The sequence below is a fragment of the Theropithecus gelada genome, chromosome 9, assembly GCF_003255815.1.
Source record: "Theropithecus gelada isolate Dixy chromosome 9, Tgel_1.0, whole genome shotgun sequence".
Classification (NCBI taxonomy): domain Eukaryota; kingdom Metazoa; phylum Chordata; class Mammalia; order Primates; family Cercopithecidae; genus Theropithecus; species Theropithecus gelada.
Window position 1 is genome coordinate 61,041,814 of NC_037677.1, and position 245,603 is coordinate 61,287,416.

Genomic DNA, 245,603 nt, shown 5'->3' on the forward strand with positions numbered 1-245,603 from the left:
TTTTTTTTTTGAGACTGAGTCTGGCTCTGTCGCCCAGGCTGGAGTGCGGTGGCCGGATCTCAGCTCACTGCAAGCTCCGCCTCCCGGGTTCACGCCATTCTCCTGCCTCAGCCTCCCGAGTAGCTGGGACTGCAGGCGCCCGCCACCGCGCCCGGCTAGTTTTTTGTATTTTTTAGTAGAGACGGGGTTTCACCGTGTTAGCCAGGATGGTCTCGATCTCCTGACCTCGTGATCCGCCCGTCTCGGCCTCCCAAAGTGCTGGGATTACAGGCTTGAGCCACCGCGCCCGGCCTCAAACATCGGTTTTAAAATTAAAATAAAATTAAATTAAAATTCAATTTTTCCGTCATACTAGCCACATCTCAAGTGAGCCATGGCCACCTGTGGCTACTCTAGTGGAGGGCACAATTCTCCACTGTCCCTAACCGTGATACAAATTTGGTGTGGGGCTTTCAGTCCAGGTATAAACTAAAAAGGAAACGCCATTCCAAGTGTTTGGAGACACAAACTGGGAAAATGATGGCGCTCTGAGGCAGGAAGAGTTTTTGATTTGTCCTTTCAATCCTAATAGCCTGATTCTACCTTTGATGAGTTTCTTACCAAAGCATGTCTGCCTGTCAGGGCCTAGCACAGTTCCTGGAGCGCATGTGCACTCGCTGGTATCTGAGCAGCTGCCATGGCAGTCCTCGTCGCAGATGTCATAAAAATCTACGGAAGAATAAAGATTATCTTCATGAGAGGAGGAGACCAGAGGACACTCTTTCATTCATTTTAGAGATGGTGCGGTGGGGCAAGAGGGGTGGTCTCCCTATGTTGCCCAGGCTGGCCTCAAACCCCTGGGCTTAAGCAATTCTCCCACCTTGGCCTCCCAAGTGGCTGGCACTACAAGCATAAGCCACTGCATCCAGCTGACCCTCTCCTTGAGAGAGCCTCATGAGTGTAGCCTGGGGGATGAGTTTCCAGCCACCATCGAGGGAATTCTCATTGTTCAGGGTTTATATAACCCAATGGAAAACAACAAACTAGGGCATCTTCTGTCTTCTAGATCAATGATTCCCAACTTCAGATCCATAGGCCCTTGAGTGGCCACAGACTGTCTGCAAATCTAAAACCTCACCATAAATGAGCTGTAGACTAAGAAAGTGTTACGTCTTACTCTTCTAGTGCTCTATTTTTAAAATGAATACAGATCTTGACAGGATTAATAACACAGAAATTAGAAGTATTGCTGACACAAAGTAGCTTCTTCCCATTATATATCATTTTAAAAAATCAGTGGACACCAAACACAATCCAACCATATGGGTGTCTGATTATCTGTCTATCTATCTATCTATCTATCTATCTATCTATCTATCTATCTATCTATCTATCTATCTATCTATCTATCTAGAGATCTTAAAAAGGGGTTCTCCATACTCAAAAAAGTTGGAAATCCACTATTTAGATAACCTAAATCAATGTTTCATTTTCTTTTTTTTTTTTTTTTTGGGTCGGAGTCTCACTCTGTCACCCAGGCTGGAGTGCAATGGCGTGATTTTTCGGCTCACTGCAACTTCCACCTCCCGGGTTCAAGCAATTCTCCTGCCACAGTCTCCCGAGTAGCTGGGGTTACAAGTGCACGCCACCACACCTGGCTAATTTTTGTATTTTTAGTAGAGATGGTGTTTCACCTTATTGGCCAGGCTGGTCTCTTGGCCAGGCTGGTCTTAAACTCCTGACCTTGTGATCCACCTGCCTCGTCCTCCCAAAGTGCTGGGATTACAGATGTGAGCCACCACACCTAGCCCAATATTTCATTTTCTAATGTGTTGTTTGAATGGAATTCGGACAAAATTAAAAATAACTGATTAAAGTCATAGCTCCTTTCCCCTTCTATTTCTTCAGGAATTTTTCAGAAGTTCTGTGAAGAGATCTCAGAAATCACAATCTAGAGGTATCTTTGGCCCCACATCAATGTTGTTCAGATTGAGATATAGTTGTCACTGTAACTGCGTATCCTATAGTTGGCACTTTTGGACTCCATCCGTGGCCTTGTTGGTGGAGAAAAAGAGCACAGGGAAGGTACTCACGACCACAGTAGACGTGGAAGCAGACGCTGGGCTTGGTCAGACGATACACATAGTAGCCTCCAGGGCAAGCCTTGACCTCCACTGTGGTGTTCCAGAGGCAGCAGTTCCCATTGAAGCTGGCACAAGCCTGGCGTTGCACAATACCGTCACCTTCTAGGGGGTGGCTGCCATTGAGCCAGACAGGTGCGTGGGTTCCACAGTGGTTTTCTGGTATGCAGAAGGTAGGCATGGCATCTCCTGCCATGCCCGTGAAGCGGTACCACTCCCCATCCACATGGTTGTCACATAGAGGAGGACCTTGAGACTCATCCAGTTGGTGGTCAGTGTTCCTCCAGGGCTCATTCAGGCTGATGTAAGCAGAACAAGGGTCTAAGGCTGGAAATGAAAAAGATACCTCAGAGTACCTGGAGTGTTTCAGATCACAGCACCAACAGCCCAAGTCCACCTTCCTGGTCTTGCATTTGGACATTTTTGAATTCAAAAGAGAAATTAGTTAAGGTCCCCAAAAAAATAGTTGTTTAAGGTTCCTTAGGTTGATTTAAACATGCTGCATAAATGCCCTTTTCAAAATTATTTCAAACCTAATATTAAGCGTTAGCTTGAACTGAATTTTTATCCATAATAATTATTTGATAGAAGGATAGGTGTTCAGACCAAGGGAGGTTAGGATTAAAGACTCACTGAACTCTGCGCGAGTCAGACCATACTCTGAGTATTTTGTTCATTACCTGGAAACTGTATTATTATTATTTTTGAGACAGGGTTTGGCTCTGTCGCCCAGGCTGGAGTGCAGTGGTACAATCATGGCTCACTGCAACCTCCGCCTCCTGGACTCAAGTGATCCTCCCTACTCAGCCTCTGAAGTAGCTGGGACCACAGGTGTATGCCACCACACCTGGCTAATTTTTGGGTTTTTTTTTTGGTAGAGATAGGGTTCTGGCATCTTGTCCAGGCTGGTCTTGAACTCCTGGGCTCAAGTGATCCTCCTGCCTCAGCCTCCCAAAGTGCTGGGATTACAGGCATGAACTTGGCGCTCTGCTGGAGACTGTATTTTTTGAAAGCAATTGACAAACTTCAGAGAAAGTTGACCAGACTTAGAAGGGGTCCTAAAAATTATTTACTGGTGAAGTTGAGAATTATGGTTTTGAAAAAAGAAGACTGAAGAAAACACATATTCGTTTTTTAAAAATCTGGAATAGGCTTGTGGAAGAGGAATTAGCTATTCTGTTACAAGAACAAGTACGAATTATGGGGAAGCACATTTCAGTTCAGCTATCCAGTCATGGGAGAGGCTATGTCACAGGGCAGTTAGCTTCCAATCCTTGGAAATATTCAAAAAAGTATTTGGCTGGCTATTTGTAAAGATTGTAGGTGGAATTTTGCATTATTAGAAAGTTTGACTTGATCAGGAATGTGTAAAAGCTCATTCCACTGAAAAGATAAAGGCCTCGGGCACATGCCACCTATTTTGAAATACACAGTATACTAGCATGTAGTTACCAGAAATATTCTCAAAGTGAATTTTGGTATATCTTCTACCAGCTTATTGAAAATACCAAGAACTTTGTGTATTCGTAGTTAACCATGGCATTATTATCCTAGCTGTCATATAGCCAAGTTTCTCAGGCATATGTGTTTAGTGCATAAATTACCATATCTCAACCAAAACATTTTATCATATGTCATGAAGACATTGAAAAACAACATTTTGACTGGGTGCGGTGGCTCACGCCTGTAATCCCAGCACTTTGGGAGGGCGAGGTGGGTGGATTACCTGAGGTCAGGAGTTCGAGACCAGCCTGGTCAACATGGTGAAACCCCATCTCTACTAAAAATACAGAAATTAGCTAGGTGTGGTGGCGTGTGCCTGTAATCCCAACTTCTTGGGAGGCTGAGGCAGGAGAATCGCTTGAACTCAGGAGGCAGAGGTTTCAGTGAGCCAAGACCATGCCACTGCATTCCAGCCTGGGCAACATGAGTAAAACTTTGTCTCATAAATAAACAAACAAATAAATAAATAAATAGAAAAACAACATTTCAATGACTAAAGACACCAATATCTCCAATATTCTCATTGCTCCCCTTAGCTCCAGGGAAACTAATTAATGAATCAACATAGGTAAATGGTCCTTATGAAGAATCTATGAAACCAAGAAATTCTAGAAAGGAACATTGGCCAGAGAGTACTATATTATTCTTCTTAATGCACATGAGGTTGACTTACGTAACTGATCTCGTAGGCAGGGAATTCACATTAGGGCCAATATATTTCGTGGGCAGGGAATTCAGTATTCGCAAATACTGCACAACGATTAAATATGAATCGGCCATGATCACCAAATCTAACTTGTCTAGAAAATACTTTAGATGTTTCCAATCTACATATCCATATTTCAAAGTTAAGTTTACTCTCTAAACTTCAGTCACACGTAGTGAAAAGTATAGCCCACTGCTAATGGCCTCCAAGAAAATATGACAATTTAAGGCAAGAAAGAAGTGGGATATTGCATTTTCTGGAAATAACATGCAGGGATGCAAATGGCAGAAACAACCCTCTTTCTTTAAAATGCCCCTTATGTATCTCAGCTGAGCCCTAGACCAGAATCCTTTGAGGGGAAGAAATATCCTCAGATTCTCTCTCTCCTCAAAGGGGACAAATTTCCTCCTTTGCTCTCCCAGCTGTGGCTTTTTCTTACAAACAAGTTTCCAGAGCAGTTTCACAGGTGGTTATAGAGTCATGGAAATATTTGGTTCCTCTCCCTGGCTCTAATTTTATAAGAGATGGCTAGATACTCAACTTTTAATGACTTCTACAGAAACTCCTAAACCTCTCTCAGTAACTATTTCCTTATTTATAAAGTTTTTCCTTCAAGTAAAGTGTCATTTCTTGGCTGTCTGCTAAAAGTTCACTTGCTCCCCTGCTGTAGGGGAGATAGGGTATGAGGAGGAGAAATTTATATGCCACCTTCTGTAACTAACTAAATAATACATACGTATTTTTAAAAGTTAACCATCCAATACTTTCTGACGTTAAATGTACCCATCCCACTCTACACCCTTTAAAGGCAGCAATCCAATCTAATAATCTGGCTGCTGGTTTTATATCCTGTTTTCAATCTCAGTGTGAAGCCCAGAATCTGGTATTGCACACATTCATCCTAAACTGCTGATCTATACATCTAATTGGGAGGGCTTCAAAAAGAACAGCCCTGTGGGTTCCTTCCTGGCCTGCCAGAAGCTCCTCAATGGTTTGCTAAGATGCCCACTTGCCAGCCACTCCTCTGGCGTCTTCCACCAGGACCATGCAGGGCCAAGGACAGAGAACTGATGTCTGTGTCCCCACTCTTTCGCCCCAGTGTTGAGTCCTCCAACCCTCCAGGTCCTATCCAACAGACAGCCTCCCCTGAATCACAGCCCACTTTCGACCCTGCGCCTGAGCTTGGTTGGGAAGCATCCCTTCTTTCCTGCTCTCTCCTCTTCCATCCTCCTCCCTCATCACCCCACTTTGCTTCCCCCTTTCTCATCCCTTCTTTTCCCTCTTCTCTCACTTCCAGGGCAAACACCAGCTCCAGTCCTCAAAGTTCCCCCTTTATCACGCCTCTGGCATTGAGCCATATATCATCCTTGAGGAGTTGGGGGTTGGAGGAAAAGATCTGGGAAGGGCAAGGGTATATGGAAAGAATGGGGAATACAGGAGGTACTAGAGGCAGAATAGGTAAGGAGAAGGGTGGGAAGAAAGGGGAGTGGAGATTTTTCAGGAGGACAACTTTCTGAGAGAACCTTGGGTTAGTTATTGGCAGCAGATATGGGGTGATTAATGACAGGTAGCTCAAGCATATTTTTTGGAACAGTTTTGGATTTACAGCATAATTGAGATGATAGGACAAAGAGATCCCACATGCCCTACACCCAGTTTCCCTTGTTATGGCATGTTACCTTTAGCCATACACTTACCATACATTAGCATGGTAACTTTGTCGCGTTAATGAGCCACTATTGATACCTTCTTATTAACTCAAGTCCACACTTACGCAGACTTCCTTAGTTTCCACCTATATCTTTCTGTTCCAGGATCCCACATTACATTTAGGTATCAGGTCTCCTGAGGGTCTCAAACCGCCATTTTTTTAAATGCATTTTTATTTTTTATTTTTTTGAGACGGAGTCTCCCTCTGTTGCCCAGGCTGAAGTGCAGTGGTTCGATCTCAGCCCACTGCAACCTCCACATCCTGAGTTCAAGTGGTTCTCCCGCCTCAGCCTCCCAAGTAGTTGGAATTACAGGCATGTGACACCATGCCCATCTAATTTTGTGTGTGTCTGTATTTTTAGTAGAGATGGGGTTTCACCACGTTGGCCAGGCTGGTCTCGAACTCCTGACCTCAGGTGATCTGCCCGCCTTGGCCTCCCAAAGTGCTGGGATTACAGGTGTGAGCCACCGTGCCTGGCCACAAGCTTTTGTTTAATGTGTATCCTTTAAGGTGCTAGAGCAACCATGAAGAAATAGACCAGGGTCAATTAAATACTGAACTACTCAAAAGTGTCAAGAAGGATGGTTCTCTCCATCTCACCCCCACCCTCTCTTCCAGTTAGTACTGATATTCTACTAGAAAAAGAGGCAAGAGAGAAATCTGTTAGTAACTGGAATTGAAACTTTTCTTTGTCTGATTGGCCAGTTTTGCACCAAGTCTGAGGAGGGAGACAATTTAAGACTCACTTGATCTGTGCAAAAAGTATATTCTGATATAAAGACTGATAAGTCTGGTTTATCCAGATCTGTGCCCCTCATGGCAACAGAGCTTTCAGTCCCTTGCCTTCATTAAAGAAAAACTCTATGCTCAACTTTAAATTTTTTTTTTTTTTTGGCTCTTCAAGTTGGAACTATAAAAGTGCCTAGAACACAAAGAAGACAGAATTATTTTTACACAAACTCCAGGAACTCTTTAGCTAGTGAAAGCTGTGGGATATGGCAGATCCATGGAAATTTTGGATGTCCAGGCGAGAGGCTAAATGGAACATGTAACAGAAATTCTCTGGAAATCTATTTTCAGGGACTTTTCTTACAAGATTCTAGAGCTAGCATTTAAGGTACTGGAATCTAGTTCTTAATCATCTGTACATTATAGCAAATTGCCACAACAAAAAGTGCATTGTGCCAAGTTCTTGACGTGAGACTCACCCACGGGTGACACGGAGGTGCCTGTGATGAAGAGGCAGGTGAGAAGCAGGAACGGAGGCATCCTTCTGGACCAACTGCCAGAAACACTGGAAAATCCTCTTAATACTGGTGTTCCTTTGTCCCCTTCTCTTTCAAGCACTTTTTTTTTCTTTTTCTTTTTTTTTTTAAGGCCTCTAGGCTCTCACGAGAAAGACTTTATCAGCACTGGCAGGGGCTTTATCAGAGGAAGAGGATGAGGATGAGTGGGACAAGGTGTCCACAGCTCTGGCCTTGGCCCCAGAGAGAAGCACTGCTTTACACTGTCAACACGGTTCCTTTATTGATAGTTTTCTTTAGGAAAACAAAACAAAACAAAACCACAATCCCTCATCCTCCTATTGTTTTCTCTCAAGAATTCCCTGCAATGGAACCTCCAGTATCTTATCCAGAAGGGAATTCTAAATGAGGGACATCCCCTCACATCAAATTCTTGCTTTGTGACTTATAGGAATTGATTTCACAATGTTGCAGCCATAGCATTGCACACTAAACGAGAATGGATGAAGCCAAATCATTGAACCTGTCTTGGTCAGATAGTCAAGGAGCTTACAATAGCACACAAAACAAAGTAGTAAGGACAGGTATGGGACAAGGACAGTATTCTCTTGAAATGAGCTCCTAAGTTTGTTTTATTATGGTCTTTGACATCAAAACTTCTGAAAGAAACAAGGTTTAAATTGTGTTTTTACCAATTCAAGCAGCAATACCTCATGTTTTTATTGTCTTTACTCCCAAAATTAAAAAATGGTTTTATGTTATTTATTTCACTAATTCTCACATTAAGATGGGGTAGGAGCTTAAAATTAGAAACTACTCATTAAATTAACACTCTGGAAAATTAAATGTCAAAATTTACTGAAGTTTCACATTTAGGCAAAGGAGAGAAAATGTGCTTCATAGCACATTTTTTGAGACAGAGTCTTGCTCTGTCGCTCAGGCTGGAGTGCAGTGGCCTGATCTCGGCTCACTGCAAGCTCCACCTCCCAGGTTCATGCCATTCTCCTGCCTCAGCCTCCTGAGTAGCTGGGACTACAGGCACCCGCCACCATGCCCAGCTAACTTTTTTGTATTTTTAGTAGAGACGGGGTTTCACCATGTTAGCCAGGATGGTCTCGATCTCCTGACTCGTGATCCACCCGCCTTGGCCTCCCAAAGTGCTGCGATTAGAGGTGTCAGCCACCGAGCCCGGCCAATCACTGGTTTTTGACAGTGACAAAAGTACAAATGGTCTCCAGAAGCACAGGGTTTATGGTCAAGCAAGGGGTTTCCATTGATCTAAAATTTTAGTTAGCTACTTTATTACTAACATCAGTGGGACACAGGCAATTTGACCATTAACTTATTAAGCTGTGGTTTGATGGCAGCAATGGATGACCCTGCTGTCTCATTGCAGGATAGTGTTGCTAAGTATTAGTGCTTTAAACAAAAAAAACAAACCCCCACAACTTCCTGTGCCTAGGAAGCCATCTGAGGGCTTCATATGTGTTGCAGAGAAACAGAGGACGTGTGCATGAGATAAACCCAGACTTGTTGCCAGGATTGATTGCTGGAGTCAAGGACTTTCACCAGATAGCTTTTGGTTCTGTAAACAAGAATTCCCAGGATGGTAAGTTTTTTTCCACCTTATTTCTATTTTTTCCTTTTTAGTTGACCTGCCCTTTCATTTTTTACTGTTTATGATGAAACATTTCAAATATATATACAAAAGTATAAAGAACGATAATGAACACCCAGCTATAATAATTACTAACATTTTGTCAATCTCATTTCATTTACATACCAGTATGCATTTCTAACACATGGTCTTTTTTTTACATAATCATGATGCTTTTATTACAACTATGAAAATTAGTAATAATTCCTTAACTCATACCCAAACCATATTTAAATTGCTCCAATAGTTCCAAATATTCCTTTTAATCCTGGATTGAGTCAGGATTCAAACAAGATTTATATATTACACTTTGGTTGTCACTTAAATTTATTTTTATTGGCTGGGTGCAGTGGCTCATGCCTGTAATCCCAGCACTTTGGGAGGCCAAGGCGGGTGGATCACCTGAGGTCAGGAGTTCGAGACCAGCCCTGCCAACACGGCGAAACCCCATCTCTACTAAAAATGCAAAACTAGCTGAGTGTGATGGTGCACGTCTATAATCCCAGCTACTTGGGAGGCTGAGACAGGAAAATCACTTGAACCTGGGAGGCAGAGGTTGCAGTGAGCTGTGATTGTACCATTGAACTCCAGCCTGGGCAACAGAGGGAGACTCTGTTTCAAAAAAATATATATTTATATTAATATATATAAAAAATATATATATATTAAATCCATAATGGTCTTCCCCTCTTTCTTCCATTTGTTGACGAAACCCCACCATTTGTCCTACAGAATGTTCCAAGTTTTGGGTTTGGTGAATTGCTTCTTTGTGGTGTCTTGTCTCCTCCCCCATATTGAATGTTGATGTTTGGTCATATGTTATAATTTTTCTTAATTATGTGCCATTAGAATTTAAAAACAAAAATACTCTGGTGACACTGAGAGAATTTAATGTACAGAAGGCAATGCTAGAAATAGACCAGTTAGGAAGTGAATAAATCAGTCTACGATCTGCATCTGAGCTAGAGTAACAATTTGAGAGCTACCAACATATAAATGGTAATTGAAATAGGGGAGGGGGGTGAGATCACACCCATGGAAAATGGGGTCCAAGATGGAACCTTGGGGAAGCCTGATATCAAAGATGTGGACAGAGGAATACAACGCTGTAAAGGAGACCAAGAAGTAATCACAGATTTATGAAAGGAAATGCAAGGGTGGAGTCACAGGAGCCGAAATTCAAAGAGGAGGGGTTGCTCAGTGTATGATGCATTTATAAAATATAAACATTTATCAAGTAAGTATTCTTTTGAGACAGGGTCTCACTCTGTCGCCCAGGGTGGAGTGCAATGGCGCGATCTCAGCTCACTGCATTCTCTGCCTTCAGGGTTCAAGTGATTCTCCTGCCTCAGCCACCCGAGTAGCTGGGACTACAGGTGTGCACCACCACGCCCGGCTAATTTTTGTATTTTTAGTAGAGATGGGGTTTTGCCATGTTGCCCAGGCTGGTCTTGAACTCCTGAACTCAAGCTATCCACCCACCTTGGTCTCCCAAAGTGCTGGGATTACAGGCAAAGTAGGTAATCTTATATTCAGTAGGATTCATTAAAAATGACCTATACATTTATCCTAAGGAAATATCACAAGTGCACCATGGGAAACAAGGAGTTTGGACTTACTTGGGAGAGCAACAAAGGTTGGCACTGATGAAACTGAATTAAAACTCTGAAGTGTTTCAGTGAAACTGAGCTCTAAAATCTAAGAAGTCCTATTTTTCTGTGAAATCTTTCCAGATAGATTTTAAAAGTCAACCTATTTGTATTTGTGTTTGAAAGCGTCTACCACGTGCTTACCGCTGCACCCTGACGAGCAGGATACCACATTAGCGTTAACGTGACCCCTGGTTACATCTTTTCTACTCACCAGTCACCATGCTCAGCAGTCCTCCAGTCACTTCATCTGGTACTTGACTACAGGACGCTCTGAGGAGTTGTGACATAGACGCCATCTCTGTGCCTTCGTTCCTTTCTCTTTAAAGCAATGGTTAGGCTAGATCAAGGGTTCTCATCAGAATCATCAGGAGGGTTTGTTGAACACTTGGATCCACTCCTAGTTTCTGATGCAAGAGGGACTGGAAAACTTGCATTTCTAACAACTCCAGGAGATGACATGCTGCTGTTCTGGGGACCATGTTCTGAGAACCCTTTTACTTTTTCCACCTCTAAAGTCTATGCTCCCTCAGCGAAACTGCATTACTTACACTCAGTAATAGATTTGATGTTATCATTATTTGCCTCTAATCCACTATGCTTTTTAAATTTCCATTGTGGTAAAATATACCTAAAATCTATCATTTTAACCACTTAAGTGTACAGTTCAGTGGCATTAGGTACATTCACATTGTTGGGCAACCATCACCACCACCCGCCTCCAGACCTTTGTCATCTTCCCAAACTGAAAGTCTGTATGCATTAAACAATAACTTCCCATTCTCCCCTCCCTTATCCCTGGCAGCCACTATTTTACTTTGTATTTCTACGAATTTGACTACTCATATAAGTGGAATCATACAGTAATTGTCCTTTTGTGACTAGCTCAATTCATTTAGCATGTGTCTTCAAGGCTCATCCTCATTACGGCATGTGACCAAATTCCATTCTTGTATGGCTGAATAATAACCAGCTGTGTGTACACACCATATTTTGTTGATCCATTCATTTGTTGGCGGACACTCGGATTGCTCCTACCTTTTGGCTATTGTGAATAATGCTGCTGTGAACATGTGTGTACACGTCTGTTTGTCCCTACTTTCAATTCTTTTGGACATATGCCCAGAAATGGAATTGCTGGATCATATGGTAACTGTTCCACTTTCTGAGGAGCCACCATACTGTTTTCCACGGGAGACAAACCATTTTACATTCCCACCAGCAGTGCCAAGGGTTCCAATTTCTCTGCTTCCTCACCACCGTTTTATTTTCTGCTTTTTCTGATAATAGCCATTCTAATGGATGTGACGTGGTATTTCACGGTAGTTTCACCTTTCCTTAATTATTAGTGATGTTGAGCATCTTTTCGTGTTTATTGGCCGTTTGTATATCTTTTTGGAGAACTGTTCAACTCCTTTGATCATTTTTAAATCAGGTTTCCTTTGTTGTTAGGTTCACTATACTTTAAGCTTGTCCTACCCATGGTTCGCAGGCCGCATGCAGCCCAACACAAATTTGTAAACTTTCTTAAAACATTGAGGTTTTTTTGCGTTTTGTTTTAGCTCATCAGTTATCATTAGTGTTGGTGTACTTTATGTGTGGCCCAAGACAATTCTTCTTCTAGTATGGCTCAGGGAAGCCAAAAGATTGGACACTCCTGCTTTAAACTTCAAATTGTAAGCTCCTTAAAGGCAGGAATCATGTTTTTATTTTCCTTAAAAAACCTAACCAAAACAAAAACAACCCTGCAAAGCTTAACAGAATGTGTGAAGTATGTAGATACTATTTATTGAATGCAAAAAATGACTTAATATTTTCAACCTTGTAAGAGTTGAAGAAGAAAGAAACACAAAAAGTGGCTCCATAGTCAAAGACAGGTTTATTTTGGAGAATATTCTGGCTGATTTCGATCAGGAGCTCTTACAGACCATGGGTACTTCAGGGTTTAGTGAGGGAGAGCCTATCGCGGGCTCGGAGTATTTCTGGGTGGAGGAGAATTTTATTGCAGGGTTGGAATGTCTGTTCGGAGGAGAGGTTATCTCCGGGCTGGGATGTTTCTGGTCAGAGGGGGCTTTATCTCAGGGTTGGAATGTTTCTGGTCTAAGGTGTCATTTGTGGTTTATGGTCATGCTGACATTAGCCATTAAGCTGATGATTTTGGGCTGGATTTAGGCGGTTTTTAATCAAAGGGAACTTAAAATGGCGGTGCTTGTCCAAGATGGCGATGCTCCTGCTCTGTCAAACCTTAAATTCTTACACCTTACACGTGGGTGAGGGTTGTCTGTGTTAGGCTGCTGTAAGCTGCCAGAAGGCAGGACCACAGCTACAGAGGCTGTTTGAACAGCACCTCATATTGCACTACAGCAACCAGATATTTAATACAAGTTTTTAAATATGCTTGTGGTGACCTTGGCAGCATGTGATATTTCCTGTTTGGCTACAACTGTAAATTTGATACAAACTCTGAAAATAATGAATACTTAATTTTGGTGCATCTTTGAACAATTAATTCTTGAGTCCAGGAGCCCACACTGGGCAATCCAGGTGATCCGATACCATGGACATTTTTCCTGTCAATCAGGAGATGAGGATTCAGGCTCACTGAGACTGCTGCTGCTGACTTTATTTATGGTTGTAGAGGTCACTCAACCTCTTGGTGACTCTGGCAAATTAGGAAAATACTGACTATCTTAGGTTCAGGAAGAATTAGTGAAACGCCTATTTTTGAAATACGGGCTTAAGGAAGAGAGCTTAATTTGATAATGATATTTTTATAAAAATGAATTTTAGAAGTAAAAACTTACTACCTAGAATCACAGGAAATGTAGTTTTTCTGGTTTTGTTTTAAATAATGAGATGTATCATTCAAAAATTGAGTATTTATTGTTCCAGAAGGTACATTGCTTTTTATACATATTTCATAAATGATACAGGATTTTACACATGTTCAATAGTTTGCTATTTGTTTAAAGAACTTTTCTCCATGTCCTCCCTCCCTTGCGTCCCACACACCCCGAAAAGATTTGCTCATTGCACTGTGCTGTTTCTTCTTAAAAACCCTATGCACAAACAGGATAAATGGTTTAAAAATAATTCACACAACTTAACAAAAATAAATGAGGGAAGGAGCTGATGACTGGGGGTGGTGGAGGGAGAAGGAAGTGGGCGGAGGGTCAGGAAGTGGAGACATGCATCCTTTCATTCCATCATGCCAATGAAAGGGGTGGTGGCAGGAGTAGCAGCAGCAGCAATCCTGGCTGGCCTTCAACCTTTGCAAGGCACCTGGAGTCTGGATTTGTCATTTAAAGTTTTTCTTTTCATACACAATGATCCCAAAGGAGGAAGAAAAAGAGAAAGAAACTCCTTGCCACAATGAGGAAGGATGAATCACGTGAAAGAAAAGGCCAATCAGTGGTGTGGCAGCCCCCATCATCCTTTCCATCCTGCCCCTACAGCAGTTAAAAACAGGATATTAGACAGATTCCTTTGACTCTTCAAGCGCAGATGTCATCTGGAAATATGGTAGAAAATGTTTTGACAAAGTATAAGATTAATTCTCTTTCTCTCAATTTAAGAAAAAATAGGGTGAAGAGAGTGGGCTGAAGGAAGCCCTAGAAATGTATTTCTATATAAAGATAAATTGCACCCTTTGAGATTCACACACTTGATTTACAACAACTGAAGTTGTGGAGGTGGGAGGGCTCACAAACAGTGTGGAATTGTGTGTCCTTCGAGATGAACAAAGCCTCCAGACAAGGCAGTGCCATCTGGCTGGCCTGGAATGCTGTCACACAAGCAGATTAGCAATAAACTTATTCTGGTTGAAATGGCTACAGAGCCATGATTTTTAGCCAATTTGTAAACCTTACATCTTCCTGATTTGGTAGTACAGCTGAATGCCCCCCTTCCCTCTGATTTGTGTTGTGGAGGGAGAGGGGATTATCCATAGATAAGTATATAAAGGAGGGCAATTTTTCCTCCTATGAAAGACTAACTAATAAAAAAACAAAACAAAACAAAACCAACAACTTCATGCAGTGTTGCCAATGATTTTTAGACACTGATCCAGAGCACTGGGATATATAGACATTTAAGAAGGTATTAAGAGATAATCTAAAGTGTCAATTATTAAACAGTTTTAAGTTGGTTCCAATTATCAAATGGAAAAAATGAGTGTAGCTAAGAGGTACAGGTAGGTGGTCAGTAAAGGGATGCAGGAAGGAGAGATTCCTGGTAACTCTGCAGAGACTGGGTCCAATTTAAAATAAATGCTAATGATATTTTAGCATATCATGAGAATTTGCTTTTCTGGTAGATTTATTTACTCCTATGTCAAAAATAGGGACAGTTAAATTAAAAACAAATGGAGCAGAGTGGGGTGCTGGTGTGTTACTGTTTTGCTGACTCTGCAAAGATGCAAGAAACAAACACCTCCAGCATCATTTTCTCTTTATGAATCTCTCTACTATATAACTGCATCATTTTCATCCAGAAACTGAGATACTTGGTTAAGACAATATTCACTAAGCCCTTTGAGCTTATAGTCCACAATGCCTGATCCTCAGGTTTTAACATTCCCTTCTTCCCTCAGATCCTTTCTGTTTCTGTTTTATAATTAAAGGTAAAAACGCTCTACCCCCCATCGCTCCCAGCTTCCACCTGCAAGGCTTTAATTAAAAAGGCAAACAGGTGTTCCTTCTGCCGGGATTCAGAGGCTCTTTGCAGATCAATCTTTTTCACCAATTTGTCGGAGAGGCAGATGTACTTGTAATGGGTCTCTCAGTCTCTTAAGGTCCATTTCTGCCTAAAATAGAAACAAAAGGTGAGAAAAACTGGCTAGCGAAGCTTTCAATGAAATTACTCTCTACCGAGAAAAGGAAACTGTTCTCCATTACTATGAGTCAGAGATCATCTCAATAACTCTCAAAATAAGAGTGCCTTGAAAAACAAAGCATTTTAACTCACGACATAGGACAACAAAGGGTGAATACAAAATGGAAACCTTCCTTGGCAGTTTCAGCCCTCAACAAAGCCTCCAGAAAAAGCAGTGCTATCAACAGGGTAGGACTCAGAGGCTAAGAATGTAAAGAGCATCTGAGACAGGCATCTTGATGGTGTTTCTCCAGTGAGAAGCCCTTTCACAAGGGCTAAGAGCCAGGACTTCATGCTACTCAAGATTTTATTTATCCAGTATCTGTTTAAGTTTTTACTTAGCCAATTAATTTTAAAACAGCGTGTGGAGTCAACTGTAGTACTTTCAAAACTCACACATGCTTGGACTTCACCCCAGAGGAGTTGAACTAACGAGCAAGCCTAGGGTGAGACTGAAGCATCTGTACTTTTAACAGATCCAGGGATGATTCTGATGTATTCCCTCCAGTTTAGAACCACCGTACATAGTAGAGGAAGACAGAACTCCACTTAGGCCAAAGCAGGAATATGGATTAAGCCTATTCAAAGCACAACCCCATCATCAAGAAGAGACAGGAAAGGCAGAGAAGGGCAACTAAACATAAAGAGGATGGAAAAGCTTCTAGAGATTGCTGAAAAATCTCTAAAGTCACAAAGACTACAGAGAAAAAGAATAAGGGTTTATTCACCAAAATCAAAGATAACAGAGTGAGGAAGGCACATCCAGAAATTTGAAAGAGGTAGCTTCTACGAAAAATAAAATATATCAATCTTTTCCAAGTATCTTCTAGTTTAATAACCTCTAACCTGTCCCTGGCAAACATTTCTAGCAGTCTTTCCCTCTTACCTGGGTTTTACTTTTCCCCACTGCTACCACACATTTATGTGAAAAATCTTAGATCAATTATTATAGAAATAATCAAAAAGCAGAGGGAAAAGTAGAAACAGACAACTACAAAGAAATAAAATGAAAAAAAAAAAAAGTAAAAGTAGGCCTAAAAATGTCAATGTGCTGGTGTTAACAGGATGGAGCGGACACACCATCTTCTCACTTGCTTTTTATAAAACTTTCTAGTGAAATGTCCATGCCTAAAATAGTTACTGTAATCAAGTGACGAATAATTTATACAGGAAGAAGGTTGGAACATTCTTTCAGTTTACTCATTTGAAGAACTGTGGCTGTGGATAATAATAATAACCATGCAAGATGGGGCTGGGATTTATTTTAATTTTTGTAATACCTGAGCAATTGCATCCTTGAGTTGATTGTATTTCTCTAGGTCAAAACGTGACTTTTTGGCTCCTTTATGGAAAAATAATAAGTATTGTCTGTCTCTGGCTTCTGGATAAACATACTCCTAAAAAAATGAAGAAATGGAATTATCAGTCCTTAGCATACTATCTTCACAAAATAGGCACTAACTGCTGCTAAGATTCAATACATATATACACATGTATGCTGACATGTGCTGTGTTAAGTATTTAATTACTACCTGAACATTTCTACTGTGAAATATACAGAGCAGTACACACAAAATGTACATCACAATGAATCAACACACAATGAACATGTTACTCATCACCAGATTTTATAAAAATAGACCACTGCCAACAATCCAGAAACTCCCTCTTGCCCCTTTCCAATTACTCACACTTCTTTCCCCCAAAGTAATCAGTCTCTTGACTTTTATGGTAATTGTTTTCTTGCTTTCTTTATAACTTACCTCCTTAAGCATGTATTCCTAAGTTCCACAACTTAGTGTTACCTGTTTTATGAATTTTATGGAGTCATACAGTACATATTTATATGGCTACTTGCACTCAACATTATGTTTGTGAAATTCACCTTTTGTGTATAGCTGCCGTCTATTCATTTCCATTATATTATATTGTATGACTTCATCGTAGTTTATTTAACCATTCTACTATTGATAAGCTTTTGGGTTGTTTCGGTTCTTACTAATAATGCTGCCAAAAGCATTTCTGGATTTATCTCTCCTGCTGGAGATATATCTAGGAGTGGAAAATCTTAGATCACAGGGTATGCATGTGTTCAAATGTAAGAAGTGATGTTAAACAGTTTCCAAAATGGCTGTACCAATTATATTCCTACCAGCAGGATTATGAGAGGTACCATCATTCCACATCCTTGCCAATACTTGATATTGCTGGTTTAAAAGATGTTAGCCATTCTGCTGTGTATGAAATACTATCTCATTTAAAAAAAAAGCTTTAATGAGATATAACTCACACACAATACAATTTACCCAATTAAAGTATAATGCTGAATGGTTTATATATAGTCACAGAGTTGTACAATCATTGCTATAATTTTAGAACATTTTCATCACCCCAAAAAAGAACTCCATACCCTGTGACAGTCAATTCTCCTTTTCCCCCAAACTCCCAGTTCTAGGCAGCTACTAATCTATCTTCTGCCTCTATAATTTGTCTATTCTAGATATTTCATATAAGTGGAATCATACAATACATGGCCTTTTGTATCTGGCTTCTTTCACTTAGCATAACATTTTCAAGGTTCATCCATTTGTGGCATGTATCAGTATTTCATTTATTTTTATTGCCAAGTAACATTCCATTAATAGTTATGCCATATTTTATTTAGCCATTCCTCAGTTGATAGCATTTGGATTGTTTCCATGTTGGGGCTATTATGTACAATCCTGCTGTGAACACTTGTGTACAAGCTTTTGTGTGGATGTATGTTTTCATTTCTCTTGGAGATACACAGCATTTTCCTGATCCCTAAGAGGCTGAGGCCTTTTCATTTAATCTATTATTGGCCATTTGCATATCCTTTATTAGAAATGCCTGTCCAGATCTCTTGCCATTTTTTCTAGTGGATTCTGTCACCTTCTTACTGATCTGTAGAATTTGTTTTTATATTCTGGATATAGATCCTTTGTAGGTTATATATACTGCAAGTATCTCCTTCTAGCCTGTTTACCTTCTTCATGGTGTTCTTTAATAAACAGATAATAATTTAATGTAGTCTAATTTATCATTCTTTCTCTTTTGTGATATGGGATTTTGCTGTGTTGGCTGGCCTCAAACTCCTGGGTTCAAGCGATCCTCCCATCTCAGCCTCCCAAGTAGCTGGGATTACAGGCACACACCACAGTGCCTGGCTTACTTTACCATTCTTATCCTGTATGGTTAGTGCTTTTCATTCTGTGTAAGAAATCATTCTCTATAGTCATTAAGATATTCTCTTATAGGAGTTTTATTACATTACCTATCACATTTAGATCTACAATTTACCTGGAATTTATTCTTGTTTATAGTATAAAATGGGGTTATTTCATTTTTTAATATAGGCATTCAATTATCCTAGCACCATTTATTGAAGAAGGCTCTCCTTTCTTTGTAGGGCCATCTTTTTTGTTTATTTATTTTTGAGTCTCACTCTGCCACCAAGGCTGGAGTACAGTGGTATAATCATAGCTCACTCCAACCTCAAACTCCTGGGCTCAAGCAATTCTCTCACCCTGGCCTCCTGAGTAGCTGGTACCTACAGGTGCACGCCACCACACTCAACTAATTAAAAAAATTCTTTTAGCAATAGGGTCTCACTATGTTGTCCATGCTGGTCGTGAACTCCTGGCCTCAAGTGATTGATTCTCCCACCTTGGCCTCCCAAAGCGCTGGGATTACAGGCATGACCTATCACTTTTTAAAATCAAAAGTTCATTTACATTGGGTCTGTTTCTATACTCTTCTATTCTATAGGTCTATCTTTGTGCCACTGTCATTGAAGTGTTATAACTAAAGCTGTAGTCTTCGTATCTAATAGAGCAAATCCTCTTACCCAGTTTTTCTTCAAGAGTTTATTGGCTTTTCTTAGTCTTTTACATTTCCATATCAGTTTTAGAAGCAGTCTATTCAAATCTCTTCCCCAATCCCCAAATCTGTTGGGTTTTTGACTGACTGGGATTGCACTGAATCTAATGGATCAGTTGGGTAGAGTTGACATGTTTGGATAGAGTCTTATCCATTTTTTATACAATATATTTCTAGGGTTTCCCCCCTTCTTTGCCTTCTACATGTGGTCTATGTATTTTTAAAAGTAATTTTAAGGTGCAGCTTTAAAATATTTTCATTTTCTAACCATTTGTTGCTAGCATATAGATATGCAATTGATTTACATACATTGACCTTGTATCCAATAACCTTATGAAACTCACTTACGGATCCTAATCAATTATCTGTACATTTCTTCTGTATTTTTTCATGTATAAAATCTCTAAGTGTCAGTTTTCTTTCTTTCCAATCCTTATATCTTCCATATTCTGTTCTTGCCTTCTGCACTGGCTAGGGCCTCCTCTTCAAAGGTGAACAGGAGTGGTACTTCTACCTTATTCCCAGACAATGAAGGAATATTAGAACATTTTAAGTCTATTTACCTGCTCCAGACATATATGTCATTGTTGTTGCATATTTAATTTTATTTATTTATTTATTTTTGAGATAGAGTCTCACTCTGTCACCCAGGCTGGAGTGCAATGGCGCGATCCCGGCTCACTGCAACCTCCACCTCCTGGGTTCAAGCGAGTCTCATGCCTCAGTTTCCCCAGTAGTTGGGGTTACAGGTGTGTGCCACCATGCCCAGCTGAATTTTTTGTATTTTTAGTAAAGACGGGGTTTCGCCATGTTGGCCAGGCTGGTCTCAAACTCCTGACCTCAAATGATCTGCCTACCTCAGCCTCCCAAAGTGCTGGGATTACAGGCATGAGCCCGGCCTGTTGTTGCATATTTTAATTCTCTCTATATCTTAAATTCCTTAAGAGTTTATTATAATGGTTTTATATATTTAATATTTGTTTAGACTCATCACTCACAGGTTTACCATTTTTGTTGCTCTTTATTCCTTTCTGCTTTTCTGACTTTTCATGTGTGATAATCTTTCTTCTGCCCAAAGAACATCTGTTAGTATCTCCTTCAGTGCAGATCTGATGGTGACAAATTCTGTTTGTCTGAAAATGTCTTTATTTTGGAAAGATATTTTTTGCTGAGTATAGAATTCTAAGATGACAGTTATTTTCTTTCTAAAAATTGAAGATACTATCCCATTGGCTTTCACTGCTGCTACTGAGAAGTCAGCATTCAGTCTAACAGGGACTCCTTTGAAGGCAAACTTTTTCTCTCTTTGGCTGCTTTTAAGATTTTTCCATTTGGCTTTGGCTTTTGAAGTTTTACTACCGATATGTCTCAATGGAAATTTCCTTTTTTATTTTTATTTTATTTTTTTGATACAGAGTCTCGCTCTATCATCCAGGCTGGAGTGCAGTGGTGTGATCTCAGTTCACTGCAACCTCTGTCTCTCAGGTTCAACTGATCCTCATGCCTCAGCCTCCTGAGTAGCTGGGATTACAGATGTGTGCCAACATGCCCAGCTAATTTTTGTATTTTTAGTAGAGAAGGGGTTTCACCATGTTGGCCAGGCTGGTCTCAAACCCCTGGCTTCAAGTGATCTGCCCACCTCGGGCTCCCAAAGTGCTGGGATTACAGGTGTGAGCCACTGCGCCCAGTTTTTATATTGGTTGATATTGGTTGGAATTCTTAAATCTGTAAATGGATGTCTTTCATCATTTTGGAAAATTCTCAGCCATTAATTCTTTATTTAAATATTGTTTCTTCCCATCCTCTCTCTCTTCTCCGAGACTCCAATAAAATTAAATATATATTAGGCCTTTCCACTGTGTCCTGTGTCTCTTATCCTTTCCTATATTTTACATCTTTCTGTATCTGCACACTTCATTTTGAATAGTTTCTTGTGCCTCACTCAAGGTCACGTCTAATCTACTATTAAACTCATCCATTATATTTCATTTCTAAAATTTTTCAATGGGTTCTTTAAAAAAAAAAAATCAAGTTATCTGCCAATATTCTCAACCTTGTTGTTTATCTCCCTGAATATAGTAAGTATATTTATTTTAAAGGCTATGTCTGATAATACCAATATCTGGAGTCCTTGTGTCTGTAATGTCTATTGTTTCTGTAGCTATTTGTGTATCTGCTTATTTTTATTGTATGTCTAATTTAATGTTTGCAAAACTGGCCAGACACGGTGGCTCACACCTGTAATCCAGCACTTTGGGAGGCCGAGGCAGGCAGATCACTTGAGCCCAGGAGTTTGAGACCAGTCAGAGTGACACGGAGAAACTACAGCTTTCCAAAAAATGCCAAAAAAAAACCTAGCTGGGCATGGTGGCACGTGCTTGTAGTCCCAGCTACTCAGGAAGCTAAGAGGGAGGGCTGCTTGAGCCTGGGAGTTTGAGGCTGCAGTGAGTCATGATTGTGCCACTGCACTCCAACCTGGGCAACAGAGTGGGACCCTGTCTTAAAAAAATAAAATAAAATAAAAATAAAAAAATAAAAAAGCAAAATTATCTGTAGAAGTAATTTAAGGTTTAGAATAATGTTATCTCCTCCCAGGGATGATTTATGTTTGCTTCTGCATTAAACCTGTGAGCATCAGCACTCGGGGATTACCATTATTCCAAGACTACCTCAATCTAATTTACAGGATTGAGATGAATGAAAGATGAGCTACAGTACTTGAGAGCGCCTATAACAGGTTCATCCTTATTCTACAATGGTAGCCTTTACAGGTTCCAAATCAAAGCAAGACAGTTTCTGTTTCACCTACTCTAGTGATCATTAGACACCAATCTCTAAGGCTGCGGTTCCTCTAGGCTAACAAGTGTGGCTCAGCTTCTTGGCCTCTCCACTATACCCTTCTCAATTAGCATAAATTACCAGAGGAAAAAGCACACCTAAATACTAGTCTCATCTTCCTGGAACTCTTCTTATTTAGACCCTCACCTAGCAATTTTTGCTATTTTGTTAGTTCTCTAGTATCTTCAAGCAGATGTATATTGTTTTGTCTAACAATTCTAACTTTTCTTAGTGGAAGGACTGGTTGATTGCCTAGTATGCTACAACTAGAAACAGAGTAAATATTTAATTATTGATGATGACAGATAATAGATACTAGAAGACTGATAGCTAAAGTGTTTGTGGAAACCTTTTTAAAATGAATAAAATCGAGGTCTGAATCGACTGAAGGGATAATTAGTGGATTAAGAACTTGAGGGAAAGCCCTCTACATTCATCTAACATGCTGTTACTAGGCTATTCACCTATGTTCCCTTAGGAGGTAAATATACACACTAATTAAGTTTATTCAAATCTATTCTGTGCTTCCTCTTTTGGGCAACCAGCATTTACTGAGCAACTATGTACTAGACTTTTCTAAAATTTCTGTGATTTGGGCTGGGTGCAGTGGCTCATGCCTGTAATCCTAGCATTTTGAGAGGCTGAGGTGCAGGATCACTTGAGCTCAGGAGTTCGAGACCAGCCTGGGCAACGTAGGGAAACCCTGTCTACAAAAAATTTTTAAAAATTAGCTGGGGATGGTGGAACATGCCTACGATCTCAGGTACTCATGAGGCTGAGGTGGGAGAATTGCTTGGGTCTGGGAGGTAGATGCTTCAGTGAGCTGTGATTATGCCACTGCATTCAAGCCTAAGAGACAGAGTAAAACCCTGTCTCAAAAAAAAAAAAAAAAAATTGTGATTTGATAGTAAGTGAGAAAAGATGCAGATAATTTCATTAGGAAAGAAAGTCAGAGGGAGAGGTTGAAAACACAGGGAATACAAAAAATAAATTGGAATAAGATACTAGGAGGAAGGAACGGGACTAAGAACATGTGGAGGGGCTAGCCCTAAATAGGAAAATGCCACCTCTTCTTGGAATTTGATGGAAATAGTGTAAAATTCGGTACAGATATAGTTGCATTTACAGTCTTAAGAATTAGAAAGCTTCTATCTGTTAATTTCAATTTTCTAGGAGAAGTAGGAGGTAAGGTTAAGGGTGGGATGGGGATCTTGATGAAGTCTTAGAATAACTACTATGGGGATATGAGGGAAGAAAACGTGATTAGAAACACAAGCAGTGGCCCGTTCTACACTATGACATGATTTTTCTCTAGCAATATTTAATAGCCTAGACATAGATAGGATAAAGGACTAGATTAATCCAATATCAGGAGTTTATAGAGTACATACTGTAGAAAGACAAAAGGGCAGGGATGGTAGGATACTAACAAGAGAATGACAACACAGTTTAAATTGGACAGAAAAGGAAGTGATACAGGAGGAAGGTGATAGTAAAAAGTTAAGAGAAAGATGCCAGTAGCTTAAAGGTCTGGATGAGGTCAAAGGAGTGAGTGAGTGAATAAAAGGTCTAGAAAGAAAATAAATTATCAGAAATTAACATACTAATTTATATTATAAGTGGGACAGTTCTAGGAAAGAAGGCCCTGAACAGCCATTGAAGTGGTTTGCTGCAGTACAATATAAATGATGGTTATTGGAATTGAGGAGGTAAAGGGTATTAAAGGCTAGGTCACTATTTATGAACACTTTTTTCATTATTGTCCCCCTAAGTAGCCTTTTAAGGCATTTTTTCCTGATTACTCCTACTTCCCAAAGGAGGTTTAATATACTGTTTATCTGTTTATGCATTGTAATATGTAAAATGTTTTTACTCCCCAAGAATCAATGCTCACTCCCATGAGGCAACATCATCCCCTTCATTGAAAAGGCATGGGCCAGATGGTGGGACGGCTGGCCCATGTGCATGATGACACAGCTCCCACAGGCAAGTCTTACTGCCCAGCTCCTTTTCTACATAGTAGAAATCAGTACTCAGGTTCTACTGAAATATTAATCAACACTCAATATTCCATTTGATTTTATGATTTCAAGGAGCTTGCCATCTTAGAAAGATTCTTTGGAACTTAACATATTATTGGCATATATTTAGATTGCTAACAAGTACAGCAACTCATAGTAACAGCAGTTTAGAAGAGTTTAAATGCCACTGAACAGGCATTTGCTTCGGGGTATTAAGATGGATATGTTAGTAAAAATATTTAATGTGAAAACTACATTTTATTTGGTCACTGTTTTCCTATTCATAAGTGAATAGTGACTAAATTGTTTACTACTGCTATTTTGCAACTTGTCACTTGAGGGCAGCAAGACTATTTTGGGAATCACAGAATGGAGCATTTAACTAGTAGGACAGGTAAGGCATTAAAGATTCTACAGCAGCATGAAAAGGGAGAAAGTGGTAACACTGTATTCAAGTCTAATACAGAAAACATTTACAAAACAGCTTTTTGTAAGCAGTAATTATTTCCCCAATATATTTTTATTTCTATTCTAATTATAGTTTTCAAAAGTTACTCCTCATAAATGAACTCAACGGAAGGCAGTATAATTGAGTAGAGTGAGCAGCCTACAGAGTCACACTAATCTGGGTTCAATTCCTTGTCCTACAGTGAACTAGATATAATGTTTGGGCAGATTACTTAACCTCTTGGAGACTCAGTTTCCTCATCTATGGAATGGGGATATATAAATACTTACAGGGTTGAGGTTAAATATATGAATATATGTACTTATGTTACTAGATGTAAAATGCTTAACACATAATAAGGCTTAGCAAAAGGTACTTAACAGTAATGACCAAGCAAAAGGTATGGGTATCTCACAGTGGAAAGAATGCTTCACCTCTTCAGTAATCAAGGAAATGCAAATTCCACAAGGAAATACCACCATTTTGTACCCAATTAATCAGCAAGAGATATATCAAGGGTGATCTTTAGATTTAAGGTATAACTGGAAAAAATTAGTGCTTGGCTGAAAACATGGCTGTTATATATCTATTTACTTATGACACAGGGTCTTACACTGTCACTGGAGAACAGGGGCATGATCACAGCTCACTGTAACCTCAAACTCCTGGCCTCAAGTGATCCTCCTGCCTCAGCCTCTCAAGTAGCTAGGACTATAGGCATATGCCACCACACCTGGCTAATTTAAAAAATTGTTTTTTGGTAGACACAGGGTCTTGCTATGTTGCAAACTCCTAGCTTCAAGTGATCCTCCTGCCTTGGCCTCCCAAAGCATTGTGTCATTTATTTGATATGTTCAGTTCATTTAGTATTTTAGATGTAAGGCACATGTTACACAGTGCCTAAGGGAATGTAGATATAAATCACTGTGTAACATGTGCCTTCTATCTAAAAGACTTAGACTTAAGTCTTTTAGACTTAGTCTTTTAGACTTTTAAGACTTAGACTTAAGTCTTTTAGACTTAAAGACTTAAGTCTTAGAAATAAGATCTTAGAAATAAAAACTGAATAAAACCAAATGCTTAGCCTCAAAAGATATTACAGTCTAGGCTGGGTGCGGTGGCTCAAGCCTATAATCCCAGCACTTTGGGAGGCTGAGGCGGGCGGGTCACGAGGTCAGGAGATCGAGACCATCCTGTTGAACACGGTGAAACCCCATCTCTATTAAAAATATAAAAAAATTAGCTGGGCGTGGTGGCAGGCGCCTGTAGTCCCAGCTTCTCAGGAGGCTGAGGCAGGAGAATGGCGTGAACCCAGGAGGCAGAGGAGCTTGCAGTGAGCAGAAATCGTGCCGCTGTGCTCCAGCCTGGGTGACAGACTCCGTCTCCAAAAAAAAAAAAAAAAAGATACTACAGTCTAGCACAGAGAAAAAGAAAGCATATAATAATTACAATAAAAGGGAGCACATGGGATGAGTAAAATGAGGGGCACAATATGTTATAGGAATTTAGAAGAGGGAGAGATCAAAGTTAGCTACAAGGAATTGGTCAAAGGTTCATGAAAGATAAACATTTAAGTAAACCTTGAAAGATGACAGGTAGAGATCAACAGGGAGAACTTTCCCAGTTGAAAGAATGATGTGAAGTAAGGAACAAAAGGGTGGAAAACTCAGGTCACTGTGGGGAATAGAGAATAGAATTTGGCTTGTTTAGAACATACACAGAGGAGTTGAGAGACATCTGAAAAGGACAGATAGCAACCTGTTATGAATACCCAGGCTAAGGAGTTTGGACTTAAATCAGTAGATAAAAAGAAGCCATTAAAAGTGTGTGTAAATGAGAGAGAAGAGAGAGAGAGCACAAGAGAGCAAGCGCTAAAGATACACACACACACACACACACACACACACACACACACACAGAGAGAGACAGAAATGTCACAGACAGATGCAAGCCATGCCCAGAGCTGTGATCAGATAAGAATGATGTGACTGTTCAGTTCTGTTCACAGTGACTAGTATGAGCCAGACATGCCACTAGGTGCTAAAAAGTCTGAGCAAGCAATTGTAGGACATAAAACAGTTTACTTTCTTCTCTATTAGACACATTTGGAAGGCCAAGATAGGTTAAATAACATTCTTGTGCTGTCATTTTCTCAAACACAAATAGGTTGTGACCACTGATCTAACAACAGAAAGAAAATGCATATGTTCAACAGCAGCCATATTAAATATGAGACGCAACTGTCATCCATGTCTTTTATCTACCTCTCAATCTACAGCACTTGCTTGGAATATTGCCTAATACACAAGTGGCACACGTGTGTGTATGTGTGTAAAGGATGAGTACTTAAAGAAAACTGGCCTTAGAAAATGAGAAAAAAGAGAAAACTCTTTTGAAAATTAAAACTTTATTACTAGCTCATAAAAAGTTACTTGAAGAGGAATTCTTACCTGACGTGTCATTACAAAATATGCATACATTGCCATGGCACTTCCATAAGTGATGAAGTATGTTACTGGCTCCATGATGTCCCAGGAATATTCCCACCAGGTAAGCCGGGCCAAAATGCCAAACTGTGTGGCCATGTAGGCAAGGCCACCCCATAGCACCAAAGTGGTCCTCTTCTCAGCTTTTCTGCTAATCTCAATTCGTACCTATTGGGCACACATAATTGTAAGGCATTTTGACATAACACCAATTTAAAAAGGTTTAAACTGTTCTATGTTCACTAAAGAAACAGGGCTCATAATCAAGACACAAGTCTCAGTTCTAGTAAATATAGCTTGTCTTCCTAAATAGTATCTGCAGTTTTCACTGAATAAAATATCTTAGGCCAGATGCAGTGGCTCACATCTGTAATCCCAGCATTTTGGTAGGTCAAGGTGGGCAGCTTGCTTGAGCCCAGGAGTTCAAGACCAGCCTGGGCAACATGGCGAAATCCCATCTCTACAAAAAATACAAAAATTAGCAGGGCATGGTGGCACATCCCTGTAGTCCCAGCTATCAGGAGGCTGAGGTGGGTGAATCGCTTGAGCCCAGGAACTGGAGGATGCAGTGAGTCAAGATCATACCACTGCACTCCAGCCTGGGTGAATGAATGAAACCGCCTTGAAAAATATATATATACATGTAAGTATAACTACTATTTAGGGCATTTGTATTTTATGTTTCACCCTAGAAGTGGGTGAAAATATGGGCATGAATAACTCAGTTTTAACAGGTCTTCATCCAATCACAAGATTATCTTCTCTGAAAGAGGGAAATGCACACATACCTATATTCTTTCACTGTTGCATACACGATTTAATCTATTCTCAGTTTTAACTCCAGTGATATACTAGGGACAGAACACGGACTCTGGATTTAAAGCAGCTCAATTCAGAGCCTTGATCTGCAAATCACCATTAACTTCATTAAAGAGTTGTTCCGAAGACTAAATAAGAAAATATAGGTAAAATACTAGCACAATTCATGAAACATAGTAAATATTCTATAAACGATGAAAATTCTTTTTCAGGAATCAGAAAATGCAAATGACTAAGAGTCTTTGTTCCCTTCCTTACTCCTTACAATCTGATTTCTTAAAATTGAAATATCATAGAAAAAATAAAGGTAACATATATTCATTGTAAACATTCAGAAACGTGTAAAGAAAAATCAGTCATAACCCGACTACTGTACTAGCATTTTGGAACGTATTCCTTCTGATTTCTTTGTGTATGTATATATATAAATGCGTCTAGGTATATACATAATACATTTAAAAACTGGATCATAGTATGCACACTATTTTATAATTTGGTTTCTATGGCAAATAAAATCTATATAGTCCCTTTAATAGTTGCATAATAATCTATACACAGTTGTCCCTAGGTATCCGTGGTGAACTGGTTCCAGGATACCTCCCAAACCAAGATATCAAAATACATAAATGTTAAAGTCCCTTATATAAAATGGGATGGTATCTGCATATAACCTATACATATATTCCCATATGCTTTAAATCATCTCTAGTTACTTATAATACAATGTAAATGCTATGTAGTTATTATATTGATTTTTAAAATTTGTATTCTTTTTTTGTTGTTGTTGTTTTGTTTGTTTTTGAGACAGAGTCTTGCTCTGTCGTCCAGGCTAGAGTGCAGTAGTGCAATTTTGGCTCCCTGCAACCTCTACCTCCTGGGTTCAAGTGATTCTTGTGCCTCAACCTCCTGAGTAGCTGGGACTATAGGCAAATGATGCCACGATGCCTGGCTAATTTTTATATTTTTAGTAGAGATGGGGTTTTGCCATGTTGGGCAGGCTGGTCTCAAACTCCTGACCTCAGGTGATCGGCCTGCCTTGGCCTCCCAAAGCTTTGGGATTACAGGTGTGAGCCACCATGCCCAGCCTTGTTATGTTTTATTGTCCCCTCACCCCCTACCAAATATCTTCTATCTGAGGTTGGTTAAATCTGCGAATATAGAACCTACAGATAACAGAGGGCCAACTGTAATATTCCTTCTTAACTTGGCTAAAATCATTATCCACTATACTCAAGAGCCTCTCCTGATCAGCAATTATTCTGATCTTAATTTTAAAGGTGGTAAATCTGGTTAAGGGCAGTACATTCAGAACTGAAAGCTCTTAAGTCCATTATCAAGGCTCCAAACGATTCCTTTTTCAGCCCTTTCTTAGCTTTGACTTAAACTTTTTTATGGTTCAGTCCCATAAACTAAAGAACTAATTTGATTGACATGACTCAACTGCATAAAACTTACAAGAAAAAACAGAAACATATATGCTCTGGAAAAAATACAGGTAAGGTGAAAAACCTGAGATTTGAAGTTTTACCTTTTCCAGGGGAGCCAGCTGCTCTTTGAGATCCTCTAGTCTTTCAATAAGCTCCCTTTCCTTGTTTAACTGGTGCTGCTCAATGCACAGTGTGGTGTATAGCTGCTGGACCAACGTCTTTACATCATTCAGCGTTGCTGCATTTTCATGACTTAAGAGGTCTGAAACAAAGGAGTTACATTTTTAAAAAAATGTATGCCTTAAATGATTACTATTCCTAGGACTATCACATGAGGCAGACTGATCCATTATAGGTATCTCGCCTTCAGTGTTAAACTGAAGGAAAGTAATAGTTCTCTTTTTTTTTTTTTTTTTTTTTGAGACAATGTCTTACTCTATCACCCAGGCTGGAGTGCAGTGGTGTGATCTTGGCTCACTGCAGCCCCTACCTCCAGGGCTCAAGTAATCCTCTGAGGTTAGCTTCCTGAATAGCTGGGACTACAGGTGCGCACCAGCCACAAGCCTGGCTAATTTTTGTATTTTTTGTACAGACAAGTTTTCACCATGTTGCCCAGGCTGGTCTTGAACTCCCGGGCTCAAGCGATTTGACTGCCTTGGCCTCCCCAAAGTGCTGGTGTAACAGGCGTGAGCCACCATGCCCAGCCTATAGTTTTTGTTAAAACAAAAAAGTTGTCCACAAATATAAAAAGTTAATTCATGGCTGGGCCCGGTGGCTCACGCCTGTAATCCCAGCACTTTGGGAGGCCAAGGTGGGCAAATGATCACGAGGTCAGGGAATCAAGACCATCTTGGTCAACACAGTGAAACCCCGTCTCTACTAAAAAAAAAAAAAATACAAAAAATCAGCTGGGCGTGGTGGTGGGCGCCTGTAGACCCAGCTACTTAGGAGGCTGAGGTAGGGAAATGCGTGAACCCGGGGGGCAGAGCTTGCAGTGAGCCGAGATTGCACCACTGCACTCCAGCCTGGGAGACAGAGCAAGACTCCACCTCAAAAAAAAAAAAAAAAAAAGTAAATTCGTATTTGGGTAACTAAAAAAATTTGAAACAAATACCTACCATTATATTCTTGGAAGTCTAAATACTACAAATGAGGGTATGATTAACATTAAGAAAAATAATACAAATAATAATGATCTTCATTAGATAAAAACAAAATTAAAGCAACTGTTAAAAACTAGTAGAGAGGTTTAGAATCAATCTGATTATTATGCTTATTAAAATGGTGACTATAATTTATCTGTAGTTCTGCCATTTTAATTGATTTTTTTCCCCTTAGTAAGTCCTAAGGGAAAAATATATAGTATTTCAAATTTGCAAATACAAAGGCATAAATAAAAATGCCATCATCCTAATAATCTTTTTTTTTTTTTTTTTGAGACGGAGTCTCGCTCTGTCACCCAGGCTGGAGTGCAGTTGTGCAATCTCGCTCACTGCAAGCTCTGCCTCCCAGGTTCACGCCATTCTCCTGCCTCAGCCTCCTGAGTAGTAGCTGGGACTACAGGTGTCTGCCACCATGCCGGGCTAATTTTTTGTATTTTTTGGTAGAGACGGGATTTCACCGTGTTAGCCAGGATGGTCTCTATCTCCTGACCTCGTGATCCACCCACCTCAACCCCCCAAAATGCTGGGATTACAGGCGTGAGCCACCGTGCCTGGCCCATTCTAATAATCTTAACTCTCATTCTTCTTCTCCCTAGGATACCAACTTTTATTCATTCCTGATGAGGAAAGACAGAGAATAGCTGTAGGAGCCTCAGTATCATGGTCTAAAGGGTATGAAGTTATGAGAACGACTGAAAGGGTGAAAGATTAAGTTCTTTCATTCAATATCCTCTACTATGAGTAGCATGTATTTCTAGAAATCTAAAAATTATGTTTTCAGAATCAAATAAAAACTCTGCTGACTAAAGCTGTCCATTTTTTTTTTTAAGCACATTTTTTTTTAGATTCTTACTAGCTTTCAGGGTTAGGTACAGCATAAGGGTAGCACTCTTCTAAACAAAACAAGCCACAGTCAGAATTAACCATGTATTTCGAACATTCTTTAAGGATGTCCTTTAGTACAGTTATTATAGAAGTTCAATCAATGAAAAAATTCAAAAGAAGGTAGCAAATTGGATTAGAGAAGAGCCGATATAGTAAAACGGGATATAGCACCTAGCTGGGTATCTTGTATGCCTCAGTAAATGTGTGCTGAATTAATGGGAACATAAAAGGAAGAGCACTTTGAGTTCCAGAAGTCATCTATGTCAACAGTGTCTTCCTTGTACCAAAGCTGCTGCTCACATTTGCATATAGCCTTAAACTGTCCAAAGTTACCAGAAGAAGAAACTGCACTCTAGGAGGCTGAAGTAACTTGTCCAGAATGGCACAGTAAGGGGTAGAGTCCACGTCTCCTGATTTCTAGGCCTGTGGCTACATTACAGTGCTTCTACTATACCAATATTAAATTTCTTCTGCAAGTTCAGTCCCCTTTCATGAACTATTTTATTAGATAAAGCAGATTTGTTCCATCTTCTCCATGTATATATAAAACTCTAGTATTGGCTGGGCACGACCTGTAATCCCAGCACTTTGGGAGGCCAAGGTGGGCAAATCACGAGGTCAGGAGTTTTAGACCAGTATGGCCAACATGATGAAATTTTATCTCTACTAAAAATACAAAAATTAGCCGGGCACGGTGGTGCACGCCTGTAATCCCAGCTACTGGGGAGGCTGAGGCAGGAGACTCGCTTGAACCCAGGAGGTGGAGGTGGCAGTGAGTCGAGATTGCGCCACTATACCCCAGCCTCAAAACGAAACAAAAAACAAAAAAACACAAAGAAACTCTAGTACTATTCCTCTTAAACATCCTGAACCTAGTGCCTTCTATCTCTTTCCTCCATTTAGCCCTTCCACTAAAGCGTTGCAACACAGGGCAAAGGAACATGCTTATTCAATGAATGGCATCCCTCTTAAATACAGAATTTAAACCACTCTCTTACTGTAGTCAGCTGAAAAAGAGTGGTGGTACCTTCAGCTGAAAAAGAGTGGTGGTACCTTCAGCTGAAAAAGAGTGGTGGTACCTTCAGCTGAAAAAGAGTGGTGGTACCTTGGATGCCAGCAATACCTTCCTCAACCAGGGACAGAAAGACACAAGGTAGAAACAAAATTTGAGCCTATTTTGCATTTTATCAAAAGGAGAAAAAAAGATTTTCTTTACTATGTTTAAAAACCAGGGAAAGGCCAGGCGCAGTTGCTCATGCCGGTAATCCCAGCACTTTGGGAGGCCAAGGAGGGCGGATCACGAGGTCGGGAGATCAAGACCATCCTGGCTAACATGGTGAAACCCCATCTCTATTAAAAATACAAAAAAAATTAGCTGGGCATGGTGGCGGGCACCTGTAGTCCCAGCTACTCGGGAGGCTGAGGCAGGAGAATGGCATGAACCCGGGAGGCAGAGCTTGCAGTGAGCCAAGATTGCACCACTGCACTCTAGCCTGGGCAACAGAGCGAGACTCCATCTCAAAAAAAGAAAAGAAAAAAAAAAAAAAAAAAAGGGAAAACACAGCCTGGGCAACATAGGGAAACCTCATCTCTACAAAAAATAAAAAATTTGCCAGGCATGGTGGCGTGTGCTTGTAGTCCTAGCTACTTGGGATGCTGAGGTGGGAGGATCTGCTTGAGCCTGGGAGGTCATGGCTGCAATGAGCTGTGATCACGCCATTGCACTCCAGCCTGGGTGACAAAGTGAGACCCTGTCTCAAAAAAATAATTAAATTTAAGATCAAGGAAAACAAAGTGTTTATGGATTTAAAATCATATTGAGTTTCTGTGAGAGATGGTATCTGATGGCATAATCTCACTATAGAATAACAGAACTAAGAGAGCTATGATGTGTGTATCTAAACATTAAAAAGGTCTTTTGAAATTCTACACCAATGCTGCTACTGAGTTACTAAAGTTCACACTTCAATTTACGATTATTTCCATGAATTACAGATTTTTGACCCTTGCAAGCTTCATACCCTAATTTACTTCTAGAAAAGCAAGGTAGATACTCCACAGTTCCTGGATACAGATAAAGCAATGGGTTGTTTTAGGCTGCCAAATCACCAGGGAATCAAATACAATCCCCTGTTTTTTCAATTTCTACCTTTTCTTATTCAATTTGAGAAAAGCTTTATTTAAAAAACTAAACATTCATTTCTGTTTAAAAAATACAGTTATTACAGAAATGGTTGGTATTTATTGATTGATTAAAATACCTTTAGTTTTTGACAACATAATATATGGAAACTCACATCTTAACTTTCCTGATTGTTATACTTTATATAGGAATATATTAGTGAACTTTCGGAATGTTACCAATAGAAAATCTAAACAGATGAACTCTCTAGGCAATTCACACAAAAACACACCTCAGTAAAATAGGACCTGTACTTCTGTTATTTTAAAGAGAACTTCTAGCCTGAGAATCAGGGAATAAAGAAGAAAAACACATTAGCATAGCTGATATATGGCTAACTGTCCCTGGTCTGCATGTTTAATTATTCCAAGTTCATAAAATCTGATTCGATAATGCCTTACTACAGTTGACCCTTGAACAATGTGGTTGGGGGGCGAGGTTGGGGCACCACCCCCCTACAACTTTTGAAACCTCAAAAACTTAACTACTAATAGCCTACCTGGACCAGAAGCCTTACCAATAACATAATTAACAAATGTTTTATATATGTATTATATACTGTATTCTTACAGTAAAGTAAGCTAGAGAAAACATTACAATCATAAAGGGAAAATAAATTTATAGTGCTATACTGTATTTATTTACATTGTAAGTTTATATTGTCTGTTTGCAAGATAAATCATCTGTCTAAAATGATGGGCAACCGTAGCTGCAGACCTCAGTCTACGGTACATATCAAGCAATCCAAGTTTTTCTTGCAATGTCATCACTTTTCTCTCCTTCTTGGGAGCACTTCCAGCATCACTTCATATGGGTCCCATGGTGTTATTCAAGGTGGACTAAACACACAAAAAAATTCAAGAACTGCAAGAGATCAATTTTTACTGCAATAGACAATTTACTGGAGAAATGAACTACCCATGAGGAGATAATTAGCATCACACAGCATTTTAAGCTGATATCAAAAACACTTGAGTTTACAGCAACAGCAACAAGAGGTGGCTATGAAATCACTAGAGTAGTATACTATGTACTAGAGTCAATTTTATGCAGACATTATTAAATACTGCATCTTTACATTTCTCTTAACTGCAAATGGCATCATGCATGGTCTGTGTGTGCATACGTTTTGATAATTTTTAACTTTTTGTAATAGATATGTATATATTTTATGGTAGTAAATGATAAAAAATAGGAAGGGCGTGGTGGTTCAGGCCTGTAATCCCAGCACTTTGGGAGGCTAAGGTGGGTGGATCACCTGAGGTCAGGAGTTTGAGGTCACCTGGCCAACATGGTGAAACATGTGTGCCTATAATCCCAGTTACAGGAAGGCTGAGGGAGGAGAATCATTTGAACCCAGGAGGCAGAGGTTGCAGTGTGCTGAGATTGCACCGCTGCACTCCAGCCTGGGGGACAGAGAGAGACTCCGTCTCAAAAACAAAATAAAATAAAATAAGATAGACTTGTATCTACATATATTTCATGCATTCATGACATACTTAACTTTTCTTAATTTTTTTGATATTTCTAGGTTATGTGGTTCGTTTGCAAGTTTTTTCAAATCTGCTTTGTTCAACAGTCAACTGTATGTAAAGAATATCTTTCCATTCTTACTATTTAAGGATACTTTTCTATACTTTCTCCCAGCTAGCCCCCTCTCATCTAGCTTAAAGAAAGTGAATATGGCCTCTGCACAATCAAAATGCTACCCAGTGAACACATTTAATTCACTCAATATAGATGGAATCAATGGGGAATATGAAATCACAGTGCCTTCCCTCAGAGCATCAAAGAAAAGGACGAAGCAAAATTCAGAGAAGATATTTATCACTTTTGGTTGGTCAGGGGTCAGAGAAGGAAAGAGTATGATCATTAAAGGCTTACTGGAAGAGTCAATATTGACAATTTTGACTTGAGAAAACGGGGGTTAGGAAGAAAGGCATCTTAGGCAGAAGAAAGTGAGCAAACAGTGAGATGGGAAAGAACAGGGCATAGTTCAGGAAACCATAAAGGAATACACAGTGGAGAAAAAGTAGGCAACATGTAAGAGGGAAAGAAAACATTTTAAAAGGTAGATGTGGACCAGATTATAGAGGAATTTAATAACAGGGTTTCACTCAGAACTTTTCTATGTTACACCCAATTCTTTCTCTTTTTTTTTTTGTTTAAAGATGTGTTGCCCAGGCTGGTTGCCACTGTGTTGCCCAGGCTGGTCCCAAACTCCTGGTCTTAAGCAATCCTCCTGCCTCGGCTTCCTAAAGTGCTGGGATTACAGGTGTGAGCCACCTTACCAGGCCTAAACCCAATTCCTAAAAGCAGGATTGAAAAGAAGGGATGTCCTACAGCAGCAGTCCCCCACCCCTGGGGTGCGACCTAGTACTGGTCAGTGGCCTGTTAGGAACCAGGCTACACAGGAGGAGGCCAGCGAGTAAGCATTACTGCCTGAACTCCACCTCCTGTCAGATCAGCAGCAGCATTAGATCTCATAGGAGCACAAACCCTATTGTAAATTGTGCATGTGAGGGATCTAGGTTGTGTGCTGCTTATGAGAATCTAACTGATGCCTGAGGATCTGACATGGAACAGTTTCATTCCAAAACCACTGCCTCTGCCCCTGCCACCACTGTCAGTGGAAAAATTATCTTTAACAAAATTGGTCCCTGGTACCAAAAAGGTTGGGAACTGCTGTCCTATGGCGCTGGTGGAAGGAGTGGTAGAAGGGGCATTAACAACAGCAGTGAGTAACAATGAATATCAAGGGCAAATAGAGAAACAGGACCAAAAAAGACACAACTCAAAACGCTATTTTAGAGGGCTACTTAGCATTGTACTGTGCAGAGCCACAGTAGAGACCAGGATGAAAAGAAATATTAGCAATACTGACTCTGTCTTTATTTAAAATTTTATTCATCATGCATTTTTTGCATTAACTCTGGTTTTTTAAAGTAGTACATTAAAATACCATTTATCTTGCTGGGTGCGGTAACTCATGCCTATAATCTCAGCACTTTGGGAGGCTGAGGCAGGTGGATAACTTGAGGTCAGGAGTTCAAGACCATTCTGGCCAACATGGCAATACCCCATCTCTACTAAAAACGAAAATTAGCCTGGCGGCTGGGCACAGTGGCTCATGCCTGTAATCACAGCACTTTGGGAGGCCAAGGCAGATAGATCACCTGAGGTCAGGAGTTCAAGAGCAGCCTGACAAATATGGTGAAACCCGTATCTAGCTTGAACCTGGGAAGTGGAGCTTGCAGTAAGCCAGTATCACGCCACTGCACTCCAGCCTGGGCGACAGAGCGAGACTCTTAAAAACAAAACAACAATTCTTTATCTTGATTACTGAGTTGTTTGGTGCCCTCTTAAAATTTGTGTCTGAGGCAAGCACCTTTCCTTTTCCCATAAAAGCATATACAGGCTGTGAACAGTGGTTCATGCCTATAATCCCAACACTCTGGGAGGCCAGAGAGGGAGGAGTGCTTGAGCCCAGAAGTTCAAGACCAGCCTAGGCAACATAGTGAGACCTTATCTCTACAAAAATAAAAAAAATTATCCAGGCATGGTGGCACATGCCTGTATGCCTGTAGTCCAAGCTACTCCAGCTGCTTGGGAGGATGAGGTAGGAGGATAATTTGAGGTCGAGGCTGCAGTGAGCTGTGATTATGCCACTGTACTCCATCCTGGGTGACAGAGTAAGACCTTGTCTCAAAACAAACAAAAAACAAAACAAACAAACAAAAAAAAACAACCAACCATGCATCATGTCAGAAGTTCCTAAGAACTATTATTATTGTACAATAATTGACTTTCAGACTGCTGATCTTGAGCCATAAAAAAAGCTCAATACTTATTACAACACTTAAGAGAACAGAGAAGCCTACAGCTTATTTTAAAAAGATATCCCCTGTAATGTTATTAAAGTAGTACGACTTTTGGCCTTTATGAAGGGAAGGAGCTTCAGTTATGTAGGACATTCATTTATGTGAAACAGAGTGACAATGTCAGATAATAAAGCATTCTGGCATCTAGGCAGAATCTAAGTGATTTTAGTAAAGGCAGAATCTAAGTGATTTTAGTCAATGTACTAGTCAAGTGCCAGGTACTCAATGAGCTCTTTCAGTGTTCTTTGAATATTGTCTGTTTCTCAAGGTTACCCAAGGAAAAAAAATAAAGTTCTTTCCAAAAGCCCTTCCCACATTTCTGTGACCTTACCAAGGTTACTATTTTACCTCTTTTTGGTGGTCGTACGTGATATGTTAAGTCATTAATGACCAGCTTAAAGTCATCAAGGAGGAGGAGGTCTATTCCTGTTGAAGCAGCAACACGAACACCATCTGTGAAAATTTCAAATGAAACTTGTCATAGGTCCATAATTATTCAAGAATGGTCAGGAAAATTCAATCTTCAAAATAGTTTTTAAAAATTACCTCCTCCTTTTCAAATTTCAGTTACCTTTTTACCTCATTTCCCAGTTCTATGCAAAGTTTAGGTTGCCTAAAGCTCTGTTTTTAGGACTCGAGTTTGTGAAGATTTAACAACAGCTTCTCCTGTGAACTATATGAGCAAGTGAAATAATTAACGGTCATAGTTCTGTAGGTGTACACTGGAAATCTAGGGTCACTGGGAGAGCTGTATGGACTTAACATTGTCCATAATGGAAGCTGGTTGAGTGAAAAAAAAAAAACAAAAAAACAGTATTTTCTGACATATGGTACTCTTCAGTATAGTCATTGATTAGTTGCCAATTATTCAGTAGAGACAGATGCTGGGGTTAACAAAGTATTATACATCCACCACGCTGGTCTACTAATTATATTGTCAGATGAGTAGAAATGTGGTAATTGTTAACTGGTGAATCCAGGTGAAGGGTAAATGGGCATTTATTGTACTAATCTTTCAAGTTTTCTGTAGATTTAAAAAATTTTAAAGTAAAAATGGGGGAAAAAACAATGGGAAAAAAACTTAAAAATGGGAAAAAAATTAAAAAACTTAAAAAATAAATAAATGAAATACATAAAATGGTAATTTTTAGTGCCTTATTTTATATTCTTTTCAAATCATATACTTCTTTATTTTGGCAAACTTTTCTTTCCAGACATGAGGGTTTAACTACTGGAAGTATTTATTCTACACCTAAAGTAATGATAAAAAGTCTCAATAATATAAAATGTGATTGACTGTTCATCCTTGCTCATGGCATTATATGTGAGATGCTTTTGAATGAGATTCCTGTGCATACACATTTGCTAAAATCGATCAATTATACTCTGAGTACTACTGGGAGAGAAATCACTTTCTCTCCTGGTAAGTGCTAAGCAAAAGAAAAAAGTTTTCTGAAGTTAACAGTATAGGGTTCTTTTGTAGCTATGTGTATGGTGTATGTATGTGTCTAGAAATTGCTGTGGGGTGAAATGAGGGGTAGATGGTAATTAATAATGATGGTGACTATACCTGGTGAATAGACAGCAACTCTGTCAATTCCCCGATCCTCTTCTTGCAGTTGTCGTAAAAATACACCAACAGAGTCAGAGATAGGCTTGAGTGTGAACTGACAGCGTTCACGCCGGGATGGTAGCCTCACAGATATCACAGGTAACCCATTTTGATAAACCACTGTAACATCTGAATGAAAAAGACCCAAAAACATATGATAATTGGATTTCAATGTAAGTTAAAGTCACATTATTACTATTCTTGCATGGGGGTCTATTATTAGCATGATTTAAAATGTTTTCAAAGAAGGTTTAAGAACATGCCCTTTAGCTTTAGTTGAAGGTTATTCTGGAAACCGGCTTATAAAAGATCAAATGGATCACACAGCTCATTTTACAGATATGAAAAAACAGGCAAGGAACTGTCTTCTGAGTGGGTCAAGGAGAGGCTTTCCCAAGGATATCAGGTGAAGCTCTTAATATTGGTGAATACAAGCCCTGGATCCATTTAGCAAGATTTTATTAAGCAGTCAGAGATTGCTGGGCCAGACTTCATAGCCTATAGGACGTGGCTCTTGGGATCCAGAGCTTTCAAGAAGTACCCTAATAAGTGAGACTCCTACTCCAAAACAGTCAATTCATGTATATATAGTACAAGTTGATAAGTGAGAAACAAAAGTGAAATCTTAAGCCCCTCAACTGACTGAATGGACCCCCTCTTGGCCAAAGGGACACCCAGGGTAAACCTTTAAAGCTAAGTTCTCAGCCATGACAGGATGGGAGGTCAGACACAACTCATTATATCCCCTCCTTGCTAGCCACCATTAGGCACTCCTTCCTAAGGGCTTAAGAGAAACTAGCCCTTTCAAAAGACTCCACCATTGATATCAACCAATTAACTGCCCAACACTGCCCCTCTTTTTTGCCTGACAAGAGGCCACCGACCGTGAAGTGGTTCTGGCCAGTCTACGGAGAATGCACAGTGAGGGTTTTCACATCCTCTGCTTCATCTTTTGACACCAGAGAGCTGAAAACTCCACCCTCAGATCATGCTGATGCAGCCATTTTTTGTACACGGGACCCATGAAGGGGCATGAAGCTCAGTTGTGCATACACATGTTTCTCTTTTCATAAATATGCATGACCTCTCCTATAGTGTACTGAGTATGTACATTTGGCCACCCTGCTCAGCATGAATTCCTGTTCTTTTTGCCTATTCCTCAAAGTGTCTGTTTTTGGCTTCTGAATAGAGGCTACACTTCCCAGCCTGTCAGAATGGCCACCCTGCAGGCTGCAACCTTTATGAGAAATATACGTCTCCTTTCCAAATTCATGAACCTCGTCATTCTTCAGTTAACATTCTATCAAAAACAATTCATGTTCTCTTGAATGTCTTCATGAGCTTGGCTAGACAGAACCAAAACTCTGTTGTTTAAGATTTTATAACAAAATGTTATGAAGGGAAAGTTTATTATGAGTTATAAAATTGAAGGGATCTTCTACAAAAGTATAGCATAGCATGCCTATTTCCTTATTTTTTCCCTCAGTATTCTTGATTTATAGGGCCCTAGTAAAACAAACATCAGAATAACCCTCTTTCGCAATAATTTTCAAATACATTTTTTTAAATGCATTTTTAAAATCAAAATGTTTTACATAAGCAACTAAGCATTTAAAGATGATATTAGCACTGAGGAAAGAAAACAGGCTTTGGAGTCAAACCTGGGACTGAATCTTGGCTCTGTAATTTTGGGCATATTATGTAACTTCTCTGAGTCTCACTTTTTTCATATATAAAATGGGCTTTGGCCAGGCGTGGTGGCTCACGCCTATAATCCCAGCACTTTGGGAGGCTGAGGTGGACAGATCATGAGGTCAAGAGATTGAGACCATCTTGGCCAACATGGTGAAACCCTGTCTCTACTAAAAACAAAAAAATTAGCTGAGCGTGGTGGTGCACATCTGTAGTCCCAGCTACCAGGGAGGCTGAGGCAGGAGAATCACTTCAACCTGGGAGGAGGACGTTGCAGTGAGTCGAGATCGTGGCACTGCACTCTAGCCTGGGTGACAGAGCGAGACTCCGTCTCAAAAAAAAAAAAAAAGGTTTAATCCCTAACTCATAGAGCTGTTGTGAGAAATGAGTGAAATACATAAATAATTTAAAACACTTAGCACACTACATGATACATAAATGATAATGTTTCCTTACTAGCTCCTTTGAAGAATCAAAGGTTGGCTAGATGTGGCAGCACGTGTCTGTAGTCCCAGCTACTCGGGAGGCTGAGGCAGGAGGACTGCTTGAGCCCAGGAGTTTGAGTCTACAGTGAGCTATGATTGTGCCAGTGCACTCCAGCCTGAGCAACCGAGTGGGACCCCATGTCTAAAACTTTTTTTTTTTGAGACAGGGTCTTGCTCTATCACCTAGGCTGGAGTGCAGTGGCATGATCACAGCTCACTGCAGACTCGAGCTCCCAAGCTCAAGCGATTCTCCTGCCTCAGCCTCCCAAGTTAGTGGGACTACAGGCACGCACCACCATGCCATGCTATATATATATATTTTTTTTGAGAGACAGGGTTTCACCATGTTGCCCAGGCTGGTCTTGAACTCCTGAGCTTGAGCAGCGACCCGCCTTGGCCACCCAAAGTGCTGGGACTAAAGGCGTGAGCCACTATGCCTGGCTTCTAAAAACAATTTTTAAAAATAAAATGAGTCAAAAATTACATTCTATTATGCTTCTAAGGATTTATATCCCTACTAATCAAAGAGTTTATAGGAAATGTGTGAGATTAATGTTTTGGAAATCCAAAATGCATCAAGTTTTCCACAGTTGTAGTTGTAGACATCTACATCTTATTTCCTTGTCTATTCTAGTAATTCATAAGGCCTACATTATACACAAAATCTTCACACTAAAATCTTTCATGATTTGAATTTTCAAGAAACAACCCTAATTGAGACATAGCTTATAAATAACAAAATACATTATTTAAAATGGAAATCTGATGAGTTTTGACATAAGAATCAAAATAAAGAACATTTTTGATTCCCCCAAATTCTCTGATCCCCATCCCAGTTAATCCCTGGGTAACCATTGATCTGATTTTTGTCACCACAGATTAGAGTTTTATAGAGTTATATATAAATAAAATCACACTATGGACCCTTTTGTATTTGGCTTCTTTCTCTTGGCATGATTATGAGATTCACCTATGTTGTTGTTAGTAGTTCATCAATTAACTAGTTCATTAGTAGTCATTCATTTGTATTCCTGAGAAGAGTGTCATTGCATAGACAAACCACAACTTGTTTATCCTGTTGATGAACATCTGGGTTGTTTCCAGGTTTTGGCTACTATGAATAAAGCTTTTATGATTATTTGCATACAAGCCTTTGTGTGACATGTTTTCATAGTGTATCTTTCCCTATCCTTTTACCTTATCCATGTTTTATTTAAAGTGAGTTTCCTGCAGAAAGCTTATAGTTGGGTCTTGCTATTTTATCCAATCTAACAATCTCTGTCTTTTAATTAAAGTGTATATATTATTTGTATTTAATGTAATTATAAGTATGGCTGAGTATATGTCTACCATCTTACTACTTATTTTCTATTTGACCCTACTGTTCTTTCTTCTACTTTTCCTCTATTCTTGCCATTTTTTAGATTTACTATCTTTTAATCTCTTTAAAAAGGATTTTTTCATTTAATCACTATTTATTATAATTTAATCTCTATTTTTTTTCTCACTTTTATTTTTCAGAGACAGGGTCTTAATCTGTCTCCCAGCCTGGAGTGCAGTGGTGTGATCACAACTCACTGCAGCCTTGATCTCCTGGGCTTAAGTGATCCTCCTCCCTCAGCTTCCTGAGTGGCTAGGACTAAAGGCACATGTAGCTATGCCTGGATAATTTTTTGGGCGGGGGGCAGGGTAGAGACAGGGTCTCGTTATGTTGCCCAGGCTGACCCTGAAGTCCTGGACTCGAGCAATTCTCACATCTCAGCATCTCAAAGTGCTAGGATTACAGGATTGAGCCACAATGCCCAAGCTAATCTCGGCTGTTGACTTATTAAATACAATTTTATTTATTTATTTATTTATTTATTTTGAGATAGGGTCTTGCTGTGTTGCCCAGGCTGGAGTGCAGTGGTGTGATCTCGGCTCACTGCAACCTCCACCTCCTGGGTTCAAGCCATTCTCCTGCCTCTACCTCCCGGGTAGCTGGGACTACAGGTACCCATCACCACACCCAGCTAATTTTTCTTTAGTAGAGACAGGGTTTCACTATGTTGGCCAGGCTGGTCTCAAATGATCTGCCCGCCTTGGCCTCCCAAAGTGCTGGGATTACAGGTGTGAGCCACCAGGCCTGGCCCTTATTTTATTTTTTTTAAGCATTACTCTAGAGCAGGTATTGCTAAACTTTGTTCTGTAAAGGCTGAGGTATTAAATATTTTAGACTCTGTGGGTCATAAGATCTCTGTTACAACTATAAACTCTGTTACAACTATAAACTCTGTTACTGTGGTGCAAAAGCAGCCACAGGCAATATATAAATAAATAGGCATGGCTGTGTTCCAACAAACTTTATTTATAATAAGCAATGGGCTGGCTTTGGCCTGTAGGTCAGGGGGTCGCCAACCCCCAGGACACAGACTGGTACCATGGAAAAACTGTCTTGCACGAAACTGGTCCCTGCTGCCAAAAACGTTGAGGAGCACTGCTGAAGGTCCTAGTTTGCTGAATTCTGTTCTGTGTTATACATCTTTACCATATCACAATCAGTCTTCAAATAATATAGTATCACTTTAGGTATAGTTTTAGAGAACCTTACAACAATATACTTCCATTCCCCCTGCTTACATTCTTCATGGTATTGTTCTCACACATTTTTCTACATATATTATAAACCACACATTATTTTTGTGTGGTTTACCTTCTGATTATCTTTTAAACAGATTTTGTTTTGTATAGTATATATTAAGAGTTTGTGTATATTCTTATCTTTGTTCCTCTATGTCTTTTTTCCTCTGTCTGCCTTTTAAAAACTTTTACTTTTTAATAAAGACATGGTCTCATTCTGTTGCCCAGGCTGGAGTTCAGTGGTACCATCATGGCTCACTCAGTCTCAACTACTGGGCTCACTGGATACTCCCGCCTCAGCCTCCAAAGTAGCTGGGACTACAGGCATGTGCCACCATGCCCAGCTAATTTTTATTTTTATTTTCTTTTTGAGACAGAGTCTCGCTCTGTCACCCAGGCTGGAGTACAGTGGTGTGATCTTGGCTCACTGTACCTTCACCTCCCAAGTTCAAGCGATTCTCCTGCCTCAGCCTCCCCAATAGTTGGGATTACAGGCACGCACCACCACACCCAGCAAATTTTTGTATTTTTAGTAGAGACAGGGTTTCACTGTGTTGGCCAGGCTGGTCTCGAACTCCTGACCTCAGGGGATCCACCCGCCTCAGCCTCCCAAAGCGCTGGGCCAGCTAGTTTTTTTAATTTTAATTTTTAATTTTTATTTTTGTAGAGACAGGGTCTCACTATGTTGCCCAGGCTGGCCTCAAGCAATCCTCCTGCCTCGGCTTCCCAAACTGCTGGGCTCACAGGTATAAGCCACCATGCCCAGCTCTCTGCCTGCTTTTTAACATTTTCCTTTTATTATTGGTTTTCAACAATTTGACTGTGATGTGCTTTGCTTTTCTCTGTGAATGGTTGGGAGTTGTTAGATTTTTTAGATCTGGCTTTCCTCAAATTTGGAAAACTTTTGACCTTTATTCAACTATTATTTTTTTCTGTCTCCTACCCTTCTGGGATTCCAATTACACTTATGTTAGGCCATGTGATACTGTCTCACAGGTCACTGAGGTTTTCTTCATACATTTCAGGGGCTTCTTTTTTTCCCCCTCTCAGTTTCATTTTGGATAGTTTTAATCGCAATATACTTCAACATCGTGGATTTTTTTCTTCTGTGGTGTCTAATTTTCTGGTAATTCCATCTATATGGTGTTTTCATTTCAGACATATTTTTCACCTCTAGAAGTTCCATTTCTTTTTATATCTTCCATTTCTTTTCACATTATACTTATGCTTTTCCTTTTCTCTATGAGCATAAGGATCATATTTATAATAGCTATTTTAACTTCTTGGCTGTTTATTCCATTATCTCTGACATTTCCAGGTCTGTTCATTGACTGTATTTTTGGAAGGTTTATTTTTTGCTTCTTCATATGCCTAGTAATTTTTGATTGGTGGTTAGACATTTTTAATTTTACATTGTTGAGTACTGGGTCTTGTATAGTTAAATTACTCGCATGTTAGTTTGGCACTTTCAAGACTTCAAAAACTTCTTTTAGGAGAGATCTAGAGAATCCTTTATTCTAGGATCAATTTGTCCCTACTTCTAAGATATGGTTCTTATGAGAATGTCTACCAAATGTTCAAGTGTTCAAATGTATCTCTCTACTGTGGCTAGAGGGAAGCAAAATTATTCATTTTATGTTACTGGCAATAGCTATTTTCTAGGAAGTTTTAGCCTGGTCTTGTGGTTTAGAATGCAGCCAAAGTCTCACAGGATGCCTTTGCAGATTTCCAAGACTCCTCTTTTTCTTCATAGCTCCTTCCTCTGTAAATCTCTGTCTCATAAATTCTAGCTGCCTTGAGATTTACAAATTCTGATCTCTGTTTCTTCATCTTAACTAGATGGCCAACCTCTGTTTCCCTTCTCTGTGATGCAGTTTAGAGGCTGCCTCAGGCTGTAAACTCAACCAATGCAGGGTTTAACTCATTTGTTCCTCTTATCTCAGGCATCACAGTCCTATGTGCCTATTGTCCAGTGTCTGAAAAGAGTTGTTTCAGATATTTTGTCTGGTGTTCTACTTGTTTATAGCAGGATAGTAATTCCCACAGCAGTTAATACTTCATGGATGTATGATTTGAATTTTTACATAAAAACTAAAAGGCAAAATCAGAAATCCCTATTGCCTTTTTCTGTCCAAAGGAATAGTCTGTTTCCTAAGGAAGAAGAGGTCAAAATAGTAATTTGAATTGAATATATAGCATGTACTATCTAAAGTTTGCAATACCTAAAGATATTTTAAAAATGTGTCATATTCCTTCTTGTTCTAAAAGAATCCTTAGCAATTAATCTACTGTTTCCTGAAGTCAGAACCACTAACATGAGAATATTTCTATCTTTTCTATAGCAGTAATGATGATGAAGTCATTAAGATTAGTGATTAAATTATCCAATTATCCCCTTTCTATATATGTGAAAAAGAGTAACCACGGATCAAGAAGTAGAGAGAGTTGAATTTAAAAAAGAGATAGAATCTGTGAGTCTGAAATATATCTGGAGAATCTTGAAAGTGTCTTTGCAAAAATTATAAAAGTGAGAAAATTATGACAGTGAAAGAGACCTAATCTAACCAACCCCATACTTCCTTTAACCTCCAAACTGCCTTTGGTCATTCCTGGGCTTGGGCCTAGCTAGCTTTGGGAGAAAGTTAGTTTTTAGTTTAAATAATAGGCCTTCCCCCAAAATAAACTGCCTTCACAAAACTAACGAAAGAGCACCAGGTTAGGAAGATGGGAGGTGGCTGAATTCTGCTAAAATGTAAGTGTAAGGGATTACCAGCTATTATTCTAGAGGTCACAGATTTGCAACTTCCCCACACCCACTCTTGCAGATAACATCACTGTTGTAGAACCTAAGACTGGCCTTTTGAGATGTCCTTTCAGGCTCCTGTGGCCCCCACCCAGAAGAGGACTCAGCACATGAGGATCATTTTCCACACCCCTATGACTGCATCCACAACCAATCAGCGGCACTCATTCCCTTAGCCCCCTGCCCACCAAACTATCCTTGAAAAACCCTGGCCTCCAATTTGGGGAGACTAATTTGAGTAATAAAACTCCAGTCTCCTATTCAGCCAGCTCTGTGTGCATTAAACTCTTTCTCTGTTGCAATTCTCCTGTCTTGACAAATTGGCTCTATCCAGGTACTGGGCACAGAGAAGCTGTTGGGCAGTTACAAATGCACTAAAACATCAGTTTCACAGGTGAATGCTTAGGGGTTACTGTTTTAAAATAACTGAGTCAAAGTCAACGGAGAATATGAAGGTCTTTCATACCCAGTTTAACTTCTTCCTTTAAAGAGCATGATGCTTTTTTCAAGGGAATGAAATAAGAAAGCTTTTGAGAAACTCTACAATGAATAGCGCATTTCAGAGCTGACAAGCCTTTATTATACTGCTTTTGAAATCCCAAGGCCTGCTCTTCTCTCCTACACTGTGGATTGTAATGTCAACATTAGATTTCTTAGTTTGCAATTCAGGAATAACAACTGCCAAGGTTCCTCAAGTTTCACAATATAAACAATAAACAGCTGGTTGTAGTGAAGTCAGAATGGGTATTCACAAGCTAATGACAGTTGTCAGTTACTATCATCTAGAGACAAAATATTCTTTTAAAGTATACATTGCATCAAGTGGCTGTTTGGTTGGATTTTTTTTCTTTTGATTTCCAAGTGAATAAAATAAGAAATAACATAAGTATGTTCCAGAGCAGTGTGTTTCAAAAAAAGCCTAGAAATTATGGAGCGTTCAACATGAATACTTAGAGTTAGAACACGATAACACGATAACAGATTTAGGCATAAAAACAGAAAGCTGTGGAATTGTGCAGACTAAGAAGAGTAGTGCAGGAACTACAAACAATTGCATTTGAAGCAGGAATACATTTTTTAAAAATGCCTTTGAGGCATCAGGAGTTGAAAAACAGTCATAAAATACAAATGCTTATTATTTTGCAAAATATTTTTTAAATGCTTGTAAAAATATATAGTATGAAGTTTGGTTAGTGTTCAAAATAATGAGTAAAATCTCCACTAAAATATATCACCTGTATATATTTTGAGGGCTTATTATGAAAGGGAACTGGTACAGTAAGGAAGCCCATGTTGGGCTTTTTCTGCAAAGCTGCTTGGAGTAGAACTATGTATGATGGATGATTTCAGGGGCTTATGATCTTAACGTTATCGATTTCCTCCCCATTTTCTGTAATATTCTGCATCATAAATGTGAGATATAATCACAGAATTTCAGTGTTGGAAGGCCAGAGAGATCATACAAACTAACAACCTTCTTTTGCAGCCAAGAATAATAGAGTCTAGTAATGTTAGATAATATTCCTGGGCTGGGCACAGTGGCTCATGCCTGTAATCCTAGCACTTTGGGAGGCCAAGGTGAGTGGATCACCTGAGGTCAGGAGTTCGAGACCTGTCTGGCCAACATAGTGAAACTCCATCTCTACCAAAAATACAAAAAATTAGCTGGGTGTAGTGGCAGACACCTGTAATCCTAGCTACTCAGGCACCTGAGGCAGGAGAATCACTTGAACTCAGGAGGGAGAGGTTGCAGTGAGCTGAGATTGTGCCACTGTACTCCAGCCTGGGCAACAAGAGCGAAATTCTGTCTTAAAAAAAAAAAAAGAAAAAGAAAAAAAGAAAAAGAAAAAGATAATATTCCTGAAAAGATAATATTCCTAAGATCACATAGTTCAATTCAATAGCAATAGTTCATTTGACTAAGAAATCCTCTTCTAGGTCACACATGACATTAGTTTGCTAAATTCAGTAGATATTTTAGTTCTTAACTTGCTTGTTTTAGCAGCATCTAATGTTAACGACTCCCTCACTTTGTAAAAAAGTTTCCCCATTGGCCTCTATGAGGCTTCTAGCTTTTCTTTCTGTCTCGACCTTCTAATTTCCCCTCATAAGTTATTCTTCCTCTACTCATCCCTTAAAAGTTTCTAAGTGCTTTGTCCTCGGCCTCTGTGCTTCTCAGTTCACACACTCTCTAGGGAATCTCGTGTCTTCCCAAAGTCTCATGTAAATGCTGATGATATGCCAAGCCTATATTCAATTGTCTGCTAGAAATTGGGTCTCCCACAGCCATAACTCAAACTCAAAAGTCTTAAAAGTGAATCCATCTTCCCTAACCACCCATAATCTCAACCAATAACACCACCATTATTTTATTTTTGACCAAGCCAGAAAATTACCTGCTATCCTTGACTACTCGTAGAGCCAGAATCTGAATCTGACATTCCTCAGATCTAATTACTCATCATGTCCTTTCATTTCTTTTTTTTTTTTTTTTTTTTTGGAGACAGAGTCTTGCACCGTCACCCAGGCTGGAGTGCAGTGGCGCAATCTCGGCTCACAGCAACCTCCACCTCCCAGGCTCAAGCGATTCTCCTGCCTCAGCCTCCCGAGTAGCTGGGATTACAGGTGCCTGCCACCACGCCCGGCTAATTTTTTGTATTTTTAGTAAAGACGTGGTTTCACTATGTTGGCCAGGCTGGTCTCGAACACCTGACCTCGTGATCCACCTGACTCAGCCTCCCAAAGTGCTGGGATTACAGGTGTGAGCCACCACACCCGGCCCTTTCATTCTATTTTTAAAACATCTCTAAGCCCTCTGATACTCTCTACACTACCACCATTTTAGTCCAGGCCACCACTGTCTTTTTATTCTATCAGCTGCACTGTAATTGGAGTCCTTCATTCCAGCCTTGCTCCAGTTCAATTTTCCACATTGAAGCAGGGTGATCTTTTTCCAAATGAAGCCACTATCCTGAAGTTGGTAGTTGGTGTTTACCAACTTGGTATAAATTTCCATCCATTTATACACACACATGCACACACACACACGCACAAATATATATCTCAATACACGATATTTAGTACTGTGATAGCCAGCCTTCAAGAAGACTCTCTATAATCCTTGCCTGTAAGTATTTGTTATGGTTTGAATGTCTCCTCTGAAACTCACCTTGAAATTTAATTGCCATTGTAATAGTGTTGAGAGGCAGGACCTTTAAGAGGTGATTAGGTCATGAAGGCTCTGCCCCTGTAACTGGATTTTTGCCATTATCATAGGAGTGGGTTAGTTACTGGGGGAGTGGGTTCCTGATTAAAAAAAAAAAGGTGAGTTCAACTTAGTTTCCCCTCTCTGTCTCCTGTGCACACTTCCCCACAATGTGATGCCTTCTGCGATGTTACAATGCAACAAGAAGACCCTTGCTAGATGGACTCCTCGATCTTGGACTTCCCAGAACTGTAAGCCAAATCAATCTTTTCTTCATAAATTACTCAGTTTGCAATTGATATAGCAGCAAAGAAATGGACTAAGATAGTATAGATGCCTCTTGACTTATGATATCACCTCTGCATAAACCCACTGTAAGTCAAAAAATGCATTTAATACTCCAACAAATCCATCATAAAGTCAAAAAACCGTAAGTTGAACCATCAGAAGTCAGGGATTGTCTACATTCATGCCCTGAGTAGTGTCATCCACATCAAATCAGGGCTGGTCTGCAGAACCAATATGATACAGCTGAAGTGATGACTGTAACTTCTAAGACTATGTCATAATAGACTTTACAGCTTCTGCTTTGGTCTCTTGTACACTTGCTCTAGGGGAAGCCAGTCATCATATCATGAGGACAATCCTGCAGCCCTATGGAGAAGCCCATATGGAGAAGTGGTACATTCTTGACCAAATGTAAACTTGTCAACATGATCAGAAATCAATATACAGGCCAGGCACGGTGGCTCACGCCTGTAATCCCAGCACTTTGGGAGGCCAAGTCGGGCGAATCACTTGAGGTCAGGAGTTCTACATCACCCTGGCCAACATGGCGAAACTCTGTCTCTAGTGAAAAAGTACAAAAAATTAGCCTAGCATGGTGGCATGCGCCTGAAATCGCAGTTACTTGGGAGTCCGAGGCAGGAGATTCGCTTGAACCCGGGAGGCGGAGGTTGCAGTGAACCGAGTTTGCACCACTGCGCTCCAGCCTGGGCGACAGGGCAAGATTTCGTCTCAATAAAAATGGAAACAGATACACTGACATCTAAAGTTCAACTGTCTCCCTGGCCACCCTGGGAGGAAGTTCCCCTGGATCTAAGATCTCCTACTTTTAGGTAGAAGATTTTTGGAGGCTTTATTCCTCTCCATTTGGATTATTCCTTTCCACTCCTTCCCTTCCTTCATTGCTTCCTGGTTTCTTCCCAGTCCCTATCCTGGTTCCCTCCATCTGGACCCTAAAGGGAACAATTTTGTCAGCTCTGGCTTTGAGGGGTGGGGGGAGCCTTCCCAGTCCAGTCAAACATTTTCATTTTCAAAAATGAAGAAAAAAAAATTTTTAAGTTTAATTTATAAATTAGGCACAATAAGAGATTAACAGAAAGAACTAAGAAAAAATTAGAACAATTAAAACAATATGCCAGCATCACTACTCTTGTACATGGTGGGTTAGTATTAAGTAAAATAAGGGTTACTTGACCACAAGTGCTGCAGTACAACAACAGTCAATCCGATAACTGAAACAGCTACTAAGTGACTAATGGGCGAGTAGCATATAAAGCATGGATATGCTGAGCAAAGGGATGATTCACATCCCAGGTGGGATCGAGCAGGATAGCACAAAATTTCATCACACTACTCAGAACAGCATTCAATTTAAAACTTATTAATTGGGCTGGGCACAGTGGCTCACACCTGTAATCCCAGCACTTTGGGGGGCTGATGCAGGCAGATCACTTGAGGTCAGGAGTTTGAGACCAACCTGGCCAACATGGTAAAACGCTGACTCTACTGAAAATACAAATATTAGCTGGGTGTGGTGGCAGGCACCTGTAATCCCAGCTACGCGGGAGCCTGAGGCAGGATAATTGCTTGAACCTGGGAGGCAGAGGTTGCAGTGAGCTGATATTGCACCACTGCACTCCAGCCTGTGACAGAGCAAGACTCTGTCTCAAACAAAACAAAACAAAAACTTATTGTTTATTTCTGGAATTTTCCATTTAATATTTTCAGACTGTAGTTGCCCGTGGGTAATTGAAACTATGGAAAGTGAAGCCATGGAAAAAGGGGTGGAGGGGAGACTCCTATATATAAAGGATCACGGTGTTTACAACTTGTCTTTTATGATAATCATTGCTTTGAGGTTTATCTAAATTGAATCATATTTCTGGAAACATTCACTTAAACTCCTATATATAAGGAAGTGGTAAATTTAAAAAAAAGAAAAAAAACCTCCTATATAGAATTTCATTCTATGAATACATTGCTTAACAACAGGGATACATTCTGAGAACTGCATCATTAGGTGATTCTGTCACTGTGTGAACATCATAGATAATATTTACAAAACCTAGATGGTATAGCCTACCACACACCTAGTAGGTATCTAGGTATTGCCTCTTAGGCTACAAACCTGTATAGCATATTACTGTGCTGAATACTGTCAGCAACTATAACACAGTGGTATTTGTATATCTAAACATTTCTGAACATAGAAAAGGTGCAGTAAAAATACAGTATTATACTCTTTTGGGACCAATATCATATATGTGGCCCATTGTTGACTGAAACGTCGTTATTCAGTACATGCATGACTGTATACCATAATTTGTATATTGAAAAACCAGATTTTTTTCCCCTATTATAAATAAAAATAAGGCTAAGAGAAAGTAGCACTACTCAATGTTTTTAGTTTCTGATGTAAATTTTTATTTCCTTTTAGAGCCTTGTGTTTCACATTTTACTCCTTAATTCATCTGGAACTTATTTATTTTTGTGATGTTGAGAAGTTGATTGTAATAGCACCATTTATTAAATAGTCTGCCCTTTTTCCTTGGCTTTACAATGCTAATCAATCACATGTCAGATTTCTATATATGTAAGCTTTCTCTAATCTGATCCAACAATCTTTCCTGTACCCATACTTCATTGTTTTGATTATTACAGTTTTAGAAATATGTCTTAGTACATGCTTAGGTACCACATGTCCCCGTGTTTTCCTATTCCAAATTTATCTTAGTTTTTTATATAGCTTTACTCTTTCATGTGAATTTTTAAGTAAGCTGATCAGCTCCCACTGGGGTTTTGATTAGCATTGCATTGAATTTATAAATTCATTTAAGGAAAATAGACAATTTACAATTGTTGTCTTCATATCTATTAAGATGGTATAACACTGCATTTATTCCTATCTTATGTCCTTCAATAAAGTTTATTATTCTCAATAAATGTCTTACATTTTATTTTTACTAGTTTTATGCCTAGATGCCCTCAAGTAATTTAACAATCACTTCTATATTCCTAAGGATAATTCCAAAAGTCTATATGCTTTGTTAAATTATATGTTAGACAAAATATAAGACTATCATTTTAACAGAATAAACTAAATATCTATCTACTTTGGTGACAATAAGGAGCTTCCTTATATATTATCGCAAAAATATCCTCAGAATATTTACATATACATATACATATATATATACTTTTTTTTTTTGAGACAGAGTCATACTCTTGTCACCCAGGCTAGAATGCAGTGGCATGATCAGGGCTCACTGCAGCCTTAACCGCCCAGGTTTAAGAGATCCTCCTGCCTCAGTCTCCTGAGTAGCTAGAACTACAGATGTATGCGTCCACGCCCAGCTAATTTTTGTATTTCTATTTTTTTACATTTTCTTTGAGATGGAGTCTTGCTCTGTTGCCCAGGCAACAGTGGCGCAATCTTGGCTCACCGCAACCTCTGCCTCCCGGGTTCAAGCGATTCTTCTGCCTCAGCCTCCCAAGTAACTGGGATTACAGGTGCCCACCACCATGATCAGCTAATTTTTATATTTTTAGTAGAGATGGGTTTTTGCCATGTTGGCCAGGCTGGTCTCGAACTCCTGACCTAAGGTGATCCGCCCACCTTGGCCCCGTAAAGTACTGAGATTACAGGCATGAGCCACCACGCCCAGCCTTATTTTTTGTATTTTTGGTAGAGACGGTTTTACCAAGTTGCCTAGGCTAGTCTCAATCTCATGAGCTCAGGTGATCAACCTGCTTTGGCCTCCCAAAGTGCTAGGATTACAGGCATGAGCTGCTGCATCTGACAGAATATCTATAATTAATATGTATAAACAAAATGTGTTTGCTTCAAAATAATTTCAGAAAAATCTACTTAAATATATAAAATAATTAAAATTTTCTTTAAATGTCAAGAGAAGAAAAATGACTGCTTCCACTGAGTTTAACAAGGGGAAAGAGTAAGTTAAACATCAAATGCTGGCAAGGATGTGAAGCAACAGGAACTCTCATTCATTACTGTTGGGAATACAAAATAGTACAACCACTTTGGTAGACAGTTTGGTGTTTTCTTACAAAAATAAACATACTGCTACCAACCACAATTCTCTGTATTTACCCAAAAGAGCTGAAAAATGCCCATATAAAAACTTGCACACAGATGTTTGTAGTAGCTTTATTCATAACTGCCAAAACTTGGAAGCAACCAAGATGTCCTTCAGTAGGCAAGTGGACAAATTGTGGTACACCCAGATAACAGACTATTATTCAGTGCTAAAAAGAAATGAGCTATCAAGCCATGAAAAGACATAGAGAAAACTTAAATGTATCTTACCAAGTGAAAGATGTCAATCAGAAAAGGCTACATACTGTATGATTCCAACTGTAAGACATTCTGGAAAAGGCAAAACTATGGAGACAGTAAAAGATTAGTACCTGCCTACCAGGACTTAGGGAAAAGGGAGATATGAATAGGTAGAGCACAGAGGATTTTTAGGGCGGTGAAACTCCTCTGTGTGATACTATAATGGTGGATACATGTCATATATACATTTGCCCAAAACCCATAGGATGTAAAACACCAAGTGTGAATCCTAACGAAAATTAATGGACTTGGGGTTGTAATGATGTGTCAATGCAGGCTCATCAATTATAACAAATGTACTCCTCTCATGGGGAGATATTCATCATGGGGGAGGCTATGCAAGGATTTGGGGGCAGGGAATATATAGGATATTTCTGTACCCTTCTCGCATTTGGGATGTGAACCTAAAACTGCTCTAAAAAAATAATCTGTTTTTTAGTATTTTTGGTTAATTAACCTCTTTGAGAATCTGATAAAGCTATGGATGAACTTCTTCCTCAACCCTATTTCCTGAAAAAATCAAAACAGTTTGTACATAAAAATTTTAGATATAATTTATAAAATAAATTATTGTATTTATTTACAATTATTTTATAATTATATAATTTATAAAATTTCATTTTATATAACTACTTTATTTTATATGTAATACGAAGAAAATACGATTTTCTTTGTATTGCCCTATTTTAAAAATCAATGTTTACAAAACCTGAAGGATTATTTCCCTCATTTTTGAACCAAAATTAATGGCCATTTCCTGTTTTTTACAAAGAAATAAAATACACAAATTAAACGGAAAATAAAAGTTAATTCAAGAGGAAAGAACATGTAAATTCTAGGCTGCTATTGTTTGGCTTGACTAAAGAAGTCACATACTGCCCTAGTTTTGGAACATGGTAAACTGAATATTATCTTTGATATCCAAAAGGTTGTGCACTTTCTATTTTGATGAAAAGTGGTACTGAAAATTCCGAGAAAGGTATACGATAACAAATAGAATCACAGCTCACTTTGCGAAATGATGCTAGGTTAAGTTTGTGCAAGGAAACTAAGAATTGTCTGAGAATTGATTTCATATCACTACTCAATACAATATGAAAAGTGAAAAGATTATAAATCCAAGTTTCAATTGTGAGGTTTTCTGTGTGAAGGTAATCTTTAAGATCTCTGCGGTTTTCCTATATGCCTACGGAGAAACTGACAAAACTTTTCATTCATGACTAGCCTACAGAGATACTTCAAGTAGTAGAAAATTCACATGGTTGTCCATTTCTACAGGACTATAGGACTGCAGGTGTGCGCCACCACACCCAGCTAATTTTTTGTATTTTTAGTAGAGACGGTTTCACCATGTTGCCTAGGCTGGTCTCAAACTCCTGGCTTTACCTTACTCAGAGCAATAGTTTGGCTAAGAGTTTATGATTTTTCTGCCAAATCCATAACAACTATAAGGTCTTGAATTAGATTACTCATTCATAAAGCCCCAAATATCCCCAAGTAAATCAAGCCACGAATAAACTCCTCCTGTACTAATCTTTCTTTTCTTTCAAAAAGCAAAACTCCTGCCAAAAATTTAATAAAGCAAAGGAGAATTTTAAATTTTTAAACTTTTTTTTGATAAAAATTTGTTCTTATGAAATTGATTACTTCTGTGGGAGCAGACAAAATTTTTAGGCCTGTTGGAAGAGTCTTCAAAGCCAGTATGTGCCAGTGAAAGAAAGAAAAGCAATGCATTATTACAATGGGTGGAGCTGCTTTCTCCTCTGAGGCAGTATAAGTATGCACATTGCTAAGTTTGGAAGATGCGCCATCTGTGCAGAATACTAAGATCTTCATTAGAGTCAAAAATTTTTTTTGGGCCAGGCGCGGTGGCTCATGCCTGTAATCCCAGAACTTTGGGAGGCCGAGGCGGGTGGATCACCTGAGGTCAGGAGTTTGAGAACAGCCTGGCCAACATGGTAAAACCCCGTCTCTAATAAAAATACAAAAATTAGGGGGGCATGGTGGCAGGCACCTGTAATCCCGGCTACTCAGGAGGCTGAGGCAGGAGAATCACTTGAACCCAGGAGAAGCAGGGCGCAGTGAGCTGAGTGCCACTGCACTCCAGCCTGGCGACAAGAGCAAAACTCCATCTCAAAAAAAAAAAAAAAATTTTTTCTGGTAGTTATTTTGGCAAAGAAGTTTAACAGTCTGTCAGAGATGCTGGTAGCCATTAATATTAACAGCCTTTGTAATTTCCACAAGAGACCTGGATATTAGGAATTTTTCTTTAATTGTGTCAACATGCATGTTAACAGACAAAAACTAGGAACTAACTGCTTTGAGCAGTATCAGTTTTTTGACCAAGCTGCATTCTGGAGGAAAATGAGTTAGTTTCCAATTCCCTCAAAATTCACTTCAAAATATTGGAAAAAATGATGACAATCCTGAAGTGGATGGCATCACCTGAAATCTGACATAAATTTTCTTCTGCTCCAAGCGAAGTAGTTCACTGTCAGCACATAAAGCTTAAAGGTCTTTCCAATTTCATGTGGCTTCTTTTCTTGGTAATATAAAAGTCAATCTTGAAGAATCCTTCAAGGAAAGAGTTCTGTGATGAAACAAGTGCATCCACATTTTGGTAAAGTTTCAAATTGTCATTACTACTTACAAAAAAAAAAAAATCTGAACTGTTGGATATATTTTTAAAATAAAAAAAATAAGGTGCTTCTGTTTTCACAACTTTGTATTTAAGCTGGTGAGAACTCTGCCACATTAAAATACTTAAGCTCTGTGTGCCCTATAATTTTTGGTGATTAAGTAGCTTCAATGCTTCATTTCTTTTTTGTTGTCAAGTCTTTTTAAAGCTGGAATGAAAGACATATAGTGGTGGGGTATAGTGGTTGGGTATGTATGTGCCCTCAATACAATAATGACACAGAATTTCCAACTGTGTACAACAGTTACTAACATGAGTTGACAAAAAGTCATTAATAACATCTGTCCCCTTTCTCTCAAAACTATTTGAAAAACTAACAAGAAAAACTCTAGACTATATAAAGAACTCTTACAACTCAATAATAAGAAAATAAATAGTCAAATGTTTTCAAAAGGTCCTTTGAATAGACACTTTACTAAATAAAATATCTGAATGGTTAATAAGCACATGAAAAGATGTTCAATATCATTAATTATCAGTGAAATCCAAATTAAAACCACAATGAAGTAATACTGTATATCCATTAGAGTGTCTATAATCAAGACTGACTGTACCAAGGTTGGGGAGGATGTAGGGAGACTGTCACACCGATGAACTGCTGGTGGGAATGCAAAATGGTACAGTCACTTTGGAAAACAGTTTGCAGTTTCTTAAAAAATTAAGCATACACCTACAGTATAACCCAACCATTTCATTCATAAGTATCTATCCAAGAAGAATGAAAACATGTCCATACAAAGATTTATAGGCAAATGTTGGCAGCAGCATTATTTTTAATAGTTCAAAATGGAAAACAATTCTAATGTCCCTCATTTGGTGAATGAATAAACAAAATGGGATATTTCTACATACTGGAATACTACCCAGCAATAAAAATAAAGAACTACAAATACACACTATAACATGGATAAGCCTTGAAAGCATTGCGCTGTGTAAAAGAAGCTAGATGCAAGACTACATATTGTATGAGTCCATTTATATGACATTTTTGGAAAAGGTTTAACTACAGAGACAGAAAGCAAATTGGTGGTTACCTGGGGTTGAGGGTGTGAGTGAAGATTAGAACTGGGGAACTTTAAAAAAAATTTTTTTGCTACACTATCAACTGACAAACAAGCGAGCGGTTCGAAAATGGATTGTTGTGGCTGGGCATGGTGGCTCACGCCTGTAATCCCAGCACTTCGAGAGACTGAGGTGGGTGGATCACCTGAGGTCAGGAGTTCGAGACCAGCCTGGCCAACATGGCGAAACCCCTCTCTCCTAAAAATACAAAGATCAGTCGGGCATGGTGGTGCATGCTTGTAATCCCAGCTGCTAGGGAGGCTGAGGCACAAGAATCGTTTGAACCCGGGAGGGGGAGGTTATAGTGAGTCCAGACCGCACCACTGCACTCCAGCCTGGGTGATGGTGCGAGACTCCATCTCAAAAAAAAAAAAAAAAGATGGTTTGTTGTGACAGTTGTACAATGATGGGTAAATTTTATGGTATGTGAAATACAGCTCAATAAAGCTTCTTTAAAAAGCAACAGGACAGAAAACAAAAACAAAAAAAAGCTGGAGCATATATCTGGTTCCCAAAACCACTCGCAGACCTTAGGTTTAGAATTTATATATTATCTATTACTTGGGTTGACTAAACAGATGGTTGTTTATTATTAAACAGGAATTTTCAGATACTTTCATTATTAAAATGATTTGCCCACAAACAATTTTTGTAGGGAAATCTTACATCTTTTGTTAAGTACAAGATAAACATAACAATTCTCTAGCGATTCTCACTTTTTTTTTTTTTTTTTTTGTGAGACAAGGTCTGACTGTCGTTCAGGAGGGAGCGGTGCGGTAGCAGATCCTAGCTCACTGTTGACTTGATTTCTCACCTCGTTGCAGCCTTGACCTCCTGGGCTCAAGCAATCCTCCCACCCCAGCCTCCCAAGTAGCTGAGACCACAGGCACATGCCACCACACCCAGCTAATTTTTGTATTTTTTGGTAGAGATGAGGTCTATGTTGCCCAGGCTGGTCTTGAACTCCTGAACTCAAGAGATCCTCCCACCTTGGCCTCCCAAAGTGCTGGGATTACAGGCGTGAGCCACTATGCCAGGTCCTAGCAATTCTTAATATAAGGCAGTTTGAGTAGGGTTACATTTCTGGATTTTAAAAAAAAGCAGCTAGATAAGGCTATTTTTCTTGCTCTTTCTCTAGCTCACTTTTCACACTTTCCCAATAGCTAGAGTGAAGATAGGTCCTGGTCTACACTATTAAAAAGTATCAGGCAGCCGGGTGTGGTGGCTCACGCCTATAATCCCAACACTTTGGTAGGCTGAGGAGGGTGGATCACAAGGTCAAGAGATCGAAACCATCCTGGCCAACACAGTGAAACCCCGTCTCCACTAAAAATACCAAAAAAAAAAAAAAAAATTAGCCAGGCGTGGTGGTGGGTGCCTGTAATCCCAGCTACTCGGGAGGCTGAGGCAGGAGAATCACTTGAACCCGGGAGGCGGAGGTTGCAGTGAGCTGAGACTGCACCACTGCACTCCAGCCTGGTGACAGAGCAAGACTCGGTCTCAAAAAAAAAAAAAAAGTATCAGGCATCTCCTTTCATTCTCAAAAGTGTTCTGAGTTGGATGATAAATTATACAAACTGTCTACAGCAGAATTATCCACATCATTGTAACTTCCACTAACATGAAGGGAAACCCCTGAAGGCTTTAAAGACTTCAAGTAAGTATAAACTATATAACCATAAAAATTTTACTATTAGTCATTTTACAGTTGAGGATCTGGGGCACAGAGAAATTAAAATAAGTCTAAGACCACGTGTTTTAGATTTGAGGTCTTTAACACTACCACAACCACTCCTTACAGAATAAGTACTATTTCTACATTTTTCTGTTGGAGGTGTTAACTATTACTATCTATATTTCATGGATGAGGAAACAGGCTTTGACTTATCACTTACCGGGGGTTTTAAGGAGGTTAAGTGGTAGAACTGGGATATAAACCTAGGTCTGCTTGACTTCAAAGCTTGTACTCCTAACCTTTAAGCAGAATGCCTCTCATAAAACGTAACGTGGGTGTCAGTATGGGTATGTGTTTGCTCCACAGTTTGGTCTAGGGGAATCTGTATCACTATAACATTGTATGCAAAATTTCCTATGTTTATATAAATTCTTCTAGAGAAAGGGTCTAGAGCTTTCAATAGATCCTCATAAGTATTTACGATACCAAAAAGAAAAAAAATCTAGAACCTGTTAGATTGCTTTGTTAGAGAGGTAAGCATTTAAGATAATCTACATATTTTATTACCAGTTGTTACCGTCATAACCAGATTTGTCAACTAACATAATTCATAATTACTGAAAAGCAGTATATATAGGTATATTTACTAAGTATATAAATACCATAATTACAGGATATGATATTTTAGACCTTGCTCTTCTAAAAACCGAGGGTGAAGTCCTCATTTAATACTGAAGATGACCAGCAGTCACAACAAAGAGCAGGGAGTGATGGTAGAAATTTCTGTTGCTGGTGACCAAACTCTACTTACTGGAGTAGCTGTGGATTAAGCAGTTTTCTCACAAGCTATACTGACCTAAGGTAAAATTAACTTAGAAGTACAAAATTAGGCCGGGCGCGGTGGCTCACGCCTGTAATCCCAGCACTTTGGGAGGCCGAGGTGGGTGGATCACGAGGTCAGGAGATCGAGACCATCCTGGCTAACACGGTGAAAGCACGTCTCTACTAAAAATGTAAAAAATTAGCCGGGCGTGGTGGCGGGCACCTGTAGTCCCAGCTACTTGGGAGGCTGAGGCAGGAGAATGGCGTGAACCTGGGAGGCGGAGCTTGCAGTGAGCCGAGACTGTGCCACTGCACTCCAGCCTGGGTGACTGAGTGAGACTCTGTCTCAAAAAAAAAAAAAAAAAAAAAAAAAGTACAAAATTAGAAAGATGTACAATAAGGAACATCAAGCTACATTAAAACAAATAATTTTGTGCTTTTATTTCTTGATAAGTAATACGAATTAGTTTTCTTAAGAAGGATAAATAGTGTTAGTTGGAATTTGGGGAGAGACTCTTTTTTTTCTTAAGTTGGTATCCTTTTAGTTTTTGTAAAAATAATATTGCCTTCAAACCCTCATACTGGCAACCTATTAGCATTTATGTCCTCTGATAACATTTGACCAGATACCCCAGTATAACTGTACCATTGTTAAATTACTGAAATATCTCCATATGGACAGAATATAGGTATATATAACACAGCCTATATGTAGGTATATATAACAGGATAACAGTAATGGCAATAAGTAGCAAAATTAATATCAATTCCAATATGAATTTATTAGTTCAAGTTAATTGCCACTAAATATCATAACTGCCAATAGGACTTGACCTTCCTGCTGTAGTATAACATGTGACTTGGTTGATATTCTTTATGAATATATACTGATATATGTGGATATTGAATATATGATAATTTTAAACAATATCATAAAGACTAGAAATTTTTGAATGAAATAGTTCAGCAAAAGCTGAGTGGATTCAGCAATATAAACCTTTTCTTTTCTTTTCTTTTTTTTACAGTGAGAGAAATTCTTTTTATTCAAACTATCTAATGATGGCACCCTGCAGTGGTAATGGAGTAAGTCAGAACCTGGGAGTAGTGCTGGCATAGATGTGGACAGTCACCATTTGGCTATTTAATGGACCAAGCAGTGTCAGGAGGAAGAGAGATACCCACCCACTGCATTGAAGGAGCTTAAGGAGGGAAAGGAATAGGTAGCATAGCCAGGTGGCATTATGGTCCTCTGGCTCGTGGCCATGTAGAAAGTACTGCTATCTGGGTACATATTGACTCTTGACTGGGGGCAACACAGCTACCTTTCTGGCCACAACACAGTGCTAAGTACTGTTTTTTAATTTATACATTAATTGGTACTAATTTATTAGTTTTTTTGTCTTTAAGAGACTGGAAACAGAGAGCCAGCTAATATTTTCCTTATTTTGATTTTGCTCTATTTTCCCCTTTTTAACCTTTCCATATTACAAACAAGTAATCACAATGGATTTTTCTTCCAAATTTAGAAGATCTGGCAAATACGAGCACACTATCTATAAATTCACGTAACAGCTTTGGGAGGTGATTCTGATAACACTGCAAAAAATTATACTGACTAAAAGTTGGGGATTCTAGTGTTTTCATGATTCATTTTCTGGGCTTCTTTAGTTTTAGGCACCCTTGTAAATTTGCAGGACGCTCTTTCAGCGGTTGTTGTGCTTATGAATAAATGTTTCTAAGGTTGAAATCAGAGCTCTATCAAACTCAACTTTACACAGAGGAAACATATCTAACCGTCAACCCCTAAACTAAGCAACCTAAACTGTAAATGCACACTACTGGGTAAGAGAAATGGCAGTAAGAGTTATAAACACATCTCCCTCCACTACCATAAAAACAACAAAGGTTTGGATCCTGTCAACAGTTTATAGCATCAAAGACCTTTAAAAAGGATTGCATGTGGTCTGCAAGCATCTGTTTATCCCTTCCCACATCAAAGAAGAGTATTGTAGTCCTATACCTAAGTAGGGAAAAAGACAAGCAAGAGTAGGAGGTCTTAGACTTTGAGTTCCTTCTGTCTAGGCTCTGATACAACAAGAGGCTGGAGTGCTTGATCATCATTATCCATAATGTGAAGACCCAATGGTTGGAAAACACAAAAGATGGTGCTTCCGTGATCTTCAAATTAACCATGTCCCTAGTTTTAACAGATAAATGAGGCCGGGCACAGTGGCTCACGCCTATAATCCCAGCACTTTGGGAGGCTGAGGTGGATGGATCACGTGAGGCCAGGTGTTCGAGACCAGTCTGGCCAACATGGTGAAACCCTATCTCTACAAAAAATACAAAAATTAGTTGGGCATGGTGGTGCTCGCCTGTTCCCAGCTGCTCAGGAGGCTGAGGCAGGAAAATTGCTTGAACCCAGGAAGCGGAGGCTGCACTGAGCTGAGATCGCACCACTGCACTCCACCTGGGCAACAGACCAAGGCTCCATCTCAAAAATAAAAAATAAAAGATATATGATCATTTAATAACCTATGAAGTCTTAATGGATCTTAGTGTTTCTTCTTGGTTTCTTCTCTAAACTCATTAGATTCTCATCCAAATTTTATTTTCCTTCTCCTCCTTTCCCTCTCTAACCCCTAAGCCCACCTTAAGTGAAAGAGTATGGTTTATAAATTTTTGTGTCAGATAGAGAATAGGAAACATTGAGCTAAGAGGGAAATAATATTAGACATAAAAGGTGGATTTGCTGAAACTCACCATCAGAGGGCACAACAGTACTGCAATAAACAACTCCCAAATTCTGCCAGGGAGAGATCCTTTGGTGTACCTAGACAACATAAAAGATACATCTACTGTCAGAATGGAACAACAAACATATACTTATGTGTGTGTATATAATAAATATATAAATATGATTACTTAAGTAATATGTATGCTTTGTAGAAAACTTTAAAAATACAGATAAAAGAAAATAAAAGTCTTTCAAACTCTTATCATCCTAAAATAATAGTGGTGAACATTTTGGTGTTTTCAAGATTTATGCAAACACATTTACATATACAAACACAAGTATACATGTTACATTAAACAAAATTAGAATTATACAAATCATGTTTTATGTACTTTAAAAACACTTAATATTGATTCTAGGTACTATCAGGCCTCAAGTAAACTTTCTGGCTTTTTCTTCCTCTGGTTACCTTTCAGACCTGCATCTCCTTCCTATCTCTTACCAGGTATAAGAGTTATTAAGTAGCTGTATCAACAATTTACTATTATGGAGTAGGTCTCTGGTCTTTATGTTCACTCTCCTTTTTAAAAAACTTGGAGAGGCAACCTCACTACTTGGGTCCTTAATCATGACCGCTTCAGAGTGTTAGAAAAAATCACTCCCACTCACATCCACCTCTACTACTTCCTTGAAGAGCAATGTCACTGTGGATGTGGATCTGGAACTCAGGTTCTCATAACTAAACCATGTTTCAGAATGAATACTGAATACATTTCTCACTTGGCAAATACTTTATTCCTTTGTATCTTTTACTTTCCCAGCCCCAAAAAGTATCAAAGGAAGAGGAAGGGCAGGCATTAACTGAATAAAATCCAATATACCTGCTTCAGGCCTGACATACTCCATTCCATCAGCACAAAGAAAAATCATTTAGCATCTACTAAGCTGTATTAAGGTGTGCATTGTCACAGAGTCCTAAATGATTTTTCTTTGTGCTGATGCACTTCATATGACTATCATTAATTTCCATCTCGTTTCAACTTAAGAGAGCATGCAGAAATGTGAGACTGACATTTATAAAAAATTTAAATAAATAATTTAAAAATTACTTGAGACTTGGCTTACAGCTAGTTTAGTTTTAAATCTTTGATTCATTAGGAATTACTTCTAGTCAAAGTAAGTCGAAATCTAGTTTCCCTCTAATGACAACATCCCATACAATGAATAATACATCTTTTCCTTTCTTATTTGAAATGTTATGTTTATAATTTTCCAGATAATTACATGAATTTGGATCTATTTCTGAACTTCTATTCTGCTCATGCTCTAGTAGCCACATTGTTTCAACATTCTAGTCTTATATTTCAGTGTCTGGTAGGGCTAGTTTTCCCTTATTACTTTTCTTTAAGAAATCTCCCAGTTATTCTTATTTGTTTCTCCATATGAACTTTAGAGTCAGTTTATCTAGACGTACACACACATCCACAGCTATTGGTTTCAAAAAAACAGTATTGTGCAGTGGTTAAAAGCACAGAATCTGAAATAATCTTGCCTGAGTTCATTTTGTAGGTCAGTAACTTTAACTGCAACCCTTGGGCAAGTTATTAACTTCTTTGTGCCTTGGTTTCTTCACTGAAAAATGGGCAAAAAGTGATACTAACATCACCCATGTAAAGTACTTGTGAGGACTAAATGAGTAATACATATAAAGTCCTTAGAACATGCCTGGCATAGAGTACATTCTCAATAAATACTAGCTATATCTTGTTGTGAGATATTAACTTCATGGGTTAAAAAAGGATTTTGATTTTTGCCAAAGAATCTTGTAAGTCTTTCCATTTAAGTCTCTGTTTGTATTTCTGAGAAGCACTTTAAAGTTGCTCTCAAGCAGATCTTGCAGGCTCTTTTTCCTCGTGTAATGGTTTTTGTACTAAGTCTTGTCCAATATTAGGAACATGATCCCTGCATGTTTGAGTTTGCATATGCCTATTACAGCTTTGCGTGTTCTTTAATTTTGTTATCCTTTCTAAGTTTCTTTGCTTTCATTTTCTTAGTAATCTGATCTGGGAATGTTTTAATAGGAGAATTAGGAGAATTAGAATCTGGGAATGTTTTAATAGGAGAATGTTTTAATAGGAGAATTACTTTAATTAATATAGCATACATATTTAAGCTCTCATCAGTTATGAAATTGTATGCGATGTTTTCTAAAGTAAAAATACTTTACTAGTGACTGGGCATGGTATCTTGCGCCAGTAATCACAGCACTTTGGTAGGCTGAGTGAGAGGACTGCTTGAACCCAAGAGTTAGAAGAGGCTGCAGTGATCTATGATTGTGCCATTGCACTCCAGCCTGGGCAACAGAGTGAGACCTCATTTCTTAAAAAACATTAAAATAAAATTACTCAATGATTTGTGCTTACTTTGTTTATGTACATATTCCTTCTGATAATAAAAAAGGTTTACTTTTTTGTTCTAGTAGCTACTTCAGAGTAAAAGTCTGAAGTCTTTTAACGGCCTCTGAAAGTCCAATATTCTCTGATATCCCATTTTCTCTGACTTCATCGCTTACCACTCTCCCTCCTATATTACTATGCTTTACCCCTTTACACTCTTCCCTGTTTCTTGAGCCCAGCTACGTTTTTGCTTCAGGGCCTTTGTAATAGCAACTACCTTTGCTTAGAATACTGTTTCTCTAGATAACTATCTGGCTCAGTTCCTTCAAATATTTGTTCAAATTTCATTGTCTGACTAAGGTCTACTCACCCACTACAAAAAAAGCAATCTCATCAATGGGTACTCCTAATCCTTTTATGCTGTATTTCTCCCCATACATTTAACACCTCTTAACAAATTACTTATTATTTTTATTTTGTCTGTCTCCTCCAACCCATGAAGCAAAAATTTTCATCTGTTTTGGTCACTGACAGTGCTTGGCAAATAACAAGTCCTCATCGAATACATGTTAGGCAAAAAAACAAAAACAAAAACAAAAATCCTATATTTTATAGTTTTTTTTATAACTATAGTTTTACATAAAATATACTGTAACATATAAAAATCCTATCTCTATTATCAGCAATGATTAATACAGCTATGTTTCTTTTTTCTTTCCCTCTACCACTCGGTTTAGTTTATTAGATTATTTCCCTTAGTGTTTACCTTTCACTCTAACCTACGTATCTATGTATCAACTATAGACTCCCCTCCACCCCAATCTTAAGATTTTACTAGATTTATTGATTTCAAATGACATCTTTTGACAGGTTGTTATAAAACATGACAACATCATTTATTTCCTCATCGACTTTCATTACTGCACTGTCAAGGTTTTAACGATTCATATTCTGCTCTATAAATCTAATTTCCACATTTGTTTTAGTCTTAATGCTATAGATCAATGGACTCTATGTTCACTGCCAATACTCTTTAGCTGTAGTTTCTTCTCCTTTCATTTCTTGGTTGGCTGCACTTCTTCCTGTAGAAGTAGGACTCATAAAAGCTAAATTTCCTGTAGCTTGGCATGTTAATTTCTAAATTAATCTTTCCTTGAGGATTTGGAAGGGAAAGTATCCTTGTTGAATGCTGCTTTGGAGAAGTCTGAGGTCAGCAGCTTCCTTTGGAGAACTGTGCTTGGCTGGCTTTGTTGGGGATCTGCAACCATAGGTATCATTCCTCAGGGTTTCCCCACACACCTCTATTTGACTTTCACTGGATCTGACAACCTTCCTTTATATAATAAGTGTTTTGGAATTGCAGAGATCTCCCTAGTTGTGCTGAAGATGTGGCTTGTATTTTTGTCTTATTCTCCTTCCTATTCCAAGATGTGAGAAGAGAAGAGAGAAACTGCTGCCTTTACTGGGCCATTATTTGTTTATGTAGTAACTTTTAAATACTCACATCTTCAAACACATACAGTAGGAAGCACAGTGTGAAGAAATCTCATGAACCCATCATCTGCTTCTATATTTATCAACATTTTATCAAATTCAGTTCATCTATATCCACCTAGTTTTTTCCCTTCAGTGTATCTTAGAAGGAAATCCCAACCATCATATCACTTCAATATACATACACTGGGCCGTTTTAAAACAGAAATCCTCTGTCCTCTATGACTTCATAAATTATCCTCAACAATAATAAGAGATGTTTTTGTGGGGAAGAGAACCACATCATTACATGGTTGGTTATGAGTAATATTTGTTAGATGATACAGAACATGGGTTGGCAGGCTGGCTGCCAGTTTTTGTAAATACATTTTATTAGAACATAACAAAACTCATTCATTTACTTACTCTCTATACCCCACTCAACTACTTTCACATCACAACAGCAAAATTGAGTGGTTGATATACAGCTGCAAGAGTTGAGTAGCTGCAACAGAGACCACATGGCCCACAAAGTATCAAATATTTACCATCTGGCCCTTTAAGAAAATGTTTGCTGATCCTTGCTTATAGAACAGTTTCTGTAGTTTTGGGATAATTCACTTTCTCAAAGTCCTTCCCATCTACTTCTATAATGACACTGCCAATTATAAAGTACCACATATTAAGTATTTACAAACACACATATAAGTCCTTTTTTTCCTTTAAACCTTCCAGAAGTTTAGAGTCTAATAAAGATAACAAAAACAAAAATTATTTTGCTCTTGCCTTTTTTCCTTGAAATATGGCAACAACAAACAAAAAACAAAAAAAACCAAGGAAGCAATTATAAGAGCTCAAGGTCAAAGAACCATCACTATTCTAAACTCTTCCATAACTCCCCTAAATTGAAAATATTTCGTGGTTTAAATTTTGTATTTTTAACATGTCACAAGAAAATAGTTTTTAAAAGTTTTTTTCCTTTACTGTTTAGGGTTTTTTTTCCTCCCCCTTTACTTTCCTTGGAAGTTTTTAATAAATATTTGACTGATGCTGAAAGTTTGAAAAATATACCAAAAAGTTAAAAAAGAAAGAAAAGTCAGCAAAAACAATCAGGCAAATGGTATGTAATATTTACATATTTAAATTTCACAGGCAGATACCAAGATTAAAATAGTCAATTAAGTTAAATCTTGGCAGATACAAAGATTAAACTTCAGTAAAGTTAATTATTTAGAAAGTATTTCAAAAATTATCAGAGAAAGGGAAAATCTCTAGGAATTTTTTTTTTCTTAGTGTCTCTCTCTGTTGCCCAGGCTGGAGTGTAGTGGCGCGATCTTGGCTCACTGCAATCTCTGCCTTCTGGGTTCAAGCGATTCTCCTGCCTCAGCCTCCCGAGTAGCTGGGACTACAGGCGAGCACCAACCATGCCTGGCTGGCTAATTTTTGTAATTTTTAGTAGAGACAGGGTTTCACCAAGTTGGCCAGGCTGGTCTCGAACTCCTGAACTCAAGTGATCTGTACATCTTGGCCTCCCAAAGTGCTGGGATCACAGGCATTAGCCAAGGCACCCAGCCTCCCTAGAAATATTGGTGCCAAATGAATAAGGTGATTTGGTGCCCCCATAGTTCCTTGAAAAGAGACGGCAAGTTTATTCTTTTGGTACCAGTCCATATCTTTAATAAGTAACTTGAGAACTTTAAGGAAAATCAGGGACTTGAAACTAAAAGAAAGTATAACGTCTGCGGTAGTATTATAATCCTTTATCTTTGATCTTAATCCCTAGTGTTATCAATTTAGAGTCAGGCTACAAAACACTGTAACTTTATTTCTCCAAAACATAAGATTTAAGCCAACAAAAATTAAACTTTAGAATGATAAAAAAGATATTTTATGCCCTCAGAAAAGTATTAAATTCAAGTCAAAATTTACTTTTAAATTCCTTACTGTGATCATAAATTATTCAACTATACTTAATTCATCTTTCATAGTTCAAAAGAGCAAACTCAGCAGTATACTCCTTCCAGAAACTTGGGAGGACTGTCAAATCTAAATAACCTGTCAATAGCCCCCAAATATTCACAGTCAAATAGACATCAGGCTAAAGGAAGGGGAATGGTGAGGGGGAAGAAGGGAGGAGGGTGCAGGGAGGGAGGGAGGGAGAGAGAGGAAAAAAAAAAGAAAGAGAGGGAAAGTTATTTTCTTACTAACCTAGTTCCCTTTAAGAAAATCTTGGGATCTAATTTCATTAAGAAACAAACAGCTACCAACTACATCAAACTAAACTATATTAACTGCATCAAACCGCTTTAGATGGAATAACTGTATCTATGTATTTGTCCATGGCTAAAATCTTATTATAAATATCCTCACTCTGCCTCAAGTTTGGATATGTCCACTTGTATCTCCCTGTTACATTTCCCTTAGCACAACATGGAATGCTTATAAAATGAACCCCTTTCAATAATGTTCCAAAAATTTCGTTTCTAAGACCAGAGTACCCATATTTCAGCAACTCTGTCAAACCTGTCTCCAAAATTCAGTGCTTGTACGGATACTCCAATTAGCAGCATAAACTATTTCAGTTGGTCTAAAGCAAGACACACCTATAACAGCTTACACAGGTTGGGATCAGTCTTTTTCCATATCCCTGATACAGCAAAGTTGTTGAAACATCATATCAGCAACATTTACTACTTCTAATCTACCGATATACTAAATAAGGACTGTGGCTTTAACCTGGAGATTGGATAGTGGGGGAAAACACTGGAATGGGAAGACTTGGGCCCACTTCCACAACTCACTATCTTGAATTTCCACTTCTAAGTCTCTGTTTCTTCATCTGTTAAATTAAAAATAATGCAACAATGATAACAAAACCATTTCACAAGGCTGGTTTCACTTAAGGAAAGTGACAATATAAACATGATAACACTTGAATGACTAATATTCTACAGAAACAAACTCAAAATAAACCTTCAATATCCTTAAGAGATTGACTCAACATAAAAAATTGAATTACTATAATACATTTCAAAAACCACAACTATCTCTAAACAGAGATAATATACAAAATAAACATCTTATGATATTAAGGTAGAAATCTGAGGTTTTAAAAGACTATCTCTTCAGATACCAACATAAAACACATTTGAAGATTTGTTTTACTGCTAAGCTACTCTGAGAAATAAAAGTAATTATGATTTCTGTAAGCATTTTTTGATACAGAGTACAAATTTCTCCCTATATATTAAAGGTCTGTTTTATTTTTGACTGATGTAGGTACAAATGCATTCCATGTTGTACTGAGATGGTCATTGAATGTGTTGTTCATTATTACTTTTTAAAAACTAAAAACCCAAATGCAAAGATCTTTACTTAAAGGACTCACTGTCACATAAAACCTAGCATTTGTACCTTTTAACAATCATTTATGCAATTCAAAGCAGCATATAAATTTAGATGCAAGGGAATAAAGTCCGAATGTAAACTCCATGCGAATAGACACTCTACGTATTCCCCCGTTATCTGTGAGGGATATGTTCTAAGACTCTCAGTGGATGCCTGAAGCCACTGACAGTACAAAACCCTATGTTTTTTCATATAAACACATACCTATGGATAAAGTTTAATTTATAAATTAGGCACAGTAAGAGATTAACAATAATAAAAAAGAATAATTACAACAATATATTGTAATAAATGTTACACAAATGTGGTCTCTTAAAATATCTTATTGTACTGTACGTGGATGATTTACGTCTTGGGTGGGACAGAGTGGGACGGTGTAGGACTGTGTGAGATCTCACCATACTACTCAGGACAGTGCACCATTTAAAACTTAATTATTTCTAGCATTTTTCATTTAATATTTTCAGACTGCAGCTGACTGTGGGTAGTGAAAACCACAAAAAGTGGAACAGCAGGTGAGGGGGAACCACTGTACTGTATCTGTTAAATGAATAAATGTAGTTGGCTTGTAGAGTTTTATTGAGAGTAAAAATGGAACTTCATTTGGTTGCCCTTTTTGATAGACAGTTCAGTTTGGCAATGGTTCTTGTCATCACCTGAATTCATATTTTCTTACACAGTGCCATTAAAGCCTGTGGAATCTCAATGCATTTTGTTGACATAACAATGTTGGGGAACTAGTTGCATCTATTACAACATATTGAGATAAAACTTCCTTCTTAAAGTGCCATAAAAGTTAGGAAAATACCAACTTTACAAAGTATTTTATTTTGGTTTGGTGATGGATAAACAGGTGTTAGTTACATTTGTGTCTATACCTCATAGAACTGAAAGGGCTTATATTTTTAAGTGTTTTTTTTCTACTTTGATGATGCCTAGGGCCTGAGAAATCTGTGTTTGTTTTAGAAAATGGCTACTCAAAATGTAGTCCATGGATCTGGGGCATCAGCATCACCTGGGAGCTTGTTAGAATGTCGATTCTCAGGCCCCACCTCCGACCTACTGAATCAGAATCTGCATTTTAACAAGGTCACCAGGAAATTCACACGCACATTAAAGTCTGAGAAGCACTACCACAGTTCATGCAAATGAGTTCAAAGGGATGCATTAGTTAGCTAGGAACAGTATTGTCAGACCTTTCACCATTCTCATTTATCAAGACCCCAGCATAAGCAACTAGGGCTCATACAGAGGAAACACCACATGGCAGAAACCAATGCATTGAGTTTCAAAGGCTAGATTCTAGTCTCATCTCTAGTTGCATGACCTTGAATCTTAGTTCTCATCTGTAAAATGCATGGGTTATATAACATACATTGTAAGGCCCTTCCAACTCTGAAAGTCTATTAATTCATGAAAATAAATACAAATACATTCTTTCCTGACACACAAGACACACACCACAAAGTAGTTTAGAGAAACAGTTCAACCATATGTGATAGAATAAGTAATTGGGCCTACTTAATGCTATGGGGCCTTGTCTATCAATTACTTTGTATTTATTTGGTTTGAAAAATCAACCTTTTTGTTTTCCCACTTGGTTTCTGGAAGATGCAGAGTGGTGAATAACTTAGGGAGTGGGTGGTTGCTATTAATAACTTCTCTCACTGCTTCCTTTGTTCTTGAATACTGATAAAACACAGGTAACAGACAGGATTCTGGAAAAATTAAAAACAAATTTGGAATTGTACAGGAGCAAGAGGATGTTATCGTTCTTAGAAAAAACATGGCTGAAATATTTAGAGGTGAAAGATTATGATGCCTGACACTGTCAAATCAGGAAACAATAATATGCATATGTATACATATACACATGTGCATACACATAGGTAGAGAGAAATAAAGCAAATGTGGCAAAAGATGAGTAACTGGTGAATCTAGGTAATGGGTATAAGACTGTACTTTGTAGTCTTTCCGCAATTTTCTGTAGGTTTGAATTTTTTCAAAATAAAAAATTAAGAGAGAAAAAGAATTATAAATATCTACTGACCCAATTGTGCTCTGTTGTATTCTTCTCTTTTTTAAGGTGAAATATAACAGATTTATTTACTTTTCTGTAACCTTTAAAAGGCATCAGAAAAGCTAGAATAGAAGAAAAAAAGATCAGTATAGAAAGAATTTCAGTAATGTACACTCCCATGTTGCTACTTTATTTTAACCTTGACTTACAGACTTAACTTTTTTCTCAGGTAAGGCTAAAATAAAAAGGGAAAAAGAAATGCTGGTGAGAAGTCATCTCAAATCTTCTTTGTATTAATGAAGTAAACAATTTCAAATCAAAAGTATGCTTTGTGTGATTTTCATTTTTGCTCTAGCTTCAGTTAATAACAAAAAGAATGCAGTTACCACTCACAAATATAAATAACTATAGGCCTTTCTTATTCCCCTGCAATGAGAGGGATACAACAGCTGCTATAAAAATCACTCTCTACCCTCCCATGTGTTGTGTGAGTGTGAAACTCATACCATGAAAAGAAAAAAATATAAAAAGAGAAAGTTATAGCAAAGTAGCTGGTTTTGTTTTAGAATTCTTTTTCCATTTACTGTAAGTTATTTTACCTAATTACAAATAAAATAAATATGCTACCTACATTTCTAACATAATTGTCTCACTTAGTTACAAACCTCAAAACTGGAATAACAGAAATCATGGGCCAGGCGTGGCGGCTCATACCTGTAATCCCAGCACTTTGGGAGGCCGAGGCAGGCGGATCACCTGAGGTCAGGAGTTCAAGACCAGCCTGACCAACATGGTGAAACTCCATCTCTACCGGAAAAAAAAAAAAAAATAAGGCCAGGCGCAGTGGCTCAAGCCTGTAATCCCAGCACTTTGGGAGGCCGAGGCGGGTGGATCAGGAGGTCAGGAGTTCGAGACCAGGCTGGCCAACATGGTGAAACCCCGTCTCTACTAAAAATACGAAAATTACCCGGGTATGGTGGCATGCGCCTGTATTCCCAGCTACTCAGGAGGCTGAGGCAGGAGAATCACTTGAACCTGGGAAGCGGAGGCTGCAGTGAACTGAGATCGTGCCACTGCACTCTAGCCTGGATAACAAAGTGAGACTCCATCTAAAAAAAAAAAAAAAAATACAAAAAATTAGCCGGGCGTGGTGGCAGACACCTGTAATCCCAGCTACTCGGGAGGCTGAGGCAAGAGAATTGCTTGAACCCAGGAGGCGGAGGTTGCAGTGAGCCAAAATCGCACCACTGCAGTCCAGCCTGGGTGACAAGAGCGAAACCCTGTCTCAAAAAAAAAGAAAGAAAGAAAGAAAGAAATCATGTACCACCTGACTAATAAGATTCCTTCATTCCTTCCAGATTTTATCCAGTAGGAACACCATAAGAACAACAAATCACATTCCATTAATTGGAGATTTTATAGCATTCATAAAGGCCTTTTTGGGGATAGTAGGGAGGGACAGGGTCTCACTCTGCCATCAAGACTAGAGTGCAGCAGTATGATCCTAGCTCACTACATCCTTGACCTCCTGGGCTCAAGTGATCCTCCTGCCTCAGCCTCCTGAGTAGCTGGGATATGCCACTGTGCTCAGCTAAGTTTTTTAATTTTTGTAGAGATGAGGTTTGGTTATGTTGCCAGGGCTGGTCTTCAACTCCTGACCTCAAGGAATCCTCCCGACTCGGCCTCCCAAAGTGCTAGGATTACAGCTGTGAGCCACTGTGCTAGCCCATAAGTCTTACTTGTCTTTAACTCTTTGGCTTCAAACAAATGCACTAATTTTGATAGCCTCTATTCTCTTTCTCTACCTTTAGCTAAGGGGACTTATTTTTATTTGCTTGGTTTTTAAAAATACCCTTAACAAAGTCATGCCAAGGTGTAACTTTACATAATGAACAGATTAAGATTAATACCAAAGAATAACAGTCATTAAGGTCTTAGTGCAGTATAAAGGGGAAGATCAAATAAGAGAGTTAAGAGGATTTTCACATATAATTCAAAACTGAAAACATTCAACCCAGAATGGTCCTCAGCCCACTCTGCCTATACTCCAGCTGACCTCTCCTGTCTGTTTAGGGATCACATGGGGACCAGTCTCTTAGCAAGCCATTCTAAGTCACAACTTTCAGTTGAGAGACCAGCAGATGCTTATTTGCGTATAAAGAAAGAATACCATTACTAACATCACTACCATCTTCTATATTTTCTGAGCATGCACAGGGCCCAATTTGCACTCTTTTTGTGACTGCCTTCTTTCACTTAGCGTGATGTTTTCAAGGCTCATCTATGTTGTAGCACATATTGGTACTTAATTCCTTTTTATTACCAAATGATATTCCATTGTATGGATATATGACATTTTGTTTATCCATTCATCAGTCACTGACTGTGTGGGTTGTTTCCACTTTTTAGCTATTATGCATAATGCTGCTATAGACATTCATGTACAAGTTTTTGTACGAACATATATTTTCCTACTTCTTGGATAGCTATCTAGGAGTAGAACTGTGGGGTCCCATGGGAACTCTGATAACATTGTGAGGAATTGCCATACTATTTATATAAAGTGGCTGCTATTTTTACATTACATTTGCATTTGCATTTACAGCGAGGGTTCCAGTTTCTCTATATCCTTACTCACACTTGACACTGTCTTTTTTCTTTTTTTTTTTTTTTTTGAGACAGGGTCTCACTCTGTTGCCCAGGCTGAGTACAGTGGCACAATCAAGACTCACTGCAGATTTGATCTCCTGGGCTGCAAGCAATCCTCCTGCCCTGGCCTCTCAAAGTGCTGGGATTACAGGTAGGAGCCACTGTACCCAGTCCTATCTGTCTTTTCAATTATACTATCTTAGTAGATGTTAAATGGTATCTCATTGTGGCCTTGATTTCCATTTCTCTGATAAGTAATGATGTTGAGCATTTTTTCATATGCTTACTGACCACCTTTATATCTTCATTGGAAAAATGCCTATTCAGAATCTTTGTCCATTTTTACATTGGGTTGTCTTTTTATTATCAAGTTTAGTGTTGGTTTTTGGTAAGTCATGTTACTCTAGGAATTTGTCCATTTTGCGTGAAATTTTAAATGTATTGACATAAAGTTGTTCAGAATACCCTCATAACTTTTTAATGGCCATAGAATGTATAGTGGCATTGCCTTTTTTTGTTGTTCCTAGTATTAGTAAACTATGACTACTTTTTCTTGATCTGTCAGTCTTGGTTGTTATTTCCTTATTTATTTAGAGAAGGAGTATCGTTCTGTTGCCCACGCTGGAGTGCAGCGGCGCGATCTTGGCTCACTGTGACCTCAGCCTCCCAGGTTTAAGCAATTCTCCTGCCTCAGCCTCCTAGTAGCTGGGATTGGTGTCTGGGACAGGCATCTGTCACCACGCCCGGCTAATTTTTGTATTTTTAGTAGACACGGGGTTTCACCATGTTGGCCAAGCTGGTCTTGAACTCCTGACCTCCGGTGATCCGCCCACCTCGGCCTCCCCAAAGTGCTGGAATTATAGGCGTGAGCCACGGCCAGCCCAGCCGTTATTTCTTCTTTGATGCAGATTTCAAATACCAGAAGATTTTCCAGTGAAAATATAATTTCTATCTTAATTCCACTGTGGTTAGAGAACATACTCTGTATGATTTAAATCCCTTGAAATTTATTAGGACTTGCTTTATGGTCTAACTGTGGTCAGCTGGAAAATGTTCCATGTGCACTTGAAAAAAGCAAGAATCCTATAATACTTTTTGTTGGATTTGATGTTGCCATGGGCTTTTAATACCAGCTGAGTTGAAGTTGACATTTTCGTGTGTATGACAAAGGGCTTAACTTTGTTTCTTCACAGTCTAGAGAGATATTCTATCCCTGTAAAGTCAAGATTTTCAAGAAATTGTTCTGAGGAACTTTCTAAATATAATATGCTGCCACCCTAAACATTGTGGAGTAAAAGTCAAGCAGAAAAGCATGCTTTTGGAACTCAGGCGTGGATATCAATCTTATTGAGACTGGAAAGAAAGATTGGACTGGGTCATTTTCATTCTCCAGATGTACATAAATCAATTGGTTTTTAAAGCAGTTTTCTAGAAGGAATACACATTATTCAAAAACTTTCTCACAAATAAATCATAATATTTAAACACCAGATGAAATTTAAAATTTGCTGATTACTTCACTACATTTTATGAGACGGGTGCATTTCATTAAGAAAATGTTGATCCTTGTACTTCATGCAGGCCTTGAAGACCAAAAGTCTTAGTTAAAAAAAAAAAAAAAATTAAGTCTTACAAGCCTGTTTGACTTTCGTCATGGATCTTTGTTCCCGTTCTAGTTTGTTTCCTACAATATAGGAACCCATCACTTCTCTTAGACAGGAGTAATGATCACAAAGAAGTTACAAAGTTAACAAAAAATGGGACAATGCTTTAGAAATAAAGGAAAAATCAATTTCAGTTAGCAGAATGGGCACTGAATCTAGGAACAGAATTGTATGTACAACATGCAGGTTCTGGTCTCAATATTGAGCTGTTAAAGGGCAGATTATTCTCTGGAGTCTAGTACCATGTCACCACTTGGTGGGGGGAACCAACAACAGAAAGGGAACACGTATGGAAAGTGGTAGGGAATAACTACTGACCAAAAGCACTGTTAACTTCATTTTGTTATCCCATTAAAAAATACTAACCAGGTTGGGCACGGTGGCTCACGCCTGTAATTCCATCACTTTGGGAAGCCAAGGCAGGTGGATAACCTGAGGTCAGGAGTTCGAGACCAGCCTGGCCAACCTGGTGAAACCCCGTCTCTACTAAAAATGCAAAAAATTAGCTGGGCATGGTGGTGGGCACCTGTGATCCCAGCTACCTGAGAGGTGGAGGCAGGAGAATCGCTTTAACTTGGGAGGTGGAGGTTGCAGTGAGCCAAGATCGCACCATTGCATTCCAGCCTGAGCAATAAGCAAGACTCCGTTTCAAAAAAAAAAAAAAATACTAATCAAACTGATGAAGAAGTCCAGAAGGACACCTGTGTTTCTCTTTCAAAGCAAAGTCAGAGCAATTTTGACAAATAATCACCTAAATGTTTACCCTACAGCAACTATGAGCATGAGGTCAAAAGTGAAACTGAGAAATACCAAAACTGTCTATTTCCTTCCAACAATTAACCTGGGAAGTTCATGAGTATAGCTTGTAGAACAGGAGAATGAGAAAAATTATTAAGCATCAAATCTAATAAATAGTTCCTATGGCACCTGGCACATACTACCTTATTTCTTACTGACAAAATTATCTAGAAATGTTTGTAAATAATAATGACAAAAACACAAGGCATGTAAATATATTCACATGCACAGCACAAATGAAATATTCTTTGAGGCAGAAATGTAAATGGATATTTTGTGACACATCCCCATTGATGCAAGATCCTTACTTCTAGCATGATTATTTCTTCCTGCCCTATAACAGACATATATCACTCATGTTCACTGAATAAATCGCACACACTTTCTCCTCAGACTTTTCTTCAATGGGCAAAATGTATTTTCCATTGAGGCAGGCAGTAAAAAAACCAATTTTCCTTGAGTTAACAACTATCTCACTATATTTTTCAATACACTACAATTTAACTATACAATACTATCACCTAAGATAAATTTATTGAGTACAAAACTTGTATTATGATTATGTAGAAGAATGTCCATAGGAGACACATTATGAACTTTTTATGAATGAAGTGTCAATGATGGCTCAAACAGCTTAGTGCAAAAAAAAAAAAAAAAAGACTGGAAAAATGTTAACAACTACTGAATCTAGGTAAAGGGAATTTAGATGTCTACTGCATTATTCTTTCACTTCTATACAGATTTGAAAATTTTCAAAATAAAAAATAAGGAAGTATTTATTAAAAATCCAAAAATGTTAGGTTGATGAGTTATTATAGCCTAGGAAACTGAAAGTGATACTCAGAATATTGTAAGCTCCTTGAATGTAAAAACTTTACCCTTGCTTTTTATTTAATAAGAATTCTGCTACCCAAAGTTACTGATGAAAAATAAACAAACTTACGGATGAATATTTAGCATGTTGGGGAGGGAATGGTGGGAAACAGAAGTAGCAACAATTAATGAAAGGGCTAGCAAGTTTTGTCTTGACTGTATGTGGTAGCTGTCTCTTCTCGCCCCCCTTCTTTCCCTATTTCTACTCTGCCTTCTCACAAAAATGTCAGACGTGCCACAAAAGCTACTTCCTCAAAGTAGCAAACTATGTATGGCCTGCAAGTCATAAGGCTGTTCCTGGCTCACTTGATTTGTCAAAATAAGGAAAACTGAACTAAATCCCTCTCTGCTATTGATTTTTAGAGATGTTGGTAAATTTCTAGACACCATTCTTCATGGACTTCTCCCTTGAAAATTTCAAATGTCATCCTACAAAATATCTTATCTATTGCCCTGTCTTGTCCAGCAGAAGAAAGCATAACAGAGATACAACAGAGTAAAAACTGGCATCTGTTTATATACTGAATGAACGTTTCTAAAAAAGGAGGATTAAAGTATTAAGAGTTAGAAGTAACTTTTATTTCCAATGTGTAACACTGAATGCCAATATGTTTAACATCATTTAACAGCATTGATAAGACAATGTTGAGTCAGTATTTTTTTTTTTTTTTTTTTTTGAGGCAGAGGTTTGCTCTTGTTGCCCAGGCTGGAGTGCAATGGTGCAATCTTGGCTCACTGCAACCTCCGCCTCCTGGGTTCACGCAATTCTCCTGCCTCAGCCTCCCGAGTAGCTGGGATTACAGGTATGCGCCACCACGCCCGGCTAATTTTTGTATTTTTAGTAGAGACAGGGTTTCACCATGTTGGCCAGGCTGGTCTCAAACTCCTGACCTGAGGTGATCCAGCCGCCTTGACCTCCCAAAGTGCTGGGATTATAGGCATGAACCACCACGCCCGGTTGAGTTAGTACTATTCTTATGTCTTGACAACACAAGCTCTTTGAGGATGGCCATCATCTTCATCTTTAGATTCAATGCCACTAAATAATTCACTAATTATCTTCAGTAACAATGGCAATAAATAAAAACTGGTCAGTTCTACAATCAGGGTGTGGTAAAGGAGTTCAAGTTTCCAAAATAGAAATCATAGAAGTCAAGAAGGCCAAAGAACGTTGATGGCTTCTTAGAATAGTACTTTCTGCTTTATTTTCATAATGTGAGTTAGCAAAACACTGTGAATATTATTAACCACAACAAAGCAATCATGGTTTGCTCACACTTAGCCTCTCTCTTCTCACTAATCCTAGCTTTGAAGCACATGAAAATCTGAAAAGTCACAGGTGACCTAGGTTAGAGAGGAACTTTTCATTTTAAATCAAATTTTTCAATCTAACATAGCCAGAAGAGTTGCTTAGTTATAAACTGTTTAAGCCTTTTTAAGTTTTCTACTCTATAACTTTCCTATCAGCTAATTCTTTTTCAAGAGGGAAATTTAACATTGTTAATTTTGCTTATTTTCAAGCAGCTATTTTCCATTTTACAAAATTCTAAAAGAACAGTACAAGTCAAAATATTTTTCACATTTAGAGGTTAGAGTTAGTCCTTGACTGGATTCTGTTATAGTACATGCAAAGTCACTCAATAAATGTTAATTTCCATTGGGACAAAATCTTAGTGTTCTCTGGGTCACTGAAGTCCATTAAAGGCTCTACTATTGTCTACTTATTACTTTACTAATACAAAATAAGACACAGTTTTACTAACATTTAAGATACTTTTCGAACCAAACTGGGTGTGACAGCACACTCCTCTAGTCCCACCTACTCAGGAGGCTGAGGTAGGAGAATTGCTTGAGCCTAAGAGTTCGAGTCCAGCCTGGGCAACACAGTGAGACTCCATCTCTTAAAAACAACAACAATAAAACAAAAACTTGAACTAGACTGTAAGCCCTTTAAAAACAGGAACAGTGCATGTACTTCTATTAATGCTCATTTATAGTAACCACTTAATAACTGTCATCTTAAAGACAATAAAATTCCAATGTCCAAGGACAGTGGTCACGGCAAAGTTTAAAGAACAGATTCACACATTTATTCAAAATAATATCAGGTTTCCTTATACAGTATAGCAAACTAGCCTACCTCAGGTTACTATTAAGAAGGAGGTAAGGTCAATACAAGAAAATAAAGTAAAATTGGAATTCTACAAGGAAATGACATGTGATGAGATGGAACTGACTAAAGGGTCCTATTACTGTATTGTGTCAATGATGCCAGGTAGAAGGGTAAAAAACAAACATATCTGAGGAGAGTTTACTCTCTTCTCCAAGGTGGAAGCTTGAAATTACTCTACTTGAAATGTACATAGATATAGGGTATTTGCTTTACAATATAGAGGTCTTATATTTGATACCACAGAAATTCTGGACCAAGTAACAGACGGTGGAAGGGAAACTACTAACCAAAAATGATTCTCCTGAATGCTTCTGGATTACACTAATTTTAAGGAGTCAGGGGAAGAATATGCAGGAAACTAGCCCAATAAGTAATTATAAATCACTAGTAAAGAAATAGAAATACATGAGTAGTTAAGTTTGCTGTAGAACAATTTTTATTAGTCAATTAAATTGTTAAATGCAACTATTTAAATAATGATAGTATGTTACCATTCCTCATCACATTTAAAACTTGCTTGTTTGCCTGGCTGTCCAGAAGATTCTTTTGTAATGAAGGTCAGCAACCTCACCAGGTTATGTATTCATTTTTGTTTGTTTTGTTCTGAGATAACATCTCCTGTGTCACTCAGGCTGGAGTGCAGCTCACTGCAGCCTGGGTCTTCTGGACTCAAGTGATCCACCACTTGCCACCACCCCAGCTAAATTTTTAATTTTTAAAATAGAAATTCAGTATTGCTATGTTGTCAATGCTGTTCTCAAATTTCTGAGCTCAAGAGATCCTCCTACCTCAGCCTCCTGAGTGCTGGGATTATGTGTGAGCCACTGTGCCCCGCTGACGTCTTAGTCTTAATCACTGTGTGTTGGCTATTTAAAAGCACACACCAACTGGCTGTAAAGGAATAGCTTTCAATTACTGAATTCAGGAAGCCAGAGGAAATTTCCTTTTACTTAAATGATTGCTAAAACTTCTACTGTACAACTGAATAAATCTCATCTTTTATGTTTTGCCCATTCCTACTTGTTATTTTTAAAATATTTTAAAGTTTTCACTGAAATAGCTGAAGAAAAAAAATCTGATGTAAAACCAGACTTGTTAATGAGTGTTGAATCATATGATATACCAGTTCCTAAAAGATCCCTCTAGAGTTTATTTTTTTATTATTTTTTTGAGATGGAGTCTCACTCTGTCTCCCAGGCTGGAGCGCAGTGGCATGATCTCGGCTCACTGCAACCTCCGCTCCCCGGTTCAAGTGATTCTTGTGCCTCACCACCCAAGCAGCTGGGATTACAGGAGCCTGCCACCATGTATTTTTGTATTTTTAATAGAGATGGGGTTTCACCATGTTGGCCAGGCTGATCTTGAACTTATGGCCTCAAGTGATCCTTCTTGCTATGAAGGAATGATATTTACACTTCCCTTCCCCACCTGATTTATTTATGTTATTTTTATAATATCAAGATTATAAACTTATAATCTATTCTGAAAGTGTAATTTCCACTGAGGCATATTAACTCTGTAATGAAATGAATTTAATTCTTATCACACTGTTTTTTATCAGTTTATTTCTGAATTCTTTGATTATTCTTTCGATTAGGTAGGTTTTTAATCATGATGTAATCTGTCTGAAAAAGATCTCATGGGTATTAGATTTGCTGAGCTTTTTCATGCTAGAGCACATCGTGTACTAATATTTATGCTTAAAGTATTTTGCTGGTTAAAAAATCCCAGGTTAACCTAAAGGCATGGTCAACATTCCTCTACTGTTTTCTAACATTGTTTCTTGCTAAAGAGAAAGCTAAGGTAAGCCCAAGCTCTGTCCCCCATCCCACTACCTACATGACCACCAAATTCTTTATCCATTTAATTTCTATACTTTCACCAAAATATGCCTCAGTATCAATTGTTCTATATCAATTATTCCTGGGCCACAGGGTAGTCATCTTTGATTCAAGGTTTTAATGATTTCAGAAAAATTTTTCTATTATAGCTCTAAATATTACTTCAGTTCCATTTGTTATTTTTCTCCACAACGAAGGTCAGCAACCAAAATCAGGCAAAATCCAGCTCACCATCTGTTTTTGTAAATAAAGTTTCACCGGAACACAGCCATATATAGTGTGTATGGCTGCTCCTGTACTATAAGAGGCAGAGCTGAATGCCTGTAACAGAAACTATATGGTTGCAAAGCCTAAAGTATTTATTTTTGGGCCCTTTACAAATTTGCTGATGCCATGCATAGATGTCCTTTGTTTTCCCTTATCATCTTCTCTATAATTTTTATATCTGTATTTTCTTAAATTTATATAATTTCCTCAAGCCTCTTAGCCATGTCTCTGATTACATTTACTCTTTGTTATATCTGATGTGGTTTTCACTTCTCTAACACTTTTATTTTTCTTTTATACTTCTTTCCTAAGGTTTTCCCACTGGTTTTTCATCTCCTCCTATTGCCTTATTATTTCTTAACACTTGTGTTGGACAGATTCCTATTTTTTGTAACAGGTCATATCTATAATTTGAGTCTATAAAAAAACTAAATGTCAGAACACTACAACAAAGGTTCACTGGTTAGACCTTTAAAGTAATATAACCCTTACTTTTAGAGAAATCAGTACATTGCTTGGAATTCACAGGAGAGGTTCAGCATCCTCCTATATGTGGTCTAGATTTCATAGTATGTATTTGGCAAGTTATGCTTCATTGTTTGTATTCTGGGGCTTAGCTTTGTGCCTAGTTTCATTAATAATGAACTTCTTTTCTATTTTCCTGTCTTCTTGTTTTTAATGAGTTTCAAAAAAGAAAGGAAGAGTAAAAATTCCTTTATTCTGCTACTTTTAATTGAAGTCTCTTCCTCACACATTACATTGTAGGAAGAGCTAATCTTTAAAGCAAAAAATTATAGGCCTGATAGGTTTTAATGCACCAGGGAATGAAAGATATATTTAAAAAAACAAAAAAATAAAAAAAACAACATCAGCAGTGTGAAAGAATTGCTCAGAACAAGCCTGTGCCAGGAACAACATTTGTTTGGAGATCCGTTCCAGCAGCCATGCCAAATCAGTTGTATCACTTGGATTAAAGGCAGTTGCAGAATGCTGTACTATAAAAGACTTCCATGGCACACTTACAAATTAGGTTTTTACCAGTTTACCATGATTAGGATTACCAGTTTCACCCGACCATTACTAAAGTTCCTGTTGCACTCTTCCATTTGCTTTGACCCTCATTTGTTGACATGTATGTAACTGCCTTCCTTTTCCATCCCTTGCCACTTGGATTCAAATGTCTCCTCCAATTTCATAAGGTTAGATTGGGGGGGGGTTTAAGGTTCAAAATTCTTTGGGTCTAGGTGTCAGTTACAAAACACAGTGTGCAGCAAGAACCTAAATTATGTTTAAAAAATATATATGTGGCCGGGCGCGGTGGCTCACGCCTGTAATCCTAGCACTTTGGGAGGCCGAGACGGGCAGATCACAAGGTCAGGAGATCGAGACCATCCTGGCTAACACGGTGAAACCCCGTCTCTACTAAAAATACAAAGAAATTAGCCGGGCATGGTGGCGGGCGCCTGTAGTCCCAGCTACTTGGGAGGCTGAGGCAGGAGAATGGCGTGAACCCGGGAGGCAGAGCTTGCAGATCGCACCACCGCCCTCCAGCCTGGGCGACTGAGCAAGACTCCGTCTCAAAAAAATATATATATACACACACACATATATATATGTATATATATATTTATAGACCTGAAGGACATAGACTAAATAGATCTGCAGGTTATAATTTATGTACAGTTTCCATATTGTTTACAACAATCGTGTTGTTTCATTTCAGTCAGGAAAAAAAAAAAAAAATCACAAAAATATGCTATCCATAGTGCAGACATCAAGGGAGATGTTATTTGCTGGGCACAGTGGCTCAGGCCTGTAATCCCAGCACTTTGGGAGGCTGAGGCGGACGGATCACTTGAGGCCAGGAGTTCGAGACCAGCCTGGCCAGCATGGTGAAACCCTGTCTCTACTAAAATTACAAAAATTAGCCAGGTGTGGTGGTACATGCCTGTAATCCCAGCTACTCAGGAGGCTCAGGCAGGAGAATGGCTTGATCCCCGGAGGCGGAAGTTGCAGTGAGACAAGATTGTGCCACTGCACTCCAGCTTGGGCAACAGAGCAAGACTCCCTCTTAAAAAAAAAAAAAAAAAAAAGAGCTGGTATTTAAATTAACAGATCTCTTACAACTTCTTTCCCAAGTTTTACCTGATTTTTCATCACCTTCTACAATTAAAGGGTTAGGTTTCTGCAGAGTTGTTTACAGCTCTGGACGTTACATAACACTGCTGGCTGATGCCTTTGCTCATAAAAAGACACTAACTCTAAATGTTAATTTCAAGTTGGCTGGTCAGTTGTTGCTCACTAGCAGTCCACAACTACCAATATATCATTTGAATTTATGTTCCAATGGACCCTACCTGCGTTGCCAAAAGCTCTCACTTCAGCTTCCTATGGTGAATCTGTTTGAACAAACTCTTGCCATGAGTCATCCTCACAGCATATATAAAAAATCCAGAATGTTGGGCTAGGACACTGGGCTAGGAACTAGACTGTATTCCAAATGCTGGCAGCAAGGAGCCCTCATGTTATTTAATGTTTAGTACAGCTCAGAAAAGACAGTGAAGAAAGTGATCCAGGAATCAGAGGTGACAGTTAAAGCACATCTTGAAGCACTAAGCCACAGAGATGATTAACTTGTCAAGCTGCGTATTTTTGAATTTACTCAGGGCTGGATACTCCTCTCCATTAACTTCCCACAGGACACTAAAAACCGGACAACATAAAGCCAAAGCATTTGATAAAACATTACATAAAGCAGTAATGGGAAGAAAGCTTACTTCCTCTTTACATTGCTTTGCAACCATTTGCTTCTGTAATGATAGAAAGGTATGTCAGAAAACAGCCCTTCATTTCTGATGCTATTTTAAAGCATATCTCAATAATACTAAATATTGTTCACTAGAGACCATCCTGAGGTTCCTTTGTCCTTTTGCATCATGTCTTCAACCACTAAATCTCTTTACAGAATTCTGTTCTCTCTGGTCACTTTTCTTCCTTTTGTACTGTCTCTTGCTCGGCCCACTATCTCCACCTCATATCAATAATGAAGTATAAGAAATCTTGAGGACGGGCGCAATGGCTCACGCCTGTAATCCCAGCACTTTGGGAAGCCGAGGCGGGTGGATCACCTGAGCTCAGAAGTTCGAGACCAGCCTGGCCAACATGGTGAAACCCTGCCTCTACTAAAAATACAAAAATTAGTTGGTCATGGTGGCAGGTGTCTGTAATCCCAGCTACTTGGGAGGCTGAGGCAGGAGTATTGCTTGAACCAGGCAGTAGAGGTTGCAGTGAGCCGAGATCGCACCACTGCACTCCAGCCTGGGCAGTAGGGCAAAACTCCCTCTCAAAAAGAAAAAGAAAAGAAACCTTGAAATTACAAATTAAAAGCATTTTACTTTCCATGTCAAAAAAAAAAAAAAGCACTGTAAACATCCAAAATGAATAGGTAAATACTATTATTTCCTAAAATACGTTCAATATAGGAAACTGTTTTCAAGTGTATCTAGTACATAAATGACAAGGAACACAGGGTTGGCTGAATAAAATTTATTTTTTAACTGAACAAGGAGGAAGATACAGAGAAATGTTTCTGATTATATGTTAATAAAAGAAAAGACAGCATTCAGAATTCTATGAATATGAAAATAAGACTGAAAAAGACAGTATGGCCTGTTGGTAAAATTCTTTTTAAAACATAGTTATGTTATCTTGAGAAATTATCTTTTATCTTCAAAGATAAGTTAGTTAACATGAAATTTATTTTGCAAAAATTCAAAACATTATCATTACTTAGTCTCTTAATACAGAGATAGAAGAAAATCATTACATGATAAGCTCAAAGACAACTTACGCATTTTAATTAAGTGGGCCTTTTCAATCAAACTAAACTGAGTGAAAGATGCCTCTTGCTCTGGAACTCTAATGTGATCATTGAAAGAAAAGCAAAGAGAGATTGTGCGGCTGTTTAGCTAAGAAAAGAAAATCCAATTGTAAGAATAATCTGAAGGGACCCCACAGGTCTTACAAAACAAATCTTATTATTCAGATTAGTAGAGGACCAAGTCTACTGGTTATATTTGGCCCTCTTCTCATTGAACAACAGACACAAAAAAATGTTTGTCATAAAAATGTCAACTCAGTTCAACAAAAAACACACGTGAACACATTAACAAGTTCACAACAAATTTTATTTTGGCTCACTGAGTCTAGAATGCAACTATCCTTTAACATTAATAACCTTTTTTCTCAAACAACAGCCACCACAACCAAACTGAAAAGGCAATCCAGACTTAAATCTTATCAATTATTTTACAGTCTATCTTTCCTACATTATAAATTACTCATTTTTGTCTTGAGAAACTGGCAGTAAAAGATTTAAGTTTATTTTGGTTCGAAGGGTGACCCCAGTTGGTAAAGTAATACAGTATACACTGAATAGCTATTTCTAAAAGCATGTACTGAGAAGGCTGGAGGTTTCTTACTGGGTACAACCAAAAGAAGTTACCAAGTCTTTTCAATATTCTCCAGGCCTATTGTCCTTTCTCTACTACTACCTCCATACTCAGTATAAGCCTTATTTTAACTGTGTTCTCTAGCATTTTGGCTTCCTTGATCTCCTAGACCTACTGTGCCAATTCTAACCTTCTGGTAAATTTATTTCATCAACTCCTGCTGTGGGATAAAGCAAGGCCTATGAGAAAAAGGCAACACAGGCCAGGCGCAGTGGCTCACACCTGTAATCCCAGCACTTTGGGAGGCTGAGGCGGGTAGATCACCTGAGGTCAGGAGTTCAAGACCGGCCTGGCCAACATGGTGAAACTCTGTCTCTACTAAAAACACAAAACAACAACAACAACAAAAACTAGCTTGGCGTGGTGGCAGGCACCTGTAATCTCAGTTACTTGGGAGGCTGAGGCAGGAGAATCACTTGAACCTGGGAGGCAGAGGTTGCAGTGAGGCAAGATTACACCACTGAACTCCAGCCTGGGCAACAAGAGCAAAACTCCATCACCAAAAAAAAAAAAAAAAAAAAGGCAACATAATTGTCTTAACTGACGTCACTACAAAATCATGTTATCCAATCTTAGCTAGATGATAAAGTTTACCCACTAAATGCTTTCACATGTGTCAGTGGACTCTCGGACTTCTTCCCTACAGAAGCTATTCGGAACTGTTTCCTGCCTCTCAGTTGAAAACCTCACCTCCTATTTTAATGAAACCATTAAAATAGGAAATTTCTGAAATTTCACCCTTACAATTTCTGTCTTCTCCAACACCAAGTTTCTCTCAATTTTCTCTTTTTCTCTTCTTTCATTCTAACACAGGGAAAGATGTCTCCCCACTCCTTTGCAAGGTGAATACCTTTACTTCTTCAGTTAGTTCTTCTCTCTTCCATCTTTAATGCTCCAACTTCAATGGCTCCTTTCTCCAATCTTAAACATGTCTAGTTCTACACTGTGCCCACCCCCATACACATACATTGCGCACATGCGCGCGCACACACACACACACACACACAAGCCTGCCTTCACTAATCCTAATTTCCACTGATGTTTTCTCATTTTTCATACTATTATGCCTTTTTGGAAACATTTGATACTGCTGACTACCTCCTCCCTCCTGAAATTTTCTTTGAATTCTATGACACTCTAGGAGTTCCTGAATTTACTTCTTACTCTACTGTCTTTGACCACTTCTATGTCTCCTTTACTGACTTCTTGCTCTTCCAGCTATCCCCTAAATACTCATCAAGGCTTATTCTTTGCCCTTGTCTTTTCATACTTACTCTGTTTGGAGAGCTCAACCTTTCTTAGAACTTCAAGTTATTATCTCAATGAAAATAATGTCTTGAGTCCTTTCTGTACTGATTTTCAGATTCAAATTTCCAACTGCTTATTAGAATAGCTCTATCAAATATACTTCTAAGTCCCTGAAGTAATATATGTTCCCAAACCTGCTCCACTCTGATGTTTCCTATTTCGATTAATTATAACTCAAACTTTTTGGTCAGTCTCTCAGGCTTTAAGACCCATAGTCATTTTAGAGTCTTCACTTTGTACTCCCAGCCAATTCCACGTCTTATCAAGTCTACCATCACCCTTTTTGCTTCTTTCTGTTCCTTCTTTTTTCTATCAACATTAATATAACTCAGTGGTTAAGAGCACAGGCCCTAAAGTCACCAATGGATTTGAATCCCAGCTCTCCCATTTATTAGCTTTGTGGTTTGGAGCAAGTTTCACTGACTACCTCAAGTCTTAGTTTCTGTTTAGATAAATCCAGATATTGTGAGGTGACAAAGGGCTGGCCGGGCGCGGTGGCTCAAGCCTGTAATCCCAGCACTTTGGGAGGCCGAGATGGGCGGATCACGAGGTCAGGAGATCGAGACCATCCTGGCTAACACGGTGAAACCCTGTCTCTACTAAAAAATACAAAAAAACTAGCCGGGCGAGGTGGCGGGCGCCTGTAGTCCCAGCTACTCGGGAGACTGAGGCATGAGAATGGAGTAAACCCGAGAGGCGGAGCTTGCAGTGAGCCGAGATCCGGCCACTGCACTCCAGCTTGGGCGACAGAGCCAGACTCTGTCTCAAAAAAAAAAAAAAAAAAAAAAAAGACAAAGGGCTAATGCATATAAAGCATTAAGCACAGTGAGCACAGTGCCTGGCACTCAAAAAAGAACTGTTATTGTCACTACTACTGCAATTGCCTCCAATCTTTTGTCCTTCTAATATATCCATCAGAATGCACCAGTCGCTCTCCAAAAGAAAGAAAGGATGATATTATCATCTCTTCAGAACACTTTCACTGGCTCCTCATTGCTGAAAGGATAAAGACAAAACATCTTATAATTTCCAAGATGATATGGTTTGGCTCTGTGTCCCCATCGAAATCTCATGTCAAATTCTAATTCCCGATTTCGGTAGGGGGACCTGGTAGGAGGTGACTGAATCATGGAGGCGGATTTCCCCCTTGCTGTTCTCATGACAGTGAGTGAGTTCTCACGAGATCTGGTTGTCTAAAAGTATGTAGCACTTCCCTCTTCACACTCTCTCTCTCCTGCTCCACCATGGTAAGATGTGCTTGCTCCCCCTTTGCCTTCTGCCATGATTCTAGGTTTCCTGAGGCCTCCCAGCCATGCTTCCTGTACAGGCTGCAGAACTGTGAGTCGATTAAACCTCTCTTCTTTATAAATTACCCAGTCTCGAGTAGTTATTTATAGCAATGTGAGAACAGACTAATGCATGAGGCTTTCCAGAAAATAAACCAATCCTAACTCTCCCTCAAGGTACTGAAAGGATACTTCCTTCTACAAGATGACCTTAAAAAATGTTACTAGGGTCTTATTTCCTTTCATCTAATGGCTATCTACGCCATGAATATTAAGAATCTACCTGAAAACTTAAAACAATTTTATGGGAACTTCATTCTTGAGTCAAAACTGTGAAATATTTCTTTGGATTCTGCAATCATTATATGTTCCGTTGAAGCTAGTGTTTCAGATGCCTATGACTATTCTTGCCTCACAAACAAATTTCTACAGTAGACTTGTCTAATTTCAGGGCAAACATTTACTTGAATCTGTTCTCATTTGGCTGGTAATGAGATCTGTATCAGAAGCCAAAGACAAGAGAAAATGGCTGAGTTTCAAAGATAGCAGGTGGAAGAAAAGGTAAGCCAACTGCTGAATATAATGACAAAGGAAACCTAATATCCATTAGTGGTGATAGCACGGCATTGTAAAATGTGACTACTCTTTAAATTCAGGTTATTCTTCTCCTAAAAAGTGTTCCGTAAAGAAATCATCTATTTACCATCAAGTAAAATAAGCTTGTCAATAGACTGCTATAAATTTTCCTATTTCATGTTGCTTATTGACTAGATTGCATTTAAGTGACTGTTTCTATTTGGAAAAGTAATTAGATGTTTAAGTAAGTAAACAGAATCTGGACAGAAATCAATTATTTTCCTTTTCAGTTTTTTCTATTTCCTGCTAATAATTTGCAGGAAATACATATTACCAGAATATGTTATTTTATGAATAACAGATGTTCTTGGGTAAGAAAAGGAAAACGATTCCCAGTGCCCTATCTTCTGTTGGCCATCCCTTAGAACAGCCAGTCAACGCTGAAGTCAAAAATACAACATCAGGTCTATTTTCTGAGTAAAGCTTATGTGTGTGTGAGAGAGGAGAGGGAGGGTGGGTATGTATATGGTGAAAGGAGTAAAAGGAGGCAAAACAATCAAAGTATTAGATTCACTGTTCCAATGAACTATTTAGAATTGAGTTACCTGGGAGCTAAACTTTGGAGTTTGATTATACTATGATGATTGGCCTCCTTTTCTAATAAAAATGACAAACAAAAAAAGAACTCATTGAACTTAAGCAAATTTCATTAGTCTTCTTCGCTTAGACCACATTAAAAGTTGCCATTTCCAAGGAGAAGTGCTGTCACTTTTTTTTTTTTTTTTTTAAGATTTCAGAAGAAGTGCTCTTGGCACAACAGGAAGCCATTAAAAGGTTATCTTTAGGCTTAGGTACTATACTCCAAATTCTCATTTAAGTTTTAGTTCAGCTGACTGTACTAAATAATTAAATTACTGTCAATGCATCTTCTTTCCCCCTTCACTCTACAGATGTACAACCTTATAAAAGTCTTTGTGGCCATCAGGCTTTCAAGCTCAGCTAAATTTCCACATAATAAATGAAAATGCTACTCCTGAGTGTGAAAAGCAATACAATAAATATTGTTTCTCAGTGATTTAAGGAACCACATTTACTACCAAAGCAAATGTCACTCTTTAGAGCTGTGTTATTTTGTGACTGATTCTGTAATATGGTTTAATAGCTATATGTTAGCTATATGCCTCTCCCAACCTTATTTTGTAACTCTGACATCCTCACTCCTTATGTCCCAGGCCAACGTCTTTTTGAACTGTTCCTTGAACTGGCCAGGCTTGCTTCTGGCTTCATGGCCTTGCATAATTTCGTTTCTCTGCCTGAAGTATTCCTTCCATAGATTTTTTTTTTTTTTTTTTTTTTTTTTTTTGCATGACTGGTTTCTTCTCATCATTCAGGTTTCACTAAATAATCCCTTCTCAAAAAGGTCCTCTCTTTCCATTCAATCTAAAGTAGCTCAACAATCGCTTTAAACACAAGACTCTGCTTTATTTTATTCTTGGAACTTCACATGTGATTCTTTCTTATTGATTTATTGTTCCCACCCTCTTCTCCACTGCCTACACCACCACTAGAATGCAAGGTCCATGACTAATTCTGTATGTTCCTGGCACCAAGAGAAGTGCCTGTCACATAACAGACACATTCCCTCAAATAACTGAAACATTCCCTCAAATAACCATTGCATATCTGAATGAATTAATGAATCAAAGGCCTCCACATAGCCGTCTTTAAAGCTCTTCATGGCCGGGCGCAGTGGCTCACGCCTGTAATCCCAGCACTTTGGGAGACCAAGGCTGGTGGATCACAAGGTTAGCAGATCGAGACCATCCTGCTAACAAGGTGAAACCCCGTCTCTACTAAAAATACAAAAAAATTAACCAGGCATGGTGGTGCATGCCTGTAATGCCAGCTACTTGGGAGGATGAGGCAGGAGAATCGCTTGAACCCAAGAAGCAGAGGTTGCGGTGAGCCGAGATCATGCCATTGCACTCCAGCCTGGCCAACAAGAGTGAGACTCCGTCTCAAAGAAAAAAAAAGAAAAAGCTCTTCATGGACTATTCCCTACCTATGTCTTTGACTTCATCTCACATCAGCCTTCTCACTCTCTGTACTTCACCACACAGGCTTTTTGAAATTTCCTATATTCTTCATTCTTCTCTGTGGGCTCCAGGCCTTTCCCCATTCTTCTGGTTAGAGAAAGATCCCCTAGGTCATTTCTTCACCTGGTTAATGCCTACTCATTTTTGCAGACCTCATTCAATTACCACCTCCTTGATAACTGGAATAGGTCAAATCCCTTATGAAATGCTCTTAAAGTTTTCTTCAAATCTCTCTTCTAAGTGCTTATGAAATTAAAATTTGATATTTAATCGTGAGATTATTAGTGTTTGTTCATCTACTAGACTGTTGCACTATGAAAGCAGGAAGTGCCTGTACATAACAGACTCTCAATAAATATTTATTAGATGGGTAAATATCTAGGGAATGACTAGCAAATTCCACAGGGACTTTCTATAGCACAGTTGAACTGGTTTATTCAACAAATAAACAGCAAGGGGAAAAAAAGAGGGTAAATTGTAAGCAAAGGATTGGGTTCTCACTGACACCTTATCAAAATGGAAGTTCTCTGTCATCAGAAATATACTAGGGCAGCCGGGTGCAGTGGCTCACACCTGTAATCCCAGCACTTTGGGAGGCTGAGGTGGGCAGATTGCGTGAGCTTGGGAGTCCGACCTCCCTGGACAATATGGTGAAACCCTGTTGCCACTAAAATACAAAAAATTAGCTGGGCATGGTGGCAGGCACCTATAGTCCCAGCTACACAGGAGGCTGAGGAATGAGAATCACTTGAACCCAGGAGGCGGAGGTTGCAGTGAGCTGAGATTGCACTGCTGCACTCCAGTCTGGGACAAAGCGAGACCCTGTCTAAAAAAAAAAAAAAAAACAGAGGGAGAGGGGAAGGGAGGGGGAAAAGAAAGAAAAAGAAAAGAAACAAAGAAACTAGGGTCCAGTGAGGTGGTTCATGCCTGTAATCCCACAACTTTGGGAGGCAGAGCAGAGGCAGGAATATTACTTGAGTCTAGCAGTTTGAGAGCAGCCTGGGCAACCAGCAAATCTCCATCTCTACAAAAAATAAAAAATTAGCCAGGCCTAGTGGCACACGCCTATAGTCCTAGCTACTTGGGAGGCTGAGGTGGTAAGATCACTTGGGCCCAGGAGATTGAGGCTGCTGTGAGCTGTGATCGCACCATTGCACTCAGCCAATCAACCAACCAACCAACCAATAAGTAAGAAGAAATTTATTGGCTAACACGTGGGTGCAATTACAATGCAAAATATTATGTTTTCATTTTTGTTGGGAATCACACAAAATAGAACTGATACTCTTCTGTGTGCATTAATACTACAATCACTGCAGCTGTGTGCGAATTTCCCAGTTTTTTTGCATGTGATCTACAACAAAAAAACAAATTTCAATCAACTGTTAGGAAAAAGGCTGAATTAGGTTTATTCTCTATAAGAAATTATAATAGAAAATCTTTGTCATATGAAGAAGTGATCAAAGAGTATGAAGACAAAGCAGGAACAAAAAGTATTATAGAGATGTATCAGGGAATTAATTAAAATGTTTTGTTTTTCTTCTGGATTTTGTGGTATTTGAGGCATTTGTTGACTTTAAAAATAAGTAAATTGGCCAGGCGTGATGGCTCACACCTGTAATCCTAGCATTTTGAGAGGTCGAGGCAGGCAGATCACCTGAGGTTAGGAGTTCAAGACCAGCCTGGCCAACATGGTGAAACCCGGTCTCTACTAAAAATACAAAAAAAAAAAAATTGCCAGATGTGGTGGTGGGCGCCTATAATCCCAGCTCCTTGGGAGGCTGAAGTACGAGAATCACTTGAGCCCAGGAGGCAGAGGTTGCAGTGAGCTGAGATCGCACCATTGCACTCCAGCCTGAGTGAGAGACTCTGTCTCAAAAAAAAAAAAAAAAAAAAAAAATTGCAAATTGTTGGCACTCTTATTATATATATATATTTTTTACTTACATTCCAAAACAAAGAGAATGAACCTATAGATTAAGAAAGAATATAATGTTTGGTCCTTGTTTGGATTCCGTTTAAAATGAGCTAACTGTAAATTTATGGGACAATCAGAAAAATTTTAACAATGACTAGATATTTTATGATATTAAAAATGCTGTTAATATTTTTAGATTTGATGATGGTATTGTGGCTATCCTTACATGTCAGAGAAATATATTGAAGTATATACAGAAAAACAATATAATAAATGATTTCCATAAAACAATCCAGTATTTTGTGTGTGTGCAAAAAAATGAGTGGGGGTAAAAATGAAATAAGATAGGCTATGTGTTGGTAACTGATGAAGTTAGGTACTGGGTACATGGGATTCATTAAACCATTACTCCAACTTTCATAAAGGTTTTCAACTTTCATAGTAAAATATTAAGAAGAATATAAAATGGAAGTTTATGCTTATTACAAAAAAAATTGGAGAACAGAAACTGAAAAGCCTTTAAAAACACAAGCCTTTTCTTGGACTTTACAGCTTACATAAATAAATTAATAGCAGAGGATGCTACTGCAGAACAAATTAAACAGGCCAGATTTATGAGTTTGTAATTTTTTCTTTGTGGCAAGCATTTGTCAATTGTTTCTATTTCTGCATTTTTAAATGAAAGTTCTGTAGCTCCTCAGGCTCACTGAGTATCACAATAGGCAAGCAGAAGATGGGGTAAAATGAGAGCCAACTGGATGAAGAAATACAAGAAAAATTCAAGGAGAATTGTTGCTGATTTTGTGAAGAAATTATTTCTTTAAAAAAAAAAAAAAAAGGCAGGAAAAAGAAACAACCAACCATCTACTGTATGAGCTATATTCTCCTCCACAATAATAAAAGCCAAAATGGATTACCTAGATGGAAAACCCATGTAATTTTGCTCCTGAAAATTATTATGTTTTAAGCCTATCTTCTCTTACAATAAAATCCACAAAGGAGAAGAGGGGGAAAGGAGTATTAGTCTATTTTTGGTGAAATACAGAAACAATGAGTCATGAGTACATGAAGTAAGATACAATTCTTTTGGTACATGATCTGATGGCTGTACAGGGAATGAAACCACTGTTGGTTAAGCTATAGTGAAATGCTACTCAACATAATTACTCAGGAGTTACAAATATTTCAAAGTAAGTTTGAGTGGTGATGTTTTTGTAAAGGATTTAACAGATTTACCAGATCACCTTTCATACAGAATAAGGGGAAATACATACAAACAAATATTGCTTTAATGTTCAAATAAAAGCATAAAACATAAACCAGAAATTGAAGCTTTAAGGATTATACAAAGGAATAGTGTTCTATTTGCCTTTTAAAGCAAAGGCTGAATATTTCGTATGTAGATACACACTGAATATATTTCAGCAAGGCAGGCTCCAAGAGCTGTGGCTATCCAATGGTCTATAATGGATAAGTATTTACCTTTACCATACATTTCCTTTTGCTCAGTTTCTGATGAAATTACAAATTTGTCAGCCTTGTTTAGGTTCTTGTCAGTTTCACTGGAGAACTTTTAAGACATTGTTCAGTAGCTCTGGCCAGAGTGGTTAGTTCTGAGTCATTTTTTTTATTTTTTATTTTTTTAAAGAAAACTCAAACAGAGTTTATTTATATTTCACTTAAGTACAGAATTATTTTTAAATGAAAACAAGGCTAATAAAATTTGTCTTGTTTATTCTTTATCCCTACTGAATCAAAAGACTCACTGAAAATGCTAGTTACTGAAGCAATGATAGATGATTGTTTAAAAGGAGGCAGGGAAAATCCTCAGGAACACTACGAACCTGCCCCTCCAGAACCATGTGCCCCTTGAAGAAGTACAAGTTAAACCTAGAAGGAAAGCAGGAAATGCCTGTTGTCCTTCAAGACAGAATGGATGAACCTCTCAATAGTGGAAGTTTCCAGTTTTGTGTTGAACACTTGGTATCACAATTCCTCAAAGGCCACATAAGTGGTTTAAAGGAAATCCCACACAAATGTGTAAAAACACAATTAAGAGGAACCTAGGGCTGGGCACAGTGGCTAGCGCCTATAATCCCAGCACTTTGGGAGGTCGAGGTGGGTGGATTGCTTGAGCTCAGGAGTTCAAGGCAAACCTCGGCAACATGGCGAAACCCCATCTCTACCAAAAATATAAAAAATTAGCCAGGTATAGTGGTGTATGTCTGTGGTCTCAGTCACCCGGGAGGCTGAGGCCTCGCTTGAGCCTGGGAGGTAGAGGTTGCAGTGAGTCAAGATCACACCACTGCACTCCAACCTGGGTGACAGAATGAGACCCCCATATCAAAAAAAAAAAAGTTACTTTGAACTAATTACCTAGACTCATCATCAACTAATAGGAAACAGGATGTTTTCTATTATCTACTTTTAGAATGAAGTAGCAATTTTCAAGAAAACAAACTGACAAAGAATTATCAAAAATCACCTGAGAAGTCTGTGGGTCAGAGTCAGTCCAAGCCACCCAAGCGGAAGTAAGGTTTATGGGAAGAACATGAAACTAGAGTCAGAAGGGTAAAGTTCTAATGTTAGCTCCAGTACTGGCTGGCACTTATATTCACTACACTGTACCTATAAAATCAATGTACCTTTTGAAAATACTTTCAGCAAAAAAAAGAAAAAGAAAAAATGTTATGAGTTAACACTATCTAGGAAATTATGTAATCAATGAGAACCTCTCATCACCTCCATTTCTACAGCACTATAACAGAATAGTTACCTTAATAGGTGATAGTGTATAATAACACGAAAAGTACTATAAATTTTCTAGAGAACACTGCCCAAAGTACTATGAATATGTCCTCTACCTATCCCCACCCCCACAAATTAGTGAAAATATACTAAAATTTTTGGTTTCTCACTTCAGTGAAACTTTGAGAGACAGGGTCTCCCTCTATTGTTCAGACTGGAGTGCAGTGGTGTGATCCATCAGAGCTCACTGTAGTCTCAAACTCCTGGGCTTACGCAATCCTTCCACCTCAGCCTCTCAAATACCTGGGACTACAGATGTGTTCCACCATGCCTAGCTAATTTTTAAATTTTTTTGTAGAGACAGGGTCTTGCTATGTTGCCCAGGCTGGTCTCGAACTTCTGGCCTCCCAAACTGTTGAGATTAAAGGTGTGAGCCACCATGCTAGGCCTCAGTGAAACTATTTAAAAAATAATCCAACACCTTAGATTGTGTACTTCATTGTGTGTAAATTATATCAATTAAAAATGTATGATGGCAAGGTTAGAAAAGATCATCCAAACACAAATGAATTCAAAAATTTCTTTAGAAAGGCACAGCTCTCTCTTTTATTCAGTATTCTGTTATAGGATGTTTTCTTTTGTTATCAGTCATTCTCAGCCTTTCAAATTGAAAGAACAATTGAGAGGCTGTAATCTATAGACAGGGTTTTTGGAAGATATATGGACTCATTAAGTCATTCAGTAAATACGTCTTGATACATGAGCAAGAGGCTTTTCCATCTCTTTTGCATTACCAGTTGAGTATTCTCTATTCAAAATCCTTGAGACCAAAAGTGTTTCAGATTTCGAAATTCTTTGGATTTTGAAATATCCTCACACACATAATGAAATACTTTGGGAATGGGACCCAAATCTAAACACAAAACTCATTTATGTTTCATATATACCTTATACACATAGGCTAAAGATAACTTTATACAATATTTTAAATAATTTTGGGCAGGAAACAAAGTCTGTATACATTGAACCATCAGAAAGCAAACGTTTCAACTATCTTGGCCACCATGTGGACAATTTGTGGCTGTCTGGCATCACCATCATGCTGTGCTTGGAAAAGATATATCACAACTGGAGGGCACTGGGGGAAGTCTTTTTTCCCTTGAGATCCCTGAATAAACTGTGTGCTGTATTCCTGCGTTTTGACTGCAACATGTTACATGAGGTCAGGTGTGAAATGTTCCACTTGGCATGTCATTTTAGCACTCGAGAAGTTTTAGATTTTAGAGCGTTTCAGATTTTGGATTTTTGAATTAGAGATGCTGAACTTGTATTTGTCAAGACTGATTATTAAAAAATGAAATAATAGGAACTATAATCATCCAACCAAATGTTGTATGTCTAATATGTTTCAAAAGCAATGCATTATTACTTATCAGATATTATTTGTAATCCTTAAGATATGAATAAGTAATTCATAAAATAAGAAATACAAATGGCCAATGACCTGAAAAAAATGTTTAATTGTAATAATAATGATATTTATTAAAAACAATGACATGAGTTTTGTTTTACCTTTTTTTTCTATCAGATGAGAAAAGATTAGAGAGATTTAGCAGTATCGAATGTGAACTCTTAGCCCCAACAATTCTGTTTTCAAAAAATGTTCTGAGTTGAGCATAGTGGCATGTACCTGTAATCCCTGCTACTCAGGAGGCTGATGTGGGAGGATCAGTTGAACTCAGGAGTTCAAGTCCAGCCTGAGCAACACAGTGAAACCGCATCTCGTTTAAAAAAAAAAAAAAGTTATATATTGAAATTGTCACAAGTACACAAAGCTAGGAGTGCTTACAGAGAACAGCTTTGTGAAGGCTAGAACTTAAGATTTGTCTACCAGTTTTCAACACCAAAAATAGTGCTTGGCACACAGCAGGTAATCATTAAATATTTATTAAATGAATGAATGTTCACTGTAATACTATTAATTATAGTGAATATTTGGAAATCACCTAATAAATTATGATATATCAATACAATGAAAACTATATAGCTTTTAAAAAGGATAAGGCTGAGGCCGGACGCGATGACTCATGCCTGTAATCCCAGCACTTTGGGGGGCCAAGGCGGGTGAATCACAAGGTCAGGAGTTCGAGACCAGCCTGGCCATATGGTGAAACCCCATCTCTACTAAAAATATAAAAATCAGACGGGCATGGTGGCAGGGGCCTGTAGTCCCAGCTTCTCAGGAAGCTGAGGCAGGAGAATCACCTGAACCTGGGAGGCGGAGGTAGCAGTGAGCCAAGATCAGGTCACTGCACTCCAGCCTAAGCAACAGAGCAAGACTCCGTCTCAAAAAAATAAAAAACAAAAATAAAAGAATCAGACTGATCCACATACACAGCTGTCAAAGTATATTACAGAATCTTAGGTATAAAAATTAATTTATAAAATTAAACATAGTTTGATTTTATATTCAAAATATAGAGTATGATTCTATACTTTAGCTTAAATTATATCCACACATTGTATATGCACAGAGAAAAGTCTGAAAGAATGTATATCAAACTGCTAATGAGAGGGCTTTCACTTTTTGCTCTGTAACACTTCTGTATTATTTTGATTTATAAACACCACATATTACTCAAGTAAGAAAAGATTTCTAAAAAATAAAAAATAAAAAAAAGACAACTAAATGCATCTAGGAAAAAAACTCCTGAGAGAAGCATACAAAATGCTGGGATTATGACTGTAATCCCAGCACTTTGGGAGGCTGAGGCAGATGGATCACGAGGTCAGGAGTTCAAGACCAGCCTGGCCAGCATGGTGAAACACCATCTCTACTAAAAATACAAAAATTAGCCGGGCATGGTGGCATGCACCTGTAATCCCAGCTACTTGGTAGGCTGAGGCAGGAGAATTGCTTGAACCCAGGAGGCAGTGGTTGCAGTGAGCTGAGATTAGCTGGGTGTGGTGGTACACACCTGTAATCCCAGCTACTCAGGAGGTTGATGCAGGAGAATCACTTGAACCCAGGAGATAGAGGTTGCAGTGAGCAGCCAGGTGCGGTGGCTCACGCCTGTAGTCCCAGCACTTTGGGAGGCTGAGACGGGTGGATCACGAGGTCAGGAGATTGAGACCATCCTGGCTAACACGGTGAAACTCTGTCTCTATTAAAATACAAAAAAAATTAGCCGGGCGTGGTGGCAGACGCCTGTAGTCCCAGCTACTCAGGAGGCTGAGGCAGAATGGCACGAACCAGGGAGGCGGAGCTTGCAGTGAGCTGAGATCGCACCACTGCACTCCAGACTGGGCAACAGAGCGAGACTCCATCTCAAAAAAAAAAAAAAGAAGAAGAGGTTGCAGTGAGCCAAAATCATGCCACTGCACTCCAGCTTGGGTAAGAGTCAGACCTCGTCTTTAAAAAAAAAAAAAAAAAAAAAAGAATAACACAAAATTATGTTATAAAGTAGAAACAGCAAGGTGAAACATACAGAAATATACTAGTAACAGGAGACTTTTACTTCTTAGACCGTCGCAATTCATGTAGACAAAAATAATGAGGCTACTTAACCTAGTCAATAAGCTACAATACTATGGGTGCATTCTGTACCCTGAAATTAAAAAACAAAACTATTATCAAATGTCCATGCAACATTTATGAAAATTGAACACTAGGTTACAAAGAAAACATCAATAAATTCTAAGTAGTAGCAAAAATTTTTTAAAAATCCTTAATCATACTGCAATAAAACAAAATCAGAAATAAAGTCATTCCACCTGGAAATTTTGAAACTCTGTTAAATAATTCTTGGTCAAGGAGGAAACAGATTTAAATTTATCTGTTAAATCCCTGTAATCCCAGTACTTTAGGAGGCTGAGGCAGGAGGATCACTTGAGGCCAGGAATTTGAGACCTGTCTGAGCAACACAGCAAGACCCCATCTCTACAGAAAAAAAAAAAAACTAAAAAGTAGCCAGGCGTGGTGGCATGCATCTGTAGTACTATCCACTTGGCAGGCTGAGGCAGGAGGATCACCTAAACCTAGGAGGATGAGGTTGCAGTGCACTATGTTACTCCAACATGAGTAACAAAGTGAGACCTGTCTCTTTAAAAATAAAAAATTAACAAAATAAATTTTCCTGTTTAAGCTCTGGCTTTGTATTCGTTAGGATAGCTCTTTGTTGTTTTAAAGGTTTTTGTTGTTGTTATTGTGGTTTTTTAGAGACACAGCCTCACTCAGGTACCCACACTGAAGTGCAGTGATATAATCATAGCTCACTGCAGCCTCGAATTCCTGGGCTCTGCCTCCCATGCAGGTAAGACTACAGGTGCATGCCACCACACCTGCTCAATTTTTCTATTTTTTGTAGAGACAGGGTCTCACTATGTTGGCCAGGCTGGTCTCAAGCTCCTGTCCTCAAGCCATCCTCCCACACTGGCCTCTCAAAGTGTTGCGGTTACAGGCGTGAGTCACCACAACTGGACTGTTTTAAAGGTTTCTCTTTGAGAAATGAAAGTACTGCGTGCAGTTTAAGACAATGGTTCTGAGAGAAATCACTGTCTGAGAGAAATGTTTTATGAGAAACTCTTGGTGGATCAATGAGCTCTAACAGTTACAGAAAGGCATTTTTTTTTTTTTCCACTGGGACAGAGTCTTGCTCTGTCGTGCAGGCTGGAGTGCAGTGGTTCGATCTCAGCTGGCTGCAACCTCGGCCTCCCCTCCAGGTTCAAGCAATTCTCCTGCCTCAGCCAGCAGAGTACCTGGGATTAAAGGCTCGGCCCACCACGCCCGGCTAATTTTTGTATTCTTAGTAGAGACAGGGTTTCACCATGTTGTCCAGGCTGGTCTCAAACTCTTGAACTCATGATCCGCCCGCCTTGGCCTCCCAAAGTGCTGGGATTACAGGCATAAGCTGCTGCACCCGGGTCCAGAGTGGCATTTTTAACTACACTGTTCCTTTGTGCCAAGAAACAGACACCACATTATAGATGCCTCATCAGAAGCCACCAACATTTTCAGTCATCGGGAGCTACAATCAAACTGTACCCACACTCCATTTCCCCCACTAATATACTGCTGATGCCAAGTCCCAAAAATTATATCGTGTTATACACTAAATTTCAATATATCTAAAAGATACGATTTTTAAAAATCACCATATCATACACATATACACATTTCAAATTTTTAGCAGGTTTAATGGAAAAATTTCTAAAATTTACTCATTTTTCTTAAAACATACTGAATATGAAACAATTTTAACTTGATAACCCAGAGTCAATATTACTGGAAGTGGGGCGATGCCATATCAAAAACCAAAAACGTGTGGCAATGACTGAGATGGGATGGCAGGTGGAGGCAGGGTGGGCCTGAGGAAGGTGATGATGAAAACTTACAGGAAAGTGGGGAAAATTTTATTGGAAGCTAGAGTGGTGAAAAACTTGGTAACATAGTCACCTATGGTAATGTGGAAAATAAGAAATATACCTAATGAGCTCAATGAGGAGATTTTAGGACAGAATTTTGAAGGTACTATTTGTCTTCTTCTAGCTGGCTACAGTTAAACAGAAATGGAAGAGAGAGAGTATAAATTTTAAAAACTAATTTTCAAGGAATATTTTAAGAAAACATAAATAACCTAGGATTTTCTGGGTTTGAAAAATAAACATTTTTTTCATTCAATCCAGAAAGCAAGCCATTCTCAAATGAAGAAATGTATTCTGGGCAAAATATAAAATCCAGAATGAACCTTTAAAATATTTTATTAAGACTCAGGGAGATTTACATAGGTACTCTATAGACTCTATATCAAATGGGAGGTGGGGTAAACTATTTAAAGATCTTAAGGGCATGCCTCACAGATACTCTACATTAAAGAGAGATTTCTAAGAAGCCTAAGGGTCTTGTTCCACAGTAGTCTCAGAGGGAGCTCAAGGTAGAGAGGCTTATCTTTTAGAAATTTGGGGGTGTCGGTCTGTCTAATGAAGTGAATTCATAAACTGACTCATAAGAAATTCACAGAGATTCAAAAGAAATTATATCAGCTTGGACTGAAAGGGACAGAAACAGAACAAAATGAAGGGAGGCTTTTGGACTTCCCAAACTTCTTTCTATAGGCAAGAAATAGGCCAAGAAAACTACTCAGCAATAAAAACAGGCTACTTTTATGCAGAAGTAAGGATGACTCAGCGAACGAAGAGCCCAGAAGGCAGAACCAAGAGCCTTAGGAAACAACCCCATAGGCAGAAAGACTTATCCCCAGTCAAGGAAATAGCACCACGTGTCTGGTTGGATTCCAGATCAGTAACTCTACGAATCTCATTTTCCCCCTATTTGAATGGGAGGGTCTGTAGTGGTGATCCTATGTTTTTCCCACCACTGTATGTTGTGTATATGTGGGGCAGATAACTTATCTCTTTAGTAAAAGGTCTTCAAATCAAGAGGAATGACTCCCAAGGAGCTGGATGAAAGGAACTGCGACCAAGGAGCCTCAATCAAACATGGGCTTGATTTATTTCTTTAATTAAAAAAAAAATTTTAACAACACCTGCTAGAATGGGACGGACTTGATTTAGATAATGAGATCCTAGACTTAGAGTTGCTACTGTAATAGAATGTAAATTGGGAGTATTGATAGAGGTGTTGAATGTAATTTGCATATGTGAGGATTGTGAATGTTTTCTAAAGATGGCCATCCCAATACATCCCATCTCACATGCTCAGCTCACCGCATGATCAAACTGTTATTCCTCCCATCAAGAAGTGGGTCTTGAATCTGAGTAGTCCCATGAATATGGAAGAAGTAATGATATAACTTCTGAAGCTAGGTCATGAAAAGCAATACACCTGGATCTTTGGGGATGCTTACTCTTGGATCCCAGCCACCATGCAGTTAGGAAATCTAAGTCACACAGACCACATGTAGATATATTTGAGCCCACAGCCCCAACCAAGGGCCCAGCTAATAGTCAGCCTCAGTCAGATCCGTGTGAGGAAGTCCCAGCCATCATCTGATTGTGACCATATCAGATATTCCAAGCAACAACAACCTTGCTGGGCCCCGTTAACCCACAACACTATTAAGAGACAATAATAAAATGATGGTTGTTGTCTTAGATACTAATTCTGATTTGTTACAAAGCAACAGATAACCAGAACCCAATCTGTTGCTGCTTTAATAAATTAAATCCTCATGGCCACAAAGGTATATACGACTGTTTGCCTATTCAGTAAGTGGTCCTAAACTACTGGGCTTCTACAAAAATATTTTAATAGTTCCTCCATTTCTTCCTTTTGTTGATTGCTCTCTCTTTTTAAGTGGCTCAACATCTGGCTTCTCATCTGTGACTTTATTTTGCCTGAGGATCTGAGGCAGGCTCTCCCTCACCTTGATGACAATGCTTATTTCTAAGTACCTAGCTATACTGTTGCAGTAAGCCTTAAAAAGCAGTGTAATCAGGCCAGGCACGGTGGCTCACGCCTGTAATCCCAGCACTTTGGGAGGCCAAGGTGACCAGATCACCTGAGGTCAGGAGTTTGAGACCACTGGGCAACATGGTGAAACCCCCTGTCTACTAAAAATACAAAAATTAGCCAGGCGTGGTGGCATGCGCCTGTAATCCCAGCTACCCAGGAGGCTGAGGCAGAAGAATCACTTGAACGCAGGAAGTGGAGGTTGTAGTGAGCCAAGATCGCACCACTGTGCTCCAGCCTGGGCAACAGAGTGAGACTCCATCTCAATTTAAAAAAAAAAGAAAAGAAAAGAAAGGCAGTGTAATCATCATTACCACTAATGTCCATTGGGCATTAGCCCTATAATGCACTGTACCTTACATGCACTGATGTCATTCACTCTACAATGCAAACTCCTGAGGAGGTCTTAACATTATTTAAGATGGAGCAGGCAGGCCCCTTTTGGGGCGAGGAGGTTGGGGGGTGGAGAGGGAGAGTTAGTTATTGGGGGTTGGGCAAGCATATAAAAAAATAAAGGAAAATCCTGAGTTCCTTTAAGGGAAATTCCAGGCACCTGACCCTGAGATGTAAATAAGTAACTTGATAAAAAGAAGGTGACGGGAAGGTTAGAGATGTTTGGTTTCCCTACAGAGACTGAAGATAACATGTTAACATATGTCTCTGAGTTTTTCAAAAACCAGGAGCCCCACCTAGGACTCTCTGGGAACTGATCCACTGGCAGGTAGACCTCAGATACGGAAGAACTGAAGGCTGAACTCTGACCACCTTTCTTTGTTCTAAATTTCTTCCTGAGAGGCCTGGAGGGAGTCATCCCCAGGAAGCAGTTTAACATTCTTTTCCACTGATTCCAAATTTTTAAACAAAGCTTCTCTTCCTTAAGCACAAATCGGAAAATTTTTGACTCTACCTATGACCTATAAGCTGCTGCTTCAAGATATCCTGTCCTGTTAGGCCAAAACCACTGTGTAACCTCCATGCATTGACATAGGATTTTGTCTGTCACTTCTGCTTTCCTGAAATTTACCCCTGCCTTTAAAAACCCTTACCTGTAAGCTATCAAGGAGGTAAGGATTTAAGCATTAGCTGCCTGGTCCTCCTTCCTTGGTGCCCTGCAAATAAAAGCCTTTCTTTCTGCCACTGCAAAATGTCTGTGTGGATATCTAGTTTTACTGCTCCAGGAGAGTAAACCCCAGTTCAGTTTCATAACACTATTTTCATATTCACATGGAGATACTGAAAGACTTTACCCAAAGGTCAAACAGCTAGGAAGTGGAAGAGCTGGGTTCAAACTTGACTTCAAAATCCCCCCTCTTTAAAATGACTACATGTATGGCTGCTTTTGATAAAAGGAACTGAGGTAGCAATCTCTTCTGGATAGAATCACTTAAAAATCTTTTTAGGTTTTTTTTTTTTGGCATTTAGAAAGAATTTCCTACATAAAAGAAAACATGTTCAGCAGGGAAAAAAATTAAAAGTAAATTCATGTAATTACTATTCTTACATAAAGATGTAGAGATAATTTTACAACCAGTATACCTGTACTCAGTTACTAATTATTCAGATTAGTCGCACCGGTGATTTGTGGCATTTCAATAACTATGGGAAAGCACATCGGGCTGAAAGGCTTCCTGGAAATAAAAATAAAAATAACTTATCCTATATCTAAACAAGCAATATAACTAAGATAAAACCTCAAAGAAAGAGAAAGAAAAGGCATAGCCTTTTCAGCACTGTTTCTTAAAAAGAGAAACATTCTCTGAAGATAATTCATCCAAGGACTAGCATAAAAAACACTGACATTCTTCCCCTGAACTGGGGTATAGACAGGGAGGTTGTGAAGAGAGTGAAAATCAAAAAGAAGTGAAATAATGAATACTAATGGTTACGGTTTACAGTCTACACATGACATTAAAATTCAGTTCATTTTGCACAACTTTTTAACTATGGTAAGAGAGAGCCAGCCAGCAGCTGAGCTTCATACATGTGATTTTAAAACACTATAGTCATTCCATAATTTAAAGGATCTAAAATGATATAATACTCACCATTAATTTGAAACTGTTGGGAACAAGGCAGGGCAACAAAGGTAAAATGTGCCACCACTTGTTACCTCTTAACAATGAGAAGATGATTTCACTTTAAATTTTAGTATGTTTGCCACCCCTCTCCCCAACTTCTAAGACTATCAAGAATATAGAATATGAACACTATTTCTTCTGGGGAGAAACAATCACTTTGAAGAATATCCACTAATTATGTACAAATAGAGCAAGGCTTTCAAGATTTTAAAATGCTTCCAAAATATCTGATCTGTCTTTGTCAGACCACAATATGTTTCTTTGTTTCTTAGTTCTCTGTAACAAAAATGAAAAGCACTATTATGATTTAAAATAAATACTGGATTTGAGATCCTAGGAGATTACATTTCAACTGAAGTGGTGTTATTCACAAAAGAACTTCTGCAATCAAAGCTTTCTGAGCATAGTGGCATAAAGCACACCTAGTAGCTTTTATTATGTAGCACCAGCCTTCCCTAGATACAGAGCTATAAATAAATACCAGGGAATCCCAGGAATATCCAGAGTTATTTAATCGAGCAATCAGATATTTAATTTAATAAGAGATGTACACTTCAACTTTTATATCATACTTTTTATATCATCATCTCCATTCATCTACAATAGAATTCAAAAATAAAATACATCAGATTCATGTTGCAGTCTTTTTTTTAATACCACAATTTCTAAGAGGAGTGTATATGATTCACCTTACATTTCATTCCATTCAAAATCTCTAGATGTTTGTTTAGGCTTCTAGGAGTTACAAAATACATACAACATTCATGTAGCTTCTCCCCCAACCCCCAACTGGGGGTGGAAGAAGGAAGAGGGAAGGCACTGGAATTACCTGAGAATTATTTCTCTTCTCTTTCTATAGCAAATTCCAACATTCAGTGGATACAGATTCAGGGAATGTCTTTTCCCCCATCTTCTTTGGTGAATTTTGCAACATGAAAGACAGATACTAGACCTAGACCAAAATGCTGGTGTTGGGACTTCAATGCTGTAGGGTTAAGAAAGATACACAGAGTTCAGAATTCTGATGTGTACATCTACAGTTTAAATGTTCTATGATGTGTGTGGCCTAGAACAAGTTCCACATAAAGTCGCTGAATCAAACCCCTGTCTGAATCAGAACCAAAGCCAGCAAATACATCCAAAGCGTATAACTAGAAATGGCTAGTGGACCATGTAGTGAGAAGAGGAACCGCCATCCTTCTGAAGGTCTGTGATTATGCTAGGTGGTTTTCACATTCATTTTCCTGGGCTCCATATTGTATGGTGTGATTTAAATGGCTTGAAGTCTGAAATGCCTTTAAAAGAGGAAAACTACTTTCATGCCAGAAAGTAGATTATTAGAAATATGAATCTACTTTCAGAATCCCAGGAGGGTTACAAAGATTAAGATATTGGTAGTCTTTTTCCTGGGTGAAAATTTGATGGAGAATAATGAGGGAACAGGTCTTAACAGGGATTAATGGAAAGAGAAAGGGCAAGCTAGGAACCCTGGAGGTAAACTTTACCAATCTTACATTTGAAGTGAGCAGAATTAATCTTGTATGTCAAACATGGTTTGACCTTTTTTATCTGGATGTAGTATGAAAATGGAGCAGTTTCTCATAAAAGAAAACTGAAAGTTGAAACAAGTTGATTCAAGAGTTGAAAACAAGATGGTTAGACTATAAGATGACATAAAGCTAGCATTATAAATTCTTACAAGCTCCTATACTTGACACGAAGCTAAAGCTAAGGTAGCTAAACATAACAGAAACTACAGACATTTTGGGAATGTTATATTATAATTAATACGTATTGGCAACCACCCAAATTCAAGTCATTTGACTCTATTAGATATTAACTTGTACACATGCTACCAACAAGAAAACTTTAATTACATATTATTATTTATACCTAAAACATCTTACTACCTATTGTGCTAAGATTATATTCTTTAAGTACCTTAGATGTTTCCAAAGTCTCTAGCCATTCAATCTCATTTTCAGAACTGGTCAAGTCACCCAAGGAAAAGGAGTTAGAAGTTACAAGCTAACCCTCGAATTTTCCTCATCTAATACCCCAAACCTACTCCTTAAAGGCTCAAGGAGTAGACACAAACATTATAGAAAGCAAAAGTGAACAAGTTATAGGACTCTAAGTATAGTTTTATCTTTTTCACTTAGGGAAAAAGATAAGTCTTTAAGTGGCTCCAAGACATCACACTCCACTCTAGACTACTGTCAAAGGAAGGAAATCAGATATATCCAGCAATTCCTCCGCAAATGTGAGGTTTATTCCAACAAACCACCTGGTTCACTGCAGTATCTTTTAAAATATGGTTTGCTATGGACTAGCAAGCAAACACTTTATCAAGAGTCAACTATTCATGATGTGTTACTAGGTGACAATGCAAAATATGAAATGCATTTTAAAAAGACATTCTCCTGTAGCCATCTCTTAGAAGTATGGATCTGGTGTAAAATTTCCAAATAGAAAGCACAAGATGAACTTCACTCATCACTAGTTTGTGGTTTTTGTTTTTTTAGACAGGGTCTCACTCTGTGGCCCAGGCTGGAGTGCAGTGGTTCATCATGGCGCACTCTGCAGCCTCCAACTCCTGGGCTCCAGTGATTCTCCTGACTCAGGGTTCTGTGTAGCTGGTACCACAGGCACACACTATCATACCTGGCTATTTTTCTTATTTTTTGTAGCGACAAGGTCTCATTATATTGCCCAGGTTGGCCTTCAATTCCTGGCCTCAAGGGATCCTCTTGCCTTGGCCTCCCAAAGTACTGGGATTACAGGCATGAGTCACTCATCACTAGTTTGTATGTACAACCATTTATGCCAGCCTACTACCTATGTGTTTGTGTTTTCACTACAATCCCATCATTTCAGCGTGCTGAAAAGCAGTCATTGAGTTGTTTAATCAACTGAAGTCATACACTCATAGTCAGCAGCTACTTATTTGGGTAAGGACTCTATACCTATTGAATAAATAAGCCAGAACCTCCTGTACAAATTGAATACAGAAAAAAACCTGTTCTTGTTTCCTGACATTGTTACCACTTTCCTCAAGCACCAGGTATCAACTCAGTGCCTATCACGTACACAGCACCACGAGGTATTGTGAAGAAAATAACTAATTCTAGGCAAGGCACAGTGGCTCATGCCTGTAATCCCAGCACTTTGGGAGGCCGAGGCGGGTGGAATACCTGAGGTCAGGAGTTCGAGGCCAGCCTGACCAACATGGTGAAACCACGTCTCTACTAAAAATGCAAAAATTAGCTGGGTGTGGTGGCGCACCTGTAATCCCAGCTACTTAGGATGCTGAGGCAGGAGAATTGCTTGAACCCGAGGCAGAGGTTGCAGTGAGCCGAGATCATGCCACTGCACTCCAGCCTGGGCAACAGAGAGTGAGACTCCATTTCCAAAAAAAAAAAAAAAGAAAATAACTAATTCTCAGACAAGGTATATATGGCTGCTAAGAGGTTACAATCTAATTGGCAAGGCAGGATACAATAATAAAAATACACATATACTGGTTTATAACAATGCTTAAGTGCCAAATGAGAGGTAAATTCAATGAAATTGGCTGGCCACAGTGGCTTATGCCTATAATCCCAGCACTTTGGGAGGCTGGGGGAAGGAGGGGGGTGCAGATTACCTGAGGTCAGGAGTTCAAGACCAGCCTGGCCAACATGGTGAAACCCCATCTCTACTAAAAACACAAAAATTAGCTGGGCATGGTGGCACACACCTGTAATCCCAACTACTCTTGAGGCTGAGGCAGGAGAACTGCTTGAACCCGGGAGGCGGGGGTTGCAGTGAGCTGGGATCACGTTACTCCACTCCAGCTTGGGTGACAGAGAGAGATTCTGTCTCAAAAAACAATACAAACAAAAACTCAGTGAAATTTGTATAACCAAAAAAAACTGCATTTTCAATGAGAAAAAAATTACCGTGGGCGGGAGTGGCCAGAGAAGGCTTTGTGGAGATAGGACTTTAGCTGGGTTTAGAAGGACATGTTATTTTGTAAGATGCAAAGGCAGCAGATTTGTCTTTCAAATTATGTTTTGTTTAGCTTAATATGAAAATAATTTATATTACATTATTAAATGGATAGAAATTTACCCTTTAAGCATGAGATTGAAATATGGTCCTTGAAAAATCCTTCTCTTCCCATATATAAATTTTCTTTGCTATTTTGCTATTTGACACTGGGGATGTAAGGATTCATAAGAGAGAGTGGAAAAGCACAAATCTGGTAATTTGCGTAAGAACAAGTGCTATGGGAAATAACCTAAATACCTAATATTCTACCAGTGATGGCATGTTTCCAGGACGATTAAATTTGGTGAGAAAACTGAAAAAGCAACACTTTTGTGCTTCAAAATAATTTATTTATTTATTTTTACTTATCTATTTATTTTGAGACATTGTCTTGCTCTGTCGCCCAGGCTGGAGTGAAGTGGCACAATCTAGGCTCAATGCAACCTCCGCCTGCTGGGTTCAAGCGATTCTCCTGCCTCAGTCTCCCGAGTAGCTGGGATTACAGGTGCCTGCCACCACGCCCTGCTAATTTTTGTATTTTTGGTAGAGACAGGGTTTTGCCATGTTGACCAGTCTGGTCTCGAACTCCTGACCTCGGGTGATCTGCCCGCCTCCGCCTCCCAAAGTGCTGGGATTATAGGAACGAGCCACAGCACCCAGCCGTGCTTGAAAATAATTTAATCCCAACAAATCTGTAAATTAGTAACTTATATCCCAGTTCTTCCAATGAGAAAACTGAGGCACACAGAGCTAAGAATGAGCACAGCCAGGATTTAAAATCAAATATATCTGATTCTCAACCCATCTCTTTTTACTATGTGACTAATTTTAGGTAACAAAAACAGTTAACTTCTCACTCTATGTTGATGTGTTCAAGTATAACACAAGAAAGAGGATAAAGACATTAAAAAAACAAACTAGCCAGAATTCCACAAACAGCTAGCCAGAACTACATTAACTAAACTGGATGACATCTCTGGACATCAATCTCACATATAATGAAATGATCTCCACAGTAAATCGGTCCATTACGTATTACCCTATTCTTGAAATTTTGTTGCACAGCATAATACCTTTTTTTTTCACACAGTGCTTGTTCACTCCCTATTCTATGGAGAATCTTCATCTCAAATTGGTAAGCAACACCTTGTAGGCAAGGATATGTTATTCTTTAGAATCTCTAAAGCACACATACATTCCCATAGTATATATTCAGTAAACACCTATTAAGAGTTGCTGAGCAATACTCCTTTGATTTCCATAAAAATCTCCTTTCCAAAAGGACTTTCTTCATTTCTACTACGACATTGACAACTGACACTAAATTAAAACAAGTAGCTATATGTACATAATAATGTTTTTCTTGCAAATTAAACCAAGATGAAAATTGCGGTCCTTGTAAGGGTCTTACTACAGATACAAGTTACAGATGAAGTGAGTGAGCCTTTATTTCCATGAAATGAGCCAGCAGGAGAATTTTATATAAACACTAAAAGTGAAAAACTTGCAATTCTGGACTATGTGCCAACACACAAAAGAAGCTCATTTCAATCTGTCAGATAAATGCCTACTCAACAAGCATGACTTCCTGGAATATATTTGGCTATTTTATATTCTGTTTCCTTAATCTGCCACTAACTGTGACAATCTCAGAATGTTTTTGAACTTTAGGATATATTTCTATTATGCACATTTTTTAAAACTCTAAAATGTTTTTTAAAGATGCATGTTTGACTAATTTCTGCATACCACAGGCAAGTTCATTAACTTAAGTGGTAGGGGGCAGCAGGAGGGGAGACAGGGAGACAACAGAAGCAGGGAAAGAGAAAGGAGAAAGAAAGTTGTAGCTTTGGTAAATACCACCACTAACCTTGTTGCAGAAACACTAAGGTTATTAGAAAAGTGATGGCAGTAGCACCGCCAGGTTTGGCTGGAGCAGCCACCATTACCATTTGCTTCGCCGACTGTGTAATATATGTGGAAATGTGGGAGATTCTCGTGCTAGATCATGAAACTGCATTTGCATGCTAAATACCCAGAGACAGGAAAAGCCCTGGAAAAGGAAAAGAAGAGCAATCCCTGTGCTATGTGGAAGCATAAAATCCTTGACCAACAGCAAGATTCTCCTTGAACAGCTCCATCAAGCAAGTAAAAGACACATACCAGGAATTGGTTGACTGGTGCTTTAAAATCATTCTCCATGTGCGTTTTGCTACTCACTCCAACAAGGGCATTATATAGAGATGAGAACACATCAGCATTTAGGAATTTCCCAAAATACTCTTGGTAGGAGGGATTCCCCACACCCAAGCCCATGAAAAGGCAAAGCTGCACTGCAACTTACTTCAGCCAGAGAGGTAGAGTGCACAGCCAGCCCTCACTCACACACCCACGCACACATAGCGACAGGCTTTCCCTAGCATCCTGTACTGAAAATGAGGAGATTGTTCCCTTGACTCCCTGCACAGTGCCACATTAACATTTTCAGAAGCTACTGGAAACACGGAAGGCTTTTCCTGACAAACAAGGACATCCAGAGATCTAATCCCTGCTGACAACTGCTTTGCGGGACTTTCTGTCCTTTTTGGACATGCCTACTTAAATCTATTCTTTAACCTCTCCTGCAACCAAATGTAGCTAATTAAAAATTGTACTTACCTTCAACAAAATGGGAAAACTACTCACAGCTACAAGGTGGCTTGATTTTAAGTAAATGAATCACATTTATATTAGCTTTAAAAACCACAATTACTATTTGCATAAGAGACATGCTTCTAAGAGATCTATTAAAACAGAGCAACATTTTCCAAATGTGACAGTATTAATTTGATAGGATCTGAAAAAACAAAGCCTTTGTACTTCCCTTTTAGTCAAATTCAAAGTAATCTCTCTCTGAATTACACACTCTTTATATTGTTCTCAAGAGGGACCAGAAGAAAATCTTTTGGAAAATGTCATCGCCTGAGAGATCCAGGTAAGTGGGCACTCATCTTTGCACTACAACATGAGGGGTTAAGCAAGGAGCTACACCATCTAACAGTGCCCGGCTTTCCCCCTGGCTTCACTTGGATCAAGCAGCATGGTTAATTATGTGGAACAGCCAAAAAGGTACAGTAATTAGATATTGACTTTTGGGGGCTGGTAATTTCTACAGTGCCTATGGCTCTAGACTTCCTAATAAGCTTTTCCTTAATCTGCTTCTGAAACTAAAGAGTCAAGAACAAAGTAAAATAATTTTTAAAAAAGAAATAAAGAAACAAGCAACATCCTCCCCACCCCCCAACATTTGGAGCTAATGATTCGGAAAATCCTTCCTACAGGCATTTGATTTTAGGGACTTGTCACATTTTCTTTCCCAACTCCACTCCACCCCACTCTATGCGTTTTTCTTGGCATGATCTCTCTTCCTCCTTTGAGAAAATAAACTGCAATTGCTCTACATTAACACTTCAGATACAACAGCTCCCCCCAGCAAAATCCTCCCTTCATCCTAGAAGGTTTAACTTGACATGTTTTTTTCCTCAGAAGAAAACAGGCTAGAAATCCCAACACTGTTCCACTAAGTAAACTCTCCTAGGACGAGAGGATTCACATGGCATATGCAAAGCCTCCTAGATGCCGAAGAGTTGAATGAGTGGCATGTGGCAGTTCCATACCTGAGTCCAAAACACATCCCTTCAAAGAGCCACCAGTGTGATATCCTCAATAATATTCTAAAATGAATAGCATCACACTGTTTTGGACATGAAGGTGATGGTTCTGAAAGCATAGGAAGGAATGTAAAACATAATCCATTTCAAAATATCTGGAGGCTCTACATAAAATGTAACTAGTTGGTATACCCATGCCAGATGATAAAATCTAATTTGAAAAGTCTACACATTGACATTCTCTAGCCAAGGTGGAGCACATGCAATGTGGTGGTTTCATTCAAACTATTCAATGAAGTACTTAGGATGAATATTGATTATGCTTAAAGTGCATTCCACAAATACTTCAAACCAATTATTTCCTTTTTCCATGGCCGGAAACTCCCTACACACTTTCCTATAGGAAGCTTAAATACAAGCTCTCAGCCGGGCACGGTGGCTCATACCTGTAATCCCAGCACTTTGTGAGGCTGAGGCAGGCAGATCGCAAGGCCAGGAAAGCAAGACCATCCTGGCTAACATGGTGAAACCCTGTCTCTACCACAAAATACAAAAAATTACCTGGGCGTGGTGTCGCACGCCTGTAGTCTCAACTACTCAGGAGGCTTAGGCAGGAGAATGGCGTGAACCTGGGAGGCGGAGGTTGCAGTGAGACAAGATGGCACCACCACTGCACTCCAGCCTGGGCGACAGAGCGAGACTCCATCTTAAAAAATATATACATATACATACTCTCATATTTAAGCCTCAACTGATTCTGCAAATTGCTCAGGTTTGCCTTAGGTTCAGTGAAAGACATTACCAGTCACAAATATTTCCAAACTCCTTCTTTTGCAGGATGTTGGCTCACAGTAAGACAGCTGCACTAGAGTCAAAATAACTTCTGCAGCTACTGGCTTTGTTGGACAAGATACGAACAATCTATAAGCCCTATATGCAAGGAACTTAGAAACTAGTGAGAGGAACTAGACACACATCCCTATAAAGTTAAATAAGCAAACAAAATGAGTTCTACATAAGAGGCAGAAATTCAGTTTGATTTTTAAGGATTATGGGCTGGGTAAAGTGGCTCACGCCTGTAATCCCAACACTTTGGGAGGCAGGCGGGCAGCCTGAGGTCAGGAGTTTGAGACTAGACTGGCCAACATGGCGAAATCCCGTCTCTACTGAAAATACAAAAATTAGCTGGGCATGGTGGCAGGCGCCTGTAATCCCAGCTACTCAGGAGGCTGAGGCATGAGAATCGCTTGAACCCAGGCGGCAGAGGTTGCAGTGCGCCGAGATTGCACCACTGCACCCCAGCCCAGGTGACAAGAGCAAAACTCCATCTCCAAAAACAACAACAACAACAACAAAACAGATTCACGATTTTAAGGATTATGTACAAGTTAGAAAAATGGAAAAGAACAAGAGAGTATTTGAAAAAGCACAGAGTGAAGAAATACACACATAGCATGAGGGTATGAAAGTACTGGGCACTCTACAAGTAAAAATGGACAAGCTTAAGTATCACTCTACCTCTACAAGTACTCCACAAAGGAGTTTTGGGGCAGACTAAGGAAGAATATGGCACATTCTTTTGTATTGCCAATTGCTGTGTTACTCTCATCTGAATGTGTGGTCATGGTATTTTTTGTGGAATCAGCAATGGTGAAGGAGAGCTCTAGGGCAGGGTATAGAGACTCATGATCTGGGGACTGTGGGGAGGAGTCTGCAGTGTCCTGGTAGCATTCGTTGGTTTCTGTCGTGAAAGTGACCCCAAACATCTGATGAAGATGAAAAGGAGTTTCCCCTTGTTGCAGCCTATTCATGGCCACAAGTCAGTGTCCTTGTTCTGTCAGAATTGACTATTTGGATCTTCCAGAGAGATCCTGTCACTAAAATGGATTCCAAGATCATTATTCCTTTGGCCAAGTCAAAAAGACCTTAAATATACTGCAGCAACCAAAGGAAGAGGAAAAAAAGAGAAATGACATAAAAGTAGGTTCCTATTTTTCTGAAGTATTATTTGGGAACTAAGCACCCTGTCACTCTCATTCTTCACCTAGGAATTAGCTCAGGCTAAGCTCTCATATTTAAGCCTCAACCGATTCTCAGGAAAACAAAACATCTGTTTAAGTTTTACAGATGCACATGACCATCTATTTCTAAAAACAACCATAAATACTCAAACTCCCAAAGGCTTGTTTTAACCAAACATTGAATAAATGAATGATACTTCAAATACTGTATACTCTGTGTATTTTTGGTTTTGTGGAATCTTTACCACCTATAACCTGACTAGGACTTAAGAGATGACTTTAACTCTACAATGATTCATTTAAAATTAATAAATCTAAGATACTGAGTAAGCTGTAGGAGAAAGCAAAGTGTCAGAGGCAAAGTTAAGCTATGGGGAAAAATTCTGAAAGCTTGCAGCCCAGATTAAGAGTATGATGATTAGTTAGTTTATACATCTAAACGAAGATGTCCTATTGGCTCCAAGTAGCCTCAGCCTCAACAATTTTTTATCTCCAAACTCTGCCCGACAAATTCAATTCACCAGAATTATCCTGATTACCAATAACAACACACCAGATTCTACATCAAATATTTTCCTACCTAAATTTCCTCCATAGTTCCATCCTCTTTCTCCCCACTCCAGTGTTCCAATTCTTTAAAAAAAAAAATTTAATTTTTTGAGTGTTCCAATTCTTAAAATTCCATTAAGAAGGCAAATACCCCCAAATAAATGAATAAAATATTAATTAAATTATTGTCTCTACATGTCAGTCAGACCAATTAAATGGGTATCACAATGTCACCAAATTAAAACACCATTCAGTGTTTCATCATATTTGTGTTATATTTGCAGAATGATTTTAATTCTTTAAGAGTCCTTTCCCATCTAAAACTTCATTTAACTATCACAAATAAGCCTGTGAGTGTAAAGAAGACACTAACATTGGAGAAAACCAGAGATGCAGTGACATGGTAAGATCCAGACATCACTCTTCCAAGTCTTTCCTTGCTAGATCTTTCCAGATGATGGGAAGGTTGGGAGGGGGCAGCAGGAGAGAAGCTCTGAGTGATTTCATCTAAATCAAGGAGCCCTGATATTCCTGCTATGGTAAGAGGTTATGGCAAATTTGTTTTAACAAATGATGACAACAGTATCTCTCTTCCAAATTCACCCAACACACGCACACACACACACTTAGCCAAAGAATACTTTAAAACATTAAAATAACCGGCAGACTTAATTTTCCATTTCATCCTTCCACAGCTGTTTTTTAAAAATCCTTTTAAGAAATAATTTACATACCATAAAATTCACCCTTTTAAAATGTACAATTAAGTGGTTTTTAGTATACAGTTACGTAACCATCACCACTATCTAACTCCAGTAATATCATCACCCTAAAAAGAAACTTCATACCCATAAGTAGTCACTCTCCATTATCCTCTACCCAGGCCCTGGCAACCACTAATCTACTTTTTCTCTATGGATTTGCCTATTCTGCACATTTCAAACAAATGGAATCAGGTATTATGTGGTCTTCTGTGACTGGCTTCTTATCATTTACCATAATATTTTCAAGGTTCATCTGGGTTATAGTATGTCTCAGTATTTCATTCCTTTCTAGGCTGAATAATATTCCATTGTATGGATATACCACATTCTGTTTATCCATTCATCAGATGACAGATATTAGGGTTATTTCACTTTTTGGCTATTGTGACTAATGCTGCTATGAATATATGTACAGGTTTTTGTGTAGATATGTGCTTTTATTTCTATTGGGTATATACATATTTACAAGTAGAACTGCTAGGTTCTATGGGAAATATACGTTCAACATTTTGAGAAGTAAACTATTTTCCTAAGTGGCTGTGTACCATTTTACAATCCCAACAGCAATGAATGAAGGTTCTAATTTCCCCATATCCTCACTAACACTTGCTATTTTCTGTCTCATTATTCTGGCCATACAGTGTGTATAAAGTGGTATTTCATTGTGGTTTTCATTTGTATTTCTATAATGACTAATGATGTTGAGCATCTTCATGTGCTAATTGGCCGTTTGTACATCTCCTTATAGAAATGTCATTTCAAATCACCCCGTTTCTGTTGGGATTTTTGTCCCTTGTATTATTGGATTGTGAGAGGTTTTTTAAAAAAAATTCTGGATGCAAGTCCTCTAACAAATAGATGATCTGCAAATATCTTCTCCCATTTCGTGGATTGTTTTTTAACTTCCTTAATGGTATCATTTTGCAGCACAGAAGTTTTCAATTTTGATGAAGTCTATTTTCTGCCACTTGTGCCTCTAGTGTTATACCTAAAAGATCATTTGACGAGTCCAAGACCAAGATCATGAAGGTTTATACTTGTTGTCTTCAGAGTTTTATTGCTGTAACTCTTACATTTAGGCCTTTCCCAAAGTGCTGTGAAAATATACTTCTGAGGCCAGGCTCATGCCTGTAATCCCAGAACTTTGGGAAGCCGAGGTGGGGGTATCACCAAGTCAAGAGATTGAGATCTACCTGGCCAATATGGTGAAACCCCGTCTCTACTATAAATACAAAAATTAGCTGGGTGTGGTGGCGTGTGCCTGTAGTCCCAGCTACTTGGGAGGCTGAGGCAGGACAATCACTTGAACCCAGGAGGCAGAGGTTGCAATGAGCCAAGATCATGCCACAGCACTCCAACCTGGCAACAGAGTGAGACTCCATCTAAAAAAGAAAAGAAAAGAAAAAGGAAAACAAAAGAAAAGGAAAAGAAAAGAAAATAGAAAAGAAGAAAAGATACTTCTGAATTCTCGATTCTATTCCATAGTCCATCCTTATGCAGGCTCTCCACTGTTTTCATTACTGTTGCTTTGCAGCCAGTTTTTTTTCCCCACTGAATTTTTTTTTTTTTTCGGTTTTCCAGTATTTATCATATACCGAAAAATCCTTTGTTGCTTAGTACATTATTTCAATGTGTACTTGGTCAGGATAGTGATTTTTTATATTAACAGTCAAAATCTAGTTTGACCAGTTAGTCCAATATTCAATTGTTCTCATTATTTCCATGCATGATATTTTTTAATGCCTGTGGGGCATTTTAATTATAACTATTGGTTTATTACAAAACAAGGACAGTGTTCTTGCTAGTATGAATCAATTAAGTTATCAACATGATTATGCTTCCACTTTATATTCTTTGGTGCTCTACCCCGTGCCTCCCAACCTCCCCCCGTTCCCCCTGCCATTCCTAGCCTCTGTAACTACCATTCTACTATCTTCATGTGATCTACTTTTTAAGCTCCCACATATGAATGAGAACATGTGATATTTCTATCCGGGCTTAGTTTATTTCACTTAAGATTATAGGTTCAAGTTCCATCCATGTTGCTGCAAATGATAGGATTTCATTCCTTTTTAAGGCTGAGTAATATCCCATTGTGTATATATACCACATTTTCTATATCCTTTCATCCACTGATGGGCACTTAGGTTGATTCCATATCTTGGTTATTATCAATATTGCTGCATTAAACATAGGAGTGCAGATAACCCTTAAAAATATTGATTTTCTTTCTTTTGCCTATATACCCAGTAGTGAAATTGCTGGATCATATAGTAACTCTATTTTTAGTTTTTTGAGGAAATTCCATATTGTTCTCCATAGTGGCTGTAGTAATCTACATTCCTAACAACAGTTTATGAGGGTTCCCTTTTCTAGACATACTCATCAACATCTGTTACTGTCATTTTTAATACAAAACATTTTAACTAGGATGGAACGATACCTCATGGTGGTTTTGATTTGCATTTCTCTAATTATTAGTGATGCTGAGCATTTTTCATACACCTATTTGGCCATTTGCATGTCTTCATGTGTTTGAATCTTTTGCTCACTGTATAGATTATTTGTTATTCTGCTCTTGGGTTGTTTGAGCTCTTATATATTCTGGTTATTAATGCCTTGTCAGATGCACATATTTACTCCCATTCTCTGTGTTGTCTCCTTACTGGGTTGACTGTTTCCTTTGCTGTGCAGAAGCTTTTTAACTTGATGTAATTCCATATCTATTTTTGCTTTTGGTTGCCTGTGCTTTTGAGGTCTAACCCAAAAAATCTTTGCCTAGACCAATGTCCTGGAGGGTTCCCCCAGTATTTCATTTTGGTAGTTTCACAGTTCCAGGTCTTAGATTTAAAGCTTTAATACATTTTGATGTGAATTTTGTGAATGTAGAGAGATAGGGGTCTAGTTTCATTCTTCTGCATATGGTTATCTAGTTTTCACAGTACCATTTATTGGAAAGACTGTCCTTTCCCCATTGTATGTTCTGGTGCCTTTGTCAAAGATCAATTGGCTGTAAATGCATGGATTGATATCTGGATTCTCTATTCTGTTCCATTGGTCTATGTGTCTGCTTTTATGCCAGTATCACGCTATTCGCTTACTGTAGCGTTGATGTCAGGTAGTGTCTCCAGCTTCGCTCTTTTTGCTCAGGATTGCTTTGACTATTCAAGGTCTTTTGTAATTCCATATAAATTTTAGAATTTTTTTCCCTATTTCTATGAAGAATATCATTGGTATTTTGATAGGTATTGCACTGAATCTGTAAACTACATCAAGTAGTACTGTCATTTGAAAAATATTAATTCTTCCAATTCATTAGCATGGAATATCTTTCTGCTTTTTTGTATCCTCTTCAGTTTCTTTCATCAGAGTTTTATAGTTTTCCTTGATCTTTTACTTATTTAGTTAGATTAACTCCTAGGTATTTTGTAGCTATTATAAGGGGGATTGCTTTCTTGATTTCTTTTTCAGATTGTTTGCTGTTGACATATATAAATGCTACTGATTTTTGTATGTTGATTTTGTATCCTGCAATTGTCCTAAACTCATTTATCAGTGTTAACAATTTTTTTTGTGGAGTCTTTAGGTTTCTCTAGGTATGAGATCATGTCATCTGTGAACAACGCTAATCTGACTTCTTTCTTTCCAATATGGATGGCCTTTATTTCTTTCTCTTGCCTAATTGCTCTGGCCAGAACTTCTAGTATTACGCTAAATAACAGTGGTAAAAGTAGCCACCCTTGTCTTCTTCCAGTCCTAAGATAAAAGAATGTCAATTTCTCCCCATACAGTATGATGTTAGCTATGAATTTGTCATTTATGGCCTTTATTATTTTGAGGTGTGCTCCTTCTATACCCATTTTGATGAGGGCTTTTATCATAAAGGGGTGCTGAATTTTATCAAATGATTTTTCAGCATCTGTTGAAACAATGATGTGGTTTTTGTTAACTTTGTTAATGTGATATATCATGTTTATTGATTTGCATGTGTTGAATCATCCTCTTATATCACTGGAATGAATTTCACTTGATCATGGTGAATGATCTTTTTAACGTGTTGTTGAATTTGGTTTCCTGGTGTTTTGTTGAGGATTTCTGCATCTATGTTCATCAATAATATTGGCCTGTACTTTTCTTCTTTTCTTGGGTCCTTTTCTGGTTTTGGTATCAGGGTAATCCTGGCCTCACAGAATAAGATTGGAAGTATTATCTCCTCTTCAGTTTTTTTTTTTTTTTTTTTTAAGAGATAGGGTCTCACTCATGTTGCCCAGGTTGGAGTACAGTGGTACAATCATAGCTCACTGCAGCTTCAAACTCCTGGTCTCAAGTGATCCTCTCACCTCAGCCTCCCACATAACTGGGGCTACAGGTACATGCCACCAAACACAACTATTTCTTAAAACTGTTTTTGTAGAGACAGGGTCTCACTATGTTGCCCAGGCTGGTCTCAAATTCTGAGTGTCAGGGAATCCTCCCACCTCAGCCTCCCAAAGTGCTGGGATTACAGGTATGAGTCACTGCACCTGGCCCCATTTTATTACAGCTTCAATTTCATTACTCATGATTGGTTTGTTGAGGTTTTATATTTCTTCATGGTTCAATCTTAGCAGGTTATATGGTATCCAGGAATTCATCCATTTCTTCTAGATTTTCCATTTTGGTGGTGTATAGTTCTTCAAAACAGTCTCTAACCATTCTTTGTATGTCTGAGGTTTCAGTTATTATTCCTCCTTTATCATTTTTTGTTTTATTTGGATCTTCTCTCCTTTGTAGACTAGCTAAAGATTTGCTGATACTGGTTATCTTTTTAAAAACCCAAGTTCTTGTTTCATTGATCTTCTGTGGAGATTTTTTGGTTTCAATTTCATTTATTTCTACTTTGATCTTTATTTCTTTCCTACTACTAATTTTGGGTTTGGTTTGGTCTTCCATTTCTATTTCTTTGAGGTGCATTGTTAGGTTGTTTACTTAAATTCTAATTTTCTTTTTTGATAGAAGTGTTTATTGTCATAAACTTCCCTCTTAGTAATGCTTTTACTGTATCCCATAGATTTTGGTATGTTGTATTTTCCATTTTCATTTGTTTCAGGAAATTTTTAAATTTTCCTCTTAATTTTTTCATTGGCCCACTGGTCATTCAGGAGCATGATGTTTAATTTCCATGTGTTTGTGTATTTTCCAGGGTCCTTCTGTTATTGATTTCTAGTTTTATTCCAGTGTGGTCAGAAAAGATACTTGATACTATTTCTGTTTTTTAAAAATGTCTTCAGACTTGTTTTGTGGCCTATGGGATACTCTATTCTAGAAAATGTTTGATGTGCTAATGAAAAGAATGTGTATTCTGCAGCAATTGGGTGAAATGTTCTGTAAATATCAAGTCTATTAGATCTAGTATGTAGTTTAACTCAGATGTTTCTTGATTTTTCTGTCTGGACAATCTGCCCATTACTGAGACTGTGGTGTTAAAGCACCCTACTATAGTTGTGTTGTAGTCTGCATTTCCCTTTAGATCTACTAACATCGGCTTTATACACTTAAGTGCTCCAGTATTGGGTGCATAGATATTTATAATATAATTTGTATATCTTCTTGCTGAATTGATCTATTTATCTTATATGGTGCCTTTCTTGGTTTCTTTTTACAGTCTTAGATTGGTAGTCCATATTATTCAATGTAAGTATAGCTACTCCGACTCTTTTTTGGTTTCCAGTTGCATGGAATGTCTTTTTCCACCCTTCATTTTCAGCTTATGTGTTTCTTTATTAGTGAGGTGGGTTTCCCAAAGACAGCATAGAGCTGGGTTTTGTTTCTTTGTCCATTCAGCCACTCTATGCCTTTTAACTGGAGAATTGACAATACTACTTTCAGTGTTATTATTAATAAGTAAGGACTCAAGACTGCCATTTTGTGGCTTATTTTCTGATTGTTTTGAACCACTTTTCTTCCTTTCTCTCTCTCTTCCTTTGTGGTTAAGTGACTTTCCCTAGTAATTTGTTTTTAATTTGTTGCATTTTTAGTGAATCTATTATAGGTTTTTGTACTCTGGTTACCATGAGGCTTACAGAAAACATCTTAGAGATATAACACGTTATTTTAAAGAGATGAGAACTTAGATCAAAAATACACAAACAAAGGTAAAACAAAAAACAAAAAAAAATTATATGCTTTAACTCCATCTCCTCCATATTTTGACTCAATTTACATTTTTAATATTACCTCCATTACCTATCTCTTAACAGGTCGCTGTAGTTATTATTGTTTTTGACAGACGTGATTTTGGGCTTCATATTAGAGTTATAAGTGTACTGCACACCACAATTGCAGTAATAGAGTATTCTGTATTTGCCTGTGTACTTAATTTTACCAGTGGATTTTATACGCTGAAAACGCTTCTTTTAGCACGTTACTGGTTTGTTGGTTTGTTTGTTTTTCTTTCAGATTGAAGAATTCCCTTTAGCATTTCTTGTAAGATGGGTCTGGTGGTGGTGAATTCTCTCAGCTTTTATTTGTCTGGGAAATGCTTTGTTGTACCTCAGTTTTTGAAGGATAATTTTGCAAAATATTCTTGGGTGGCAATTTTTTCCTTGAGAATTCTGAAAATGTCATTACACTCCCTCTTGGCCTGTATGGCTTCCACTGAGAAGTCTGTTGCCAGACTAATTGGAGTTCCTTTATATGTGACCTGCTGCTTTTCCTTGCTGCTTTTAGGATCTTCTTTTTGTTCTTAACTTTTGAGAGTTTATTATATGCCTTGAGATAGTTTTATTTGGGTTTAATCTGTTTGGCACAGACTTTCCTGTAACTGGATAGTTCTATCTTTTTCAAGTTTTAAAAAGTTACCTGCTATTATTTCCTTGAATAAGCTTTCTATCTTTCCTCTTGCTCACCTCCTTCTTGAACACTAATAAGTCTTAAATTTGGCCTTTCGAGGTAATTTTCTGTATCTTATACAGTCTGTTCCTTTTCATTCTTTTTTCTGCACTGACTGTATATTTTCCAATAGCCCATCTTCAAGTTCACTAATTATTTTCTCTGCTTGGTCCATTCTGCCACTGAGAGCCTCCATACAGTTTTTCAGTTAAGCAAATGTCTTTTTTGTTTCCAAGATTTCTGTGGGGTTTTAAAAATTATTTCAATCTCTTTGTTAAATTTCTCTGATAAATTTCTGAACTACTTTTCTTTGTTATTTTGGAGATTGCTCAGTTTCCTTAAAACTGCTATTTTGTGCCAGGTATGGTGGCTCATGCCTGTAATCCCAGCAATTTGAAAGGTTAAGGTAGGAGAACACTTGAGCCAGGAATTCAAGACCAGCCTGGCCAACATGGTGTGACCATCTCTACAAAAAACTCAAAAATTAGCCAGGTGTTGTGGCATGTTCCTGTAGTCCCATCTACTAAGGGAGCTGAGGTGACAGGATTCCCTGAGCCTGGAAGGTTGAGGCTACAGTGAGCCATGGCTGTGCCACTGCACTCCAGCCTAGGCGACAAGGTGAGACCATGTCTCAAAACAAACAAACAAACAACAACAACAACAACAAAAACCCCTGCTATTTTGAATTCTTAGAAAGCTCATAAACTGCCATCTTGTTAGGGCCAGTCACTGAATTTTTGCTTTGTCCTTTTGGGAAGGTCACGATTCCCTGTTGTTTCTTATGGGTATACCTTCTATGTCTTTGCATTGAAGGATCTGTTATTCTGGTTTTCTCTATCTGGCTTGTTTTTATTTTGTTTTGAGACAGAGTCTCACTCTGTCACCCAGGCTGGAGTGCAGTGGCACGATCTCAGCTCATTGCAACCTCCACCTCCCAGGTTCAAGCAATTCTTGTGCCTCAGGCTCCTGAGTAGCTGGGATTACAGGTGTGCACCACCATGCCCAGCTAATTTTTGTGTTTTTAGTAAAGACGGGGTTTTGCCATGCTGGCCAGGCTGATCTTGAACTGCTGGCCTCAAGCAATCTGCCTACCTCGACCTCCCAAAGTTCTGGGATTGCAGGCGTGAGCCACTGCACCCAGCCTTGCTTTGATTTTTATTAGATGTATCTGCTTAGTGAATCAATATTGCTAAGTCACTGCCTCCTTTTGAGCTCTAGGAGGTCCCAAAGAGATTGTCCCAGCAGTGTGTCAAGGCTAGCTAGGAGTTCGTGCCCATGGGACTTGGGGAACCTAACCCCTACAGCATGGTGCTGCTCAACAGCCACTGTGATTTGGCATTTTCTTTGACTGAGTAACAGCAGTTTTCAGGGCTGAGGATGGTAGTCCCACCTCTCCACTTTGTCTCTGCCTGTCCTCAAGCATTTTCTCCCTTCAGGCAGTCACTGTGCTTCCCACAGGTTAAGGCAAGGACAAGTCTCCCAACAGGGAACCCAAGATGGTGGGGAAGTTCGCTGACTACCTCACTGTTTCCAGTGTAGAAGCCATGAGTTGGAAGGATATTTTACAAACTCTTGGTCCTGGGTAGAATGGGGTAGTGGGGCAATGAAGATGTGGAAGTCTGATTCTCCTACCGTCTGCTTAAAATTTTTCACTTCTCTGTGGCCCTAGGATTCTCTAATCCTCATATTTGAACTCTGGGTTGTTACTGGTTAAAATCTTAGTGCTGTATATTAATTTTTGTGGTTCTGTGGTGGGGGGGTATGGGGCAAGGGGTCTGGGGTAGTTAAGCCAGTTTGCTTCCACACTGTCATTTTGGAACTAGAAGCCTTGTAGTAAGTTTTAAGTGTGAGTCCTCCAACTTTGTTCTCATTCTTCACGATTACTTTGCCTGTTCTGGGTTCCTTGAATATCCATATAAATTTTAGGATCAGCTTATCAAATTATGCAAAAAAAGAGCAAGAATTTTTAGAGTAATTACGTTAAATATGTAGAACAATTTGAGAGTATTGCCATCTCTTAACAATATTAAGTGTTCTGATCCATAAGCATTGAATATCTTTTTTCTTTTTTGGGTTTTCTTTCTTTCAATGTTTTATAATTGTCAATGTATAAATCTTGTGCTTCTTTTTATAATTCCATAGTTATTTTGGTCACAGAGACACAGTAGAACTGATATTCATTTCTGACTAGGTATTTTAATGGGCCTCACTGTATTTGGTTTGAATGTGTATATACAAATTTATTCTCTTTCATTTTTTTTCACCCATTATACATTCACATTATGTGAAACGTTATGTAATCTGCAAACCTGTAAAAACCAGTAACCCATGACCACCACACCTGCTCCTAGCCCCCACATCACCTCTTCTTATCCCCACAGGAATCACTCTGAACTGTGGCTTTGGGTGTTTGCTTTCATAGTTCTAAATAACACACTTATAGTACCACTTCTTGACTTTTCAGGTTCATGCATTAGCTACTGACTTCCTACTTACTATAAAGGGAAATAAAGGTTAGCGCTCTCTGATATGTATACCTTCCCACTGACTCCACTCAGCTTGTCTTCTCTAAAGAGTTATGCCATCATTCTTTGTTGTGAGGGGCTGACCTGTGCATTAAAATATGTTCAGAAGCACCTCTGGCCTCTACTCACTGATGCCAGTAGAATTGCTCTGGCACTGTTGTCACCTCCCACCAGTTGTTGACAACTAAAAAGGTCTCCAAACATTGCCAATATCCCCTAGGAGGCAAAATCTTCCCCATTTGAGAACCACTGCCCTACTGCAATGAGACAGTATGATTGTTTTTAGTTTCCTGTTTAAAAGATACTCTAATTTCATTTAACTTCATACTTTTTCCTAATCTAAGATAGTGAGACACCCTGAAATGTGTATATATACTTGCTGCCATCACTTACAGGAATAGCTTCCTAGTCATAGCATCATGGTAGAATCTTAGTGATCTAGTTAAGATTTCTCAATATGGATCACTGTCCAGGTCTGTGTTTGTATACTCAACAGTTTAGGAGTACTCAATAAGAAGTTTTAGGCCAGGTGTAGTGGCTCACACCTGTAATCCCAGCACTTCAGGAGGCCAAGGTGGGTGGATCACTTGAGGTCAGGAGTTCGAGACCAGCCTGGCCAACATGGGGAAACCCCATCTCTACTAAAAATACAAAAATTAGTCAGGTGTGGTGGCAGGCACCTGTAATCCCAGCTACTCAGGAGGCTGAGGCAGGAGAACCACTTGAATCCAGGAGGTAGAGGTTGCAGTGGGCTGAGATCATACCACTACACTCCTGCCTAGGCGACAGAGTGAGACTCAGTCTCAAAAAAAAAAAAAAAACAAACTTCTGAGGCCAGAAGTTTGAGACCAGCCTGGGAAACAGAGCAAGAAGCCATCTCCCCAAAAAAAAAAAAAATTTTTAATTAGCCAGGTGTGGTAAGGAGTTTGAGGTTACAGTGAGCCATGAATGCACCACTGCACTCCAGCCTAGGTGAAAAGTGAGACCCTGTTTTCAAGCCTTTACTACCTTTGAAAATTTGGGTAATCCGAATGAATACTTTATAACTGAGTTCCACCAGGATATGTGTGTGCCTACATGTGTATTTGCCAGCACACAAAGTCATCAGATTCCCTCACTTACCTAAGCTAATAAGAAAAGCAGAGAGGTATTACAATTAAGACATTAAAGACCAAATGATATCATGCTGCCCTGAGTAAAAGATTTACAACAGACTTAATAGAAACACAGTGGTAGGAGAATTAAATTATCAACTCATACAATGATCCACTTCCACTTAATTAACAGTAAATATATTTTCTCTTCCATTGGTTTTTAGTAATTTTATTTTCTCTAGCTTCAGTATATAATACATACAGCAAGACTCTATCAAAAAAAATCCATATATATGTTATCAGAAAGGCTTCTGCTCAATAATAAGCTGTTAATAGTTAAGTTTTGGGGGACTCAAAAGTTATACGCAGATTTCCAACTATGTGGAGGGTCAGTGTCCCAACCCCCACACTGTTCAGGGTTAACTGTATTTCACCTTCTGCTACCTCATGCCCAAAGGCTTTTTCTATTTGATAAAAAGTAACAGCAATAAAAGGTAAATAAATAGTAACAGCAATAAAAATAACCTCATGTGCCAATGTTGGTATAAGCTAATCACAGATCCCCTGGATCCAAAAAGTACTTCATTGCATTCCATATCCAATAAGGCCCAAAGACAAATGGCTACCTATTTTCAGTATTTTCCCCTGTAAATGCGTAGTGGGAAACAGTGAATTATATACTCTCTCAGTATTTGCTGTATGCTATTCACCATTCATCATAACATATATACTAACAAATAAAAGAAAACTGAGACTTTTCCCATCTTAAACTATGCTGATATTACTATGCATTTTGGCAGGGGAGCTAGATAATAACAATGCATCATTATACCACTTATAAGTAGGCTATATAATTTAGGTTTGTAAATAAATTGTAAAAAACCAGAGATACTATCAATCCATCTTTCCTCAGGCCAGTCAAAGCTGTAGTACTACTAGCAATATGATTTAAATTGAATTTGAACTCTCTTTCTCCCATGACAACTACCTTTATCCGAAGACAAGGATTCTGGAAATTAAGGAAGATTTCCTTAATCCCAGGATTTTCAAACACACTGCTATATGTTCCACATGAACTAGCACTAGTTCACATATGCAAAATGTCCTGAATGATATCAAGGAGTACTTTTGTTATCACCAATACTTTAGACCAGATAAGCTAAAAAACGCTTTTACAGCCTGGCACAGTAGCTCACACCTGTACTCCCAGCACTTTGGGAGGCCAAGGTGCGTGGATCACCTGAGGTCAGGAGTTCAAGACCAGCCTGGCCAACATGGTGAAATCTCGTCTCTACTAAAAATACAATGACTAACCAGGCATAGTGGTGGATACCTGTAATGCCAGCTACTCAGGAGGCTGAGGTATGAGTATCACTTGAACCTGGGAGGCAGAGGTTTCAGTGAGCTGAGATCGCACCACTGCACTCCAGCCTGGGGGATACAGCAAGCCTCTGTCTCCAAAAAAAGAATAAAAATAAAAATAAATAAAAATGCTTTTATCGCAAAACGTGGAGAAATGCTGGATAAAAATATAACAAAGGGCTGGGCACAGTGGCTCATGTTTGTAATTGCAGCACTTTGGGCCAGGTGCGGTAGCTCACGCCTGTAATCCCAGCACTTTGGGAGGCCAAGGCGGGTGGATCACGAGGTCAGGAGATTGAGACCATGCTGGCTAACACGGTGAAACCCTGTCTCTATTAAAAATGCAAAAAATTAGCTGGGCGTGGTGGTGGGCGCCTGTAGTCCCAGCTACTTGGGAGGCTGAGGCAGGAGAATGGTGTGAACCCAGGAGGCGGAGCTTGCAGTGAGCCAAGATCGCGCCACTGAACTCCAGCCTGGGTGACTGAGCGAGACTCCATCTCAAAAAAAAAAAAAAAAAAAAAAAAATTGCAGCACTTTGGAACAATGCCAAGGCGGGAGGATTGCTTGAGCCCAGAAGTTTGATACCAGCCTGGGCAACATGGTGAAACCCAGTCTCCACAAAAAGTTTTTTAAAAAATAAAAATTAGCCAGGCATGGTGGCATGCACCTGTAGTACCAGATACTCGGGAGGTTGAGGTGGGAGGATTCCTTGGGCCCAGGAGGTTGAGGCTGCAATGAGCTGTGATCACAGCACTGCACTCCAGCCTGAGTGACAGAGCAAGACCTTGTCTCAAAAATTAAAATTAAAAATATATAACAAGAGCTGAGTGCACTCGCTCACACCTATAATACCAACACTTTGGGAAGCTGAGGTGGGAAGACAGCTTGAGGCTGAGGTGAGCAGATCACTTGAGGCCAGAAGTTTGAGACCAGCCTGGGAAACATAGCAAGAAGCCATCTCCACAAAAAAAAATTTTTTTAATTAGCCAGGTGTGGTAAGGAGTTTGAGGTTACAGTGAGCCATGAATGCACCACTGCACTCCAGCCTAGGTGGAAAGTGAGACCCTGTCTCTTTGGGGGTAAAAAAGCATAAAGCATAACAGAGCACATAAAAAAATAAGAAACATTCCCATGGACCTGTAATTGAGAACTGAAAACCAGAACCATGGGGAAAAGTTCCTTAGTCTGGGTAGTATACAGCCTGGGATTTTAAAACAGGGACTCAAACAGTTATTTGTACGCTCATGCTCACAGCAGTATTATTCACAAAAGTCAAAATGTGATAATAACCAAAACGGCTATAGACAAATGAGTGAATAAACAAAATATGGTATATACATGTATATACCATATTTTTAAGATTGAAAAATTATTCATGGATGAGTAATACAACATGGATGAACCTTGGAAATGTTATGCTAAGTAAAAGAAGCCAGACACAAAAGGATAAATATTGTATGATTCTACTTTAAGGAGGTAGTTAAAATTAGTAAAATTTATAGGGCAGAAAGAACAGTGGTTACCAAGGACTCGGGGTAGGGGTAAAGAGAAGTTACTGTTTATCGAGTATAAAATTTCCATTTGAAATGATTAAAAAGTTCTGGAGATTGATTGAGATGCAAAGACTGGTTAAGCCTGGGAGATGGAGGTTGCTGTGAGCTGAGATTGCACCACTGTACTCCAACCTGGGCAACACAGCAAGACTCGGTCTCAAAAATCAATCAATAAATAAGTAAATAAATAAAAATGGTTAAAAGTTGGGCACAATGGCTTGGACCTGTAATCCCAGAACTTTGGGAGACCAAGGTGGGAGGATCACTTGAAGCCAGGAATTTGAGACCAGTCTAGGCAACATGGTGAGACCCTATCTCTACAAAAATAAAATGTTAAAAAATTAACTGGGCATGATGGGGCATATTTGTAGTTCTAGGCACTCAAAAGGTCGAGGTAGGAGGACTGGAGTTTGAGGCTGCAGTGAGCTATGATCATGGCACTGGGCTGGGCATGGTGGCTCATGCCTGTAATCCCAGCACTTCGGGAGGCCAAGGCGGGCGGATCACGAGGTCAGGAGATCGAGACCATCCTGGCTAACACGGTGAAACTCCGTCTCCACTAAAAAAATACAAAAAATTAGCGAGGCATGGTGGTGGACGCCTGTAGTCCCAGCTACTCGGGAGGTTGAGGCAGGAGAATTGCGCGAACCTGGGAGGCAGAGTTTGCAGTGAGCCGAGATCACACCATTGCATCCAGCCTGGGCGACTGAGCAAGACTCCGTCTCAAAAAAAAAAAAAAATCATGCCACTGGACTCTAGCCTCTAGCTTGGGTAACAGAGCAGAACTCTGACTCCTAAAAAAAAAAAAAAAAAAAAAAAAAAGGTTGTAATGTTTGTGTTGTATATGTGTGTATGTATGTGTATGTATATATACATGTGTGTGCATATGTATATGTTTGTATATATATGTACATATATATGTGTAATTAGAATGACACTAGTCTAATTACTCCAATATTGAATTATATCATCAAAAGACTGAGATAAAATAACTGTCAAGCTACAATTCCATATGCCACTAGGCTATCATTAAGGGTAAGAAAAAATGAAAACATTTTCACAAAAACATAGTATGAGAGAATTTACTACATACCCTAAGAGAAATTACTACTAAATACGTAAAAAAAAGAAAACTGAACCTGAAAGAAAGGGTCAACAAAAAACAAAAAACTGGCAAAACTTGTGATAAATCTAAACCAGCATTACATAAAAACCAATAATGACAATAACAACAACAATTATTTGGGAAGAATAAGAAGTAGAATTAAAAGCTAGATAAAAGAAACATTTTGCACTTTGGGAGGCTGAGGCAGGAAGATCACTTGAGGTCAGGAGTTCGAAACCAGCCTGACCAACATGGTAAAACCCATCTCCACTAAAATACAAAAATTAGCTGGGCATGGTGGTGCATGCCTGTAATCCCAGCTACTCAGGAGGCTGAGGCAAGGAATTGCTTGAACCGGGGAAGCAGAGGTTGCAGTGAGCCGAGACCGTGTCACTGCACTACAGCCTGGGTGACAGGGCGACACTCCAGTTCAAAAAAATAAATAAGTAAAAATTTCAAAAATAGGCTGGGTGCGGCGGCTCATGCCTGTAATCCCAGCACCTTGGGAGGCCAAGGCCGGCGGATCACAAGGTCAGGAGGTTGAGACCAGCCTGGCCAATATGGTGAAACCTCATCTCCACTAAAAATACAAAAATTAGCCAGGCGTAGTGGTGGATACCAGTAGTCCCAGCTACTCGGGAGGCTGCGGCAGGAGAATCACTTGAACCTAGGAGGCAGAGGTTGCAGTAAGCAGAGATTGCTCCACTGCACTCCAGCCTGGGCAACAGAGAAATATTCCATCTCAAAAAAATAAAAAATAAAAAAATAAAAGGAACATTTTGTATTACAGAAGAAATGATGGTAGTAAAAGCATACTAAGGTTTCTGAATTGTATGAAAGAAAAGTAGAGATACAGATTAACTTTAGACTTTAAGACAGAAATGCATGTTAAAATGGTACAGGTAGAGCCGGGCACGGTGGCTCACGACTGTAATCCCAGCACTTCGGGAGGCCGAGGCAGGTGGATCATGAGGTCAGGAGATCGAGACCATCCTGGCTAACACGGTGAAACCCCGTCTCTACTAAAAGTACAAAAAATTAGCCGGTCGTAGTGGCAGGTGCCTGTAGTCCCAACTACTCGGGAGGCTGAGGCAGAAGAATGGCATGAACCTGGGAGGCGGAGCTTGCAGTGAGCCGAGACTGCACCACTGCACTCCAACCTGGGTGACAGAGCAAGACTCCATCTCAAAAAAAAAAAAAAAAAAAAAGTACAGGTAAATATTAATAAAATATATAAGGAACATATAACTTCTAAACCCATGGGGGAGGAGGGAGGGAAATGGCCACAAATAATACATTTTCAGTAAGAAGAAGAAGGAAAGAAGGAAAGCACAAGAAAAATAGCAGAGAAATAGTAATTAGAAGTGTAAAATAAGATGATGAAAATAAATATCAATGAAGACAACTTCTAGAATGAAATTGTGAAGATGTCTGTGCACCATCTACCAAGCAAAACAACCATAATTGTGAAAATTCTTAAGAAAAAAAAACAACAAAATACAATCATTTAAAGTCTGGAAATTGTCCTAAAAACATGCAACAAATGAAGTAATATGTATTCAAGAAAATCTACTAAATTTCTGTAAGAAGAGTGAAAACTTGTATTTGAGCCACAACCTGCTCCCTTCTCCCACTGCCTCCCACTTCGATGTGATATAAATTCTACTCTTAGGCAGGTGTGGTGGTGGACGCCTGCAGTCCCAGCTACTCGGGAGGCTGAGGCAGAAGAATCGCTTGAACCCAGGAGCAGAGGTTGAATAAAGAATAAAGAGCTCCTCCCTCAACTCCCAATTGAGAACTATCATCTCTTCCCAGGAGAGGCAGGCCACCCACGTTTCTCATACAACCATCTCTACGTTGCAGAAACTCTGTAACAAGAGTAACTGAGAAGTCTGGGGCTTCTCTACCCAGACCCAGTCACAGGACAGAAGTTCTACCCTGGCAAGGTACCAAAAATACTGGCTCTCAGCTGCCTTGCCCCAGCCCACTCATTAAGTGAAATTTCCACAATAAAAGAGGTCCAGAAAACCAAGCAGGGGTGTCATTCTGAGAGAAGCAGGTCACTATCCTCACCCCCAGCTTTAGGGTAGTGACAGAGGTTTGGCCCAGGGTTCGATGCAGATCATAACAAGAGAAGAGCTCTAAATCTCTCCCCAAAGAAAGTGACTTTATTTAGAACACAGTGTAGGGAAGTTCAAGCCTAAGGGCACTGTATAAAACAATAAAGATTTTGGTGGTAAGCAATTAACAAGAGACTGGTAGCTAGCTCTACCAGAATAGCAAGCTAAAGCATAGATCAGCTAGAATTCTACCAGAGACCACGCCTAGGAAAGAGAAGACTAAAAAGAGTATTCCTGAGTTCAGAACAAACCACAAAGGTTGGCCTCAAAACTACTCCTGTAATGAAGCCCAAATTTAATTGCATCAGACTGTGGAAGAATTTATACCATTGGCATCACTGATAACAACAGAGCAATCAGCTAGCAATTAGTAGAGGCTAACAACTGGGTGTGATACCTACATATGCAAACAGCTTAAAAGAGAACAAGGAAAGAGACAGCTAGAGAGCCCTGCTAAAACCACCATCATCCCAAGGTGACTCTGCACATGCCAAAGACTGTAACCTCTGAGGAACAACATTAGAGGCTGCACACTGCAGGGAAAATAAACTTTATCAAGATGGTCCAACCAAGTCACTAAACAAATAAGCAAACAACAACTACAACATCCAGCTGGATGGAGAAGTTGGGGGATGGACTCAGTATCCTCAATTACTATAATGTTATCTAAAATGTTCAGTTTTCGCAAAAAATTGTAAAACATGCAAAGAAACAAGTATAACCCACACACAGGGGGAAAAAGCAGGCTACAGAAACCGCCTTTGAAAGAGCTCAGATGGGCCGGGCGCAGTGCCTCACGCCTGTAATCCTAGCACTTTGGGAAGCGAAGGCAGGTGGATCATGAGGTCAGGAAATCGAGACTGTCATGGCTAAAATGGTGAAACCCCGTCTCTACTAAAAATACAAAAAATTAGCCGGGCATGGTGGCACGCACCTGTAATCCCAGCTACTCAGGAGGCTGAGGCAGGAGAACCGCTTGAACCCGGAAGGTGAAGGCTGCAATGAGTCATAATCACACCATTGCGCTCCAGCCTGGGTGACAGAGTGAGACTTCGTCCCCCAAAAAAAAAAAAGAAAGAGCCCAGATGTCAAATAAAGCAGGCAACGACTTCAAAACAACTGTTAAAAATACGTTCAAAAAATTAAACAAAACAGCACTTTAAAAAGTAAAGGAAACTATGAGGACAATGTCTTATCAGATAGAGAATATCATTAGGATATATAAATTATCTTCAAAATGGAAATTCTGGAGTTGAGAAGTACAATAACGAAAATAAAACATTCAGTAGAGGAGCTGAATAGTAGATGTGAAATGGCAGAAGAATCAGCAAACTTCAATACAAATTAATATGAGATTATGCAGTCTGAAGAATATGGAGAAAAAAAGGATGAATTACGAAGCCTTGGAAAAAGTAGAAACCCATTAAGCGTAACAACATATGCATAATAGGAGCACAGAGAAAACTTTTTTTTTCACAAAGTAGAGAAAAAGGATCAGAAAAAAGTATTTAAAGAAATAATGACTAAAAATTGCTCAAATTTAGTTAAAACAATCTACATATCCAAGAAGCTCAACAGACTCCAAGTAGGATAAACAAAAAGAGATCCACATCAAGACATATTAAGTAAAAATGTTGAAAGCTCAAGACAAAATCTTGAAAGCAGAAAGAGAACTCATCATTTAATAAGGGAATTTTTAAAAGATTAGCAGCAGACTTCTCATCAGAAATTATAAGGGCTAAAACTAAGCTTCATAATCGAAGGAGAAATAAAATCCTTTCCAGACAAGCAAATGCTGAGGGATTTCATCACCACCAGGCCTGCCTTGCAAGAGCTCCTGAAAGAAGCACTAAATATGGAAAGGAAAAACCGGTACCAGCCACTGCAAAAACACACCAAAATATAAAGACCAATGACACTCTGAAGAAACTGCATCAACTAGTGTGCAAAATAACCATACAGGATCATGACGACAGGATCAAATTCACACATAACAACATTAAGCTTAAATGTAAATGGGCTAAATGCCCTAATTAAAAGACACAGACTGGCAAGTTGGATAAAGAGTCAAGACCCATCAGTGTGCTGTATTCAGGAGACCCATCTCATGTGCAAAGACACACACAGTCTCAAAATAAAGGGATGGAGGAAAATTTACCAAGCAAATGTAAAGCAGAAAAAAAAAAAAAAAAGCAGGAGCTGCAATTCTAGTCTCTAACAGACTTTAAACCAACAAAGATCAAAAAACACAAAGAAGGGTATTACGTAATGGTAAAGGGATCAATTCAACAAGAAAGAGCTAACTATCCTAAATATATATATACCCAATACAGGAGCACCCAGATTCATAAAACAAGTTCTTAGAGACATACAAAGAGACTTAGACTCCCACACAATAATAGTGAGAGACTTTAACACCCTACTGTCAATATTAGATCAATGAGACAGAAAATTAATGATATCCCGGACTTGAACTCAGCTCTGGATCAAGTGGACCTAATAGACATCTACAGAACTCTCCACCCCAAATCAAGAGAATACACATTCTTCTGAGTGCCACATGGCACTTATTCTAAAATTGACCATATAATTGGAAGTAAAATACTCCTTGGCAAATGCAAAAGAACTAAAATCATAACAAACAGCCTCTGAGACCACAGTGCAATCAAATTAGAACTCAGGATTAAGAAACTCACGCAAAATCACACGACTACATGGAAACTGAACAACTTGCTCCTGAATGACACCTGGGTAAATAATGACATTAAGGCAGAAATCAAGAAGTTCTTTAAAACCAATGAGAACAAAGAGACAATGAACCAGAATCTCTGGGACACAGCTAAAGCAGTGTTAAGAGATAAATTTATAGCACTAAATGCCTGCATCAGCAAGGTAGAAAGACCTCAAATCTATACCCTAACATCACAATTAAAAGAGCTAGAGAAGCAAGAGCAAACAAATCCAAAAGCTGGCAGAAGACAAGAAATAACTAAGATCAGAGCAGAACTGAAGGAGATACAGACACGAAAAACCCTTCAAAAAAAAAAAAAAAAAATCAATGAATCCAGGAACTGGTTTTTTGAAAAATTAACAAAACAGGCTGCTAGCTAGACTAATAAAGAAGAAAAGAGAGAAGAATCAAATATACACAATAAAAATGATAAAGGGGATATCACCACTGACCCCACAGAAATACAAACTATTCATCAGAGAATACTCTAAACACCTCAGGATATAAAATCAATGTGCAAAAATCACAAACATTCCTACGCACCAACAACAGACAAGCAGAGAGCCAAATCATGAATGAACTCCCATTCATAATTGATACAAAAAGAATAAAATACCTAGGAATACAGCTAACAAGGGATGTGAAGGACCTCTTCAAGGAGAACTACAAACCATTGCTTAAGAATATAAGAGAGGACACAAATGAATGGAAAAAAAACTCCATGCTCATGGATAGGAAGAATTAATCATGAAAATGGCCATACTGCCCAAAGTAATTTACAGATTCAATGCTATTCCCATCAAACTACCATTGACAAGTCTTCACAGAATTAGAAAAAACTACTTTAAATTTCATATGGAACCAAAAAAGAGCTCGTATACCCAAGACAATCCTAAGCAAAAAGAACAAAGTTGGAGGCATCACACTACCTGACTTAAACTATACAACAAGGCTACAGTAACCAAAACAGCATGGTACTGGTACCAAAACACACATATAGAACAATAGAACAGAATAGAGGCCTCAGAAATAACGCCACACATCTACAACCATCTGGTCTTTGACAAACTTGACAAAAACAAGCAATGGAGAAAGGATTCCCTATTTAGTAAATGGTGCTGGGGAAACTGGCCAGCCATATGCAGAAAACTAAAACTGGACCACTTCCTTACACCTTACACAAAAATTAACTCAAGATCGATTAAAGACTTAAATGTAAAAACCAAAGAAATAAAAACCCTAGAAGAAAACCCAGGCAATACCATTCAGGACATAGGCATGAGCAAAGACTTCATGACGAAAATGCCAAAAGCAACTGCAATAAAAGCCAAAATTGACAAACGGGATCCAATTAAACTAAAGAACTTCTGCACAGCAAAAGAAACTATCATCAGAGTGAACATGCAATCTACAGAATGGGAGAAAATTTTTGCAATCTACCCATCTGACAAAGGTCTAATATCCAGAATTTACAAGGAACTTAAACAAATTTACAAGAAAAAAACAATCCTCATCAAAGTGGGCAAAGGATATGAACAGACACTTCTCAAAAGAAGACATTTATGTGGCCAACAAACATATGAAAATAAGCTCAACATCACTGATCATTAGAGAAATGCAAATCAAAACCACAGTGAGATACCATCTCACGCTGGTCAGAATGGCGATTATCAAAAAATCAAGAAATAACAGATGCTGGAGAGACTGTGGAGAAATAGGAACATTCTTACACTGTTGGTGGGATTGTAAATTAGTTCAACTATTATGGAAGACAGTGTGGCAATTCCTCAAGGATCTCGAATCAGAAATACCATTTGACCCAGCAATCCCATTACTGGATATATACCCAAAGGAATATAAATCATTCTACCATAAAGACACATGTACATGTATGTTTACTATAGCACTATTTGTAATAGCAAAGACATGGAACCAACCCAAATACCCATCAATGATAGACTAGATAAAGAAAATGTACACATATACACCATGGAATACTATGCAGCCATAAAAAGGAATGAGATCATGTCCTTTGCAGGGACATGGATGAAGCTGGAAGCCATCATCCTCAGCAAACTAACACAGGAACAGAAAACCAAACACTGCATGTTCTCTCTCATAAGTGGGAGTTGAACAATGAGAACACATGGACACATGGAGGGGAACACCACACACTGGGGCCAGTGGTGGGGAGGAGGGTCAGGGGAGGGAGAGCATTAGGACAAATAGTTAATGCATGCAAGGCTTAAAACCTAGACGATAGATTGGTGCAGCAAACCACCATGGTACATGTATGCCTATGTAACAAACCTGCATGTTCTGCACTCATATTCTAGAACTTAAAGTAAAATTTTAAAACATGAAAAATAAAAATAAAAATAAAAATAAAAAATGAAGCTCCCAAGGCACTGGGATGACATTCTAAGTGTCGAAACAACAAAAAAAGGTGTTAACCAAAAATCTTATATTCAGCAAAGTGGACTTTAAAAATGAAGGCAGATTATAAATCATTCTACTATAAAGACACATGCACATGTATGTTTATTTCAGCACTATTCACAATAGCAAAGACTTGGAATGAACCCAAATGCCCATCAATGACGGACTGGATAAAGAAAATGTGCACATATATACTGTGGAATACTATGCAGACATAAAAAAGGATGAGTTCATGTCCTTTGCAGGGACATGGATAGAGCTGGACATGAGATAAACCATTATTCTCAGTAAACTACACAGGAATAGAAAACCAAACACGGCATGTTCTCACTTGTAAGTGGGAGTTGAACAATATGGACACAGGGAGGGGAACATCACACACCAGGGTCTGTCGGGGATTAGGGAGCTAGGGGAGGGATAACATTAGGAGAAATACCTAATGTAAAATGACGGGCTGATTTTTGCAGCAAACCACCATGGCACATGTATACCTATGTAACAAACCTGCACCTTCTGTACATGTATCCCAGAACTTAAAGTATAATAATAATTTTTTAAAAAACATGAAGGCAGATAAAACATCCCAAGATAAAAACTGAAAGAATTTCTTGCTAGCAGATCTGCATTACAAGGAATAGTAAAGAAAGCTAGTCAGGCTGAAAGAACATGACCCTGAAAAGTAATTCAAATACAAAGGAAAAAAAAACGAAGAGTTCCAGTAAATGTAATTACAGTTATAAAAGACAGTATAAATGCATATTTCTATATTAACTATTCAAAAAGCAATTATATAGGATAATATGTATATAATTGTACTACTGGGTCTACAACATTTAGGAATGTAATATATTTGATGATATCAGAACAAAGAAAGTAAGTAGAAGCAAACATGAATTGAAGTAAGGAAAACACCACCAAAAGGTAACTTGAAAGCACAGAAACAAATGAAGACAACCAGAAATGGTAAATAAGAAGGTGAATATTAACAAACTCTATAAAAATTCCTTGCTCTCCATATTTCTCTTGGTTTCTTTAAAAGGTATAAAATTATGCAAAGTAACAATTATAACATTGTTAGGTTTGTAACATATATACCTATAATATTTAATAATAGCACAGAAAAAAATGTAATAGCACAAAAGAGAAAGAGGAAAGAGAGACAAATTGGAGCAACTTTTTGATATTTCACATGAATTGAGTTAGTACAAATCTGAAGTGGATTTTGGTAAATTAAGATGTATATGATAAACCCTAGAGCCCAGTAAGAAAATAATCTTTTAAAATAGTGGGGGAAAAAAATCATTAGAGGAATTTAAATGTTACATTAGAAAATATTCACATAATGCAAAAGAAAGCAGTGAGGGAAAAGTGAGGTATAAAAATGTAAGACATCACATGCTAGGCCATAAAACAAGCCTCAATAAATTTAAAAGGATTGAAATAATAAAGTATGCTCTCTGATCACAACGAAATAAAATTAGAAATCAGTAACAGAAGTAAATTTGGGAAATTCATAAATATGTGGAAATTAAACAACACACTACCAATAACCAATGTAAGAAAGAAAAAAAACCCACAAAGGAAAAATTGAAAACATTTTGAGATGAATGAAAATGAAGACACAATACAACAAAACTTACGGGATGCAGCTAAAGTGGTGCTCAGATGGAAATTTATAGTTGTAAATACCTATATTTTAAAAGATCTCAAATCAATAACCTAAACACCTACCTAACACCACACAATGTATGATTCCATTACAGAAATGTCCACAGTAGGTAAATCCACAGAAACAAAAAATAGATTACTGGTTGCCTAGGGCTGGGAGGATTGTGCGGAAATGAGAAATGACTGCTAATGGGTATGGGGTTTCCTTCTGGGGTGATGAAAATGTTCTAAACTTGATTGTGGTAAAGGCTGTACAACTCTTGTGATTACACTAAAAACCATTGAAATGAGTTACATTTTAAATGGGTGAATTGTATGGTTTGTAACTGTATTTTATAAGGCTGTTAAAATCAACAAACTTCTACAGCTAGGCACAGTGATGCATGTCTGCAATCCCAGCTACTCAGGCGGCTGAGGCAAGAGTATCACTGGAGCCCAGGAGTTCAAGACCAGCCTCAGCAACATAGACACCTTGTCTCAAAAAACAAACAAAAATGAAAAATAAATAAAATAGTATGTTCCATCAATATTAAAACCTTTCCTCCCCATATTTTAACATGTATGAAACCAAGATGCATCTACCTGCAGTGGAATCTCTGACAGCAAAGTAGCAGTTACAACACAGTTGTCATTGTTAGTGTGAGCAAGAACTTGGTTTTATTCTTCATGGCATAACTGGTTACCTAAAACCCTTTGACAACAAACCACTTAAGGTTCATTTTAGGAGGAAATAAAAGTCCTGTTGCTCAGACATTCCACTGACACTAAGAAAGTTCCAGGACCAAAAAGTACAAAACGTCTGGGCACGATGGTTCACACCTGTAATGCCAGTGCTTTTAGGCAGGAGGATCACGTGAGCCCAGGAGGTAGATACCAGCCTGGGCAACATACCAAGACTGTATCTCTTAAAAGAAAAAAAAAATGGTTGGGTGTGGTGGTGCATGCCTGTAGTACTAGCTACTCAGAAGGCTGAGGCAGAAGGATCACCTGAGCCCAGGAATTCAAGGTTACAGTAAGCTATGATCACACCACTGCACTCCAGCCTGGGCAATAGAGCAAGATGCTGCTGTCTCAAAAACAAAAACCATGCATAACGTGTCAGTGGCTTGGAAGAGAACTCCTGAGACAATTTAAATGTCTAAGAGTTGTATCTAATTTTTTTTTTAAACTAACTTTTTCAATAAGCATAAAATAAGAAATCACATGACAAAGCATTGTCATCTTAACTAATTTTTCTTACTGCTAATAAATAACAGTGTCTTACAACTGATGGCATCTTAGAGGCAATGAAATATGGAACAGTATATTACTAATGACAATCAAGGTGAACAGACTAACCTCACCATTTAACGGGCTGAATCTTGCTAACTTAGTTCTATGCAACCTTCTGAGCCTCTTTTGCAACCACTGTATAGATGCACAATATTACAAAAAAGGTTTGATAACTCCACTATGTAGCATAGCATTCCAGACTGATTTGCCTAATTCTAATTTACTGGAATTCTAACGTGAATATTAAATCCTAAATTGACTGAGATTATATAAATGTTTTTAAAAACAAGAAATAAATTTCCAGAAGCCTTTGTGTAGAAGTTCTTCAGAATCTTATTATTGACTACAAACCATATGTCTATCTCAAAACCTAGGCAAAATGGATTAATAAAATACCAATATGACTTCATAATCAGTAGTTTCACCTAAAATTCCAAGGACTGCAGAAACAGAATTTAAGATTCTATGACAATTTTATTTTATGCAAAAATTAATGCAACTTTTTTTTAAAAAGTCTTTTTGTTTTTGTTTTGTTTGTTTTCCTCTCTAGTTCAAAGATAACTGCTCTTTGTTTCATGATCCTTTTTTATTCCCCTTAGAAACTCTTCATCTTAATAGATAGTACAAGTCATTTTAAGAATCTTAACATTTTCTATGTTCCCTCACATACTGTTTTTCCAAGTTGATCTGATCATCTAAAATCTGCCTAAATTAAAAGAGCCTAACAAAATGAAGATGAAACAACCGGTAAAACTGATCCCAAAATTAAACTCCTGTCTATTCATACATTCTCTTTTCATTCCTATAAGACTGTGAATTATTATTTCATTTTACAGATCAGAAAACTAAACTTCAGAAATCTTAAGTGACTAAACCTTTTGACCAAAGTCATCCCCCCAAAAAAGTGAAAGACTCAGCACTCAAACACAAATCTTAAATCCTTAATTTCTATCCTTTATAAATTCATCAGAACCTAATATGCCAGAGACAAGAGAGCTGAAACGGGTTGGGTGCAAAGACGTGTGCCTATAATCCCAGCACTTTGGGAGGCTGAGACCAAGGGATCACTTGAGCCCAGGGGTTCAAGACCAACCCAAGCAACATAGTGAGACCTCATCTCTACAAAAAAATTAAAACAAAGCTAAATTAAATTAAATACAAAAGAGCTTAAATTAACCAATTTGATAGTAAAAACCATAAATATAGTCAAATCAAAATATTCTCATTCTCCTAAGACTTCCAACTGAGTCCTTTTTCAACAAGCAAGAACTCACATAGTCCTGTGTAATCTGAGCCTCTATAATATCTGTGTCTCAGTTTTCTTAACTATGAATTGCAGTTAAGACCTTTCCTAGGCAACTTCAGAAATGAGAAGATCATGACAGACAGCAGAAGGGAAATTATTTTAATTTGGAAACTCCTGAAGTCTTAAACCAAAGTAATCCATTAAAATAAAAAAGAAAGACATAAAATAATCCTTTTCACAAAATAATGAAAAGACAAATAAAAAATATTTCTTATATACAAACTCTAAAACTAATTTGTAATGACAGAAGACAGGTAACTTTGTAAAGAGCACAAGGGAACTTATGCAATGATAAAAATGTTCTACATTTTATTGTGGTAGAAGTCACATACAATTGTCAAACTTATTACTTGTACACTTAAAATAGGTTCAAATTCATTAAAGTTGACTTTAAAAAGATTGAAAGATACAGAATCAAAGATAGATCCTGTAGAAGCATTCTCCCCACAAGAACAATCTCTTCTGAGTATTACTTTTCATACCTACTCATCTTAGGGAAATGAAATTTATTTAAATCAGAAGGAATAAACAGTTTAATAAATAAAAGTTCATTTGAAAACGGACAGAGCATTAAACAACCTGGCTTTCAATCATAATTGATCAATAAGTATCAGAAATACAGCATCAGAAGGCTATGAAGTACCAATTTTACACAGAGAGAAATGCAAGTACCAAGAAACGGGCTATGAACTTGAATGGTCAGTTTTAATACACTTGCCACAAGATTCTGCAATCTCCTAAAGTACAGATAAGAAAGGAATTTTTTTTTAGTGAAAGGTAAAATTGAAAAATATTCAAGGGTTCTAGTAGTCCAAGCAGCTCTAAGGTACAGATTTCTAATTCACAACTTCAATGATCTATGTGTAATGAATAAACATAGGTTGGCTTTTTCTTGCATATTTTGTACTTAGCAATATATAAAGACCATTAAAAGAAAAGCTGATATCTGAACTTCAGAGACTGTGGCAAACCTTGACTTTTGCCATAAATTACTAATGCTAATTAAGATAGGTTGGGTTTAATCTGAGATTCAAGAAAATCTAGTCTTGTCATATTTATACTATAAAAAGAAAGACAAGAAAAAAGAGCCACACAAAAGGTACTCAAAATTTGCAAATTTCTCTTAACTTTATTCCAATTGATATGAATGTCAAGAAATGAAAAACAGTCAGTCATGGTGGCTCACACCTACAGTCCCAGCACTGTGGAAGGCCATGGTGAGAGGACTGCTTGAGGCCAGGTGTTCAAGACTAGCCCACAACATAGTGAGACCACCACATCTCTACAAAACATTTAAAAATTAGCTGGGTGTGGTGTCACATGCCCACAGTCCCAGCTACTCTAGAGGCTGAGGCAAGAAGATCACTGGAGCCTGGGAGGTCAAGGCTGCAGTGAGTTGTGATCTGGCCACTGTACTCCATGTCTTCCAGCCTGGGCAACAGAGCAAGATTCTGATAGAAGGAAGGAAGGAAGGAAGGGAGGGAAGGAAGGAAGGTTAGGAAGGGAAGGAAGGGAAGGAAGGAAGGAGGGAAGGAGGGAAGGAAGGAAGGAAGGAAGGAAGGAAGGAAGGAAGGAAGGAAGGAAGGAAGGAAGGAAGGAAGGAAGGAAAGAAAGAGAAAATAGTCATCTGAATTGTTTTTATTCTGTCAAGTTTTAGAGCTACTATAACTCATTGGTGAGAAAAGGGATTCTTTTTTTTTTTTTTTTGAGACAGGGTCTGGCTTTGTCACCCAGGCTAGAGTGTAGATCATAACTCACTGCAGCCTCAACATCTTGGGCTTAAGCAATCCTCCTGCCTCAGCCTCTGGCATAGCTGGCACCATAGATATTTGCCACCATGCCTGGTTATATTTATTTTTTGTATAGATGGAATCTTGCTATGTTACCCAGGCTAGTCTTGAACTCCCAGGCACAAGCAATCTTCCTGGCCTTGGCCTTCCAAAATGCTGGGAATACAAGTGTGAGTCACCATGCCCAGACTGATTCCTTATTCTTGCTGGAGGTATTTGCCTTAATAATATCTATAATAGAAAGCCCTACAGATTATTAAAACAATAATCTTTGAAATATAAAACATGACCTAGGAAATAACAACTTTGCAGGAGGAGCTAGCATAAAGAAGAACAAAAGGCTAATAAAACCTTTCCCTTCTACTCATTACCCTCTTCTATCATTTCCTCTTTTATAGTACTTATGAAACCCTTTATAGATTTTGCAACATTTTATGGCAAAACTATTTTAATTAATACATTTCTAAACAATCAAATAGTTGTGAATTAACTGCACTATGCTATCAACAACTGAATTTATAAACTGAGGTTAGGGCCAAACACAAACATCTTTTCATTACAACTCTTGCTCTATATGCCCTTTCTTTTTTCTTTTTCTTTTTCTTGTTTTTTTTAAAAGAGATGGGGTTCACTTCTTGAACTCCTGGCTCAAGCAATCTGCCCACCTCGGCCTCCCAAAGTGCTGGGATTACAGGCATGAGCCATTACTCCTGGCCCTCTAATATTTAATTCTTTATAAGGGCAAACATCACATCAATATAAGTCATATGTTTTCCCATTCTATAAATATGTGGTCATTAATGAATCTATTTAGTGGCTTTCTCAAAGTATTTACAGTTAACTTGTGCTATAGAAATTCAGACCATTCCCTGATAAACCCTATTCTCTTAATATAGCCAAAAGTCATATACATCTACTTAGAACTTCATGGCAATTACATTTCTTACTCTGAGTAGACTGTAGCCCATATCTCAATTAGAAATATTAAAATTATAACCCCAAATCTGTTTAGGGGAATGCAATATTTTAAATTCAAATTATAATTCTTCCCTACTGCATAGTCTTCCTAATGAAAAAGTATAATCACCATTTAAACATTTTATAGTTTTAGCAGTGTAATGTAAGAACTCTTAATTCAGCTGGTAAGCAGAACATATTTGGGCACATGTGCTCAAATGTTATGTTACCTTTCAGCTACCGGACCAACCACAGAATCATTCTTTCAAAATAGCTAGAATTCCTAGGTATGCAATACATTAGAATGCTGCGAAATCACAAGGTTTTTTTAACATCAGGTCTACACGCAAATTCCACTCCCAACTAGTAACTATGCCACCGGAATTTTTTTTGATATCTTCAAATATCAAGTTCCTTCCTCAGACAAGATTATACTGTCCATTAAATTGAATAATGGGCTACTTGGTAAGCCAGAAACTGGCTCAATCACCACAGCAAAATGAAGGAGAAGAAAGTAAACTGGAATGGACTTGTACAACACCTTAATTTATTAAATCATTTAGTGGAACTGAAAGCCACAGGGCAAGGAAAGACAAAATATGTGTCCAGTCAACATTATGTAAATGTGAAGGGGATGCTTAAGGGAACAAAGTTAGCTCTTAAGAAGGAAAAATGTAACAGTTGAATCTATACTGTTCTGCTTATTTACTGACAGTAAATGGCTATTTTTAGAGGAAAAAAATAGGAATTTAGGTTGACTCTAATCACGGTTCATTCTTTCATTTTGAGCACGAGCATGTGTGTGTGTGGGAGGGGAGTGTGAAGGGGAGAGTATTAATATTACCTTACATCTCTCATACCTTTCTTTCTGTATTTTCCTATCTCTGATGGCATGACTCAGTCACCTAAGTCAAAAACTTAATCAGCTGAATTATATATAAAGATACCTGAACTATAGTAACAGCCTTTTCAGTCTCTTTACTGCCAGCCTATTCCCCCTCCAGACAGCTGAAAATGATCTACCTAAAGTGAAATCTAACCAAGTCACTCCCCAGTTTCAAATCCTTCAATGACATGCCACTGTCTACAGGATAAACCGAAGCTGTGAAGCACAGTATGCAAAAGTCCCACCACAATCAAACCTTTCTCTCCATCCCTACCCATCCCCAAGCTGCCATTTCATACTACATTTTTACTAATTTATGATTCTTTAAAAAATAAAAATTTTAAAACCCATTCTTTTTCACACCTCTATATATACTCATGTAGCTCCCCTTAGCTCAAATGCCTTTCCCTCACTCATTTGACACCCAGCCAGCAGCCACTCACACTCCCACTTCACCCAGTTTGAGACCCAGCTGATCTGCTCCTCGAAGCTTTTCCTGGGCTCCTAAACTGGGTTAGGTGCCAGACTCTTTCATATTTCCTTAGTATGGTAGGCGAAATAAGGACCCCAAAATGTGTCCATGCCCTAATCCTCAAAATTTGTGAATATGTTACCTTACATGGCAAAAGGAGCTTTACAGACATGGCTAAGGACTCTGATGTAAAAATGTAAAAGTTTGCACTCAGGATTATCCAGGTGGGCCCAATCTAATCACAGTTATTTTATCGATTAAAATCAGAAAACCTGTTCCAGCTGCAGAGTGCCAGAGAGATGGTAGCCTGAAAGGAAATGAAAACACTAGCTTTGAAGATGGAGAAAAAAAATCATGAACCAAGGAAATGTGGGTAGTCTCTAGAAACCAGGAAAGGCAAGGAAACAGATTCTGCTCTCACAGGTCCAGAAAGGAACACATCCGTGCAGACACCTTGATTTTAGCCCAGTGGGACCTCTGTCAGATTTCTGACCTAAGGAAATGCAAGATAATAAATTTGTTATTTTAATTTATTACTGCAGGAAAAAAAAAAAACCATCTAATACACTTGGGAACAGTTTTATGACATTATACTATCACTATCTGTGCCTGCTCCCTGACTAAACCTTAACAATATCGAAGGCAGAAACTCTTACTTAAAACTGCATTCCCAGTACCTAGCATAGTTCCTGTACATAGAGATGCTCAATAGTATTTTAGAACTGACACATGTTCATAATTTCAAAGATTCTATTAGTATAATTAAAACATTTTTCTTCAATCCAGAATCTTAATTGCCAATATGAGTTCCTTTCACATTTCCTCACCAGTCCTTCCAGTTTACTACTTCTCACATGCCTCTTTTTATTAAGACAAGGATTCACTGTGACCCAGTCTTTCCATGGAACTTGCATGTATGTAGTTAAAAAAAAAAAATCCCTGTTCCTCTATTATATCAAATACCATGTATTTTTAAAAATCATAGTATGTATTGTCATTAGGAATGATTTAGGGAGGATTCCCTCTTTCTCAGTCTTTTGGAATAGTTTCAGTAGGATTTATTGGTACCAATTCTTCTCTGAATGTCTGGTAGATTTCAGCTGTGAATCCATCTGGCCCTGGGCTTTTTTTGTTTTTGTTGGCAGTTTTAAAATTACTGATTCAATCTCACTGCTTGCTATTGGTCTGTTCAGGGTTTCTTTTCTTCCTGATTTAATCTAGCAGGTTTGTATGTTTTGATTTTAGAGGGTTATGAAATGGTACTTTGATACTTTCTGAAGATTTCTAAATCCTTGATTTAAGGGCTGAACTTTCAGTACTAATATATTTTGTTAGATATTCAGGGGGCCTAAGGAGCCTAAGGACAAAGCACTTCGGATAAATAAAAATAGTTCTTAACAGATCTTGGAATTGTTAGAACTAAAAATATGTTCCGAAATATTCTCACTTATAAGTGGGAGCTAAGCTCTGAGTACACAAAGGCATAGAGAGTGATATAATGGACTTTGGAGACTCAGAGGAGGGAGTGTGGAATAAAAAAATTACATATTGGGTACAATGTACACTACTCAGGTAATGGGTACACTAAAATCTCAGAATTCACCATTATATACTTCATCTATACAACCAAAAAACTATGTAACCATCTACGTTACAGGTGGTTGTAACCAAACCACCTGTAGCCCAAAAGCTATTGAAATTTAAAAATACTTTTAAAAAAAGAAATTAAAAGTAAATTTCCTACATCAACATATGTATCATTCTTTCCACTAATCAAATCTGGAATTTGGGCAAAGTCATTCATCACAGTTGAGAAAGAACTTGCAAAAAGACAGGTCCCCATGAAAGCATAGCAGTGCCTATCATAAAATACCAAAAAGTACCATCATGTGACAAGGTGAGAAAAGGTATTCTGGCCATAAGATAACTTCATTTTCTTTGTACCTCAGAATAAATTTTCCAAGATGAAAATAGGTCTGTAAATTATATGACAGCCCTATCTTTCTTATCAACTGTTACTTCCATTCTTTGGGAGACACAAAGTAGAAAGATTACAAATGTAGGTTCATTTGGTGGCTTAAGATTGGTTCCACATACAACTCAAACCTTTTGTTCAACATTTTCTGATGCTTCTCATTACTAATGGTTAGCATTTACACAGGCTTAAAAATGGACTGCAAAACATTAGCAATATTGATCTTCACACTTCATTAATTAGCTATAATCTTCAGTTACTTCATTAACTCTCTGGACCTTAGTTTTCTCATTCATAAAATGAGAAAGTCAGATTAGATGAAGTCTACAATTTTTTTCTGACCTACAACATTCTAAGGTGGCATTAACCTTTATATCCTGCCTGGCATTCGACTGAGTCCAGTACAACTAGAAGAAACAGAAGGAATCAGGACATAATTTAAAAGCTTCTGAGAGACTATGTTTGAATTTCAGCCCTACCATTTACTAATTGTAAGATCTTGGGTTTTAGTTGCCTTGTTTATTGAATAGGAATGAAAATGTGTATGGGCCTGGCACAGTGGCTCAAGCCCGTAATTGCAGCACTTTGACAGGCCGAGGTGGGAGGCTTGCTTGAGCCAAGAGTTCAAGACCAGCCTGGGCAACATAGTGAGACCCTGTCTCTGCAAAAAAAAAAAAAAAAAAAAAAAAAAATTTAAGTAACCAGACATGGTGGCACACACCTGTAGTAATAGCTATTCAGGAGGCTGAGAAAGGAGGATTGCTTGAGCCCAGGAGTTTGACCCTGCAGTGAGCCAAGATCATGCCACTGCACTTCAGCCTGGGTGATGGAGTGAGACCCTCTCTAAAAAGAAAACCAAAACATTTATGAAAAATAAAATAAAATTAGCCTGGCATCATGGTATATGCTTGTGGTCCTAGCTACTCAGGAGGCTGAGGTAGGAAGATCACTTGAATACAAAATGTCGAGGCTACAGTTAGCTGTGATCACGCCACTACACTCTAGCCTGGGCAACAAAGCTAGACTCTGTCTCAAAAAAAAAAAAAATTGAAGTTTTATAGAATTTAAAAATAATGTAGCATCAGGAGTGTCTCAGTCTGCTCGGGCTGTCAAAACAAAATACCAAAGAGAGGACAGCTTCAACAACAGAAATTTATTTTCTCACAGTTCTAGAGGCTAGAAGCTCCAAATCAAGGACTGGTTTCTGGTAAGGGCTCTCTTCCTGGCTTGCAGACAGCTACCTTCACACTGTGTTCTCACATGGTAGAGACAAAGAGCTCTGGCATGTCGTCTTCTTAAACAGGCACCAGCCCTATCGGATTAGGGTCCCACCCTTATGACTTCATTTAACCTCTGTCACCTCCTCACAGGCCACTATCTCCAAATAGTCACATTGAGGGTTAGGGCTTCAACCTTATAATGTGTAAATTTGTAATATCAATTTGGGGGGAACAAACATTCAGTCTGTAACAAAGAGTATTTATTTTTGTACTGAGAGTCTCTAATTTTAAAGCAAATTTCATAGACTTAATTTAAACTTCATGCTAAGTTTGTAAGATGAACATAAGTACTATTACCCTACATGCAGACTTGAGGAACAGACATAAAAAGGTTCAGCAACATAACCTTAATAATACAACTAAATAGGTACAGAGCTACAAACAGAACTAGAGCCTTTTTATCTTGAAGTTCATTCCATTAAATAATACTGCATTTTTCAAACCTTTTCTAAGTGTATTACCATTGTCTTATTCCACACTACTTCTTAAATCTGTCTTAAAATTGTGTTTCCAACAGAAAATTTAAGTAATATTATGGAAAGGGAGATTTTTAAAAAAGCCTCAAACACTAAATTTCTCAAAGCCAAGAAAATAGATTAAACAGAGTCATGAAAACCAGGGTTTAATTAGCTTAATGATTCTGTGATTTCTGCTTTTAGGGAAAGCAAAAAAAAAAAAACTGGCACATTCGGTAAAAGCATTGGCTTATTGCTTGACCAATACTCATCAATTAATCTCATCCACCCACAAGCAGGCTAAAGGAAATTATTTCTAGTAACTGAAAGTTGCATATTCATACTTTCAGAAAAGAGAAATAGACTGCTTTCGTAACTATTTCCCTTTCTCTGGGTGGCAATTTCTCTGAGGTTTCATACATACACCATCAATTATCTGAGATTTTACACACTGTCTCTCTGTGTACCAGTATAAAACTGTTATCTGTGGACATGATATAGCACAGAGGGCTGTAAAGGAAGCCAGAATATGTCACCCCAAAATATTTCTCTTTGACATAAGTATTTTAAACTGAAGAAACAGATGCAATGGCATGTGCCTGTAGTTCCAGCTACTCGGCAGGCTGAGATGAGAGATCACTTGAGCTCAGGTGTTTAAGGCCAACCTGGACAACATAGTTAGACCCTCTTAACCAAATAAACAATCTGTGAAGAGGGAGTTGAGAAAAATTAATGAATAAAGGAAGAGCTCTTTCTATCCTCCTCTCCTACATTTCCACCTAAAGATATAAATTCTCCTTTACTGGAGACAACTTATCAACTCAGATATGGCACCAGAGGGATCACAAATCTTACTCCACTAGTTTACTGCCATATATTTACCTTTCCTTCCCATAGTTTCCCACCTTTGGAAGTGTTAACCTGCTTTCCTTTGTCTTGTCACTTCTGGAAAATTCATTGCTCTTTGTTGAAGATGCTACATAGGCGAGTGTTGTAAGCCACTGCTTTGAGTTACTTCTCACTGAGGTTTCTCCTGCATCATGTGCACTGCACACATGAATATACACCTGCTTGTTTTTCGCTTGTTAATCTGTCATTTGTCATAAAGGTCTGTCCCCAAATGTGAACTTATGAGGGTTAAGGAAAAATTATATTTCTTCTCTGACAATTGCTTCAAAGAACATTCTCATGGGGGAGGGGTACAGAATTATTTAGTTGGGGAAAAACACTGGCTTATATTATCAAATAACTCTTCAAATTATCTCTTCAGACCACTTCAGCTAGCTAGGCATAAATTCTTTCCCTCTTTAGAGATTAAAAAAAAAAAAAAAAAAAAAAACTGTAACAACTAGGTGATGTTACTCCAATTTTTATGGTCTTTTGAAAAACTGCTTTTATATTTTAGCACTGACACACAGGCTGGCACCTCTTAGAAAAAGTAAAAATCTTCCATTCAAAAAATAGCAATTTTTACAGAGCTTTCTGTATGTTCTTTGGGTGGGGGGTGGGGAAGTAGGAGGAAGAAGGAGATGAAGCATACTGTACTTGTCCCAAATTATATTTTCCTTTTTCATGTTTTTCCCTGAAACAATAATGTTTGTACTCCTTATACAATAATGTTACATCTCCCTTGTTTCTTCAGCTGAAGGAGGTGGTGGTGGTGACTTCCTGTTGCTAATCTCTACATTACCTCACCATCTCCTATTTGGCTCTCAGCTCTTTCACTACCTGCGTTATAATTTTCTTCATCGAATTCCTTCTGTTGTAAATGCCTGAAATGGTTTGTTTTCCTTGTGAGACCCTGACTGATAAAACCACTCACCTGGCAATGTGCCATTTACTGTTTTCTGAAATGTTAAGTAGTTTTTTCATATACTTATGTACTTTCATATGGTTCTTTTCTTTTTTTTTTTCTTTTTCGAGATGGAGGTCTCATTATGTTATCCAGGCGGGACCCATACTCTGAGTTCAAATAATCCTCCTGCCTCAGCCTCCCAAGTACCTGGGACTACAGGTGTATGCCACTGAGCGCAGCTTCACATGGTTCTTTTATAAATATAAAGCAAAAGCCTGAGTTCATGGACTCTGAGATCAAAACTCTAACTTTTCAGTGCTAAAGAAGATAGCAGCAGGGTGCAGGGATTGGGAGGAGGGGAGCTGGACATGGCGCGGTGGGGGGGCATAAAACGTCAACAAGGAAGGTCAGGGAACAAAATGGATGGCAAAGGCTAACTTAAGGTAATATGCTAGCTATGCCAAAGTAAGGCCAAATCAAAGAGTCTTCTCAGATTGAGCTCTTCTTTGAATATGGCAAAACTACTGCTAAAAACAAATCAGAAGGTGTACTGACCATGAATACAGCAAGCAATGATTATGCTATCACAGCCTCCAAGAGCAATGAACTTGCATTCACCCAGTGAATTATGCAGTTTCTCCTGAGAGGCTCCCCAAACTGGCTAATGACTCAAAAGAAAATTTTTATGTATAAGTAATTGTTAGTGGCTATAACCTAGAGCAATCTACTGAAAAATGTAGTCCTTAAATGCTAACAATCCAAACATAGATTGATATCACAACACGGTACAAATAGTATTGTTTCCAAAAAAGAAATAAAATACCATACGGCCATGTAAACCTCTTTTAAAAACTGGTTTTGGCCAGGCTCACACCTGTAATCCAGTACTTTTGGAGGCTGAGGCAACAAGATTGCTTGAGCTCACGAGTTCAAGACCAGCCTGGGCAACACAGTAAAGCCCTGTCTCTAATAAAAACACAAAAAATTAGCCAAGTGTGGTGGTTTACACCTGTAATCCCAGCACTTTGGAAGGCTGGGTGGGAGGATCCACTTGAGACCAGGGGTTCGAGACCCACTTGGGCAACAAAGTGAGACCCTGTCTCTACAAAATATGTAAAAGAAAACAATTAGTTGGGCATGGTGGTACACACCTATAGTCCCAGCCACCCAGGAGGCAGAGGTGGGAGGACTGCTTGACCCTGGCAGATTGAGGCTGCAGTGAGTTATGATCACACCACTGCACTCTAAGCCTGGGTAACAGAGAGAGACTCTGTCTCAGTTTAAAAAAAAAAAAAAAATGGTTTCAGTTGGGCTAATATCCCTAAAGTAAGCACTCTGCACAATCTTTGAAAACTCTTATGGCAAAAAAAAAAAAAAAAAAAAACAAGAACAATAACAAAGGATGAAGAGATGCCATATTTAGGTGATCATTTATCTATTTATGCTTTGGCCATTCAAATTGCTTTGAATTATAGGCTACAAGTGCAAACTCATAGTGATCTAATATTAATAACAATAACAACAACAGTTAGCACTTAAATAGTACTTAATGTATTTACTATATTTATGTGCAAGGCACTATTCTAAGTGCTTCATGTATTTAACTCATATAGTACTCACAACTCATTGGATAGGTATAATTGTTCCCCACTCTACCATCAACATTACACACCAGGCTTAAAGACATAAAGTAAATTGCCCAAGCTGGCCAGGCGGGTGGCTCATGCCTGTAATCCCAGCACTTTGGGAGGCCAAGGCGGGTGGATCACCTGAGGTCAGGACTTCAAGACCATCCTGATCGACATAGTGAAACCCCATCTCTACTAAAAATACAAAACTAACTAGGCATGGTGGTGCATGCCTGTAATCCCAGCTCCTTGGGTGGCTGAGGCAGGAGAATTGCTGGAACCTGGGAGGTGGAGGTTGCAGTGATTGAGATCACACCACTGCACTCCAGACAAGGCAACAAGAGCAAAACTCTGTCTTTAAAAAAAAAAAAAAAAAAAAAGGCGGCCCAAGTTCACATATCTAGTAAGAAATAGCTAGAGTTTGACCCCAGGTAATCTGAGTCCACCGCCCATGCTTTTAACCACTATACTTATTATATTCCCTTCCTAACTTGATCAAGGTCACACAGCTAACTAGGTGGTGACACCAGGAATTCAATACAAATCTTGAGCCACATAAAAACACAGCTGGTTATGAAATATGTGAGGTTACTACCCTTTAAGTCCTAAGAAATCTTTAACATCATCCGCAAAAAAGGTCTGCAAACTGGGCCCAGAGCAGTATGGGACTTGAGTGTCATTTGTTGGACTTTTTGTTGTTGTTGTTTTTGAGTCAGTGTCTAGCTAAGCCCAGGCTGGAGTGCAGTGGTGCGCTCATGGCTCACTGCCACCTCAACCTCCTGGGCTGCTCATGACTATAATCTCAGCAGTCTGGGAGGCCAAGGCAGGTGGATCACCTGATGTCAGGACTTCAAGACCATCCTGACTAACACGGTGAAACCCTGTCTCAGCCTCTCAAAGTGCTGGGACTACAGGTGTATGCCAACATGCCTGGCTAATTTTTTAATTCTTTGTAAAGACAGGGTCTGTGTTGCCCAGGTTCACCTCAAACTCCTGAGTTCAAGTAATCCCCCTGCCTTAGCCTCCCAAAGTGCTGAGATTACAGGTGTGATCCAGCCTCCAGAGTCATCTGTAATTCAACCAACCTGTATGATACATAATAGGAAGAGGAAAACATTGATGGTTAGAAAATCTGGCTGAAGTCTTAACTTTGCCATTAATTGGCAGCATGCTATTAAACAGAATATAAGCTCTGGACTCAAACAGACCTGGATTGAAATCTGGGCTTTAAGACCTTTAGGTAAGGGTGGCTCAGTTTGTGCACAGTACAAAGGCATCAAGGAAGCAAAATAAGGCTGAAATTCTGCCCATGTTCAGCTCACAGATGCTGAGATAAGTGGTATCTAAGCACAGGTCCCCAAGTTACTGCTTGCGGTGGTGTGCCAGGCCAGAAGAAGTTTGGCTTCCTCATTGGTTCACCACAGGGGGTAACTTACCTAATCCAAACAGAAGTCTCTCATAGCTAGTGTGGCTCTGCCTACTCTGCTACTTACTATATAATAATTGCTACTTGCAATATAATCTAGGGTAAGTTACTTAATCACTCACTCTAAACCTCAGTTTCCTTATCTGGGAAATATGGTTGAAAACAGTACTTCCTTCATTGTGTGTGTGTGTGTGTGTGTGTGTGTGTGTTTTGTTTTTTGGACAGAGTCTTCTTGCTCTGTCACCCAGGTTACAGTGCAGTGGCATGATCACAGATCACTGCAGTCTCAATCTCCCAGGCTCCAGTGATCCTCCCACGTCATCCTCCCAAGTAGCTGGGTCCAGAAGCGCATGCCACTACCACACCCAGCTAATTTTCTGTATTTTTTGTAGAGACAGGATTTTGCCATGTCGCCTAGGCTGGTCTCAAACTCCTGTGCTCAAGCGATCTACCAGCCTCAGTCTCTCAAAGTTCTGGGACTAAAGGCATAAGCCATTATGCCCGGCCCATTATGTGGTTTTGAGTATTACATGAAATGATGCAAGTTAAGGTGCCAGGTACTTAACAGGTTCTCAATAAACTGTAACCATTAACCATTAATATCATAATTTCTCTCAGCCTCAGATTCCTAATATGCTAAAAATGAATACCACCTACTGCACTAGACATTTCTGGGAATGTTGAATAAAATTTGATAAATGAACAAGCAGTTTATAAACTATATCGTACAATGTAACAACGAGTAAATATAAAGGGTTCTTGGTAACTAGAACTTAATGTATTAATATGATGGAGCATCAAGTAATATTTTTGCAGCTGGTATTAACTCTTTAAAATGTTTACATCATATATTCTTATTTTGGGTGTTACTTATTTTAGGGAAGATAATCATGCTCATAGATCACTTTAAACTGCAAGAAAAAATTATTTCATTAGAGATATATGTAAACATTACAAATCTAAGAAGTCTAAGGTTAACTAGTATCCTCTATGAAAGAAAAATTCTTCACTCTATAATGTTTGAAGTAACTTTTTAAAAAGTCACCACAACCAATGAACTTTCTTGCTTTAAATTAGGGCCTCTCAATAGAAAAGATGGTGTTTTATATCCACATGTCGTGCAGAAACCAGCAGACTGTTACGATGTTATGATGGCATAACTGCATCTTCTCTGAACTTGGAAATGGCATTCTTCAGAGACTGCCTGTTGATTCATTTCAACTTCAAAATGAGTATTTGACCTTGCTTCTTTACGAAGGGCTCCTTCCACCTTTACTGCAATGTTTGGGATATTTAAAGCTTCTATTACCATAAATTCCAAACTTACAGTCACACAGCAGACATTACTCTGCTATAGGAAACACAGGCCACAGGCCTACAAATGAGAGGATTTTAATAGGCCTCCAGTTCGGTAACTGAATGTTTCCTGTGACCCATGCAGCAGGCAAAACCCAAAACAAAACTAACACCAGATCCTACATTGTCCTTCATGTCTCTTTGTCTTCCAAATGTGCCCTCAGTTTTGTTATCGCTTTGTTGTTATTCATGTTTATTACTACCACCAAAAAGCTACCCACACATTTATCAATACAGTACTAAGAAAGAATGTTTTCAACTTCATTAATGCCTGTATGTTCTTAGCATTTAGACACAAGGCACAGTCTATATTTACTGTGGATTATTTTGCCCATTCAAAAAAACATTTGGAGGGTGGGCATGGTGGCTCATGCCTGTAATCCCAGCACATTGGGAGGCTGAGGCAGGCAGATCACTTGAGGCCAGGAGTTCAAGACCAGCCTGGCCAACATGGTGAAACCCTATCCCTAGTAAAAAAAAAAAAAAAATCTGGACCTGTCACTTATGTCCTCAGCAGACTGATCTGCTCTGAGATAAAGCATGAAAAGTATTATCTCCTAAGGGTTGACTTCAAATAGACAAATGAGTTAAAGATATAAATGTGTGCAGCCAGGCATGGTGGCTCAAGCCTGTAATCCCACCACTTTGGAAGGCCAAGGGAGGGGGGATCACGAGGTCAGGAGATCAAGACCATCCTGGCTAACATGGTGAAACCCCATCTCTACTAAAAATACAAAAAATTAGCTGGGCGTGGTGGCAGGTGCCTGTAGTCCCAGCTACTCGGGAGGCTGAGGCAGGAGAATCACTTTAACCCAGGAGGTGGAGGTTGCAGTGAGCCAAGATCACGCCACTGCACTCCAGCCTGGGCGACAGAGCGAGACTCCGTCTCAGAAAAAAAAAAAAAAAGAAAGAAAGAAAATCTGTCACATGTACCCAAGCAGGCCTGCACAAGAATGTTCACAGCAGCATCTTTATTACAGAAAATAATTGGAAATTAGCTGCATGCCTATCAGCAGGGAATAGATAATGAGTGGTCAAAAATTTTTTGCTGAATGAATGACACTCAGGGATTAAAAACAATGTCTCAAAGGAAGCCAGACCCTCATGAGCCTGTGCAACATCATCATCATTAAGAAGAGAAAGAGGTGGAGTGCAATGGCTCACACCCATAATCCCAGCACTTTGGGAGGCCGAGGTGGGTGGATCACTTAAGGCCAGGAGTTTGAAACCAGCCTGGCCAACATGGTGAAACCCCGTCTCCACTAAAAATACAAAAATTAGCCAGGCCTTGTGGTGCATGGCTGTAGTCCCAGCCACTCAGGAGGCTAACGCATGAGAATCACTTGAACCCAGGAGGCAGAGGTTGCAGTGAGCCAAGATCGCGCCACTGCATTCTAGCCCGGGGAAACAGAATAAGAGTCTGTCTCAAAAAAAAAAAAAAAAAGAAAAAGAAAGAAAAGAAAAGAAAGAAGAAGATGTTAGAGAAAAAAAACATTTGAGGCTGGGTGCGGTGGCTCACGCCTATAATCCCAGCACTTTAGTAGGAGTCCGAAGCAGGCGGATCACTTTAGGTCAGGAGTTCGAGGCCAGCCTGGCCAACATGGTGAAACCCCATCTCTACCAAAAATATAAAAAATTAGCCAGGTATGGTGGCGTGTGCCTGTAACCCCAGCTACTCGGGAGGCTGAGGCCGGAAAACCACTTGAACCCAGGAGATGGAGATTGCAGTGAGCCGAGATCACGCCACTGCATTCCAACCTGGGCAACAGAGCAAGATTCTGTCTACAAAAAAATAAAATAAAAAATAAAAATGAATTAAAATATCAAACTATGATACATGCAATAACATGGATGAACCTCAAAGGCACTGTACGGAGTGAAATAAGCTAATCTAAGCTAAATAAGCTAACATAAATGTTGTAAACTATTTGATTTCATTTATATGACAATCTGCAAAAGGCAAAAATATAGAAACAGAACAAATGAAAGGTTGTCAGGGGTTAGGGAAGAGAGGAAGAACTGAATTCAAATGGGCAGCACAACAGAAATTTAGGGGCAATGAAACTGTTCTGCATTCTGATTGTAAAGGTAGTTACACAAATCCATGTAAATTCATAGACATGTACATCAAAAAAAGGTCAGTTTTATTAAATACAGACTTTAAAATTCTGAAAAAAATCAGTATCTCCTCCAAATGATGCATATCTAAGACCATGACATTAGATGTATCACATACTCACTTCTTGAAAATGTAAAAGCCTACTGGATCATGCAGTTAGACACCCATCCACATAAATGCCAGGATATCTCCCTCAAAGATGGTTAACAAAAAGCCTAAATAAGGGTACTGAACAATGTTCTTAAAAATCAAATTTGTAATCAATGCCTTGCAACAAAGTTTTCTTAGAGCTCAATTTTGTACCTATTTTATTATCTTAATCTAGAATTTAAAAATTGGAATAATAATTTAAAATAATTTAAAATAAAAAATAATAATTTAAAAATAATAATAATTTAAATAATAATTTAAAATTAAATTTAAATTTAAAATAATTTAAATAATAATATTTAAAATAATAAAATAATATTTAATAATAATATTTAAAAAATTTAAATAATAATTTAAAAATAATAATAATATTACACAATTAAAAGGAAACATCCTTCTGTCACATTGGTTTTCACGCATGTAAAACCTTCTGGCAGGGATGGGAGAAATTGTTCGTCTGTTAAATTAAAAGTATTTACCTTTTTCCTCTTACTCAATCTCTCCAGTTCAGTGTTCCCTGAATAAAAAGTGTTCTAAGCTCTGAGATGAAGGAGACCTCATTCACAGATCAGGAACTTTACACTGATGAATTCTGTGACTTCACTTTCTACAGCCTACCAGGATTCTCCAAAAAGAAGGTAGCAAAGGCTGGGCATGGTGGCTCACACCTGTAATCCCAGCACTTTGGGAGGCCAAGTCAAGGCAGGTGGATCACCTGAGGTCAGGAGTTCAAGACCAGCCCAGTCAACATGGTGAAACCCCATTTCTACTGGGAAAAAAAAAACATACACAGTACAAAAATTAGCCGGGCATGGTAGCACACACCTGTAGTCCCAGCTACTTGGGAGGCGGAGGCAGGAGAATCACTTGAACCTGGGAGGCGGAGGTTGCAGTGAGCCGAGATCACGCCACTACACTCCAGCCTGGGCAACAGAGTAAGACTCCATCCCATTAAAAAAAAAAAAAAAAGAAGAAGAAGGTAGCAAAGCTGCAATAGCACCCTTTAACTAGGGTGACCATATGTCCCAATCTGCCTGGGATAGTCCAGCTTAACACCTACTCCTGTAATGTATTTATTGTCAGCACTCTTTTTCACTCAAAAGGCACTGTAATTTAGAGGTGACTTACATGGCCATCCTAACCCCCTTTAAGAATCTAACTTTTAATCCTTATCTATCACCAAGACATAGAAAGCAGTCCTTATAAACAGAAATCCCTATACTAGGCCAAAAAAGGCAGAAAAATTTAATTTGATCAACCTAATGTGTTATATTTTAATCAAATTCTATTCTTTGCATTATATAATTGCATATAAATAGCTTCACACTCTAGTAAATACCTTATACCTTAGAAGAAAAGCTCCTATCAGTCAGGTTGGAGAAAAATAAATCACTCATTTAAAATCTCTACCCATGTCACCATTCTCAAGCTGGTTTTTGTTTTTAGAGGCAAGGTTTCACTCAGTCATCCAGGATGAAGTGCTGTGGCATGATTACGGCTCACTGTAGCCTTGACCTCCTAGGCTCAAGCAATTCTTCCACTTCAGTCTCCCAAGTAGCTGAGACCACAGACATGTGCCACCATGACCAGAAAAAAAAAAAAATTTTTTTTTTTTCAATTATTGGGAGAGATGGGATTTCACCATGTTGCTGTTGCCCAGGCTGGTCTTGAACTCCTGGGCTCAAACAATCCTCCCACCTTGGCCTCCCAAAGTGTTTGGATTATAGGCGTGAGCCATCATAATCCAACATTCTCAAGTTTTACAGCTATTTGATAGTGTGGAATAGTAAGTGTTTTTCATCCCAATTTAGGATGCTGTGTGGCAAATTCTAGAGAAGCTAAATGACCCTAACATCTTAATCCTCAGATGGAAAGTTTACTTCTGTTTCCTTAAAGTAATACCATTGTCAAGGAAAGAACAGGTTTCAAATTATAATTATTTTCTTGAGACTGTTACAAACATGGACCAGGATGTCCTTTCTGGTTTATCTTGTTTTTTTTCTTTTTTTAAACAACAAAATATTTCTTCAGAGAATGAATTAACCAGACTCCTTATATCTCCTTTTTAAAAATTCATTATTTGTAGAGACAGGGTCTTGCTATGTTGCCTAGGCTGGTCTCAAACTCCTGGGTTCAAGTGATTCTCCCCGCTAGGCTTCTCAAAGCACCAGGATTACAGGCATGAGCCACCTCGCTCAGCCATTATATCTCCTTGACATTCACTTTGGATAGTTCACTAGACAGGAAAAAAGTTATTACTTATCACTCCTTGTTAATGGATCTGATGGGGAAAAGATAATAAAAAGCAGACCTACGCTGTTCAATATGACAGTTACATGCTCTACTGAGCACTTAAAATGTGTCTAATCTAACGATAATTAAGACAGTTTGCTGGCGCGGTGGCTCATGCCTATAATCCCAGCAGGATTTTGGGAGGCCAAGACGGGCGGATCACCTGAGGTCAGGAGTTCAAGACCAGACTGGCCAACCTGGTGAAACTGTATCTCTACTAAAAATACAAAAATTAGCTGGGTGTGGTGGCGGGCACCTGTAATCCCAGATACTCAGGTGGCTGAGGCAAGAGAATCACTTGAACCCGGGAGGCAGAGGTTGCAGTGAACTGAGATCGTGCCATTGCACTCCAGCCTGGTGACAGAGCAAGACTCTGCCTCAAAAAAAAAAAAAAAAAAAAGATGGTTGTGGTAAGACTCTTGAAGATTAAGTACGAAAAAAAGAATGTAACTCATTAATAATTTTTATATTGAATACATAGTGAAATATTTTTATGTTAAATACATTATTCAAATTAATTTTACTTGTTTCTTCTCACTTTTTAAAATATGGCTACTAAAATATTTTAAATTAAATATATGGCCATATTATATTTCCATGGTTTGGTTTGGTTTTGTTTTTTTCTGAGACAGGGTCTTGCTCTGTCAAGCCAGTGGCATGATCATGGTTCACTGCAGCTGCGACCTCCCAGGCTCAAGTGATCCTCCCACTCTGCCTCCAGAATAGCTGGAACCACAGGCATGCGGGTCACCACATCTAGCTTTTTTATTTTTTTTCCTTTCTTTTTTTTGGTAGAGACAAGGTCTCCCTGTGTTCCCTTGACTGGGCTCAAGGGCCCAAGCGATCCTCCTGCCTCAGCTTCCCAGTGTTGGGATTACAGGCAGGAGCCACCATGCCTGACCTATTTCTATGTTTTGATGTGTTTCCAAAATAATTGTCGTATTACCAATAGCAGGCATAACAACAATTGCCGCAAAGTGCAAAAGCCACAAAATTATCTGTAACAAGAACAGTCCTTATTACCTCATCATAACAAGCACTATACATTCCTTAACAGATTTTTTAAAAGAACAAAAAGAAAAGAAAACCAACAAAAACTCAGAAAGTTTTTAAAATGCACTACTCCTTACTTTTGTGGTTCAGAATGTATCCTTTAAGAATGTATTAAGTATCTATAACATTTGTATAGACAATGTGTGATCCCTGAAATATCTGAAAACAACGCAACAGTGGATTTTGGAAGACCATAACGCCAGCTTGGGAAACCCATGGCAACAGAGAAGGAATGCAACGAGGAATAAGGAAGCAAAACACGGACACTGAACATGGACTAAAAGCAGCAAGTGGAAGCAACCAGAGTTAAAAATCAGCACCTCTGCCCTGCATCTAGTCCCTAAACTTTTCCTTATATTTTTAGTTTATATTTTTAGCTGGTTTTAGTCACATTTCCAGGGTTAGGCTGAAAAGGCCTAAACAGTTTCACTGTTAGGTTCAGAATTACACTTATATTTCCAAATTTCAAACAGACTAAATTCATGCCTAGCAACCTATCACTAAGTGTTTACCAAACTTCTAGATAGAGATCATAAATTAGTCACCTCCCCAACTCACTACATAATAACTACATGTCTTGATATCTCAGAGTTGGCAGGGATTAGAAGTCCAAATAAGTTGTTTTTTTTCTGAACCCTGGGTTACCTTCCATGGAAGCAATTATAACAAATTTGGTATTAAGTTTACATTTCAGATGGCTGCTAAACATTACAATTATGCAATTAGCACAGAATCCCCAAACACATAAGGGCTACCGTAATATCTATTTGGAGACAATTTCAGACATTTCAAACACTGAAGTCTTATTACATACCCTAGAACCAGAAGGCCTGAAAATAACAGTCTCGGGCTTGCTGCTTAGGATACTGTTCTAATAGATACAATTCAAGCATTTAACTTAATGAGAGCATTTAAGTCAGATTTATCCAACTGAAAAGGGAGGTAGTATTTACATAGACACAGATGACATTTACGCCTCTACTTAAAGTTAAAACGCCTGTACAAAAAATTTTTGTTTTGTTTTTTTACAACCACAAAAAAACTTCTGATTCTCCAGATATGTGAAGTGACTTGGAGGTTCTGCTCAAATATTTTTTCATTTTAAGCCTGACTATAATTCAAACATTTCATGGAGGCCTTTTCTTTTTGGTTTCTTAAAAATTACTGCAACGCCAGTGTGGCTGGTATCAGTCTTATATTCGAATACTATAACTATAGTTTTCCACCAGGTTTCATGCTATACTGTGCACACGTAAGATGCTCAACAAATATTTGGTGAGTGAATAAATGAGAAAAAGACAAGTATGTCCACTATCACCAAACTGCAAAGAAAAACTGGATGCATGGAAACAAAACACAGGCAGGAGCAGCTGGGATGCCCTTCCACCTAGAAACATTAAAAATAGCCACTCAGTACAAAATAATGAAGACATTCTGGAGGTGAATAGTGGTATGGTTCACAACTACATGAAAGTACTTAATGTCAATGAACTATACACTTAAAAATTATTTAAAATGGTAAATCTTATGTTATGTATACTTTACCACAATAAAAACAAATTTTTTTTTTAACAGTTAGCCAAGTGTGACATCTGACTATGCTTTCACAGGAAGACACTGAGACTCTGGTGAGAAAGTCTGGCCATGCAACGATACGTAGTATACTACCACATCATGGTAATATATCATTTTATGGTAATGATATATGATAATATACCATATTATAATATATGGTAAAGGAAAAAATAAACAAGAAAAAAGACTCTCGGTGAAAACATTGTACTATGAGAAAATTCTACATGTTTGCCATATCCCTGTGATGAAAGTAGCATGCTATAGTAGCTATTTATGCATAAAATACCAAATAGTGGCCGGGTACGGTGGCTCACGCCTGTAATCCCAGCACTTTGGGAGGCCGAGGCGGGTGGATCACCTGAGGTCAGGAGTTTGAGACCACTCTGGCTAACATGGTGAAACCCTATCTCTACTAAAAATAGAGAAAAATAGCCGGGTGTGGTAGTGCGCGCCTGTAATGCCAGCTACTCAGGAGGCTGAGCCAGGAGAATCGCTTGAACCTGGGAGGCAGTGATTGCAGTGAGCCGAGATCACGCCATTGCACTCCAGCTTGGGCAACAAGAGTGAAACTCCATCTCAAAAAAAAAAAAAAATTCTGAATAGTATTCCAGTGGAAGAAAAACTAACTTTAGGTAAATGTAAAATCTGAATCTTTAGAAATAAACATGCTTGCTTTAAGAAAACTGAATTAAATTGTTTTGATCTAAGTTGTCCATAAGCCTTGAGAGTTTATAAATAGGTTTTTTTAATGCATGTAGACTAACCCAAAAACAATTTTATAATATTAAAAGGAAACACTTATCTGTGGGCCTTATTATACAAATTCAAAAGAAAAGCTGAGGGGTAGATCATGTTAAGGGGAAAAACCAAAACCAAAAAAGCAAAAACAAAAACAAACCTCTATCTTACACTAAACACCCAAAGGTTTAAAAAACAAAAAAATTAAATCTCAACTGGTGACACAGGGATTATCTGCTGACCCCAGAGGTTTATCTAACCATTCCTTTAATGATCTCCAACTCAGAAACAGGTCTGGCAGTAAGAAGTCTGCATGGTACTCAAAGAGAGCTGGCAGAACCAGATGTTTTTAAGACAGGAGAGCAGACCTACCCTTTTGAATAACTACCAGCTGTGCTGTTTCATGTTCTGTACCAAAGCTGTGACCTGTTGGTATTTTCTCCTCCCTAAACTCCTGAATTTTGAGACAGAGTCTTGTTCTTTCGCCCAAGCTAGAGTGCAGTGGCGCGATGTTAGCTCGCTGCAACCTCTGCCTCCTGGGTTCAAGCGATTTTCCTGCCCCAGCCTCCTGAGTAGCTGGGACTACAGGTGTGCACCAATTTAAGGAACTAGTTAACAAAATGAAGTTAGTCTACCCTTGCTGTTTTGTGTTCTGCTCCAAAGCTATGGCCAGTGAGCCAAAAATTCTAGCACTTTCTTCTCCCCACCAAACTCCTCTGCATTTAAGAAGCTAGTTGGCAAAATGAAGTCAATCTATGAATCAAGCTTGCATTCAGTCTGTCACTAAGTAGGAATAGCACATTACTGCTAAAGTTCTCCAAAACATTACCCACCCAAAAATCTTTTAAAAAAAAAAAAAAAGCATCTTCAGATATCTGAAAAATGAAGCCAAAAGATCAACTATATAGGTTATATATAGTTATTCCATAATATAGAGAAAGAATTTATAAACTATATAGAAAATACCTCCTATATTAAGAGTGGGTTAACAGGGAGATGCATGTATATTTTATTTATGTGTATAAATAACATATATATGTTATAATACATATAAATACACACACATATATATAAACTATTAAGGGAGAGACATGAAAATGATGAGCTACAGCATAACCTACAAAACACAAATGGCTGCATTTCTGGAAAGAGGGGCAGAGTTTAATTATACCACAGAACAGTATCCTCCTCAGCTTCTCAGAATCAGCTGCCGTCAGGCACCAAGAGAATTTCATATAGAAATATACTATGCAGAACTAAGGTTATTTTCAAGTCTAATTAGTTGGTCTCAAATTCCATCATACCCATAAAAATCTTCCATGACTTCCTCATAGCCACTCTTCCAATGAAAGCATCCAACCCTCTAGGTGATAAAGAAAAATTAATCTGTATTTGTTGAAGTTTCTTTCATTTGCCTCTAAGTTCATAATACACTAATCTGCATAACTTGCACAACCTTCTAGAAGTAGAAACATGACTTGCATAGCACCTTAATTGTACAAGTACAGAAAAAAAAGCTTCTAATAATTAGAACAGTGTCTCATATACAGTAGGTATTCAGTAAATGAATAAAGGAATTAATTCTAATGAATATTACTATCTCCCCCCATAAAGATACTATATTAAAGGGGCTCCAAAAACCCTTTTTTTTTTTTTTTTTTTGAGATAGAGTCTCATTCTGTCACGCAAGCTGGAGTGCAATTGTGCAATATTGGCTCACTGCAGCCTCTGCCTCCCAGGTTCAAGTTATTCTCCTGCCTCAGCCTCCCGAGGAGCACCCGCCACCATGTCCCGCATTTTTTTTTTTTTTTTTTTTTTAAATTTTTGTATCTTTTACTGGAGACGGGTTTCACCATATTGGCCAGGCTGGTCTCGAACTGCTGACCTCAGACAATCCACCTGCCTCAGCCTCCCGAAGTTCCCGGATTACAGGTGTGAGCCACCACGCCTGGCCCAAAAATCCTCACTTTTCTGTAGACAGCTAATGACGGGGCAATGCCATAAATACAACATGATGATCAAGTCTCTTCCTCTCTCTCTCTCTCTCCCTCACCTTCTCTCTCATACTCTCTCACTGCTCTCTCTCACACACTCTCACATGTCCATTCGATACCAAAACCAAATATAGAGTACTTGTTTACCCCCTTTCCCTGACTTCCTACCTTGAATAAAACCCCTAGCAGCATTTATAGCATTGCATCCCCCTAGAAATCACCTCAGGAGTTGCCCAAAGAGCAAGTTGCCATTCTAATTACATCTTCAGGAGAAAGACTTTTCCTAACTTGGGTTCCCTGGTGTTTTCTGTCTCCCGTAATGGGTATAATCAATCCCTGCAATTTATCTATAGTCCAGCCCCTGCCCATGGGCCACATACTCTTAAAATTAATAGCTCTTCGTTATTAGGCACATTTACATGTGTGAAAGTTTGGGGGCAAGACATGTTTAACTTATTTTCCACTTTGTCCTAATTAAATACTACTAGACAGGATTTTCACACAATCACTCTCTCCAATAAATATGCAAGCATCCAAAGAACACATGAAAACCAAGGCTATAAGAATCATATTCATTTCTGAGCATTATTTACTTAAGTCTAAAAAAATAGCTGGATGATATATAAAAATGTGGAGAAGCTATAGGGGGAAATGGCAACACAACAGAGTATAAATAAAATAGAATTGCAAGTCTGAAAAAATCCTGTGATGACAAAGATGGACAGAGTGCAGTCCCGTGTTCCTTCACAACAGGGATATGCTCTGAAAAATGCATTATTTGGCAATTTCATCATTATGCAGGCATCATAGTGTACTTACACAAACCAAGATGGTACAGCCTATTACATATCTAGGATATACGGTATGTCCTATTGCTCCGAGGCTACAAACCTGTACAACATGTTCCTGTAACAAATACTATAGGCAAATGTGAAACAATGGTAAATATTTGCATATCTAAACATGGAAAAGGTACAGTATTCGACATTATAATCTTATGGGACCATCCATACATGCAGGTTATGGTTGACTGCAATGTCGTTTTGCAGTGCATGATATACACAGAAAAGGATAGAAGACTAATCAGACATAAGTTTTAGATACACATAACCTACAAGCCATCATCAACTTGGCAGCATAACACAGGAAATGTTAACGCTGGTGTCCACTAACCACAGGGAACATGGACACTCTTCTCACTGTTAAGGTGCCTCTCGCTTTACCAGGCATGGAAATATCTTCTACTGTCAAAAGAAGACTGTCTCTCTCTGTTTATCCTTTTCAGTAAATGCCAGTAAATTGGACTATTTTTGACATAATTTGCTTATGCTTACTGAAATCTGTATTTAGTTATGGTCAAGAAAATGCTACTCTCGCCAGACACGGTGGCTCACGCCTTTAATCCCAGCACTTTGGAAGGCCAAGGTGGGCAGATCACCTATGTCAGGAGTTTGAGACCAGCCTGGCCAACATGGTAAAACCCATCTCTATTAAAAATACAAAAGATTAGCCAGGTCTGGGGATGGGCGCCTGTAATCGTAGCTACTTGGGAGGCTGAGGCAGGAGAATCACCTGAACCCAGGAGGCAGAGGTTGCAGTAGGCTGAGATCGTGCCACTGCACTCCAGGCTGGGGGACAGAGTGAGACTCTGTCTCAAAAAAAAAAAAAAAAAAAAGAAAAAAACGCTATTCTCTCAAGAACTCAATTATAAACTCATTAACTACTGTATCTGAGAAAAAAAAGATTAATTGTTTACAATTAAATATATTTATAAGTAAATGGATGACTATTAATATATTGTTAATAACTATTAAAATACAATGGAAAAGCCTATATTACGTTAAACACAGCCAGAATCTTTTTATGTATCCAAGAAGTCTCTGCCTATGAGATTTAGGAACTTTTTCTTTCAGAACCATGCTCTCATCTCCCCTCTGTCACAATTGGATTAAATGGATCTTTCCTGAGAGCTGAGACACAGCCACACTTAACAGCAGCACACTGGCTGCCCCAGCAAAGGAGCAAATGACTCATAGCACCTGCTGGTTTGAACTCAACCCTTGTACTACATTAGCTCTTATGACCTACTGGAATCAAAATCAGAAATCAGGAAAACAAACAACATACAAAATATAAATAGGAATACGAGTGAGAAGTCAGAAAGAAATATAGAAATAAAAATCACAATTCTGAAGCTTCATTGTTCAAGACATTCCAACAAAACTGACAAATAAGTTCAATTTTGGAAAACCATTTCTAATAGTATATTCCAGTCATTTCACTATTAACAAATTATGGGGCTTCCTATCTTGAGATAATGGAAGAGTCAGGTTCACACTAGAAGTGAGAAGATCATGAAGATGACACTCTTTTTTTTTTTTTTTTTTTTTTTTTGAGACAGAGTCTCGCTCTGTTGCCAGGCTGGAGTGCAGTGCCGTGATCTTGGCTCACTGCGATCTCCGCTTCCCAGGTTCAAGCAATTCCCCTGCCTCAGCCACTCAAGTAACTGGGACTACAGGCGCACCCCACCACGCCCGGCTAACTTTTTATATTTTAGTAGAGACGAGGTTTCACCATGTTGGCCAGATGATCTCTACCTCCTGACCTTGTGATCAGCCCACCTCAGCCTCCCAAAGTGCTGGGATTACAGGCGTGAGCCACTGCGTGATGGCACTCTTTTTACAGCTGGCCACAGAAGAGTAAGCAAGAGAGCTATTAACCAACACACAGTAAGGAGAAAAGACAATGATTGATAGGATCATAAGAGAAGAAAATAACAATCTTAATTTTCAGCTGGACACGGTGGTTCATGCCTGTAATCCCAGCACTTTGGGAGGCTGAGGCTGGCATATCACTTGAGGTCAAGAGTTCGAGACCAGTTGGCAACCACGGCGAAACCCCATCTCTACTAAAAATACAAAAATTAGCCAGGCATGGTGGTGCGCACCTGTAATCCCAGCTACTCAGGAGAATCGCTGGAACTCAGGAGGCACAGGTTGCAGTGAGCCAAGATCACACCACTGAATGCCAGCCTGGTCTCAAAAAAAAAGAAAAGAAAAAAAAAATCTTAATATTCTTCATTGGGTAACTTCATATACCAAGCCTACTTTTAGAGGAAAGAGGCTGAATAATCACACACCCCTAAAGCAGTACCCCTGGAAAAAGTCAGACTTTGGGAACCTAAGAAGTTGGCTTTCTTTAAAATGGAAAATGTTTCTCTGTTTCATAAACAAAGAAGGCCTAAAACACTACTCCAAGGAAGACCATTAAAATGCTGGATTCACCTAGAACTAAAATTAACATTTTTAAGCTGGAATTCAAAGGAAAAAAAGCACATATATAGTCTGACTTTTATCGCTTTTCCAATTCCCAATACAAGATCTTTTAAATCCTATGTGATGCAATACAATTTAATAAGATTCCAGTTGTGCTAAATATAATTCCAAATATTACTTTTAAAGTGCATTGAAAGGAATGGTCTAGCACAAATTCGAATATATGAACTTCACAGTAATGTAAACTGGTCATTCCAGCCTTTTCTTTTTTGAAGATTAGTCACTAGTAGTCAAAAAAATTTTAAGGTACATTACACCTAGTCTCTCTCAATTCATAGTTTCTACTTCAGTAACTTAATTATGATTTACTATACATCTATAATATATAGCGCATCACTGTGGCATGACATTTAAACCACAATGTTCACACTGTATAAGTGCACATAGCTATGTGTCTTCCCATATATACCCAAATATGTTTTTGGCTCTAGTTGAATATAATAATGAGAAGAGTGTCCTAATAATCGTATAAACAAAAGATCTGGAGCCTTAAAAAAAAAAAACGAGCATTTTGACCAGTAGAAAAGGAACAGGAGGATATCCCACACAGAAAGATGTGAACAAAGTCAGAGAACCATAAGGCACATCTCAGGAATCTAGCACAGCAAAAGGCTCCGTGCAAAAAGGAAAGGAGAAAAAAATAGCCTAGAAGGCTAGGCTGAGTTCAACCATCAAGGGCTTTCAATACCAAAGTTCACAGATTTTAAGCTTCATTCTCCAGGCAACAGTCAACAGAGGATTTTAAGCAGAAGGAGTGACCATTATAAACGGTGCCAAATATGGCATTTCCACAGATAAGAAACTGTAAATTTTACATAACATTTCCTTTGGCTTTGCTATTTATAACTCTTAACTATTAAAATACAGGCTGGCCGGGTGCAGTGGCTCACCCCTGTAATCCCAGCACTTTGGGAGGCCGAGGTGGGTGGATCACGAGGTCAGGAGATCGAGATCATCCTGGCTAACACGGTGAACCCCCTTAACACGGTGAAACCCCGTCTCTACTAAAAATACAAAAAATTAGCCAGGTGTGGTGGCAGGCGCCTGTAGTCCCAGCTACTCGGGAGGCTGGGGCAGGAGAATGGTGTGAACCTGGGAGGAGGAGTTTGCAGTGAGCCGAGATTGCGCCACTGGACTCCAGCCTGGGTGACAGAGCGAGACTCCGTCTCAAAAAATAAAATAAAATAAAATAAAATACGGGCTGAGATGTCAACATCATGGCTATCAGCACTCAACATTTCTTTTCTCAAGACAATTAAAAATCCACATTTCCTTGCTTAGCATAAACTTTCTAGAAAGGCTCTTTGTCTTTCTGCCCCATTTTATCTAAAATAAATAGCACAAACAAGAGGAAAAGAGTCTTTTCTAACATTTGTTCAATCTAAAAGCTAAATCCAGCATGTAGGATATACTTACTTTATTGCTATACATGATTGGCTCTCTTCTTCACTCCAGGAGGCTATTTTTGATTTGTTGGACGTATAAGCAAGGAGGAAAGAGTGGGAACAATTTCTCAGAGCCCCCAGGATACTTATTCATATAAGTTTACTCCAACTTCCCCTTCACTTTTCCCAAATAAATTCTTCTTGATTACTATAATTATTAGTTTTGTTATATTAACAGAATTTGAAAGCTTTTTCCAGTGGTTTTTACTTAGACTGTAACTCTGTTCCCAGTGTCCAGTCTAGGTTTTCTCATTTGTTTAAAGTATTTATCCAGCTGCATTAACTCTCAAAAGCCTGTAAGTCCTAAAGACTACTAAAGCAGCAATTGTACCTAAAGATAACCCCAACAATACCACTGCTCATCCCTGCTCCCATGCCAACTTAAAAGCAGAAAGAATATGGAGTTCCTAGGAATATAATAAACATCTTGTTGCCCTGGTGCCTACACAGCTCACTCTTGAACTTCAAGTAAAAGGTAAGAAACAGAAAAAGGGGAAACAGGCCGGGCGTGGTGGCTCACGCCTGAAATCCCAGCACTTTGGGAGTTTGAGGGGGGGAAGATCACTTAAGGCCAGGAGTTCAAGACCAGCCTGATCAACATGGTGAAACCCCATCTCTAATAAAAACACAAAAATTAGCCAGGCATAGTGGTGCGCACCTGCAGTCCCAGCTACTCAGGAAGTGAGGCACAAGAATCACTTGAACCTAGGAGGCGGAAGTTGCAGTGAGCTGAGATCACACCACGTCGATCCAGCCCAGGCAACAGAGCGAGATACCATCTCCGAAAAAAAAAAGAAAGAAAGAAAAGGCAAGAAAAAGGGAAAATAACACCAACTTTCCTTCTAAGGAATTCATATACGGCTGCTTCCCTTACTCCTCCTTTTACATTTTAAATTATCGATCCATTACAACTAGACTATATGCTATTTTAAAGTCCAGGGCCCAGGCCTAGTAATGGGCATTTTACACAGAAGGTACAGAATAATAATTTTTTGAAACAAGTATTTCTTGAATTAAGGTTTCTGCTCATCTATTATTACCACTTTTATTCCTATAAAGTTAAAGTTTCTGCTATTAACATTAGTGACTTCTGTTCTTTCTTCCCGACCTCAAAGACACTAACATATCCAAGAATGAAAACTCACGACTGGAGAGTTTGAACTACACAACTACTATGGTACCAACAACTACTACAGTATCAAACTGAAGTTTAGAGAAAGTAAGTTTAGAGTCATATTAAAGAAAAATGTTTGTGGCCATTTAGAGTTTAAACCACAATTCATATGCCCCACATGCTTCACTAACAAGACTAGAAAGCTTTTGGGAACACTGTAGTGAAGTATAAACAGTCTTATATAAACTTTTTTTAAACATTGAAAGCGACCAGCCTGTGAAAGCTCTTTTAGCAAATGCTAACACATTTTTCCTAGCACTACCATCTCAAACACCAAACAGCTTTATGGTGACAGCAAGTGGCAATGTCCAAGATTGTCCACCATTTAGACTGCTAAATGCCTGGCCCAAAAAATCATCAAAAGGGCACTACTGAGCTAAGGCAAAGGAAGCATATTAATACATCTCTTTACTGACAAAATGCTATAGATTTTTTAAGTACATGAGAGAAACACAGCATTTAAGTAATCAAAATCCTAAGCAAACATTTACTAAGATAATAATGGCAGGAGGAGGTGTGGCTCAGTTTTTGTTTACGATCTATTTACTAAAGCAGCTTAGCAACATCTATCCTAAACATATCCAGAAGGCAAGTGTTGGTCATAATCCTTCTTTCCTAATAAGCATAAAGGGCCAACCCTTGGTCTCTGCGGGATATAACAGAACCATCTGGGGAAAAACAAAAGATGTCTGGGTTAGAAGGAAATATTTTCCTAAGAATGCAACAATTTTTTCCACTCTCATTTTCTTTTAGGACTAAGCCTTTAGACAAGGGTACTAGGCAGCAGCAGTCAGGGCATTACTGTTTAATTATCTGATAATCCAAACCTTGGAGCTGAAGGTAAATCTGAGCACGCAGAATGATTTGTAACAGCCCAGCTAACTTTCACTGTCACCAGCCAGATCAACTACAGAAAAGAATAAAGGCTCATGAAGCAAATCAGTCTTCCAATGGCAAAAAAGTCCATATATCCAACGTCCATGAATACGCAAATCTGCCAATACAAAGGGTTTTAAACACTTAAATTGTTTATACTAATTTACTAAGTTACTTTTGAAAAATTTTTAAGTATTAATTTGTGTTGATTTACAAAACAAGAATTTTTTTTTGCACCAATGTCACTAGCCAAGAAACAAGTGCTTACAACTGTTTTAATAGAGCAATATACACTCATTGTAGAAACTAAAATTAAATAAAGAAGTACATAACATGGGAAATGACAGTCTCCTATCCCATCCCCTAGAGACAACCACTATTAACACTTTAAACCCCAGTATTCTGCAATGTTCTGTGATTACAAAATATTAATATCAAGGTTGAAAATCCACAAAGATATTCTATATAATTAGGCACCTTTTCCACCCCTATACCCAACTAGTGAAACTAAAATAGTCTACAATATCCCTGCCAAGTGTTCATCCAGCTTCTGCTTGAACAAATCCTGTGATATAGATCTGATTACCTCGCAAGGCAGTCCACTCTACCTTGCAACAGCTTTATTTTAATACTAAGTGGCTAGTTACCTTCCCATTAGATCATTCTGGTTTCTCTCTTGAATATGCCTTTGTTTTTAAATGTTTACCATTAAAGTAAGGTACCTAGACATGAACACAATACTTTGGGACAATCATAGTCCTCATTCTGGACACCACGCTTCTATTAATAGAGCCCAGATCGCACTGTGGACTCATGATGAACATGCTGTCAAGTGAAACCCTCCAGGTATTTTTCATATTACCTGCTATTAAACCACATCACATCCATTTACAATAACACTAACTTTTTAAATCATATATGGGATTTTGCACTTATCAATGTTGAATACATTTTAATCAATTAAGTCAATTCTTTCAGTCTGATAACTATTTTCAATCTCTAGTCTGAAAAAAAACCCAAGATACTTTAATAATACAACTTATTTTCATTGCCAATTCCAGGTCGTATATGGATTTGCAAAGCAAGTCTAAATATTCTATCCATGTCATTAATAAAAATGCTGAACACTGAAATACTACTCAGCTATCAAAAAAAAAAAATTCTGATACATGATACAACATAGACGGTTTTTTTTTTTTTTTTTAAGACAATCGCACTCTGTCACCCAGCCCACACTGCAGTGGCCTGATCACAGCTCACTGAAACCTCAACCTTCTGAGCTCAGGCAATACAGCCTCAGCCTCCCTAGTAGCTGGGACTGCAGGTGTGCACCACGACACCCAATTAATTTTTTTTTAATTATTTGTAGAGACGGGGTCATGCCTGTAATGCCAATACTTTGGGAGGTCGAGGTGGGAGAATAGCTTGAGCCAGGAGTTCAAGACTAGCCTGGGCAACATAGTGAGACCTGTCTCTACAAAAAAAAAAAAAAAAATTTTATTAGCTAGGCATGGTGTCACACGCCTTTGGTCCTAGCTACTTGGGAGGCTGAGGTGGGAGGACTGCTTGAGCCTAGGAGGTCAAAGCTGCAGTGAGCCATGATCAGGCCACCAAGCTCCAGCCTGGGTGACAGAGTGACCCTGTCCCAAAAAAACAGTTATTGTTTATAAGGAAATTATTAAAACCTTGGTTCACTATCCAATATCTTAACTTTGAATTTTCAAATATTTCAAAATTAGTAAGTATTACAATGCCTAAAGCACAGCGCAGTCCAACAGAATATGTGAGCCACATATATAATTTTAACTAGGCCAGTAGTCACATTCATAAGACAAAGATAAAATTAATTTTAATAACATTTTACTTAATACAATATACAGGAAATATTATTGCAACATATAAATAATCCAATGTGTATTTTATACTTGTAGTACATAGCAGTTTGGACTATACACACCTCAAGTCACATGTGGCCAGTGACTAAATGTCCATTTTAGATCTCACTGAAGCAAGGAAGAATTTCTTTCTTTCTTTTTTAGAAACAGGATCTTGCTCCATCGCCCAGGCAGGAGTGCAGTGGCTCGATCATGGCCCACTGCAGCCTCAAACTCCTGGCCTCAAGGGATCCTCCTGCCTCAGCCTCCCAAAGTGCTAGAATTACAGGTGTGAGCAACCACACCCAATCAGGAATTTCTTTTGTAGTATTCATCAGTTTTTATAGACTCTGCTTCTAGTTCTTACTTATAATTTCCAATTAACATAATTATTATTTACTTCTGAGGAATTTTTCTTTCCTTCTTGGACCACATTCCCTTTAAAGTTTCTGTTAACAGACTCCTACTATAATTTTCTGAATTTTAAAAAAATTACTTTTGAAATAATTTTTTCAAATTTTCTCCAATAAGCATATTGTACCATCATAATAAAAAGTTAATTCTTTAAAACAAACAAAAAAAGCAGGCCCAGGTTTACTGTATCTACCTTCTGTGAAATTAAATTACCAGAAAGGCTTGTCAAGACTGAGTAGATGCTGCAAGTTAAGCTATATAAAATTATCTAAATTTTCCTTAAAAAAAAAATACATATATATATGTGTGTATTTGAAACATATATATCAGGTACCATCAACAGAGTACTCATTATGTGCCAAGCACTGCCCTAAATGCTTTTCACACGTTGGTTCTTTTTATCTTCACAACAACCTTACAAGATTTCCCTTTTTTTAGACATGGGGGTCTGGCTGTGTTGCCCAGGCTGGACTTGAATTCCTGGGCTCAAGCAATCCTCCCGCCTCAGTACAAGATAGTTTTTGTTGTTGTTGTTGTTGTTTTTGAGACAGACAGAGTCTCACTCTGTCACCCAGGATGGAGTGCAGTGGCACGATCTCAGCCCACCACAACCTCTGCCTTCCGGGTTCAAGCAACTCTGCTGCCTCAGCCTCCCAAGTAACTGGGATTACAAGCACACGCCACCACACCCTGCTAATTTTTGTATCTTTAGTAGAGATGGGGTTTCACCATGTTGGCCAGGCTGGTCTTGAACTCCTGACCTCGTGATCCACCCGCCTCGGCCTTCCAAAGTGCTGAGATTACAGGCGTGAGCCATCGCGCACAGCCTCAAGATATATTTAATCCATCCCATTTTACAGATGAAGACTGAAGTTTACAGAGATTAATTCCCTTGTCCAAGGTCACTCAAAGAGGAAAGGGAGAGTTAAAATTTGATCTGAAATTCAGTCTGGCACCAAAACCTGTGCTTTTTCCAATCTTCTCTTTCTTTCAGCACTATTATTTTCTTCCATTTAATATTAATCTGACATAAATGCTCTTACTGAAAGATTATGTTAACCTCACTAGATGTAGAAAAAGCACTCAAAAGGGCCATTTTCATCTCATGGATGCTCTCGCCTATCATTTAATCAAGGTAAGAATATATTCAGTAGCTTTCATTTGCTGCTACAAAAGTTGGTACACCATAGCTACATGATCTAGTTAAACCAATTATGAATTCTTTAAACCCAAATTCCTGGTGAGGAAAGGTAAAACAAATACATAATCAAAATGTTATGTACAAAACCTTACAAAACTAAGCACAGGTGTTTCTTATATTCCTGATGAGGAAGTGTGCTTAAGGAGCATACCAGAAACCAAGGGCAGTTTGACACACTCAGAAGTTATAGATTACTTGCTCAATCAAATTCCCACAGGAATTCTAGAGCTTTAATTCGGTTCACCAGATCCTATCATGTTTGATCTACATTAGCAGTGCTTTATAATTTCTTTCACATATCTGTCTGTTCGCATCAACAGTCTCCATCTCATTTTCTTAAGAATTATAGTTTAATCTCTAGCTGACCAGCATTTAAAATAACTGAAGGATACTGAAAAGGGCACAAAACTGCCTTGTTTGAAAAAATATTCTAAGAGTTATCAAATAGATGAACTAAATGAATAGATGCCAGATTCATAATGAATTAAAAAGGAGCTTTAAAAAGGCATCCTTACTCTTACAACAACAGAAAGACAACCCAATTTAAAAATGGGCTAAAGTGCTGAATAGGTATTTCTCCAAAGACACACTGAATATCATCTGTCATTATGGAAAGCAAAGCAAAACCACAATGAGATGCCACTTCACATCCACTAGGATGGCTAAAATAAAAAATACATGAACAAGTGCTGACAAGGAGACAGGGCAATTGGAACCCTCATACATTGTTAGTGGGATTAAAAAATGGTAGAGCCACTTTGGGAAATGTTAATAGTTTAGCACTTCCTCAACAAGTTAACCACAGGATTACCCTGTCTCAGCAATTCTACTCAAAGGTATATACCCAAGAGAAATAAAAATATTTGTCCAAATATTTGTCCAACCTGTACACAAATGTTCATAACAGCATTACTCATAATAGTAAAAAAAAACCACCCAAATGTCTATAAACTGATGAATGGATATTTATATCATTATTGTTTAGCAATAAACAGGAATAAAATGTCAAAACATCCTACAACATGAATGAACCCCAAAAATATTATGTTAAGTCAAAGAAATTAGTCACAAAAGGCCAAGTATTATATGATTCCATTCAAATGAAATGTCCAGAAGAGGAAAATCTATAGAAATAAGAAAGATTAGTGATGGCTACAGGCTGGGTATAGAGGGGAATAGACAGTGATTGCTAAACATGGGTTGTTGGGTTTTTCTTTTTGTTTTCCTGCAGTGATGGAAACATTCTGGAATCAGATATGAGTGATAGTCACAGTTGCAGAATTCTGTGACTACTTTAAAACCATTGAATTGTGGCTGGGCGCGGTGGCTCAAGCCTATAATCCCAGCACTTTGGGAGGCCGAGACGGGCGGATCACGAGGTCAGGAGATTGAGACCATCCTGGCTAACACAGTGAAACCCCGTCTCTACTAAAAATACAAAAAAAAAACTAACCGGGCGAGGTGGCGGGCGCCTGTAGTTCCAGCTACTCAAGAGGCTGAGGCAGGAGAATGGCGTGAACCCGGGAGGCGGAGCTTGCAGTAAGCTGAGATCCGGCCACTGCACTCCAGCCTGGGCGACAGAGCCAGACTCCGTCTCAAAAAAAAAAAAAAAAAAAACAAACACCACTGAATTGTATACTTTAAAAGGGTGAACGTTATGCTATGTGAACTGGATCTCAATAAAGCTGCTGCTTTAAAAAAGGAGATTCCTACTCTTTGACACTGAAGTTAAGGACAGCTACAGCTTTCCAATATCCATTCCTTGGGCACTCAGTGGCAAGATATCTACAATAAAAGGATCTAAATCTGAACAAGTGGAGTTAGTTTCCATTTTCTCACAGGCTTGATCTCTACACATCCTTTTTTTTTTTTTTTCTGGCCACTTAAAAAGAATGAGGCAGCCAGGTGTTGTGGCTCACACCTATAATCCAGTGCTTTGGGAGGCTGAGGATCACTTGAGACCAATTCAAAACCAGCCTGGCCAATATAGTGAGACCACACCCCTACTAAGAAGAATTTTTAAAAAAAAATTAACTAGGGCCGGGTGTGATGGCTCACGCCTGTAATCCCAACACTTTGGGAGGCCAAGGCAGGTGGATCCCTTGAGCCTAGGAGTTTGAGACTAGCCCAGACAACATGGCAAAACTCCATCTCTCTAAAAATATAATAACTTTTTAAAAACCGACCGGCTTAAGGCTAATCAGAACTCACACCTGAAACCTTCAGAAGTCATACTGCTGGTGCACAATGGGGAAAAGTTGTTGCAGAATCAACCACTGCATGGCTCACAGTGCATTGCTGCATACTTAATCTTATCTGATCTTACAAAAGAAGTATTAGAAAGATCCAAATGATATACACATGGGAAAAGGGATTTTGTCTTCTCATTTTAAAACTATGTTAAAGCTTTCTGCCTACTTAGGATAAAGAGGTCATATTCAGAGACTGTTCACATGTATGCATTCTCAGCAAAACATCTACAGGGTGTGGTCATCAGATATTATTTAAAAGGACCAATAAGCCAGGCACGGTGGCTCACACCTGTAATCCCAGCACTTTGGGAGGCCGAGGCGGGCACATCACCTGAAGTCAGGAGTTCGAGACCAGCCTGGGCAATATGGTGAAACCCCATATCTACTAAAAACACAAAAATTAGCTGGGCATGGTGGCACATGCCTGTAATCCCAGCTACCCAGGAGGCAGAGGCAGGAGAATTGCCTGAACCCGGGAAGCGGATAGGTGCTGCACTCTAGCCTAGGTGACAGAGTGAGACTCCGTCTCAAAAAAAAAAAAAGGACCAATAGGAGAACAAATTTTAAAAGAATGCTAAAGGCTGGGCATGGTGGCTCATCCCTGTAATCCCAGCACTTTGCGAGGTCAAGGCAAGTGGATTACTTTAGGTCAGGAGTTTGATACCAGCCTGGCCAACATGGTGAAACCCCATCTCTACTCAAAATACAAAAAATTAGCCAGGTGTGGTGGTGAACACCTGTAGTCCCAGCTACTAGGGAGGCAGAGGCAGGAGAATCGCTTGAACTCCGGAGGCAGAGGTTAACGGTGAGCCAAGATCACGCCACTGCACTCCCGCCTGGATGACACAGCCAGACACTGTCTCAAAAAAAAAAAAAAAAAAAAAAAAAAAGAATGCTGAAGAGAGACACAGCAATGGTTCTTAAGCACAGGTGATATTTGGTAAAGTCTAAAGACATTTTTGGCTATCAGCTAGGGAGGGAAGCGCTACCTGCACCTAGTGGATAGAGGCCAGGGATGCTACTAAACATCTTACAATGCACAAGAGAGCCTCTCAATGATCTGAAACAAAGTATCAGACATGCCAAGGTTGAGTAACTCTGAGTACTACCACCTACAGTCCTGTTAGTGCATCTAAAGTCCAAATACTACTCCACAGTATGAAAGTATTAATCTATCTGTTCTAGTGTGAGAAGCTGAGTTTCACAAATGAAAAAGAGTGAGCAAGAAGCAGAAACCACTTTAATCAGAGTGGTTACTGTTCTAACATTCCAAAAGCAAATTTATCTCATGTGTTTGTGGGACTGATTTCTTTTTTAAAAGGAATATAAAAAGCAGTTTCCTTTTTTTCTGTTTTGAGGCAGAGTCTTGCTCTGTCACCTAGGCTGGAGTGCAGTGACACAATTTCGGCTCATGGCAGCCTCTGCTTCCTAGGTTCAAGTAATTCTCCCGCCTCAGCCTCCCGAGTAGCTGGGATTACAGGCGCATGCCACCATGCCCAGCTAAATTTTTTTTGTATTTTTAGTAGAGATGGTGTTTCTCCATGTTGGTCAGGCTGGTCTCGAACTCCTGACCTCAGGTGATCCACCCGCCTTGGCTTCCCAAAGTGCTGGGATTACAGGCATGAACCACCGCAGCCAGCCTAAAATACAGTTTTCTATCACTTTACTATACAATGCTATTCTTTAATAGGAAAAATCTATCAGTGTACATTTAGGTTTAGAGCCTTTTGGTATTTTGAAGCAGTCCTAAAAGCTAGCACAATACAAGTAACTGCAACCATAATACACTGTTCCTGGATACCAAGGTAAGAAGAATGAAGAAGCAATTCTTTTCAAGGCCCACCAGATTTGGACACTAGAATAAAAACAGGCTTCATTCCTCTACTCACTAGAAACATAGTCTTTCTAGTATTTATCTTTGCTAGATCCCTCATGTTATTCTCCTCCTAAACAAATATACAAATAATTTTAGTCCCTCCATGGTATCCAATAGTTCATGGGGTTTAATAACACAGGAATGCCTTTCTTATCCATATACCTATAATTTCATCCTTACTCTCAACAAGTCATTCTCAGAGTAGGAAAGGAAATAAGCGGAGTGTCCTCAAACTTATGTTAAAACAGAACCTTCTCCCCAGTGTTATCTCATACTATACTCCCTCTCACTCCCACACTCCCACCACATTAGCCATCCTGCTACTCTTTCCTGTTGTAAGTATAAGACCATATAATATCCATGCCCTAAACCCCCAACCCAATCTCAGACCAGGGGCTTTTCGCTTGTTCCCTCTACTGAAATACTCTTCACCCATATCTTTTTTTTTTTAATGTAATACTGTTTATTTCACTTCAAAAACATTTCAGCATTCTAAACATACAAAAAAAAAATAACAGAACATTGCAAATCATGTTTAAGTACAGGAAGTTCTTGAACTTTCATTGATGCAGTGGCTCTTTGCTTTGCTGACAATGAAGAGTTCTACAGTTTGTTTAAAAACAAAGTTTAAAAACTATCGCACTTAAAAAAAAAAAATTATCATGCCAGCTGACCCCTCTTTGTCCACAGCTAAGATGGCAGCAGAACGCTATGTCACTATATACAGAAACAAGACAACCTGAAGCTAAATGGATGCCCCCTGCAGAGTCAACAGGTTCAGCCTCACAGTGCACACCCTGAGCTACAGCCTCTCCAAAAGGCATCTTCCCCACAGCCTCAACGCCGAGCAAGGAGCATCAAGAGTTTGTCTCGATTGTTTTGTTCTTTTTACAAACTATAGACACATACAGTTGAAAACTCAGGATTTCCAGCCAATAACCATAGTTAACACCACCTTACAAACTAAAAAAAAAAAAAAAAAAAAGGCCAGAAACATCTTTAAATGCCTTGTCACACCAACAGCAAAGTGCACAGAGTGAGGAGAACAAGAAGAGGGTCTTTTCATTTTAAAAATGTTTGGAAATATGTACAACTTTGATACAGTTTCAGGGTGCTCCAGACACCCATGGCCACTTCATGTAAACCAATGACAATTTCTAGAGCACTTTGAGAGACTACAATATGATCATGATCAAATTTTGTAATTAAACCTAGTGAGGGCAACAGACACTTCTCAAATAAGAGATGTGTCAATTATCGTGCTCCCCTACTCTAAGTATTCACAAGGAGACAGATAAACAGTTTCTTTATTCATCCTCCTCCTCCTCCTCCTCTTCTTCTTCCTCCTCCTCTTCTTCATCTTCCTCTTCCACCTTTTTCCAGGCAACTTTAGCAGGACCCTTTGCACCATCAAACTTTCCTTTTAACTTAAAGTCAGCAACATCCTTCTCATACTTCTCCTTCAGCTTTGCTGCCTTAGTGATGTAAGGCTGCTTTTCACTGTCATTTAAATTCTTCCACATCTCACCCAGCTTTTTTGCCACGTCTCCAATAGAGATGCCGGGGTTTGTGGATTTGATCTTGGGGCGGAATTCTGAACAGAACAGGAAGAATCCAGACGGCGGCCTTTTGGGAGCATTAGGATCCTTCTTCTTCTTGCCTCCCTTAGCTGGTCCATAATCCTTCATTTCCCGATCATAGCGCACTTTATCCGCCTTTGCCATTTCATCAAATTTAGATTTCTCTTTCCCAGACATCATCTTCTACCTCTCAGAGCACTTCTTGGAAACTTCTGCAAAATTGACAGGGACCTCTGGGTTTTTCTTCTTATGTTCTTCTCTGCACATCTGCACAAAGAAGGCATAAGCAGACATCTTGCCCTTTGGTTTCTTGAGGTCACCTTTAGCCATCCTGACTGTATTGTTCCTCTTCACCCGTATCTTTACATGGATTTCTCCTTGTCATATATGTCTCAGCTTAAGTATCATGAACTTAGAGAAATCTTCTCTGACTACTCAAATCTAAATTAATCCTCCAATCACTCCACTGTATCAAATTTCCCATAGTTTATTAATAATCGACTAGTTAAGTATTCAGTACCTTTAAACAGCCTTTCTTGTTTGGCGAATTTCTCATCCCTTAAATCCTACCTCCTCAAAATAAAAGTCAGAAATTCAGTTACCCATCCTCTCTTGCAAACCGGGAGCAGGTAATTGACCTATATTATGCCAATAAAACACATTCACATGATATTCATTAGGAGGCAAGTGATATAATGGAGACGCCATGTGAAATCCATTCTAAAGAACATTTCAGAGTTATATCAGCATTCTTTCAGAAGCAGAAATAGCAGAGGTCCTAGCAGTGGCATCTCACACTCAGCACAGACAGTTACAAGTTCTAATACCTATTCCCAGTGGCAAAAGCAGTAGTCTCCAATGATTTGGTCCAGTGGTATAATTTGGGCATTTTTCCTAGCTAAGTAGACGCCAAGACTGATTCTCTGGCATCCGTGAAGATTCTGTGAGCTATCTTATTAGATTTAAAAAAAAAATTTTTTTTTTTAATTCTGCTTAAATAAACTACTGGGCTTTGCCGTTTCAACTAAGAGCTCTGATTCATTCTTCATACATTTTTTCATCAGATTCTTACTGATATTTTCTTGTTAATTATTTATTAGCTGTCTCTCCCCACAAGAATATAAAACTTCTTAAGGACAGGGACATTATCTGTCGCGTTCATTCCTATAAACCCAATATTTACCATAGTGCTTCCCACACAAGAGGCACTCAAAAAACACTTCCTACTGCTACACAAATACATACTTGGGAACTAATACGAAGAATTCAAAGTATCAGTACTCTAGGAGTTAAGAGATAAAAAGGATCAATGTGGTCTAGAGAAAGCAAAGAGGCTTCATGAAGGCGGTGACACTTGAGTGGAGTACTGAAAAGACAGGTTGTAATCAGGAATGTAGAAAGGCAGAGATGTATCTTCGAAAGGATAAAACAAATGTCTGGCACTAGGAATGAATGCAGCAGGCAGCGAGTAAAGTGGGATTAGGGAAAAGTATGTTGGGCTCGATAGGAGATATTATCAGACATGCAAGATGAGCAAGATTATGAATGGCTCTGAATGCTAGGCTTGGGGAATGTTCCATTTGATGATGTTTCAAGAACACTAATCCTCAATGAGTATTTTCATCTGTTCTTTATTCTAGATGTTATCTGCTGTGTAAAACTACAGCAGCTACCCACACGTTCTCTACAGCATTCCCTCTCTGAGCACTGGTGCTCTATATTTATCTGTTCAAGCTGAGAGACTACAAGAGGAAGAGATTCCTATAATTAATCCTCTTGCAACCAAGTGGATACTCACTTTAAAGATAAAAATCTATTGCCAAAATGGCCTTTATTTTCCAACCGCCATCCCCAAAGCCATACATTAAAATTCGTCTCAACTCAATTTACCTTCTAGTCTATTAGAATAATTTCCAGATACTAGGCTGAGGTGGGAGGATCCTTTGATCCCAGGAGTTCAAGACCAGCCTGGCAACAAAGCAAGATCCTATCTTAAAATATATAAGTAAACAAAAACAGATAGGATAATCATACAAGTATGAGGAAAAATATGGAAGGATATATATACGACATGGTTATCTTGGAGCAAAATGGGAAGGAGAGAGAACCAGGCAAGAAAGGAAGAAAGAAATTTGATTTTAGTTATATGAAAGGCAATATGTATGAACATATAGATTAATTTTTTTTTTTTTTTTTGAGACAGAGTTTCACTCTTGTTGCCTAGGCTGGAGCATAATGGCGTGATCTTGGCTCACTGCAACCTCCGCCTCCTGGGTTCAAGCAATTCTCCTGCCTCAGTCTCCTGAGTAGCTGAGATTACAGGTGCCCACCACCACGCCCAACTAGTTTTTGTATTTTAGTAGAGACGGGGTTTCACCATGTTGGTCAGGCTGGTCTCGAACTCCTGACCTCAGGTGATCCACCCACCTCAGCCTCCCAAAGTGTTGGGATTACAGGCATGAGCCACCGCGCCTGGCTTACATTTCATGTAAAATATTTTTTAAACAAAAATAGTATGAGCCAGGCACAATGGCTCACAACTGTAATCCCAACACTTTCAGAGGCCCAGGTGGGAGGATCACTTGAGATCAGGAGTTAGAGACCAGCTTAGGCAACGTAGTAGGACTCCATCTCTATAAAAAAGTTTTTAAATTAGCCAGGTGTGGGGCAGGCGCAGTGGCTCACGCCTGTAATCCCAGCACTGTGGGAGGCCAAGGCAGGCGGATCACGAAGTCAGGATATTGCAACCATCCTGGATAACACAGTGAAACCCCATTTCTACTAAAAAAGACAAAAAATTAGCCAGGCGTGGCGGCGGGCGCCTGTAGTCCCAGCTACTCGGGAGGCTGAGGCAGGAGAATGGCGTGAACCCGGGAGGCGGAGCTTGCAGTGAGCCAAGATCGCACCACTGCACTCCACCCTGGGCGACAGAGTGAAACTCCATCTCAAAAGAAAAAAAAAATTAGCCAGGTGTGGTGGTGTGTGTATGTAGACCCAGCTACTTGGAAAGGCCGAGGTGGGAGGATTCCCTGCACCCAGGAAGTCAAGGCTCAGGAGAGTAAGCCATGCTCACACCACTGCACTATAGCCTGGATGACCACACGAGACCTTGTTTCAAAAAAATAAAAAAGTAAACACAGTATGAAAGTTATTAAAAACCAGCTAATCCAACCATCCAGATGCCCCAAAGATTCACTTATTCAACACTAAGTGCTTATTTTGTGCAATGAACTGGGAAAAAGGTTGCCATCTCCTTTCCAATAAAAAAATCTAGTACAAATAATCCATCTATTCCAAAGGATTTCCATTCCATTTTGAAGCTGATCTAATGAGAGAAAATTATTCCATATGCTGAGCTGTAATTTGCTTCTCCATAAAGAAAAAGAATGAATCTAATCTAACCTTCATCCACACAGTTGTCTTCAAATATGTTCAAGACTAGTACTGTGTTTACTTGGCAACATTTACAGGTAGTTCCCTACTTTCATATGTAACACAGCCCTTTAAATGTGCCTAAGAGTTGAATGTCCAGATTCAGACTTAAGGGACTTAAAATGTTAAAAAGTGACAAACTTGGGGGTGGGGGTAGAAATGCAGCTAAAATTACAAAGGATTAGTTTTCCTAATATACAAAGAACTCCCACAAATTACAAAGAAAAAACCAACATCTCTACAAGAGTTAAGGAACATGAGTTTTAGTTCACAGCAAAGAGAAAGACAGTACTTTTAAAAGATGCTCAATTTCACTTATACAAGAAAAACATATTAAAGCTTCATTGAGATACCACTTTTTCACCAGTCAGAAAGTTTAGTACCACATTGTGTTGGCAAAGACGTAAGCAGATAGTAATTCTAATACATTCTACTTTAAGGAATACATTCTATAAACACATACACAAGCAATGATGAATGCACAAGGTTATTCACCATAGCAATGCAAATAACTGTAAAAGACTGGAAACAACATACATGTGTAACAGGGAATTGATTTTTTAAAAGTATACTATATCTTCTATATTAAAGAATCATAAGCTATTTCTTAACATTCTTGATGAGTAAATCTAGAGACAAAAGGATGGGCTTTCCAGTGACCTTAGAAGAATCTGACAGTTTGTATTAAAAGCTCTCGAAGATACCATCTGAAACAGATGAACTTCTAAGGATGTTCTGAATAGCATTATTACAATTTGTGGCTGTTACCTGTGAGTGCAGAAGAACACGGTCAGGGAGGTAACCTAATCTATTTGCAGAACAACAAACTACAAAAGTCATCAGGTGAAAATGAGGAAAGAATGTTTACCTTTAAAATTCTCAAATGTGCTAGCAAAAATAAAATATATTTTGAAAAGCATGTTGCAAGAACAAATTACTGATAGAGCCACTCTGGAATATTATGCTGCCATTAAATATGTATGACAAGTTTGTTAAATATTTTGTATAATGCTGAGCAAAAAAAGCAAAATATAGTTACATGGGTTTTTTTCTTCCTTGAGTCATCTTCAATGGTAAGTTATATGGTTTTATGTTATATATAAAGATGACCTATTCTTTTATCAAAGCAAGATGAATTCCATTAAAAAATGTCTAGAAGGAAATACATAAAAATGTTAATAGTTGTCTCTGAGTAGCACTTCTTTCTTCCATTTTTCTGTACATCTCAATTTTCTATGACAAAATATTTAGTACTTTTAAAATAGAAATTTTAAAAAAAGAATGATTCTGAATATGTTAGAAAAAATAAGAATCATAGCATCATATATATGAACAGAAAACTAAGTTTATTAATTTAATCTCTGTTCTGACAAATTTGGTAATTTTTAAAAACTCAACTGCAAAAAAAAGACTAGAAAATAAACATTTTCTTTTTTTTAAGATGGAATCTCACTCTGTCAACCAGGCTGGAGTACACTGGCCCAATCTTGGCTCACTGCAAACTCCGCCTCCCAGGTTCACACCATTCTCCTGCCTCAGCCTCCCGAGTTGCTGGGACTACAGGCGCCCGCCACCACAACTGGCTAATCTTTTGTATCTTTAATTGAGATGGGGTTTCACCATGTTAGCCAGGATGGTCTTGATCAATCCTGACCTCGTGATCTGCCTGCCTCGGCCTCCCAAAGTGCTGGGATTACAGGCGTGAGCCACCGCGCCTGGCCAAAAATAAACGTTTTCTAAACATAACAATAACAGAACAAAGGAAATTAAGCTTTGATAAGAAAAAGAGACTTTTTCTCCCATGTTCAATAGTCTTGAGAAAAGAAATAATGCAAATTTTAGTTAAAATGTCACCCAAGAAAGTAACAAAAGGTCTCATAAAAAAAAGAAACAGACTTTGTCTCTATTTCTTAATCATCTAACAGGAAGAAGTAGCAACTTTCAGTGCAAGCTACTCTCTTCTTTGATTTATAAATCAAACTCCCCCCAAAAATGGGTTATCGAAATTAATCTTGAAAAATTAATTTTTAAGAAGTAATTATAGCTATCATGTTTTCAACTCTGGTTACACTAGAATTTTGCTTGTAAAAATAGTTAAATGTTAAAAAAAAAAAAGAAAGAAAAAAGTGGCAATAACTACAACTCAATCTTGTTACCTCATTGTAATGTTGGCTACGCCTAGATTAAGTCAAGCGGAAGGTTAAAGTTCCTTGGTAAAATAGAAAAGAAAAAAAACAGCTGAGATTAAGGGGAAAAGGTGACATCTAGTTCATAAGAAGTCATATACTCTTTTTTTTTTTTTTTTTGATGGAGTTTCGCTCTTGTTGCCCACGCTGGAGTGCAAAGGCGCAATCTCTGCTCACTGCAATCTCCGCCTCCCAGGTTCAAGTGATTCTCCTGCCTCAGCCTCCCGAATAGCTGGGATTCAGATGCCCACACCTTTTTTTAATTATAATAAATCAGTATGTTATACTAATTGATACATTTTAATATTTATACCAAGAATTCCTTATAAATCCAATTTATCTTTAAATAAAGTGTATAAATTCCATTGTTTCATAACTTAGCACAGATCTTCAAACCCACAATGATGTTACTGTGAGAACAATATACTACCAAATGTACACTTAACCATAAATATTGTTGTATTCCCCATAATGAGCTTAAGTGGATAGTAATTCAAGTTGCAATTACCAATAAGAGACCCAAACTGATTTGTTTACATGTATCACAGATTTTTTGTTTCAAACAAAATGAAATGATTCTTTTTAAGTTTCAACAACAAATATAACCATTATCCCCACCCACAGATGACACTGCCTAGAAATAGCTGTAATGCATCACTACAGCAAGGCACTAGACGAGTACAAAAACACTGTAGTGTATATTAAAATCATCTCAGAACAACCAATAAAACAAAAATTTCATGTAGGGAGATCATGGAAGACCTTACTGAGAATATAAGATTTAAGCAGAGACTTGAGAGGGATAAGAAATAAGAAAACCTGCATATATTCAGGAGAAAAGCATTCCAATGATAGAAAACTGCAATGCAAAAATCCTATGAGGTAGGTGCATGTTCAGCATGTTTGAGGAATAGCAAGGAGGTCAGTATCACAAAATGGAGTGGGCAAGAGGGAAAGTGGCAGCAGATGGGAGTCAGACAGGGAGCCAAATGTTCAACAGTGATGTGCTCAAGCCAATACTGGCTGGAGAGCAGATTGCTGTACATTCTAGAACTTTGAATCAGCCAGAGTGGGAGTAATTTTACCAGTAAAACAGGCAAATGCTACAAATCAGAACCTTTTCCCCCTCCAGAGAGCCAGTTTATCGTCACTACCTGTAGGCCCCTTGAAGAACTCTTGTCTTTTACTGAGTGAGATCAGAAGCTACTGGATAAGTTCCCTTCTGCCTGACGTCATCATTCCCACTGCTGAGTTATGACCACAGGTAAGAAAGAACAAAAGCAGGGAGACTAATTAGAAAGCTGTTAATATAATCTAGGTGAGATACATTGTTAACCTGAACCAAAGAGCCAGTGGTGAAACAGTGAGAAGTAATCAACTCACTGTCTCACCACTGGCTCTTTTGTTCAGGCTCTGGATACAAAGAACTATTCTGATTTGCATCAGTATGTAGCAACAATTACTAAGCTTCCTATCTAGAAATCAGTATCTAACTCTAACCTAAACATGTCATTCCTGGTTCTGAATTAAGACTGTTAGTTGGATGTATAAAGTACTTCAAGAAGCTCAAATAACCAGGAGTCTTAGATGCACGTTACATATCTTCAGTTATTAAGGGTTCTATTATCATTTCAACTGATCAACATATACATGTATTGAACATCTCTTATAAGACACTGCAGAGAACACAAGTAAAATCTGTAATCCAAGCCCCTTCCTCAAGGAGGTTACAATCTGAAGTTTAAACTAAAGCATCCGTATATAAAAAGATAGATTCAACACAATGAAAGTATAAAATGTGTGGCAGGGCGAAGGAGTATTCTATAAATTGGAAAGGAGGAGGAAGAAATCACTGAACAGATGGGACTTGAGCTGTGCCTTGAAGGATGGATAGAGTGAGATGATGAGAGATGAACAAACGGAACAAGTAAGGGCCTAATAGGCAGTGGATCTGCAAAGTGAAAGGGCTAAGACAAAGGTGGGAATGCACTTGGTGATTAAGGAGTAATCTACTCATGGCATTCAGGAGCGTGGGGAGACAGAGGTTACAATTGGGAACTATGGAGACATATACCTGAATTCCTAATTTCATTACTTGTTTTCATTGCTTGGGCAAGTTACGTAGGACCTTCCTGTCTTTATTTCTTCAGCAGTAGAATTTATAGTACCTACTTTATAGGACTGGTGCACAGAATATATGAAATAAAATCATATACGTATGGTATGTCACACTACCTGAAAGTTAGTAAGCAGTCACTGGTTAGCAAAACCATTACTGGCCTTTTCCAGCCCCAGCTCCGGACCCTGCAGCCGCCAAGATGTTGATGCCTAAGAAGAACCAGATTGCCATTTATGAACTCCTTTTTAAGGAGGGAGTCATGGTGGCCAAGAAGGATATCCACATGCCTAAGCACCCGGAGCTGGCAGACAAGAATGTGCCCAACCTTCATGTCATGAAGGCCATGCAGTCTCTCAAGTCCCGAGGCTACGTGAAGGAACAGTTTGCCTGGAGACATTTCTACTGGTACCTTACCAATGAGGGTATCCAGTATCTCCGTGATTACCTTCATCTGCCCCCGGAGATTGTGCCTGCCACCCAACGCCGTAGCCGTCCAGAGACTGGCAGGCCTAGGCCTAAAGGTCTGCAGGGTGAACGACCTGCGAGACTCACAAGAGGGGAAGCTGACAGAGATACCTACAGACAGAGTGCTGTGCCATCTGGTGCCGACAAGAAAGCCGAGGCTGGGGCTGGGTCAGCAACCGAATTCCAGTTTAGAGGCGGATTTGGTCGTGGACGTGGTCAGCCACCTCAGTAAAATTGGAGAAGATTCTTTTGCATTGAATAAACTTACAGCCAAAAAACCTTAAAAAAAAAAAAAATTACTGGCCAGGCACAGTGATTCACGCCTGTAATCCCAGGCCAAAGTGGGAGGATTGCTTGAGGCTAGGAGTGCAAGACCAGCTGGGCAACCTAGTGAGACCTCGTCTCTCCAAAAAAAAAAAATTTTAATTAGATAGGCGTAGTATTTTGCACCTGTAGTCAGTCCCAGCTACTCAGGAGGCTGAAGTGGGAGGGTCACTTGAGGCCAGGAGCTCAAGACCAGCCTGTGTAACACAGCAAGACTCCCATCTCAATCAATCAACTAACCAATCAATAAAAATGATTGGGAAGTGGCAATGGTTAATGGGTACAATAATTAAAAGAATGAGTAAGACTTAGAATTTGATAGCACAACAGGGTGACTATAGTCAATAATAATTTAATTGTACATTTTAAAATAACTAAAAGAACATAATTGTATTGTTTGAAATACAAAGGATAAATGCTTGAGGTGATTTATCTTCAAGTCACTGGAAAAACCAAAAGTGACAATAAGAAAAGTCACAAAAAGGGCTTTGTTTGGGAAGAAGATTCTACATTCTGGTTATGTTAAGTGATACCTTAAAAGCCAAAAGAACACGTAAAATACACACACAACCAAGACTGCAGCTCACTCGCTGATGTAACAATCAGTGGGAAGGAACACATACCAGCACTCACGAACACACGAATATTCCAAAGGCACAACTATTTCACTGAACATTCTTTACTGTAGTGAAAGAACAGATGAACGTTTTGACTTGGTGACTCAAAACAGACCAAAAAGAAAAGATGTCCTCCTTTGGGGCATCTCAAAAACCTGGTTACAATAAAAAGAGACCATTAACATCAGCTACTTTATTCTTCTTATAATACAAACAAGACCGTAAAGGTTCCAGTAACATAATGGTATCTTGATAATCCTATAATTCTGACAGCATATATTCTAAGATAAAAGGTTCATTTGTTCAACTGGTTCTCTATATATCCTGTAAATGTTAACAGTGAAATGTTGTGTTTTTTCCAGAACTGCTAATACTTTTAATACTTTTTGTATATACTTTCTGAATAACATGCAAATGAAAAAGTATAAACTTGATAATTTTTCACAAAATGAACCCACCCATGTAACCAATGCCTAAACCAAGAGACAGAACATTACTAGCACTCCAGGAGCCCCCTTCATATCCTCTGTCACTTTCCTCAAACCCCCAACAAGGGTAATCAATCTCCTGACTTCTGACACTATTGATTAGTTTTACCTGCTTTTGAACTTATATAAATGGAATCATGCACTGTTAGTGTCTGGCTTCTTTCGTTCATCATGTTATTTGTGAGAACCATGCATTTTTATATGTAGTTGTAACCTATTCATTCTGATCACCGTTTAATACTCATTATGTGGTTATATCACAAATTATATACTTATTCTACTGCTGACGGGCACTTGGAAAATTCCAGTTTGGACTATTAGTCCTGCCATGAACATTTCTGTCCATGTCTTTTGGTGAATATAGACATATAATTCTGTTTTGTATAAATCTAGAAATGGAACTGCCGAGTCATAGGGTATGCATGTGTTCAACTTTTGTAAATAACTAATGAACTTTTAAGGAAAAACTATTTTAAATCTTCATGGGGAAATATGAATGATTAATAGATTCATCAGAAGGTATGGACTCCAAAATTACTTTCAGTGGGGAAAAAACTTATTGACGTAGGATAGTTGATCCACATCATTCCCAAAGGAGGCAATTCGAGACCATCCTGGCTAACACAGTGAAACCCCGTCTCTACTAAAAATACAAAAAACTAGCCGGGCGAGGTGGCGGGCGCCTGTAGTCCGAGCTACTCTGGAGGCTGAGGCAGGAGAATGGCGCAAACCCGGGAGGCGGAGCTTGCAGTGAGCTGAGATCCGGCCACTGCACTCCAGCCCGGGCTACAGAGCAAGACTCCGTCTCAAAAAAAAAAAAAAAAAAAAAAAGAGAATATTTTCACCAGCAATTTAGCATATGACACTTAATAAGAGAAGTAACCAAATCCATCTTGCCCATTCTGAAACTGATGATGCTAAAATTTAGAAACAATTGATGAGCCATTACTATCAATAAGATAAAGTAACAATTTTTTTCCCCAACATGTAACAGGAGAATATAAACTTTACAAGTCCGAACTTTGCCTGTTGTACTCATTTAAATAGACTCTTGGAAACTGAAAGGGACTTCAGAACTAGCCTAACCTTCACGTGATCATACAAAGGTCTCCTATTTCAATGAACATGCTAATAAAAATTCCTTTAATCCAAGAACAGAAAAAGAATACTAGGCAAAAACTAAGGGAATCTGAATATAGTATGGACTTTAGTTAATAATAATGTATCAAGATTGGTTCATTAATTGTAACAAATGTACCAAAGTAATGTAAAATGTTAATAATAGAAGAAGGTGAGGGATATATGGGAATTCTGTGTCTGATCTTTCCCATTTTTTGTAAATCTAAAATTGTTCAAAATTTTTTTTAAAGTCCAATTAAAACTCTGCAACATAATCTGCAGATTGCAACACACCTGCTAAACTCCTTTCAAAATGCAATCCAGATGCACTTTTAAAGCTGTTAGACACACATACCCACATACACATACACAAATATACTTTCTATCTATGGTCTTAGATACATAGATATATGAGGAAAGCATTCTATCTATGCCAATTTTAGTGTTGCTCCTAGCTTCAAAATTATGAACAAGGCTCTTCTTTTTTTATTCCATCTAAGCCAACCTTTCTGAGTATATACTATAAGCACTTAGTGACTCATTAAGAAGCAATCCCGGCCGGGCACGGTGGCTCACACCTATAATCCCAGCACTTTGGGAGCCTGAGGCAGGCGGATCACCTGAGGTCAGGAGTTTGAGACCAGCCTGGCCAAAGTGGTGAAACTCCGTCTCTACAAAAATTAACCAGGCGTGGTGGTGGGTGCCTATAATCCCAGCTACTCAGGAAGCTGAGGTAGGAGAATTGCTTGAACTCGGGAGGCAGAGGTTGCAGTAAGCCGAGATCGTGCCATTGCACTCCAGCCTGGGCGAGAGAGCGAGACTCTGTCTCAAAAAAAGAAACAATCTCCTAGTTATCTTCAAACAGTAAAAGCATCCAAATTCCAAGTAAGACCGATACTCTAACAACCATGTCTTTGTGGTTTAAATCATTGAGTGTTTGCTTTTACTTCAGGGGCCAAAAAAAAAAAAGAGAGAGAGAGAGAAAGGAAATAGACTGTGCACCTTTCAACTAGCAGGGAAAACAAGCATCCCCTAATATGGTGTGAGACCTAGCAAAAGGAACCCTAGGAAAGGAAGCAGGAGACCTACCCTCTGGTTTCAGTAGTAGAACACTGATTTGCTCTGTGATCCTTGAATAACTCTGGTCCTCAATTTCCATTACCCTGACTGGTATTTTAACTGTAATAATTCTTCCATGAATCTGGAGGTCCTTTCTTTCTTTCAAGGAACAGGGTCTTGCTCTGTCATCCAGGCTGGAGTACAATGGCGTGATCACAGCTCACTGCAGCCTCAAATTTCCTGGCTCAAGCGATCCTTTCACCTCAGCCTCCCAAGTAGCCATAACTACAGGGGCATGCTACCATGCCCAACTAATTTTTTGTTTTAAATGGGGCCTCACTATAAGCTGGTCAGGCACTCCTGGCCTCCAGCGATCCTCACACACCAGCCTCCCAAAGTGTTCGGATTACACGTGTGAGTTACCATGCCCAGCCTATAAAACCTTTAGAGAATCCAATAATAGTAGTAACATCCTGCCACTGAATGAATGCCTATACCCAGTGAGAAAGCAAAAGAGAAAGAGAAACGAGAGTCAGTGTGAAAGAGAAAGAATAAATGAATGAAAGAAAAGAAAAGATAAAGAAGCTGGACTGCCATTATAGCTTTCCATTTCAGTAACCTTGTATTAGTAATCAATCATACCACTATACATACTGCACATATTTACTTGTTAGTCAGCATTATGGCACAGGTCTTGGCTTTCCTGGTTTTCTCTTTAGAAGCCTATTTGAGAACAACTGTGGTTTTGGCAAGCTTATTTCTAAATACAATTTGAAGTTTGGTTCACCTACAGTAGCAGTTGGCAAACTTTTTCTTAAAGGGCCAAATAAAAAATATTTCAGGCTTTATGGACGATATCGTCTCTGTTGTAACAACTAAACTCTGTCCTTATAGTGCCAGGGCAACCACAGACAATCTGTAAACAAATGGGTATGTCTGTGTTGCAATAAAACTTTGTTTACAAAATCAAGCAACCATTTATGCTACAGTTTGTCAAGGCCTGTTCTACAGTAACAGGGGGCAGAAAAATCAACTGGCAATATAGATTTCATAAAACCACATGAGTTCACACCGAAATAAACTGTTCTGCTTGCAGGGAAAAAATGCTTATGAATCATGATTTTCACATACCTGCAAATGTTCAAGTTTCCCCTGCATGAACAGGTCACATCACCAAAACCTAAGACAGAGCAGGAAAACACTCTCCCTTACATGGTTGTTATGACATACAGGGGATGTGTTAATTTATATAGGCAAAATTTACAAGATGACCTGCAAAAGTAAGATACCAGGTTTTAGCAACTTTAATGATAAACATAGAAACCCATACCCGATTAACCTCAACCATTACTTCTTCCATATATTAAGCCAAATTAATTAAGATAAATGCCAAGGTAACTGGCTTTCCAAGGAGAGCTGCCCTGTTTCCATGCAATCTAGTTGGTTTACACCAGCAGAGCCTTGGTCATCCATAACCTATTAAATTTCCAAGAGGCCAGAGTAACTGTTTGAGGTAGCACAGTTCTGATTTATTGGGGTTGTTTACCAATATGGTCTAATCAGGCTAAGATCAGATCTGTTATCCCTTAGGGTGTACCATAGTAAAAATATTCTATTGTGCAACAGTCACCTCACTAAACTCATCCCCATGTTAGCTACCAAGTGTTCAATAGCAGGCTGGAGCAAAGAGCCAGCCCACAAGGATCAAGCAAGTGCCTTTTTAAAAACTAATCTTAAGAAGCTCCTCTACATGGCTTTGCAAAGTAAGCAAAAACCATGCCAAATAGTAAAAAAGGCACTTACTTGACTCCCACAGGCCAGCTCCACACTCTAGCAGCTAAGATGTCACTGGCATGGTACATGGAGAGTGAGGTGGAAACGATATCTTGCCAATCACTGATCACTGTAGGAATGGTAGTGAAAGACCTAAAAGAATAGAAAAAAGTAAAGTAAATGTCAAAGGTAAAGGCCCTCTTGAGCCTGCTAATGTGGGTACCTCAGCATATAATGCCAAAGAAGAAAGAAAGTCTGAAAAGACCTTGTTTAAGTCATTCTTAGCCACTAGTTATTACAGTGACCCTTAGGACAAGAGAGCACTTTTTAAAAAAATGACTTGTAACCTAGAAAAATCCAGATTGACTGTAAGAAACTCTGAAATACTTTTTTCAGAAATAATAAAAAGTATTAATAAATACTTTTTTCTGAAATACTTTTTCAGAAATAAATAAATACTTATTACGTATTTGGGCAGGGCGCAGTGGCTCACACCTGTAATCCCAGCACTTTGAGAGGCCAACGGGAGTGGATCACCTGAGATTTGGAGTTCAAGACCAGCCTAACCAACATGGAGAAACCCCGTCTCTACTAAAAATACAAAATTTGCAGGGCATGGTGGTGCATGCCTGTAATCCCAGCCACTCGAGAGGCTGAGGAAGGAGAATTGCTTGAATCCGGGAGGCAGAGTTTGCGGTGAGCCGAGATCATGCCATTGCACTCCAGCCTGGGCAACAGGAGCAAAACTCTGTCTCAAAAATAATAATAATAATAATAAATATCTGATAATCACATAAGCTCAACAAATATAAAAATTGGGAGTTAGCTGGCTGTGTTGGTGTGTGCCTATAGTCCCAACTATTCAAAAGGCCAAGGCAGGAGGACTGCTTGAACCCAGGAGTTCAAGGCCAGCCTGGGCCTGGGCAACAAGCAAGACCCCAACTCTAAAAAACGCTGAGGTGGTGGGGGGGGACTGAAGTAACAGCTCGTAAACCAATTCTCTTATAAATATTTTTAGATTAAAGAAGAAAAAAATTGGCCATGCGTGGTAGCTCATGCCTCTAATCCCAGCACTTGGGAGGCCGCGGTGGGTGAATCACAAGGTCAGGAGTTGGAGACCAGCCTGGCCAAAGAGACCAGCCTGGCCAACATGGTGAAACCCCATCGCTACTAAAAATACAAAAATTAGCCAGGTGTAGTGGAGCGCACCTGTAATCCCAGCTACTCGGGAGGCTGAGGTAGGAGAACTACTTAAACCCGGGAGGCAGAGGTTGCAGTGAGCCAAGATCGTGCCATTGCACTCCAGCCTGGGCGACAAAGCGACACTCCAACACCACACACACACACACACACACACACACACACACACACAAAAATGAAGGAAGAGGAAAAAAATTCTCTGTGCTTCCGGAATATAAAAAACTGACAGAACCCTAACAAATAATGAAGAAACAAGAAATATTTTTTAAATTAAAAAAGTCTTAGGCTATCCACTAGTTTCAGGCTTTCACTAGTTTCAGAAACAAGTTTACAAACTTTAGAAACCTTGGAGCACTAAATTTTAAAAAATTCTGGTTCATTTGCCAAGTCACACAACTCTTTGGTAGGGGTTCTGTTTGAAAATGATTGGAAATCATTCCAAAACAAGAAAAATATAAAAGGCCCTTTCACATACCACTATCTCCTCTCCCCATACCTATACTTTTCACAGGTAAAATAATTTGTGAAAATTATTACAGAAGTATAATTTGTGTAGTTAGCAAGAAAACCAGCACTAACAAGGCAGGCAGATCACCTGAGGTCAAGCGTTCAAGACTAGCCTGGCCAACACGGTGAAATCCCATCTCTACTAAAAATACTAAAATTAGCCGGGCCTGGTGGCAGGCATCTGTAATCCCAGCTACTCGGGACACTGAGGCAGGAGAATCCCTTGAACTTGGGAGGCGGAGGTTGCGGTGAGCCGAGATCACGCCACTGCACTCCAGCCTGGGGAACAAGAGCGAGACTTCGTCTCAAAAAAAAAAAAAGGAAAAAGAAAAAACTCTTCCATTACTGGAGGTCCATCCAGCACTCTTTCCCTTCAGAACCATGGAAGAAACAAATAGGCAACTAAGTTCTAATCATTCCTGAGGCACGGGAATCTATCAAATAAAAGAGGCAAAAGTATTTTTTCATTCTAATTAGGTTTTAGCCAAAAGACTATTGTACCACCCCTAACTAAAATATGCTTAAAATTGGTCACCATTTGTAACAATCTTCAAATTGTACAGATCTCAAATAATTTAATGAGAATGGAAGATTCACTGTTAATAGCATATCTGGCCAGACTTATATCCTGGGTGCCTAACTAACATTTTAATTTTGGCTTGTGTTTGCTTGCCTTAGCTATAGTCCTTGGAAACCACCCAATTTATTAGTGTTTCCCTTGCTGCCTCAGCATTTCTCGTTGATGCACTATAGCAAATCATTTGGAGGGACAACCTGAATGAAGCTCTGCCCTGTGTACTCTGCAACAATGCTCAAACCATTATCAAGAGTGTTGGAAACGAAAGACAACAGCATGAAATTGAGAAGATAAAAAACTTTATCAGAGATTGTCTTTTTAAAACAACGACTTCAAATATACATTGACTAATACATACAGATTTATTATTAAAACAAATATTTATTTCACACCAACTACCTGTCTCAAAAAGTATGCCCCCTCATTTCTAGACCTTACTTTTCTTTTGCTTGCCCCATAAAACCACGACACAATTCAAGAACAGCCTTTTTACCATAAAAGGCGCACCTCCTTTTACAAAATAAAGCAGATAGTACCCAAATTGCAGACAATTCCAAACACACAGAAAAGAAACAATGAATTAATGCCAACAAATTTCCACCCACAGCTTTTCTGCACTTGAAACATCTGAGAATTTTAATAACCCAGGCTTTTGTTGCAGCAGCTCAATTCCCCATGAGTTCACTGTATTGTGGCAGATGCTGCTCTGCATTTTGTACAAGACATGTTCATCTGTGTAATAAAACATTCTTCTTCTCTGCCTTCTCTCAGGAAGTACAAAGGATTTTCCCAGGAATATGATAAACGAGGACATTACACACCAAAAAAGGAAAACTGGCTTTTTTGAAAGTCAAAACAGCATTCCTAGTCTAACTTTAAAAATGACATAATAAATTCCTCTTTCCTGTCCCCCAGAATATTCAGCAAAAAGTCTGTCAGTCAACAGAGGTTTAAATATATGAAATAGAGACAGAAATGCCAAAGTAGTTAAAAATGAATGAACCAGAACCACATGTATCAACTAAATAAGGTTTTTCTTGCTTTTTGTTTGTTTTTTTTAAGAAACACAGTCTTGGGCCGGGCGCGGTGGCTCACGCCTGTAATCCCAACACTTTGGGAGGCCGAGGCGGGCGGATCACGAAGTCAGGAGATGGAGACCATCCTGGCTAACAAGGTGAAACCCCGTCTCTACTAAAAAATACAGAAAATTAGCCAGGAATGGTGGTAGGCGCCTATAGTCCCAGCTACTCGGGAGGTTGAGGCAGGGGAATGGCATGAACCTGGGAGGCAGAGCTTGCAGTGAGAGGAGACCGCGCCACTGCACTCCAGCCTGGGCGACACAGTGAGACTCTGTCTCAAAAAAAAAGAAAAGAAAAGGGCCGGGCGCGGTGGCTCAAGCCTGTAATCCCAGCACTTTGGGAGGCCGAGATGGGCGGATCACGAGGTCAGGAGATCGAGACCATCCTGGCGAACACCGTGAAACCCCATCTCTACTAAAAAATACAAAAAACTAGCCGGGCGAGGTGGCGGGCGCCTGTAGTCCCAGCTACTCGGGAGGCTGAGGCAGGAGAATGGCGTAAACCTGGGAGGCGGAGCTTGCAGTGAGCTGAGATCCGGCCACTGCACTCCAGCCCGGGCTACAGAGCGAGACTCCGTCTCAAAAAAAAAAAAAAGAAAAGAAAAGAAAAGAAAAGAAAAGAAACACAGTCTTGCTCTATCCCCAGGCTGGAGTGCAATGGCCCAATTATAGTTCATTGTAACCTCAAACTACTGGCCTCAAGTAATCCTCCCACCTCAGCCTCCCAAAGTGCTGGTATTACAAGTATGAGTCACTGTGCTGGCCTAATTTTTTTTTTTTAAGTATTAAGAGAAAAAGAAAAAAAGGCCAGGCGTAGTGGCTCATGCCTGTAATTGCAGCAGTCTGGAAGGCAGAGGCAGGCAGATCGCTTGAGGTCAAGAGTTCAAGACTAGCCTGGCCAACATGGCGAAACTCCGTGTCTACTGAAAATACAAAAATTAGTTGTGTGTGGTGGCGCATGCCTATACTCCCAGATACTCAGGAGGCTAAGGCAGGAGAATCACTTGAACCCAGGAAGCGGAGATCACAGTGAGCTGAGATCGCACCACTGCACTCCAGCCTGGGTGACAGAGGGAGACTCCATTCCAAAAAAAAAGATTTGCAGAAGGATACATACAGTGTAATTTTTTTTTTTTTTTTGAGACAGAGTTTTGCTCTTGTTGCCCAGGTGGAGCGCAATGGCGTGATCTCGGCTCACTGAAACCTCTGCCTCCCGGGTTCAAGCAATTATCCTGCCTCAGCCTCCCGAAAAGATGGGATTACACACACACACACACACAGAGAGAGAGAGAGAGAGAGCGCGAGAACGAGCGCAAAAGGATAAAGACACTCATGGGATGGTAAACACCAAATTTAAGAGAATGTTACTTTTGGGAGAAAGGTCTACGGAAGGGTACTTGGGGGCAGCAATTATAATCATAATATTCAATTTCTCATGCTAAAGGTTGTACATTATATTATTCTACTTCTTTTTATAGACAAGACACACTTCATAATTTAAAAATAAAAGATTTTTGTCCTTGTACGTCTGACTGAACATAATGTAACTTCCTTATAAACGACCACCCCACCTCCACCAAAAAAGAAAAAAAAAAAAACCCTCAGGTGATGGAATGGCCCTTCCAAGTGAGCTCCTTTGACAGCATTCCCATCAGTTTACCTTCTGCCTTTTCTTCCACTAGTGTTATGACTTTCTAACACTGGCTGTGATGTGACATTTGGATCCATAACTCAGGGTCTTGGCTTGTCTCTACTTTTCATCTTACACAGAATACCCATTTTAGGCAAGAAATCTATTATAGTTTCCTTTCATTTTCCACTTTTTCATGTTAAAAGCTCTAGAAATCATTAAAAAGAAAGCCATTAGCCGGGCGCTGTAGTTCACACCTGTAATCTCAGCACTTTGGGAGGCTGAGGGGGGCAGATCACGAGGTCAGGAGATCAAGACCATCCTGGCCAACATGCTGAAATCCCACCTCTACTAAAAAATACAAAAAATTAGCCAGGCGTGGTGGCGCGTGCCTGTAGTCCCAGCTACTTGGGAGGCTGAGGCAGGAGAATTGCTTGAACCCGGAAGGTAGAGGTAGCAATGACCTGAGATCGCACCACTGCACTCCACCCTGGGTGACAGAGCGAGACTTCGTCTCCAAAACAAAACAAAACAAAACAGAAAGCCATTATATATTCAAAGTTCACCCAACTTTGTGGCAGTTGGCCACACTAAGAACTCGAATTCATTCTGAATCAAACACCAATGCAGGATGAGATATTAAACTTAAAGAAAGCACTGACTAGAGTTCAGCTCTCCATTAAGTAAATGAATATTCCAAAATTCTGTAATATGTTACACTAAAATTCTGTTTTACTATCTCAACTGTGCTTAGATAGCATTTTTAACGTTTAAGTCACAGCTGAAAATAAAAAGAAAACAAGATTTCATTTTCTTTGGGTTTAAAACAATAAAGAAACAAAACCAAACTATTAACATCTATATCTATATCTAGGCAGATATTCACACAAAGTATACCCTACGGGCCCTCTCAAAAAAGAAAAAAAACACCAGAAAATCAATTTTTCCTGTCTATTCAGCAAGTGTCTAGCACCAGCACTCACAGATGAGGAAAAAGGGGGAAAGAGAGAGAAACTAACAGATCAAGACAGATATAACCTGGTATTCTTCTGTTTACAAAAAATGTAATTGCATCCAAAGCAAGTGGAAAACCTTCAATCTTCTCATTAGGTTTTTACTACTTCTTCCACTCTACTCTATCTTTAAATACTTCTTTAAAGTATTCTGACATCTGTACTTTCTGTTTTAAAATGAAAAATAGTTTTTTATCACACTTGGCCACTTGCCACAGCCCTGCTTCATGGCAGCTATCAGAATTCTGGCAGTACAAAATACAGGATACAGTGGGGACAGAATGGAAATACACAAGATTAGTTCCAAAATAAACACTTCCAAAAATCTGCCTTCTTTGGAAATATATATATACAGAAAGAATCTACAGTTGGCAGCACCTCTTTGAAATAGTTCCTTTCTCTCTTCTGCAGTGTCCAGCATGGCCCACACTCCCACCAATCATGCCAGGTAGATGCCACTGTATCAATTTCTCAAATTTTTTTTTTTTTTTTTTTTTAGAGATAGGGCATTTCACTGTATCACCCAGGCTGGAGTACAGTGGTGCAATCAAAGTTTACCATAGCCTAGGCTCAAGCGATCCTCCTGCCTCAGTCTCCCAAAGTGCTGGGATTACAAGTGTGAGCCACTGAGCCTGGCCTCAAATTACTTTTAACATAATAGCTCTACAATCTTCTTTCATTACTATTTTTACTTAGCATTTTATTTAGTCCTGCTTGTTCAGCACAACCGGAACTGTTTTAAGAGTATTAGCTGCTTCATGAATCAAAGAGAAGTCATTCCGTCTTGACATTCCCATAATTCCCATCACTGTAGTATCTGGGCACAGAGAACAAGATGATCTACAGCTGTGTTACCCACAGGGTTGAAGGATTTAGGAAATAGTTTCTAGGACTATTTGACTCTCATTCACCCAACATGGACTGAATGTTTATGTGACTGATACTACACTAGGCTCAGTTCACAGAGCTGGAAGAATTTAAGGGCTACTATGCCTACTGACTCCTGCAGGCAACTAATCACTTAAGGATTTCACACCTAGGATTCCTACAGTGTTACTACAAAATAAAACATTTTCTGCTTCAGGCTGGCAAGGTACAACTCAGAATTAATAAATTACTAGTACAGTCCCATCTTACTTCAGTACTCTGACCTTAACTGCTTTCTTCCTTCTCTCAACTCTCCAACTCTCTGGGCTTTCCACATCTTCACCTCTTCCTCCACTCCCTTCGGCAATTTGGATTAGAGAAAAGAAAACAAAGGTGAAAGATGAGACTACAGGCATAATGAACTGTTTAAGAGGAATACAAGGTAAATTGTTCATGAAGATGTCAGAAATAATTATGAAAACTGTCCTAAAGAGGAACTTGAAGGCTGTTTTTCTTCATTTCAAGCTCTTGGCCCTTGTGAGAATAAGCAAATATGTGATACCTGAGTTTATGATTTTACACAAGCCATCTAATGAAATAACACAATTAATTGTAAAGTACTGTATAAAAATACAACATGTTTTATAATTTTAAGGTTGTTTTTTTTTTAACTGAACATGGTGGTGCGTGCCTGTAGTCACAGCTACTGAAGAAGCTGAGGCAGGAGGATCACTTTAGCCCAGGAGTTCAAGACCAGTCTAGACAACATAGTGAGGCCCCCCACCTTAGAAAAATAAATAAAATAAAAATTAAAAGCCCTTTAGGTTCACTACCTAATCAAGCATCCTTATTTAACTGACAAAAATATTAAGACCAAAGGGGTTAAGTCACTTGTCCAAGATCAAATAACAAGTTAACAGAACAAAGAGGAACAGACCCAGTTCCTATTATACCACTTGGCACCAAATTCTCTTCAATTACTTTTGTTTTGGTGGGAAATACACACACACACACACACACCCCACTCACTACGACCACCTCTTCATTTATTTAACTATCTCAGAAAACTAATAATAAAAATATTTTGTGATGGTACAGCAATCCTTGGCTCCCATAAGATTTCAAAAGGTGAGTCAGGTGCGGTGGCTCATGCCTGTAATCCCAGACTTTGGGAAGCCAAGGCGGGTGGATCACTTGAGGTCAGGAGTGCAAAACCAGCCCGGCCAAAAAGGTGAAATCCCACCTCTACTAAAAATGCAAAAATTAGCCAGGCGTGGTGGTGTGCACCTATAATCCCAGCTACTCGGGAGGCTGAGGCAGAATAGCTAGAAATCGGGAGGCAGAGGTTGCAGTGAGCCGAGACTCAACCACTGCCCTCCAGCATGGGCGACACGGCAAGACTCTGTCTCAAAAAAAAAAAAAAAAAAAAAAAAAAAAGATTTCAAAAGGCTCACCAATAGCATTACAAATATAATCTCTCTTCCGATGGAGAAGATATAGTAGTCCGGCCAGGTGCGGTGGCTCACACCTATAATCCCAGCACTTTGGGAGGCCGAAGCAGATGGATCACATGAGGTCAGGAGTTCAAGACCAGCCTGGTCAATGTGGTAAAACCCCATCTCTACTAAAAATACAAAAATTAGCCGGGCATGGTGGCAAGTGCTTGTAATCCCAGCTACTCGGGAGGCTGAGGCAAGAGAATCGCTTGAACCCAGGAGGTGGAGGTTTCAGTGAGCTGAGATTGTGCCACTGAACTCCAGCCTGGGCGACAGAGCAAGACTCTGTCTCAAAAAAAAAAAAAAAAAAAAGACCAGGCGCGGTGGCTCATGCCTATAATCCCAGCACTTTGGGAGGCCAAGGCGGGCAGATCACGAGGTCAAGAGATGGAGACCATTCTGGCCAACATGGTGAAACCCTGCCTCTACTAAAAGTACAAAAATTAGTTGGATGTGGTGGCACACACCTGTAGTCACCAGCTACTTGGGAGGCTGAGAAAGAGAATCGCTAGAAACCCGTAGGCAGAGGTTGCAGTGAGCTGAGATCGCGCCACTGCACTCCAGCCTGGTGACAGAGCAAGACTCTGTCTCAAAAAAAAAAAAAAAAAGAGATATTGCAACATCTCTAAAAACTTTCATAGTTATCAAAGAAATTAATACCTACACTTTTGTACTGTAATAACTAGAAAACCAAAGAATGTGTGTTGTCTAAAGCAATCTAGTAAGATACCTAGTCAATCAAAATGCTATAATCACTCCAAGTAACGTTTTCAATTATATATTTTTATACCTTCTGAGTCACTGGAGCAGCAGAAGCAGCAGGAATCTCATATATCTGTATTTCTAATGTGGAGGGGAAGGCTGGTACAATTTTACTACGAAAAGGTTTCATGCTTAGTAATGGCTACTTTAAAAAAAAAAAAAAAAAAAAAGATAAGATTATCATACAATGCTCAATAGTCCCTAAAGGAGATCAAAACAAGTTAAGGCCATTAGAAAGCTCTTTATCAACTTATATATTATAGAAATGAAAAATTAAAGAGAATAAAGTCAAAGAAAATTACTCAAAAGTATTCTTCTAATTAACAAACATAAAATTCAGTTATAGCACAAAGCTTCAGAGAAGTATAATAAACAGAATATACCCTTTTTTTTTTTTTGAGAGAGAGTCTTGCTCTGTTGCCCAGGCTGGAGTGCAGTGGCTCGATCTCAGCTCACTGCAACCTCCACCTCCCGGTTCAAGCGAGATACTCCTGCCTCAGCCTCCCAAGTAGCTGGGATTATAGGCATGCGCACCCACACCTAATTTTTTTTTTTTTGAGACAGAGTTTTGCTCTTCTTGCCCAGGCTGGAGTGCAATAGCTCAATCTCAGCTCACTGCAACCTTCCCCTCCGGGTTCAGATGATTCTCCTGCCTCAGCCTCCCTAGTAGCTGGGATTACAGGTATGTGCCACCACACCCAGCTAATTTTTGTATTTTTAGTTGGGATGGGGTTTCTCCATGTTGGTCAAGCTTGTCTCAAACTCCTGACCTCAGGTGATCTGCCCACCTCAGCCTCCCAAAGTGCTGGGATTACAGGCGTGAGCCACTGTACCCAGTCTTTTTTTTTTTTTGTATTTTTAGTAGAGACAGGGTTTCACCACGTTGTCCAGGCTGGTCTCGAACTCCTGACCCCAAGTGATCCACCCACCTCAGCCTCCCAAAGTGCTGGGATTACAGGCATGAGCCACAGTGCCCAGCCCAGAATATGTCCTTTCAACAAATATTTTCATACTGCTATGCAAATCATTCAAATTCTATGGAACAGAGTAGGGGAAGCAGGCATATGAAAATAAGGTAGGCATCTGATTTTTGATATATAAATTTTAAAATAAAAAAAATTTTTTGCATGGCACATGTATACCTATGTAACAAATCTGTACGTTCTGCACATGTATCCCAGAACTTAAAGTAAAATTTTTTTACAAAAATTTGTTTTGGCCAGGCACAGTGCCTCACATTTATAATCCTAGCACTTTGGGAGGCCAAGGCAGGAGGATCACTAGAAGCCTGGAGTTTGAGACCAGTCTGGGCAACATAGCAAGACCCTCACCTCTACAAAAAATTTAAAAATTATGCAGGTGACTAGGTGTGGAGGCTCATGCTTGTAATCCCAGCACTTTGGGAGGCTGAAGCGGGCAGATTACGAGGTCAGGAGTTCAAGATCAGCCTGGCCAACATAGTGAAACCCCATCTCTACTAAAAATACAAAAATTAGCTGGGCATGGTGGCGTGTCCATGTAATTCCAGCTACTGGGGAGGCTGAGGCAGGAGAACTGCTTGAACCAGGACCCAGGAGGCGGAGGTAGCAGTGAGTCGAGATCGCACCACTGCACTCCAGCCTGGGCTACAGAGCAAGACTCCATCTCAAAAAAAAAAAAAAAAAAAAATTATCCAAGCATGGCAGTACATGCCTGTAGTCCCAGATACTCAGGAGGCTGCGGCAGGAGGATCCCTTCAGCTCAGGAGTTTGAGGCTACAGTGATTTATAATGGTGCCACTGGACTCTGGCCTGGGTGACAGAGGAAGACCTTGTCTTTAGAAAAATTTTAATTTCATTTAAAAATTTTTTTTAAATCACAAACTTTAAATCAGGTCAAAACTTAAAATTGTAGCAGGTCAGCACAGTTTTAAATACAAAATTAGAGGCATAGAAAAAAAGCATATTTAACATGATTGTAAAAAGGAACACTCAGCGAAGGTCAAGAAATAAAGTTTCAGTGCCTGTATAATAAAGTCAGACAGACCTTGAATTGAATGGCCTTTCTACTGGTAGTGATAGTCTACATTCAATCACCAAGTTCTATCAGTTCTACTTCCTAAATCTCTCTTCTCTCTATTTCCTTTTCTCTATCTACAATGCTACTGTCCTAGTTCAGGCATCTTTTCCTTGGCTCAGTGAGACGCTCCTTACTGGTCCTTCTACCTCTCTGATCCCATTCTTTCCAGCCAGCCTTCATACTGCTGCCAGCGTTACCTACCTGATCATCTGATTCTCCCACTTGAAATTCTTCAGAGGCTCACCTATGGGCAAGTAGTATTTTTTCAAACTGTGGCTTAAGATGTAAAATCAATTTAGGTCTCAACCAGTATTTCTTTAACAAAACAGAACAGAAACTATATAAAATACATAGTAAAAATATTATTTCATGAAACTTTTCTTTAGGTTTTTTTTTTTTTTTTTGAGACAGAGTCTTGCTGTCACCCAGACTGAAATGCAGTGATTTCTGCTCACTGCAGCCTTCGCCTCCCGGGTTCAAGCAATTCTCATGTCTCAGCCTCTGGAGTAGCAGGGATTACAGGTGTATGCCACCATGCTAGGCTAATTTTTGTATTAGGTTGGTTTCACCATGTTGCCCAGTCTGGTCTCAAACTCCTGGCCTCAAGTGATCTGCCTGCCTCCACCTCCTCAAGTACTGGGATTACAGGCGTGAGCCACCATGCCCAGACACTTTTCTTCAGTTTTATGTGTGTACAATGCATACACATAACTGGGTCACAGTGTAAAATGTACTTCTACTGTGGGTTGAGTTAAAAACAAAACATAAAAACACTGACCTACAGAATAAAATTTCAATTTCTTCAGAAGTCCCTTCATAGTCTGATCCCTCATCATAGAAACAGCGGCTAAGAGACAGGATCTGAAGCCACTGTTTGGGTTTATATGCTAGGTGTGACATCTGCTAGCTGTGTGATCATGGGTAAGTCATTTACGGTGTGTCACTTAGCAGCTGTGACCCTGGGCAAATCATTTAACTCAGTAGGTAACTTAGTTTCACTACCTATAAAATGAGGATAAAAACAGTACCTCATAGTGTATCACAAGAATTAAATGAGATAATCTACGTGAAATTCTTGGCACACGATATACTTGAAAAATACTATCATTGGCATAACTACTATTGTCCAGCCTAATCTCCAGCTATTCTTGCCCATATTCCAGTTGTAACAAACCAATGGCTGCTTCTCAAATACATCTTACTCGCTCATGAGGTCATGTCAGATTGGTGCTGCCCAGAATGCTGACCATGCTTTTCCAGTCACATTATATTTCCAAATGTGTGCTTTTTTTTTGTTGTTCTTTTTTTGAGACAGTTTCGCTCTTGTTGCCCAGGCTGGAGTGCAATGGCGCCATGTCGGCTCACTGCAACCTCTGCCTCCAGGTTCAAGTGATTCTCCTGCCTCAGCCTCCTGAGTAGCTGGGATTACAGGCACACACCACCACGCCAATTTTTGTATTTTTTTAGTAGGGATGGGGTTTCCCCATGTTGGCCAGGCTAGTCTTGAGCTCCTGACCTCAGGCGACCCACTCGCCTCAGCCTCCCAAAGTGTTGGGATTACAGGCCTGAGCCACTGCGCCTGGCCCGAAATGTTTCCTCTTAAGCAAGACCTCTTCTGTGAAGCCTTCCTCAGCTCTCACAGGTAGGTCCTAAGTGCTCCCGCTTAACCTTCTTTAGAAAAAAAAAAAGGAGCACAGCCACTTATAGTCTGTTTCTACAATGTCTCCTGGCCAGACTGTGAACTCTTTTACGACCAGCACAAAGGCATTTCTCTCTCCAATGCTCACGGCAGTGCCTCATAAAATGCAGGAGTTCCACAGATATTTTCTGAATATCTCCAAGTTACCAAACCTTTCTAAGTCTTCATTTTCCATCTGTACAATGGGAATACTATTTTGCCAGAAGGACTGTTGTAGAGTACTCTAGAGAATGTTATAAAAGCATCTGGTATAGAAGCAACTCAATAATTACCAGGTTTACTGGGTGGGACTTATTTTTTCTTTTTCTTTTTTTTTTTTTTGAGACACAGTCTTGCTCTGTCACCCACGATGGAGTGCAGTGGTATGAACTCGGGTCACTGCAACCTCTGCCTCCCAGGTTCCAGCAATTCTCCTGCCTCAGCCTTCCAAGTGGCTGGAATTACGGCGCCCCCCACCATGACTGGCTAATCTTTTTTTGTTGTTTTTTTGTTTTTTGTATTTTTAATAGAGATGGGGGGGAGGTTCACTATGTTGGCCAGGCTGGTCTTCAACTCCCGACCTCAGGTGATTCCCCCATCTCGGTATCCCAAAAGGCTGGAATTACAGGCACGAGCCACAGCACCCAGCTAGGTGGAATATTTTAGAAATCCAAACTAAATTAGGAATATCTCCAAGAGGCAAATATCTCAGACCTCTAACAGCTAACACCTGGAGGGGAGGGTGAGGAAAGAGATTTAAGAAAGGTAATCAGTGGGAAGGATGTCAAGATCTCTTGAAGGAAAACAGCAGTAGATGCTTGAGGAAGAACATGCTAAAGGAGCAGAAATGAAAAGGAAGGATGACCCACACTGACCCCCAGAACAGTACAGTTTTCATTCTAGCCAGACTTAGGCTTAAATCCAAAACATGTGTCCTGGCTTTCAGTGCATCCCTAGCACTAAACCAGTTTATGACACTTAAACTATACAACTGGGATAATACCTCTCATAGGGTTATGGTAAAAAATTAAATGAAGTAACAATGTCCTCAGGTCTTAGATGGTTTCTTCTATGTCTATTCCTCTATCTGTAGAAACCAAGTCGTTCAAGCTAATCTATATGCTCTCTTATTATCTGACAACTTATCAGTCACACTAACTTTCTCTGAACTAAAGTTTAAAGCAGATATTAATACAGTGCTCTTAAACATCCTCTAACATTACTTACCATAGAAAAGAGGTACAAAGTAGGCCTGTCTCAGCAGGCAAAAAAGAAGTTTACATGATACTGATACCTACAAGGCAGTAGAGTTCAGGACTGTACATTTCTAACTGTCTTCTACACAGTCTCAAACACCTAATGGACTCCTCAGCAATTTTCTGATGATTATTACAAACACTTCCCAAACAATAAAGTGGAAAATAAATAGCAAGAAAAAATACATAAAAACTGAAAACTTTAGGAATAAAGCATAAAAATTAATACTCACTCTTCTGGATTAATAAATAGTATTAACGTCATTAAAGAACATTTGGAAAAGGCTCATATCTTTGAGATGTCAAAATGCAATGTCATATTATCAAATTATTTCAGAACTGCATTAGAAAAAGTTCACCTTTAGCATGCTTTAGACCCAATTGGTGATAAAATTTATGAAGCTATATTTTTATCAATATAAAAGATTCAAGTGTGTACACAGTTTATGAACCAATAATTCACTAAACTTATTAAAATTAATTTGCTTGAAGTCAACTTTCATTTTTACACAGGCTAACTGCAAGCATTTAACAAAGTGCAATGAAATAAATGCATTGTTTCCCTTTTGTGTTCAACCTATAGAGGAAAGATTTTTTAACAGTTATTATCAAGCTTAATCTAAATCAGAGGGTAATTATTTGAGACTGACTTTGAAGTTAGGTACTTTAAGAATTTGGCCGGGCACAGTGGCTCACACCTTGTAATCCCAACATTTTCAAAGGCTGAAGTGGGGGGATCACCTGAAGCCAGGAGTTCAAGACCAGCCTGGCCAACATGCTGAAATCCTGTCTCTAATAAAAATACAAAAAATCAGTCCAGCGTGGTGGCAGGTGCCTGTAATCCCTGCTACTCAGGAGGCTGAGACAGGAGAATCGCTTGAACTCTGGGGGCAGAGGCTGCAGTGAGCCAAGATCACACCATTGCACTCCAGCCTGGGCAACAAGAGCAAAACTCCATCTCGAAAAAAAAAAAAAAAAAAAGAATTTGACCCCAATCCACTTTTTAGAACCACTCTCAGCTTAAGTGTTTTAAATGAAACAAAGAATTGTGTAATTTAGTAGGAAAACTAATTGAACAGGAAAATCAGAGGATGCGTGACCCATTTCCAGTTCTGTATTAACATGCTGAGCTACTAAGAAAAAAACCATTTCGGCTGGGCGCAGAGGCTCACACCTGTAATCCCAGCACTTTGGGAGGCCAAGACGCGCAGATCACCTAAGGTCAGTAGTTCGAGACCACCCTAACCAACATGGTGAAACCCCATCTCTACTAAAAATACAAAAATGGGCAGGGGGCAGTGGCGCACACCTGTAGTCCCAGGCACTCAGGAGGCTGGGGCAGCAGAATCACTTGAACCCGGGAGACAGATTGCAGACAGCAGAGATAGCACCACTACACTCCAGCATGGACGACAGAGTGACTCCATCTCAAAAAAAAAAAAAAAAGCCATTTCACTGCTCATATTCTTGTTCCCTCAATATAAGGTCTTACTGAACTCTAAACACTAAGGTTCTTTTTTTTCCTTTTTTCGGGACGGAGTATTGCTCTGTCACCCAGGCTGGAGTGCAGTGGCATGATCTCGGCTCACTGCAACCTCCGTCTCCCAGGTTCAAGCAATTCTCCCGCCTCAGCCTCCTGAGTAGCAGGGATTACAGGTGTGCGCCACCACACCCGGCTCATTTTTCTGTATTTTTAGTAGAGACGGGGTTTCACCATGTTGGTCAGGCTGGTCTCAAACTCCTGACCTCGTGATCCGCCCACCTCGGCCTCGCAAAATGCTGGGATTACAGGCATGAGCCACCGTGCCCGGCCAACTCTTAAGATTCTTTAAAGTGCACAACTTCCACAGTAACATCTTAGTTTTCGTAACATGTTATCCTAGTAATTCTAATATATCCACGAGCCATGGTATGGCATTAATCAAAGAATAAAGGGTTTAGCCGGGCGCGGTGGCTCACGCCTGTAATCCCAGCACTTTGGGAGGCCGAGGCGGGTGGATCACAAGGTCAGGAGATCGAGACCATGGTGAAACCCCGTCTCTACTAAAAATAGAAAAAATTAGCCGGGCGCAGCGGCGGGCGCCTGTAGTCCCAGCTACTCGGGAGGCTGAGGCAGGAGAATGGCGTGAACCCGGGAGGCGGAGCTTGCAGTGAGCCGAGATTGCGCCACTGCACTCCAGCCTGGGCAACAGAGCAAGACTCCGTCTCAAAAAAAAAAAAAAAAAAAGAATAAAGGGTTCGGGCATGGTGGTTCACCCTCTAATCCCAGTACTTTGGGAGGCCAAGGCAGGAGGACTGCCTGAGCCAAGGAGTTCGACACCAACCTGGGCAACATAGTGAGACTTCATCTCTACAAAAAATTTAAAAATTAGCCCAGTGTGATGACTTGTGCCTATAGTCCTAGCTATTCAAAAGGCTGAGGTTGGAGGATCACTTGAGCCCAGGAGTTCAAGGCTACAGTGAGCCGTGATCACACTACTATAGTCCAGCCTGGGTGACAGAGTGAGACCTTGTCTCAAAAAAAAAGAATAAATTGGGCTGAGCATGGTGGCTCACGCCTGTAATATCAGCACTTTGGGAGGCCGAGGCAGGCCAATCACCTGAGGTCAGGAGTTCAAGACCAGCCTGGCCAACATGGTGAAACCCCGTCACTACTAACAATACAAAAATTAGCTGGGCGTGGTAGCACGTGCCTTTAGCCCCATCTACTCGGGAGGCTAAGGCAGAAGAATTGCTTGAACCCGAGAGGCAGAGGTTGCAGTGAGTCAAGATTGCGCCACTGTACTCCAGCCTGGGCGACAGAGTGAGGCTCTGTCTCAAAAAAAGGATAAAAGATTCAAAGGCTGACTATTAGCCTTTGAACCCTCTATTCTAACAGCTATCCTGAGATATTAAAAGGTAATCTTGACCTTAATCACAGGAAAACAAACAGTAATTTTTAAGAAAATCTATAGGGATGCAAAGTTAAAACGTAAGAAGAAAAAAACATCCTAGCGGTTGACAGTAAATCATTTTTTTAGGGCTGCCTCATGTTTGAAGTTGAAATCAAATAGCATTTCATTGATAACATCATCTGAATGATTTCCTACCAATGTATTGCCTTTGACTTACACCACTCTTGATGCTGTATTTTCTATTTAGATTTCATGTTAAAGAAAAGAGTTACATGAAGCATAAAGAAAAGCCACTTGGGACTTAGAAAAGTTCAAATAATCAGAATTTTAAGATATCCAAGATCATTTATTCAGATATTTTATGAGTTTTAAAATAAGCAAGATTTTGTGCTGGATGTGGTAGTTCATGCCTGTAATCCCAGCACTCTGGGAGGCTAAAGTGACAGGATCTATTGAAGCCAGGAGTTAAGAAACCAGCCTGGGCAACATAGCAAGACTGTTTCTAAAAAAACAAAACAAAACAAAAGTCTTTTTATGAGCTAGGCATGGTGACACATGCCTATATACACAGCTACTCAGGAGGCTGAAATGGGAAGACTGCTTAAGCCCAGGAGTAGAGGGCTCCAGCAAGCTACGACCATACCACTGCACTGTAGCCTGGTTAAGAGAACAAGACTGTCTCTAAAAAATATATTAAAAAAAAAAAAAAGAATGGTTGCTTCCTTAAAAATAAAAGAAGTCGGCCAGGCACGGTGGCTCACACCTGTAATCCCAACACTTTGGGAGGCCGAGGTGGGTGGATCACGAGGTAAGGAGTTCAAGACTAGCCTGACCAACATGGTAAAACCCCGCCTCTACTAAAAATACAAAAAAATTAGGCAGGTGTGGTGGTGCGCGCCTGTAATCCCAGTACTCGGGAGGCTGAGGCAAGAGAATCACTTGAACCCGGGAGATGGAGGTTGCAGTGAGCCGAGATCATCCCACTGCACTCCAGCCTGGGCAACAGAGTGAGACTCTGTCTCAAAAAAAAAAAAAAAAAAAAAAAAGAAGTAGTCTGGCCTAGGTGCAGTGGCTCATGCCTTTTATCTCTGCACTTTGGGAAGCCGAGGCAGGTGGGTTACCCAAGGCCAGGAGCTCGAGACCAGCTTGGCCAACATGGCAAAACCCTGTCTCTACTAAAAATACAAAAATTAGCCAGGCATGGTGGCATGCACCTATAAGCCCAGCTACTTGGGAGGCTGAGACAGGAAAATCACTTGAACCTAGGAGGTGGAGGCTGCAGTGAGCAGAGATCACGCCACTGCACTCCAGCCTGGGCAACAGAGCAAGATTCCATCTAAAAAACATAAATAAATAGAAGTCTGTTCTTAAACGTATTTATCCAGAACTCTCAAAATCTTAATATAGAATAAACCAACAAATGTGGAATCTGATTCAAACATATATTTGTAATAATCTGGGTAATTACTATACTTTTGCTGGCTATTGTCAGAAAGCTAGTGACCACTGCTGAGCTACTCCAGTGGTACCAACTCTTTCCATCAATCCACCATAAAGAAGTGTAATATACAACCAAAGACAGTACTGGCAATACTAAGCTTAAAGCAATTCTCCAAATGTGGTTACCTAAGGAAGGCTATTAAGCAAGCCAAACCGGGGGTAGGGGGATAGGAAGAGGAGATAAAGGGCATATCTTTTCCCCAGCAAGCAGAAAAAGGGGTACATAGCTAATTAATGCTTGTCTGAGTGTCACCTATGTACCCAGCATTGTGCTAGAGTCTATGAGCCACAAAGGTAATAAGATACACATCATTGCTTTATCTCCCCAGTAAGATCAGATGCCCACAAATAAAACATTTAGAAAACATGTCAGTGTCAATCTGTGTCCTAAAGATAATAAATCACGTCAGAATTCAGAGAGGACAGAATAAAAATAGAAAAGGGTTAAGAATCAGGAATTACACAAATCAAGATTCAAACTAGGAATTTTTTTTTCTCTACACATTTAGAGAAATTTTTCTAGTAATGAACTATAGAAATTATCCCTAAAAGTATCATCTTCACACTAGGAATTCTTGAATCCATCTCCATTTAAAGGAATTTTAGGCCAGATGCAGTGGCTTACGCATATAATACTAGCTCTTTGGGAGGATGAGTCCAGGAGTTCGAGACCAGCCTGGTAGAAATACCCTGTCTCTACCAAAAAAAAAAATTTTTTTTTTTTTGAGATGGAGTTTCGCTCTTTCGCCCAGGCTGGAGTGCAGTGGCGTGATCTTGGTTCACTATAACCTCCACCTTCTAGTTTCAAGTGATTCTCCTGCCTCAGCCTCCCGAGTAGCTGGGACTACAGGCACCTGCCACCATGTCCGGCTAATTTTTGCATTTTTAGTAGAGACGGGGTTTCACCATGTTGGCCAGGCTGGTCTCCAACTCCTGACCTCCTGATTTGCCCACCTCAGCCTCCCTAGTTGCTGGGATTACAGGTGTGAGCCACCGTGCCCAGCCAAAAAAAATTTTTTTAATTAGCTGGGCACAGTGGTGCACATTACTTGGGGAGGCCGAGGTGGGAGGACAGCTTGAGTCCAGGAGTTCAAGATTGCAGTGAGCTGTGATAGTGTCAATGAATTCCAGCCTAGGTGAGAAAGCGAGACCTTGTATCAAAAAAAAAAGTAAAGGAATTTTAATCCTTGGTCTGTTCGTAACCACAAACATAACTTAACAGTCACTTTCCTCAGTTTATTAGGTTTCCTCACGTGTAAAGTGAGAATGTTAGATTCAAAGGGAATTGTACATCACAGTCTGTAACCTGAAATGAACCTTAGAGGCTAGAGGAGTGATTGGGGTGATAAAGGCTGAAATTCAGCTACAAAAAATCCATAAAGGTTTAGTATGGATGTATGGGACAGTGCAGAGACTAGCTTAAGTACAACAGAGTATTTGTGCTGGGATGAATCTGGCATAAGATTGGGCCAGACCACGAGGAACTCAATTAAAGAATTAAGACCTGCCTCTGTATCAGGCAATGTAACCTGTTAAAACTTTCAGGTTAAGCTGAAACAATGTCACTGCCAAAAGAACTGTGATGTGTAAAGTAGAGCAAGTCAGTCACAAACCGTAACAGGACAATGACAGACTTAAGTAAAAGATGTAGTAATTCAGCATAGCCGTTAACTGCTAGAAAATGCCAACAGTGGGGCTGTCATAATCAGACATGAAACAGTTTGTTTTAGCAATGGAATTACACAGCTCACAGTGAAAGGCAGTTCCTCTTCGAAGAACCATCCTTAAAAATAGCAGCCACCTTCACTAACATACAGAAAAGCAGGCAACAAACATTTTACATCAGTTTTGGTTACAGTCACAAGCTGGAGAGAAGGAAAAAAATTACACTAGATGGTGCTAAAAATATTGAATAAGCCCCTGTACCTTTACTCTTATTTACTCAGTTGAAAGATATAATGGAGAAGGGGGAGGGGACGAACTAAGTTTATAACTTCATAATTGCACTTACCAACTAGCTGAGCTACTGTATTGCTTTGGACTCATTCTCGAAACTTGGAAAACATGAATTTCTCACTCAAAAAATTAGGCAGTGCTATAACTGGTTATGCCCCCCGGTTGTAATTTACCATACCATACAGCAGAACAAAAGTGGCACAAACTGGACTTGTGATCCAGACCAGCGCAGACTGCCATCTGCTGCACATACACAGGATGTCTCCCAAGCAAGATCCAACCTTAGTGTCTCTCAGGGAACTTTACCAGAACATCTATTCTTTCTGGTAAGCTGTTTGCTTCCATATTCACCTAATATATGTACTCAAATCAACCCTACTTACAGGAGAATTCCCATTCATGGGGTTTTGAAACAGCAATACTCTCCTAACGGACAATAGGACATTTTACAAGGTAGTAGAGAGATGTAAAGCAGTATTTGCACTTTACAATAAAAGGAACACAATAAGGGGTGAGACTATTTCAGATGAGTAGGAGTCCTAAAACTGTTACATATTAGCTAACATAACCTTGGCCAAGCCTCTCTCTGTTCAGGGTCTCAATATCTTCTAAATGGAATGTCTTGTAAGGAATCACAGACTATCCTATGGAAACAGCTGTATATATGATGGCTTCAGAAGAATTGTAGAAAAATAAAAAGTCTGTTTATATATTTTAAATAATCAGTTTCGATTTTTTTCAAAATCTTACAATTCTAAATTCATGTACAAGTCACCATTCCCATAACATTCCTGCCTTTTAGAAATAACATTTCATTTTAATTGTGCTTTCAGTTACAAATTCAGCACTTCATTTTTACCCACCCTAGAATAGCACAGAGAACACCTTCATGAAGCATCCCCACAAGGGAGACACTCACAGCCTGACAAATTTGCATAATGGAAAATATACAAGGCACAAATCTTTAAAAATGCTAAACGAATATCACACCCAAACAGTCTTAAAAACTGTGCAAAGTCAGAAGATGTCTTATTAAAATATGGACTTAAGGACAACTTGGGAAGCCTTTAAATAGTTCGAGGAAAAGGGGAATGCAATCAAAATTTGGGGTGGCCTTATGTTTTTAAGAGAACAAAACGCATAACTGGAGGCTACGAAACAAGCAAATTAAATTGAACTGTGGAAAAGCTCGGCTCTCACCCAAAAGCTTCAGCAAAGCAATATGCCAGTATGCCAAATAAAAAGAGGTACAATCTTCTCACAAGAATGAGGATAGAGTCCATACCTATGACTAATAATAATACCACCTTGCTTGTGCAGAGCATTAGGTCTTTTCATAGCTCTTTCAGACACTTGATTCTGATGTTGTCATTGGCCTTAGGAGTATCCTCTCTGAAGAGCTCCAGTTCAGTTTCCTCTTAAGAGCTATGATCAGAACAAGGCAGGTGATGTGTTTATTGAGAGTTGAAGGTACTATTGTAGTTTCTCCTATCAGGCTGTTTACAGTGATCCTCTAATAACCACACTATACAACTCAGCCCTAGGAAATAAAACCTACATTCTTTCCCTCAGAGGTGGCCAGAGACCAACACACACAGGTCTAGAAAGTCCAAGGGAAGGAAACCTCCTGACTTGTTAGGTTAAGAACTCCATGCCAAATTCATCTCTTGCAACTGAAAAAAGAAATCTCTCTCACACTCTGTCTCTCTCTCTTACACACACACACTCACCCAAGAGTGTTCAAACAGAAATCCTCTTTTTCTGCCAGCCAATGAAACCTAGCAACAACTGGTTAATACAACCACCAAATCTCTGCCTCTGTCAATAACTTGTCATATTCGCTTCTCCTGTGCCTGCTGCCCACCCTTCCCGCTCAGGCACGCGTGAACACGCTTATACAGTAACCCTCGAAAGGACCCCCAAAAGCACCTTTAAGAACCCGGGAGGATGGAGCTTGCCTCCTGAAGCAATGCAGCATCCATCTCGAGGGAGCTGGTTCCCCCTGCACACACACACACACACAGGAAGTCACAGAGGGGGATAAAGTTTGATTTTCTTTCTTGCCCGACCCCTCCGGGACGAGAGAGGACGAGGGGCGGCCCCGCCGGGGTCCTGGGCTGCTCTCCGGGGCAGCTCCCAGCAGCATGGCACTGCCACTCTCCTGGAACACACAAGGCGGCCGCGGCAACTCAGGACTCCCCAACCCGCCCAGAGGAGGAGGGAAAGGGGACAACTTCCACCGGGCTCCGTTCGGGAGCCTTGGGGCAGGGCTGTTAAGAACGAAGAAGGGAGGGACCGAGATTGGGGGTGGGTCGGGGAGAGGTTCAAGTCCCGTGCCTTCCCCGCCCTGGTGTCCCCAGTCCTGCGGGAACATCCCCGCCGTCGCCCCTCCTCCTCCTCTGGGCTTCCTCCCGCCCGCCCTCCCTTCCTGGTCGCCGCCGCAGGCGCCTGAAGGGCACGGCGGCTCCTCGGTGCCCGGCAACCTCGGGAGCGGCCGGGAGTTGAGGTAACTCGCCTGCTGCCCCGGCGGCCTGCCCGCCGGCGGCTCCCACACGCCAGCGCCGCCCCGCCCTCCCCGGAGCCTCCGGGCGCGCTCGCTCACCGTCCGGTGGTGCTGCTGCTGCCGGTGGCGGCTGACGCCCAGCCCAGGGAAGCAGCCGGCAGTCAGCGCCCCGCAGCCGCCGGCGCCCCCGCCGCCGCAGCCCCGAGAGGAGAGGAGCAGCAGGAGCGATCTACCTGCGGCGGCCGCCATCTCTCAACTGGAAACGGCGCCGACCCAGGCAGCGCAGCGGACGGTCGGGGCGGAGCTAAGATCCGCCACTCACCGACGCCGAGCCAACTAACGCCCTTGACTGAGTTGATGAGGCGGGGCTTCCTGCAAGGCCCAATCGACAGGCGGGAGAACCACATTGGAAACTGCCTGTCACTTCCAGAGTTACCTATAGTGGGACATAGTCAATTACGGGCAAATTCTAGGGAACCGGTAATTGGCACCCAAGCCCGTGAAAATAACAGCAATAGAGATGGCATGTTCGGTTCAGCTAATCTTCACCAACGGTAGAACTATGATAAGGGTAACGGGGGATATAGATATTTGTGAAAAGCTTTGTTCTAAGTAGAGTTCTAAGTCAGTGTTCTAAGTTGGCAAAATAGGCACCAAATAACCATTAACTGTATGCTGTAACTCTCAACTACACGCCCAGAGTTATCATTCATAACTGATAATATTTAGATATGCTGAAATTAACCCTGCATCACGGAGTGATCTAATGACTGTGATGTGTAGCATAGTATAGGAGGGGTAGAACGATTACAATATCAAAGTCCCAGAATGAGTACATGCCATCAGAGTGAATTAACAGACCTGTATACATCTCAAATACCCAATTCATTTTTACAGCACCTTTATACTGATATTCTTACACTCTCCAGAAACAGCACTACTTTACCTTGTGTGCATTTACAGAAACAGAACGCAATAATAACGTCATAAAAAATCATATAAGGCCGGGCGCGGTGGCTCACGCCTGTAATCCCAGCACTTTGGGAGGCCGAGTCGGGCGGATCACGAGGTCAGGAGATGGAGACCATCCTGGCTAACACAGTGAAACTCCGTCTCTACTAAAAAATACAAAAAATTAGCCGGGCGTGGTGGTGGGAGCTCGTAGTCCCAGCTATTCGGGAGGCTGAGGCAGGAGAATGGCGTGAATCCGGGAGGCGGAGCTTGCAGTGAGCCGAGATCGCACCACTGCACTCCAGCCTGGGCGACAGAGAGAGACTCCCTCTCAAAAAAAAAAAAAAAAAAAAATCATGTAAAAGGCTATTTTAATGATGTTTCATAAATTTGCCAAAATAGCTCTCAGAATACACTTTGGAATAACAATCACTTTCTCGCGAAAAATACTTCTTTCCACTTAAACTCACAATGAGGGCTCCTTGAATACTGCCTAAGAAAAATTTTGGGTCCTGAATTTCCTTAAAAGAGGATTTCCTTGCTATCTGTTTATTATTATGAGCTGATTAAATTCTCACACCTCTTTTTAAAATCTGGAGCAGGAAAATAGTTCGGGAAGCAAATAACAAGCATTATTTTAAATTTTGGAAAACATCTTTGTAGTGTATAGCCTTAGATGATAAATTTAAAACCAAAACAAAACACACACATAAATACGAAGAAAATATTATCACTTGTTCTAAGAATATTCTTTAAAGTTTGACTGAAATGGTACCTTCTTGGCCAAGAATAGCTTAAAAATTAGGTGGAAGTTTTTGTTTGTTTAATCCTTATGCCCCACCTACCCCAAAACAGTGAGATGATTGGCTTCTCCGGGTGAGATATCACGTCACTCACCCAAAAGGCTTTATTACCCAACAAGTGGAACTTGAGACCTCAAGAATGAGCCCCCATTCAACAGCTGCACACAGTAATCCCCCTCATTGGAAATCCATGACATTCCTGGAACAATTTCCCTTGCAATCATTTTCCACCCATCTATATTTATCCCAACTGCTTTTGATGTACTTACCCATACTGTGTCATTTTCTCTCTCACCCCTTCACACCTTCTTACAAAGATCACCATGGATTTTAGTTTTGTTTTTATTTTCTGTGCCTTCACCAGATCTAGCTATGAATCAGGATTGCTCCTTTCATTTCCACTTTCCACTTTAAGAAATTTTACTAGAATTGCCTTTACTCTATTTTGCCAAGTATGAACATTAGATGTGCATCCTGCAGTGAGATTTACTCATGTGCATTAGCAAAAGAACTAAGTAAATAATATTTTTAAGTACACAAACATGAAACTGGAGGTATTAGCAAAAGTTTTCTTCCTACCTATTTACCAAAATATGTCATCTTTGATCTACTAAGATGAAACCACTGATGCACCAGAGAGAGGTAGGCTGTATAAATCTGAGGATTAACTGACTATACTCAGTTCTGGGTATTAGTAATCCAAGGCCAGCAATTAATTGAAACAAATATCAATTATCTCCTCACAGAGAAAAACTTCTTCATAGCTGCAAAGGACATATCTCACATGAGCTGGTTGGCCAAGCCTGATAAGGAGAAAGTGTAGATAGCTCAACAGAAAGTCATTCTCAAACCTAAAAAAAATTATGTGTGTACGTGTGTGTATATATGTGTGTGTGTGCGCGCACACATTATAGAGAGAGAGAAGGAAAGGGAATTAACATACCTGCTATGTGCCAGAGATTGTGCTGATCACTCCAGAGATACTATATTTAAAAAAGATGGCAAGACAACCACAGAAAACATTTAAAAATTGTAACTTTCATGAGAAAGAAGTTGAAGAAAACCTCAATGTCTTCCAACAGGGAATTGGTTAAATACATTAGACACTAACTTTGTAACAGAAAATTATTCAACCATTAAAAAATTGAGTACCAAGCACAGTGGCTCATACCTGTAATCCCAGCTCTTTGAGAGGCTGAGGCAGGAGGATCACTTGAGACCACACGTTTGAGACTTGCCTGGGCAACACAGCGAGACCCTATCTCTAAAAATTTTTTTTTTTTAATTAGCTGGGTGTGGTGGTGCATGCCTGTAGTCTCAGTTACTCAGGAGGCTGAGGCAGGAGGCTTGCTTGGGTCCAGGAAATTTGAGGTTACGGTAAGCTATGATCATGGCACTGCACTCTAGCCTGGGTGAGAATGTGAGACCCTCCCTCTTAAAAAAATTATTCTATCTATACATACATATATATATGTATTTTTTAGATGAAATCTCACTCTATTGCCCAGCCTGGAGGGCAGTGGCACAATCTTGGCTCACTGCAACCTTTGTCTCCTGGGTTCAGAGGCGATCCTCTCACCTCAGCCTCCTGAGTAGCTGGGAATACAGGTGTGCACCACCACACCCAGCTAATTTTTGTATTTTTGGTAGAGATGGGGGTTTCACCACATTGGCCAGGCTGGTCTTGAACTCCTGACCTCAACTGATTCTCCCACCTCAGCCTCCCAAAATGCTGGGATTACAGGTGCTATCTATATGTTTAAATAATATAGATGACAGAGCATAGATGACCCTTTTTAAAGTAATTTATATATATGTATAACTTAGATAGTAGTTTCCAGAAGAAAACATGTTACCTCTGGGAAGTTTTAAGGGGTAGTTATTCTTCTGAATGGTTTAAAATATTCTCATCTGCTTGAATTTAAGATGTATATATATACACACCTTACAATTTATATATATATGAAAAGTAAATTGTTCTCACCTGCATATTACTGTGTAATTATAAAAACATGGTCACTAAAACCAACATGGCTGCGGAATTGTTTTCTGTGCCAACTCTTAAGCACAGGTAGATTTTTTTTTTTAAACTAAAACTAATCAGAACAGGCTTCCTGGAGCATGAAACTTAACTAGGTTCTCTACCAAAATGTACACTGACGTCAGCTCTCAAGTATGACTCAACTCAGTGGAGTATTTGCCTAAGCATTCCAGAATAGCTAGGGTAGGTGATGCACACGGTTCATTGACATGATCAAGAAAGCATAAAAGGAATCTGCCCAGAGATCTAGGGGCTGCATTTCATTGCTTACTGATAATATGAATTATTATTCAAGTGAAATCAGCAGTATTTAACAGGAAAAGGTATACGAAGAGGAAAGCCAAAAGGAAAGGGTTTCGCCTTCCAATATTTATTACGAACCACAGCCTAGACCTGTTTGCTGGCTATGCTTTACTGTTTTTCCAGATGTTTTTATTCCCATTTCTCCTCGTATATCCACCTGCAGTCAACTCTTCATCACTACCACGCCTGTTCCCATGATTTCCTAGTTTCTGTGATGATTCCTGTCTTTTTTCTGTCAGCTCCTCTGGATCATAAATATTTCTAGTCAGCGTAGTTGAGAAGGGTTCTACTCTTAAACTGCAGGACATATCTTTTCCTGTCTATATCTATATCTATTCTCACTTCACACACACACACACACACACACACAATTTTTCCTTCCTCATTTTTGTTTCTCTTTTTTCTTCCTCCAACACTCCCATTTCCCATACTCTAATATAGATTTCAACCCTACTCTAAATCAGAGATACCAGCCTGGGCAACATGGCAAGACCCTAGCTCTACAAAAAAATTAGCCCAGTGTGGTGATGTGTGTCAGTATTCTCAGCTACTGAGGAGGCTGAGGTGAGAGGATCCCTTAAACCCCGGAGTTAGAGGCTTCAGTAAGCTATGATAGGGCCACTGCACTCCAGCCTGGATGACAGAGTAAGACTCTGTCTCAAAAAAATGAATAAATAAAAATAATAAGTCAGAGATAGATTTATATAATCCCTGTAAAATGTTTTGTGTGGAAGGAGGCTCATGTCCTGGTCTCCAAAGGATGACAGACTCCACATTCATTTTATAACTTAGTGGCCTTATAATCTAACATTCTTTTAAGTCAGGAACATCCAATCTGCAGGTTTTTCTGTTGAGAGCAGAACTCCAGGAAAGCACTGAGTTGGGAAGGGCAGGGCTTGTTCAAATAGGATTATCTTTGTTCATGTTTCTTGGAAATTGAGAGGTTGGCAGCAAACTTTAAAGCTGTCCTTTTTGTGTTCCATTGACATGTGGCCTCCTGTAATCTTCTGCTTACTAGACTTCTTGATATAGGAAGTCTTTTGTCTCTATCGGAAGTGATTCAAAGGGTGGGACACTAATTTTACACTTAAATAAACCACACCTCCTAAGTGCATAAGAATTCGGCTCACGTTCTTACGGAACCCAACACCATCCATTCCAGAGCATTCAAAAGTGCCAAAAGATCATAACTTTCTCTAATAGGGTTCAACTACAAAAAAATCCCAAATTAGTAAAGCGGCTCCTCTCTCAGCAATCCCCGGCCCGGATACCTTTTTTTTTTTTTTTTTTTTTGAGGTGGAGTCACTCTATAGTCCAGGCTGGAGTACAGTGGCGCAATCCCGACTCACTGCAATCTCCGCCTCCTGGGTTCAAGTGATTCTCCTGCCTCAGCCTCCCAAGTAGCTGGTATTACAGGCATGTGCCACCACGCCCGGCTAATTTTGTATTTTTAGTAGAGACAGGGCTTCTCCATGTTGGCCAAGCTGGTCTTAAACTCCTGACCTCAGGTGATCCACCCGCCAGCCTCCCAAAGTGCTGGCATTACAGGCATGACCCACCACGCCCAGCCTCCTGCCCAGATATCTACTCTCCATACCCTGAATATGCCCTGACACTTCCAACCTCCACTCTTTGCTCCTACTCTCCCTGTAGCCACCTGTCCTACTGTTCTTTTGATTACCAGCTTGGTCTCATCTGAGGGTAAATGTCCCAGTAAAATTAAACTCTCCCTCTTGCATCTTCTCATAATTTGTTGTTTGACTTTCTATCTCAGTATCTTGGTCCTGGATCTGAGCTGATCTGACTGGGAGGTCTGTCATAGGCCTTGATTATCACATCTATTTAATTAGGCTATTTTGGTTGGTTGGGCCACAGTTCCCTTCTCCCACCATTCTATGTATATTTCATATCAAAATTGTTTATGTTACTATCTTTCTCCTACAGAGCTCTTCCAGGTTAGAGGTGCCAATCTGGTAAATTAATTGAAGCTAACTTTAGATGATATCAGTTACTCCTTAGATTGCCTCTTTTATACAACACTTATAGGAGCTTTCAATGCTGATATCTAAAAGAATTTCACAAAGTGTGGCAAGTCTAAAAAAATTATTTTGGTCCCTTAAAAGTCTTCAAAAATTCATCAAATACTGAGCCATATTAGTCTGCCTTCTTCAAGGTCAGATACATCTTTATATCATGCTGGGTTTTGCCCAAATTTCAGCTCCTCTTAAACTAAACTAATGTATTGCCAAAATGCTATATTTGGGGCTGGATGCAGTGGATCACACCTGTAATCCCAGCATATTGGGAGGCTGAGCTGGGAGGATCCCTTGAGCCCAGGAGTTTGAGACCAGCCTGGGAGCAACATAGTGAGACCCTATCTCTACAAAAAAATTTTAAAATTAGCCTGGTGTGGTGGCACCTGTCTGTAGTCCCAGCTGCTTGGGAGGCTGAAGTGGGAGAATCACTTGAATCCAGGAGGCTGAGGCTGTAGTGAGCCATGATCATACCACCGCATTCCAGCCTGGGCAACACAGGAAGACTCCATCCCTGAAAAACAAAAGAAAAAGAAAAGAAAAGAAAAAAGCTATATTCGTTCTCAATTTTGATATAATGTATATAATCTTCATCAGTACTTATTTACACATGAACACATAGAATCTAGGCTATGGGTTGTACTTGGTGGGAGGCAGGGCGTGGAGAAAACTGTAGGCGTGAGATTGGTCATTGCCGGTTAACAACAGGTGCAAACACTGCTCTTTAAATTTAGCCATGGCACTTGGCGTCTTGTCTCTCAGCCGTCACTTATGGCAACTGCTACTGATTTGGAAAGGATCAAGGAAAGGATGACAGAAAGGGTCACATTTATTAAAAGGCAGAGAGAAAAAAGTTTTGTTCTCTTTTATTTAATAAAAACTAACCTAAGGAATGAAAAATAGTAAAAGACTTAGAGGGTATAAAGACAGCTTAAAAAAATAGAAGAGGGAGGCCAGGCGTGGTGGCTCATTCCTGTAATCCCAGCACTTTGGGAGGCTGAGGCGGGTGGATCACCTCAGGTCAGGAGTTTGAGACCAGCCTGGCCAACATGGAGAAACCCCCTTTCTACTAAAAATACAAAAAATTAGTTGGCATGGTGGTGCACATCTATAATCCCAGCTACTCTGGAGACTGAGGCAGGAGAATTGCTTGAATCTGGGAGGTGGAGGTTGCAGTGAGCCGAGATCACACCATTGCACTCCAGCTTGGGCAACAGGAGTGAAATTCTTTCTAAAAAAAAAAAAAAAAAAATAGGAGAAGGAAATTATTAGGAAATTATTCAAAGATAATTATTAACAAATTGTTCTTAATTAGGGACTTTAAAAGCCATTCCAGCTGCCAAAACATGGGAGCAAAAGCATCTAAAAGCATTGATTGAAGCTCAGAAAATAATTATTATTAATTCAGAGAAGGGGACAAGACCTGGATTAATATAATTTACTAATTCATTCATTGTCAGTCAGTCAAGAAAAATATATTGAATAGTAAGTGCGAGGCAATATATGTGAGGAGAAATTTTCCAAAATCTGCATTCCCTATATTGTGTATTTCTTTTTCTGAAATATTCATCTAACCACCATAACCCTGACCTTGAAATGGAATAAATCCTTCCCATAACTTTGTAGTCAAACATTTACATATCACTCCAAAGAATGAAAGATCCCTTGAGTAATTTCAGAGCATTAACATAATATGAATTTAAAACATACTACCAATGTAACAATCACCCCACTCAATGACTTTATTAAGAAAACATGAAAAGGCTGGGCATAGTGGCTCACACCTGTAATGCCAGCACTTTGGGAGGCCAAGGTGGGTGGATCATCTGAGGTCAGGAGTTCTAGACCAGTCTGACCAATATGGTGAAACCCCACCTCTACTAAAAATACAAAAATTAGCCAGGTGTGATGGCATGCTCCTGTAGTCCCAGTTACTCAGGAGGCTGAGACAGGAGAATTGTTTGAACCAAGGAGGCAGAGGTTACAGTGAGCCGAGATCCCGCCACTGCACTCCAGTCTGGGTGACAGAGCGAGACTCCGGGAAAAAAAAAAAAAAAAAAAGACATGAGGAATAGTCACGTGCAGTGGCACTCCTATAATCCCAGCCACTGGGGAAGCTGAAGCTGAGGCAGGAGGATCACTGGAGCCCAGAAGTTCGAGACTAGCCTGGGCATCATAGTGAGGCCCTGCCTCCATTAAAAAAAAAAAAAAAAAGACACTAAGAGATTGTAATTTTTTTTCCTGTCAATGTGTAGTAGAGTACAATTCTATTTAAATGGTTTTAAACTACTTCATTGCCTAGGGTATAAACTAAATTTCAGTCTCAGAGAATTATAAGACAACATGGTATTACTTTCTTCATGCCTTGCTTTGCTAAAATATATATATTAGGCTGAAACAGGGCCCTTTGGGTTACTCACTATCAGGGGAAATAACTAAACTAATAAGCTTGTTAAAATTTAAGCTGAGTTTTCAGCACCTATAAATGCTACTACTTTAAGGCCCTGAAGCAATTATGCCTATTATCTGTTTGATCAAAACATTTTGTTTATTGCCAAGAGAAAATTTTCACATAATACCACTAGACAATTAACCCAAGACGGCGCGTGAAAGATCCTTACTCAGAATTTTGATTTAATTTGGAAATATCTTTATTATTACCTCCCACAATATGGATTTGATATCAAAGAGGATTTAATAAAGATTGTAAAGATTTAATGGTTCTTTTAAAATCCATCTTCACTGCTTTGCTGCTTTCTTACCAATTTTGCCTTTTGGAAGGTGAAAAAATATGAAGAGACAAATAACTTCTTGTTTGCCAACCAGGTCCTTCTCCCAGAAATAGTCCTGGGACAGGCTGAGCGCAGTGGCTCATGCCTGTAATCCCAGCACTTTGGGAGGTTGAGGCGGGAAGACTGCTTGAGCTCAGGAGTTTGAGACCACCCTGGACAACACAATGAGACCAGCCTGGCCAAGATGATAAAACCGCGTCTCTACTAAAACTACAAAAATAAACAAAATTAGCCAGGCGTGGTGGCACATGCTTGTGGTCCCAGCTACTCAGTAGGCTAAGGTGATAAGATCGCTTGAGCCCGGAAGGATGAGGCTGCAGTGAGCTGAGATCACATGCCTGCACTCCAGCCTTGGCAACAGAGCAAGACCCCATCTCTTAAAAAACAAAAGAATTCCTTGCCAGGTGTGGTGGTTCCCCGCCTCTACTAAAAAATACAAAAAATTAGCCAGGCATGGTGACACGCGCCTGTGGTCCCAGCTACTCGAGAGGCTAAGGCAGGAGAATCGCTTGAACCTGGGAGGTGGAGGTTGCAGTGAGTTGAGATAACGCCACTGCACTCCAGCCTGGTCAACTGAGCAAGACGCTGTCTCGAAAAAAAAAAAAAAGAAAAAAAAAAAAGTCCTGGGACATAAATGAATCTTTTAGAATTAAATTTTACATATAAGCTAATACTAAGCAGGCCAATTTTGAGAATTAAAACCCTAATCATTTCTAGAATGTATCCTTTAGGATGGAATTCTCAATTTTTGTTTCATCTTGACAGATACACTTTTAATACATGCTTATCACAAACAATAGTTCCTAAAAGCATCTGAATAAATAAGATGAACTTTAGCTTTATACTCTTCCAAATGTGTTAGCTGTAACTACACTGTGTCCAGACATCTCCCAGTTAAAAGGATCTGAAATACTTCTTAAATTTAATAAAACAAATTCTGCAACTGCAGTAATGGCTATCACTGAGGTTCAGGAAATTAACTCTTTATTTCAACAAATAATACTTGGTTAAGTTACTACAGCCAACAAAATGAAGGCTCTGGCCTAACAAAGCTTACCATATAATAAAAATAAGGAAAGCAGGGGAGGATTGTAGGAGGTCATTCACCCAGATTTGAGGATCTGAGAAGGCACTTCTAGGGAAGCAATATTGGGTGAGGTCTGAAAGATCAGTAGGAGTAAATGCCAGAGGGAGAGTAGCGACATTTGATATCAGAGAGGCAATAAGAGCAGGTGACAAAGTATCTCATGAAAAAGATTAAGGAATTCGTATTAAGAATTTTTATTGCCAGGCCTGGTGACTCACTCCTGTAATCCCAGCACCTTGGGAGGCCGAGGCGGGTAGATCATGAGGTCTAGAACTCAAGACCAGCCTGACCAAGATGGTAAAATCCCGTCTCTACTAAAATTACAAAAATTAGCTGGGCATGGTGGCAGGCGCCTGTAATCCCTACTACTTGGGAGGCTGAGGCAGGAGAATCACTTGAACCTGGGTGGCAAAGATTGTGGTGAACTGAGATCGTGCCTGGGCAACAGAGTGAGACTCCATCTCAGAAAAAAAAAAAAAAAAAAAGAATTTGTATTAAGGAATCTGTATTAAACAATTTAGTATTCCTCTTTTATAAATGAAGAAATTGAGGTTAAGAATCTGCCCAAATTCAGGCCGGGTACAGTGGCTCATGCCTGTAATCCCAGCACTTTGGGAGGCCAAGGTGAGCAGATCACTTGAGGTCAGGAGTTCAAGACCAGCCTGGCCAACATGGTGAAACCCCATCTCTACTAAAAATACAAAAATTAGCTGGACACCGTGGCTCACACCCGTAATGCCAGCACTTTGGGAGCCTGAGGCAGGCGGATCACCTGAGGTCGGGAGTTCGAGACCAGCCTGACCAACATGGAGAAACCCTGTCTCTACTAAAGATACAAAATTACCCGGGCATGGTGGCACATGGCTGTAATCCCAGCTACTCGGGAGGCTGAGGCAGGAGAATCACTTGAACCTGGGAGGCCAAGGTTGAGGTGAGCCACGATTGTGCCATTGCACTCCAGCCTGGGCAACAAGAGTAACACTCTGTCTCAAAACAATAATAAAAATTTTTTTAAAAAAATTTTTTGATACAAAAATTAGCCAGGCAAGGTGGTGGGCTCCTGTAATCCCAGCTGCTTAGGAGGCCAAGGCGGAAGAATTGCTTGAACCCAGGAGATAGAGGTTGCAGTGTGCTGAGATTGTGCCACTGTGCTCTGCAGTCTAGCCTGGGTGACAAAGCCAGAGCCTGTCTCAAAAAAAAAAAAAGAATTGGCTTAAATTCAGTTCCCAAATTCAGGAATGAGAATCGGCTTAAATTCAGTTCCCAAATTCAGGAATGAGGGACTCCAGCACCTATACTCTTAACTATTAATGTAATCTGCCTCTCCAGTAACCAGCACTCTTGATGTGCAGTCCAATATAGTTCTCTTAAAGCTATAATTCAGCATTGCTTTTATATCTCCCAGGCCATTCAGTTTGCAATGGAAAAAAAAAGCAGTATAGAAGGTTAGAGCTGAAAAAGACTTGAAAGGGTCTCTAATTCAGTCTCTTAGTCCACAATGGAGCCACTGAGGTCTAAGCATGTAACTGACTTTCCCAAGACCACAAAGCTATTTGGTGGTAAAGGCAAGATTATAATCCAAGTTTCCAAACTCTCAAAGCAGTTCTCTTTTCACTATACCACAAAATCTGCCCCTCCTACATTCTCTTCCTTTGGGGATAGGTATTAGTATAGGATCCAAAGTTCTTGTTGACTCTTTGAATGGACTGGCTGACACAGTTAGGAAGGATTGGCAATTACACCTTTGCAGCTTCTACTTCCTGGTCTATATGCAATGCCACCTTCAATTCTACACATTAGCAGAGTGAGCAGGTAGGATGTGCTGTGCGAAAAAAAAATCTTGTTTTCTTTTTTGTTGTTGTTTTTGAATCAGAGTCTTGCTCTGTCACCAGACTGGAGTGCAGTGGCGTGATCTCGGTTCACTGCAACCTCTGCCTCCCGGTTCAAGCAATTCTTCTGTCTCAGCCTCTGGAGTAGCTAGGACTACAGGTGCGCACCACCATGCCCAGCTAATTTTTGTGTTTTTAGTAGAGACGGGGGTTTCACCATATTGGCCATGTTGGTCTTAAACTCCTGACCTCATGATCTGTGATCTGCTCCCCTTGGCCTCCCAAAGTGCTGGGATTACAGGTGTGAGCCACGGCGCCCAGCCAAAAGATTGTGCTTTCAAACTGCTTTGCTACATTAGCTTTGTCTTGATACCTCAAACCCTCACATTATTTGCTCCTTTGGGTTAGAGCACTGGACACCTCTGTGAAAATGCCAATGGACAGTATAACTAAAGAAAGATCTTGTCAACACCTTAGCTGAAATTTATTTATGCAATTAGCACTTGCCTCTTGGAAGAATCCTGAAGGAGTAGGACTCCGGAAAGATTAGGATTTTCGTGCAGAATCAAATGGTACAGGATGGCCTAATATGTATGAAGTAGGTTAGAGTGGGAACTGCAGTGAGGGGTCATGGCATATAAAGTCATTGAGCTCCTGGGGAAAGTGGGAAGGACAGTGAGGCAGAAACAAGCATAGAGAATGGAGCACTTTTGTACAAATTAGAAAAAGAGGCCCTGGCCAGGTGCCGTGGCTCATGCCGGTAATCCCAGCACTTTGGGAGGCCAAGGTGGGTGGATCACCTGAGGTCAAGAGTTCAAGACCAGCCTGGCCAACATGGTGAAACCCCATCTCTACTGAAAAATATAAAAATTAGCCAGACGTGGTGGCGCCTGCCTGTAATCCCAGACACTCGAGAGGCTGAGGCAGGAGAATCGCTTGAACCTGGGAGGCGGACGTTGCAGTGAGCCAAAATCACGCCATTGCACTCCAGCCTGGGTGACAGAGCAACTCTGTCTCAAAAAAAAAAAAAAAAAGACCCCTTTTGCACATCCTGGAACACAGACTGGATTTCCACCCACAGTGGTCCCCTTGTAGATTCTAGAATAACATTGTTTCACCCAATGTTGTTTTGTTACAATGTTGATAAGGGGGGTAAAAAAGGAATCAATTCCTGGGTGGGGCCACTGGCTGGGCAGAGTTTGCACATTCCCCCTGTCCCATGTCTGCATGGGCTTTCTCTAGGTAGTCCGGTTTCCTCCCGCATCCCAAAGATGTGTACATTAGGTTCATTGGCGTGTCTACATTGTCCTAGTCTGAGTGAGTGTGTGTGCATGTGTGTGCACATGTGCATATGTGTGCCCTATGATGGGATAGTGTCCTACCCAGGGCTGGTTCCCACCTTGTTCCCTAAGCTGTCAGGATAGGCTCTGGCCACTCAGGACCCTGAACTGGAATAAACAAGTCAGAAAATGAATGAATGAATATAAATTATTGTAAAATAAAAATTCATAAAGTAGATGATAATCAACCCTCACCACACAATAAACAATGAGGTATGAAAGCACTCGGGGAGCCTGCCTCATTTACACTGTGTGGTGAGGGGAGTTGCTCCTTAAAATTTTCACTCTGCACACATTTATTCCTTGGTTTCACCCACCACCAGTATGACCACTGTTACTCACTGATTCACCAAAAATATGTAAATAATTATCTTACTTGTTATCTTACTTGTTTTTATTAATTTCTTTTCTTTTCTTTTCTTTTTTTCTTTTTTTTTTTTTTTTATTTTTTTTGAGGGAGGCCTTGGTCTGTCTCCCAGACTAGAATGCAGTGGCATAATCTCAGCTCACTGCAACCTCCACCTCCCAGGTTCAAGTGATCCTTCCACCACCTCAGCCTCCTAAGTAGCTGGGACCACAGGTGCACACCACCATGCCCAGCTAATTTTTGTATTTTTTGTGTATCTGCACACCTCGGCCTCCCAAAATGCTGGGATTATAGGCGTGAGCTACCTCGCCTGGCCTAATCTTTCTTAAATGCATATATAGCTCACATTTATTTCAATATTTAATACTGGAAATGTTTTGAGTCTTTTTCTTTTTTCTTTTTTTTTTGAGACTGCATCTTGCTCTGGTGCCCAGGCTGGCATCTGCAGTGGCGTGATCTCAGCTCACCACAACCTCCACCTCCTGGGTTCAAGTGATTGTCCTGCCTCTGCCTCAGCCTCCAGAGCGGCTGGGATTACAGGCACACGCCACTGCGCCCAGCTAATTTTTGTGTTTTTAGTAGAGACAGGGTTTCACTATGTTGGCCAGGCTGATCTTGAACTCCTGACCTCAGGTGATCTGCCCACCTTGGCCTCCCAAAGTGTTGGAATTACAGGCTTAAGCCACTACGCCCATGCTGAGTCTTTATTAACAAGTTCGATGATGTTTTTGTGACCAGGAATATGCCATGGGAACTTAACTGTTGTTTATAACAATTAGCCTGTGATAAAATTGATTTTATAGTCAGTTCACCTAAAGTCATGGTTTCCAAGAATCTATCAACAGCATTAAGTGAAAACTTACTATGCACTGAACAATTTGTGACCGACTTGTATCAAGCACATACATCATAATGTTGCTTAGGGCCTGCTCTGCCTGCACTCCCACTGTTGTTACTCTTTTCCCAGGATAGCCCTAGAAAATGAGAAGGGAACTAATATTCACAGTGCCTAGTTGCAGCCCTCACTGATCTACTGATCCCCTACTCTGTGCAGTTACTGTGATCACAAAAAACTCCGTGAATTGTATATTCTCATCCCAGTTTTACAGATGAGAAAAATAATGGTCCAAAGAGCTTAAGTAGTTTCCCTCAGGCACATAACTAAGAAATCATTCAAAGAGGTTAAGTATTATGTGCTGAGCTGAGTCAAATTGAGGTCTTCTGACTCATGCTTTTTTTGTCTCATTCTACCACGCCCTGTCACCGAAAATTGCTTCCTTGAGTTTGTGCAGTTGCACATTCTCAGTTATGTGAACCCCATTTACTCCACCGCATTGACCTTCAATGGGCTGATTTATCACAGGTGAGCTGTTGACTTCTCATTTGTAAGTGGGCCATCTGGCAAGCAGCATATGGAAGCAGACCCTTTAACAAGGTCATAACAAGGTTAATTGACTCTAGATTTTAAACTATTTTTCTAAAATCTGAAAGAAAGAAATACTGTTTGATGTTGAGTACCAGCTGTTAGTGAGGTGTTGTGCTGGGTGCTGTATAGATATTACATTATAACTTCTTGTTTAATCCTCACAATATCCCCGTGAGGAAAATACTACACTAGCCTCCATTTTTCCAATGAAAAACAAATGTGACATTGAGAAGTAACTTGCTAAAGATCTCTTAAGCACAAGAATTTGAGGCCAGCCTAGGTAACATGGTAAGACTTCGTTTTTACAAAAAAATTATTTTCAAAAAAATTAGTCAGGTGTGGTGGTAGCTCCCCTCTAGTCCCAGCTACTTGGGAGGCTGAGGTGGAAGGATTGCTTGAGCCCAAGAGGTTAAAGCTGCAGTGAGCTGAGAATCACACCACTGCACTCCAGCCTAGGCAACAGAACAAGACCCTGTCTCAAAAAAAAAAAAAAAAAAAAGGTTTGTAGCTCAGTTAATTCACTAGTGTCCTTCTCCAGCTTGTTTAGAAAGCATAGGAAATCGTTTATAGCAAGTCAATTCACAGTTCTAACTTTAGGATTCTACCTGCAACTGTCATGTTCAACTTATAGTACCCTTGGTAAAACCCCAAACAAATAGGCATATAGTACCCAGACACATTTAAAGAAATGCATTTCTACCTTATTGCAAAAAAAAAAAAAAAAGACTCACAATCGATGTCTAATGGTCTAATATCTATACATTGCTAATACAATGAAAAAAAGATGCAGCCGGGCGCGGTGGCTCACGTCTGTAATCCCAACGCTTTGGGAGCCCAAGATGGGCGGATCACGAGGTCAGGAGATCGAGACCATCCTGGCTAACACAGTGAAACCCCGTCTCTACTAAAAATAAAAAAAAAAAAAAAAAAAAATTAGCCGGGCGTGGTGGCGGGCGCCTGTAGTCCCAGCTACTTGGGAGGCTGAGGCAGGAGAATGGCGGGAACCTGGGAGGCGGAGCTTGCAGTGAACCGAGATCACGCCACTGCACTCCAGCCTGGGTGACAGAGCAAGACTCTGTCTCAACAAAAAAAAAAAAAAAAAGAAAGAAAAAAAAAAGATGCAAAATAAATATTCTTGCATCCATTTCTCAAAAAACTATTGAGTAGCTTACAGTTTATCTAGAAATCGCCTCAAGCAGAGTGCAGTGTCTCATGCCTTTAATCACAACACTTTGAGAGGCTGAGGCAGGAGGATGTCTTAAGCCCAGAGGTTGGAAACGAACTTGGGCAACGTGGCGAAATCCTGTCTCTCCAAAAAGTACAAAAATTAGCTGCGCATGGTGGCATTCTTTCTCCTGTGGTCCCAGCTACTTAGGAGGCTGAGACGGGAGGATCACTTGTGCCCAGGAGTTCGAAGTTGCCATGAACCGTGATCGTGATACTGTACCCCAGCCTGGATGGCAGAGCAAGACCTTATCTAAACAAAAAAAAAAAAAAAGGAAAATAAATTGCCTCAAAGGTAAAAATCAAAATATTGCCAAAGCCTTTTAGGAAAATATAGTAGAAAGAATATTGAAAGTGGTTTTGGAGACCTAGATTCTGCATCTAGATCTACTACCACGCAATCTGTGTGACCTTTGCCCAAACTGCTCCTCAATTTCTGCTTCCCAACCTGTAAAATTAGAATACTCAATTCTCTAGGTTGTTGTAAAGATGTAAAAGAGAGAAAAGAAAAAGATAACGTACATAAAGCTACATGACAGCCTAACAAATGTCAGTTTAATTAAAACCAGGAATGTTACACTAAAGATGTTCTGCATTTCTAATTTATTGTTTTAAAAAAAAAAAAAATTAAGAGAGAATTATGAAGAAATAACATCTTTGTTCATTTGGCTCCTACCTTTCTGGAATTCTGATTTATATGAAAAGGTTCACTGTTGAGGAAGTCTATATGAGCTTTATATCTCTTTAAGCAGTGCAAATGTCTGTGCCCTTGAAAATACATGTATGTCTGAGGAGGGGACCAAGTGTCAGCTTATATAATGAGAACTCATCTCACTGGCCAGGCATGGTGGCTTATTCCTGTAATTCCAGCACTTTGGAAGGCCAATGTGGGAGGTATTACTCGTAGTCAGGAGTTCGAGACTGGCCTGGGCAACAAAGCAAGACCCCATCTCTACCAAAAAAATTTTTTTAGTTAAAAAAAAAAGAACTCATCTCACTGATTCTCTTATAATCTTTTTCAAATTAGGTAAAAAGCCTCATGATTTCTGACTGGTGTCATTTATCCATATGTGTAAGGTTAAGCAACAGATGTTTTAAATGTAGGACAAAAGCTGGCCCCCCTCCTTCTCTTCTATTTTCTCCTCTTCTTCCTTGGTCTATTCTCAGAGCTTGAAATGGACCACATTACCTTTCAGACTGACACAATAGACTAGCCAACGCACTGAAAAACTGAGCTCTCCAGCTTGCTGATTCACACCTTCTTTAAGCAAAGAGATGATTGTTTTTAACTCATAATGTCTTTATTATTTCCTGACTCCTAACAAGCTTCAGTCAACCGAGATCCTTTTGTATCACACAAGTAAATACTGAAATAGAAAAAAACAACAATGTCCAAAAAGAATTTCCATTTTAGATTTTTTCCCTTAGGTAAGCTAAAAAATGAATTATTCTGCTCATCTAAAATGAAAAATATTAATGCTGGTTAGCCCTTCATAGCGTTAGGGTAACACTTTTTGATGAAATTCAGTAATTTAGTCTTGCAGCTTAATGGCAGGATCAATGAGCAAGGAGTTAGAAGGCTTGGACTCTATTTTCAGTTCTCTCTCTGGCTCATTATCACCACTCTGCCCTGACCATCTCCTATTATTACTGGGAATCTCAATTATGTTAGCAATGAAATTCGGAAAAAACACTCTGTAAGCTAACAAATAAGAGGATGCCGCAATCTTATTTCTTCAGTTGATGTACCATTACGGTCTCAGGCAAGAATTTGGCCAATTTGGTACCCCAGTTCCTTTATCTATGAAAAAAAATGATAAAGCATTTGCTCATCTTCCTTCCGCCTCCCTCACACAAATGTAGTAATTACCAGGGAATTGGTATCAATGCTATAAAAATTCTTGGATCTCGCTAGAACATTTCTATATAAAGAGGAGTGTCCTTTCAATTATTTCCACTGGTATTTTTAGGTACTTAGTACTCTCTGAGTTTGAGCCAGATCAATTCTATTTGGAAAAGATTACTATTTATACTGTCCTTCTTTGCAGAACATTTGCAGAAATAGAATAGGTTACAGAGAACAGGCTTTAAGAAAACAAAATTATTCCACAAGATTGTTGCCAATTAAAAATTTTTCTGATTCACATTATTATCCCTAACCAAGAAGCAGCTTATTAATTCAGAGCTGTCTATAGCCATGTTGTCTAGGTAACAAATACCAGCTATCAAATGAGGATACTACTCAGTTGATCCTAGCTATTCTAGGATTTTTGCAAAGTGCTTCAGAAAGGTGTGTTGGTAGTGAGGGATCTTAGAATCTAACAATGGTTGACAGAGAGCTTAAAATCTGTTTAGTTTTGTGTATGTGTGTTAAACCTAGGAAACGTAAAGGGGTATTCACCAGTCTCATGTAAATATCAGAAGGGTGGAAGATAATAAGTAATATCCTATGAGTAAAAGGATTATTATCCTTACAATATCCATTTTAATTTTTGAAGATCGTGATGATTATGTATTTTGTTATACAATTACGTGGTCACATTAATGAGTACTACTAAATGCAAAGCTCAAATGGTGAAGGGAAATATTCTCGGATCAAGATGTGAAGCACTATTAATTAAAAGATGAGTCTGAAACAGAAAGATCAATTTATGCGGTAAAAGGAATACAGGAATATAAGTACCAAAAAATCCCAACCAAATAAGACCCAAGATATAGGGTTAGGCTGGTAACTGACAGAGCTCTTTGTAGGCAGATCAGAAGGGTAGATGCCTGGCAACTCGTATTGGAAATTAATCACTAGGAAACTGGAGTTAAAAGGTAGAAAATCCAGTAACTTTGCTTACAACAGGTACCCGTAGAAAACCTATAAACTGGCCTGGTGCGGTCGCTCATGCCTGTAACCCCAGCGCTTCGGGAGGTCAAGGCGGGTGGGTCACCTGAGGCCAGGAATTTGAGACCAGCCTGGCCAACATAGTAAAAATACTAAAAATACTAAAATTTTTAGTCTCTACTAAAAATACAAAATTAGCTAGGCGTGGTGGTGCACATCTGTAATTCAAGCTACTCAGGAGGCTGAGGCAGGAGAATCACTTGGACCCAAGAGGCGCAGGTGGCAGTGAGCCGAGATCGTGCCACTGCACTCCAGCCTGGGTGATAGAGCAAGACTCTGTCTCAAAACATAAATAAATAAATAACATTTAAAAAAAGAAAACCTATAAACTGCTTGAGGATGGCTCTTCATTCATTCACTTAATGAAGATATATTAAACACCTCTATATGCCAGACAATATTCTAGACCGTGGGGAATCAGCTGTGGTCAGCATCAACATGGGGAAGATTGTGGGAGCAAATAAAGGTCACCAATTTGCACCATTTATATTCAAGTTGGAGGGACAGACAATAAACAAATAAATAAGTAAAAGGTATAGTATGTCAGGAATAAAGTCTATGGAGAAAACTTAAGTGGGGAATGCTGGGGGTGAAAAATGGGGTTGCAATTTTATTTATTTTATTTTATTTTTTTTTTTTTGAGACAGAGTCTTGCTTTGTCGCCCAGGCTGAAATACAGTGACATGATCTCACCTCACTACAACCTCTGCCTCCTGGGTTCAAGATTCTTCTGCCTCAGCCTCCCAAGTAGCTGAGATTACAGGTGTGCACCACCATACCCAGCTAACTTTTGTTATTTTCAGTAGAGATGGGGTTTCGCCATGTTCGCCAGGCTGGTCTTGAACTCCTGACCTCAGGTAATCCACATGCCTTGGCCTCCCAAAGTGCTGGGATTACAGGCGTGAGCCATCATGCTCAGTGCAATTTTATTTTATTTTATTTTATTTTATGTTTTGCAGAAGGAGTTTCGCTCTTGTTGCCCAGGCTGGAGTGCCATGGCGCAATCTGGGCTCACTGCAACCTCTGCCTCCCGGGTTAAAGCAATTCTCCTGCCTCAGCCCCTGGAGTAGCTGGGATAACAGGTGCCCGCCACCACACTCAGCTAATTTTTTGTATTTTCAGTAGAGTCAGGGTTTCACTGTGTTGGCCAGGCTGGTCTCAAGGTCCTGACGTCAGGTGATCCACCCGCCTCAGCCTCCCAAAGTGCCGGGATTACAGGCGTGAGCCACTACACCTGGCCTGGGGTTGCAATTTTAAACAAGGTGGTTACGGAAGGCTTATCTGAGAAGCAAAGACTTGAATGAGACAAGGAGGAGGGAGACAGTCATGAAGATATCTGGGGAAGAGTGTTCTAGGCAGAGAACACATCAGATGCAAAGACTTTGAGGCAAGATCTTGCGCAGCACTTCTGAAAAATAGTAAGAAAGCCAGATATTTGGGGCACAGTGCGGAAAGTGGAAGAGGAATAGGTGATGTCAGAGAAGTGAGCAGACACGCCAATAATGTTGACCGTTTTAAGGACTCTGGCTATTACTTTTCAGTGAGAAGAGAAACTATCAGAGAGTATTGAATAGAGGAAAAGCAAAATATGACTTACAGTTTAAAAGGATCAGTCTGATTTTTGGTTTGAGACTAGGCCATTTAGGATAGTATTCCAATAACCCACGTATGTAAGAATGGTAACACACAGACTGGTAGTGGTGGAAGAGTCAGAAGGGGCTGGGGCCAGCTCAATGGCTCACACTTGTAATCCCAGCACATTGGGAGGCTGAGACGGACAGATCACTTGAGCCCACAAATTCAAGACCAGCCTGGCCAACATGGCGAAACTTCATCTCTACTAAACATACAAAAATTAGCAGGGTGTGGTGGCTCACCCTGAAATGCCAGCTACTTGGGAGGCTGAGGCATGAGAACTGCTTGAACCCAGAAGGCAGAGTTTGCAGTGAACCAAGATTGTGCCACTACACTCCAGCCTGGGCGACAGAGAGATTCTTCTGAAGAGAGAGAGAGAGAGAAAGAGAGAAAGAAAGAAAGAGAGAAAGAAAGAAAGAAAGAGAGAGAGAGAGAGAGAAAGAAAGAAAGAAAGAAAGAAAGAAAGAAAGAGAGAAAGAGAAAGAAAGAGAGAAAGAGAAAGAAAGAAAGAGAAGAAAGAAAGGAAGAAAAAGAAAGAAGAAAGAAAGAAAGTGAGCAGTGGCTGCAATCTGGAAATATTTTGAAGGTAGAGCCATCAGGATGAGCTAATAGACTTGAAACAGTATATGAGAGAAAAAGAGGAGTCAAGATGACACTAAGACTTTCGGCCTGAAAACGTGGAAAAATGGAGATGCTGTCTATTGACATGGGGAAGACTGTGGAGGGAATCCTAATTTGCATTCTTATAAGCTAGCACAATGCCAGACACATTGGAATGTTCAGTGAATACTGATAATCTTATCTGAATCTAGTTTCTGTATATGTGGGATCAGAGTTGCTCTAGATACAAGATTGACTTGTTAGAGTTACTAAACTAGGATTTGGTTCTAGATTCTGAGACAAGGTTAAAACCAGGGGTATGCTGGAAGAGCCAAACTGCTAAATTTTCAGGATGTTGCAAGCCGAGTATTAAACACAACCTTTATTTCAAACTAAATTATAAGGTCAGTCGCAGTGGCTCACACCTGTAATCCCAGCACTTTGAGAGGCTGAGGCTGGCAGATCACAAGGTCAGGAGTTCGAGACCAGCCTGGCCAACATAGTGAAACCCTGTCTCTACTAAAAATACAACAATCAGCTGGGCGTGGTGGCACACGCCTGTAATCCCAGCTACTCGGGGGACTGAGGCAGGAGAATCGCTTGAACCCAGGATGGGGAGGTTGCAGTGAGCCAAGATCACGCCACTGCACTCCAGCCTGGACAATAGAGCGAGACTCTGTCTCAAAACAAAACTAAACAAAAACTAAATTACATAGGTTTACAGCTGATACATTGTAAAAACAAAGATAAAAATACCTAAAACACCTTACTTCCTAATAATTTCACTATATTTTACTATTGTCTAGGTTTTTGAGATACCTATGTATATTGTATGGTATGGTAGAAATGCTATACAATGATGTGCTACCATGCCTCTCGTCTCAACTCTGTGTTCACTGATGTATCAGTAGCTTTAAATTGGCCATGGTGTGAATATTTACAATACAGAAATTGGCAAATGTTGGCAAATGTTGCTAATGAGGGCTTCCTATGCTGGTTAAGCTTGTAAATGGAAATTTAGTCGTCTCTGATTTGAAGGCAATGATAGGGGAGGAGCAAACTGTTACGTATTTCGTAAACATACATTTGTACAAGCACTGCACACACAGTATGATAATATGGTTATAGAGGAGATCTTCCCTGTTCAGATGAGGGAGGGTTGGGAGCTGGGGAAATAATAAGACAGAGGCCAGGCACCGTGGCTCATGCCTGTAATCCCAATACTTTGGGAGGCCAAAGGGGAAGGATCACTTGAGCTCAGCCTGGGCAATGTGGTGAGACCCCATCTCTAAAAAAATGGCCGGGTGCGGTGGCTCAGGCCTGTAATCCCAGCACTTTGGGAGGCCGAGGCAGGTGGATCACCTGAGGTCAGAAGTTTGAGACCAGCCTGACCAACATAATGAAGCCCTGTCTCTACTAAAAACACAAAATTAGCCGGGTGGTGCTGCATGCCTGTAATCCCAACTACTTGGGAGGCTGAGGCAGGAGAATTGCTTGAACTCAGAGGTAGAGATTGCATTGAGCTGAGATCGCGCCATTGCACCCCAGCCTGGGCAAGAAGAGCAAAATGCCATCTCAAAACAAACAAACAACAACAAAAGTGGCCAGGCGTGGTGGTCCTAGCTACTCCAGAGTGTGTGGTGGGAGGATCACTTGAGCCCAGGAGATTGTATTACTGCACTCTAGCCTTGGCAACAGAGTGAGACGCTGTTTCAAAAAGAAAAAAAGAACAAAGTAATAGTAGGAGAGCGACATACAAGGAATTCCATGCAGTAGAAGAGCAGTCTTAAATATTGACCAACCTAGAGATTGCTAAGAGAGATGAGTATCTACATTCAATCAATGACTTAATAGAATTAAACCTGTACCAAATTACAAGCTGTTAACAAGGGAGATTAGCAGCTTTGGACTGCTTATGTGTATATTTGACATTGTAGGGGATGAGGAGAAAACAAGGACTAGTCAATATCATGAACAGTGACTGCATATTTGTGAGACTTTCCCGCTAGGCCTATTTAAAAAAGAAACATCAAAGATATTAAAGACACTGTCAAATTATTCCTGTGAGATAGTTAGTTAGAAAAACAGTACAATTTAGTTTTATTGTTTTTATCTTACCAAGAAGGAAGCTGGAATCCAAGAAATACTAATGAGTTGTTGAGGAAAACAGAATGAGTGAGTCAATGGTAGAATTGGTGGGGAGAAAGATCCTGGTCATTATAAGATGGACAACAGTGAAAAAGGACAGCAATTCAGTGATTTTTTTGTCAAGGAAAGCAGGGTTGAAAATATGTATATTAATTATAAACATGGCAACAAAAATTAAAAGTTGAAAATGATAAAGGACACTGAAACCACATTTGCAAAATTATGACTGAGACAGTGAAAGAGATCTAACTTAACTGACTCTATCTTGCTTCTAACCTTCAAGCTGTCCTTGTTCATTCCTGAGCGTAGGCTGAACTAGCTTTGGGAGAAACTTAGTTGATAGTTAATAGTTTAAACAACTATCTTGATGAATCGGCTCTGTCTAGGCAGCAGGCAAGGTGAACCCCTTGGGTGGTTACAACGCTATGACAAAAAGTACATCTTTAGTTCCCAGTTTTCCCCAAGTATCTCCACGTAACTGACTCTGAATGTTTCCAAAATTGCACTGTTTTCCTTTTTCTTAGATGTATTCATTCTCCATCTCCCATCCTCCCTCAATGACTTTCTGTTTCAAAGCTTTAATGTTTCTTACGTACAATTTTTTCACAGTTGTTTTCTATAATTCCTAAAACCTCATATTTAGCAGAATCACTTGGTTTGAGCATTAGTTTTATTTCCCCAGACATATTTATGGATATGGAGATCTGGAATTACTGGGCCAATGGGCAGAGGTTTATCAAGACTCAAGCAATGCATGACAGAACCTGTTTATAATACCCTTGCTTGTTCGATATGATAGTTTAAAATATTTACTAAGTTCTTAAGTGAAAACTGATATATTATTATTTAGTTTGCATTTCCTTGGTTTCTAATGAAACGGAACATTTTTCTTATATGTTTTTACACTAATATTATGTCATTTGCCCATCCATTTCCTTGAGGCCTAGTGTAATTTTATCAATTCGTATGAACTCAAGATCTCGGCTCACTGCAAGCTCCGCCTCCCAGGCTCACGCCATTCTCCTGCCTCAGCCTCCCGAGTAGCTGGGACTGCAGGCGCCCGCCACTATGCCCGGCTAATTTTTTGTATTTTTAGTAGAGACGGGGTTTCACCATGTTAGCCAGGATGGTCTTGATCTCCTGACCTCATGATCCACCTGCCTTGGCCTCCCAAACTGCTAGGATTACAGGCGTGAGCCACCGTGCCCGGCCTGTATGAACTCTTTATATAAAGATATTAGCTCTTTATGCTTAGTAGCTTTGCAGATATTTTCCCTTTCTGTTGTTGCCTATTCATTTTGGCTAATTTTTAAAACTCTGTTCATATTTTCTGTTGATTTTTTTACTTACTGTTTTTTTTGTTTCTCCTCCTCCTCCTCCTTCCTCTTTTCTTCCCCTTCCCCCCTCCCCTCCCCTCCCCCCTTCTC

The 245,603-nt window shown here is 39.3% G+C and overlaps 2 protein-coding genes and 2 pseudogenes across 6 annotated transcripts in view; 1 reads left to right on the plus strand and 3 right to left on the minus strand.

Moving 5' to 3' along the window:
- The window catches only part of OIT3 (oncoprotein induced transcript 3), a 35,464-nt gene extending 27,895 nt beyond the window's left edge, over positions 1-7,569 (minus strand). The window contains exons 1-3 of the mRNA XM_025396723.1: positions 7,249-7,569; positions 2,073-2,447; positions 601-708 (exon numbers count right to left, since the gene is read on the minus strand). Of these exons, the coding sequence (XP_025252508.1) occupies positions 601-708; positions 2,073-2,447; positions 7,249-7,309 (544 nt within the window). The 5' untranslated portion in view covers positions 7,310-7,569. The remainder of the gene's footprint in view (positions 1-600; positions 709-2,072; positions 2,448-7,248) is intronic.
- Positions 7,570-13,454: 5,885 nt separating this feature from the next.
- Positions 13,455-220,974, minus strand: MCU (mitochondrial calcium uniporter). Of its 3 annotated transcripts, XM_025396362.1 has the most exons (10): positions 220,804-220,974; positions 197,760-197,882; positions 197,088-197,136; positions 63,591-63,660; positions 39,083-39,253; positions 37,861-37,965; positions 29,503-29,663; positions 27,120-27,323; positions 16,743-16,859; positions 13,455-15,394 (listed from the first exon to the last, which is right to left on the minus strand). In XM_025396362.1, exons 3-10 carry the CDS (start codon positions 197,112-197,114, stop codon positions 15,317-15,319), a joined length of 933 nt encoding a protein of 310 aa, XP_025252147.1. In that variant the 5' UTR covers positions 197,115-197,136; positions 197,760-197,882; positions 220,804-220,974; the 3' UTR covers positions 13,455-15,316. The 3 variants fall into 3 exon arrangements, with proteins under 3 accessions (XP_025252147.1, XP_025252148.1, XP_025252146.1); XM_025396363.1 differs by lacking the exons at positions 29,503-29,663; positions 197,088-197,136; positions 197,760-197,882 and adding exons at positions 36,315-36,316; positions 36,625-36,720; XM_025396361.1 differs by lacking the exons at positions 197,088-197,136; positions 197,760-197,882.
- LOC112631361 lies at positions 183,857-184,477 on the minus strand (annotated as a pseudogene). Its single transcript, XR_003121109.1, has one exon. The product of XR_003121109.1 is annotated as a high mobility group protein B3 pseudogene (transcript).
- Positions 192,049-192,645, plus strand: LOC112631362 (annotated as a pseudogene). Its single transcript, XR_003121110.1, has one exon. The product of XR_003121110.1 is annotated as a 40S ribosomal protein S10 pseudogene (transcript).
- Positions 220,975-245,603: the final 24,629 nt, after the last annotated feature.

Coding starts and splice junctions, on each gene's coding strand:
- MCU (XM_025396361.1), bottom strand. CDS start 220,953: ATGGCGGCCGCCGCAGGTAGATCGCTCCTGCTGCTCCTCTCCTCTCGG. Junction 63,661..220,803: donor AGCAGCAGCACCACCGGACG/GTGAGCGAGCGC, acceptor TATGTTGTCTAG/GTACACCAAAGGATCTCTCC. Junction 29,664..37,860: donor CGTACGACCACCAAAAAGAG/GTAAAATAGTAA, acceptor CCTTTGTTTCAG/ACCTCTTAAGTCATGAAAAT.